Here is a 288,358-nt window from a genome sequence, read left to right as displayed (position 1 = left end):
AAAAACAAAAACAAATGAAAGGTTCAAAAGACACTTTTCCGGTAGACCAATAGAATGCTGGAGTTGCGGGGAAAACGGTCACATGGCACGCGACTGCACAAATGAACCAAGACAGTTATGGCTAGGCAAAAATCAAATCAAATTTCCATGTAATGAAGTGGGAACCTGGCTGCCAAAATTAAAGAGAAATTAGCTTAAATATACAGGAGATATTTGTGTTAAAAGGATAAGGTAATATAAAGTAACACTTAAGTTAAAATTTGCAAAATAAATGGAAAGGAATTACAAATAGCTTCTAAAAGTAAAATAGAGAATAAATCTGACAAGTAATACGAGCAAAAAGGTGTTCTTAGTGCGTTCTATGTGTACTTATATGTTGTGCGCCATCCTTTTGTGCTGGTGTGTGTGTGCGTGTGCGCGCAGAGGATCCTCATGAATGGGTGTGCGTATGAGTGCGAGTGAGATGTGTGTTCTATGGAAGAAGTCAGTAATGGAGGATGTTCTGGAGGCTGTTGAGCAATAATAGGGAAATTGAGAAGTGGAAAATGATGTGTTTAAGTTGGTTGGAGAAACTAAGATGAGCAGTGTGTGGAAGTAGAGAAAATAAGACGTGCGTGGCAGACAGTGACTAGAATGGTGGCTTGATAGGACGAGAATAAGAGACAGCAAATGTTGTGTAGAAGACTGAAAGATGTTGAAGGTGAACATGATGGGGGAGGGCAACAGCAAAGTTGGCCTGCCCTTTGAGAAGGTGAAACTGATAAGCGTGCCTGCGCTCGCGCGTTGTCGCGGGGCGGGGCTGTCCGTGTGGGCCTTTGCTATGCTCGTGTGGGCGGTGGGCCGGCATCATGGTTGTTGCAGGAAATGGCCAGCCTGTGACCAATCAACATTGATGCTGCGCCCCCCCCCCCTCGCACGAGGGGTGCTATGGCTGCAGGCGAAGCAGGGACAGTGTGATTTTCTCAGAGAGTGATGCTTAAGGAAGATGTGACAATATTTGCATGAAGGATAAAAGGCACTGATGAGAAAACAAAAGTATAACCAAAACGTCAAAACAGAGGATGACGTTTGCGCAGCGTTGTTTGTTTGTATCGTTTGTGAGCTGTGTCTCTGCTGTAAGTTTTTGTGTTGTCTGTGTGCTGTCAGTGTTATGTGTTAGAATTGGCTAATGTAGGTGCACAAAAGAATTTGCTAGATTGTAGTCTATATGATTTGCACCGCATAACAAAAGCAATTTTGTGAAAATAAGAAGAAAAGAAAGGCAAGAATTTTTTTGTGGGCAGGAACTGGTCCACACTGCATTAATGCCTATCCATGATGAAACCAAATTTGAGAGATGGAAAGAACTTGCTTTCTGGAATTGGATGAAGCAAAATTATTAAATAACAACATTTCAAAGCTAAATTTAGAAGAAATAGTCGATTGGTTGTGTAAAGACTACACAAGTTTTTACATTTGAGAATAAGAGAGCGATCGAGTTGAAGTTAAGAAACAACAACAATTAACTATTATATTAATTTACTGACGGTTATTTTGTGGATTTTTATCTTTTCCAATTAGTGGATTGGTTTGACACCTTGAGGAAGGAAAAAATTAGGATGTGGAACACGGGTTTAGACAACCAGTTACTGGGACACTGAGAAGCATTTTGGAAGGTGTGTCAAATTGAATGGAGATGAAATCATATGTAGTAATACAACACTTTACTACATATGGATTCCCTAAATTGTACTATTGAGTTACATAAAACATACATTTTGATTTTTATTCAAATTGCTAAGATTCTTGTGATAAACGCTGAGAAAATGATTGAAAAGGAGCTACAACTAAGCTAGTAGCAGTCCAATTGCCACGACAAATAGCTATGTGCACGTGTGCGGGGCACGCACGAGACTGATAAGGTGTCAAGACGTAACAAGCTTGCAGACGGAACTGCATAGCTGTAGTGCAAAAGACCATTCAAATTTTATACACAGAAGAAGCAGATTGAATTACTGAAAATTTTTTAAAGTTGTGCAGTGTCAAAATCCATCGACTGAAATTCAATTATGGATGAAAAGAGGAGCAAGAGTGGAGAATGGTGTCTATAAATGACCAGAAGACTGACCTATCCTCCAAAAAACCTATACAAGCGGGCAGCAATATTGAGCCATGGTTGTGTGTCGCATGGCTCAAGAGGAGGGATGGAAGGGCAGTTCAGTCAGCTTTATACAACATATGAATTTGATTCATATTCAAAACGTTTATAAAAAATTTTTTTTTTAGAGCTTGTTTAACATGTGCTTAACACAATCCACAGGGTTATAATGCCTGGTCATAATAGATGCATTCTCAAAACTGATTGAATTGGCTTCAAAATAAACACTGAATGCCTTAACAGTGGCAAAAACGTTATGTAAAGAAATAATAGTTTGTCAACAACTGCTGTAGATGTTAAAGAATGGAATCAATATCTCGAAATTGAATGTGGATAGTTTGTTTACTGATTGTGAAATGTGCGACAGAGTGTTCTATATAATATCCGTTGAATGGAAGAAAAAGAAAAGAAACCATTGCTTTTAGAGACTGTAGTCAACCAAAATTATATAAAATTATATATGTACCGACATGCCAAGATCTGGGAAAAAGCTGGAAAAAACAAAAACATAATGTCTTTAAATTTGAGAGGCAACGATGATCTGACTGAAATTGATGCAATTAGAGTCCCCAGAGGAGTTCCTGATTAATAAGAATTAATTGACCAAATTGAAGCGGGATGGGAGTCCTCCATTTGCTGCTGGTGGACGATGAACAAGAACGTTGACAGGATAAATTACATCCATTGCAACATGCAGAAATTGGGCAAACGGGCACAAGCGGGACTTGAGGCAGTGCACGAACAGCAATTACTTTATTTGATTTTTTTCTCTCTATTTTTCATGTTTTGAATATGTTCAAGATAAAGATATCAAAGCATGTGAAGTGATCAACTATACTAAAAATAACATGTGAAGTGGTCAACTATACTTGTAAGTAAGTGATGTGTTAATGATCAAGTAAAAATTTGTGAAATGAAACATAGTATATAAGTCGCTCCTGAGTATAAGTCGCCCCCCCACCCAAACTATGAGAAAAAACGTAGTCCGAAAATTACGGTAATTGTTTCAAAAATGCATGTTATCACTAGAAATCTACATAATAGTTTCAAAAATGTAAATATTATATTAATAGTATGAATTACATACAGCAAATAATGTATGAATAATATAAATATGATACGTGTGTGTAAGTGCGTGTGTGCGCGCGCGTGTGTGTGTGTGTAACATATGTAGATGTAGCTAAAGTATACATAGAGTAAACATGTTTTTAGAACTTTTATTATTATAATTTTTTTATAACAAGGTATGATACTGTAAATATGTTTTTAGAAATGATGACAACTTTTTTTATAACAAGGTACAAGTGTACGTATTGCAATTGTGTGGGCACTCCCTGCCTTCTGCTGGCAACTTTCGTGCCATAATTCCTCATAATTAGAATTTTTATTTTGAATTTTTGAATTTTTGAATTTTTTTGGGGGGGGGGAGAATTCGCGATGTACTGAAGCCACGATAAATGAACCGCGATGTAGCGAGGGATTACTGTATATGTACATGCGATCTTCCCGCAATCTTCTTATCTGCATATCTTGTTCTAGGCGCTTCCATATCAGATGTACAAGAAACCGAGACTGGCACTTGCTAAACTGAGGAGACTGAACAAGTGAACTTGTCAAACCTGTATCCGTTCTGTTATCCCTTGCAACACCCTGATATGTGAAACAAAAAAAGTCCTCCTCCCTTACGTAACCAAACCTAGTCTCACAATCCAACTGTAATTCCCTTACCACCAAAATCATGGTGTTGGCAGACATTTGCAAAAAGCTCAACATCAATGCCCTCTGTCTTCAAGAAACCAAGTTCAGTCGTGAAAGACCCCGCAGTACGATGCAATCCGCAAAGATTGTGCTGGATTCGGCTTGTTTATCTACTCACGCAATGGGCTCCCATACTCTGTTCAGCAATCCCCCAACTCCAGCCCACCTGAAATCCAACAAATTCTCATCCCAACAGCCCAACGTAGCCAGCTCTCTCTCACAAATGTCTCCATCCCTCCCATCAAATCCAACTATGCAGCCCCCCAAAATAACCACCTCTCATGATTGAACCGCGTCCCAACTGATCCTGGCCTGATATGAGGGGACTTCAATGAACATCACATATGATGGGATGAATTTGTGCACGCCAACAATAGAAGTTCTGCACTCTTTGATTGGCTTGATGAAAATGAAAGGAATATTTTAAATGATGGCAAACCCACCTGAATTTCCAGACACACCCAACGGCCTAGACTTAACACCCCAAATCTCTCGTTTGCGGACCCGGTGGCAATCAGCTGCCAATTATCATCAAATGGAGAGGGGAGAGCAAGGTGGAAAATGCGTAACGCCAAGTCCGACTCAACTTCCAAAAGGGAGCCTGGGGAAAATACAAATTCTTCATCAGTCAAGGTCTTAAAGCCATCGATGAGACCCAACAAAAAAAAAAACGTAACGCCAAATCCGACTCAACTTCCAAAAGGGAACCTGGTGAAAGCACAAATTCATCATCCGTCAAGGTTTTGAAGCCATCGATGAGACCCAACAAACACCCGCTGTCCTTGAGGCCTTTACAACTCATCAAATAGGCCGCCACTGACGCCATCCCAACAAGTCATCCGATCTAACACCCCATGGTTAACTGAGGAAATTCACCAGCTGAAACAAAAACGCAACAAGCTAAGACGAAACCTGAGGGTCGCAAACTGTCAAGAATGCCTGACAGTCTCCAAAGAGGTACAAACCATCGCACAGGCGAAGAGAGCAAATTGGCAAAACCACCTTGAAAAAATTGCTGAAACTAAAGACCTCAAAAAGCTCTGGTCCGTAGTTTCAATGCTAACCAGACGAGAGAGGCCAGGAAAACACTCATCTACAAGGGCAAAGGGCTCATCTAAGAGTGTGCCTCAGATGCTGCAAAACCTAATGCAATTAACTGTGAATACACAATGGTGAGTGGGCGCAGAATCGACAAGTCGGATGGTAGTACAAGAGCTTTGACGAGATGATCAAACACCCCTTGGCAGGAGCCCGAACCCCCCTACATCCTAGCTGAACTCCAGAAGACGCTAAAACAGATTAAACCCGGCAAAGCTGCAGGACCCAACGGCATTGCTCCTGAAATGTGAAACCACCCGATAGAAGCTCTCTCACTGCTGCTACAATGTGCATATACGTAAAGTCAAAGTCAAAATCTGCTTTATTGTCAATTACTTCACATGCCGAGACACACAAAGAAATCGAAATAACGTTCCCACTATCCCACGGTGACAAGACATAGTACACAATATACACACAAGTAAACAACACAAAAAATAAAAACAAGAAGGCACAAACAATGAATAAATAAGAGTGATGAATAAATAAACAAATAACATAATAAATAAGAGGAGCAAAAATGGAGCAAGTGTGCATACAGCAGATAGTCAGAATATAGCGCAAAGGTACAGGACGCTACGCAGAAGGCGGGAGAGAGTTCAGGATCCTAACAGCCTGGAGAATGAAGCTGTTGGTGAGTCTGGTGGTGCGGGAGCGCAGGCTCCTGTACCTCTTCCCAGAGGGCAGAAGATTGAACAAAGAGTGAGCGGGGTGACTCACATCACTCACAATCGTGGTCGCCTTGCGGGTGAGATGGGAGGTGTAAATGTCCTTCAGGGAGGGGAGTGAAGCACCAATAATCTTACCAGCCGTGTTCACTATGCGCTGCAGGGCCTTCATGTTGTATTCAGTGCAGCTACCACCCAGACAGCGATACAACTGGAGTGGACGCTCTCAATGGTGCCACAGTAGAATGTAGTCATGACGGCCGAAGGAGCAGTTGCTCGCCTGAGTTTCCGCAGGAAGTACAGGTGGCGCTGAGCTTTCTTTACCAGTGATGCGATGTTGGCGGACCAGGAGAGGTCCTCACTGATGTGCACCCCCAGGAATGTGGTGCTGCTCACTCTCTCCACCACAGCACCGTCGAGGGTCAGCGGTAGGTGTTGGATGTGACCCTTCCGGAAGTCAACAACAATTTCCTTGGTCTTGTTGACGTTCAGCAGGATGTTGTTGTCCCTGCACCACGCGGTCAGAAGGTCAACCTCCAACCTGTACTGAGTCTCGTCGCCCTTGGTGATGAGACCCACCAGAGTCGTGTCGTCAGCAAACTTCACTATGCGGTTGTCGCTGTAGGTTGCAGTGCAGTCATGCGTCAGCAGGGTGAAGAGAAGCGGACTGAGCACGCAGCCTTGGGGGCCCCCTGTGCTCAACATGATGCTGGCTGAGATTTTGTCTCCAACACGCACCACCTGAGGCCTCTGACAGAGGAAGTCCGGTACTCAGTTGCAGAGGTAGGTACTGAGGCCCAGCTTTTCGAGTTTGCAGATGAGTCGTTGTGGCACAATGGTATTGAAGGCAGAACTGAAGTCCACAAACAGCAATCTCACGTACGAGTCCCTTCTCTCCAGTTGGGTGAGGGCAGAGTGGAGGGCAGAGCAGATGGCATCCTCAGAGGAGTTTGGCTCGGTACGCAAACTGGAAGGGGTCTATGGTGGGGGGGAGAATGGATCTGATGTGCTCCATGACAAGCCGCTCAAAGCAATTCATGATGATGGGCGTCAGTGCCACGGGGCGGTAGTCATTGAAGCAGGACGGAGCAGGTTTCTTCGGCACAGGTACGATGGTGGCAGCCTTGAAACACGAAGGGACGATGGCCTGCTGCAGGGAAATGTTAAAGATGTCCGTGAAGACACCCGTCAGCTCCCCAGCGCAGTCCTTCAGCGCTCAACGTGGGATGTTGTCAGGGCCCGCTGCCTTACGGGTGCTGATAGCGGCAAGCGCCATCCTCACGCAGTCGGAAGAGAGGCACAGGGGCTGCTCGTGTGGAGGGGGAGTGGTCTTCAGCGGGCAAGTGCTGTTCTGAGCTTCGAAGACAGCAAAGAAGCGGTTAAGATGGTTGAGTAGACGGACGTCGCCCTCACAGCTCTGCGGCACGGGCTTGTAGTCCGTGATGGTCTGAATGCCGTGCCAAAGGCACCGTGCGTCCCTGCTGTCCTTGAAGTGGGCGGTAATCTTACAAGAGAACGCCCTTTTTGCTTCCTTGATGCCCCGGTACAGGTCGGCCCTCGCTGTCCTCAAGCCAGCCTCATACCCCTCTCTGAAGGCTTTGTCCCTGGCCCTCAGCAGCCTGAGGACAGCCCCTGTCACCCATGGCTTCCAGTTAGCCCGAGTGACGATGGATTTTGAGTGAGTCACATGATGTTCTGGTGAAGATCATGCCCAGCAGGCTGATCGAGCACATCTCGGAAGCTGTGCTCCTGGAAACTCAGTGTGGCTTCCGGAAAACTAGATCCACCACAGACATAATAATAATAATAGATCCGTTTTATATAGTGCTTTTCTAAACACTCAAAACCGCTTTACATAGAATATTCTCGCTTAACCGCGCAAACAAACGCACACACACACACATACACACTCACACACACGAAGAGTTAGGGGTTATGTGTAGAGTTGAAGAGGTGGGTCTTGAGATGGTGTTGAAAGGAGTGCAGGGAGTCAGCATTACGGATGGTCAGGGGGAGAGAGTTTCAGAGAGTGGGGGCAGCAATGGCAAAGGTTCTATCCCCAATGGTCCGGTATTTGGTCGAGGTAGTGGGGGTGAGGAAGTTGGCGTCGGCAGAGCGGAGTCGGCGGGTGGGGGTATAGCAATGCAGGAGTTCAGACAGGTAGGTTGTTTAGGGCCTTGTATGTGGTGACAAGGATCTTGAAATGTATGCGCTGTTTTATGGGGAGCCAGTGAAGATGACGGAGGACAGGGGTGATGTGCTGTCTGCTGGGTGAGCGGGTGAGCAGTCGGACAGCAGCAGAGTTTTTAACATATTGCAGTTTGTGAAGGACAGTTGAGGGGCGACCATACAGGATGCTATTGCAATAATCCAGTCTGAAGGTGATAAATGCATGAATTAATGTCTCTGGAGCGGAAAGAAAGGGACGTAGGCGTGCAATGTTTCGTAGATGGAAGAAGGATGTTTTGGCGACGTGGTCGATATGTGGTTTGAAGGCGAGTGTGGGGTCCATATAAATTCCAAGATTTCTGACTAGAGGGGAGGGAGTGACAGAGTGGCCGTCAATGCAGAGTGGGAAGTTGTGGTAGGTGGGGAGGCTGGATTTAGGACCAAAGATGATGATTTCCGTTTTGTTACTGTTTAGTTTGAGAAAGTTTTGAGTCATCCAGTCTTTAATGTTTGCGAGGCAGCGAGTGAGGGTAGAGAGAATGGCAGGGGAGATGGTTTTGTTGGAGATGTAAAGTTGTGTATCGTCAACGTAACAGTGGAGTTTTAAAACATGGCGGCGGATGATGTGTCCAATGGGAAGCATGTACAGTGTGAAAAGAATGGGGCACAGAACTGATCCTTGAGGGACTACGTGTGCAACAGGGGTGGTGTGGGATTTGTGTTGGTCATTGGTGATGTAGTGAAATCCTGATTTGAACAAGGAGAGGGCGGTGTTGGTGATGCCGATAGATTCTAGGCGGTTGAGAAGAATGGAATGGTTTACTGTATCGAAGGCAGCACTGAGGTCAAGGAGGAGAAGGATAGTGAGAGAACCAGAGTCAGAGGAAAGCAGGAAATCGTCAGTGACTTTAAGTAGGGCCGTTTCAGTGCTGTGGTGTGTACGGAAACCCGATTGGAATGGTTCATACAGGTTATTTGAAAGGAGGTGGGTCTTGAGTTGAGATGTGACGGCTCTTTCCAGTAGTTTTGATAGAAATGTGAGATTAGAGATGGGTCTGTAGTTGTTGGGGTCCTCAGGGTCAAGGCCGGGGTTTTTGAGGAGAGGAGTGAGGGGACTGTGCCAGAGGTGAGTGAGGAATTGATGATGTCTATGATGAGTGGGGCAATGAGGGTGAGGCAGTCTTTAACTAGTTGAGATGGCATGGGGTTCAGGGGGGAGTTAGAGGATTTCATGGTGGAGAGTATTTGGGAAAGGTCAGCAGAAGTTATGGGGGAAAAAGTTGATATTGGGGACGGATGATGAAAAGAATGTGGGTTCAGGTTGTGGGGTACGAGAAGGGGAGGATGCGAGCTGGTGGTAGATGTTTTCTATTTTAGAGTTGAAAAATGACAAAAGCGTGTCACATTTCTCTGGGGTGAATAATGATGAAGTGTTGTTGTTGGGTTTGAGGAGTTTGTTTATGGTCGAAAACAGGGAACGTAGGTTTGAAGAACCAGAGTGGATGATACCAGAGTAATAAGATGAGCGGGCTTTGTTAAGGGCTGATTTATAGTGATGCATAATGTATTTGTAAGCGAGAGCATGGACACTGAGACTGGCTTTCTTGCATATCGTTCTAGCTGTTGTTTCTTAAGTTTACGGAGTTCCGGGTTGAACCAGGGTGCGAAGTGAGTAAAGGTGACTGTTTTGGTTTTCAGAGGAGCCACTGTGTTGAAGGAGGTAGACATAATGTTGTTGTTAGTGTTGACAAGGTCCGTGGGGGTTGGGTTTTCAGGGGGGGTGAGTGCGGAAAGGGTTTTTGAAATGCAGGTGGAGAGAGTGTCTGGGCAGATGGACTTGAGGTTGCGAAAGATGATTGTGCGGTTATGTTTTGGTTCAAGGGTGGGGGTGTCAATGTCGAATAAGATGGCTAGGTGGTCAGATATGGTGAGGTCGAAGCTAGAAATGTTGTGGATGTGGAGGCCAGTGCTGCAGACCAGGTCTAGCGTGTGTCTGTGCTTGTGGGTAGGTAAGGTAATGTTTTGAGTGAAGCCGGAGCAGTTGAGGATATTCAGGAAGTCCATAGAATGTTTACAGTCAGGGGAATTGATGTGCAGGTTAAAATCACCAAGAAGCAGGAGGGATGATGAAACAGAGAAAAGTGCAGTGATGGATTCTGAGAGGTCAGATAAGAAAGATGGGTTTGGTTTGGGGGGGCGGTAACAGTAATGAGGGGTTTAGGTCCTGGAAGTTTAAAAGCCAGATGTTCGAATGATGGGGCAGAGGGGAGGGACAGGGCGCAGGGTTTAAGGTTCTGATTGAAAATAGCAGCGATGCCACCCCCTCTGCCCCCAGTGCGTGGGCTGTCCAAATCGGAGTATCCTGAAGGGGTGGTTTGATTGAGTGAGAAATAGTCCAGGGGTTTTTGCCATGTTTCATTTAGGCAGAACAGATCAAGTTCGTTGTCTATGATGAATTCGTTGAGGAGAAAGCTTTTATTGTTGAGGGAACGTGTGTTGAAGAGGGAGATTTTCAGGGGCTTTTGTTTTAAAGCCGTTGGGGAGATGGTTTGGATTGTCAGGAGGTTGAAAAGGTTCTGATGACGTGGGTTGATGTGATGACGTAAGGAGGAAGTGTGGAAGCCGTTGTGTGAGCTGCGGTCAGTCCATATTGTTGGAATACAGTTTTCAGTGTTTGAAGTGAAAATGAATTTTTGGCGAGATCCGCGATGGATGTAGGGGGGTCGGCGTAGAAGGGCAAAGTCTCTGAGTGCGCTGACCAGCTCCCCAGAAGGAGGAAGCACGGGTATGAGTCGGCGAAGCTCGGCAGGCGTGTAATGTTGAACCATGACGGACGTGGAGAAGTGGCGGATCCTGGAGATGAGTGGAGGCGTTAGCCGCTGCCGAAAGCCAGATGGTGAAGAAGCGCGAGCAGCCACGGCATCGTCCTTGATGGTGGCGCGCCGGGCCCAGCCCTTGGGGCAGGGAGCCGCGGCAGCGCCGGCCGGCGATGCAGGGCCGCCAAGGCGCCCACCACGTCCAGGTAGCGTCGATGGCTCCCACGCCGAGCCTCACGGCACCAGCAAGTCCAGCCAGCACACAGCAGACACAGATCACGCAAGGATTTTTGAAACTGTAACCACGGTTTTTCGGCGGGTAATCCGGCTTGAGATCGAGGTAGAAATGGGTAGAAGTGAGAGCGAGAGCAGCGAGAAGCGGCAGCCAGGTGCGCCGCCTCCTCACGCATGATCAGTTCTGACATGATCTTTGTCTTAAGACAGTTAATGGAGAAGAGCAGAAAACATCACAAGGACCTCTACATAGCCTTCATCGACCTGAGCAAAGCATTCAACACCTTCAACCGTGAGCTGCTCTTGAAACACCTCTCCAAACTAGGCCTACCACCCAAAATTCCAAGTATCCTCCGGCAGCTGCATGTTGGGATGGACACCAGAGTGCTCATAGGTGGGCTCCAGTCATAGCACTTCAACCCCCTATCCTGTGGAAAGCCCAAGGCTTGCTAACCAGCTAAACAAGTTCCACTGCAGGTTCGATCGGTCCTCCCACACAACGGGACTTCCTGCAGCACAATCTACATACTCAACTCTCCCCACAACTGCTCTGTCCACACCTCTATCATCGCTGTCACCCACTCTCTCTCTTGCAGAGGCCGCGTCCGCACTCCAGGTCCGCGAGGAGGAAGTGCGCCAGATGTTCCGGAGACAAAAGACCAAGAAGGCACCGGGCCCAGACGGCGTGTCACCTTCCTGCTTGAAAGTCTGCGCTGAGCAGCTGGCGCCCACCTTTGCACGGATCTTCAACCGTTCTCTGGAGCTGTGTGAGGTGCCCTCGTGCTTCAAGAGCTCCACCATCGTTCCAGTGGCCAAGAAGCCCGCCATTACAGGTTTGAATGACTGCAGACCCGTCGCACTGACATCTGTGGTCATGAAATCTTTCGAGAGGTTAGTGCTGAACCACCTGAAGGAGGTCACGGGCCACTTGCTGGGCTCCCTGCTTGACCCCCTCCAGTTTGCCTACCGGGCAAACGGGTCAGTGGACGATGCTGTCAACATGGGACTGCACTACATCCTGCACCACCTGGACACCCCAGGAACGTACGCCAGGATCCTGTTCGTGGACTTCAGCTCGGCGTTCAACACCATCGGTCCTGACATCCTCCAACAGAAGCTCATCCAGCTTGCGGTGCCTGCCTCCACCTGTCAGTGGATCACCAGCTTCCTGACCAACAGGAGACAGCGTGTGAGGCTGGCAGGCATCACATCTGACACCCGGACCACCAATACTGGAGCCCCTCAGGGGTGCGTCCTCTCCCCACTGCTCTTCTCTCTCTACAGTCTACACCAATGATTTCTCCTCAGGTGACTATCCTGTGAAGCTCCTGAAGTATGCAGACGACACCACTCTCATCGGACTGATCCAGGATGGTGATGAGACTGCGTACAGACAGGTGGAACGGCTGGTCCACTGGTGCAGCCAAAACCACCTGGAGCTGAACCCGCTCAAGACCGTGGAGATGACAGTGGATTTCAGGCGAGTCCCTTCACCACTTTTACCCCTCACTATCCGCAGTAATACTATTCTCTCTACAGACACCTTCAAGTTCCTGGGAACCACAATCTCTCGGGACCTGAAATGGACCGGCCACATAGACTCTGTCCGGAAGAAGGCCCAGCAGAGGCTGTACTTCCTGAGACAGCTCAAGAAGTTCAACCTGCCGCGAGAGCTTCTGAAGACCTTCTACACTGCCATCATCCAGTCTGTCCTCTGCACCTCCATCACTGTCTGGTTTGGATCGGCCTTCAAACAAGACAAGCACAGACTGCAACGGACAATCATGACTGCAGAAAAGACTTGTACCTGTCCAGGACCAGGAAAGGCGCAAGGAACATCTCTACAGACCCTTCTCACCCAGGTTGCAGTCTGTTTGAACTAATCCCCTCCGGACGGCGTTATAGAGCTTGGTACGCCAAAACCAGCAGACACAGCGACAGCTTCTTTCCCCAGGCTGTTGCTCTGATGAACTCTCACCACTCTTAGAGTCTCAGAGTCATTACTATGCAATAACATCTTGCTCTTCACACCTTTTTTTAATTTGTCTACACTGTTTTTGCCATTTTTCGCATGTCCTGAGTGTTGTTAGTCACCTAAATGTTGAACGGAGGGTGTGTTTTACCGAAGTCAAATTCCTTGTTTGGCACGCTCAAACATGGCGAATAAAAAACTCTTGAATCTTGAATCTCTTGAATCTTCAAGGTGAATGTTGGGGCGAAGCAAGGCTGTGTCTTGGCTCCAGTGCTCTTTAACATCCTCCTCTCTGCCATTACGTGCCTCTTCCATCGTGGCACGGGTCATGAAGATGGTGTCCAGGTGGAGTACCGCCTAGACCTAGATGGAAGCCTCTTCAACATCCAACGACTCCAGGCCTAGACAAAGACCAAGACCTATGAGCTTCAGTATGCTGATGACTGCGCTGTATTATCTCACACCCCTGACTCTATGCAGCACGCCCTAAACACCATTTCCTGCCTGTACCAATCCTTTGGTCTCCAGGTCAACATTAAAAAACTGAAGTCATGTCCCAACTCGCTACCTCTACCTCAGGGGTGGGCAATTATTTTGACTCGCGGGCCGAACTGGGTTCTAAATTTGGACCGGAGGGCCAAACCAGGAGCAGATGGACGTAGTGTTTGTGTGAAGTAATATAAGCGACCTGTAAAGGCCATTGCATAAAAGATTTTAGCCTTTAGTAGGTACTAAAGCATGGATATTCCAAACAAGTTTTTTGAAAACAAATGCATTTATTAACAGCATTAAAAATAATAATAATTCACTAAAAAACTGCTATCAGTGATTCTCATAAAATACGACACTGTTATTATGAATAACAGTCTCCATCACTTCAGTGCCTGCAGGTCAGATTAATGAAAGATGTTTATCTTATGAGATCACATCAAACAGCAAACATTCTGACCAAATATATCATCTTGAAGAATCGGTGAAAGCATACATCCAAATAAAGTAATCAAAACAGCAACACGGTGAGGGGTATCTGAAAATCAGAGCAGAGTTTTAACTCACCTGGTAACAGAGGTGAGGAAACGGGAAACACTTCCTTAAAGTAAGCCTTAAGAACTTTACAGGTTAAGATTAGTCCCAAACAGGTGTCCTTGAGCATCCTGCATTGTTTGAAAATGAGAATGGCAGTTTCAATCCCTGCTATTTGTACAAATCATATTCAAAATGCATTTTTTCACAACAAACTTGAGAGCCTCCCCTTCATTTTCAGTGGGAACAGTGTTGTTGGTCTCCCTTTTTTGCGAGTGCGTCATAGTCTGGAGTAAAATTTGTTGTGGCAATTCTTAGGAGAGATCCGAGGTATTGGTCCGTTTACCTTGATCTGTGACGGGTTGATGTTGATGTGGCTGAACGTCACGTCGCGTACGTCGAGCCAAATTGGCCACTCTTTATTAACATTCGGCACTCACTTCTTTTTTTCGGGCCACTCATTTTAATGGAAGGATTCCAGGGGAAGGTTTGTGGGTGGCTTTAGCGTAAAACTGCATCTGAAAGCTCAGCGCGCGAATTACAAGAACGCTGTCGTCACAGCCCACGCTCTAAATTCGAGACTGATACAAATAGAGCGCGAGTGCGCCATGTCCGTACTACTGAGTACGTACACGCACTTGTGAGTGTGCACCGAGCTTTCTGACACGGCTTCCGGTAGTAAATGCGCAGGCGAGCGCTTCCCCATCTACTGGGGAAACGCAGTCATTGCAGGCAAAATGACCAAAAAAATGTTTAATAATACAATTTATTCAGGGTTAGCGGGCCGGATCAAACGGTCCCGCGGGCCGGATGTGGCCCGCGGGCCGTAGTTTGCCCACCCCTGCTCTACCTCCTCACCCCCTAGTTTCCACATAAATGGCATTCCACTCAACACAGTGGATCGCTTCACTTACTTTGGCTCCATTTTGTCCTCATGCTGCTCCCTTGATACTGAACTGCACACCCGCATCAATAAAGGCTCATCATCCTTTGGCCGCCTACACCACAGAGTTTTGGAAAACTGTAACCTGAAGGGCAGCACTAAGATCGCTGTGTACAACACGGTATGCCTCTCCACTCTCCTCTATGGAGCGGAGACATGGACCCCATACCGTCAACACATCAACAAGCTGGAGGCTTTCCACATACGCTGCCTGCAGAGGATCCTTGGCCTGTCCTGTGAGGATTGAGTCCCCTATACGGACATCCTCAAAGATACCAACTCCATCTGCATGGAAGCAGCCGTGGCTAAGAAGTATCTTCGGTGGATTGGACACACCATCCGTATGCCTGATGACCGTCTGCCCCGCCAAGTCCTCTATGGCCAACTGAGAGGTGCAAAGCGCTCTGTTGGGGGGGAAAGCGGCGCTTTAAGGACTACACCAGGGACCTCTTAAAGCAATCCAACATCAACACTATGCAGCTTGAAACTCTAGCACTCGACAGATCAACCTGGCAGATCACTTGTGCCACTGCAGTTTCAGAAATACACCAAAACAACCAAGACAGACGATCCAAGAGGCGCATTCAACGACACTAGCAGGCAGCTGGAAACCCCCTGGTATCCGGGTTCCCCTGCTGAGCGGTTATGCGGCTTGTCAAGTTACATGGTGGTTAGGATGGTACAAGATGGTGTGTGAGTGTGTATTGGATTTGGCCCAGATGAATTGGCTCAGATGAAATTCTAAATTTCACCAGAAGATGGTGACAAAGCTTGACATGGGAGACCTGAATGAGGGGGCCTGAGTAAGGGTTACTTAAAAGTTAGTGCTTCAAAATGAATTATTGTTAAACTGGTAAAGGGGGGTTTGTTGGTTGAACCAGTCAACCTCCATTGCCGTTCCAAATTTCACCAAAAGATGGTGACAAAGCTTGACATGGGCGACCTGAAGGAGGGGGCCTGAGTAAGGGTTATTTAAAAGTTAGTTCTTCAAAATTAACTATTGTTAAACTGGTAAAGGGGGGTTTGTTAGTTGAACCAGTCAACCTCCATTGTCGTTCCAAATTTCACCAAAAGATGGTGCCAAAGTTACCGTTTTTTTCCGTGTATAGTGCGCAAAATTTAACTAATTTATTGTCCTAAAATCTGGGGTGCGCATTATACATGGGTACAAAAAAAAAAAAAATTTTTTTTTTTTTAAGTCCCAATGATCGTCACACACGCAGGGAGGCAATGGGTCCCATTTTTATAGTCTTTGGTATGGTCTTAACTAGGCTGGATGTAATTTTTTTTGTTGGCGTTGATTTCTCCGACTGCCCGTAAACGCACCACCGCGCTTCGTGCGCGCACGGGACAGCAAACGAGCAGGTGATCGAGCAAGCGTCTGATACAAGAGCATTGCGGTCGCATGGAGCGTGTTTGAAGTGAACAGCAGAGAAGAAAGGCAAAGTGTTGTGAAATAAAATGCACAGAACGGATGCGCAAGAGACGTCAGCTATATAAAGAGCGAGAGTTGTTTTCTTCCTATTAGTTTCAATTCACAGTTTAATTAGCAGTTTCAATCAGCAAATAACAAAATGCGTATTACAGGTAATATTTTATTTCACAACACTTTGCCTTGTTCCTTTGGTCTCTGCTGTTCATCCTAAAACACAAAGGCGCTCTTTAAGCAATGCGACAGTGAGCGCCCGGCGCGCTGCGGTTGCGCGACCGCACCAAATTAAGCTCCCTGCGCAGTGCGCACTGAGGTCCACTTAAATTTTAGAAAGTACATCAGGACTTTAAAAATATCTTCTAAATTTCAGCGACGGCTCTGTCACAATAATCGACCAGCCCGGTGCAGTTGGGCGGTCGGCGGCGCGCTACGGTTGAGCGTTCTCTCGCACGCTCTCTCTCTCGCTCTCTCTCGCTCTCGCACACACGCAAACCGGATATCATACGGAGGCCGCCATTACAGATGCGCAGAACGGATGAGCAAGACACGTCAGCTATATAAAGAGCGAGAGTTCAGTTCTCTACCTAAATCCGTATTACAGGTAATATTTTATTTCACAACACTTTGCCTTGTTCCTTTCTTCTATGCTGTTCACTTCAAACACGCTCCATGCGCACGGAGCGCGGTGGTGCGTTTACGGGCAGTCGGAGAAATCAACGCCAACAAAAAAAATTACATCCAGCCTAGTTAAGACCATACCAAAGACTATAAAAATGGGACCCATTGCCTCCCTGCGTGTGTGACGATCATTGGGACTTAAAAAAAAAAAAAAAAAAATTAATTTTTTTTTTTTAAAAAATTCATAAAAATTGGGTGCGTATTATACATGGGTACAAGCTTTTTTCCAGCATCAGCATGCCATTTTTAGGGGTGCGTACTATACATGGGGGCGCACTATACACGGAAAAAAACGGTAGTACGTTTTAGTATGACTAGTAAATTACAAGGTCGCATCGCTTCCCAGCATTACGGTAACTGTAGTCAGGGGGCGTCACCGAATAGCTGTTGTACCCGCGAGGCTATTTCATTTCAATATAGGCTGCTCGGTTAATGTTTCGAGTAAATCTACGGATCGATATGGAAGGGAAACATAGGTAAGTAGTACCAATGCGTTAGATCGAACTTTAGTCAGTTCTGATCATTTTATAGGAGCTCGTTTGAGAGACGCGATTGTTTACACTTTGCTGAGGCTCATGGGAGATTGCGAGCTGAGGGTCATGGGTTTTTGCGGATGGCTAATGCTATAACGATAGCTGCTATACGCGCGAGGCTATTTCATGTCAAAATAGGCTGCTCTGTTAATGTTTCGAGTAAATCTACGGATCGATATGGAAAGGAAACATAGGTAAGTAGTACCAATGCGTTAGATCGAACTTTAGTCAGTTCTGATCATTTTATAGGAGCTCGTATGAGAGACGCGATTGTTTACACTTTGCCGAGGCTCATGGGAGATTGCGAGCTGAGGGTCATGGGTTTTTGCGCATGGCTAATGCTATAACGATAGCTGCTATACGCGCGAGGCTATTTCATGTCAAAATAGGCCGCTCTGTTCATGTTTCGAGTAAATCTACGGATCGATATGGAAGGGAAACATAGGTAAGTAGTACCAATGCGTTAGATCGAACTTTAGTCAGTTCTGATCATTTTATAGGAGCTCGTTTGAGAGACGCGATTGTTTACACTTTGCTGAGGCTCATGGGAGATTGCGAGCTGAGGGTCATGGGTTTTTGCGGATGGCTAATGCTGTAACGATAGCTGCTATACGCGCGAGGCTATTTCATGTCAAAATAGGCTGCTCTGTTCATGTTTCGAGTAAATCTACGGATCGATATGGAAGGGAAACATAGGTAAGTAGTACCAATGCGTTAGATCGAACTTTAGTCAGTTCTGATCATTTTATAGGAGCTCGTTTGAGAGACGCGATTGTTTACACTTTGCTGAGGCTCATGGGAGATTGCGAGCTGAGGCTCATGGGATTTTGCGGATGGCTAATGCTATAACGATAGCTGCTATATGCAGCAAGCTATTTCATGTCAAAATAGGCTGCTCTGTTCATGTTTCGAGTAAATCTACGGATCGATATGGAAGGGAAACATAGGTAAGTAGTACCAATGCGTTAGATTGAACTTTAGTCAGTTCCAATCATTTTATAGGAGATCGTTTTAGAAACGCAATTGTTTACAGAGGGCTCGTTGGTTATTGGCTAGTGGGTGCATACCGCAACCCTAGTCAACCTCATTTTGTTGCAGTAAAGCTTCTATTTTATGCGCCTTATAGGCCGGTGCACCTTATATATGGACAAAGTTTTAAAATGGGCCGTTCATTGAAGGTGCGCCTTATACCCCGGTGCGCCTAATAGGGCGGAAAATATATCTATATATATATTAGATTTTATATATACGTATATATATATATATATATATATATATATATATATATATATATATATATATATATATATATATATATATATATACGTATATATAAAATCTAATGTTAATTATATTTTGTCCATGTATACATATTAATTAATTCCAAATGGTCTGTCCACTTCCTTTCATTGCTAGCCCCCGGTTGCGCTGCTTCCAGACGTATATTTTTTTCAGATTTAAATATTTAACCAATCACATTTCAGCCACTATTTGTTGCCAGGGTCAAGAAATCTGCCTGGAGTTCTTTACAATCATTTCTGCGAGCCCTGTAGCATAAAATAAATGTCAATCAAATTGTTGCTTCAACCAATCAGATTTTGAGTTGGCAACACCAATGCCATCTAGCAGGCGTACGGAAACATCAGCGTATTCACACGCTTTGATTGGATAGTCAGAGTGTACTAGCCAGACCTAGCAAACTGCATCTCTAGCGAGTTGCACAAGCAAAGATATTGTTGTGTTTATTTAATAGCTGTTTTGTCAACCCACAATGGCTGAAGCAGGAGAAGAAATGAATTTGGTTGCAGATTTACTGTCAAGCCCATTTCCCGTGAGTCGTCACCTTATCGTGGTGGAGGGGTTTGCGTGCCCCTATGATCCTAGGAGCCATGTTGTCTGGGGCTTCATGCCCCTGGTAGGGTCACCCATGGCAAACGGGTCCTAGGTGAGGGGCCAGAAAAAGCACGGCTCACACGAGCCCCTTATGACAAATAAAATATATGGATCTCGTTTTCCCTCGCTCGGACGCGGGTCACCGGGGCCCTTCTCTGGAGCCAGGCCTGGAGGCGGGGCTCGAAGGCGAGCGTCTGGTGGCCGGGCCTTCACCCATTAGGCCCGACCGGGCACAGCCCGAAAAGGAAACGTGGGTCCCCCTTCCCATGGGCTCACCACCTGTGGGAGGGGCCAAAGGGGTCGGGTGAAGTGCGAGCTGGGCGGCGGCCAAAGGCAGGGACCTTGGCGGTCTGATCTCCGGCTGCAGAAGCTGGCTCATGGGACATGCGTTAGCAACGCACGATTTTGGAATATGAGTTTGCTATGCCATAATTTTAAGATGCAACAGCTTGAGCAATATCAATATATGTGTTTAAGTTGGAGGAACCCATTATTGTGTTAAGTACTATTATGTGTTGAGATTGATCTTTGTTAGACAAGATATATGTGATTCATGTTGCAATGTTTTGTCCAACCTGTATTTAACATTGGTGTTCCATCCATACCTGAATGTATTAAGTTGAGAGGAGATATTAAGGGCTAATTCTAAAAGCACGAACGAGCAAAACAGGAAACATCGCATCCGGTGATTGCAGGTGTTTCCTGGTTGAAGCAAGGTTGCCAAGACAACCAGTGGTTTCCAGCTGGCCTGGACAGGGCTCAGCTAAGGAACATTCTCGAAGCTTCCAGAAACTTCCAGAAAGGCCACCTCACGTGCCGGTGAGGTAATTACGATGAGGTAATGCCAGACGCCTATAAATATGTTGCCCGGACCCAGAGCGGGCGCGCTTCTTCCTAGTCAGGGCGATGGCCGTGACGCTGCCCGGAGTAAAAGAACAAAGGTGGATTTTGCATTCTTTTTGAGATTGAACCAAAATCTACTAAAATGAATTTCCAGAGTCTTCGAACTGGACTTTGTCAAATTTTGAGCTTTGAGGAAGGCAGAGGAGAAAAGCCGCCCCGGGCAGAAACGAGAAGTCGCCACTTTTACTTTTTTGGCTACTCTCCTCACGGCCAGACCTTTCCTCTTTTTTAAACAGAATTCGGATTTTGGAACAAAGGAAAGCCGATCACTCGACTTGTTCAACCAAATAGGATTTTAGACTTTTAGTCTCCTCTCTTGTTCTGTGTGGGTGAGTCTTGTTATTTTGTTTTTTCGACTTGTAATTCTTTTTCTGGCTTATTCATTAAATCTCTTAAGCCTTAATTCGTTATCGATTATTTCGTATTAACTATGTAGAGCATGGTTTTATATGCGGTAATTACAACTTTAAAATGTCTTTATTTCCCTATCATACTCATTCTTTAAATCCGTTCAATTCTTTTTAAAGTGAAGACAGTTTTAATCCTTAACATCAGGAATTGTCAGATCTGGTTCGAAGTAGTTATCTTGAGCTAGGGCGAGGGCGCTCTAGTAAATTAACGAATCCTTGAGGTCTTAACAAAGGCATCTAAAAAATATCCGTAACGTAATGCCAGCATCAAACAACCGAAAGGAGCCATCATTACGGCGCGGTCATTTCGACGACTCGCCTCGAATTGAGTTACTCGGCTCGCGCGTCGGATGACTTGAAAGGGGTTGGCGTCGTTTAGAAATCGGATTGATTCTGGTAGAATTAATTTAACTCGGGTGGTCAGCTACGGACGAGTCCCTTCACCCCCGACTTATTGAACCCGTTACTGGGGAGCAGGAGGCACTTCGATAAAAAGTGCCTGTGTGACAAGCTTCAACTCCCACCTCCGGCAGAGCTTTTCCCACGTCCCGGGGGAGGCGGGGGACATTGAGTCCGAGTGGACCTTGTTCCGCGCCTCCATTGTTGAGGCGGCCGACCGGAGCTGTGGCCGTAAGGTCATTGGTGCCTGTCGTGGCGGCAATCCCCGAACCCGCTGGTGGACACCGGCGGTAAGGGATGCCGTCAAGCTGAAGAAAGAGTCCTATTGGGCCGTTTTGGCCTGCGGGACTCCGGAGGCAGCTGACAGGTACCGGGTGGCCAAGCGGAACGCGGCTTCGGCGGTTGCTGAGGCAAAAACCCGGGCATGGGAGGAGTTTGGCGAGGCCATGGAGAATGACTTGAGGACGGCTTCGAGGAAATTCTGGTCCACCGTCCGGCGTCTCAGGAGGGGGAAGCAATGCAACGTCAACACTGTTTACAGTGGAGATGGCGTGCTGCTGACCTCGACTCGGGACGTTGTGTATTGGTGGGGAGAATACTTCGAAGACCTCCTCAATTCCACCTACACGCCTTTCATTGCGGAAGCAGGGCCTGGGGACTCTGAGGCGAACTCTCCAAACTCTGGGGTCGAAGTCACTGAGGTAGTTGAAAAACTCCTCGGTGGCAAGGCCCCGGGGGTGGATGAGATCCGCCCGGATTTCTTAAGGGCTCTGGATGTTGTGGGGCTGTCATGGCTGACACGTCTCTACAACATCGCGTGGACATCGGGGACAGTGCCTCTGGATTGGCAGATTGGGGTGGTGGTTCCCCTCTTTAAGAAGGGGGACCGGAGGGTGTGTTCCAATTACAGGGGAATTACACTCCTCAGCCTCCCTGGTAAGGTCTATTCAGGGGTGCTGGAGAGGAGGGTCCGTCGGGAGGTCGAACCTCGGATTCAGGAGGAACAGTGTGGCTTTCGTCCTGGCCGTAGAACAGTGGACCAGCTCTTCACCCTCGGCAGGATCCTCGAGGGTGCATGGGAGTTCGCCCAACCAGTCCACATGGTTTTTGTGGACTTGGAGAAGGCGTTTGACCGTGTCCCTCGGGAGGTTCTGTGGGGGGTGCTTCGGGAGTACGGGGTACCGAGCCAACTGATAAGGGCGGTTCGGTCCCTGTGTCACCGATGCCAGTGTTTGGTCCGCATTTCCGGCAGTAAGTCGGATTTGTTCCCAGTGAGGGTTGGACTCTGCCAAGGCTGCCCTTTGTCACCGATTCTGTTCATAATTTTTATGGACAGAATTTTTAGGTGCAGCCGAGGCGTTGAGGGTGTCCGGTTTGGGGACCTCAGCATCGCGTCTCTGCTTTTTGCAGACGACGTGGTGCTGTTGGCTTCTTCAGGCCGTGATTTCCAGTTCTCACTGGAGCGGTTCGCAGCCGAGTGTGAAATGGTCGGGATGAGGGTCAGCACCTCCAAATCCGAGTCCATGGTCCTCGATCGGAAAAGGGTGGAATGCCCTCTCCGGATCGGGGATGAGATCCTGCCCAAAGTGGAGGAGTTTAAGTCTCTTGAGGTCTTGTTCACGAGTGAGGGGAGGATGGAGCGCGAGATCGACAGGCGGATCGGTGCAGCGTCGGCAGTAATGCAGACTCTGTACCGGTCCGTCGTGGTAAAGAGAGAGCCGAGCCAAAAGGCAAAGCTCTCAATTTACCGGTCGATTTACGCTCCTCCCCTCCCCTATGGTCACGAGCTATGGGTCGTGACCGAAAGAACGAGATCCCGGATACAAGCGGCCGAAATGAGTTTTCTCCGCAGGATGTCCGGGCTCTCCCTTAGAGATAGGGTGGGAAGTTCGGTCATCCGGGAGGGACTCGGAGTAGAGTCGCTACTCCTCCACGTTGAGAGGAGCCAGATGAGGTGGGTCGGGCATCTCATCAGGATGCCTCCTGGACGCCTCCCTTGGGAGGTGTTCCGGGCATGTCCCACCGGTAGGAGACCCCGGGGACGACCCAGGACGCGCTGGAGAGACTATCTCTCTCAGCTGGCCTGGGAACACCTTGGGATCCCCCGGGATGAGCTAGATGAAGTGGCTGGGGAGAGGGAAGTCTGGGAGTCTCTCCTGAAGCTGCTGCCCCCGCAACCCGACCCCGGATAAGCGGAGGAAGATGGATGGATGGATGGACTTTTCAAGAAAACATTTTTGTGTTTGGCGGGGACCATCCAGTCCACTGCTTCTGTTGAAAGGAGATGCTCAGCCCTAAAGCGAATTAAAACTTCGATGGCGATAGAAAAGAACTTCGTGATGGAATTGAAACGCACGGATAATCTGCACAACAGAGTACCGTTTATTCCCGTGTATAGTGCGCAAAATTTAACTAATTTATTGTCCTAAAATCTGGGGTGCGCATTATACATGGGTACAAAGAAAAAAAAAAAAATTTTTTTTTTTTAAATTTTTTTTTTTAATTTTATTTTATTTTTTAAAGAAAGTCATGGTACAACAAAACCAACAACAGGACTGACCGACAAAGTCGTGGAACAAAAAGACAGGGTGACATTACCAAAGACAGGAACAGAAAGCAAACAGACATCATGACAGTAACACATGCAATGATCCGACGGTGAGCGAGGGGCAGACAGGACTTAAATACAAAACACGTTACATCGATTGAGGTGACACAGGAAGAGAGGGGCGACGCGAACAGAAACTATGGCAACCTAGACACATAGCAAAACTGGGGACGAGACATGACAAATCTCCCCCGAAATAAAACTCATCTTTCTTCTTGTTTGTTGTCAATCGCGCATCGCATTCAGCCATCCTGCCCAACACACTTAGTAAAATTCATAATTGACGACACATCGTTTGATGCGATAGTGCAATCCTTGATGGTGTGTTGTTTTTATTGTTTGTTTTTTAATCGTCATCGCGGACCGGACGTCATGCGGAAGCAGTATGACTGCGCATGCGCGGAAGCAGTATGACTGCATGCGCACTATGGGTCAGCTGCGCAGAACGGATGCGCAAGACACGTCAGCTATTTACTAATTAGCGAGAGTTCGGTTTAATTAGCAGTTTCATCAAAATGGATAAGAGAGCAAGTTATACTGTAGCATTTCGAAAGAAAGTCATTGAAGTGGCAGAAGAATTAGGCAATAGGGCAGCTGCGCGCCAATTTGACATCAATGAGTCAAACATAATACTCTGGAGGAAGAAAAAAAATCAATTTGATACAGCGAAGGCTTCAGCAAAATAGTCCTCTTCTCTTCTTGACTGACAATGAATGTGATAGTTTAATACAATCAGCAAATAACAAAATGCGTATTACAGGTAATATTTTATTTCACAACACTTTGCCTTGTTCCTTTCGTCTCTGCTGTTCACTTCAAACACGCTCCATACGAGCGCAGTGCTGTCGTATCAGACAAGGCTTGCTTGATCACCTGCTCATTTGCTGTCCGTCACAATGTACCCTACACAAATCCGAAACATTTGTTGCGGCTCCGAGTCACGACGAGGGGCAAGTTTTGGTTTCCAAGGGTGTTTTTATTCCTCTTCAACGTCTCTCCCATACAGAGCGGCCTTTTTCAGTCCGCATGCCTCTTTACCGTGCGCGCACGGAGCGCGGTGGTGCGTTTAGGGGCAGTCGGAGAAATCAACGCCAACAAAAAAATGACACCCAGCCTAGTTAAGACCATACCAAAGACTATAAAAATGGGACCCATTGCCTCCCTGCGTGTGTGACGATCATTGGGACTTAAAAAAAAAAAAAAAAAAAAAGAAAAATTAAATAAAAAATTAAAAAAGAATTATAAAAATTGGGTGCGTATTATACATGGGTACAAACTTTTTTCCAGTATCAGCATGCCATTTTTAGGGTGTGTATTATACATGGGGGCGCACTATACACGGAAAAAAACGGTAATTGAAATCTTCTTGGAGAAAGAAATGAGGATGGATTTTGTAAACAAATAATCAGGATTTCTGGTGAGTAAAATGTTGCTATATTCCTAAATAATATTGCAATTTTATCTGATTATTTTTTATGCTTTTTTTATGTGTGCCGCAGCTGTACCTGCAGTAGTTTTATAGCCATATAATATTTGTTGAGGGTTGGATTGATTCAGACGGAGCACTACTGAAGGCCTAGGTTTGAAAGAAAGGAAGGAAGGAAGGAAGGAAAGAAGGAAAGAAGGAAAGAAGAAAGGAGTAGGTAGGTAGGTAGGTAGGTAGGTAGGTAGGTAGGTAAGTAGGTAGGTAGGTAGGTAGGTAGGTAGGTAGGTAGGTAGGTAGGTAGGTAGGTAGGTAGGTAGGTAGGTAGGTAAGTAGGTAGGTAGGTAGGTAGGTAGGTAGGTAGGTAGGTAGGTAGGTAGGTAGGTAGGTGCTTCATCTGTTTGAATTTATGATTAAGCACAGTATAAATAAATCTGAAATGACTTGGTATATGTGGTGGGAGTGATACTCGCACAAGGAAATGAATATACATGATCAAATTTGCGTGAGGCACGTCACATTTTGCATCCCGGGTGAACGTAGCATAGCAATTACATGTGAGACAGGCTGGGCATGTTTTGGTCAGTTGTCAGTGAATGAGGCGTCCACCACCGATGGACTAAGGCAGTGGTCCCTAACCTTTTTTGCGCCATGGACCGGTTATGCGTCAGAAATATTTTTGCGGACCGGCCTTTATATAAATAATACATTTATATGAATAAATAATGAATTTATAATAAATATATAAAAACGATGAAATACGATGAAATAAAAACAAATATAAACCACCTAAAAATAAAACTCACCATTACGTTGAATTATTGAGAGCACCGAGCTTGTTTCTCAGAAACGAGCCGGTCCCATCTAGGCGTAATCGGAAACAATGACACCCGAAGTGGTTAAGGTTTGTCTTTTAATGCAGGATGCTTGGTCTCCATGTGTCGAAGCAGTTTTGAAGGCTTCATTGCCTCATTAGCTAGCCTGTCGCCACATGTGCCGAGTGCGCTTGGCACGTCAGAGTCACCTGTGGCGATAAATCCATATTTTAAGCAGGACTCCAGAAATGTTCTTTTAAATGCAGCTTTCCTTTTCTTAGAAGTGGTAGCCTCTTCTTCAGTCTCCTCATTGGGCTTTTTTTCCCTTTCCGAAGAAACTTTCCAAACATCTCTGTTCCTTGCTCATTTTTGCTTGCCTCGCAGGCTCGACTGGGGTGACATGTCACGTGACCGAGCATCTTGTGTCAAGAGACACAGCGATGGATGTAATTGGGAGAGAATTGCCAATTTATATTTTTCAAAATAAATTCTTACTCATTTTTGCTAGCTTTGCGGACTCGACTGGGAAAACATGTCACGTGACTGGGACGAGCGTCTTCACCAGAATGAATTGATCGTCGATAAAAAAAAAAAAAATGAAATGGGCCAAGTGACCCACGGACCGGTACCGGGGGATGGGGATCCCTGGACTAAGGGGTCTGTCTGTATTTGACGGTTAGTAACGATTACAAGAATGAATGAAAACCCACTTATGTCCATCGTCAGTCCATATTTTTTCAACCATTTAGTCCTTTATTCTTCATCCGCAGAATGGGCGTCCTCCAATGACGGACGGACCATTTGGTTACTGTAACGCAGTGGTTCTTAAACTTTTTCCTTGTTCACACCTCATTCAATTCACCAACCAGTTCTCGCACCCCTAACCCTAACCCTAAATAATTATTATAATAATAATTGGTTTACTTTACAGCTATAAGGCTTAATTAGCATTATCCCTAATGCCAATTAACAGAATGACTTCTTGATTTCCAGAATATTTCACTTTTTTCGGTTACCCCACCATTATCCCCGATTCCCCCAGGGTATCCTCGCACCCCTAGGGGGTGCGAGCACCCCCGGTTAAGAACCACTGCTGTAACGGAATGCTCACCTCTGATAAAAAGGGTGTTATAAGTATTCTCATGAATTCAATTTAAATTCAGGGTTGATTTTGCTTTTTAGTCATTGATTTTGGAAGTGACCAAGTCCGGACTCCCTCTTGCATTTTTATATTAATTTGAAAGGCCATATGTAAACTTATGTTAGAATGGGCACATTCACTTTGGCACATGTGATTAGCTAGGTAGCTTGAGCTATACAGTTATCTTGCTGTGACCTCTCTTGTTTTCACTGGCTTTCCCTTCCCTATGACACTTTTTGCACATACATAGGAGTTGATCTCAGTTAAGACTGCAAGGTCACACATTATCCACACAGGCTAGGCAGAATCGCTCTCTTGCAGGCGGGTGGCCAAGAGTATTATAAGAGTAGAGACCTTGGAAGTGGGGGTTAGACCTTCCGCAATCTTGCAGAGAAGGCTCCACAGCTGTGTATCGATCTTTCTGGCTTACATTAAATAGTTTAGCAGAGAAGGCAGCCTCCTGGTAATTACTATTAGCATAGCAAGCATTAAAAATAAAGAGTTAGAACAAAATCTAACACTTACCTCTCAGGATTATGAATTTCCTCCGTAACAAAATTTAAGTAGAACCTGGAAAAGACATGACCACCATGATTAGTGATTGATGGCTTTCTAGGTTCCACTGTCAAAAATTCAAAATATATACCTCGATTTTAAAGGGATAATTCACATGCACATGTACGGATGCACTTGCATTAGTGAAAAAATAATATTTTTCTTTAATAGTGTCCATAATTGATTTAATAACTTTCTTCATTACAATGTTTAATGTACATGTGTACATTGTTTCTTCATCTTTCATGAAACAATGGGACCGTTTTTAAGTTATCACAGTAAACTGTGTGATTGCTGTCTGTCACTAGCGTTACTATATGCTTGTGGTCCAAGTTTGTTATCACACCAGCCCTGACCGACTGCCCGTCTCCGACCACAATCGTGCAGACGCCAGCCCCAACCTATTGCCCGACCATCTTCGCCTCATCTCTTGGAATATACCGTGCCTGATTTCCACTTCCTATCTTCCCCAAGAGATCAAATAAAACAGTGTTACGCAAATGGTCGTCTTGTCCGCTTTGTGCGATAGAACATACTGACCACATCCACAACCAGCATACAGTTTGGCACGATGAATCGACTCATACGCACGGTGGAGTGGCTAGAAGGGCTCTCGGAGGAGGTCAAAAACCTCACCCAGATGTTCCACCAGTTCCTCCGGGGTGCCAGGACCACTGCTCAGCCATCTGCTCCCATCCGACGGCCTAAACTCCTTTCCCCCGCTGGGGCTTCGGCTACCATTGCACCGCCGATGACACCACTGAATGGTCCAGAGCCCAAGGTGGGACACTCCGAGCGGTTCCACAGCGATCCCCGACGAGTCCGGCCATTTCTATCAAGCTGACGCATTCAATTCGCCCTCCACCCACGGACCTTCGCCTCGGAGGTAGCCGAGGTAGGGTACGCCATAACGCACCTCACTGGGAAGGCTCACTTATGGGGCACCGCGGAATTCGACCGCCATACCCCGGCGTGCTCCAACTTCGAGGCGTTCACAGCCAAAATCTTCAAGGTTTTCGAAGTGTGTTTGTCCGGCACCAAAGCCGCCCGGGAGCTCCTCCGGATCCGCCAGGGGAGCTGCCCATTGATCAACCATATTCCGGACTTCCGCATTACAGCGCGTCATAGTGCGTGAAGCCCGGCGTCGATCCTTGACGTATTTTACAAGAGCCTCGCGGACTATATAAAGGATGATCGAGCCTCGAGGTTGGCCCTGCCTCCATCTCGAGTCGACGGAGCAAAGCCTAACGAGGTCGGAAGAGCCTCACTCCCCAGAGGAGCGACGCCGACGATGCGCGCGTTGGCCTGTGCTTCTACTGTTGGGACGAAGGACATCGGGTAACGACTTGCCCGTCAAAAGACAAGCGCTCACTCGGGGAACAGGGAATTTGTTTGAGCTCGATGTCGATCCCCGCTCCCCCCTGTCATAAGACTTTGTTACCAGTTCGACTCATGTTCGTCCAGGAGACTCACGGCCTGCCTGCACTGATGGACTCTGGAGCAGAGGTCAACATCATGGACACCAGCCTCTCTCAGCGGTTATGAGTCGGCTCTCTGCTTCTACCGGGGTCCAGTCAGGCACATCAACCCCTTATCCCCCGTTGACAGTACTCTTATCTGGCAACCACCAAGAAACCATCCAGTTTCACCTTCTGTCCGCACTCGGCCAACCTCTCATTCTTGGTCACCCCTGGCTACGTCAACACAACCCCCACATCGACTGGGAAACCAGGACTGCTATCAGACCTGCCTGAAAGGGATGGCAGTGGCAGCCACCGTTTCCGTCCGCCACAGCAAGGCCAAGGGGACTTCCTTGCCACTACATCGGCCCTCCGACTGCGCTATTGACCTCCTACCGGGCACCGTTCCATCCAAGGGCCGCCTGTACACCCTGTCAATACCCGAGAGGGCTGTGATGTTGGAGTACATCAAGGACTCTCTCGCGGTTGGCATAATTCGTCCCTCCTCTTCACCAGCAGGCTTCGTCTTCATGGGCAAGAAGGATGGCTCACTGCGCCCATGCATTGACTATCGTGGTTTGAACAATATCACGGTGAAGAATCGTTGCCTGTTGCCCCTACTGTCGTCAATGTTCGAGCTCCTTGAAGGGACCGCCATCTTCACCAAGTTGGACCGAAGGAATACCTTGTCCGCATCCGAGAGACAGACGAAAAGTGGTCACTATGAGTATCTGGCGGTTCGGCCTCACCAATACCTCTGCCGTCTTCCAAGCACTGGTAAACGACGTCCTCTGGGATATGCTCAACCGCTTCGTCTCCATTTACCTGGATGACAACATCTTCTCCTTGAAAACTTGTGAAGCCGGAGAAGTGCGAGTTCCATGCAAAGTCGGTGTCCTTCCTGGATTACATCATTGCCAAGGGCAGCATAAGGATGGACCCGGCAAAAGTAGAGGTGGTTACTTCATGGCCCACCACAAGGAAAAGGCTGCAACAATTTCTTGGGTTTGCCAACTTTTACAGAGGTTTTATCAGAAATTACAGTTCGGTTGCCACTGCCCTCACCAGCATCGCCGTCCGCTACCAGTGGACTCATACTGCCGACAAGGCATTCATAGAACTGAGACCCTTCACCACCACTCCCATCCTGCGGCCGCCCGATCCTGGGCGACAATGTGTACTCGAGGTCGATGCTTTGGATGTAGGGCTGGGGGCTGTTCTGTATCAGTGCTCCAGTCCAGATGAGAAGCTGCACCCAAGTACCTTCATCTCCCGCCGTCTGTCGACCGCGGAACATAAACACAACATCGGCAATCGAGAACTCCTCGCGGTAAAGCTGACCCTGGAAGAGTGGAAGCACTGGCTCGAGGTTGTAGCTACTCCCTTCCTGGTCTGGACAGACCATCGTAATTCAGAGTAGTTGAGGACAGCCAAGAGACCGAACTCCCGCCAAGCCAACTCCGACTTACCGAGTAGGTCACTGAGTGTGGCTCTTGGTGCTTCCACACTGGGCAGAATCTCTCAAATTGGCCCCTCACTCTGTGGGACCTTTCCCCATCCACAAGGTTGTCAGCCTTTCTGCCATCCTTCTCCGCCTTTCAAGCTCCATGAGGATCTGCCCCACGTTCCACCTGTCGCGGGTGAGGCCCGTCCACGACAGCCCACTGACACCCACGCCAGCGCTGCCACTCCCGGCTCGTCAATGGGGATCACGTGTATACGGTCCGCTCCCTACTCCAGTCCTGTCAGCCATGCTGAGGTATCCAATACCTGGTCGACTGGGAGGGCTATAATGACTTCCATCGCTGCTTGGTGCCAGCCCGCTGGATTCTTGACCCAGATTTCATCGCCGAGCTCCACTGCCTGCATCTTGACCAGGCCGCCCACCGGCGGTGGCGTCCAAGGGGTTCCGGGAGTGCCGCAGCGCCCGGCCACGCATGTCGCTCTGTGCCTTCTGCCATGTCCTCTGTTCCAGATGTTCCGGTGCCTCTGCTCCTAGTATTGACTCCTGATGTGTGGATTCAAACACCTGCTGAGAACACTTACGCCCATCATCATCATGAAGTTCTTTGAGCGGCTTGTCATGGAGCACATCCGATTCATTCTACCCCCCACCATTGACCCCTTCCAGTTTGCGTACCGAGCCAAACGGTCCTCCGAGGATGCCATCTGCTCTGCCCTCCACTCGGCCCTCACCCACCTGGAGAGAAGGGACTCGTATGTGAGATTGCTGTTTGTGGACTTCAGTTCTGCCTTCAACACCATTGTGCCACAACGCCTCATCAGCAAACTTGACATGCTGGGCCTCAGTACCTACCTCTGCAACTGGCTACTGGACTGCCTCTGTCAGAGGCCACAGGTAGTACGTGTTGGCGACAAAATCTCCGCCAGCATCACGCTGAGCACGGGGGCCCCCCAAGGCTGCGTGCTCAGTCCGCTGCTCTTCACCCTCCTGACGCATGACTGCACTGAGACCTACAGCGACAACCGTATAGTGAAGTTTGCTGACGACACGACTCTGGTGGGTCTCATCACCAAGGGAGACGAGACTCAATACAGGGTGGAGGTTGACCTTCTGACCACGTGGTGCAGGGACAACAACCTCCTGCTGAACGCCGACAAGATCAAGGAGATTGTTGTGGACGTCCGGAAGGGTCACACCCAACACCTGCCGCTGACCATCGACGGTGCTGTGGTGGAGAGAGTGAGCAGCGCCAAGTTCCTGGGGGTGCACATCAATGAGGGTCTCTCCTGGTCCACCAACACCGCATCACTGGCAAAGAAAGCCCAGCGCCGCCTGTACTTCCTGCGGAAACTCAGGCGAGCGAGCGCTCCTCCGGCCGTCATGACTACATTTTACCGCGGCACCATTGAGAGCGTCCTCTCCAGCTGTATTGCTGTTTGGGGTGGCGGCTGCACTGACTACAACTTGAAGGCCCTGCAGCGCATAGTGAACACGGCTGGTAAGATTATTGGTGCTTCGCTCCCCTCCTTGAAGGACATTTACACATCCCATCTCACCCGCAAGGCGACCACGATTGTGAGTGATGTGAGTCACCCCGCTCACTCTTTGTTCGAGCTTCTGCCCTCTGGGAGGAGGTACAGAAGCCTGCGCTCCCGCACCACCAGACTCTCAAACAGCTTCATACTCCAGGCTGTTAGGATCCTGAACCCGCTTCCCCGTTCTGCGTAGCGTCCTGTACTTTTACTGTCTGTATGCACACTGGCTCTTATTTGATTGATTGATTGATTGATTGAATATTTATTGATCCCCAGGGGTGGGGAAATTCAGGCCCCAGCAGTATTCATACCACAGAGTGGGTATACAAAAGACACAGGCTGCCACACAACGGCGCCACAAAGAAAGACAGAAAGTGCTCAAGATAAAAGCCATCAAAGCAAAACAAAGCTAAAAGACAAAGGAAAAAAAAAACTGTGGCCAACCAGCACCCCTCAATACAAGAGAACACCCCAAAACACACAAAATAGCCTCCACGGGGTCCATAGACAGGTGTAACGGCAGTCCAGTTCAACGGCGCCCAATGGACCGTGGTCGTGAATCGGTGAAAAACATCACAAAGCAGGCAAACGTGTCAGCAGCGTCCTGGGCACCCAGTCGGATGCACGTGCAGATTGTCACCACGGGGCTAGCATGGCGAAAGTCGTTGGTTCCGACGAGCACGAGGAAGCGGAGTCCCTACAGGGGTTGCGGTTGCAAGGCCAAGGCGAGGGACCCGGTCATCACTGGCCGGATAAGCAGGAAGCCGCCGTAGAGTTACGCCGGTCTCGACCGATGATCCCGGTCCCAGGAAGAAAAAATAATAATACAAAATATCCGATCCGAAGAGATACCGAGGTGCGGTAGAAGGCACCGGCATCGCCGAATGGACAAAAAGACAGAAAGAAAAAGGAGAAAAGAAAGAAATAAAGAGGAAAGGAGAGAACACTGCTGGGAGGCAGCCACTTACGGCGCCATACCGAAAGAAAAAAAAAAATCTGTTATCTGTTTATTTATTATTTATTTTTACTCTTATTATTTATTGTTTGTGCCTTCTTGTTTTTTATATTGCGTCGTTTACTTGTATGTCTATCGTGTAATATGTCTTGTCACCGTGGGATAGAGAAAACGTAATTTCGATCTCTTTGTGTGTCTCGGCATGTAAAAAAGTTGACAATAAAGCAGACTTTGACTTTGACTTTGATTATCTGCGGACTATTGAGCCATTCCTGTTTCTTCCCTGCCCGCCCGACCTGCGCCGGGACCCTGTTTGGGGACATTAGGAGCCATCCCTTGAGAGGGATCGGGCCACCTGCCACCCAGCCGGTAACTTTCCGCCTCAGTCTACCTGTCACAGCCACACCCACTCATCAACTCAATCACCTGCACCTGCATCTGCTCATTCCCAGTCCCTAAATCCTACACACCCGCCTAACGTTGTCAGTACGTCCCCTTTTGCTATCCCTGCCTTGCTCCTTCCACCTTGTTTCTGTGCCTTGTCTTGCTCTAGTGCCGACCCGCTTTGTTATCTACTGACCGACTATGCCTGCTCGCCGCCAGCCCTGACCAACTGCCCGTCGTCTCTGACCACGATCGTACGCCACCAGCCCTGACCTATCGCCCGAACACGTCTTCGCCTCGTTTCTAGGACAATGCCACCCGTGCCTGATCTCCACTTCCCATCTTCCCCAAGTGATCAAATAAAACAGTGGTGTGCACCAGGGCGTCCTGTCCACTTTGTGTGTCAATTTCTTACTTTGTTTAAATCTAAACCTAGTGTTTCAGTCTTTTATCTTGAAATTTGCTGATATTGTTTCTTTCACTTGCTTCAATGTTTTTTCACTGCTTGCAGCAAATCAAATAAAACCCATATTATTGTGATCACTTTCTCATCATTAGTCACTTTTGTGGAAACACAATGATCAGCTGCACATATTTGTTTTTGTTCAAATACTCACGCAGCATTCTGTTCCAATTTCTGCCAAACTGTTTTAGTTCTTAAAGTGACTTGCCGACCAATTTGTCTTCTGTGCTGAATTTGACTTTATAGCCTAACCCTTCCTCCTGTCCACTGAAATCAGCAAAATCTTCCTCCTCAGTGTCCGATTGGAATAGCGCCAGATGTATGTTGCAACACTCTTTCTCATTCTCTCTTTCGTTGTCGCTTTCATCGTCACTCTCGTCCTGAGGCAAATTCACTCCTGAGCTTGTGCTCTCCTTTCCGTCACGCAGCAGACCGGCGTTTTGAAACCCGTTGGTGATGGTGGATTTTTTCACATTGCTCCACGCTGTCAGGATCCACTGGCAGACTTGTGTGAAAGATGCTCTTTGCATGCGTCTAGTTTTTGTAAAACATTTCTCGCCACTGGCCATCCCATTCAAGTCGGAGGGCCACTTTAAATCGATTCATTTATTCCAAGTTTACATGCAACCGCTCTGTTCCCTTCTTTATCAGCCAGCGCAATGGCTTTTAACTTGAAAGCTGCGTGATACGCACGGCTTCCAGTGCAGGGCTCGAAACTAACGATTGCCCGATTGCCCGGGGCAAGTAGCGATGGCAGACGGGCAAGTAGAATTTTTCCTCACTTGCCCGAACTTGCCCTGCCATAATACCATGTTTTCAAGCTGTAAAAAGACGATTTTGTGCATAATTTCTCGCAACATCTGCCGCTTCTGGTCCGACATTTTGTTTTCTAGGGAGCGGTTAGTTTCTCGTGTAAGTCTGCAATACATTGATAACGGCAAAGCGCTTCGTAATTAAATCCATGCTCCCTTACCCGTCCCTGGCTCTTCTGCGCCTGCGCACCAGCAGAGCTTGTTTCCGGTTGGCGGATACGAAGGCATATGAAGGCAAAACTTATAGTGTTGTCTTTTTTATTGCAAAAATGTGTCGGGCAAGTAAAAATCCACTCCAAAAAAATTCGGGCAAGTAAAATTTTGTTTCGGGCAAGTAAAATTTTCTCTAACTTGCCCGAGGGCAACTTGGGCAGAAAATAAGCTTCGAGCCCTGCAGTGTCTTCCATCATTGGGCTCTGTTTACGCTAACTTTTCTCGTGCACAACGCACCGCTACTGTCTTCCTCGACACATACAGTATATTCCACCTCTCTCACTCTTACATTTCAAGCCCCCTCGATGGCCGTTGCATGTAAAAATCCATGTAAAGTTGCCGCATGATCCCGTACGATTTTTAATGTTTAATTACCATTTGTAAGAGAATATACACAAAGATGATTGTCAGGAAATAAATGATTATTTAGGGATGCATAACTTTTATTAACGTAACAGCACAACAGGGGTCCACAGCCTTTTTATGAGTGTATAAGTGTATTAGTCATGAGAAAAATCACGGAGAAAAAACCTTCCTATCCTTTAGATCAGGGGTCTTATATTCCAGTCCTCGAGGGCCGCATTCCTACATATTTTCCAAGTTTCCCTCGTTAAACACACCTGAGTCAAATGTTCAGTTCATCCTCACGTTCTGCAGGAGCCTGATAATTGAATCAGGTTTGTTTAACGAGGGAAACTTGGAAAACATGTAGGAATGCGGCCCCCAAGGACTGGAGTTTGAAACCCCTGCTTTAGATAAAGAGGTTATGGCTTTGCTGTATGTTACAGGTATTTTACTATTTAACTATTAACACTAGTCAATTTACAATACAATACAAATTTAAATAGCGCATTTCCCAATAGCTGCAGTTGTCTCAAAGCGTCGATAATATAAAATTGGTGAAAATCACTTTCTTCTCCACATGGTTCACCAACACCGCATCACTGGCGAAGAAGGCCCAGCGCCCCCTGTACTTCCTGCGGAAACTCAGGCGAGCGAGCGCTCCTCCGGCCGTCATGACTACATTTTACCGTGGCACCATTGAGAGCGTCCTCTCCAGCTGTATTGCTGTTTGGGGTGGCAGCTGCACTGACTACAACTTGAAGGCCCTGCAGCGCATAGTGAACACGGCTGGTAAGATTATTGGTGCTCACTCGCCTCCTTGAAAGACATTTACATCTCCCATCTCACCCGCAAGGCGACCACGATTGTGAGTGATGCGAGTCACCCCGCTCACTCTTTGTTTGATCTTCTGCCCTCTGGGAAGAGGTACAGGAGCCTGCGCTCCCGCACCACCAGATTCACCAACAGCTTCATACTCCAGGCTGTTAGGATCCTGAACTCTCTCCCCCCTTTCTGCGTAGCGTCCTGTACTTTGCGCTATGCTTACTGTCTGCTGCATGCACACTGGCTCAGTTTTGCTCCTCTTATTTATTGTGTTATTTGTTTATTATTTATTCATCACTCATTATTTATTTATTATTTATTGTTTGTGCCTTCTTGTTTTTATTTTGTGTCGCCTACTTGTATGTCTATCGTGTACCATGTCTCGTCACCGTGGGATAGAGGAACGGAATTTCGGTTTCTTTGTGTGTCTTGACATATGAAGGGATTGACAATAAAGCAGAGTTTGACTTTGACTTTGAGATTACGGTAGTGTTCAGGATGACAGTAGTGGTTATGACTAAAAAGATGAATCCAGCTTTAGGGTATGTATTTTATTGTTACCGTTTTTTTCCGTGTATAGTGCGCAAAATTTAACTAATTTATTGTCCTAAAATCTGGGGTGCGCATTATACATGGGTACAAAAAAATATATATATATATATTTTTTTTATTATTTTTTTATTTTTTTATTTATTTTTTTTAAGTCCCAATGATCGTCACACACGCAGGGAGGCAATGGGTCCCATTTTTATAGTCTTTGGTATGGTCTTAACTAGGCTGGATGTAATTTTTTTTGTTGGCGTTGATTTCTCCGACTGCCCGTAAACGCACCACCGCGCTTCGTGCGCGCACGGGACAGCAAACGAGCAGGTGATCGAGCAAGCGTCTGATACGAGAGCATTGCGGTCGCATGGAGCGTGTTTGAAGTGAACAGCAGAGAAGAAAGGCAAAGTGTTGTGAAATAAAATGCACAGAACGGATGCGCAAGACACGTCAGCTATATAAAGAGCGAGAGTTGTTTTCTTCCTATTAGTTTCAATTCACAGTTTAATTAGCAGTTTCAATCAGCAAATAACAAAATGCGTATTACAGGTAATATTTTATTTCACAACACTTTGCCTTGTTCCTTTGGTCTCTGCTGTTCATCCTAAAACACAAAGGCGCTCTTTAAGCAATGCGACAGTGAGCGCCCGGCGCGCTGCGGTTGCGCGACCGCACCAAATTAAGCTCCCTGCGCAGTGCGCACTGAGGTCCACTTAAATTTTAGAAAGTACATCAGGACTTTAAAAATATCTTCTAAATTTCAGCGACGGCTCTGTCACAATAATCGACCAGCCCGGTGCAGTTGGGCGGTCGGCGGCGCGCTACGGTTGAGCGTTCTCTCGCGCGCTCTCTCTCTCGCTCTCTCTCGCTCTCGCACACACGCAAACCGGATATCATACGGAGGCCGCATTACAGATGCGCAGAACGGATGAGCAAGACACGTCAGCTATATAAAGAGCGAGAGTTCAGTTCTCTACCTAAATCCGTATTACAGGTAATATTTTATTTCACAACACTTTGCCTTGTTCCTTTCTTCTCTGCTGTTAGGATCCTGAACCCGCTTCCCCGTTCTGCGTAGCGTCCTGTACTTTTACTGTCTGTATGCACACTGGCTCTTATTTGATTGATTGGTTGATTGATTGAATATTTATTGATCCCCAGGGGTGGGGAAATTCAGGCCCCAGCAGTATTCATACCACAGAGTGGGTATACAAAAGACACAGGCTGCCACACAACGGCGCCACAAAGAAAGACAGAAAGTGCTCAAGATAAAAGCCATCAAAGCAAAACAAAGCTAAAAGACAAAGGAAAAAAAAAAAAAAAAACTGTGGCCAACCAGCACCCCTCAATACAAGAGAACACCCCAAAACACACAAAATAGCCTCCACGGGGTCCATAGACAGGTGTAACGGCAGTCCAGTTCAACGGCGCCCATTGGACCGTGGTCGTGAATCGGTGAAAAACATCACAAAGCAGGCAAACGTGTGAGCAGCGTCCTGGGCACCCAGTCGGATGCACGTGCAGATGGTCACCACGGGGCTAGCATGGCGAAAGTCGTTGGTTCCGACGAGCACGAGGAAGCGGAGTCCCTACAGGGGTTGCGGTTGCAAGGCCAAGGCGAGGGACCCGGTCATCACTGGCCGGATAAGCAGGAAGCCGCCGTAGAGTTACGCCGGTCTCGACCGATGATCCCGGTCCCAGGAAGAAAAAATAATAATACAAAATATCCGATCCGAAGAGATACCGAGGTGCGGTAGAAGGCACCGGCATCGCCGAATGGACAAAAAGACAGAAAGAAAAAGGAGAAAAGAAAGAAATAAAGAGGAAAGGAGAGAACACTGCTGGGAGGCAGCCACTTACGGCGCCATACCGAAAGAAAAAAAAAAATCTGTTATCTGTTTATTTATTATTTATTTTTACTCTTATTATTTATTGTTTGTGCCTTCTTGTTTTTTATATTGCGTCGTTTACTTGTATGTCTATCGTGTAATATGTCTTGTCACCGTGGGATAGAGAAAACGTAATTTCGATCTCTTTGTGTGTCTCGGCATGTAAAAAAGTTGACAATAAAGCAGACTTTGACTTTGATTATCTGCGGACTATTGAGCCATTCCTGTTTCTTCCCTGCCCGCCCGACCTGCGCCGGGACCCTGTTTGGGGACATTAGGAGCCATCCCTTGAGAGGGATCGGGCCACCTGCCACCCAGCCGGTAACTTTCCGCCTCAGTCTACCTGTCACAGCCACACCCACTCATCAACTCAATCACCTGCACCTGCATCTGCTCATTCCCAGTCCCTAAATCCTACACACCCGCCTAACGTTGTCAGTACGTCCCCTTTTGCTATCCCTGCCTTGCTCCTTCCACCTTGTTTCTGTGCCTTGTCTTGCTCTAGTGCCGACCCGCTTTGTTATCTACTGACCGACTATGCCTGCTCGCCGCCAGCCCTGACCAACTGCCCGTCGTCTCTGACCACGATCGTACGCCACCAGCCCTGACCTATCGCCCGAACACGTCTTCGCCTCGTTTCTAGGACAATGCCACCCGTGCCTGATCTCCACTTCCCATCTTCCCCAAGTGATCAAATAAAACAGTGGTGCGCACCAGGGCGTCCTGTCCACTTTGTGTGTCAATTTCTTACTTTGTTTAAATCTAAACCTAGTGTTTCAGTCTTTTATCTTGAAATTTGCTGATATTGTTTCTTTCACTTGCTTCAATGTTTTTTCACTGCTTGCAGCAAATCAAATAAAACCCATATTATTGTGATCACTTTCTCATCATTAGTCACTTTTGTGGAAACACAATGATCAGCTGCACATATTTGTTTTTGTTCAAATACTCACGCAGCATTCTGTTCCAATTTCTGCCAAACTGTTTTAGTTCTTAAAGTGACTTGCCGACCAATTTGTCTTCTGTGCTGAATTTGACTTTATAGCCTAACCCTTCCTCCTGTCCACTGAAATCAGCAAAATCTTCCTCCTCAGTGTCCGATTGGAATAGCGCCAGATGTATGTTGCAACACTCTTTCTCATTCTCTCTTTCGTTGTCGCTTTCATCGTCACTCTCGTCCTGAGGCAAATTCACTCCTGAGCTTGTGCTCTCCTTTCCGTCACGCAGCAGACCGGCGTTTTGAAACCCGTTGGTGATGGTGGATTTTTTCACATTGCTCCACGCTGTCAGGATCCACTGGCAGACTTGTGTGAAAGATGCTCTTTGCATGCGTCTAGTTTTTGTAAAACATTTCTCGCCACTGGCCATCCCATTCAAGTCGGAGGGCCACTTTAAATCGATTCATTTATTCCAAGTTTACATGCAACCGCTCTGTTCCCTTCTTTATCAGCCAGCGCAATGGCTTTTAACTTGAACGCTGCGTGATACGCACGGCTTCCAGTGCAGGGCTCGAAACTAACGATTGCCCGATTGCCCGGGGCAAGTAGCGATGGCAGACGGGCAAGTAGAATTTTTCCTCACTTGCCCGAACTTGCCCTGCCATAATACCATGTTTTCAAGCTGTAAAAAGACGATTTTGTGCATAATTTCTCGCAACATCTGCCGCTTCTGGTCCGACATTTTGTTTTCTAGGGAGCGGTTAGTTTCTCGTGTAAGTCTGCAATACATTGATAACGGCAAAGCGCTTCGTAATTAAATCCATGCTCCCTTACCCGTCCCTGGCTCTTCTGCGCCTGCGCACCAGCAGAGCTTGTTTCCGGTTGGCGGATACGAAGGCATATGAAGGCAAAACTTATAGTGTTGTCTTTTTTATTGCAAAAATGTGTCGGGCAAGTAAAAATCCACTCCAAAAAAATTCGGGCAAGTAGAATTTTGTTTCGGGCAAGTAAAATTTTCTCTAACTTGCCCGAGGGCAACTTGGGCAAAAAATAAGCTTCGAGCCCTGCAGTGTCTTCCATCATTGGGCTCTGTTTACGCTAACTTTTCTCGTGCACAACGCACCGCTACTGTCTTCCTCGACGCATACAGTATATTCCACCTCTCTCACTCTTACATTTCAAGCCCCCTCGATGGCCGTTGCATGTAAAAATCCATGTAAAGTTGCCGCATGATCACGTACGATTTTTAATGTTTAATTACCATTTGTAAGAGAATATACACAAAGATGATTGTCAGGAAATAAATGATTATTTAGGGATGCATAACTTTTATTAACGTAACAGCACAACAGGGGTCCACAGCCTTTTTATGAGTGTATAAGTGTATTAGTCATGAGAAAAATCACGGAGAAAAAACCTTCCTATCCTTTAGATCAGGGGTCTTATATTCCAGTCCTCGAGGGCCGCATTCCTACATATTTTCCAAGTTTCCCTCGTTAAACACACCTGATTCAAATGTTCAGTTCATCCTCACGTTCTGCAGGAGCCTGATAATTGAATCAGGTTTGTTTAACGAGGGAAACTTGGAAAACATGTAGGAATGCGGCCCCCAAGGACTGGAGTTTGAAACCCCTGCTTTAGATAAAGAGGTTATGGCTTTGCTGTATGTTACAGGTATTTTACTATTTAACTGTTAACACTAGTCAATTTACAATACAATACAAATTTAAATAGCGCATTTCCCAATAGCTGCAGTTGTCTCAAAGCGTCGATAATATAAAATTGGTGAAAATCACTTTCTTCTCCACATGGTTCACCAACACCGCATCACTGGCGAAGAAGGCCCAGTGCCCCCTGTACTTCCTGCGGAAACTCAGGCGAGCGAGCGCTCCTCCGGCCGTCATGACTACATTTTACCGTGGCACCATTGAGAGCGTCCTCTCCAGCTGTATTGCTGTTTGGGGTGGCAGCTGCACTGACTACAACTTGAAGGCCCTGCAGCGCATAGTGAACACGGCTGGTAAGATTATTGGTGCTCACTCGCCTCCTTGAAAGACATTTACATCTCCCATCTCACCCGCAAGGCGACCACGATTGTGAGTGATGCGAGTCACCCCGCTCACTCTTTGTTTGATCTTCTGCCCTCTGGGAAGAGGTACAGGAGCCTGCGCTCCCGCACCACCAGATTCACCAACAGCTTCATACTCCAGGCTGTTAGGATCCTGAACTCTCTCCCCCCTTTCTGCGTAGCGTCCTGTACTTTGCGCTATGCTTACTGTCTGCTGCATGCACACTGGCTCAGTTTTGCTCCTCTTATTTATTGTGTTATTTGTTTATTATTTATTCATCACTCATTATTTATTTATTATTTATTGTTTGTGCCTTCTTGTTTTTATTTTGTGTCGCCTACTTGTATGTCTATCGTGTACTATGTCTCGTCACCGTGGGATAGAGGAAACGGAATTTCGGTTTCTTTGTGTGTCTTGACATATGAAGGGATTGACAATAAAGCAGAGTTTGACTTTGACTTTGAGATTACGGTAGTGTTCAGGATGACAGTAGTGGTTATGACTAAAAAGATGAATCCAGCTTTAGGGTATGTATTTTATTGTTACCGTTTTTTTCCGTGTATAGTGCGCAAAATTTAACTAATTTATTGTCCTAAAATCTGGGGTGCGCATTATACATGGGTACAAAAAAATATATATATACCTAACCTGAACCTAACGATCTGCCTTCAGTGGCTCCATTCTCGGCTCCTGACATTCCGGGACCCAAGGTCAGACACCCCAAACTGTTTGACGATGATCCCCAAGAGGTGCGGGCGTTCCTGACAAGCTGCAGGGTCCGATTCTCCCTGCAACCCCGGACCTTTGTGCTAGAGGGCGCCAGAGTTGGGTACGTCATCACTTATCTGACCGGATGAGCTCTGGGGGGCAGCTGAGTATGACAAGCAAACCCCAGCTTGTGCCTCCTTTACCTTGTTTGCGGGTAAAAGGGTTTTCAACCTGGCCTCTGCGAGCTCTGACGCTTCCCATGAGCTCACGGAGATCCATCAAGGCAATCGAACAGTAGTAGACTATTCCATAGACTTCAGAACCTTGGTGAGATACAGCTCCTGGAACATGGCAACAGTCATGGATGGTTTTTATCACATCATTGTGGGTTACGTCAAAGATGAGCTTGTGTCACGTGATCTGTCTAGCACCCTCGACAAAGCCATTGGCCTTGCAACCTGCATTGACTGTCGAATTCAGGCTTGAAGAAGAGAGAATGGACGCCAGAGCCATCCTACCAACCGTGGTCGGGTCGCCTTTTCCGTCAACCTGGCCTTCCATCCAGTCAAGCCAATCTAAGCCCATGGAGATTGGTCGTGCTTCCCTCACTCCTGGTCACTACTGAATTGCACCAGTGGCGCTTCACGTCCAATCTGTGCCTGTACTTTGTGGGTGAGGGCCATAATGATGCTTCCTGCCCAGTTAAAGCCCGGAGCACCCGGTGTAGGGTAATCTGTGTGAGCTCAACATGCCTCCTTCCCCTCTCCAGCTCCTGCTCCAAACCAGTCTCCTGTGAGCCAACAACACCCAAACTCTGGCCGCCCTTGTTGACTTTGGAGCAGAGGCAAACATAGTGGATGTGGGTCCCGCCCGACAGTTGGGTATAGGCCACCATCTCTTGACCCCACCTGTTCCCACATGAGGTCTGGATGGCCGTCGACTCAGCACGGTGACTCACGCCTCAGCCCCAGTAACGATGCTTCTGTCAGGCAATCATTGGGAGACTATCCAATTCCATCTGCAACCTGGTCAAGCTTTCATTCTCGGCTATCCCTGACTTTTCTTGACTGGGGAACTGGAATAGTAGTACATCAGTGGTGCGTAAGATGTCACCAGATTAGTTCAAAGGAGGCTGTTGTGACCACCAACCGCAAATCTGCCACCCCTGCCACTGACTTGCAGTATTTACGAACTCTCGTCAGTCCCGGTGGTCTGGTTTTAACACAGTTTAATCTCACTCTCTCTTACCGCTCTGATTTGCGCAACACTAAGACTGATGCCCTCTTCCATTTGTCCCAGGAGGAGAACCCCAAGCCCATTCTCCCAGACTGGGAGCTGTGGTTGCTGTCCTCACCTGGGACATTGAGGGGCAGGCAAAGGTCATCCAGGATCAACCAGGTCCCACCACTTGCCCCACCTGAGACTTAGATTGCCAGGAAGAAAGAGGCAGCTTGTTCCTGGTCAGAGGATTTCTGACCCTCCTCCGGTTGGAGCCTATCCCAACTGACTTCGGGAAGTAGGCGGGAGAGACCCTGAACTTGTAGTCAGCCAATCGTAGGGTACATATAGATAAACAACCATTCACAGTCACAATCACGCATGCATGTTTTTGGAATGTGGGCGGAATCTGAAGTACCCGGAGGAAATGCACGCATGCACGGGGAAAACATACAAATCCATCACAGGAAGGCGCATCTCTGAAATGCAAATCAGTGATCCACCGTGCCGCAGTTTGAAAATAATGCTTTTAAATTTGTAGAATCAACAACAGATACTTCTACTCTCTAATTGCGAACACCACTTTTTCTACTTTTTTTTTTTTACTATTAGCCCAATTTCAGAGCCATATGAGAGTGCATATCACTATTACTTGGTCTTGTTGTATTTGTTAAAATCTAGCGAATCTCCTGGTACCTTGTTTCCCATGTACCCTAAAAATATACTCAAAATCTGTAATGTCACATAGCATTACTATTATTACAAAAAAGTCAGCCACCAATTTCACAAATTCTCCCACTTGAACGATGAGAGATGCCTGTAATTGTCATTATAGGTACACTTTAAATATGAGAGACAAAATGGAAAAAAAATCCAGAAAATCACAGTGTCGAATTTTTAAAGAAATTATTTGCAAATTATGGTGGGAAATAAGTATTTGGTCAATGATGGCCTCGATCTGGGGCTCCATGCAAGATCTCATGACATTCTCCCAATTCTCTTCTGGATAATCCAAATGCTCGCTAGCAAATTTCAGACGGGCCTGAACATGTATACGATTAAGCAGGGGGACATGTCTGGCACTCCATGATTTGAGTCCCTGACGATGAAGTGAGTTACTGATGGTAGTCTTTGTTACTTTGGTCCCAGGTCTCTGCAGGTCCCCCCAGTGTGGTTCTGGTATTTTTTGTTCACCGTTCTTGTTATAATTCTGACCCCACGGGGTGAGATCTTGCATGGAGATCGAAGCCATTATTGCCCAAATACTTATTTTCCACCATAATTTGATTGATTACATTCGATAATCTAAATAAATAAATCTTTCTATAGAATTTTATATAGATAGCACCCCTCCTTGTGAAAACCACGACTGTTGACAGTCATACCTACCACCCAGTATATGCATCCATCCTAGACGTTCATACCTACCACCCAGCATATGCATACATTCCAGAGTAAAAGGCCAGAGGTAAAGTTGAGAGGTTCATGTTGCTTCGTTGAAAGGGATTCTCAAAGTTGTGCGTCTCTCCTATGTGCGCGCGTGTGCATACACACACGCAAACAAACACACACACACAAACACACACGCACTCTCATGAAAAGAGTCTAAAACAAAAAGTCGCTCGGAGTACAAGTCGCATCAGCCATAAAATGCACAACAAAGGGGAAAAAAAGGAATATGTAGTAAAAGATCAAACTTGTTTTACCTTTGAAGAACTGGTACACTCCAGGAGCTACGATTGTGCTGATAGCCACCAGTTTACAGAGGGTGAAGCAGATTTGGATCCGCGCTGTCCATGTCACACTCATACTATTTGTGTACATTACTAAGGCTATGGAGAGAGAGAGAGTGTTAGGGTGGTGCTCACTCTAACTTATTTTGCAAGAACCACACAGGAGTCAAGCGTCATTTTAGACACCTGCAGGCGGAGAGTTCACTCGTCGCTGTGCTTACAGCGATGGTCGAATGAAGTCTGACTCAGGCCTCGTCAGGTGCTTATTTATTGAGAGAAACAGAGTGGGGTTGAAAGTGGGGGTGTGGGAACACACAGGATAAGGTGAAGACGGTCCCCTGCTGATCAAAGCATAGCAGGGGGCCTTTTACGACTTTCTGTAAACAAAGCAACTTTGATTGCTTCCTCTTCAGCTAGTCAATAAGTTGAAAAGATCTTAGCACTTTGGTAAACTAATTTTGTCTAGACAGGACAACCTAGTTAAATTATTACAGGTTATATTCCAACATAATCATACGATGAAGATATTCTGCAAACCCTAACATATCCCTCCTGTTTTATCATATGATTATGTCAACCTCGATCAATCAAACATAAGTAAGAAATACAATGAAAGCAATAACTTCCAGTGAAGATGAGGTTTTTCCTCAATACTCCAGTCCAAATTGTGTGTGTAATTTAAAAAACCTGCGGCCAGATTAAATGCAGTAAAAGAGTTTCACGGTCCCTCTGCCTTAGGCGACCAGAATGTTATCAATCAAGAGAAAAATTGCTTGCGATTGTCCAGCCGTTGGGGGCTTGGCACGCCCACTGGTGGAGGGTGAGCACGATTCTCACCCCCTTCGCAGATCTGCTCCGTCCGGGGAGAACTTGGGAATGTCTGCTGCGTGGTCGTTGTCTTCAGTGGCTCAGGGTGGACTACCTGGCCACCAAGGGGGAAGAGGATTATTCTGCCTCTGTATGAACTGGGGCGGGGACTGTCGATGGCTGATCTGGTTCCTTGCAGGAACCCTTCACTGGGGCGCACTGGGACAGATGACACCACAATCCTCCTTTGCCGGCCAGCCGGACGGCATGTGAGATGCGCTCCACCAATTTATAAGGTCCAGTCGACGCAGGCTCCGTCCCCCTCCTTCTTGGGACCTTCAGCCAGAACGTTGGGGTGATCTGGACCTGGATCTGCCACCGAAAGGACAGCAGCACGTCCGGAAAACAGCAAAAAACAGCACCTTTTCTGCAACCTTTGCATTAGTCATTTGAGATGTTTCTTCTGCTCCTCTCATCACTGTTCTGGTTGCCCTGGTTACAGAGGCGTTGCTACACCAAAGGGAGGGAAGATTGTGTCTGTAGCAACGTTGATTAGCTAAGGAATGTAGTGTGGTGTGAACTAGCACTTCATTGTCGGCCCGTGACCCCCGCAGAGTTTGTCCATCTGTTCTTCTCCAGTTGTTGGCCGAGTCGTCCGCGAGTGAGATCAGATAACTTCAATTGCCATTTTCCTGCGGGACAATACAACTAGACCTTTGCTAGACTTTATCTACTTAGTAAATTAACACTCAATAACAATAAGTAACTTGTCCTAAACACTAAAACAAATGTTAAGTAAATGTAATGTAACTGGTATGCAGTTCCTTAAACAAACATTGAGTAAATATAGGATAACTTGTACGCAACTACTTCAAACTGTGTTTAACACTTAACAAAGAAAAACAGTTCTGATCAACAACAATCTATGAACCAAACCTACAGTTAACTAAAAAGAATGAAGTTTCTTTCAACCAAATAAGAACATTTTGCCTATGCAAATAAGCTCTGCTCATTGTTAGTGAAGGCCTCTTACAGGAACAAAAACACACAGATAACATAAGGACAGGAAGGATACATATGGCTGACAGGGATCAAAAGACATCCCTGTCACTAAAGAGGAAGAACGTAGATAAAAGGAAAGCCATAAACTCGCAAAGACAAGGCCTACAGGTCTGGCAGGCCAAGGCTTCACTTAAATTATTCCAACATTTCCCTCCTGTTTATCACACATTTGCTAAATTTTTACATTACCAAAAACAACCACTTCTCTTGATTTTCAGTTGTCGGATCACAAGTATGCGCACAAATATTTCCACCAAAGAGGATAAATGTTGCGACATCATTATTCGGAAACACACAGATCTGGGAAAAAGTCTGTAAACTCAAGTGCAAAAACTGCATCATCATCATCGTTATCATCAACATGCTGCCGTTCAGACATTAGGCATACCCGGGCCATCTTGTCGTCCATGGGCGAGATTGCTGTAGTGATAAGACGATTAAACAGAGCACGGAGACATGAAATACAACATCCACACAAGGTGAGTATAGGAGTAATTGAGGACACAAGGGCTTTATACTTCCCAAAAGCAGTCATCCACTTGTTGTGCTCTTTCATCTTCGTGTTGAGGGATTGCAAGATTGCAATCACCTTCGTCAGGCTCCCATCAGGGGCGGTGTCATTCTGGATGAAGGTGCAGCATTGTTCCCTGAACATTGCGCAGACCCTTCCTTTCCCAGACAACAACATAACAAGAGCATTGCGGTTCTGGATTGACATTAGGGAAGGCATGGCTAGCTGTTCGTGCACTGCCTCAAGTCCCGCTTGTGTCCGTTTGCCCAATTTCTGCATGTTGCAATGGATGTAATTTATCCTGTCAACGTTCTTGTTCATCGTCCACCAGCAGCAAATGGAGGACTCCCATCCCGCTTCAATTTGGTCAATTAATTCTTATTAATCAGGAACTCCTCTGGGGACTTTAATTGCATCAATTTCAGTCAGATTATCGCCGCCTCTCAAATTTAAAGATATTATGTTTTTGTTTTTTCCAGCTTTTTCCCAGATCTTGGCATGTCAGTACATATACAATTTTGGTTGAATACATTCTCTAAAAGCAATGGTTTCTTTTCTTTTTCTTCCATTCAACGGATATTATATAGAACACTCTGTCGCACATTTCACAATCAGTAAACAAACTATCCACATTCATTTTCGAGATATTGGTTCCATTCTTTAACATCTACAGCAGTTGTTGACAAACTATTATTTCTTTACATAACGTTTTTGCCACTGTTAAGGCATTCAGTGTTTATTTTGAAGCCAATTCAATCAATTTTGAGAATGCATCTATTATGACCAGGCATTATAACCCTGTGGATTGTGTTAAGCACATGTTAAACAAGCTCTACAATTTTTTTTTTCTTTTTTATAAACGTTTTGGATATGAATCAAATTTATATGTTGTATAAAGCTGACTGAACTGTCCTTCCATCCCCCCTGTTGAGCAAGGTGTCAACGGCACGTGACAACACCATGGCTCAATACAGCTGCCCATTTGTATCGTTTCCTTTCCTTTTTCAACGTAACAACCCAATCCACCAATCGAATAAAAAAAAATAAAAAAAATAAACAAAATAACTGCTGGTAAAGTAATATAATAGTTAACTGTTGTAGTTTCATAACTTTAACTAAGTCAATCGCTCTCTTATTCTCAAATTTTAAATTTAGCTTTGAAATGTCGGTATTTCATAATTGTACATCATCTAATTCCAGAAAGCAAGTTCTTTCCATCTCTCAAATTTTGTCTAACCAAGGCTAGGCATTAAAGGAGCGTGGACTAGTTTCTGCCCATAAACAAATTGCACGCTTTTTTATTCATCCTTTTAACACATAACACAACACACAGACAACACAAAAACAGCAGAGACACAGCTCACAAACAATACCAACAAACAACGCTGCGCAAACGCCATCCCCTTTTTTGACGTTTTGGTAGTACTTTTATCCGTCGTGCAACTATTGTCACACCTTCCCTAAGCATCACCCTGCTTCAATATCACTTGTCACCACGCACTCAGCACACCCCTGGAGTGGGTACGACCCTACTCCGCGCGCAGCCACAGCAAGGGAAGCAAGAGGGGGAGGGCCCGGCATTTTCATACTGATTTATTCCAGCCTGGCCAGTACTGGGACAAACCAATGCCGTCGTCCCCCATCCCCCGCCAACCCAGCAAACAGCTACCCGCAGAGTCCAGAGCCCCACACCTACATCAGTCTCCCCCACAATCAAATTACAATATCAATCACCTACACCCTTTTCACACCACAATACCACACTCCCCCCTCCACAGTCCAGTCTAAGTGGAGACAATGGAAGGCAGGAAGGCACAGGTGAGACACCGTAGGAGCAAGCTCCAGCAGTCCTCCCACTAACCAATTACAACAAACAACAAAAGCACAAATCACTTATGTCTGTTTGGGAGGATCACAACAGCTAAACGTTACAAATGACAAACCACAAGACGCAGGTCTTGGAACCACATTGACGACCGCCAAACGCAAATGCCGGGTCAAGGACTGTTCTTCGTCTGTTCTTTGCAACTCTTGTCAAAAGCAACCTTTATTTTTCTTTTGTTTGTATTTGTTTTTTTTTTTCCTTCTTTCCTTTCTAGCATCTAACTTACTCAAAGTCGCTCAACTCATTTTCCATAGTATTCTCCAACAACTTCAACCATTCAACCTGTATTTTCCCTTCAGTCGGGCATTCAGTCATCAATGCTCATTTGCATCTCACACACAGTCTCCAAAAAGGAGTCTTTCTATCACATTGGTCCCAATTCATCCAAGCACTCCACACAACATTCACATACCATTTTCAACTCAAGGTTCCTGATAGAACAATCCACCAATCCAAAAAAAAATCAACACAAAAAAAACCTGCTTGCAAATTAATCAGGATTTTCTCTTTGTTTTCATATTCAAAGAACTCAATCTCTCAGATTTAGCTTACATATAGAAGTTTGTATAATCTTACAACACAACCAATCAATAATTTCCATTAAATGTAGCATACAATGTCTCTGTATTAGCATGAGCGGTCAAAAAGCGGGGGGGAAGCTTGACATGTTGAAAATTTGGCTTTCCCTCTGCCTCTTCCGCCACCCTTTGATTGGTATTGTTTTGCACAACGACACGCTCTCGCCAAGTGGCCCCGTTTCCCACAGTTCCAACAGTCCAAATCTGAGCTGGAGTTTGAATTGAATGGCGGCCTGCGGCCTTGTTGGTCTCTAACTCTTCCTCTGCCCTTTTGGGAACTTCGGAAGAAGACCGTTGTATCTTCATCTAGATCATTACCATCATCTAGATGAAATACATCAGAACATTTGCCTTTCTCAATCGTCACAACGCAAGCAGTGTCTGCTTCCACCAAGTGTTTCCTCACCCAGTTGCCTAAGTCGGGGGGTGAAACAGTGAGGAGCGCATTTCTAAGATGTTGCAGATAAGCACTCTCAGCTGCATCATCAAATGGGGTGCCACTATGCACCCAGAATTCTTTTCCAAATCTTAATTGAATTGTGGTCTCATCACTTTTTATCTTTCCATTTTTTGTCTCTTGAATTTGTTCTCTTCTCTCTTGTGAAGCTTTCAACCACATTCTAGCACAATCCAACTCTCTCTCTTTCCTTTTCTTTTTCGGTCCCTTTGTCATCCTATCTACACTCTCCTCCAAAACATCAACCACTATCTTCCACACTTCAACTTTCAACTTCCCTTCTACTCCATACTTTTTCTTCCACTTCGGCATGTATTGCATACAATTAAGACATTTACTCGCCATGAACATCTCATCCTCTTAAAGAGCTAGAGATCTACCGTTCTTATTTCCCGTCTTAATTTGGTATTTTTGGTTTATACAATTTTTTTTATTTCTTTTTCTTTTCTTTTCTTTTCTTTGAGGATCCTCAATGCAGGTTTAAATTGACCTTCCACCAAATTCTCTCTGCAGTCAATTTATCCTACCAGTCGCACTCTCTCAACCACAAACACCAACGGTTTTTATTTCTAGGCCTATCCAAGATGGGTGTAAAACCCTCCAACACAGCTTGGAAGAACAGACAAAAAAAAGAATCTACGCCCTCCTTCAATTAAGAAAAAGAAGCTCTGTTTTTTCTTAGCCGGTTCCTTCCACTGGGACTTGAACCCAAGCTGTTCTTTGGCCGGAAAAACGTACAAAGAAAAATCGACACTCTTCTTTGACTAACAAAAAAGAAGCTCCGTGTTTCTTAGCACGTTCCTTCCACTGGGACTCTAACCCAAGCCAGATCCCTCAGCTTGGAAAAACAGACAAAGAAGAATCTACACACTTCTTCGATGAACGAAAAAGAAGCTCTGCTTTTCTTAGCCTGTTCCTTCCTCTGGGACTTGAACCCAAGCTGTCTCCCGTATGGGTGTAAAACCCTCTAACACAGCTTGGAAGAACGGACAAAAAAAAAAGAATCTACGCCCTCCTTCAATTAAGAAAAAGAAGCTCTGTTTTTTCTTAGCCCGTTCCGTCCACTGGGACTTGAACCCAAGCTGTCTCCCGTGCACCCTTTACGCGTTTCACAACCACACAATTTTTTAACTTACCTGACCCCTGGTCCGTTGCATTGCGGGAACCCGTCAATCCACCTCTGGCAGACGAAGGCAGACCTAAGATGCTGGCCCAACGAAGAAATTCTCTTCCCAGGACTTTCTTTTCCAGGTCCCCCTAAAGGACGCTGGCTTGTCGACAATGCAGCACGTCCTCCTCCGTCAGCCAGATGGCGGGTATGAGGGTCCCGGGTTTCGGCACCAAAATGTTAGGGTGGTGCTCACTCTAACTTATTTTGCAAGAACCACACAGGAGTCAAGCAAGTCATTTTAGACACCTGCAGGCGGAGAGTTCACTCGTCGCTGTGCTTACAGCGATGGTCGAATGAAGTCTGACTCAGGCCTCGTCAGGTGCTTATTTATTGAGAGAAACAGAGTGGGGTTGAAAGTGGGGGTGTGGGAACACACAGGATAAGGTGAAGACGGTCCCCTGCTGATCAAAGCATAGCAGGGGGCCTTTTACGACTTTCTGTAAACAAAGCAACTTTGATTGCTTCCTCTTCAGCTAGTCAATAAGTTGAAAAGATCTTAGCACTTTGGTAAACTAATTTTGTCTAGACAGGACAACCTAGTTAAATTATTACAGGTTATATTCCAACATAATCATACGATGAAGATATTCTGCAAACCCTAAGAGAGAGAGAGAGAGAGAGAGTTGGGATAATTTAAGTAAAGCCTTGTCATTTACGAGTTTATGGCTGTCCTTTTATCTAGGTTCTTTCTCTTTTAGTGACAGGGATGTCTTTTGATCCCTGTCAGCCATATGTATCCTTCCTGTCCTTATGTTGTCTGTGTGTTTTTGTTCCTGTAAGAGGCTTTCACTAACAATGACCAGAGCTTATTTGCATAGGCGAAATGTTCTTATTTGGTTGAAAGAAACTTCATTCCTTTTAGTTAACTGTAGGTTTGGTTCATAGATTGTTGTTGATCAGAACTGTTTTTCTTCATTAAGTGTTAAACACAGTTTGAAGTGGTTGCGTACAAGTTATCCCATATTTACTAAATGTTTGTTCAAGTGTTTAGGACAAGTCACTCATTGTTATTGCGTGTTAATTTACTAAGTAGATAAAGTCTAGCCAAGGTTTAGTTGCATTGTTCCACAGGAAAGCGGCAATTGAAGTTATCTGATCTCACTCACGGACTACTCGGCCAACAACTGGAGAAGAACAGATGGACAAACTCTGCGGGGGTCACGGGCCGACAATGAAGTGCTAATTCACACCACACTACATTCCTTAGCTAATCAACGTTGCTACAGACACAATCTTCCCTCCCTTTAGTGTAGCAACGCCTCTGTAACCAGGGCAACCAAAACATTAAATAGAGGAGCACGTGGAGGGAGAACTCAGAATTGATGGAGATTGTAACCGAGTTTCCTCTCTCTATCGTTCTCCTCACGAGTAAACCTGTTCTGGTTCTTTTCTCCTCTTCCTTCCAGTGTGTGGTTTAATGTCTGACAGTATTTAGACCTGACAGAGTGAGAGAGAGAGAGAGAGAGAGAGAGAGAGAGAGAGAGAGAGAGAGAGACTCATGTAACACTCAAAGTAGCTGTGAATAAGACATTTTCCAAATTAAAATTAAAGATTAAGATTAAAGTCCCAATGATCATCACACACACGTCTGGGTGTGGTGCAATTTGTCCTCTGCATTTAACCCAGTGCTTCTCAATTATTTTCTGTTACGCCCCCCCCTAGCAAGAAGAAAACTATTCGCGCCCCCCCTCCCCACCGTGACTATCCTAACTTGTCTTGTAAGTCGTAAAATGTTGCACTGTCGCAAACGTGACAGAAGTAACAATGAGAGCGCCACTGCCCCCTGCTGTAGTAAACGCGCAATTACACTTTATTCTAGTACTGCCAAATAAAAAGCCTGTTCCCCAGGGTCACACGCGCCCCCCCAGGAATAGCACCGCGCCCCCCAAGGGGGGCGCGCCCCACTATTTGAGAAGCACTGATTTAACCCATCCCCGTGTGATTTTAATCCATCCCCTGGGGGAGAGGGGAGCAGTGAGCAGCAGTGAGCAGCAGTGAGCAGCAGTGAGCAGCAGCGGTGCCGCGCTCGGGAATCATTTAGTGATGAGGTAATCACCTAATAACTGAACGTTTTTGCAGTCAACCTGCATAATAAGCTTTATTAGTCTTAGCGGTTTTATGCAATAAACTTCTAGAAAATTAACACACAACATTTAAATGCATTACAATATTTGAAAAAGGTGAAGTATAGACATTTTTAGATCAGCTGGTGCTATTCCATTTTTATTTTCACTTTTTTACTTCGAAATGAGAAGCCTTGGTGCTATTCTCTGGAGGTGGGGCTCAAAGGCAAGCTCAAAGGCACAGCCTGAAAAGGCAACGTGGATCCCCCCTTCCCATGAGCTACATGTGGGAGGGGCCAAAGGGGTCGGGTGCCGAGAGAGATGGGCGGTGGCTAAAGACCTTGGTACACTGAACCCCAGCTACAGAAGCTGGCTCTTGGGAAATGGAATGTCACTTCTCTGGCAGGAAAGGAGCCTGAGCTGGTGTTCGAGGCAGAAGAGTTCAGACTCGCCTCCACACACAGTTCTGGGTTCTGGTACAAATCCTCTTGAGAGGGGCTGGACTCTTTTCCACTCTGGAGTTGCCCAAGGTGAGATTGGCCGAGCAGGTGTGGGCGTCATTTCCCCCGGCTGGGCACCTGCATATTGGGGTTCACCCCGATAAACGAGAGGGTCCTGACTGCTGTTTGTGTCTATGCACCAAACGGCAGTTCAGAGTACCAACCCTTTTTGGAGTCCTTGGAAGAAGTGCTGGAGAACGGTCCTTCTGAGGAGTTCATTGTTCTGCTGGGTGACTTCAATGCTGACGTGGGCAATAACAGTGAGACCTGGAAGGGCGGGATTGGGAAGAACGCCCCTCCCCTCGATTAGGTCCTGAGCGGTGTTATATTACTGGACTTCTGTCCATAATGAACACCATGTTCAAGCATAGGAGTGTCCAAATGTGCACCTGACAACAGGACACCCTCGGCCGCAGTTCAATGATCAACTTTGTAGTCGTGTCATTGGATTTGCGGCCGCGTGTTTTGGACACTCGGGTGAAGAGAGGGGCGGAGCTGTCAACTGATCACCACCTGGTGGTGGGTTGGCTCCAATGTCCTCTCCAGCTGTATTGCTGTTTTGGGTGGCAGCTGCACTGACTACAACTTGAAGGCCCTGCAGCGCATAGTGAACACGGCTGGTAAGATTATTGGTGCTCCACTCCCCTCCTTGAAAGACATTTACATCTCCCATCTGACCCGCAAGGCGACCACAATTGTGAGTGATGTGAGTCACCCCGCTCACTCTTTGTTTGAGCTTCTGCCCTCTGGGAAGAGGTACAGGAGCCTGCGCTCCCGCACCACCAGACTCACAAACAGCTTCATACTCCAGGCTGTTAGGTTCCTGAACTCTCTCCCCCTTTCTGCGTAGCGTCCTGTACTTTGCGCTATGCTTACTGTCTGCTGTATGCACACTGGCTCAGTTTTGCTCCTCTTATTTATTGTGTTATTTGTTTATTGTTTATTCATCACTCATTATTTATTATATTTATTGTTTGTGCCTTCTTGTTTTTATTTTGTGTCACCTACTTGTATGTCTATCGTGTACTATGTCTCGTCACCGTGGGATAGAGGAAACGGAATTTCAGTTTCTTTGTGTGTCTTGACATATGAAGGGATTGACAATCAAGGAGACTTTGACTTTGACTTTTTAAAATGCCGGTCCGACCTGGCAGACCCGAATGTACTGTGAGAGTCTGCTGGGATTGTCTGGCAGAATCCCATGTCAGAAAGAGCTTTAACTCACACCTCGGGCAGAGCTTTTCCCACATCCTGGGGAAAGTGGGGGACATTGAGTTTGAGTGGATCATGTTTCATGCCTCCATCGTTAAGGTGGCTGACCGGATATGTGGCCTTAAGGTGGTCGGTGCCTGTCATGGCGGCAACCCCCGAACCTGCTGGTGCACACCAGCGGTAAGGATTGCTGTCAAGCTGAAGGAGTTCTATCAGGCCATTTTGGCCTGGGGGACTCCGGAGGCAGCCGGCATGTACCGGATGGCCAAGAGGTTGCTGAGGCAAAAACCCGGGCGTGGAAATAGTTTGACAAGAACATGGCGAATGACTTCCGGATGGCTTCTGGGGAGCAGTGCATCGTTAACACTGTATACAGTAGAGACTGTCAGGATCGGGAGTGAAAGATGGAGCAGGGCGACCAAGTGCAGCTTGGACCAGGGTTTATTGAAGGGAAAGGGAGTTGGAAGGGAGTCAGGTGGGGAAACGAAGACACAGACGGGATAGAAACTCACGGCCAGCAAACAGACAGAAGTCCACTTGGACACTTGGATACTTGGGCAAGGATAAAATCTGACTGTGAGCCTCCAGACAGACCGAGGAAAACTAAACGACAGGAACAGGAACAGTGGGCGCGGACAGGGACGGATCAAACCAACAACAGAAACTGAACGAGATGTGAGACAAAGGGGCCGGGTGACATTAGCAATGAACCGACAGGCGAGTGACACGGAGACAGGACTTAAATACAAGACTGGAAATGAGAGGCAGGTGAGAATGATCACACTGATCATTGGAACACAGGAGGGGAGGGGCGAGCACACAGACACACGGACAGACACTATCACAATATGGACATGATTGGGGCGAGTCGTGACAGAACCCCCCCCCCACAAGGGACGGCCCCTGACGTCCCAAAAAAGAGAAAAAAACAACAACAACCCAAAACTGTCCAAGAAGGGGCGGGAGGGAACGGGGAGGCAGCCGCACTGCACACGCCTCCGAAGACCGACGGGGTGACGGCCGCCGGATCCACGCCGCCTGGACTGGTGGCGGCCGCAGCATCCGCGCCGTCGGGACTGGGTCGGGGGTCGGCCGCTGGTCATGCGTAGCTGAAGGCGGCTTGGCTTGGTTTCTTGGCTTGGTTTCTTGGCTTGGTTTCTTGGCTTGGTTGCTTGGCGTGGCTTGGTTGCTTGGTGTGGCTTGGTTCCTTGCCGTGGCTTGGTTGCTTGCCGTGGCTCGGTTGCTTGCCGTGGCTCGGTTGCTTGCCGTGGCTCGGTTGCTTGCCGTGGCTCGGTTGCTTGCCGTGGCTCGGTTGCTTGCCGTGGCTCGGTTGCTTGCCGTGGCTCGGTTGCTTGCCGTGGCTCGGTTGCTTGGCGTGGCTCGGTTGCTTGGCGTGGCTCGGTTTCTTGGCTTGGCTCGGTTTCTTGGCTTGGCTTTGGTTTCGCTTGGCTTGGCTTTGGTTTCGCTTGGCTTGGCTTTGGTTTCGCTTGGCTTGGCTTTGGTTTTGCTTGGCTTTGGCTTCTTGGCTTTGGCTTCTTGGCTTTGGCTTCTTGGCTTTGGCTTCTTGGCTTCGGCTTGGCTTGGACAACGGAAGCTGGTGATGGAGGGGGGTCCAAGCGCTGGTCGCTGTGTGGGTCGGTTCATTCTGTCAGGATCGGGAGTGAAAGATGGAGCAGGGCGACCAAGTGCAGCTTGGACCAGGGTTTATTGAAGGGAAAGGGAGTTGGAAGGGAGTGAGGTGGGGAAACGAAGACACAGACGGGATAGAGACTCACGGCCAGCAAACAGACAGAGGTCCACTTGGACACTTGGATACTTGGGCAAGGATAAAATCTGACCGTGAGCCTCCAGACAGAGCGAGGAAAACCAAACGACAGGAACAGGAACACTGGGCGCGGACAGGGACGGACCAAACCAACAACAGAAACTGAACGAGATGTGAGACAAAGGGACCGGGTGACATTAGCAATGAACCGACAGGCGAGTGACACGGAGACAGGACTTAAATACAAGACTGGAAATGAGAGGCAGGTGAGAATGATCACACTGATCATTGGAACACAGGAGGGGAGGGGCGAGCACACAGACACACGGACAGACACTATCACAATATGGACATGATTGGGGCGAGTCGTGACAGAGACGGTGTGCTGACCTCGACTCGGGTGTCGTAAGTCGGTGGGGAGAATACTTTGAAGACCTCCTCAATTCCACCGACACGCCCACACATTGTGGAAACAGGGCCTGGAGACTCTGAATGTTGTGGGGCTGTCCTGGCTGACACGCCTCATTGCGTGGACATCGGGGACCATGCCTCTGGATTGGAAGACTGGGGATGTCCCACCGGCAGGAGAACCCGGGAACGATCCAGGACGCTTTGGAGAGAGTTTCTCTCGGCTGGCCTAGGAATGCCTTGGGATCCCCCGGCATGAGCTAGATCAGGGGTGTCCAAACCTTTTGCTAGGAGGGCCAGATTTGATAAAGTGAAGGGGGCCAATAGTTTTTTCGGACATTTTTTAACTACGAAAATTTCATGCAAATACACACTGTTATAAAACAAATTTCATTGTCCCAATTTTCTTTATTTTTAAATGACAAAATAACCAAATATAAACCACTCAGGCAGAGGTGAACAACTCTGGAAACACAAATTCTGCCTTTTATTCATATCTGAAGAGTCAGATAACATTGAACAAACTGTATGAAATACCGTTTCTTTCCATGTATAATGCACCCCCATGTATAATACGCACCCTAAAAATGGCCAGTTGATGCTGGAAAAAAACCTGTACCCATGTATAATGCGCACCCAAATTTTGACTCCTACTTAAGTCCGTAAACGTAAAATGATTTCAGAAAAAAGATCATCTTTGGGAACAACCGGATATTATTCTGCCAGTCAGTATCACTGCGCATGCGCTAGCAAACTCGATAGCGAAGAAATGTTTTGGATTTCTGTAGGGTACATTGTGACAGCAAACGAGCAGGTGATCGAGCAAGCGTCTGATACGAGAGCACTGTGTTCGTATGGAGCGTGTTTAAAGTGAACAGCAGAGAAGAAAGCGCATCTGTAATGGCGGCCTCCGTATCATATTCGGATAAAATAATAATAATAATAATATTAATAATAATTTTGTACCCATGTATAATGCGCACCCCAGATTTTAGGACAATAAATTAGTTAAATTTTGCGCATTATACATGGAAAAAAACGGCACCTTAAATTTACATGACTAAAATTATTTTTGCCTCATGAACATTTTAAACAGGAGTTATAAGTACCGTTTTTTTCCGTGTATAGTGCGCCCCCATGTATAGTACGCACCCCTAAAAATGGCATGCTGATGCTGGAAAAAAGCTTGTACCCATGTATAATACGCACCGAATTTTTATGAATTTTTTTTAAAAAAAAATTTAATTTTTTTTTTTTTTTTTTTTTTTTTAAGTCCCAATGATCGTCACACACGCAGGGAGGCAATGGGTCCCATTTTTATAGTCTTTGGTATAGTCTTAACTAGGCTGGATGTAATTTTTTTTGTTGGCGTTGATTTCTCCGACTGCCCGTAAACGCACCACCGCGCTCCGTGCGCATGGAGCGTGTTTGAAGTGAACAGCAGAGAAGAAAGGAACAAGGCAAAGTGTTGTGAAATAAAATATTACCTGTAATACGGATTTAGGTAGAGAACTGAACTCTCGCTCTTTATATAGCTGACGTGTCTTGCTCATCCGTTCTGCGCATCTGTAATGGCGGCCTCCGTATGATATCCGGTTTGCGTGTGTGCGAGAGCGAGAGAGAGCGAGAGAGAGAGCGTGCGAGAGAACGCTCAACCGTAGCGCGCCGCCGACCGCCCAACTGCACCGGGCTGGCCGATTATTGTGACAGAGCCGTCGCTGAAATTTAGAAGATATTTTTAAAGTCCTGATGTACTTTCTAAAATTTAAGTGGACCTCAGTGCGCACTGCGCAGGGAGCTTAATTTGGTGCAGCGCGCCGGGCGCTCACTGTGGCATTGCTTAAAGAGCGCCTTTGTGTTTTAGGATGAACAGCAGAGACCAAAGGAACAAGGCAAAGTGTTGTGAAATAAAATATTACCTGTAATACGCATTTTGTTATTTGCTGATTGAAACTGCTAATTAAACTGTGAATTGAAACTAATAGGAAGAAAACAACTCTCGCTCTTTATATAGCTGACGTGTCTTGCGCATCCGTTCTGTGCATTTTATTTCACAACACTTTGCCTTTCTTCTCTGCTGTTCACTTCAAACACGCTCCATGCGACCGCAATGCTCTCGTATCAGACGCTTGCTCGATCACCTGCTCGTTTGCTGTCCCGTGCGCGCACGAAGCGCGGTGGTGCGTTTACGGGCAGTCGGAGAAATCAACGCCAACAAAAAAAATTACATCCAGCCTAGTTAAGACCATACCAAAGACTATAAAAATGGGACCCATTGCCTCCCTGCGTGTGTGACGATCATTGGGACTTAAAAAAAAAAAAAAAATTTAAAAAAAAAATATTTTTTTTTTTTTTTTTTTTGTACCCATGTATAATGCGCACCCCGGATTTTAGGACAATAAATTAGTAAAATTTTGCGCACTATACACGGAAAAAAACGGTAATGCAAAGTTGGTTATTATTAAAAGTTAAAATGAGTGAATTTTGCTCTTGTCATTTACAATATCTTTCAGAAAGTAATAGTTTGTGTCACATCTACGGGTTCATAACATCAACAGTATTAACATGGCCACTTCGTAATATTCAATATTAAGAATATTTACTTTTGATTTACAAACCGGATTTGGTTGAAGTTGGGAAATTGTATAAAATGTAAATGAAACAATACAATGATTTGAAAATCCTTTTCAACCTATATTCAATTGAATACACTTCAAAGACAACATATTTAATGCTCAAACTCAAACTTCATTTTAATTTTCAAATAATAATTAACTTGGAATTTCATGGCTGCAACACGTGCAGTAGAAGTTGGGAAAGGGCACGTTGTTACATCACCTTTCCTTTTAATAACACTTGTCAATCGTGCACTTATCTGATGTAAGTGACCGGCTCTCCGTTTAAAGGGTAAAATTCTGTACTTTAGCCCCTCTGCAGTAACGCAGCCTGTAGGGGAGACAAGAATTGATTTAAGCCGGTACAGAAAAAAGATTCGTTCCGAGTCTAACCGCTGTTCAGGTAACTAATCTACTGTTAGATTAATTCCGTCATTTCCGGACGCCAGTCCCACTGAAATCAAAGAAACCCGAGGGTTGAGTAGCTACTTTGTCGAGACCCAGGATCTCTTAGATCGCGGCCGTTTTAGCGGCTCTCCTTCCTATTAAGATTGTTGCTTTTGTTATCGCTCGGAATAGTTTAGCTGTCTTTGTTAAGACCGCGGGAATTCAGTTATTTTCACTAGCATACACTCACTCTAGCTGAGCTTAAGTTAACGGTTTCGAACCAGATTCTGACATTCCCTGATGTCAAGGATTAAAGATGTCTTCTTTTAGAAAAGAACTGAACGGTTTAAAGTATGAATGATAGAGAAACAAAAGAGATTTAAAGCATAAAAGATCAAAATAATCATTAATCAGAATTAAATGATTATAAAGTAGAAATTTAATGAATAAGCAAGAAAGAGAATTACAAGTTTCAATTGTTCGAACAACTAACAATAATTTCCACTCACCATTCTCAATAGAGCAAAAATTCTCTCGATTGAAAACTCAAAAATGTAGTAAAAAAGGATAAGAGGCTAGAGGTCTAAAATGCTGTTTGGTGGAAAAGTCGAGTGATCAGTTTTTCTTGATCCAAAATCTGAATTCTGTTTAAAAGGCTGGCCTAAAGAATGGAAATGACGACACCGTAAAAATGGCTCCTCCCTCCTGCACCGAGGTCTGCATCCCCTATCCTGTCTTTGAGCTTAAAATTGGACTACCGTTTTTTTCCATGTATAATGCGCCCCCATGTATAATACGCACCCAAATTTTGACTCCTACTTAAGTCCGTAAATGTAAAATTATTTCAGAAAAAAGATAATCTTTGGGAACAACCAGATGTTATTCTGCCGGTCAGTATCACTGCGCATGCGCTAGCAAACTCGATAGCGAAGAAATGTTTCGGATTTGTGTAGGGTACATTGTGATAGCAAACGAGCAGGTGATCGAGCAAGCGTCTGATACGAGAGCATTGTGTTCGTAAGGAGCGTGTTTGAAGTGAACACCAGAGAAGAAAGCGCATCTGTAATGGCGGCCTCCATATCATATCCGGATAAAAAAAAAAAAAAGACCCATGTATAATCCGCACCCCAGATTTTAGGACAATAAATTAGTAAAATTTTGCGCATTATACATGGAAAAAACGGTAAATCCAATTTGAAGATAGTATAAATTAATCTTACCGGACCTAGGGTTAATCTCATAAAGAATGAAATCTATCTTTGTCTAATCGGCGTTCTCGACCCACGGCAGTAGCCGCAGGGGCATACCCCCGACGGGGAGAGTCCACCGGGCGAGAGAGAGCGATGCTCTTTGTCCGAACGAACCTTTTATACCAGTCTAGTTTGTGGGTACAATGCCTGCTTCTTTTTTCCATGACGTCATACATTGGCCTCAGATGACACAAATGCTTCCAGAATAGACTGCACCTGCATCTCAGCCGGTCTCAACCGGATTCAACCAGATGAGGTGACCATGTTCTCACGGAAGTTACAATATTCTCAGGGATGCTTCATCCTGTTTCCCACTCCCAAATCTTGTCAACTGTCCATCAACGTGACATTTGCAAATGTTTTTTCTCTGACTTGTGTTCCGTCAAACAGCATATCACCATTAACCCTTTCCACCTCCTTGTCTTCGCTTGCATTCATACATTCATGCTTAAATGGAACATCAATATTACATACATGTTTGATACTGATCAAACATCGTGAGCATAATAACACATACTTTCACAATAGTCAATTTAACACATAATCATAACTATGATCGTGGATTCTCTTAGTTAGCCAGTTAAAACACTCAAGCATCTTCAGAACTTATTTGGACAAGCTGGTGACCTCTAGGTCAAGCTCAAGCGTGGGATTGCAGCCACCCACGGTATCACTATCAGCCCCTTGTCCTTACTCAACTCTTAATACATTCATGTGTAAATGAAACATCAGTGCTATGATGCTGTTCAAGTTGCTACTAACTATACGATATTGCGAAACAAAATAAAATAAAGTACATATATTGCAGCTTACTATAACTGTGATTAACATGTCTCATTCTCATTACCTAACGATGAGCATTGGCTTCCCTAGTTAGCAAATTAAAATATTCAATCAGTTTCAGAGTATATTATAGCAAAACAAAATAACATAACATAATCCAAAATTGTGTGTTCAAGTCTTCATCTAATCGATGACTTTTTAAACCATTAATTTACTATGTTAGGTCAATCTGACTTTGGCACCATCTTCTCGTGGAATTCGGAACGAGAATGGAGGTTTACTGGTTCAACCAACAAATTCCCCAACCAATTTTAACAATAATTAATTTTGAAGAACTAACTTTTAAGTAACCCCTATTCAGGCCCCCTTCTTCAGGTCTTCCATGTCAAGCTTTGAAATTTGGAATTTCATCTTAGCCAATTCGTCTGGGCCAAATCCAATACACACTCACGCACCATCTTTTACCATCCTATCCACCATGTAACTCGACACACTCAATGAACGTTTTGGAAGAGAGGAGACTAATTCTCTTAGCTTCTCATGTGGAATTCCTTCCCATTCTTACTTGATGAACCGCTTCAGTTGTTCAACAGTCCGGGGTCTTCCCTGTCGTATTTTACGCTTCATAATGCGCCACACATTTTCAATGGGAAACAGGTCTGGACTGCAAGCGTGCCAGGGGAGAACCAGGACTCTTTTACTTCAAAGCCACACTGTTTTAACACGTGCAGAAAGTGGCTTGGCATTATCTTGCTGAGATAAGCAGCGGCATCCATGAAAAAGACGTCGCTTGGATGGCAGCATATGTTGCTCCAAAATTTCAAAAAGTCAAAGTCAAAGTCTGCTTTATTGTCAACATCTTCACATGCCGAGACACACAAAGAGATCGAAATTACGTTTTCCCTATCCCACGGTGACAAGACATATTAGACATACAAGTAAACGACGCAATATAAAAAACAAGAAGGCACAAACAATAAATAATAAGAGTAACAATAAATAATAAATAAATAGATAACACAACGAATAAAAGCCAGTGTGCATACAGACAGTAAAAGTACAGGACGCTACGCAGAACGGGGAAGCGAGTTCAGGATCCTGACAGCCTGGAGTATGAAGCTATTTGAGAGTCTGGTGGTGCGGGAGCGCAGGCTTCTGTACCTCTTCCCAGAGGGCAGAAGCTCGAACAAAGAGTGAGCGGGGTGACTCACATCGCACACAATCGTGGTCGCCTTGCGGGTGAGATGGGAGGTGTAAATGTCCTTCAAGGAGGGGAGCGAAGCACCAATAATCTTACCAGCCGTGTTCACTATGCGCTGCAGGGCCTTCAAGTTGTAGCCAGTGCAGCCGCCACCCCAAACAGCAATACAGCTGGAGAGGACGCTCTCAATGGTGCCGCGGTAAAATGTAGTCATGACGGCCGGAGGGGCGCTCGCTCGCCTGAGTTTCCGCAGAAAATCTGTATGTACTTTTCAGCATTCATGTTGCCTTCACAGAAATGTAAGTCACCCATGCCATGGGAACTAATGCACCCCCATACCATCACAGATGCTGGCTTTTGAACTTTATGTTTATAACAGTCAGGATGGTCCGCTTCCTCTTTGGTCCGGAGGACACGACGTCCAGTGTTTCCAATAACAATTTGAAAAGTGGACTCATCAGACCACAAAACCAATTTTCATTGTGCATCAGTCCATTTTACATGAGCTTGGGCCCAGAGAACTCGGCGGTGTTTATGGATGTTGTTCATAAACGGCTTTTGCTTTGCACGATAACCCGCACTTACTGATGTAGTGACGAACTGTATTTACTGACCGTGGTTTTCTGAAGTTTTCCTGAGCCCATTTGGTGATATCCTTTACACACTCATGTCGGTTTTTAAGGCAGTGTCGTCTGAGGGATCGAAGGTCACGGTCAGAGAACCCGGCGGTGTTTATGGATGTTGTTCATAAACGGCTTTTGCTTTGCACGAGAGTTTTAACCCGCACTTACTGATGTAGTTACGAACTGTATTTACTGACAGTGGTTTTTTGAAGTTTTCCTGAGCCCATTTGGTGATATCCTTTACACAGTTATGTCGTTTTTTAAGGCAGTGCCGTCTGAGGGATCGAAGGTCACGGTCATTCAGTCTTGGTTTCCGGCCGTGGCGCTTACGTGCAGTGATTTCACTAGATTCTCTGAACCTTTTGAGGATGTTATGGACCGTAGATGTTGAAATCCCTCAATTCCTTGCAATTTTGCTTTGAGAAATGTTGTTCTTAAACTGTTCAACTATTTTCTCACGCAGTTGTGGACAAAAAGGTGAACCTCGCCCCATCCTTGCTTGTGAATTCATTCAGATAATCACGGACTACAAGCCCGCACCGCAGAGCTGTGAAGGGGACGTCCGTCTGCTCATTGACCTTAACCGCTTCTTTGCTCGCTTCGACGCTCAGAACAGCACTTGCCCGCTGAAGGCCACTCCCCCTTCACACGAGCTGCCCCTGTGCCTCTCCGCCGACAGCGTGAGGAGGGCGCTTGCCGCTATCAACATCCGTAAGACGGCGGGCCCTGACAACATACCGGGTCGTGCGCTGAAGGACTGCGCTGGTGAGCTGACGGATGTCTTCACGGACATCTTTAACACTTCCCTGCAGCAGGCCATCGTCCCGTCGTGTTTCAAAGCTGCCACCATCGTACTTGTGCCGAAGAAACACGCTCCGTCCTGCTGTTTGGGGTGGCGGCTGCACTGACTACAACTTGAAGGCCCTGCAGCGCATAGTGAACACGGCTGGTAAGATTATTGGTGCTTCGCTCCCCTCCTTGAAGGACATTTACACCTCCCATCTCACCCACAAGGCGACCACGATTGTGAGTGATGTGAGTCACCCCGCTCACTCTTTGTTTGAGCTTCTGCCCTCTGGGAAGAGGTACAGGAGCCTGCGCTCCTGCACCACCAGACTCTCCAACAGCTTCATACTCCAGGCTGTTAGGATCCTGAACTCGCCCCCCCTTTCTGCGTAGCGTCCTGTACTTTGCGCTATACTTACTGTCTGCTGTACACGCACTGGCTCAGTTTTGCCCCTCTTATTTATTGGGTTATTTGTTTATTATTTATTTTTCACTCATTTTATTTATTATTTATTAGTTATTGTTTGTGCCTTCTTGTTTTTATTTTGTGTCGTCTACTTGTATGTTTATCGTGTACTGTGTCTCGTCACCGTGGGATGGAGGAAATGGAATTTCGGTTTCTTTGTGTGTCTGACATATGAAGGGATTGACAATAAAGCTGACTTTGAACTTTGAATGACTGAGCATGTTTGGGGAGGCTCCTTTTGTACCCAATCATGGTACACACCTGTTCCCAATTAGCCTGATCACATGTGGGATGTTCTAAATAGGTGTTTGATGGGCTTCTCTTAGCTTTCTCAGTATTATTTGCCGCCTTTCCCAACTTCTACTGGACGTGTTGCAGCCATGAAATTCTACGTTAATTATGATTTGGCAAAAAAAATTACGTTTATCAGTTTGAACATTAAATATGTTGTCTTTGTAGTGTATTCAATTGAATATGGGTTGAGAAGGATTTTCAAATTGTTGTATTTTGTTTTTATTTACATTGTACACAATTCCCCAACTTCAACCAAATCCGGTTTGTACTTTTGACTCACAGCCCTGCGTGAAGAATCCCTGTTGTGATGCCAGTTCAGCTTGAAGCTGATTCACTTTATCAGAGTGGTCACTCCCTGTTAGCTTGTCGTATGCATTAGCATATTTAGTCTGATAATGATAGCGTGTCTCAAACATGGGTCCAAAGAAGGCACCATTGGCTCCCCTCTCTTCGGTGGAAGAGGTCGATGACATTAAAAAGGTGTTGGACTTCCTCAGTGAGGAAGTCTCTGCTGTCAGGCTGCAGCAGAAAGGCATCCTTAAGCTGGTCGAGGAGGTTAAAGCTCTCCGTATCCAGAATGAGGAAAAGGATAAGAAAATCACCTTCCTGGAAAGCAGGGTTGCTGACCTGGAGCAGTACAATCAGTACAGAATCAACGACATTATCATCTCCGGACTAAACATCAAAGCCCAGTCATACGCCCGGGCGTTGGCCGCTGGCGAGGGAGGCGAGCCAGATGAACTGGATGTTAGCTCCACGGAGCAACAGGTGGCTACTTTCCTGCAGTACAAGGGGATACAGCTGGACTGCGACATCGAAGCTTGCCATCCTCTGCCCAAGAGGAGCCCCGGGGACAAATCCGCTGTCATCATGTGGTTTGTCAACCGAAAACACAAGATTGCACTACTAAAACAATGGAGAAAGTTGAGAGGATCCGACGTTTACATCAATGAGCACCTGAGCAAGCGCAACGCTGATATCGCCAAAAAAGCACGCTACCTGAAGAAGCAGAAAACAATTCAACACACCAAACTGTAAAATATTTGTCAAACTCAATGGAACACCGGAGGAAGCAAAAGTGCTGATGGTAAGAAGTACCGAGGAGCTGGACCAATGATCATCATGCAGGACTGTAAGGTAAACTCTACTCACAACCATGACACACACCGAAAGAAGTCACGCATCTACACTTGAAGACAATAGCAAAATAACTCAGAAGATTAGTGAACATGACAATCTGGAACTCCAATCATTTCAATATACTGACCACAGTTGTTGGAATAATTTAAGTGAAGCCTTGGCCTGCCAGACCTGGAGGCCTTGTCTTTACGAGTTTATGACTTTCCTTTTGTCTAGGTTCTTCCTCTTTAGTGACAGGGATGTCTTTTGATCCCTGTCAGCCATATGTATCCTTCCTGTCCTTATGTTGTCTGTGTGTTTTTGTTCCTGTAAGAGGCCTTCACTAACAATGACCAGACCTTATTTGCATAGGCGAATTGTTCTTATTTGGTTCAAAGAAACTTCATTCCCTTTAGTTAACTGTAGGTTTGGTTCATAGATTGTTGTTGGTCAGAACCTTTTTTTTTATTTAAGTGTTATATACAGTTTGATGTAGTGGCATACAAGTTATCCCACATTTACTCAATGTTTGAGTGTTTAGGTCAAGTTACTCATTATTATTGTGTGTTAATTTACCAAGTAGATAAAGTTAGCAAAGGTTTAGTTGCATTGTTCCACAGGAAAGCGGCAATTCAAGTTATCTGATCACACTCGAGGACGAGTTAGCCAACCATGGGAGAAGAACAGCTGGTTGAGATAAGAGGACAAATTCTGCGGGGGTCACGGGCCGACAATGAAGTGCTAATTCACACCACACTACATTCCTTAGCTAATCAGTGTTGCTAGAGACACAATCGCCGCTCCCTTTAGTGTAGCAACGCCTCTGTAACCAGGGCAACCAAAACATTAAAAAGAGGAACAAGTGAAGCAAGGACTCAGAATTGATGGAGATTGTAACTGAGCTTGCTTTCTCTATCGTTCTCCTCGCGAGTAAACCTGTTCTGGTTGTCTTCTCCTCTTCCTTCCAGCGTGTGGTTTAATGTCTGATAGTACTTAGACCTGACAACAGTTCACAGGATATGGAACATGGTATAGACCCGGATAACAACTTCTTCAACGCAATCAACAATAACTGCAGTTACTATACTGATGAAGAATTTAATCGAATCAATAAAGATGGCAAACTGTCCATTCTACATATTAACAGTAGTAGTCTGTATGCCAACTTCACAAACATTAAGGATTATCTGCATCAGTTTACTCGCCCATTCAACATTATTGCAATAATGGAAACATGGATCAACGCAGTAAAAGGGGGGACTTTGAGCTGGAGGGACATGACTTTATACACATAGATCGACAAAACAAAGGTGGAGGAGGAGTTGCGATCTTTGTGGAAAAGACATTCAACGTCAGGGTGATAAAGGACATTTCGTTAACAACATATTAGAATGAATAAGAATTGAAATACTCAAAGAAAAAATGAAAAATGTAATCATTAGCTGCACATATCGGTCACCAGGTTCTAGTATTGAACTGTTCACAGAAAGGGTGGAGGAGGTGTTTTCAAAAATCAGTTACAAAACAATTTTCATCTGTGGAGACTTCAATATTGATTTACTCAATCCAAACAAGCACAAACTGACTGAAGTGTTTGTTAACACGATATATAACATGAACTTGTATCCAAAAATCACTAGACCAACCAGAATAACTTCCCACTGCACCACTTTTATTGATAATATATTCCCAAATGACATTATAAACAGCACAATATGTGGGTTATTGGTCAGTGACATCAATGACTGTTTGCCAGTTTTTATGGCTTTTGATGACAACTATAAAATTACTCAACCGGACAAAAAACAGGAATACAGAGAAATAAAACAGAAGAAACAATAAACACATTTAAAAATGGTTTGATGTCACAAACTGGGATACTATATACAAATTAACTGTGCATATGAGGAATTCTTACAAAATTTCAAAAGGAAATACTGTCTTGTAAAAATAAGTAATAGGAAACTAAATTATGTAGATCATCCCTGGAAACGATTCAAGATGGCGGCGCGTGCATACGCAGCGACCTCTCTCTGTCCCGCCCAAACGGTGTTTTGTCCGTCTAATGAGTGTTTGTCCGGCAGTTCTTTTTGTTCGTCTCGTCGTACTGAGTCGTACTACAAGTACGGCAGGCAGGTTCTGCTTGACATCGGCCAAAGCGAGTTTTGTCGAGTTCTGGACTTTGATGCGGGAACATTAAAGGAGCTCGGCCTGCTACGTCCTGAAGCGTCGCCGGGCTCATCTGCTATTCCTCCCCCGGTTGGGAAGCGTCGAAAGCGGTGTGCGAGGAGGCTGAAGAGGGGCAAACGCGGGGGCGTCCGGGCCAGGCTGGCGGCCAACCTTGCTCGCCCGGCCGTGCCTTCCATTCTTCTGGCGAATGTTCAATCGGTGGACAACAAAATGGATTACATTTGCTTGCTGCGATCTACAAACCGGACAGTGCGGGACTGCTGTGTGCTCGTGTTCACGGAGACTTGGTTGACTGTCAACATTCCGGACTCTGCTGTACATCTGGAGCGGCTAGCGTGCTATCGGGCGGACCGGGCCATTGTACAAGGGGTGAAATCTCGAGGAGGTGGAATATGCGTCTACATCCGTGACGAATGGTGCCGGGACTCTGTAGTGGTATGCAAGCAATGCTCTCCACTGGCGGAGTTTGTGATCATTAAGTGCCGTCCTTTTTACCTGCCAAGGGAATTTACCGCGATTCTGCTCATCGCGGTTTACATCCTGCCTTCCAACATCGAAGGCGACAGGATTGCGGCTCTTAGTGAACTGTACCAGGCTGTCAGTGAACAAGAGACAGCGCACCCTGACAGTTTCACCATCTTCGTTGGGGATTTTAATCATGCTAACCTGAAGTCTGTTTTTCCGAGGCTTCACCAGCATGTTAATTTTCCTACGCGTGGCGACAGCTTCCTGGACCTGGTCTACTCTTCGCATAAAGGAGCTTTCAAAGCCGCCCCCCTCCCCCATCTTGGACTTTCTGACCATATCACTGTTATGCTTTTGCCCGCATACAGACAAATGGTGAGAGCGTCCAGGCCAGTTCGCAAGCAGGTACGGGTGTGGCCTGAGGGTGCCTCTGATGCACTGCGTGACTGCTTTGGCTCTACTGACTGGGACATGTTTAGGAGGGCTGCCACTTGCGACGATCGGACAGACATTGAGGAGTATACTGACTCCGTTTCCTCCTACATCAGGAAGTGCATTGATGATGTGACTTTCTCAAAATCCATCGTCACTCGGGCTAACCGGAAGCCATGGCTGACGGGGGCTGTCTTCAGGCTGCTGAGGGCCAGGCACAAAGCCTTTAGAGCGGGGGATGAGGCTGGCTTGAGGACTGCGAGGGCTGACCTGTCCCGGGGCATCAAAGATGCAAAGAGGGCGTTCTCGTGCAAAATTACCGCCCACTTCAAGGACAGCAGGGACGCACGGAGCCTTTGGCAGGGCATTCAGACCATCACGGATTACAAGGCCGCGCCGCAGAGCTGTGAGGGCGACGTCCGTCTGCTCAATGACCTCAACCGCTTCTTTGCTCGCTTCGACGCTCAGAACAGCACTCGCCCGATGAAGGCCACTCCCCCTTCACACGAGCTGCCCCTGTGCCTCTCCGCCGACAGCGTGAGGAGGGCGCTTGCCGCTATCAACATCCGTAAGGCGGCGGGCCCTGACAACATCCCGGGTTGAGCGCTGAAGGACTGCGCTGGTGAGCTGACGGATGTCTTCACAGACATCTTTAACACTTTCCTGCAGCAGGCCATCGTACCGTCATGTTTCAAAGCTGCCACCATCGTACCTGTGCCGAAGAAACCCGCTCCGTCCTGCTTCAATGACTACCGCCCCGTGGCACTTACGCCCATCATCATGAAGTGCTTTGAGCGGCTTGTCATGGAGCACATCCGATCCGTTCTCCCCCCAACCATTGACCCCTTCCAGTTTGCGTACCGAGCCAAACGGTCCTCTGAGGATGCCATCTGCTCTGCCCTCCACTCTGCCCTCACCCACCTGGAGAGAAGGGACTCGTATGTGAGATTGCTGTTTGTGGACTTCAGTTCTGCCTTCAACACCATTGTGCCACAACGCCTCATCAGCAACACGCTGGGCCTCAGTACCTATCTCTGCAACTGGCTACGAGACTTCCTCTGTCAGAGGCCACAGGTAGTACGTGTTGGCGACAAAATCTCCGCCAGCATCACGCTGAGCACGGGGGCCCCCCAAGGCTGTGTGCTCAGTCCGCTGCTCTTCACCCTCCTGACGCATGACTGCACTGCAACCTACAGCGACAACCGTATAGTGAAGTTTGCTGACGACACGACTCTGGTGGGTCTCATCACCAAGGGAGACGAGACTCAATGCAAGCTGGAGGTTGACCTTCTGACCACGTGGTGCAGGGACAACAACCTCCTGCTGAACGTCGACAAGACCAAGGAGATTGTTGTGGACTTCCGGAAGGGTCACACCCAACACCTGCTGCTGACCATCGACGGTGCTGTGGTGGAGAGAGTGAGCAGCGCCAAGTTCCTGGGGGTGCACATCAGTGAGGATCTCTCCTGGTCCACCAACACCGCATCACTGACTAAGAAAGCCCAGCGCCGCCTGTACTTCCTGCGGAAACTCAGGCGAGCGAGCGCCCCTCCGGCCGTCATGACTACATTTTACCGCAGCACCATTGAGAGCGTCCTCTCCAGCTGTATTGCTGTTTGGGGTGGCGGCTGCACTGACTACAACTTGAAGGCCCTGCAGCGCATAGTGAACACGGCTGGTAAGATTATTGGTGCTTCGCTCCCCTCCTTGAAGGACATTTACACCTCCCATCTCACCCGCAAGACGACCACGATTGTGAGTGATGTGAGTCACCCCCCTCACTCTTTGTTCGAGCTTCTGCCCTCTGGGAAGAGGTACAGGGCCCCACTTACTACCGGCATCATTAGCGGCTTTGTTTGTAAGTGACACGGAGGACGAAGAGTTTGAAGGATTTAATGATTTGGAAAGCCATTGCTATGCTCACACGAGCATAGCAATGGCCCCGCGACAACGCGCGAGCGCAGGCACGCTTATCAGTTTCACCTTCTCAAAGGGCAGGCCAACTTTGCCGTTGCCCCCTTCATCATGTTCACCTTCAACATCTTTCAGTCTTCTACACAACATTTGCTGTCTCTTATTCTCGTCCTATCAAGCCACCATTCTAGTCACTTCCTGCCACGCACGTCTTATTTTCTCTACTTCCACACACTGCTCATCTTAGTTTCTCCAACCAACCTAAACACATCATCGTCCACTTCTCAATTTCCCTATTATTGCTCAACAGCCTCCAGAACATTCTCCATTACTGATTTCTTCCATAGGACACAGATCTCACTCGCACTCATACACACACCCATTCATGAGGATCCTCTGCGCGCACACGCACACACACACCAGCACAAAAGGATGACGCTCAACATATAGAACACACATCGAACCCACTAACACACCTTTTTGTTCGTGTTACTTTTCTGATATATTCTCTATTTCACTTTTAGAAGCTATTTGTAATTCTTTTCTATTTATTTAGCAAATTTTAACTTCAATGTTTCTTTATCTTACTTTATCCTTTTAACATAAGTATCTCCTGTATATTTAAGCTAATTTCTCCTTAATTTTGGCAGCCAGGTTCCCACTTCATTACATGGAAACCTGATTTGATTTTGGCCTAGTCATAGTGTTTCTGTTAATTTGTGCAGTCACGTGCCATGTGACCGTTTTCTCCGCAATTCCAGCATTTTATTGGAGGTTGCACAACTCCTCTTCCTCGGCCTCTAAAGCCTCCTCTGTTAGACATTGCTCGCCCTCTCTGGCCTTTCTGTCCTCTGCCTGCATTTTGGTAAAAAGTGTCACTATCCTGGTCTACCAGAAAAGTGTCTTTTGAAGCTTTCATTTGTTTTCGTTTTTGTTTGTCTATTACTACTTTTTCCGCATGGAGGGCATGATTTATGTATTCCTCCAAAGTTCCGGTGTGTATTCCTATATGATTATTGATCACCCTAATTTGTATTGCAGGCTTGGACCCTACATGGATGGCATTTTTTTAATTGTTGCTGATAAGCACCTTGAGGCGCATTATCTTCCACCAGTCCACTGTCTGTTTTAAACACTTTTGTCATGCGCACTCAATACTCATCAAAGGTTTCATTATCATTTTGCTTTGTTCTGCCTATTTCTGTATAATTTGCTCTGATTTCCTTTGACCAATCCATTTCTAGCGGGCTTTTCTGCCTAGTGGCTCTGTCTGTCATCCCATAAGGAGGAGGTGATTCCTCAATTTTGTGTGTGTCATGCATTTGCGGATACAACTTTGCAATGATCTTTAGTTTTGAATTTGTAGCATGTGTTTTCTCTTCTTGCTCTTGTACTGCTTCTAGTTCTCCCTCAAATGTATATTTTTTTAACCCATTTATCGAATTTTTATTTTTAATCGGTTGGGATCCTGCCTTTCAATTATTTTCCAATCTTTGCATTTTAGTTCATGTCGGGGTAGGGACTTTCGCTTAATATTTAAGAGGAGCGCTCAAATGAGATCACTCTCAGTCAAACCGTTCACAAGCATACCACGCGCGTTTTTTAATAACAGAGGAGTCCGCCCCTCCTGCTGCGGAATTTAACTAACATAAATCGTTAGGGGGCTCCACATCCGCCCCTGCAGAATTTAACTATTTCTAATTGTACTTGATAGGGTCTAGAATTCTCAAGTTTTTTTTTTTTTTTTTTTTTTAAATGTTTAAGTGAATAACAGAGGAGTCCGCCCCTCCTGCTGCGGAATTTAACTAACATAAATCGTTAGGGGGCTCCACATCCGCCCCTGCAGAATTTAACTGTTTCTAATTGTACTTGATAGGGTCTAGAATTCTCAAGTTTTTTTTTTTTCTTTTTAAATGTTTAAGTGAATAACAGAGGAGTCCGCCCCTCCTGCTGCGGAATTTAACTAGCTTGAAAGCTAGGGGGCTCCACATCCGCCCCTGCGGACTTTAACTGTTTCTATTTAGTAGAATTAATATTCCTACTCACGGTCTGCTGATTCTCTTCCTCGGAAGATCTCGTCAACCCTCCCGGTGTCCAGCCGGACTGATCGAGACAGTCCCGTCAAAGGGCTTTTGTTTACCTCGGTCGAGGAATGTCACCTGCGTCGAAGAGCCCGCTGGAACCGTTCAGGGCGTGTTGAGATCCCGGACGAGCCCCCAATTTCTGTCAGGTTTATTTCGCTGACTGAATAACTATTAAGAAGAGCAACAGCAAACAAACCACAAGTGAGACAGAATATTAAGTCTTTTCTCGCGAGGAGTGCAGTACAGATAGATTAATACAATCTCTACATACACTGAATATCTGTAGGCACTCCCGCTCTTTTTATTTGGATTTGCCCTACCCACAGTGTGAGACATAAGACACTAAAGGGGAGGAGGAAAGCATATGGTCTTTGTCTCGTAAGCAAAAATCACTAGGTGTTTACATACTGATAAGAACATCTGGGAAGAGGAGTTTGAGTGGACTGGATACAAGTGAAAAAAACCTTTGACCTCTAGTTAAAACATAACAAGGGAAGTTTTACGACATTGTGTAGGATGCAACAAGCTAAGTTATTTATTACTGGTTATACGTGTACATTCCAACCTAATCCTACGATCAAGATAGTTGGGAAACCCTGACTTTAATGGTCACTTGGAGGTTCATCTGGGGTGCAGGACAGCAATGAGGCATGTTGTATAACAAAGTGGTCTTTGTTAGAAAGGAACTGTCCTTCTGTGGTACATCATAAAAACAGCAAGGCCAAACAGCAAGCATATATTGCAGTAATATTGCGGTAAGGCATTGATTAGAGAACGCATGATAACATATATATACATTTTTCTAACAATGATGGCAGGGGAGGCGCCCTTGTCTCCTCTGACCGCACGTCCCTGCGGTTGCCACCTGCGACACGACCACGCCGCCCCGTCAGTGGAATCGCCGCCACCTGCCACGGGCTCATGGACAGCGCTATATCAGCGCCGCCAGCGCAGACCCGAGTGTCAGTCTGTCCCGTGATGCTTCCCTCATCAGTCTCTGAGAAACTGACTCGCTTAACAATTCGGAAATCCCGCAGAATTGCTTGTCCACCCCAGCCAGATCGCCGCTCCAGCGCCAGCTATTCCCATCTTCCCCCCCACAATAAAGTCTCTGTCGCTACGCACTTGGCTGTACTGTCTGATCCCTTACAGTCCCTGCCTACAGATCAGTGTGACTTCTGCTGTTGCCTGTGCGAGACAAATGCGTCGTCACAAATTTACACGATAAATCAGGTGTGTTCGGACCTCCGCAGTGGAGGCTCTGCCGAACCCCTGAGACCGACTCACCAAACCCTTAGGGTTCGATCGAACCGAAGTTAAGAACCACTGTATTAGATTCTAAGTTCTACCTTTAATTATGTCAGTTAGATCAAACTCATTGCTTGGTTATCTGCCTTTTGGTTTATGGTATAGAGCAGGGAGGGGCCTTTTTATACTATGGTATACTCTGGTTGGGAAAGTTAATTTTCTATAAGAACGAGGTCAATTCACAAAATTTAAAATGAGCTTGAAAAGTTGAGGCACAGTGGGGCGTCCGCCTCACAGTTAGGAGGGTGTGGGTTCGATTCCACCTCCGGCCTTGTGTGGAGTTTGCATCTTCTCCCCGTGCCCACGCAGGTTTCCTCCGGTTTCCTCCCACATCCCAAAAAATGCTTGATAGGCCAACTGAGCACTCCAAAATTGCGTGGTGTGCGTGCGAGTGCAAATGGTTGTTCGTCTCTGTGGATTATATAAGGCAGTTCCATTGTTCAGACAAATGAAAAATGTTGAGATGTTACATGGAATCCTTGAATGAAAATGAACTGTCCTTCAAAACCATTTGTCCCGCAGCTGGGGGAAAGAAGCAGATGCCGAAGGATTGCATTGCTTGCCTCCACGCGCCTAGTGTCTCTAGCCACCTGCTCTTGAGTTTCAAATTCCACTATAGTATAATTAATGTGCTTACATATTTTGTGCTTTCTCCCTGTCTTTATAGTCACCATAAGTACATTTGCTTCTAGGTTAAATTATTTTAAAACCTGAGGTAAATAATGAGCGACAAAAGGAACGCAAGTTGCATTCCTTTTGTCGATCATTATTTACCTCAGGTCTTACTCCTCAGCTTTTGTGTGCACTTTTTGTTCCCTTTTTCTCATATTCGTGCTCTTTTAGTTAATAAAAAAATTTTTGTACTACTTGCCTTCCTTTTGTCGATCATTATTTACCTCAGGTTTTACTCCTCACCTTTGTGTGCACTTTTTGTTCCCTTTTTCTCATCTTTGTGCTCTTTTAGTTAATTTTTTTATTTTTATACATCCAAGTCTGCTCTGGGATTTTTTTTTTTCTTTTCAAAGTCAAAGTCTGCTTTATTGTCAACGTCTTCACATGCCGAGACACACAAAGAGATCGAAATTACGTTTTCTCTATCCCACGGTGACAAGACATATTACACGATAGACATACAAGTAAACGACGCAATATAAAAAACAAGAAGCCACAAACAATAAATAATAAGAGTAATAATAAATAATAAATAAACAGATAACACAACAAACAAGAGCCAGTGTGCATACAGACAGTAAAAGTACAGGACGCTATGCAGAACAGGGAAGCGAGTTCAGGATCCTAACAGCCTGAGAGTCTGGTGGTGCGGGAGCGCAGGCTTCTGTACCTCTTCCCAGAGGGCAGAAGCTCGAACAAAGAGTGAGCGGGGTGACTCACATCACTCACAATCGTGGTCGCCTTGCGGGTGAGATGGGAGGTGTAAATGTCCTTCAAGGAGGGGAGCGAAGCACCAATAATCTTACCAGCCGTGTTCACTATGCGCTGCAGGGCCTTCAAGTTGTAGTCAGTGCAGCCGCAACGCCAAACAGCAATACAGCTGGAGAGGACGCTCTCAATGGTGCCGTGGTAAAATGTAGTCATGACGGCCGGAGGAGCGCTCGCTCGCCTGAGTTTCCGCAGGAAGTACAGGCGGCGCTGGGCTTTCTTTGCCAGTGATGCGGTGCTGCCTTATTCTTTTCACAACCCTAACAAAGATGAGTCTAATCTTTCTTTTGGTAGGTTCTTTGATCATGTCACTGTACAACACAATATTCTGTAGTCCTTGAAAGATCAGTGAAAATCATTGAAAACGGTTAGCAAGATGGAGATGGCTGCTCAGAAAATGGCATACAGCAAAAGAGTTAACAAACATACTGAACATATGAACATCGGTTTATCAATTCGCCAACAACAACCACAGAGCTGCAGTTACTGTGAAAATTGTATCTTATCCCACAAATCTTTGTTTTCATCATTCCATCATCTCTGTTGGTATTCCATGGTCCCTCTTAGTCCTGGTAACCTGAGGCAAACGGTATTTGTTACATTTCTTGACAAATTAATCCTGCCTACAGGATCACCACCTTATCGTGGTGGGGCACTTTGCGTAACTCCGTGACCCCTAGAGCTATGTCGGCTGAAGTCTTGTACTCCTGGTAGGGTTACCCATGCCGAACTGGTCGAAGGGTATAGTCCAGACTAAGAGTGATCCCGAAGACCTCAACGGTGGAGCAGGTAGACGTTAGTAGCAGTGAAAAGCACCACAATGGCTGTAAAAGCAGACGAAGGCTAAGGGAACACACCCTGACAGAAATGCAAGCTGGTGGCGGCACGCTCTGAGGCGGTTTCCCAAAAACCTGGATTTCAGCAGCTTCCTGCAGTTGTAAGAAGATGCCTGTCATCTAGGAACTCCCTTGCCACTGGAGCCATCTCCTTACAACCAAGGCAGTGGCATTGGGGAAAGCGCACCCCTTATGCCACTCTAAAAACCATCATGGTGCAGATATATTCTTTACCTGAGTCTCCAACCTCAAAAGACTGGTAGCGATAGAGCGTCCAGTTACGGGGGCAGGTTTGAATGAGCTGGAAGCCCTTAGCTGGAACTCTGCACACCAGCGGCACAGGACAATGGTCGTTAGCAGCTGGGATTGAGTGGCAACTGTTTCCAGTAGACTCCTGTGCGTCTGAGCAGCCCTTTTTAGGGACCGCACTGCTCACCCCAATTGGAGAAAGGCAGAGAAAAGGTGGCCTAAAAGTTGCCCACTCAGCACAGTACCCGGACAGGAAACCACACCTGTTGGGACATTCCACTAGGCGGTCAAAAAACAAGAATAATACCATTTAGAATTGCAGCATGGAACATAAGGACACTCCTAGATGCCAGTCCGGACAGACCACAACGCAGAACAGCACTCGTTGCCAGCAAGCTAAAGCAATACAATGTGGATGTGGCAGCACTCAGTGAGACCCGACTCCTTGAGGAAGGCTCACTCAATGAAAAAGGAGAGGGTTATACATTCTTTTGGAAAGGATACCCCATTGGCGGACCACACCTTCATGGAGTTGGTTTTGCAATCAAGAACAGCCTCCTGCTCAAGCTCACAGAATCACCAGTGGGTGTCAGTGAAAGGCTCATGACTCTTCGCATCCCCCTTGCAAAATGCCGACATGTCATTTTGATAAGTGCCTATGCACCAACTTTGCCATACAATGATGAAGAGCTTCTACCGGGCACTCGATGATATCCTCAGTCACATCCCGAAGAATGACAAAATCATACTCCTCTGTGATTTCAATGCAAGAGTTGGAAAAAACTCGCTGAACTAGAATGGTGTGATGCCCACGGCATTGGAAAAGTCAACTCCAATGGCATGAGACTTCTCAGTCTCTGTGCGGAACACAACCTTACCATCACAAACACCATCTTCCAACAAAAGAACAAGTACAAGGTATCCTGGATGCATCCCAGGTCCAAACACTGGCACCTGATGAATTACGCGATCATGAGGCAAACTGACCTCAAAGACGTGCTTATTACAAGAACTATGCGGGGGGCAGACTGCTGGACCGACCACCGCATGACCCTGACAAAGGTCAGAATGCATGTCCGGTCCCTAGCACGTCATGGTGGCCCAAAGAGGAAAGCAACTAACTGCGCCAGACTCTCCAGCAGCGACACCCGTGACAACTTCCGTCGCTCCCTAGCTGAGAAGCTGGCAGACATTGAGCCGCTGATCATCTCAGAGTCTGGGATGGATGAGAAGCGGACCTCTCTAGCCACCACCCTCTTTGACACTCCAGCCCAAGCCATTGGTTTCAAAACCAAGAAACACCAGGACTGGTTTAACCAGAATGCTGGAGAGATCTCCACTCACATGGAGAAAATGCACAAGGCACATAGAGCCATCCTGAACAACCCACAATCCCAATTCCATAAAAAAACAATGGCAAGCCCTTCGTTCTGAGGCCAGAACTACTCTCAGAAAACTGCAAAATGAGTGGTGGATCTCAAAGGCTATTGAAATACAGTTTCACACCTATAGAAATGATATGCACAGTTATGACGGAGTGAAGACCATCTACGGCCCCAGAAACTTCTCCCTGGCACCTGTTAGATCTGCTGATGGAACATCTCTAATCAAGGATCAAGCTATGATAGTGGAGCGGTGGGGTGAGCATTTTAAAACCGTGCTGAACCAGCCAGCCCCAGTGGACCCAACTGTCCTTCCAGAGCTCCCCGATCCTAGCCTACCAGATTTTGACCTCCCCCCAACCTTCAAGGAAATCCTGCACGGTCAAAACTTTGAAAAACAACAAATCCCCTGACTAGCAACACCCAGAAGACAGAGGTACCTTGTCAGTCCAGTGCTGACCTCTTCCAAAACCCAACAATAACTTTCACAGCAGCAGGGCAATAGCTGCTCACGGTGCCCACCTTCAAATACCTGGGGAGCATAATGTCTGACACCTGTTCAATGGATGACAAGATCCAAAACTGCCTCAAGCAAGCATCAGCATCTTTTGGTCACCTAAGGAGAAGGGTTTTTCAGAACAGGAACCTCAAACTCCACACCAAAGTGCTGGTCTACAGAGCAGTATGCATCACTGCATTACTGTATGGATGTGAGGCATGAACTACAATTTTTTTTCCGTGTATAATGCGCCCCCATGTATAATACGCACCCTAAAAATAGCATGTTGATGCTGGAAAAAAGCCGTTGTCATCATAATCATGTATGATGGCAGACCAGTTACTTTGTCATCATTACCTTTGAAAGATTCGTCATTCTATGTACAGCGTTTCAAACTGTCCTTCAGTTCATCAAGTTCTGCACGCAGATTTTTCTACTCTGCAGTGAGGGAATCCATTGCTTCCCGAGTGCCTGTGTGGCAGCAGTCAACATGCCTTCTTTTCGAATCTCAGCGTGCACGACATCTTCACCAGCGGGTAGTTGATCATTTTCACAAGGGACAGACTGGGAAATATTGACAAGTGCTGCTGCTGCTGTCAATGCCCTCTCGCGGTCTCTCTTGCGCTGCTTGAGATTTTGTCTTCTCTCAAAGATCTTCAATGAACTTTTGAGTTTTCGTTTGTGAGGTGATTGGGTATGCTCAAATATACTTGGTACATAGTCTGGGGATAGTGGATCTTCGCTTTTTGCACCTGAAACAATTAAACAATCACATTATTCATAATGACTCTCATAAATAATTAAGCACGTTGTTGAAGGGGATATACCCAGTTCAATTTGTTTCGTAATGGCATTTCATAACTTGACATATTAAAAAACGGCTTGAAAACTTTATCAATGTAGATTTTACCTTGTGCCAAATGAAGTAACAAAAGTGGTCATACCAAAGACTATAAAAATGGGACCCATTGCCTCCCTGCTTGGCACTCAGCATTAAGGGTTGGAATTGGGGGGTTAGATCACCAACTGATTCCCGAGCGCGGCACCGCTGCTGCTCACTGCTCCCCTCTCCCCCAGGGGATGGATTAAGATCACACGGGGATGGGTTAAAAGCAGAGGACAAATTTCACCACATCCAGATGTGTGTGTGACGATCATTGGGACTTTAACTTTAACTTTTAACTTTATTTAATCTGGTGTTGCACACAATGGTCCACAGTGTGCACAGGGAGCGTGTGTGTTTGCACAAACACTTGAAAAATTAGAAGGAACATTGGTTTATATTAGGGGTGTAAATCGCGGGTTTTGTCACGATACGATATAATATCGATACAAAGAACTACGATACGATATTTGCCGATATCTCAAAGCCTGCTGCGATTCATTCACGATATATCGCGATATAGTGCTCTACGATCGATTATTTTTTTTTAATAAAAAATATAGAACAATATCCTGATTTATAACAATTCATACGCAAAATCAACAAGGTACTGCAAACTCTTTATTTAGGAAATTACAAGAGTATTGCAGTATACAAAGTGCTTATTTTAACACTGAACTTTGATGTCGTGTTTTTTCTTTAAATATGCGGCGAGATTTGTGCTCCCTGAATATTTGATCACCGCATGGCAGGATTTACAAACTGCACGTGTCTTGTCCGTTGAGCCATATTTTCTTTGGAATCCAAAGTCCTTCCAAACGAATGACTTGAAGCCTAAAGGGGAGCAAATTTCTTCGTCTTTTTGGACACTAGCCATAGCACCAGCCCAGGAGCCGCGTACTAGTTGTCGACTCCCCTTTCACGTGCAGCAACGCCGCGCACTGCTCCCTGCTCCCGGAAAGAGGAAGCAAGCAACAATGAACTGGATTTCAAAATAAAGTCGCGTCTAATGTCCGAGGTCAAACACGGCGATATAAATCGATGTTTACGTTTAGCATCGATGCCAATAAATCGTAGAGCATTATATCGATTAATCGATGTGTATCGATGTATCGTTACACCCCTAGTTTATATATATATTTTTTTTCCATGTATAATGCGCCCCCATGTATAATACGCACCCTAAAAATGGCATGTTGATGCTGGAAAAAAAGCCTGTACCCATGTATATAATACGCACCCAATTTTTTATTTTATTTTTTTAAGTCCCAATGGTCGTCACACACGCAGGGAAGCAATGGGTCCCATTTTTATAGTCTTTGGTATGGTCTTAACTAGGCTGGATGTATTGGTGTTGATTTCTCCGACTGCCCGTAAAGGCACCACCGCGATCAGTGCGGACATGTGAAAAATGCGTGTGGACATGTGAAAAAGGCGACTCTGTATGGGAGAGACGTTGAAGAGGAATAAAAACACCCTTGGAAACCAAAACTTGCCCCTCGTCGTGACTCGGAGCCGCAACAAATGTTTCAGATTTGTGTAGGGTACATTGTGACAGCAAACGAGCAGGTGATCGAGCAAGCGTCTGATACGAGAGCATTGCGTTCGTATGGAGCGTGTTTGAAGTGAACAGCAGAGACGAAAGGAACAAGGCAAAGTGTTGGGAAATAAAATATTACCTGTAATACGCATTTTGTTATTTGCTGATTGAAACTGCTAATTAAACTGTGAATTGAAACTAATAGGAAGAAAACTGAACTCTCGCTCTTTATATAGCTGACGTGTCTTGCGCATCCTTGCGCAGTGATACTGCCTCCGTATGACGTCCGGTCCGCGATGGGAGATTAAAAAACAAACAATATTTGACAATAACACACCATCAACGATTGCATCATCGCTTCAAACCATGTGTCGTCAATTATGAATTTTACTGACTAAGTGTGTTGGGCAGGATGGCTGAATGCGATGCGCGATTGCGTGTGTCTGGTGTCAGTAAGTCTATAAAAATGGATTATCAAAACATGCAAGAAAATTAAATCCCCCGCTGTGTTGCCCCCTCGCATGTACAAGCGCGTGCAGATGTGAAATTCTCTGAGCTGTCAGTGGTGGGTAGCACGGGACGACGCTGTCCCGGGCCGGCTGTCAATTTAATGTCCTTCTGTTGCCCGTGACGGCCGTTGAATCCCGTGCAAGGCCCTGGTCAGCAGCCAGGCGACCTACAACAAGCAATAGCCACTGTCTGTATCAAAGTGCAAAAATGTGGAGTCATAATGGCATAGGCAGCAGTGCGGGCCGGATCTCCTCCCGGCCCCCGTTGGCCACCGCTGGCGGGGCAACACAACCCAATAGCTCCAGTGTTGCCAGTCCTCTCAAATAATCCGTTGGTGATGATGGGGCAACGAAGAAAAAGCTGTGTCAATCGTCTCGTTGAAATGCTCATCGGAACCCCGAGGGCTCCCGACACCTACCCCTTTTCCAGAGGCCCACGTGGTCCCTCAAACAAACAAACAAACAAACAAATAAACAAACACCCCAGGACTTATAAATCATTCTCCTTATTACTCGTCGTGCTGTCAGCGTTACTAGATCCCCCCCAGTTACAATGTAAACTCTACCTTTTCATGTTTGCCTTTCGTGCCGCAGATGTCACTGTCTCAATCACACTGTCATCCCTCTGAAGTCCCGACAAGTGTCATGCGCACTTACAAATTTATCCGACCCAATTGTACCATTTGAATAATGATGTTGCATCCATATTTTTTCTGTAATAAATACCAGGAAAGAATCTTACAGAAACAACTTTTTCTGTTTTATTTCCAACTTCTTACAGTTAGGGCAAAACCATCGTTGTGGGACTCGTTTTATGCCAAGACATTTCATGTGGAATGCTTTGATGCTGCAGTTCTCGGATTTACAAACCAACATATCCTCAGTGGGAGGGTTACGGCAGTAGCAAACAGACTCTTCCGAAGCGGATGCAGTGGTAGCAACAGATTGGCCTACCGTGTACACTTTAGCTAATACCTCTGGCATAATACAACGGAGATAGAAATTGTCCATCTTGGCCAGTTCGTTTGCCAGGAAGGAATCATCAGGAATGATGCGCTGAATAAACAGTAGATTCTCCTTCCATACCACAAAGTCACAGTACTTCCTGCCAGTACAATACAGTTGTGATTGTACTTGGTAATAATACTGGTGGTCTTCACGTAGCACGTAATTGCCGTTCAATTTCTGCTCCAAACAGAACGCCTTGGACTCGGCAGCAACCTCTTCCACTCCTTTATCTTTGATGCAGAAGGGACACTTAATTTCGAGGCACCCTTTGCCACAGCAGTCACACGAGAGTAGCCCATCCGGTGATGCGCCAAAATATGGACGGCCGGCAGACATGTGGAATCCGGTTTCGTCAACGTTTAGGCCAGTGTGCCGCTGGGTCATTATCATTTCGTACCGCTTCCTTGCGTCCGACTCCCAACCCCATCTAAAAATGGGTCCGCGATGGAGATTAAAAAACAAACAATATTTGACAATAACACACCATCAAGGATTGCACCATCGCATCAAACGATGTGTCGTCAATTATGAATTCTGCCCCTCGCTCACCGTCGGATCATTGCATGTGTTACTGTCATGATGTCTGTTTGGTTTCTGTTCCTGTCTTTGGTAATGTCACCCTGTCTTTTTGTTCCACGTCTTTGTCGGTCAGTCCTGTTGTTGGTTTTGTTGTACCATGATTTTCTTAAAAAAAAAGAATAAAAATAAAAAATTAAAAAAATGTTGTACCCATGTATAATGCGCACCCCAGATTTTAGGACAATAAATTAGTTAAATTTTGCGCATTATACACGGAAAAAAACGCTAGTTAAATTTTGCGCATTATACATGGAAAAAAACGGTTATATTGCAATGCAAATTAAATTTTCAAATCCAATTTCTCACCTAGTTGTGGCTGTTGAAAACCAAGTTGTTGATGTTGCTTGGCCCCTGGACTCTTCTTCAACCGCAGATCTCTGAAAAACATTTTAATAAAATTTTTTTCACTATGATTAGATTATTTGTAACAGGTTGGAGAACAATACGTTATGATATATATATTAATTACTAAGTGCGAAAAAAATACAAACCAGCTCTCTGGTAATGGAATGTAACTTTTCCAGCTCTGACCGGCATTTTAGTGCAAGTTCATCTGGGAGTTTCATATTGCCAGAATCGTACAGCTACAAGAGAGGTACAGGAAGCTTTCGCTTCACTTCCCTTGGCACAAAGTTGTCAGCATAGTCAGGGACAATGCTCAAAATTGCTGGTCACCGCATTCAGACAAAGCCTTGTAAAATGCAGCTTTCTGCTCTTCAGTTGGTGGAGGAACATTCAGCAATTTTCTTGCGGCACTTTCCTCAGGAGTTGAAACTTCTGACTTCCTTTTCTGGGCTGGACGGGCAAAATCGATATTGCATCCTTCAGCATATTCTATGTGCGATGCTGATGGTTTCAGCCACTGAAAAGGTAGTGATGTGCATGAAGTGTCCGTCTTCATACGTATTAATGTCTCCAGGGCGAACAGGGATGCTGCTGAATGTGAACATGTTTCACCCAATCCAGCCATGCAGGTACAGTGCCAGCACAGGATCTGACCATATTTTGCTATTGCTACCCAAGGTCTGAGGGGAGGATCATTCATCCGTTGAGTGTTTTACCTGAAACAGATAATATGACATACCTTATATTATTATCAGTCCCTAATTTGGATATAATATACAAGGCTAGACAGACCTCTTACTGTCCATTTATGCATATTTTACCTGGCATTTGGTAAATTCTCTCGTGAATCATTCATTAAATTAGCTTGAACATTTAAACATGGTTCATTTTGAGCAAGAGACCAAAAGGAATTATCAAGCATGAATTCTAAAAAGTATTTTTGTACAAATTGTTGCATAAGCTCTATACTGAATAGTTGGAAATTATGTAATGTTTTATTGTAGGAATTAATTTCTCAGATTTCAATATGATATTTTCCTTACCTTGGTTATGAGAAGAAATCGATTCTTGTTTGGAATCTGCCATATCAGCCCATCATGCACAAAACCTGCTGTAAAATACTTGTAGGCATCCAGACTCTTGTATGACTTAAGGTCCTTTCCAGTGTACGGAGATGGTGAATCGACGAGGTAATTATAAATATCTGGATATGAGAGATCAGGCAGGTCGGCTGTTGCAAAATGCTCAGGCGATTTTAGCATGCTTCTCGGTAAAAGGTACGAATCCGTTGTGCCAACAAGGTTCAACTTCTCTCGGTAACGTTTCTTGGATTCTTCATCCAAATGCCCAATTTCATTGGATAGCAAATCAGCCATAATTCGGATGAAATCGGTGAAAATGTAGCGCAGAAATCAAACTGAATCTGTACGAACACGTAGGAACGAGCTGACCGGTTGACCGGCAAGATGGCGGCATAACACAAAATCACGTGATAAAATCACGTGACTGCAAAGCCTCTATAGTCTTTGGTATTACCCGGCCGGGGTTTGAACTGATAACCTTCCAGTCTCAGGGCGGACACTATACCACTAGGCCACTGAGCTGGTTTTTAGAGGTATAACTTTAGCTATTTTCTTGTCATTTGGAAATTTACCAGATGTGAAAGACATATTGCATATGTGAGTAAATGGTTCTGCAATTTCATCAATCATTTTTCTTATTATCGTTTTTTTCCGTGTATAATGCGCCCCCATGTATAATACGCACCCTAAAAATGGCATGTTGATGCTGGAAAAAAAGCCCGTACCCATGTATAATACGCACCCAATTAAAAAAAAAAAAATGATAATTTAATTTTTTTTATATCGTTATATGGGCCTGTGGAATATTTTGAAGTGCAAACGCTGTCAGGCGCGCACCCGGCTGGCATTGTTGACATAAAAGACGATCGATGGATTTAATGAATTGAAGTGACACAGATGGTTTTATAAACGTGTTATTTATGTAATACCGTAATTTTCGTACTAAAAGTCGCTCCGGAGGTCGCATTAGGCATAAAATGCACAATAACGTGAAAAAATATATATATAAGTCGCTCCGGAGTACAAGTCGCATTTTGGGGGAAATTTATTCGACAAAATCCAACACCAAGAACATACATGAACGAGCAACAACAGGCTAGACCAGGGGTGGGCAAACTACGGCCCGCGGGCCACATCCGGCCCACGGGACCGTTTAATCCGGCCCGCCAACCCTGAATAAATTGTATTATTAAAACGTTTTTTTGGTCATATTGCCTGCAATGACTGCGTTTCCCCAGTAGATGGGGAAGCGCTCGCCTGCGCATTTACTACCGGAAGCCGTGTCGGAAAACTCGGTGCACACTCACAAGTGCGTGTACGTACTCAGTAGTACGGACATGGCGCACTCGCGCGCTATTTGTATCAGCCCCGAATTTAGAGCGTGAGCTGTGACGACGCCGTTGTTGCAATTCGCACGCTGAGCTTTCAGATACCGTTTTACGCTAAAGCCACCCACAAACCTTCCCCTGGAATCCTTCAATTTAAATCAGTGGCCCGAAGAAAAGAAGTGAGTGCCGAATGTTAAAAAAAGAGTGACCAATTTGGCTCGACGTTCGCGACGTCCTCACCTCTGTTACCAGATGTTTGTGAGTTAAAACTCTGCTCTGATTTTCAGATACCCCTCACCGTGTTGCAGTTTTGATTACTTTATTTGGATGTATGCTTTCACCGATTCTTCAAGATGATATATTTGGTCAGAATGTTTGCCGTTTGATGTGATCTCATAAAATAAACATCTTTCATTAATCTGACCTGCAGGCACTGAAGTGATGGAGACTGTTATCCATAATATATATTTTTTTTAATGCTGTAAATGCATTTGTTTTCAAAAAACTTGTTGGGAATATCCATGCTTTACTACCTACTAAAGGCCAAAATCTTTTATGCAATGACCTTTACAGGTCGCTTATATTACTTCACACAAACACTACGTCCATCTGCTCCTGGTTCGGCCCTCCGGTCCGAATTTAGAACCCAGTTCGGCCCGCGAGTCAAAAAGTTTGCCCACCCCTGGGCTAGACGATAGATAAACGTGACATAAACACAAACAAAGAGCTGCGAACGGGCCTGACGGGAGCGACTTTTAGTCCAAAAATTACGGTAATGTTTTAAAGATATTTATAAATATACTGTATGCTGTCAATCTCTCCTTCCTCGTAAAGTCCATTCCAGTCTTGTTTCAACAATTCACTCTTAAATATCTGTATGTTTTCATCCGTACGTTTGTATTTCAACTGATTCATGTCCTTGGGTTTCCAGAAGTTACAGTGAAATACAATAAATACAGGAAGATGGTCACTGATGTCATTATATAAAAGCCCACTTTCTGTATTGTTTTCCATACTATTTGTAAATCTGTTATCTATTAATGTAGCACAATGAGTATTTCTACTAAGTTTGGTGATTTGGGGGTATAAGCCCATACTGTACATTGTATATAAGTAATGTCCAGTTATTTTATGCTTTTTTTGGATTTAATAGATCGATATTAAAACCCTGACAGATAAACAAAGTCTTCTGCAATGATCTAGATACCATGTTTTCCATCCAGTTTTGAAAAATATCAATACTTGATGCTGGAGTTCTGTATACACAGCTCACAATTATATTTTTTGTTCTTTCCATACAAATTTCCACTGTGATACATTCCACCAGATTATCAACAGCTGATGTCATACTCTCCACCACCTTATACTTCAGCCCTTTGTCCACATACATTGCCACACCTCCTTCACTCTTATTCTCTCTATTTATATGATTTAGTTAATAGCCCTCCATCTAAAAATCCACACCTCTGTCAGTGTTCCATGTCTCTGAGATTGCTATGATGTTGAATGGGTTCTCAAACTGTTTCGGATACTCTTTAATGTTATGGAAGTGGCATACACGATTCTACTATTGAAGTGGATGATTGATATGTTATGCTTGGAAAGTTGAATTGTAGTGCTCATCTGTGTACCGTTTTTTTCCGTGTATAGTGCGCCCCCATGTATAATACGCACCCTAAAAATGGCATGCTGATGCTGGAAAAAAGCCTGTACCCATGTATAATACGCACCCAATTTTTATGAATTTTTTTTAATTTTCTTTTTTTTTTTTAAGTCCCAATGATCGTCACACGCAGGGAGGCAATTGGTCCCATTTTTATAGTCTTTGGTATGGTCTTAACTAGGCTGGATGTATTTTTTTTTGTTGGCGTTGATTTTTCCGACTGCCCGTAAAGGCACCACCGCGCTGCGCTCAGTGCGCACATTTGAAAAAGGCGTGCGGACGTGAAAAAGGCGGCTCTGTATGGGAGAGACGTTGAAGAGGAATAAAAACACCCTTGGAAACCAAAACTTTCCCCAGGTCGTGACTCGGAGCCGCAACAAATGTTTCGGATTTGTGTAGGGTACATTGTGACAAACAGCAAACGAGCAGGTGATCGAGCAAGCGTCTGATACGAGAGCATTGCGGTCGCATGGAGCGTGTTTGAAGTGAACAGCAGAGAAGAAAGGAACAAGGCAAAGTGTTGTGAAATAAAATATTACCTGTAATACGGATTTAGGTAGAGAACTGAACTCTCGCTCTTTATATAGCTGACGTGTCTTGCGCATCCGTTCTGCGCATCTGTAATGGCGGCCTCCGTATGATATCCGGTTTGCGTGTGTGCGCGTGTGCGTGTGTGCGCGTGTGTGCGAGAGCGAGAGAGAGCGAGAGAGAGAGCGCGAGAGAGAACGCTCAACCGTAGCGCACCGCCGACCGCCCAACTGCACCGCGCTGGTCGCATTATTGTGACAGAGCCGTCGCTGAAATTTAGAAGATATTTTTAAAGTCCTGATGTACTTTCTAAAATTTAAGTGGACCTCAGTGCGCACTGCGCAGGGAGCTTAATTTGGTGCGGTCGCACAACCGCAGCGCGCCGGGCGCTCACTGTCGCATTGCTTAAAGAGCGCCTTTGTGTTTTAGGATGAACAGCAGAAACGAAAGGAACAAGGCAAAGTGTTGTGAAATAAAATATGGCCGACCTGTAATACGCATTTTGTTATTTGCTGATTGAAACTGCTAATTAAACTGTGAATTGAAACTAATAGGTGGAGAACTGAACTCTCGCTCTTTATAGAGCTGACGTGTCTTGCGCAACCGTTCTGCGCATCTGTAATGGCGGCCTCCGTATGACGTCCGGTCCGCGATGGAGATTAAAAAACAAACAATCTTTGACAATAACACACCATCAAGGATTGCACCATCGCATCAAACGATGTGTCGTCAATTATGAATTTTGGATGGCTGAATGCGATGCGCGATTGACAACAAACAAGAAGAAAGGTGATTTCAAGTTTTATTTCGAGGGAGATTTGTCATGTCTCGTCCCCAGTTTTGCTATGTGTCTAGGTTGCCATAGTTTCTGTTCGTGTCGCCCCTCTCTTCCTGTGTCACCTCAATCGATGTAACGTGTTTTGTATTTAAGTCCCGTCTGCCCCTCGCTCACCGTCGGATCATTGCATGTGTTACTGTCATGATGCGGTTTCTGTTCCTGTCTTTGGTAATGTCACCCTGTCTTTATGTTCCACGACTTTGTCGGTCAGTCCTGTTGTTGGTTTTGTTGTACTATGACTTTCTTTAAAAAAAAAAAATAAAAAAAGAATATTATTTAAAAAAAAATTGACATTTTATTGTACCCATGTATAATGCGCACCCCAGATTTTAGGACAATAAATTAGTAAAATTTTGCGCACTATACACGGAAAAAAACGGTAGTAAATGCAGCTGTTTCCTATATCAATGAGTAGGTTGTTATCTGGATCAATATCATATTCGTTCCTGTGATTTATGTTCTGTAGATACAAAGGTTTCTAGTCCGAAGGTGTTATTGTCATTAGCCGTTGTCATGAATGTGGTTTGTGTTTACCTTAGTGTTGTATGTTTTATTGGTATTTGCTCAGCTTCTCCAGCTCCTTGATGACTACTGTCAGCGTTTTCCAAACTATATTGATCGTATGATTATGGAATACAACCTGTAATAAATAACCTAGCCTGTCCCATCCTACACAACGTCGTAAAACACCCTTTGCTATGTTTTGACTAGAGGTCAAGGGCTTTGTCTATCCAGTCCACTCTCACCCCCACCCTGTTTCTCTTAATAAAAAGGCTCTAGCGGGAGGCCAGAGTCAGACCTCATTTGATCATCGCTGTACGCACAGCGACAAATGGACTCTCCACCTGCAGGTGTCTAAAAGGGCAAACTGTCTCCCGTGTGGTTCTTGCAAAATAAGTTAGAGTGAGCACCACTCTAACAACTACCACTACTTTGGCTTGTTCTGGTGTTCCGATTAGTTTGATAACTCCTTTGCAGTTTGAAATACATGTAGATTGTATTTTCTTCTGTTTTCTTAACAGACGGGCCATTCTTGCAATATCCACATTTTTCTTTGTCAGATTCTCGTTGAGGTATACATCTGATCCTTTCAGCCGTCTCCCCTGTTTTAGTAGCTTGTATTTGTGTTTCCTGTTTGCAAACCGCACTATTATTGCTCGTTTTGTATAAATATTTCTTCTTGCAAGCGGATGACAAGCCTCGATGGTCCCCTCTCTAACTCAATTCCTTTTGAGCTGAGAAAGTCGATCACCTGGAGTTCAATGGATGTCGTGTCCTCCTCACTCGGCTCCTCTTGGTTCCGCGTCATCACTGCTCATGCATATGAACGGGGTTTTGTTTCCAAACCGGTGATGATGATGTCGTTCATTCTGGTGTATTGCTCCAGATCGGCCACCTGATTCTCCAGCAAATTAATCGGCTTGTCCTTCTCTGTGATTTGTAATCTCAAAGTAATTTAGTACTTTGTTGGGATAACTGAGGCAAAATTATTTATGGCTTGGTATTTAGGGATTATTAAATAGGGGGTGGGATTAAATAAATTATACTTCTTCCTACTCCTTTTCAGACATGTGAATGTTATTTATGGTTCTTTTGCGGCTATATGCTATATGTATGAATGTAGGTATGTCTGTATGTGTATATGCATGTATTTTGTTATGTCTTTTATTGTGTACAATACGTAAGCCTATTCTTTTTTCACATGTTTGAAATAAATAAACGAAACGAAACGAAAGGTTTTACTTCCTCTACCAGGCTCATGATGGTTTTCTGCTGTTGTCTAACAGCAGAAACTTCCTCCGTCAGCATATCCGCCGCTCTTTTAATATCATCAGTCTCCTCCATCTGTGCCATGTTCTTTTATGGTGGCATGGCGTCCCGGTTGATTTGTGTGTTTGGTGGAGAACGAACCAGGAAGGGAAATTACACTTCTGTCCACGCTCGCTCAATGTGCGCATACCCAACACCGGCGCTTTGACGTTCCGCGCCGCCCACTCACAGTGATCGCAAACAACAAAAAGACTATGGATTAATATTTTGTGATTATGATTATGATGACACTTTTTGCAAAGCGGGCCAGATTTGGTTAGATGAAAATGTATAGGGGCCGAGAATTCGCACCAACATTCCTCTCCATTGTAAATTAACTTGTAAATATGTAACTATATCCTTTGCTGTCTGCAGATAGGTTGATGTTGCAATGGAGAATCTGTTGTCAATTGCACTACCAGAAAAGTCAAAGATTAAAATAATCATAAATTAAATACAAAGGAACAACTTTATGAAAGTTGAATAAATTTTTTATTAGATGTATTAAGTTTGTTTTATTATTGTTATTGTATTAATAAGAAGGGTGATATTGGTGTTTGTGACTGCAGTAAACAGGCCAGGTTTCCTGTCAAACATAGATGTCTATTAGACGTCTGGTCTATGTATAGACCTAATTTAGACGTCTAAATTGATCACCAAATGATTCCCGAGCGCGGCACCGCTGCTGCTCACTGCTCCCCTCTCCCCCAGGGGATGGATTAAAATCACACGGGGATGGGTTAAATGCAGAGGACAAATTTCACCACACCCAGACGTGTGTGTGACGATCATTGGGACTTTACCTTTTTTTTAACTTTTTAAAATTAGTCTCGGTATAGACCTGAAATGGAGGTCTAAATTAAAAACATCAAATCTGATCATGTTGCGAAATTTTAAAGTCTCAAGTTGTATATATAATGTACAGAAGTTGTTTGGATTTGTGTTTAACAAGCATATTGATCCGTACATGAGAATTGGTTATTTCTGTAACCTGATATAGACGTCTATTTTAGGTTATTTTCTAGACCTAAAATAGAGGTCTAAATTACGTCTATATATAGACCTAAAATAGACGTCTAAATTACGTCTATCTATAGACCTAAAATAGATGTCTAAATTACGTCTGTATATAGACCTAAAATAGACGTCTAAATTACGTCCATATATAGACCTAAAATAGACGACAAATTTAAATCCATTAAATATGAAATATTAAACCATAAACCAGCTGTAGGTTGTCTAAGTAATAAACAGAGGTTGCATTGTTTTGTTTTAAACGACCATTGATCCGGGTGACGTGTGGTTATTTCTTTAACCTGATCAACGTTTATATTAGGTCTATATGTGGACCTAATTTAGACGTTTATATTAGGTCTATATGTAGACCTAATTTAGACGTCTATATTAGGTTACACATAGACCTAATTTAGACCTCTATTTTAGAATAGAGGTTAACTTCATGTACATAAAACAGAATAAATAATAATGATATAAAAAGAATAACCTAAAATAGACGTCTATTTTAGGTCTACACATAGATCTAAAATGGACGACAAAATTAAATCCATCAAATATGAAATACAAAACCCAAAACCATTCTGTAAGTTGTATACATATGTGTACAGAAGATGTGATGCTTTGTTTTAAGCATTGAGCCGTGTGAAGTGCGGATATTTTCACCAATATTAAATCCAACCATCCATCCATCAATCCATCCATCCTCCATCCATCCATCCAGTTTCTATACCACTTGTCGCCACCATCAAATATGCTATATTAAACCCTAAACAAGCTATAAGTTGTACAAATAATGTACAGAAGTTGTATTTCTTTGTTTTAAACAACCAATGATCTGTGTGAAGTGTTGTTGTATTGCTTCGTTCAAAGCGCTAGGGGCAGACACGTGCATAAATTGTGCGCCACCGTAAAAAAAACAAGAAAAAAGAAAGAGAAGAAGAAGAAGTCGGTACTTTTCTTCGAGTTTCATCGAATTGGAAACAGTCGACGCTGCTAAAGAAAAAGAACAAAACGACTTACTTTCCTCCAAAACAAAGAATTGCTGCATTTAGGTACATAATAATTTTGAACAGAGCATGCTCTGTATGTTTCAAGAATGTTTTTTGCGAGTGGTTTGTTTGCATGTGTTTGTTGGGGGATGGTTTTGCAGGTAGTTTTTTTTTCTTCCCATATTCATATTTCTTTTACAGCATAATCCCAAGGTCTACAATGGGTGGTGCCTGATGTCCATCGAGTTCATCTTTGTAGAAGCTGTTGGCGACACGCACAGAGGTCACGGATGATGAAACAAGGGCCGCAATGGCTTTAAAACTAAAACAGGCTCCAGCGCTGAGTAGCAAAGGTCACAAGAGAGTGATGTTTATATTGTTTCTCCCTTGTGTTTCGCCGAGCTGGTTGTTTTGTTTATTTGATATGTCCTAAATAAATGTATATTTATTTATTTATTTATATTGTAATTTAGTAGTTTTGTTCTATTAAATAGCCCCCATTTTTTAATATTTTATGTATATTTTTACATTTTTAAACATATGATTTAAAAACATTGTACATTTATATTTGTGATGGTTGGATAATGTTTTTATTTAGGTTCAATTATCGTTTTGGTTAATTTTAACATCAAAAGGTGTATTTATATCTGCCGCTAACATAAGTATGACTGTTACTGAAACCTATTTTTATGTCAAAAAATGTAAATTATCACACCCTGGATCATCACTAATCAAATGCATTTTCACAACATCCTGGAACTACACAAAGGTAAGGATCACAGGAGTGCGCGTGTGGGAGGGGTACTTGACTTTGTTGTCCCCGAGCGCGGATTTTAGAACTCCTCTTTGTTGTGTGGAATAAAGAGCCAGTTACCAAACATGATGTGCCTGATTCATTGAAACGCTACATTAGTGTCAGAAGTGGGATTTATCTATAGCGACGGTATGGCATCGCGTAAGGACTGTGGCGGTGGTCGTCCACGGGTAAAGGAGGAGGTGGTGGACGGCAGTTACAATGGCGCGTGGGGTCGTGAGTTGGACCCCAAAGTGTCGGAGCACGTGGATCTCTTGAGGAAGACCGCCAGATGTCGGGCTTGGCTCGTTGAACAATGAGAGGGACAAAGGACGGTGGCAGCCTCCATGGTGACCGTTATCATATCAAGACACCGAGATACTCCGGTAAGGTGGACTGGGAGGCTTTCCGTGTGCAATCTGAACTCTTGGCACGGGCTTCTGGCTGGTCAGAGAACAATAAAGCGCTACAGTTGGCCATGTGTCTCACGGAGGAGACCCTGTCCTGCTTGTTACTGCTTAGCCCAGCCAAGAGGGACGACTATGGGGCATTGGTTGGTGCTCTGCGACAGCGTTTTGGGCAAAGGCTCCACTTCCCCCAGAAGCAGACAACAGCGCAGCGTTCGCGAGGGTGGTGGGCTGGACACATGCAGGTGATTTTTGCCATATCCTCATCACCCTTGCAGATGCTCTTTGTGCGGCCCTTGTTGACATCTACTGCAACAATATTGAGACCCGATGTGTTCTCAGCAGGAGCACAGTCGGAACCTACTGGCCACGCTGCATACAGTGACGGACGAACTCACCCTAATGCTGGGAAGAGGGGTGGTGACTTTACATGTGGGGGGAATGTGCATGAACTTTCGGGTGTGGTGGCAGTGGTGCGGCATCCCTGCATCATTGGACTTGCTGCGAGCAGCCCGTTGCGTGTTGGACTTGAGGAAGAACACATTGACCTTTCCAGGAGGCCCCACTGTTGAAATGGTGCGCCCCACGCAGTTCCCAATCACACACCTGCCGATGTGAAGAGTAGCAGTGACAGAGCATGAGCCTGATCCCTCCTCACTGCTCCTAGTTCCTTTCGCAGCCACACAGGATCCCCTTGGCCGCCTCGGTTGCCTGGCCCGGGGCTCCGCGGCAGATTATGCAGGCAGGGAGTCGGCGGTGAGGGAGGTGTGGAAGCGCAGCTGTGATGGCTTGACAGTGGAGCAACAGGAGGAGCTGTGGCTTCTACTGTGGGAATTCAAGGACATTTTTGCACTGAATTTATTTTTTTGTTCCAGAATAAAGTATGGCCTTGTCACTCCGAGACAACGTTCGGAAACGGAAAACCATCGGAAATATGTTTGACAGCATTTTGCAACAATCTACTGACGGTTTGCGAGCGTCATACAACATCTCTTTGCTGATTGCTAGATCTGGTAAGCCTCATACAATTGGAGAAGAGCTTATTTTACCAGCAGTAAGAGAGGTTCTACACACAGTTCTACACAAGTCACCTGACCAAATTATAAAAGCTATTCCTCTCAGTGATAACTCTGTTCAGAGAAGAATAGATGAAATGGCTGAAAATATTGAAGAAACATTGTGTAACATGCTTAGGACAACAGAATTTAGTTTACAGTTAGATGAGTCCACTCTGCCAGGCAATGAATCTTTGCTTCTTGCTTATGTTCGTTTCGTCAAAGATGAAAGCTTGGTTCAAGAGCTGTTATTTGCAAGACAGCTTGAAATAGACACAAAAGGGGAGTCAGTATTTCGTGTCGTTGATGATTTTTTCAAGGAGAAAGACATCCCACTTTCTAACATTCTTGCTTGTGCAACGGATGGGGCACCATCAATGGTATGTCGTCATCGTGGCTTCATTAGTTTCTTGAAAAAAGCTGTACCTGGAGTATTTACAGTGAACTGTGTAATCCACAGGCAGCATCTGGTCGCAAAAAACCTGAGTGGTAGACTACACAAATCAATGAGTACTGTTATCACAGCAATAAATAAAATCAAGGCACATGCCCTCAATTCCCGACTGTTTCGACAGCTGTGCACTGATAATGATGAAGAGTTTGAACGTTTAGTGTTGCACACAGAAGTTAGTTAGTTAGTTAGTTGTCAAAGGGAAACTGCCTGAGACGTTTCTATTTACTGTTTGATACAGTTGTTGAATTCTTCCAAGACTCCGATTCTGTTCTGTGTGATGAACTAAGAAACATGAAGCATGACATTGCTTATTTGGCAGATATATTCACAAAGTTCAATGAAGTTAATTTTACAGCTGCAGGGAAATGAGGCTAACCTAATTAAAGTCAAATCAGCTATCTCCACCTTCCTGGCCAAGTTACAGTTATTCAAACGAAACATAGCTCGCCATGCACTCTACCAGTTCCCAAGCCTCTCTGAATTGGATAAGGAAAAAGGCATACCAGACGATGACCTTCAAGTGTATTGTACACACCTGGATGAATTGCATGAGACATGGCTGAGAGATTTGAGGACATTTTATTGCTTGAAATACCAGACTGGGTGATCAATCCATTCCTAAATGTCGACGGTGAAGAAACTGGAGTGGTAGAGGAAGAACTGATTTCAATTCAAAATGACATTGAGCTAAGGCCAAAGTTCAAAAAGTCATATCAAGATTTTTGGTTACAAAAAAAAATCTCTGACTGCTATCAAGTGCTGTGGAACAAGGTCAAGATGTACTTTATTGCCTTCCCAACATCATATTTAGTAGAACGGGGCTTCAGTGCAGTCGCCTTGCTTCTTTCCAAGCAAAGAAACTGACTGAAAATTACTGACCGCGGGGATCTACGACTTCTTCTTCTTAGTGAGTTCCAGCCTGATGTTGAGAAGCTTATGTCCCTGCACCAAGCACATCCATCCCATTAATATCAAGTGTGAGACAATGAAGGTTAATGGTGGAATGTTTATTTACCATTCTATGTTGCTGAAACAGTTAAAACTGGTTTACTAAATTGGGTTTTATTTGTGAAATACACATTTGTGTTTAACTTTTCTCTTTTCAAATTGCAGCATACCAAATATCAAGAAAGAGGTGTTTGTTTCCATATGTGTGTGTGTGTGTGGGGGGGGGGGGGGGGGGGCGCTAGGAATTCACTGGGGAGCCAAGGGGGCGCCAGCCTGCAAAAGTTTGGGAACCATTGTTCTAAGGTGTCGTTAACCTTTTCAAGTAGATCCAGGATAGCCATACAGGTGGTGTGTTTCTTCCTGAAACCGTATTGGGATGATGTTAATATGTTTAGTTTGTTGAGGTAATTGATTAATCTATTGTAGACGATTCTCTCCAATATTTTGGAGAGGGTGGGTAGTATAGCTATGGGCCGGTAATTGGTCTTGGGATGATTTTTGCAATTTTTGTCCTTTCGGACATCCGGCTGGGCTGGATGTAATTTTTTTTGTTGGCGTTGATTTCTCCGACTGCCCGTAAACGCACCACCGCGCTCCGTGCGCGCATGTGAAAAAGGCATGCGGACGTGAAAAAGGCGGCTCTGTATGGGAGAGACGTTGAAGAGGAATAAAAACACCCTTGGAAACCAAAACTTGCCCCTCGTCGTGACTCGGAGCCGCAACAAATGTTTCGGATTTGTGTAGGGTATATTGTGACAGACAGCAAACGAGCAGGTGATCGAGCAAGCGTCTGATACGAGAGCATTGCGGTCGTATGGAGCGTGGTTGAAGTGAACAGCAGAGACGAAAGGAACAAGGCAAAGTGTTGTGAAATAAAATATTACCTGTAATACGCATTTTGTTATTTGCTGATTGAAACTGCAAATTAAACTGTGAATTGAAACTAATAGGTGGAGAACTGAACTCTCTCTCTTTATATAGCTGACGTGTCTTGCGCATCCGTTCTGCGCATCTGTAAAGGCGGCCTTTGTATGACGTCCGGTCCGCGATGGAGATTAAAAAACAAACAATATTTGACAATAACACACCATCAAGGATTGCACCATCGCATCAAACGATGTGTCGTCAATTATGAATTTTACTAAGTGTGTTGGGCAGGATGGCTGAATGCGATGCGCGATTGACAACAAACAAGAAGGTGATTTCAAGTTTTATTTCGAGGGAGATTTGTCATGTCTCGTCCCCAGTTTTGCTATGTGTCTAGGTTGCCATAGTTTCTGTTCGCGTCGCCCCTCTCTTCCTGTGTCACCTCAATCGATGTAACGTGTTTTGTATTTAAGTCCTGTCTGCCCCTCGCTCACCGTCGGATCATTGCATGTGTTACTGTCATGATGTCTGTTTGGTTTCTGTTCCTGTCTTTGGTAATGTCACCCTGTCTTTTTGTTCCACGACTTTGTCGGTCAGTCCTGTTGTTGGTTTTGTTGTACCATGACTTTCTTTAAAAAAAAATAATAATAATGAAAAAAAAAAAAATTAAAAATTTTTTGTACCCATGTACATGTAATGCGCACCCCAGATTTTAGGACAATAAATTAGTTAAATTTTGCGCACTATACACGGAAAAAAACGGTACATTTGCTATAGATTTTTAAATTCTGCTGTTAATCTCATCCTCACTAGCTGAGTTGGAGGTCTTCATGGACTTCATGAATTTCATTTTTGTCTGTTGGTTTCAGGAAGAAAGAGTTTGAGTGAATACGCGTCAGGTAATGTTGATGCGAAGCTCCCTGTAGTTGGCTCTCTCTCGTGTAACGTCAGAGCTCCAACTTGGTGTCGTGGAGCCGCGCCAGCATTTCTAGTCCCAGGTCAAAGAGGCCGGCCTCCGAGGCTGGTCTATACAGGGGGCAGGTGTTGATGAGGTGGTCGGCTGTCTGCTCGGAGTCTCCGCACTTGCATGCCGCACTGTTCGCCAGTCCCCACTGCCGCATAGACGTGTTGAAGTGCCCAACACCAGTTCTTAAGCAGTTCAGTGTGGTCCACTGCTGGCGAGGTAGTTTGTCTCTTCTTATGGCGCCGTCTCCTGGTTCCCAGATATAACGGTGCATGAGGGAGGGACTAGCTACCTCCCACTCCTGCTTCCAAGCTTCTGCCAGCCAGGCATCTCTGGAGATGTCTTCAGGGATGGAATTGAGCATCTCTTGTGCTGCCATGTTGTAGGCGTGGCGTGCCTTGAGTCTGCTTGGTGGAGCTGAAGTTGTTGTAGTGTTGTGCAGGATGTGCCAGTTGTTATTTTTTGCCTTCCTGGCGAGAACGAGGGTGGCAGCCTCTCAACGAAGGTTGGCCGGCGCTATTCCCGCAAGGACAGGCAGGAGGGACACAGGGGTGGGTTTCAGGTATCCTGTTATAGTTCGGAGGGCGTTGTTAATTGCCACATCCACCTTTTGGGTATGGGGGCTTCTGTTCCAAACTGGAGCGCAGTACTCTGCTGCAGAGAAGACCAGCGCTTGGGTTGATATCCGCAAGATCTTAGCAGATGTCACCTTTGCTTTCAGATCTTCAAGGTGTTGTTTGAAGGATAGGGTCCGATCCAGACGCACGCCGAGGTATTTCGGGGCTTGTTGAACCTCCAGGTGTTTGCCCTCAAGGCTCACTGCCAGTTCTCTCCTTGCTTCCCTGGTGCTGAGATGGTATGATGCAGCAACAGTTTTTCCAACGCTGAGCTAGAGACGCCACTTTTGAAGGTATGCTACCATGGTGCGCATGTCTTCGTTCAGGCCGTCTTCCATCGCCTTCCACGATGGTCGGCTCAGCAAGATGGCAAGGTCGTCTGCATAGCCATACCTTCTGGATGGACGACAACCTTCACGTGGTCTTCCCAGTGAGTAGCAAGGTCAGGGTGCAAGTCCCGATTGCGAAACTAATGTCGCCAAAGAAACGCAGAGCCGGCAGACTGAGGAATGGTGGACGGGCATCCATCCCGACCGTCGAAAACCGAGGCCTGTTGGTGCTTCAACTTAATGTCGAGGGCCTTACCACCGCCAAACTCGAAGTCCTTCGACACCTGGCCGACTCCAATGGGGCCGCGGTCCTGCTCCTACAAGAGACGCACTGCACGACCAACAACATCCTCAAAATCCCTGGGTTTCATCTCGCCGGGTCCATCAACACCAAGCAACATGGTGTGGCAACCTTCATTCGCACTGGAATAAGCTGGGCAGCCTGTAGCCAATCACCAGCAGGCTCCAACATCGAGTGGCTGGTTACTAAAATCCAGAAAAGTCAAAGTCAAAAAAGTCAAAGTCAAAAGTCAAAGTAAGCTTTATTGTCAATCTCTCCACATGTCAAGACACACAAAGAAACCGAAATTACGTTTTCTCTATCCCACGGTGACGAGACATATTACACGATAGACATACAAGTAAGCGACACAATATAAAACAAGAAACAATAAATAATAAGAGTGATGAATAACTAATAAATAAACAGATAACACAATAAATAAGAGGAGCAAAACGGAGCCAGTGTGCATACAGCAGACAGTAAGCATAGCGCAAAAGTACAGGACGCTACGCAGAAAGGGGGGGCGAGTTCAGGATCCTAATAGCCTGGAGTATGAAGCTGTTGGTGAGTCTGGTGGTGCGGGAGCGCAGGCTCCTATACCTCTTCCGAGAGGGCAGAAGATCAAACAAAGAGTGAGCGGGGTGACTCACATCACTCACAATCGTGGTCGCCTTGCGGGTGAGATGGGAGATGTAAATGTCTTTCAAGGAGGGGAGTGAAACAACAATGATCTTACCAGCCGAGTTCACTATGCGCTGCAGGGCCTTCAAGTTGTAGTCAGTGCAGCTGCCACCCCAAACAGCAAACCTCAGTCATCAACGTCTACAAGCCCCCACCATCGGAGCTAACCACAACGTCACTCCCATCTGTAACTGCACCCGCAATTTATGCAGGCGACTTCAACAGACTGGGGGTACAACCATTCAACACCTAGCGGAGTGGCGCTGTGCGAATAGGCCTCCAACACTGATGCCCTGCTACTGTACGACCCCAAGGAACCCCCAACCTTCTTCTCTGCACGCTGGAACACCACCACCAACCGGGACCTGGCCTTCGCCATCTGCCGCAGCAACGACCCAAGACCGGAGAGGCGTGTTCTTGACAGGTTTCCCCGCTCACACCACCGACCTTCCATCATCAAAGTTCCATCACTGGTGGAACCGGTGCCAGGGAAGCCTGTGAAGAGATGGAACTTCCGAAAAGCCAACTGGGTGTCGTATACTGACGAGACGGAGAGGAGGTCAGCCAGCCTGCCAGACCCAGAGTCCACAGATGTGGAAGCAGCCTATGCAGCTAATCGGACGTCAAGCGCAGCGCGTTCGCTTGACTCCGGGGGTGCTAGTGTGACGTCAAATCAAACGCTGCGCGTTCGCTTCTCTTCCTTGCTAATCGGACGTCAAGCGCTTTGTGTGGCGGGCTCCATCTAGTGTGGAAACTGAGAAGTGCTCAAGCTGTTGTGCGGGCCACATTCCATTATGTTTTCAGAATTTGCTGCGGGCCAATATAAAGTTGGCCCGCGGGCCGTAGTTTGGACACCCCTAGTTTAAAGCTTTCTTCACATCATGCTACCGGAGATTAAAGCTCTCGAAGATCTGGCGTAGGGCCTCCGTGATAGCTCTGCTGAAGGCAAATAAAGATGCGGAGGACCCCAAGTCATGTGTCCCATTTAAGAAAGAATGATACACAGCCGCATAAAGCCAGTGGTGGACTCACAACTCTCACGGGAACAAGCTGGTTTCCGTCGAGGAAGGTCAACAGCAGACCAGATTACCCTACTCTCCCAAGACATCGAGTACTGCTTCCAGGATAAGGAGGAAGCTGGAGTGGTATACCTGGACTTAACTGCCGCATATGACACCGTGTGGCACCGGGGACTCCACCTGAAGCTGCTGAGGACCATACCGGACCGGCACATGGTGCAGTTCATCATGGAGATGCTTTCCAACCGCAGCTTTACTCTCCAAACCAGCAGTGGGCAGTGCAGTAGGCTCCGTAGACTGAGGAGCGCGGTACCGCAAGGGTCAGTTGTCTCACCAACACTATTTAACATCTAATGTAGTTGGCTGATCTTACTTGATAAATTCTCACTTATGGAGATAAAGTAGTCATTGAATTCATTAGCGAGGTAAATGTTGCTGTTCGTAAAGGAGTCGGGCAGCGTTTGTTTATGGCGTCTGTTTAGGACATTGTTTAATATGTGCCCAGTTTTTTGAGTCACCCTGCGCATCTTGCAAGAGTTTGCTATAATGGTTGGCTTTACTTATCCTTAATAAATGTGTAAGTTTATTTTTGGAGGCGGTATATTTATTTTTATTTTCAATTGTTGTCTGTCTTAAATATTTTTTGTATAGTTTATTTTTGTGTTTAACGGGATTAGAGAACCCTTGGGTTACCCAGGGTTTAGTTTCCCTCTTGCTGCATGTGACAGTCTTGACAAGGATAGTACCGTAATTTTCGGACTATAAGTCGCACCGGAGTATAAGTCGCACGAGCCATAAAATGCCCAAAAATGTGAAAAAAACATATATAAGTCGCTCCGGAGTATAAATCGCATTTTAGGGGGCAATTTATTCTACAAAATCCAACACCAAGAACAGACATGAACGAGCAACAACAGGCTAAACGATACGGTATGATGAACGTGACAAACACAAACGAGGAGCTGAGAACGGGCCTGAGGTAACATTCAGTTATTTAAAAAAAACTATTACATAAATAACACGTTTATAAAACCATCTGTGTCACTCCAATTCATTAAATCCATCGATTGTCCTTTGTCAACAATGCCGTGTGCCGCGCCGCAGTTCAAATTATTCCACAGGCCCATACAACGATGTATAAACTATATTTTAAATAACTATCACATAAACAACAATATTATCAAACAATTTGTGTCACTCCAAATGATTAAATCCATCCATCCATCCATCCATCCATCCATCCATCCATCCATCTTCTTCCGCTTATCCGGGGTCGGGTCGCGGGGGCAGCAGCCCCAGGAGGGACTCCCAGACTTCCCTCTCCCCAGCCACTTCATCCAGCTCATCCCGGGGGATCCCAAGGCGTTCCCAGGCCAGCTGAGAGACATAGTTTCTCCAGCACGTCCTGGGTCGTCCCCGGGGTCTCCTACCGGTGGGTCTTCCCCGGAACACCTCCCCAGGGAGGCGTCCAGGAGGCATCCTGATGAAATGCCCGAGCCATCTCATCTGGCTCCTCTCGACGTGGAGGAGTAGCGACTCTACTCTGAGTCTCTCCTGGATGACCGAGCTTCTCACCCTATCTCTAAGGGAGAGCCCGGACATCCTGCGGAGAAAACTCATTTCGGCCGCTTGTATCCGGGATCTCGTTCTTTCGGTCACGACCCATAGCTCGTGACCATAGGTGAGGGTAGGAGCGTAAATCGACCGGTAAATTGAGAGCTTTGGCTTTTTGCTCAGCTCTCTCTTTACCACGACGGACCGGTACAAAGTCCGCATTACTGCCGACGCTGCACCGATCCGCCTGTCGATCTCGCGCTCCATCCTCCCTTCACTCGTGAACAAGACCCCCAGATACTTAAACTCCTCCACTTGGGGCAGGATCTCATCCCCGATCCGGAGAGGGCATTCCACCCTTTTCTGATCGAGGACCATGGACTCGGATTTGGAGGTGCTGACCCTCATCCCGACCGCTTCACACTCGGCTGCGAACCGCTCGAGTGAGAGCTGGAGATCACGGCCTGAAGAAGCCAACAGCACCACGTCGTCTGCAAAAAGCAGAGACGCGATGCTGAGGTCCCCAAACCGGACACCCTCAACGCCTCGGCTGTGCCTAGAAATTCTGTCCATAAAAACTATGAACAGAATCGGTGACAAAGGGCAGCCTTGGCGGAGTCCAACCCTCACGAATCCGACTTACTGCCGGAAATGCGGACCAAACTCTGGCATCGGTGATACAGGGACCGAACCGCCCTTATCAGTTGGCTCGGTACCCCGTACTCCCGAAGCACCCCCCACAGAACCTCCCGAGGGGCGCGATCGAACGCCTTCTCCAAGTCCACAAAACACATGTGGACTGGTTGGGCGAACTCCCATGCACCCTCGAGGATCCTGCTGAGGGTGAAGAGCTGGTCCACTGTTCCACGGCCAGGACGATAGCCACACTGTTCCTCCTGAATCCAAGGTTCGACCTCCCGACGGACCCTCCTCTCCAGCACCCCTGAACAGACCTTACCAGGGAGGCTGAGGAGTGTAATTCCCTTATTCCCTTAGGAGTGTCATTAAATCCATCGATCAAATTTCTTGTCCTTTATGTCATCCTGGTGACATGTCCAGGGGATATGGCGCTTTAAAGTGTTAATTACTTTATTTGATTTTTTCTCTCTATTTTTCAAGTTTTGAATATGTTCAAGATAAAGATATCAAAGCTTGTGAAGTGATCAACTATACTAAAAATAACATGTGAAGTGGTCAACTATACTTGTAAGTAAGTGATGTGGTAATGATCAAGTAAAAATGTGTGAAAGAAAACATATATAAGTCGCTCCTGAGTATAAATCGCCCCCCCACCCGAACTATGAAAAAAAACGCGACTTATAGTCCGAAAATTATGGTATTTAATATTGCATCACTGATTGCCAGGACCAGGATGTCATATGCCTTGTTTGGATCATTCCACAGATAAACATTGTCCCAGTCTTTGGCCTGGAGCTCGGCGTGTAATTGCTGTAGTGTACTCTCGTTTATGACAGTTCAGTTTATGTCAATTGAAGTCTGGTTTGCATTCATGAAAAATTAAAGGAGCTGCGGACCAAAGCATACAGGGCAGCTGATGCTAACAAGTTAGCCAGTAGTCTCATTTAGAAGAGGTAGCGTAACATTGACTTATTATTTAGAGACTGTTTTTATGTACTTTTCCGCCTCATCGACTGAAGTTAGTTGTAGCCTACCTCCCTCATTGGTTTTGATGGTGAGTCTCGCCGGGAAGAGCAGAGCAGGCTTTAGACCCAGTTTGTACAGCACCGACATCACTTTGCTGTAGACTTTGCGTTCATCCAGTATTTCTTTCGGGTAATCCTCATAGATGACAATAGGATGATGTTGATACCGGAGCTTCCCTCTTTTGATCCGAGCAGCCCTGATTATCTTGTCTTTAGTTTGGAGGTGATGTAGTCGGATCAACACTGGTCTGGGCGGCTCACCTGGCGACGGCTTGGGTCTCTGGGCTTGGTGGCAGCGGTCGCATTCCGGGGGAGCATCCAGAATCTTACCGAAGAGGTCTTTCAGCAGCTTGGGGAAGAAGAGTGGGTCGGAGTTCTCCACTGATTCCGGCAAGCCCACGATTTTAATATTGTTCCGTCTGCTGAAAGCCTCCATTGATATGGATTTTGCTACAAGCTTGGTGTTGGTCTCGGCTAGCTTAGCACAGGTCTTGGTTAGCTTAGCACAGGTGGCTTCCAGCGCTTGTATCCGAGTGTCCTGGACGTTTGCGTTCTCCTACAGGTCTTTGATCTTTGTCGAGTGGTTATCTGCTATGGTGTGGAGGCGATGCAGTTTGTGTTCGATCTCTTCCATGGAAGCCCGAAACTCGGCGGTGATAGCTAGCCGGTTTTCCTCCAGAAGGCTGGCTATTGAGGCTAGCGTTAAGGTTCCGGTAGCCTCGCCAGGTAGTTGCAGATCTTCAGCTTTGGTTTTCGACTTTGGAGGCATGTTGACGTTCAGCCTTCCGGCAAAGTTGTCCGTATAACCGCCATGTGCTTTTTTTTTTTTTTTTTGGGTAAGCTCTGGAGTCATATAGTTGTTTAAATGTTTATAGGTAAGTAAGCGGGAGCGAGGTGATAGCGTGCACCTCCTACATGTTCACCCGGAAGTCTATATCCAAGTCTATATTTCTTTGCATGCTTCCCATCAAAGCCCAATTTGACTCCTTCCGGGAGTCTGCATGTATAAACCACAGGTGTCAAACCCAAGGCCTGGGGGCCAGATACGGCCCGCCACATCATTTTATGTGGCCCGCGAAGACAAATTGTGCATCAAATTCGTGCCATTACTAGAATTGCAAGTTGTCTTCACTTTTAATATCTTTTTTTTTTTTTTATATTTGACCAGTTTTTACTCGTCTGATTTGAAAACGAGTTATTTGTCAGTTTGTTTTGTCGCTTTTACTGTATATAATATGAGGTGCTCATACATTTATTTGGGTTGACAGTTATAATGGCCCTCCGAAAGAAGCTATGACGACAATGCGGCCCGCGAAAAAAAATGACTTTGACACCACTGGTATAGGGGGTTGGCTTGGATGGTTATGCTCTTTTCGCCCCCGGGTGTCGGTCAGAACACAGGAGGGAAGACGTGGTTCGGTTTTGATTGCTTTACTGAATTATTGGCAAAAAAGTAACAGGCAGTGTGGCTCATAGGGGCATACAGGCAAACTGGCAAAAGGGAATAGGCAAACGTTTGGTCGTAAGGATGTGAGAACAAGTTTGTCTAGTGTACATGGGTGAGTCTTTGGGTGTGTGAATGTGATTCTTGTGTGTGTGATTATTGCATGAAGTGTGTGTAGGGTGTGTGTGTGTGTGTGGTTCTGCAACAGACAGAAATACAGCACGTAAGTAAACGCTCAACTTCTGACATCACACAACACTAGTAAACGGCACACATTACATAACTAACTGCGCGTAACGGTTCCGCTATAGTAAATAAACATAAATGAAATACTCTCGGCAACACACCAAACATAAGTCATCGAGACAACAAAATACATTTGCTGGCGACCGTTAGTCGCCGTGCCGCTGCGTAACGGCTACTCATACGATGCGAGGCAAACTTAAAGAAGCACGCCGAAGCTATCAATCAAACAGCGCACACACGACAAAAACCGCGATCAGACAAACGGCACAACAGTAGACACTAGTAACAATGAAATGTACCGTATTTTTGGGACTATAAGTCACGGGTTTTTTCATAGTTTGGGTGGGGGGGGCGACTTATACTCAGGAGCGACTTATGTGTGAAATTATTCACAGATTTTTACAAAACGAATTGACAATTACCGTTTTGGCCCGAATATAAGACGATGTTTTTTGCATTGAAACAAGACTGAAAAAGTGGGTGTCGTTCGCTCAACTAGTCCACATCTGTTTTGCGGACTTGGAGAAGGCGTACGACTGTGTCCCTCGGGAAGTTCTGTGGAGGTTGCTTTGTGAGTATGGGGTGCCGAACCAACTGATAAGGGAAGTTTGGTCCCTGTATCATCGATGCCAGAGTTCGGTCCGCATTTCCGGCAGTAAGTTGAATTTGTTCCCAATGAGGGTCTGACTCCACCAAGGCTGCCCTTTGTCACCATTCTGTTCATAACATTTATGGACAGAATTTTTAGGCGCAGCCAAGGCATTGAGGGTGTTCGGTTTAGGGACCTGCTGGATTTGATCCACAATTTGGGAAGCGCACTATCCGCGCCTCACGGCAAAAGCCATAGCCAATCACCTGTTATCCAATTAACTCACTGCGTGCTCGCTTGATTTCTTCAGATTTAGGAAAATGCTAAGACACTGAAGAAGAAATTTGATTTACACAGGTTGGTTGAGTTCAATCACAATTCTTCAAAGTCAAAGTCAGCTTTATTGTCAATCTCTCCACATGTCACAACACACAAAGAGACCGAAATTACGTTTGTCTCTATCCCACGGTGACGAGACACATAACACGATAGACATACATGTACGCGACACAATATAAAAACAAGAAGGCAAAAATTCTAACAATCAATAGTAAGAGTGATGAATAAATAATAAATAAACAGATAACACAATAAATAACGGAGCCAGCAAGCATAGCGCAAAAGTAAAAAGCATCATAAACAAAAAGGCACAAACAATAAATAAGAGTAATAACAAATAATAAATAATAAGAGCCAGTGTGCATTCAGACAGTTCAGACAGTGAAAGTACAGGACGCTACGCAGAACGGGGGAGCGAGTTCAGGATCCTAACAGCCTGGAGTATGAAGCTGTTTGAGAGTCTGGAGGTGCGGGAGCGCAGGCTTCTGTACCTCTTCCCAGAGGGCAGAAGCTCGAACAAAGAGTGAGCGGGGTGACTCGCATCACTCACAATCGTGGTCGCCTTGCGGGTGAGATGGGAGGTGTAAATGTCCTTCAAGGAGGGGAGCGAAGCACCAGCAATCTTACCAGCCGTGTTCACTATGCGCTGCAGGGCCTTCAAGTTGTAGTCAGTGCAGCCGCCACCCCAAACAGCAATACAGCTGGAGAGGGCGCTCTCAATGGTGCCGCGGTAAAATGCAGTCATGACGGCCGGAGGAGCGCTCGCTCGCCTAAGTTTCCGCAGGAAGTACAGGCGGCGCTGGGCTTTCTTTGCCAGTGATGCGGTGTTGGTGGACCAGGAGAGATCCTCACTGATGTGCACCCCCAGGAACTTGGCGCTGCTCACTCGCTCCACCACTTGTTAAGAAAGCTCTGTTTTCAGGAAAGTACAATACAGCGCTGGGCTTTTCGTGCGACCATGCTCAAGAGCAGAAAGTCTCCATTCAGAAAAGGCAACGTTCAAGGTTCTTTGGTCATCTTATATTCAGTTGCACATGCTGGTATGGGCCGAGTTTGATGGGTGATGAGTCTTTGGGGTGGGGCAAGTTCGCAGTAGAGTTTGATTCCATGGGAGTGGGTGCTGGTTCGGTGAGAGCTGGTTCCGTGGGGTTGGATGCTGATTATGGGCGATTCGATGTGTGTGGGGGCTGTTGTTTTCCTTTCCGTCTTTCAGCCTTGACGATCATCTTTGGCCGGGTTTTGGCTGTCTCCCTCTGGCAACTGCTGGTTTTATCTCCAAGTGACCTTCCTGTGAACATTCTCCTCCATTCTTGCACATACACTGTCGCACCTCATCCTTTCAATTTTGTCATTTTGTACGGAATTATGTGAGCTTTTGGCTGTGACATCATCAATTTATTAATGTTCCCTGACTATGCAAAGTTTGTACTCAGCACTTACCATATTTTTGTTTGTTCTTTTGATACTCCATGTACTTGCTTACGTCATAATATTTTTAGTTTAATCATGCTTTCAACCATATCTTTCCTTTGTTAGGCAAAATATTTCCCTCTGTCCAGAACGTTCAGTAGTAATCGAAAACTGGCGTCTCGCATTAGTCAAAACATAAGATACAATCAAATACTGAACATTTTTAGACGACTTTGGCAGTGTCCGTGATTTAGAAAATCATCAGGCATGCATTAAACAGTTCCTTAAGGGTCATTTAAGATATTCAGGCAATATATAAAAAAACATTTGTTATTTCAAAGTGCTCAGAAATACATATCAGATAATAACGTTATATAAACCTTTGTCATTACCCCCTATCAAAAATGTCTAGTTATGTCTTCTTTATTGATTTGGTGTGTTGGTATAATTATATGCTTAAAATGTTTCTTTTATTGATTTAATATGTGAATATACTTTTCTCCTTATGTAATTTATTCAATGAGGTTCGAGCATATCTGTTTTTGTAGCTAGGCAGGACTTTTTGTATTTTGACCCCATTCCTTCACTCCGAGTAGCCGCTACGCAGCGGCACGGCGACTAACGGTCACCAGCAAATGTGTTTTGTTGTCTCGATTGATAACTTATGTTTGGTGTGTTGCCGAGAGTATTTCATTTATGGTTATTTATTATTATTTTTTGCGAATAATTCAGTAAAGCAATCAAAACTGAACCACGTCTTCCCTCCTGTGTTCTGACCGACACCGGGGGCGAAAAGAGCATAACCATCCGAGCCAACGGATACAGTCCTCAGGCTCCCCGACAATAGCAGTAGCAGTTTGCATTATTTTATTCCAATGTTTTTCCTTATTCAGATTTGTTTCAAGACTATAGTTACATTTAGACTTCACTTTGATGGTTAATGCAGTTATTGCAATTTTGTTGTTTTATCACAGTAGACTGGTTTATTTAAATTTCAAAAACCAGGAGCCATTCATTTACAAATGTGATTGCACTTTAGTTTACATACTTAAATATTTGGATATTAAGATGTGATAGACAATTTTTGCATGATTTGAATGAGGCAAAATAACATGCTTTTTCTCTCGAATATATTGTTATAATCATTTGTTTCAGATGTAATTATTTTCTGTATAAAAATTCAACTTTGTGTTCAAAAAGTCTTTTTTCAAACTCGAGTCTTGAAAAAGAGGGGGTCGTCTTATAATCGGGGCCGTTTTATATTCGGGCCAATTCACAAATTTTTACTTGATCATTAACACATTACTTACTAGTATAGTATGAGTGGTAATTGAATGCACCTCTAGACTATGGCAGAACGCAAGTGGAAAAGTTTCTTTGGCTTCTCTCACGTAAGCACATTTAAAAAAGGCTGAAAATTGACAAACACACGTCTGTTCTTCATGTCCATTGAAAACAAGCGTAGTACAGCCTGTCGCACAGCTTACACCTAATTTGCACGCTAAAAATAAATAGTACCGAGCAGTTTTTGGTGCCGAAATACCTAAGTATTGTACTGGTATCGATAACACAACCCACAAAGGCTAACCCAAGGTTGGATAGTCCTCATCACAAATGAACTAACTCCATGAAACTACTGATTTATAACCTTCCAGAGCATCACATGGAAGCTTCTATCAGGCAACATAGCAAAACATACCAAAATGATTATGTATATAGAACAATACATAAGCAAAGCACAGAAAGTCATTGGCAAGATGATCAGGAGTGCCAAACGTCAACTGCTGGTAGACAGGGCAATCGTCCAAGACTGAAAAATCTTAAACACAAACATTTGCATTGCTTGGATTGACTACAAGAAAGCCTATGACTCAATGCCACACATGGTTACTGGAGTTCTTAAAACTCAATAATGTCAATAGGATTTTAAGAAACTTTCTAAAGAACTCAATGAGGCTGTAGAAAACAATGAAAATGTGGCATATTCCAAGGAGATGCACTGTCTCTGCAGCTATTTTGCATAGGCCTGAACCCACTCAGTCAGATCATAACCAAGAGTTGCTCTGGGTACTCGTTCAACAGTGGAATAAGGATCAGCTACCTTGTCTACATGGATGACATCAAGCGGTATGCCAAGAATGGGCGTGATATCAACTCCATGATTCCCCTCAAAGCAATGACATCGGAATGTCACTCGGACTAGATAAAGGGTGGGCGAATGATACCTAAACAAGGGAAGATAACTGAAGGGATTGAACTACCTGAATGTGGCATAACAGATGTCCAGGACAGTTAGAAATATCTTGGATTGCCACAGGAAAATAGCAATCATAAGGAGGCAGTTCAGAGGTCAGTCACAGCCACATACGAGGGTGAGGCAAATCCTGTCAGCTGAACAGCAAGAACAATGTCATGTCATTAACCACTATAGTTTTGCCAGTAATCAGATACCTTTCTGGCACATGGCCACTGGTTGAGATACAAGCAACCGATATCAAGACAAGAAAGCTCCATACAATGCATGAAGGGTTTCACTCCAATTCCAGCATCCTGAGGTTGTACACAAAGCAGAATGAGGGGGGTAGCTAGACTACTGAGCTTCAGGGCATCAACAAGGAGGAAACAAGCCCCAAAGGATATATAAAGATGATGGCCGCCAGGGACGACCTGCTTAGCAAATGCCTCGGGCAATGGAAGAACCAGATGTACTGTCATGGAAAAAACAAGCCCCTGCATGGCATGTACCATCATCAAATTGAAGAAGGGGCTGACATTAAGAAAAATACCACTTTCTGAAAAAAGCTGGACTGAAAGACTAAAAGCACTGTGGCACTAATCATGGCAACACAAAAATAGGTCCCAAACACAAGATCAGTAGAGGCTGGGGTCTACCACATCAGACAGGATTCCAGGTTAGGGGTAATCTCTGCAAATTGGTTTAGTCAGTGCAGAGGGTCTTATCTCTTTATCTTCACAAGGTTTTGCAAATAGATACAAACGGAGCATGTTTGGACAACAAGCCAAGCAAGACGTTTGCACAATGCAAAGAAGGTGCAACATTTTAGTAACTCAAGTTTTCAGCAATGATGTTAATGATTCCAATCAGCACTTCAAAATAATCATAAAATCAAAATAAGTAGTCAAACCTATACGGGGCAGCTTATTGCCAAAAGCCATCACCACCCTAAATGCACAAATGCACCGGTCACCAAACATACATACAGTGGGGGGAAAAAGTATTTAGTGAGCCACCAATTATGCAAGTTCTCCCACTTTAAATATGAGAGATTCCTGTAATTTTCATCAGAGGTACACTTCAACTATGAGAGACAAAATGAAAAAAAAATTCAGAAAATCACTGTCTGATTTCTAAAGAATTTATTTGCAAATGATGGTGGAAAATACGTATTTGGACAATAACAAACGTTCATATACTTTGTTATATACCCTTTGTTGGCAATGACAGAGGTCAAAGGTTTTCTGTAAGTCTTCAGGTTTTCACACACTGTTGCTGGTATTTTGGCCTATTCCTCCATGCAGTTCTCTCAAGCAGTGACTGAGAACAGCTAGGATAAGACTGCGCAGAACCCTTGAGCTCTCAGGCCTCTAGTAGAGGACTGTGTATATACTGTATTTTCTGCACCATAAGGCGCACTTACCGTTTTTTTCCATGTATAATGCGCCCCCATGTATAATACGCACCCTAAAAATGGCCATGTCAATGCTGGAAAAAAGCCTGTACCCATGGATAATACGCAACCCGATTTATTTATATATTTTTTAAAGTCCCAATGATTGTCACACACGCATCTGGGTGTGGTGAAAGTTGTCCTCTGCATTTGACCCATTCCCGTGTGATTTTGATCCATCCCCTGGGGGAGAGGGGAGCAGTGAGCAACAGCGGCGCCGCGCTCTGCAATCATTTTGGTGATCTAACCCCCCAATTCCAACCCTTAATGCTGAGTGCCAAGCAGGGAGACAATGGGTCCCATTTTTATAGTCTTTGGTATGGTCTTAACTAGGGTGGATGTATTTGTTTTTTGTTGGCGTTGATTTCTCCGACTGTCCGTAAAGGCACCACCGCGATCAGTTAGCGTGCGGACATGTGAAAAAAGTGGCTCTGTATGGGAGAGAAGTTGAAGAGGAATAAAAACACCCTTGGAAACCAAAACTTGCCCCTCGTCGTGACTCGGAGCCGCAACAAATGTTTCGGATTTGTGTAGGGTACATTGTGACAGCAAACGAGCAGGTGATCGAGCAAGCGTCTGATACGAGAGCATTGTGTTCGTATGGAGCGTGTTTGAAGTGAACAGCAGAGAAGAAAGGAACTAGGCAAAGTGTTGTGAAATAAAATATTACCTGTAATACGCATTTTGTTATTTGCTGATTGAAACTGCTAATTAAACTGTGAATTGAAACTAATAGGTGGAGAACTGAAGTCTCGCTCTTTATATAGCTGACGTATCTTGCGCATCCGTTCTGCGCATACTGTCATGGTGGCCTCCGTATGATATCCGGTCTGCGATTGAGATTAAAAAACAAACAATATTTGACAATAACACACCATCAAGGATTGCACCATTGCATCAAACGATGTGTCGTCAATTATGAATTTTACTGACTAAGTGTGTTGGGCAGGATGGCTGAATGCGATGCGCGATTGCCAACAAACAAGAAGAAAGGTGATTTCTAGTTTTATTTCAAGGGAGATTTTCTTCAAAAATTGTTGTACCCATGCATAATACGCACCCCAGACTTTAGGACAATAAATTAGTTAAATTTCGCGTAAATCTGTAAATCTGTAAATGCTGTCTGGCTGCCACCAAAGGGACGTAATAGGTACACATATGTAGACCCGATGAACCAATAAAAGGACATTACATTTTACGTAGATAAGGGCGGTAAATCAATCAGAGGATTCTTGACTTGTCATCAGTAAGCAAACACAAATACAAAAAGACAGACTTGAATGGTGGCCGGTCACTCCCGGCATGTTGGCTGTCTTGGCGTCCAGCTAGCAGCGCCATGGGACCGGTGCGTCGCCATCACCTCTCAAACAATAAACGTAAAAATGGGTGTCCTTGCTCAAATATGTGTTTCCCACTGTGAACAGTAATGATGGGCAACTGAAGCTTCAAGATGATTCATGAACCCGTTGTTGTGTTTACTTAGACCTCTCGATGGCACTCTGTTCACCGAAGAGCTGAAAGCCCACCGACTTGCCATTTCCTAAAACCCTCACTTTAAACCAACATTGCCATCTAGAGGAGCCAAAGAATACAACAACTTCGTTCATGAAGCTTCATTTTCCTATCATTGTTCACTGAACAGTGTGCCCTTTGTGGAGGTTTATTGCAAAAAGGCAATGAAGCGCGATGTTCAAGACGGCGATTCAGTGTGGACTTGAGAGAAAAGCTGAGGCAAAAGTGGAAGGAGCAGCTCGCTAGCAGACTGGCTGCGGATTGTACGTAATACGTGAAGTGCATCCCTCCGCTGCCAATGACAAATACTATTGGTTGGTGCAAGACAAACCGCATTAGGATCCTCTAAAATGACATCAACAAAGAGATATGCAAACGAGGCACAACTCAAGCATTCTAGAAATTGCTGAAAAATAACATGACGACGAGACAATGACAAGAGGTAACTTGACATGTTTGATGGCGAACTTGCCCAACTAGTTAATTCGGATACAGAAGATGCGGACTTTGAAGGATTTGCGTATGAATATCGTTTAACAATAACGTGAGAACAGTAAATGGTTAAATAGTAGAATAAAGTACAACTGAACTTATACAACCAAACTCACTGTCTTTGTCTGTGCTTTGGTGATGTTTTTTTTTTTTTACTGTAAGTCATGGAATGCATATGCCTATAATGCAGTGTGCCCCATGTGTGGATTGAGTACAGAAAAGCCACCGCAATTGAGTCTGCGTCTTTTGACCCGAAGCACCTTATGGTGCGGAAAATACAATAGTTGAGTTTTGGTAATTGTTTTCTTTTAAAATCTATGAATAATCATTTAAAACATTGTGATTGCAATGAAAAGTTGGATATTGTGAGGATAAGTTATTAGATAATTACTGTGAACTGTGCTGTACTGGAGTGAAGAGATAATGAGCTCTAAGTTGTAATGGAGTCTGTTAATATGAGAAGTGAGTATGAATGGTTCTCCGTGCATTCATCTGACTTGGTTCACAGGTAGTGTGGTTTGAATTCCCACTCAGTGACGATGAGAAAGCGAGTGTAAATGGTTGCCCGTCTCACTATGTACCCTGAACTGACTTGCAACAAACCTTGGGTGTAGGCCACCTTTCACCCAGTCAGCTGGGATAAACTCCAGCACCCGTGACCCTGAACAGAAAACGTGGTATAGCAAATGGGTGTATGGCTGTTGTAAAGAAAGATAAATAGTTTAATTGTGACTATTGGTTTCCCAGAGTTACTAGCTACTTTGAATTTTGACTAGACAAAATTTTAGATGCAATTTACGTTGTTCTGGTGCTGAGCACACTTTCTACCAATTCAAGCACTGAGAGCTGGGGCTTGAGAATAGGGTTGATGTCTGAAGATAACAGCCTGCCTATTTGAACATAAATGTGCCAAACTGTTGCTGTTTTTAACGTCAGATGTTTTACAAACAACACTCCATAGTATGCCAGAACCCACAAACAACTTTTCTAGCACACTTTGCGGCCACAATGACACAGAATGAAAGACAAATGTTCTTCTTTTTTTATAACACATTTTAGTAAAACTGATAGCAAGAAATAATAGTTTACTATACTTCATATATAGAAGACAAATCTAACTTCTGATTTGGATATATCTTTTGACTCCCTTTTAAATTGCAGTACAAAAAATGCAGTGTTTAAAACAGTGAAGGGGAAGGACAAACCTGTAAAACAAAGATGACAACCAAACTCAACTTAAGAGAAGAAAACATACCTGCTTCGTATCAAAATGATCTGTACATTTACATTTACAAAATCTTTTCAGTGAGTTTATATACTGTTTGACTACAAATGTTTTATTCGCAATCTAAGGCTGCCCATCTTTTAACTTTGTTTTTTCACATACCAGTTTCGATCCTTTTCTATGGGGTTTCAATTTGTCTATGATGAGAGAAGCCTTTGGCAGTCAAAAAGGAGGACTGTGTGGTGGGTAAGGGATCGGGATTTGGTATAACATGCCTTCCTTTGCAGCATATACAGTTTATCATTTGCCCTAAACCCATCCCAAATGAAGTTTGACTTTTCAGGAACCTGGGCTTTCTTCTGGCAATGCTGGTTGACTGAAGAGGGATGTGACCTCTGATTGTGGCTGACTGTTGGAGGACTCCTTTTTCTGGGTGAGACTTTGGACATGTACAGAGAGCTGTGGTTTGGCCAAGATAAGCTGTGGCACTGGTGTGCCTACAGCTAGATGGACAGCTGGGGTTGTCACTGGCTTTGCGAAAGCCTGTGTTAGATGTGTAGTGACAGGCTTGGCCTGTATGAGCTGGGTCACGTGGCCAGATGGATTCGCCTGCATGAGCGTGGCAAGCTGGTTGGCTGGGATAGTGATGATTGTTATTTTCTCACCTGGTTTGGAACCAGACGGCAGCATGGCGGGCAGGGTCTGGATGACCAATTTTGGGGCTGCATTAGCGCTAGCTACTGTAACTGGTGTTCCTGCAGTGGTAGTTAGGATAGGGGAAGAGTTTAATGTCACTTGACCAAGAGAGTTCGTCATTACTACAGGCATGGCACGGATAGGCCTGTTGGAGAAAGAAAAACAATCATTAACAGCAGTTCGCCAACACACAGACTATTGAATGTCTGTTTTCTTTATTAGCACTATTATAAAGTTGTGTTATTTGATGACTTCAAGAACCATTGAGATTGACATGACCAACAAAAAATGTTTAAGTGAAAAGTTTAACCATTATATAATTATTTGTGTGGTTTATGACAATTTAATTGCAGAGCTGAATAAAAGAAAAAAATCTCAAAAGTGCACTTAAGTGTGAGACCTGGTGGTGGTGGTATTGGGGATGATTGTGACATAGGTTTGCTGAGGGTTGTAGGCAGCAGCGGTGGTGGTGCCCAGGATTTTGGGACACGGCTGGTTAGACACCACGCCCTCGCTGTCTTCACCTTCATCATCCTCGATGACTCGAATGTTCTTTGGCATGTCTTTGAATTGGTAGGCCAACCTCTGACCTTCCACCTTTGCAAGGATTCCACGCTGGTAATAATATCTGCATATGAAGGCACTGGACTTACGGCATTGGCATTGTACAACATGCTTATTATATGTTTAATAGAAATGCTTATTTTGAAAAAAAATTCAACGTTTTAGTTTGTGCAGAATGGCTGACCTTAGGGCTCGGCCCATCGTTTCATAGTTCATATCAGGTTTGTTCTTGTGTTTCCCCCAAAGTTTGGACACGGCTTTGGAGTCGACCAATTTAAAGATGCCCTTTTCCCTCTGCATCCACTTTATGTATCGAGGACATGTGTTTTTGTCCTGCAACAGCTCCAGCAAAAACTCCCACAGGTAGGTGGTGTTGCCTAGAAGAACAGAATGTCAATCTTAAAGCAAATGCTTACCAAAAAGTCAACTGGACCAAGGTTTACGAAATCAAGTCATGGATTTTCCTGATTTATTTTTTATGAAATCTACAAAGAGATTTAGGGTATCATGCGAAATTGTATTGTCCTACTCCAAATAGTTTTGATTCTAGAGGAGTTTCAAATTTTTGTATCATGTCATGTTTGTTAGTTTTTTTCCACCTTATTTAGGCAAAACTCAACCTCTCCAGTTTGTCCTTTCTATTGCCACTGTCTCAAGAGTTGTTGGAGATGGAGAGGGAACTACCGTATTTTTCGCACCATAAGGCGCACCCTCATTTAATTTTTTATTATTTACAAATTATTTCATATATAGGGCGCACCGGATCAAAAGGCGAATAAAATAGAAGCTACAGTGCAAAAAACTGAGGTTGACTAGTGTCCACTAGCCAATAACCAATGAGCCCTCTGTAAACAATCGCGTTTTGTAAACTATCTCCTATAAAACGATCAGAACTGACTAAAGTTCGATCTAACACATTGGTACTGCTTACTTATGTTTCCCTTCCATATCGATCCGTAAATTTACTCGAAACGTTAACGGAGCAGCCTGTTTTGAAATGAAATAGCCTCGTGTGTATAGCAGGTATCATTGTAACATTAGGCATCCGCAAACTCCCATGAGCCTCAGCTCGCAGACTCCCATGAGCCTCAGCAAAGTGTCGTGGCAGCCCCCTGTAAACAATCGCGTTTCTCAAACTATCTCCTATAAAATGATCGGAACTGACTAAAGTTCATTCTAACACAATGGTACTGCTTACTTATTTTTCCCTTCCTTATCGATCCGTAAATTTACTCGAAACATGAACGGAGCAGCCTATTTTCAAATGAAATAGCCTCATGCGTATAGCAGCTATCATTATAGCATTAGCCACCCGCAAACTCCCATGAGCCTCGGCTCACAGACTCCCATGAGCCTCAGCAAAGTGTCGTGGCGTTTCTCAAACTCTCTCCCATAAAAGTGATCGGAACTGACTGGAAAACTGATTTAACACATTGGTGCTGCTTATTTCAAAGTCAAACTCAAAGTCTCCTTTATTGTCAATTTCTTCACACGCCAAGACACACAAAGAGATCGAAATTACGTTCCCACTATCCCACGGTGACAAAACATACAGTGCCTTGCGAAAGTATTCGGCCCCCTTGAACCTTTCAACATTTTGCCACATTTCAAGCCTCAAACAAAGATATAAAATTTTAATTTTTTGTCAAGAATCAACAAGTGGGACACAATCGTGAAGTGGAACGAAATTTAATAGATAATTTAAACTTTTTTAACAAATAAAAAACTGAAAAGTGGGGCGTGCAATATTATTCGGCCCCTTTACTTTCAGTGCAGCAAACTCACTCTAGAAGTTCAGTGAGGATCTTTGAATGATCCAATGTTGTCCTAAATGACTGATGATGATAAATAGAATGCACTTGTGTGTAATCAAGTCTCCGTATAAATGCACCTGCTCTTTGATAGTCTCAGGGTTCTGAGACAGATAACTACAGCTGAGGTGGGCGAGTCTGTCCATAGGACAACAATCAGTCATGCACTGCACAAATCTGGCCTTTATGGAAGAGTGGCAAGAAGAAAGCCATTTCTCAAAGATATCCATAAAAGGTCTCGTTTAAACTTTCCCACAAGCAACCTGGGAGACACACCAAACATGTGGAAGAAGGTGCTCTCGTCAGATGAAACCAAAATTGAACTTTTTGGCCACAATGCAAAACGCTATGTTTGGCGTAAAAGCAACACAGCTCATCACCCTGACCCTGAACACACCATCCCCACTGTCAAACATGGTGGTGGCAGCATCATGGTTTGGGCCTGCTTTTCTTCAGCAGGGACAGGGAAGATGGCTAAAATTGATGGGAAGATGGATGGAGCCAAATACAGGACCATTCTGGAAGAAAACCTGTTGGAGTCTGCAAAAGACCTGAAACTGGGATGGAGATTTATCTTCCAACAGGACAATGATCCAAAACATAAAGCCAAATCTACAATGGAATGGTTCACAAATAGATGTATCCAGGTGTTAGAATGGCCAAGTCAAAGTCCAGACCTGAATCCAATCAAGAATCTGTGGAAAGAGCTAAAGACTGCTGTTCACAAACGCTCTCCATCCAACCTCACTGAGCTCGAGCTGTTTTGCAAGGAGGAATGGGCAAGAATTCCAGTCTCTCGATGTGCAAAACTGATAGAGACATACCCCAAGCGACTTGCAGCTGTAATTGCAGCAAAAGGTGGTGCTACAAAGTATTAGCACAAGGGGGCCAAATAATGCCCCACTTTTCAGTTTTTTATTTGTTAAAAAAGTTTAAATTCCATCCATCCATTTTCTGTACCGCTTAGTCCCCACTGGGGTCGCGGGCGTGCTGGAGCCTATCCCAGCCATCATCGGGCAGTAGGCGGGGGACACTCTGGACCGGTTGCCAGCCAATCGCAGGGCACACAGAGACAAACAACCATTTGCACTCGCACTCACACCTAGGGACAATCTGGAGTGTTCAATCGGCCTACCAAGCATGTTTTTGGGATGTGGGAGGAAACCGGAGTGCCCGGAGAAAACCCACGCGGGCCCGGGGAGAACATGCAAACTCCACACAGGGAGGGCCGGAGGTGGAATTAAACCCGCACCCTCCGAACTGTGAGGCGGACGTGCTACCCAAGTGCGCCACCAAGCCGCCTTAAAAGTTAAAATTATCCAATAAATTTTGTTCCACTTCACGATTGTGTCCCACTTGTTGTTGATGCTTGACAAAAAATTTAACTTTTATATCTTTATGTTTGAAGCCTGAAATGTCGCGAAATGTTGAAAGGTTCAAGGGGGCCGAATACTTTCGCAAGCCACTGTAGTACACAATATACATACAAGTAAACAACACAAAAAATAAAAACAAGAAGGCACAAACAATGAATAAATAAGAGTGATGAATAAATAATAAATAAACAAAACATAATAAATAAGAGGAGCAAAAATGGAGCAAGTGTGCATACAGCAGACAGTCAGAAGATCGCGCAAAACTACAAAACGCTACGCAGATATTTATGATTCCGTTGGAGATTGATCCGTAAACGTACTCAAAACCATTAACGGAACAGCCTATTTTGAAATGAAATAGCCTCGCGGGTTTAACTGCTATTCAGTGACCACCCCCCGACCACGGTTGCCGTAATGCTGGGAAGCGATGCGACCTTGTAATTTACAAGTCGTACTAAAACGTACTAAAACGTTTTGGCAGAGCGCTGTGTACAACAAGTATCGATCAACAAATTCATCAATTGATCCATATATAAGGCGCTCTACATTATAAGGCGCAAAATATATAAGTCGCACCGGAGTACACCCTGACGTCAGGCTCGTCATTATTCCACAGATCTAGTATATAACTCTATTGTAGCGTTAACAAAGTACCAGGAAAGACGTGGGTTTGGTAAACGGCTCTTTATTTAACAAAACAAGAGTTGAACGAGCCAACAACTACTTAACTAACGATAAAAACATATACAAGTTGCTATACAAAATAAAATATATCAAATAACTATAACATAAATAGTTCACCACCACACGGCCCCAAGCACCGGCGTCGACTTCCAGGTGTGTGGCGGCGTGGACTTCCATCCCCGGAGGTGGCACTTCCAGCCACGGAAGGGGAAGAGAGCTCCATAGAATACTAGTGTAGTGTGTGCGTAAAAGCCATGTCCGAGCCCCATCCACCGTCCCTGGACAGCCACCTGGCCGAGCGCCGGCCCCTGACTTCAACCCATGTATAATACGCACCCAAATTTTGACTTTTTTTTTTTTTTTTTTTTTTTAAAGTCCCAATGATCGTCACACACACACATCTAGTGAAATTTGTCCTCTGCATTTGACCCATCCTCGTGTGATTTTGATCCATCCCCTGGGGGAGAGGGGAGCAGTGAGCAGCAGCGGCGCCGCTCTCGGGAATCATTTGGTGATCTAACCCCCCAATTCCAACCCTTTTGCTGAGTGCCAAGCAGGGAGGCAATGGGTCCCATTTTTATACCGTGTTTTCCGCCCTATTAGGCGCACCGGCCTGTAAGGCGCATAAAATAGAAGCTTTACTGCAACAAACCGAGGTTGACTAGGGTTGCGGTATGCACCCACTAGCCAATAACCAACGAGCCCTCTGTAAACAATCGCGTCTCTCAAACGAGCTCCTATAAAATGATCAGAACTGACTAAAGTTCAATCTAACGCATTGGTACTACTTACCTATGTTTCCCTTCCATATCGATCCGTAGATTTACTCGAAACATGAACAGAGCAGCCTATTTTGACATGAAATAGCCTCGCGCGTACAGCAGCTATCGTTATAGCATTAGCATCCGCAAAAACCCATGACCCTCAGCTCGCAATCTCCCATGAGCCTCAGCAAAGTGTAAACAATCGCGTCTCTCAAACGAGCTCCTATAAAATGTTCAGAACTGACTAAAGTTCGATCTAACGCATTGGTACTACTTACCTATGTTTCCCTTCCATATCGATCCGTAGATTTACTCGAAACATTAACGGAGCAGCCTATTTTGAAATGAAATAGCCTCGCGGGTACAACAGCTATTCGGTGACGCCCCCTGACTACAGTTACCGTAATGCTGGGAAGCGTAATTTACTAGTCGTACTAAAACGTACTAAAACATTTTGGCAGAGCACTGTGTACAACCAGTATGGATAAACAAATTCATCACTTGATCCATATATAAGGCGCACCGGACCATAAGGCGCACTGTTGACTATTGATAAAAATTTTGGACCCAGCCGGGTGACTTAAATCCGTAAACGTAAAATTATTTCAGAAAAAAGATCATCTTTGGGAACAATCGGATGTTATTCTGCCGGTCAGTATCACTGCACATGCAGTAGCAAACTCGATTGCGAAGAAATATGGGAGACTCTCAAAGTCAAAAAGTCAAAGTCAAAGTCAGCTTTATTGTCAATCTCTTCACATGTCAAGACACACAAAGAAACCAAAATTACGTTTTCTCTATCCCACGGTGACGAGACATATTACACGATAGACATACAAGTAAACGACACAATATAAAAACAAGAAGGCACAAACAATAAACAATAAGAATGATGAATAAATAATAAATAAACAGATAACACAATGAATAAGAGGAGCAAAACGGAGCCAGTGTGCATACAGCAGACAGTAAGCGTAGCGCAAAAGTACAGGACGCTACGCAGAAAAGGGGAAGCGAGTTCAGGATCCTAACAGCCTGGAGTATGAAGCTGTTGTTGAGTCTGGTGGTGCGGGAGCGCAGGCTCCTATACCTCTTCCCAGAGGGCAAAAGCTCTAACAAAGAGTGAGCGGGGTGACTCACATCACTCACAATCGTGGTCGCCTTGCGGGTGAGATGGGAGATGTAAATGTCTTTCAAGGAGGGGAGTGAAGCACCAATAATCTTACCAGCCGTGTTTACTATGCGCTGCGGGGCCTTCAAGTTGTAGTCAGTGGAGCCGCCACCCCAAACAGCAATACAGCTGGAGAGGACGCTCTCAATGGTGCCGCGGTAAAATGTAGTCATGACGGCCGGAGGAGCGCTCGCTCGCCTGAGTTTCCGCAGGAAGTACAGGCGGCGCTGGGCCTTCTTCGCCAGTGATGCGGTGTTGGTGGACCAGGAGAGATCCTCACTGATGTGCACCCCCAAGAACCTGGCGCTGCTCACTCTCTCCACCACAGCACCGTCGATGGTCAGCGGCAGGTGTTGGGTGTGACCCTTCCGGAAGTCAACAACAACCTCCTTGGTCTTGTCGACGTTCAAATCACCAATATTTGAGTGATGTTCCAGTTATTTATCACAATTATTTATTACCGTTTTTTTCCGTGTATAGTGCGCCCCCATGTATAATACGCACCCTAAAAATGGCATGCTGATGCTGGAAAAAAGCCTGTACCCATGTATAATACGCACCCAATTTTTATGAATTTTTTTTATGATTTTTTTTTTTTTTTTTTTTTTTTTAAGTCCCAATGATCATAGGGAGGCAATGGGTCCCATTTTTATAGTCTTTGGTATGGTCTTAACTAGGCTGGATGTAATTTTTTTTGTTGGCGTTGATTTCTCCGACTGCCCGTAAACGCACCACCGCGCTCCGTGCGCGCACGGGACAGCAAACGAGCAGGTGATTGAGCAAGCGTCTGATACGAGAGCATTTCGGTCGCATGGAGCGTGTTTGAAGTGAACAGCAGAGAAGAAAGGAACAAGGCAAAGTGTTGTGAAAGAAAATGCACAGAACAGATGCGTAAGACACGTCAGCTATATAAAGAGCGAGAGTTGTTTTCCTCCTATTAGTTTCAATTCACAGTTTAATTAGCAGTTTCAATCAGCAAATAACAAAATGCGTATTACAGGTAATATTTTATTTCACAACACTTTGCCTTGTACCTTTGGTCTCTGCTGTTCATCCTAAAACACAAATGCGCTCTTTAAGCAATGCGACAGTGAGCGCCCGGCGCGCTGCGGTTGCGCGACCGCACCAAATTAAGCTCCCTGCGCAGTGCGCACTGAGGTCCACTTAAATTTTAGAAAGTACATCAGGACTTTAAAAATATCTTCTAAATTTCAGCGACGGCTCTGTCACAATCGACCAGCGCGGTGCAGTTGGGCGGTCGGCGGCGCGCTACGGTTGAGCGTTCTCTCTCGCGCTCTCGCTCTCTCTCGCTCTCGCACACACGCGCACACACGCAAACCGGATATCATACGGAGGCCGCCATTACAGATGCGCAGAACGGATGCGCAAGACACGTCAGCTATATAAAGAGCGAGAGTTCAGTTCTCTACCTAAATCCGTATTACAGGTAATATTTTATTTCACAACACTTTGCCTTGTTCCTTTCTTCTCTGCTGTTCACTTCAAACACGCTCCATGCGACCGCAATGCTCTCGTATCAGACGCTTGCTCGATCACCTGCTCGTTTGCTGTCCCGTGCGCGCACGGAGCGCGGTGGTGCGTTTACGGGCAGTCGGAGAAATCAACGCCAACAAAAAAAATTACATCCAGCCTAGGTAAGACCATACCAAAGACTATAAAAATGGGACCCATTGCCTCCCTGCGTGTGTGACGATCATTGTGACTTAAAAAAAAAAAAATTCATAAAAATTGGGTGCGTATTATACATGGGTACAGGCTTTTTTCCAGCATCAGCATGCCATTTTTAGGGTGCGTATTATACATGGGGGCGCACTATACACGGAAAAAAACGGTATATAATAATTATTTATTATTATTCACAATTGTCATGGTGATCTTTCTGGTGATTTCTTAACTAGGCTGGATGTATTTTCTTTGTTGCCGTTGATTTCTCCGACTGCCCATAAAGGCACCACCACGATCAGTTAGGTTAGAATGAAAAGAGAGGAAAGTGACGTGCGGACATGTGAAAATAAAACCACCCTTGGAAATCAAAACTTGCCCCTCGTCGTGACTCGGATCCGCAACAAATGTTTCGGATTTGTGTAAGGTACATTGTGACAGCAAACGAACAGGTGATCGAGCAAACATCTGATACGAGAGCATTGTGTTCGTATGGAGCGTGTTTGAAGTGAACAGCAGAGAAGAAAGGAACAAGGCAAAGTGTTGTGAAATAAAATATTACCTGTAATACGCATTTTGTTATTTGCTGATTGAAACTGCTAATTAAACTGAATTGAAACTAAGAGGAAGAACCCGTACGTTAGCAAATCCACCGCCCTGTGCTTCACCGAAACGTGGTTCAACGGACGCACCCCTCAAGAGCTAACTGGGTTTCGGCTACTACGCGCAGATCACAGCACAGAGCTCATGGGAAAAACAAAAGGAAGTGGTCTATGTTTCTACATTAATGAATTACTTCTCTGGTTCTTCTATATCAAACAAATTTGTTTTAGGTTCATTTACCTGACATGTTTCGGCGGAATCTTCCGCCTTCATCAGAGTGACACTCTGATGAAGGCGGAAGATTCCGCCGAAACATGTCAGGTAAATGAACCTAAAACAAATTTGTTTGATATAGAAGAACCAGAGAAGTAATTGAAAAGGAAAAAACAAGATGAACCTAGTACAACTACATTAATGAATGTTGATGTACTGATGTCACAGTGTTGAAAGAGTCTTGCAGCCCTCTCCTAGAGACGGTTTTCATAGACTGCCGGACGTTTTATTCTCCACGGGAGTTCCCCTCGATCGTAATGGCGGCTGTTTACATTCCACCACACACAGGTGCGATCGAAGCCACACAGCTACTAGCTGACCAGGTAACAGACGTGGAGAGAAAACTACCAAACTCACTGATCATTGTTTTGGGTGATTTTAACAGAGTGAACCTAACACGAACTCCACAAATAAAGACAAAACATAACGTGTCCGACCAGAGGGACACAGACACTGGACCACTGCTACTCCGTAATAAAGGACGCATACTGCTCTGTGGCCCGTGCAGCTTTAGGACTCTCGGACCACTGTCTAGTTTATCTGATCCCAGCCTACAGGCAGAAATGAAAAACTTCTTAGCCTGTGGTGAGGACTGTGTGGAAATCGACAGTGGAGTCAAACCAGGACCTCCAAGCCTGCTTTGACTGCACCGATTGGGGTGTTTTTGAAGCTGCAACTTCAGACCTGCATGAACTCACCGACACTGTGACATCATACATTAGCTTTTGTGAGGACATGTGTATGCAAACTAAGACCTTCTGCACGCACAACAACAACGAACCGTGGTTTACACCAAACTTCAGGATGCTGTGCAAAGCCAAGGAGGAAGCCTACAGGAGTGGGGATCGTGACTTGTTCAGGCAAGCTAGGAACACACTGACACGAGAGATAAGGAAAGCTAGGAGGACCTATGGGGAGAGCCTGGAGAGGCACCTCTCTGCCAATCCTGATCCCTCAACAGTGTGGAAAGGCCTGCAGAGCATCACGGGCTTCAAGTAACCAACTGCCGTCCTGTGAAGAACACAAGGCTTGCAAACCAGCTAAACAGGTTACTGCAGGTTTGAACGGTCCACCCACACAACAGGACCTCCTACATCACAATCAACATAAACACCTCCCCCCACATCCACCCGGTACACACCTCCATCGTTGTTATCACCTACTTTCTCACTTTCAGAAGCCGCGCCCGCACTTCGCGAGGAGGAGGTGTGTCAGATGTTCCGGAGACAAAAGGTCAGGAAGGCACCAGGCCCAGACGTCGTGTCCTCCTCCTGCCTGAAAGTCTGTGGTGAACAGCTTGGCACCCACCTTTGCATGGATCTTCAACCATTCCCTGGAGCTGTGTGAGGTGCACCTCATGCCTCAAAAGCTCCACCATCATGCCAAGAAGCCCGCCATCACAGGTTTGAATGATTATAGACCTGACGCCCTGACATCTGTGGTCAAGAAATCCTTTGAGAGGCTAGTGTTGAGCCACCTGAAGGACATCACGGGCCCCCGTCACAACTCCCTGCAGTTTGCCTACCGGGCAAACAGGTCGGTGAATGATACGGTCAATGTGGGACTGCACTACATCCTGCACCACCTAGACATCTCAGGAACATACACCAGGATCCTGTTTGTGGACTTCAGCTTGCGGTCAACAACATCGCTCCCAACATTCTCTACCAGTAGCTCGTCCAGCTCGCCTGCCTCCACCTGTCAGTGGATCACCAGCTTCCTAAACCAACAGGAGACAGCATGTGAGGTTGGGGACCATCACATCCAACACCCGGACCACCAGCACTGCCGCCCCCCAGGGGTGCATACTCTCCCCACTGCTCTTCTCTCTCTACACCAACGATTGCTCCTCAGGCGACTCTTCTGTGAAGCTCCTGAAGTATGCGGAGGACACCACTCTCATCGGACTGATCCGGGAATGTGACGAGACTGCGTACAGACAGGAGGTGAAGCGGCTGGTCCACTGGTGCAGCCAAAACCACCTGGAACTGAACCCGCTCAAGACTGTGTCGATGACAGTGGACTTCAGGAGAGACCATCACTTCCACCCCTCACTATCCTCAGTAGTTCTATTCCCTCCACAGACACCTTCAAGTTCCTGGGATACACAATCTCTCGGGACCTGAAATGGACCGGCCACATCGACTGTCCGGAAGAAGGCACAGCAGAGGCTGTAGTTTCTGAGACAGCTCAGGAAGTTCAACCTGCCGCAGGAGCTGCTGAAGACCTTCTACACTGCCATCATCCAGTCTATCCTCTGCACCTCCATCACTGTCTGGTTTGGATCGGCCACCAAATAAGACAAGCACAGACTGCAACAGACAATCAGGACTGCGGAAAATATAATTGGGACCAACCTCCCATATATCCAAGACTTGTACTTGTCCAGGACCAGGAAACGTGTAAGTACCGTTTTTTTCCGTGTATAGTGCGCAAAATTTAACTAATTTGTTGTCCTAAAATCTGGGGTGCGCATTATACATGGGTACAAAAAATTTTTAAATTTTTTTTTTTTTTTTTTTTTAAGTCCCAATGATCGTCACACACGTAGGGAGGCAATGGGTCCCATTTTTATAGTCTTTGTTATGGTCTTAACTAGGCTGGATGTAATTTTTTTTGTTGCCGTTGATTTCTCCGACTGCCCGTAAACGCACCACCGCGCCCCGTGCGCGCACGGGACAGCAAACGAGCAGGTGATCGAGCAAGCGTCTGATACGAGAGCATTGCGGTCGCATGGAGCGTGTTTGAAGTGAACAGCAGAGAAGAAAGGAACAAGGCAAAGTGTTGTGAAATAAAATGCACAGAACGGATGCGCAAGACACGTCAGCTATATAAAGAGCGAGAGTTGTTTTCTTCCTATTGGTTTCAATTCACAGTTTAATTTGCAGTTTCAATCAGCAAATACACCGTGTTCCAAATTATTATGCAAATGATATTTATCTCAGATTTTCCTAAATAGTCGATGCAAATGAGTCAGCATAATTTTCAAGTCATCAACCATTAGTTTAATGAATTCGAATGTTATTGAACAAACCTCCCAATGATAACAGAATTTTTCAAAAATAAAAAACTTAAAATGCACTGTTCCAAATTATTACGCACAACAGAGTTTTATAACATTTTATAGGTTGTTATGAACTGAAATGCTCATCTTTAGAATTTACAGCATTAGGAGGTCATATTTACTGAAATCAAAAGCTATTTCAATCAAAAACATCTTAACAGGTCAAGTTACATTTTAACATAGGACCCTTTATTTGATAGCAGCTTCACAATTCTTGCATCCATTGACCTTGTGAGTTTTTGGAGAGTTTCTGCTTGAATTTCTTTGCAGGATGTCAGAATAGCCTCCCAGAGCTGCTGTTTGGATGTGAACTGCCTCCCACCCTCATAGATCTTTTGCTTGAGGATGCTCCAAAGGTTCTCAATAGGGTTGAGGTCAGGGGAGGATGGGGGCCACACCATGAGTTTCTCTCCTTTTATGCCCATAGCAGCCAATGATGCAGAGGTATTCCTTGCAGCATGAGATGGTGCATTGTCATGCATGAAGATGATTTTGCTACGGAAAGCACGGTTCTTCTTTTTGTACCATGGAAGAAAGTGGTCAGTCAGAAACTCCACATACTTTACAGATGTAATTTTCACACCTTCAGGGACCCTAAAGGGGCCAACCAGCTCTCTCCCCATGATTCCGGCCCAAAACATGACTCCGCCACCTCCTTGCTGACGTCGCAGCCTTGTTGGGACATGGTGGCCGTCCACCAACCATCCACGACTCCATCCATCTGGACCATCCAAGGTTGCACGGCACTCATCAGTGAACAAGACTGTTTGAAAATTAGTCTTCATGTATTCCTGGGCCCACTGCAGCCGTTTCTGCTTGTGAGCGTTGTTTAGGGGTGGCCGAATAGAGGGTTTACGCATAACTGCAAGACTCTGGAGGATCCTACACCTTGATGTTCGTGGGACTCCAGAGGCACCAGCAGCTTCAAATATCTGTTTGCTACTCTGTAATGGCATTTTAGCAGCTGCTCTCTTAATCCGATGTTTTTGTCTGGCAGAAACCTTCCTCGTTGTGCCTTTATCTGCATGAACCCGTGTGTGCTCTGAATCAGCCACAAATCTCTTTACAGTACGATGATCACGCTTAAGTTTTCGTGAAATATCTAAGGTCTTCATACCTTGTCCAAGGCATTGAACTATTTCACGCTTTTCGACAGCAGAGAGATCCTTTTTCTTTCCCATGTTGCTTGGAAATGGTCATCTGCTTAATAATGTGGAACGCCATTCTTAAGTAGTTTTTCCTTAATTGGGCTCACCTGGCAGACTAATTATCACAGGTGTCTGAGATTGATTTCAGTGATCCAAAGAGCCCTGACACACAATACCGTCCATGAGTTTAATTGAAAAACAAAAAATGTAATCTTTATGACACTTAAATACAATTTGCATAATAATTTGGAACACGGTGTAGTCCGGTGCGCCTTATATATGGACAAAGTTTTAAAATGGGCCGTTCATTGAAGGTGCGCCTTATACCCCGGTGCGCCTAATAGGGCGCAAAATACGGTACCACAGTGATTTCGACCCCAGAGATTGGAGAGTCCACCTCAGAGTCCCCAGACCCTGCTTCCATAATGGAAGGTGTGTAGGTGGAATTGAGGAGGTCTTCGAAGTATTCTCCCCACCGACACACAACGTCCCGAGTCGAGGTCAGCAGCACGCCATCTCCACTGTAAACAGTGTTGACGTTGCACTGATTTCCCTTCTTGAGACGCCGGATGGTGGACCAGAATTTCCTCGAAGCCGTCCGGAAGTCATTCTCCATGGCCTCGCCAAACTCCTCCCACGCCCGGGTTTTTGCCTCAGCAACCGCCGAAGCCGCGTTCCGCTTGGCCATCCGGTACCTGTCAGCTGCCTCCGGAATCCCGCAGGCCAAAACGGCCCGATAGGACTCCTTCTTCAGCTTGACGGCATCCCTTACCGCCGGTGTCCACCAGCGGGTTCGGGGATTGCCCCCACGACAGGCACCAATGACCTTACGGCCACAGCTTCGGTCGGCCGCCTCAACAATGGAGGCGCGGAACAAGGTCCACTTGGACTCAATGTCCCCCACCTCCCCCGGGATGTGGGAAAAGCTCTGCCGGAGGTGGGAGTTGAAGCTCTTCCTGACAGGGGATTCCGCCAGACGTACCCAGCAGACCCTCACAGAGCGTTTGGGTCTGCCAGGTCGGACCGGCATCTTCCCCCACCATCTGAGCCAACCCACCACCAGGTGGTGATCAGTTGACAGCTCCGCCCCTCTCTTCGCACGCGTGTCCAAAACATGCGGCCGTAAATCCGATGACACGACTACAAAGTCGATCATCGAACTGCGATCTAGGGTGTTGTTAGAAAAATGTATATATATGTTATCATGCGTTCTCTAATCAATGCTTTACTGCAATATTACTGTCAGGGTTTCCTAACTATCTTGATCGTAGGATTAGGTTGGAATGTATACAACCAGTAATAAATAACTTAGCTTGTTGCATCCTACACAATGTCGTAAAACTTCCCTTGTTATGTTTTAACTAGAGGTCAAAGGTTTTTTCTTCTGTATCCAGTCCACTCAAACTCCTCTTCCCAGATGTTCTTATCAGTATGTAAACACCTAGTGATTTTTTCCTTACGAGACAAAGCCCACATGCTTTCCTCCTCCCCTTTCGTGGCTTATGTCTCACACTGTGGGTAGGGCAAATCCAAATAAAAAGAGCGGGAGTGCCTACAGATATTTAGTGTGTGTAGAGATTGTTGTAAGCTATCTGTACTGCAGTCCTCGCGAGAAAAGACTTAATATTCTGTCTCACTTGTGGTCTGTTTGCTGTTGCTCTTCTCTTAATAGTTATTCCGTCATCGAAATAAACCTGACAGAAATTGGGGTCTCGTCCGGGATCTCGACACGCCTTGAACGGTTCCAGCGGGCTCTTCGACGCAGGTGACAATCCTCGGCCGAGGTAAAACAAAAGCCCTTTGACGGGACTGTCTCGATCAGTCCGGCTGGACACCGGGAGGGTTGACGAGATCTTCCGAGGAAGAGAATCAGCAGACTGTGAGTAGGAATATTAATTCTACTAAAAAGGAATGAATGAGCTGTGACAAGAGGTCACTTAATACACTTAACGTTTTATGTTAGTTAAATTCCGCAGCAGGAGGGGCGGACTCCTCTGTTATTGAAAAACGCGTGTGGTATGCTTGTGAACGGTTTGACTGAGAGTGATCTCATTTGAGCACTCCTCTTAAATAGTAAGCGAAAGTCCCTACCCCGACATGAACTAAAATGCAAAGATCGGAAATGACTAGGCCAAAATCAAATCAAATCAGGTTTCCATGTAATGAAGTGGGAACCTGGCTGCCAAAATTAAGGAGATATTTGTGTTAAACAGATAAAGTAAGATAAAGAAGTACTGAAGTTAAAATTGGCTAAATAAATGGAAAATAATTACAAATAGCTTCTAAAAGTAAAATAGAGAATAAATCTGACAAGTAAGACGGGTAAAAAGGTGTTCTTAGTGCGTTCTATGTGATCATATATGTTCTGCGTCATCCTTTTGTGCTGGTGTGTGTGCGTGTGCGCGCAGAGGATCCTCATGAATGGGTGTGTGTATGAGTGCGAGTGAGATGTGTGTCCTATGGAAGAAATCAGTAATGGAGAATGTTCTGGAGGCTGTTGAGCAATAATAGGGAAATTAAGAAGTGGATGATGGTGTGTTTAAGTTGGTTGGAGAAACTAAGATGAGCAGTGTGTGGAAGTAGAGAAAATAAGACGTGCGTGGCAGGAAGTGACTAGAATGGTGGCTTGATAGGACGAGAATAAGAGACAGCAAATGTTGTGTAGAAGACTGAAAGATGTTGAAGGTGAACATGATGAAGGGGGCAACGGCAAAGTTGGCCTGCCTTTTGAGAAGGTGAAACTGATAAGCGTGCCTGCGCTCGCGCGTTGTCGCGGGGCCATTGCTATGCTCGTGTGGGCGGTGGGCCGGCATCATGGTTGTTGCAGGAAATGGCCAGCCTGTGACCAATCAACATTGATGCTGCGCCTCCCCCTCGCACGAGGGGTGCTGTGGCTGCGGGCGAAGCAGGGAAAGTGTGAGTTTCTCAGAGAATGTTTGAATATTTGAAGCAGGGTGATGCTTGAGGAAGATGTGACAATATTTGCATGAAGGATAAAAGGCACTGATGAGAAAATAAAAGTATAACCAAAACGTCAAAATAGAGGATGACGTTTGCGCAGCGTTGTTTGTTTGTATTGTTTGTGAGCTGTGTCTCTCCTGTAAGTTTTTGTGTTGTCTGTGTGCTGTCAGTGTTATGTGTTAAAATTGGCTAATGAAGGTGCAAAAAGAAATTTGCTAGATTGTAGTCTATATGATTTGCACCGCAAAACAAAAGCAATTTTGTGAAAATAAGAAGAAAAGAAAGGCAAGCAATTTTTTTGTGGGCAGAAACTGGTTCACACTGCATTAATGCCTAGCCCTGATGAAACAAAATTTGAAAGATGAAAAGAACTTGCTTTCTGGAATTGGATGAAGCAAAATTATTAAATAACATTTCAAAGCTAAATTTAGAAGAAATAGTCGATTGGTTGTGTCAAGACTACACAAGTTTTTGCATTTGGGAATAAGAGAGTGATTGAGTTAGTTAAAGTTAAGAAACAACAACAATTGACTATTATATTAATTTACTGGCGGTTATTTTGTTGTTTTTTATCTTTTATCTTGATTGGTTTGACACCTGGAGGGAGGAGAGATTGGGATGTGGAACACGGGTTGGGACGGCCAGTTACACACTCAAGGCATGTGTGCACTGGGACACTGAGAAGCATTTTGTAAGGTGTGTCAAATTAAATGAAGATGAAATCATATGTAGTAATACAACACTTTACTACATATGGATTCTCTAAATCGTACAATTGAGTAAAATAAAACGTACTTTTTGATTTTTGTTCAAATTAGTAAGATTCTTGTGATAAACGATGAGAAACTGATTGAAAAGAAACTACAAGAAACTACAACTAAGCTAGTTGTGGTAGCAGTCCAATTGCCACGACAAATAGCTATATGCACGTGTGCAGGGCACGCACGAGACTGATAAGGTGTCAAGAGGTAACAAGCTTGCAGAAGGAACCGCATAGCTGTGGTGCAAGAGATGCTTCAAATTTTATACACACAAGAAGCAGATTAAACTACTGAAACGTTTTTAAAGAAGTGCAGCGACAAAGTCCATAGACTGAAATTCAATTAGGGACGAAAAGAGGGGCAGGAGTGGAGAATGGTATCTATAAATGACCAGAAGACAGACCTGTCCTACCATAGAACCTATACGAATGGGCAGTAATATTGAGCCATAGTGTGTGTCGCATGGCTCAAGAGGGGGGATAATGGGGCAATTCAGTCAGCTTTATACAACATACGGATTTGATTCATATTCAAAACATTTTCAAAACAAAGGAATATAAATTAAAAAAAAAAAAAATTGTAGAGCTTGTTTAACAGTGCTAAACACAATCCACAGGGTTATAATGCCTGGTCATAATAGATGCATTCTCAAAATGGTTTGAATTGGCTTAAACAAAAACACTGAATGCCTTAACAGTGGCAAAAACGTTATGTAGAAAAAAATAATACCGAGATATGGGATTTCGGAAATTAATTCTCGTGACAGAACTGGTATAAAGTGTGAAAATGTGCATGGGAAAAATGGAAGATCATGGACAAAATGTTGAGACCTGGTCAAACTGTACATAAATATTACAAGTACTGTGGGTTTAACCCCGTATGAAAAATTGTTTGGGCGACAATAGCAGAAAGGTCAGTTGAGGTGGTCCTAGCAAATTACAAAAGGGTAATTTCTTTTGAGGTAACGTTCAATCGGGAAAAAGTGACCCAAAGGGAGCCTTACCTCTTAGAGAAATGCCGGGAACAAGAAAATGGAACAATGACGTTATTGCATGTAAGGTGGCTATCTTTGTTGCCACTTTGTTAACTTCAGCAATATGGTATTTGTGGGAACTAAGTCATAATGAGTAGGGGAGAGATGAGTGACGAATAACTTATATTGATCACTCCAAAAATTTTTTTTTTTAATTATGGTGTATTGTAGCAATTTAAAAGATCAATTTGACCTTTGCAGGATTATCTGCTGTGTCAGATCTGGACTGCCATGAGAGTATGATGTTTATATGTATACTTTGTCAACAACCGCTGTAGATGTTAAAGAATGGGATGAATATATCTAAAGTGAATGCGGATAATTTGTTTCAGGTAACTAGTATAAGAGTAAACTGCTAAACGAAACAATTGATTGCTAATGGCAAAACAAGCTGTAAAGACAATTGAATATGTCATGTGTATGGGTTTGCGAGCATTGCTTTATGTTGTACCGTCACCATTGATCAAAGATCGTGTGAAGTCTATCACGTCGATTGGATTGTAAAATGTGTGACAGAGCATTCTTTATAGTAATATCCATTGAAGAAAGAAAAAAGAAGCCATTGCTTTCAGAGAATGTAGTCAAGCTAAATTGTATATGTATCAACATCCCAAGATCTGAAGAAAAAAAAAAAAAAAAAGCTGGTAAAAAAACAAAATATCTTTGAATTTGAGAGCCGACGATGATCTGACCGAATTTGATGCAATTGGTGTTCCCAGAGGAGTACCGGATAAGTGTTATTAACACTATATGTATAAAGTGTTTTACATTTATTCCAAATAATACTGCCGCTGATGGAAGCCAGTCCCAGGAGGGCCCGAGGACCTTGAATGGGAAAATGAAGGAACACAGTGGAGTGAACACGGAGGTTTGGAACGACTGGCTAAACGTGTTCGGACAGTACCGTACCCTGGTTTCCTCTGTCCTAGTCTCCCTTGCCGTTTTTTCTGCTGTTTTGACCTTGTGTGGATGTTGTTGTATTCCGTGTCTCCGGTCTCTAATTAACAGATTAATTACCACTGCTATCTCTCCAGCAGCTGAGACTTTTCCGTTGCTCCAAGGGGACAACTTTGCGACTGACGAGAGTTGTCGCTCTGGCGATGGCTCCATCTTTGAATCTCCTGTGGTAAACCTGTCCGATTTGTTTCCCGACTCTGACATTGATTATTAAGGCTCAATCTCCTCCCGGGTGTAAATTTGTTCTTATGAATTGTGATCCTACGGCTGAAAATCTTTTTGAAATGGCCGCTTTTAGGTGATAAGATGGTCTCTGAGAACTTATGATAAACCGGAGGGAATTGTTGGAAAAATGTATATATATGTTATCATGCGTTCTCTAGTCAATGCTTTACTGCAATATTACTGCAATATATGCTTGCTGTTTGGCCTTGCTGTTTTTATGATGTATCACAGAAGGACAGTTCCTTTCTAACAAAGACCACTTTGTTAGACAACGTGCCTCATTGCTGTCCTGCACCCCAGATGAACCTCCAAGTGACCATTAAAGTCAGGGTTTCCTAACTATCTTGATCAGAGGATTAGGTTGGAACGTATATAACCAGTAATAAATAACTTAGCTTGTTGCATCCTACACAATGTCGTAAAACTTCCCTTGCTATGTTTTAACTAGAGGTCAAAGGTTTTTTCTTCTGTATCCAGTCCACTCAAACTCCTCTTCCCAGATGTTCTTATCAGTATGTAAACACCTAGTGATTTTTGCTTACGAGACAAAGCCCACATGCTTTCCTCCTCCCCTTTAGTGTCTTATGTCTCACACTGTGGGTAGGGCAAATCCAAATAAAAAGAGCGGGAGTGCCTACAGATATTCAGTGTATGTAGAGATTGTTGTAAGCTATCTGTACTGCACTCCTCGTGAGAAAAGACTTAATATTCTGTCTCACTTGTGGTCTGTTTGCTGTTGCTCTTCTCTTAATAGTTATTCCGTCATCGAAATAAACCTGACAGGTGTACTGGTGCCAAGTGCACACATGGACACCCTTATGTTTGAACATGGTGTTCATTATAGAAAATCCGTGTCGAGCACAGAAGTCCAACAATAGAACACCGCTCGGGTTCAGATCGGGGGGGCCGTTCCTCCCAATCACGCCCTTCCAGGTCTCACTGTCATTGCCCACGTGAGCATTGAAGTCACCCAGTAGACAACCGAAGCAAAAGAATCTTGAATTTTTTGTTTGAATACCGATTTGGTCGAGAACCAGGACGTTCGAAAACTGAGGTTTGATTGTAAAATAAATAGATGCAGCTCACTGACAAGTGCCGCTATTTGAGCTAATTTTAGAACAGTCCTGCGGGCGACTCATGCGGTCCTCACTGGCGACCTGGTGCCCGCGGGCACCATATTGGTGACCCCTGGTCTAGACATATAATCATCATCATCTAACGTATCTGTAATAATGTGCCCAGGATATTTTGTACTTTTAGACACACACAAAGTTTGACCAGACAGGTAAAAAGCAGGAAACTTCAGTTGCAGATCATACTTGGTTCTACATATCAAGACCACACTCTTCTTGGCATTATACTTGATGTCATATTACAAGATGAAAGAATGGTAAGGTCATCAGCATACATTTAATGATTTATTAACATGTCTCCAATCATGCAGCCTGTTTTGCAACCTCCTAGCTGCTAGCAAGCCATCCATGTGGCTTGTAGTTAAAGAGGGCAGGGGATAGAATCCCCCGTCTGACGCCATTACTCACCCGAAAAGGGGTGGATAATGTGCTCCCCCATTTAACTTGCATTTTCTGGTTTGTATACCAGTAGACTTTGATACGTATTAAGCATTTAGGCACAGCCCTAAACTTTAGCCTATTAAAAAGCTTAAAATGATGGATACAATCAAACGCTCGTGACGCATCAATGAACCCAACAAGCATGGTAGAGCCCTGCCTTTTATGTTTCAACTGCTTCTTTCAGAGCATAGATAAATCGGTCCGTACTGTTAGAAAAATGTATATATATGTTATCATGCGTTCTCTAATCAATGCCTTACCGCAATATTACTGCATTATATGCTTGCTGTTTGGCCTTGCTGTTTTTATGATGTACCACGGAAGGACAGTTCCTTTCTAACAAAAGACCACTTTGTTAGACAACATGCCTCATTGCTGTCTTGCACCCCAGATGAACCTCCAAGTGACCATTAAAGTCAGGGTTTCCTAACTATCTTGATCGTAGGATTAGGTTGGAATGTATATAACCAGTAATAAATAACTTAGTTTGTTGCATCCTACACAATGTTGTAAAACTTCCCTTGCTATGTTTTTACTTGAGGTCAAAGGTTTTCTCTTCTGTATCCAGTCCACTCAAACTCCTCTTCCCAGATGTCTTTATTAGTATGTAAACACCTAGTGATTTTTCCTTACGAGGCAAAGCCCACATGCTTTCCCCCTCCTTTCTTTAGGGGCTTGTCTCACACTGTGGGTAGGGCAAATCCAAATAAAAAGAGCGGGAGTGCCTACAGATATTTAGTGTGTGTAGAGATTGTATTAAGCTATCTGTACTGCACTCCTCGCGAGAAAAGACTTAATATTCTGTCTCACTTGTGGTTTGTTTGCTGTTGCTCTTCTCTTAATAGTTATTCAGTCATTGAAATAAACCTGACACGTACTATGCTTAGCCTTAAGGCCAAACTGATTGTCGGTGGTAGTTATATATACACTTTATCTGTCAAGAAGTACTTTTTCTAAAACTTTGGAGAGTATACTAGCTAGAGCTATTGGTCTATAGTTAGCAATAATTCCTACTTTACCAGCTTTGTCTTTTATAACAGGGACCAGAACTACAGACAACAACAGCTACCTCACCTGGACCAGTCTGACCACATGTCACTGCTATTAATTGATTCCTGCATATACCACCATCAGGAAATCAGCTCCTGTCATCACTAAAACTGTTAAAACCTGGCCTGATGACGCCTCTCAGCAGTTGCAGGACTGCTTCGACAGGACTAACTGGGACATCTTCAAACACCGGGACCTGAATGTGTTCACAGACAGTGTTCTGTGTTCTATCAAGCACTGCACACACCCTGTCACGGTGGACAAACGCATACGGATATAGCCCAACCAGAAGCCCTGGATGACCCACCAGGTCCTTCGGCTGCTGGAGGAGAGGGACACCCCCCTGTCTCTCAGGTCTGAGGACGGGTCTCTCTACAGCACAGCCAGAGCCAACCAGAGGAAAGGCATCAGAGAGGCCCATCTTGACTACAAGAGGAGGATTGAGGATCACCTGGAAAGCAACAACAGCAAGCAGGTGTGGTAGGGAGTCCAGAATCTTACTAACTACAGGATCACCATCGGAGCTGCTGAAGGGGACGCCTCACTGGCAGAGGACCTTAACACCTTCTTTGCCCGGTTCGAGTCCGAGCCACCTGAAGCGGCAACCTCACATCCCACAGTCCGCAGCAGCTTCAACCTCACTGTGGAGGAGCACGAGGTGAGGCGCATGCTGCGGACCATCAACCTGAGGAAGGTTGCGGGTCCTGACGTCGTCAGTGGGCCTGTCCTAAAGGACTGCGCAGATCAGCTGGCTGGGGTCTTCAAGATCTTCAACCAGTCCCTTACCGAATCCACTGTTCCATCCTGTTTAAAATCCTCCACTATAGTCCCCCTGCCCAAGAAACACCACATCACCAGCCTTAATGACTACCGGCCAGTCGCACTCACCCCAGTGGTGATGAAGTGCTTTGAAAAGCTGGTCCGAGGTCACAGCACATCACTCCTGCTCAGAGGTTTTGACCCCCACCAGTTTGCCTACAGGGCTAATAGATCCACAGAGGATGCAGTAGCTACAGCCCTCCATGCTGCACTGTCCCACTTGGAGCAGCCGGGGAACACTACCGTTCAAAGGTTTGGGGTCACCCAAACAATTTTGTGTTTTCCATGAAAAGTCACACTTATTCACCACCATACGTTGTGAAATGAATAGAAAATAGAGTCAAGATATTGACAAGATCAGAAATAATGATTTGTATTTGAAATAAGAAAACTTTGCTTTCGTCAAAGAATCCTCCATTTGCAGCAATTACAGCATTGGAGACCTTTGGCATTCTAGCTGTTAATCTGTTGAGGTAATCTGGAGAAATTGCACCCCACGCTTCTAGAAGCAGCTCCCACAAATTGGATTGGTTGGATTGGCACTTCTTGCTTACCATACGGTCAAGCTGCTCCCACAACAGCTCAATGGGGTTCAAATCTGGTGACTGCGCTGGCCACTCCATTACCGATAGAATACCAGCTGCCTGCTTCTTCTCTAAATAGTTCTTGCACAATTTGGAGGTGTGTTTTGAGTCATTGTCCTGTTGTAGGATGAAATTGGCTCCAATCAAGCGCTGTCCACTGGGTATGGCATGACGTTGCAAAATGGAGTGATAGCCTTTCTTATTCAGAATCCCTTTTACCCTATACAAATCTCCCACCTTACCAGCACCAAAGCAACCCCAGACCATCACATTACCTCCACCATGCTTAACAGATGACGTCAGGCATTCTTCCAGCATCTTTTCAGTTGTTCTGCGTCTCACAAACATTCTTCTTTGTGATCCAAACACCTCAAACTTGGATTCATCCGTCCACAACACTTTTTTCCAGTCTTCCTCTGTCCAATGTCTGTGTTCTTTTGCCCATCTTAATCTTTTTCTTTTATTGGCCAGTCTTAGATATGGCTTTTTCTTTGCCACTCTGCCCTGAAGCCCAGAATCCCGCAGCCGCCTCTTCACTGTAGATGTTGACACTGGTGTTTTGCGAGTACTATTTAATGAAGATGCCAGTTGGGGACCTGTGAGGCGTCTGTTTCTCAAACTAGAGACTCTAATGTACTTATCTTCTTGCTCAGTTGTGCAACGCGGCCTCCCACTTCTTTTTCTACTCTGGTTAGAGCCTGTTTGTGCTGTCCTCTGAAGGGAGTAGTACACACCGTTGTAGGAAATCTTCAATTTCTTAGCATTTTCTCGCATGGAATAGCCTTCATTTCTAAGAACAAGAATAGACTGTCGAGTTTCAGATGAAAGTTCTCTTTTTTGGCCATTTTGAGCGTTTAATTGACCCCACAAATGTGATGCTCCAGAAACTCAATCTGCTCAAAGGAAGGTCATTTTTGTAGCTTCTGTAAAGAGCTAAACTGTTTTCAGATGTGTGAAGATGATTGCACAAGGGTTTTCTAATCATCAATTAGCCTTCTGAGCCAATGAGCAAACACATTGTACCATTAGAACACTGGAGTGATAGTTGCTGGAAATGGGCCTCTATACACCTATGTAGATATTGCACCGAAAACCAGACATTTGTAGCTAGAATAGTCATTTACCACATTAGCAATGTATAGAGCAGTGGTCACCAAACTACGGCCCGCGGGCCGGATACGGCCCAGGGGACCGTTTAATCCGGCCCGCCAACCCTGAACAAATTGTATTATTAAACTTTTTTTTTTTGGTCATTTTGCCTGCAATGACTGCGTTTCCCCAGTAGATAGGGAAGCGCTCGCCTGCGCATTTACTACCGGAAGCCGTGTCAGAAAGCTCGGTGCACACTCACAAGTGCGTGTACGTACTCAGTAGTACGGACATGGCGCACTCGCACTCTATTTGTATCAGTCCCGAATCTAGAGCGTGGGCTGTGACGACAGCATTCTTGTAATTCGCGCGCTGAGCTTTCAGATGCAGTTTTGCGCTAAAGCCACCCACAAACCTTCCCCTGGAATCCTTCCATTAAAATGAGTCGCTCAAGGAAAAGCAAGGTGGACACAGTGCCGAGCGTTTAAAAGAGAGTGGCCAATTTGGCTCGACGTACGCGACGTGACGTTCAGCCACATGAACGTCAACATCAACCCGTCACAGATCGAGGTAAACGGACCAACACCTCGGATCTCGCCTAAGAATTGCCACAACAAATTTTACTCCAGACTACGACGCACTAGCAAACTTTAACAAAAAAGACAGCGGTGTCTACAATCCTACTGGAACCTACAAAAGGGTTATAAGGAAGGAACACAAAAACTTTAAGAGACTGCTCATATGTGTCAAACTCAGAGAGATTCTGCTCTGACAACTGAGCTGAACTTTTATCTGTTAAGATTGTGCATGGCACAACAGAAAGTTAATGTTCCATGGCTTTCTTTTCTATGAAGAACCCAGAGAGAGTTATTTAGTAGTGGTGTAAATCGCGGGTTTTGTCACGATACGATATAATATCGATATAAAGAACTACGATACGATATTTGCCGATATCTTAAAGCCTGCTGCGATTCATTCACGATATATCGCGATATAGTGCTCTACGATCGATTTTTTTTTTTTTTAAATAAAAAATATAGAACAATATCCTGATTTATAACAATTCATACGCAAAATCAACAAGGTACTGCAAACTCTATTTAGGAAATTACAAGGGTATTGTAGTATACAAATTGCTTACTTTAACACTGAACTTTGATGTCGTGTTTTTTCTTTAAATGTGCGGCTCCCTGAATATTTGATCCCCGCATGGCAGGATTTACAAACTGCACGTGTCTTGTCCGTTGAGCCATCTTTTCTTTGGAATCCAAAGTGCTTCCAAACGAATGACTTCAAGCCTAAAGGGGAGGTGATTTCCTCGTCTTTTTGGACACTAGCCATAGCACCAGCCCAGGAGCCGCGTACTAGTTGTCGCCTCCCCTTTCACGTGCGTGCTCTGCTCACAACACAACAACGCCGGGCGCACTGCTCCCGGAAAGAAAAAGCAAGCAACAATGAACTGGATTTCAAAATAAAGTCGCGTCTAATGTCCGAGGTCAAACACGGCGATATAAATCGATGTTTACCTTTTGCATCGATACCAATAAATTGTAGAGGATTATATCGATATTATTATTTGTTTCCTGACTTTTTTTCTGTAAAGAACCTGGAAAGGGTTATTAAATAACCGTTATTTGGTTATGTGTGGCTTTCTGGAAAACAATAAAAATCTTAAGCTCCCCTACGATCGTCACACTTTTTCTGTTATAAACTGACACCGGCCCCCCATCAGAGAAGGGAAAAGTTACGTGGCCCTCACAGGAAAAGGTTTGGGGACCCCTGGTATAGAGTGTATTTCTTTAAAGTTAAGACTAGTTTAAAGTTATCTTCATTGAAAAGTACAGTGTTTTTCCTTAAAAAATAAGGACATTTCATTGTGACCCCAAACTTTTGAACGGTAGTGTATGTGCGGATTCTCTTCGTGGACCTCAGCTCTGCTTTTAACACCATCCTCCCCCACAGACTGGTGGACATACTGGGGGACCTGGGACTTCCACACAACATCTGCATGTGGATTAAGAGCTTCTTGACAGGTCGCAGCCAGAGGGTGAGAGTTGGTCGTCATACATCCACACCTCTCAGCCTTGGTACCGGCTACCCACAGGGGTGCGTACTGAACCCACTGCTCTACACACTCTACACACACACATGCACTCCCGCCCATCGCAGCAACACCATTGTGAAGTTTGCGGATGACACCACCGTGGTGGCGCTGATCTCAAAGAGGGATGAGTCTGCCTAAACGGACGAAGTGGTGCAGCTATCGGAGTGGTGCGGAGAGAACAATCTGCTCCTAAACACGGCTAAAACCTAAGAACTGGTCGTTGACTTTAGGAGGAAAAAAACGGACATTCCATCACTTATCATCAACGGGGTCTGTGTGGAGAGGGTGTCTTCCTTCCGCTTCCTGGGAGTCCACATCGAGGAGGACTTCACCTGGAGCGTGAAAACCTCTGAGCTGCTAAAAAAGGCCCAGCAGAAACTCTACTTCCTAAGGGTGCTCAGGAGGTACAGCATCTCACAAAGACTGCTGGTGTCCTTCTATCGGTGCTCCATAGAGAGCATTCTAACATATTCTATATGTGTTTGGTACACCAGCTGCACGGCAGCTCAGAGGAAAAAGCTCAGAGGGGTCATCAACACAGCACAGAAGATCGTTGGCTGCCCTCTCCCCACACTGGAAGACCTACACAAAACCCGCCGTCTCAAAAAACAGAACATTGTGAAGGACACTTCTCACCCTGGGCACTCCCTTATCGAACTGTTGCCATCAGGCAGACGCTACAGATCAATTAAATTAAAGACTAGCAGATTCGCCAACAGCTTTTACCCTACAGCGGTAGTCACACTAAATGCCGCTAAAAAAAAAGATCATCTGCTTTAACTAGCAGAAAAACAGCTGTACTCTACATGTTTACATTTACATGTCTACATTTTAAGTGTGCAATATGGGGGTGTGCAATTGCATGTCTTTTTTTAACTTAAATATGGGGGTGTGCAATTACATGTCACTTGTTTGTGTATGTTCTTTTGTGTGGTTTTTAGTTTGTATAGACTTTTATGTATTTTTTATTTTAGCAGATGCACTGATCGGTTGGCACTTTTAATTTTGTTGTACATGTGACAATGACAAAGATATATTGTATTCTATTCTATTCTATTCTATTCTATTCTATTCTATTCTATTCTATTCTATTCTATTCTATTCTATTCTATCATGGTCAGGTAGAGTACCGTGAGTCAGCAAGCCTGAGAAACAGAGAGACAGGAGCACTGTCAATTGGGGGCCAGCTAACTTTAAATGCTCTGCTGTGATGTTATCCAGACCACTGGCTTTTCTGTCAGAAAGTTGTCCTATGGCAATAGACACCTCATGATAATTAAAAAAATACTTTCCTCTTCAATTATGCCGACATAATAGGGCTCACTGTTAAATAGTGCTGAATAATGCTGCCCCCAGAGGTCAGCGATGCTCACAGGATCTGTTACCCCCTCTATGTTAAATGGGAGGCATGGTTTGCATGCACCCCTTACAATTACATAGCTGCTGAAGTGTTGTTATTTGAAATCCAACACTTTCATTGGTCAAGAGAGCAGCCAGTATGGTGTCACTTTGTCTTTATCTGCATTTGAGCATGTGTTCACATGCCTCAAAAATTCAAAGACCTCTGTAGATGGAGGGCTGAGAATTCAAAAGAGGCACTTCTATTATCAACATCGCGCCCCTCGTGGCAGACGTGTTTGCTTGCGCCGCTATGAATGCCGGCTTTTTCTTCTTTTATGTGTGCTACTTGTTTTTTCTGCGGTGCACAACACTCATGCACTGCTAACATACAGCAAGCAGGATTTGCTCGATATAGTCAATCGACAAAATAACCTGGAATTCACAGAATTTATTTCACCGGAGCTGCAACTCATTGTTCACTACAACAAAGAACACCACGAGCCCCAGAATGGCCCGGACACACCGACCTCGAGTGAGCCGGCGGACCCCAGAAGAGCGCTCCAGAGACGGCGTCGAAAGCGAGGCAAGAGAGGAGGGCTCCATGCTAGGGTAAAAGCTCGCGCTAGCCAATTTACGGTCTCTCGACAACAAACTGGACGACCTGAGAGCACGGATCACATCACAGCGGGAAATAAGAGAATGTTGCGCTCTGATTTTCACCGAAACGTGTCTTTCTGACAAAATTCCAGCGTGCGCCATCCAACTACAGACGTACTCCGTGCACAGAGGGGACCGGACTGCAGCAGACGAAAGGAGGGTGTGTGCGCGTGTTCGTAAACAACTCGTGGTGTGGAGATATACGAACTGTTTATGCTCACCAGACGTGGAGTTTTTAATGCTGCAATGCCGTTCCTATTATCTACCGAGGAAATTCACTGCTGTGTTTTTAGCCGCTGTCTACATCCCCCCCGAGAGCCAATTCCACAGCAGCGTTCGGCAACCTGTATGACGTCATCAGCGCGCTAGAGACTGCTCATCCTGATGGCGTTTTTATCGCTGCTGGAGACTTCAATCAGTGCAACATACAGACTGTACTCCCCAAATATCACTAGCACATCAACATCCCTACCCGTGAGAAGAACACCCTGGATCATGTGTACAGCAACGTACGCGGTGCATACAGCAGCACCAAGACCCCACTTTGGACAATCTGACCACATCTCACTGTTTCTGTACCCAGCATACCGACAGAAACTAAAACAAACAAACCCCACCACCAAAGAAATCAAACTATGGACGCCAGAGGCTGAGTGCATCCTGCAGGACTGCTTTGCCCAAACAGACTGGGATGTGTTTAAATCTGCTGCTACAATGTAGGACTCCTCAGTCAGCATCCAGGACTATACTGACTATGTGACCAGGTACATCAACACATGTGTTGATAACATCGTGCCCACTCTTCAGGTGAGGAAGTTCCCCAACCAGAAGACCTGGATAAACAGCCAGGTACGTCACATATTGCATGCTCGTTCCCACGCATTCAGATCAGGCGATGAGGCAGAGTGCAAAACTGCCAAGTACGGACTGAGAAAGGCCATCAAGTCAAGTCAAGTCAAGTTTATTTGTATAGCCCTAAATCACAAGCAGTCTCAAAGGGCTTCACATAGACAAAAATTGACAGTTATTCTCAAAGCATCCCCTGATCTTAAGCTTCCAAAAGGGCAAGGAAAACCTAAAAAAAAAAACTGCCAGGGGAAAATGAGAAACCTTGAGAAGGGACCACAGTTGGAAGGATCCCCCTTTCAGGATCACCAAGTTGAAATGGATGCAGAGAGGGCACAAATGATACATAATATGAAAATCAATGAAAAAGCGGATGTCCAAGTCAAAGCGAAGAGCTTGATTGTCCTGGCAGTGTCTTCGAGGAGGTTGAGCTGCAGTTCCCCCATCCTTAATTGGTCCACGAGAATCCAGATAGCCGCTGTCAGCTTGGGTGCCACCTAACCACCTCCGAGTCCCTGCAGACATTTTCTTGGCCCTCGGTGTCGCTAAAAGAGTAGCGTTTTGCGAACGAAGGTTACACGACGGAACATCAGGAACAACTAGGTCGACATGAAGACGCTAAGCCATGCAGTGATTTATAGGTTAATAGAAGAACCTTGAAGTCAAATCTTAAATGGACCGGGATCCAATGTAAGTTGGCTGATATTGGAGTAATGTGATCAAATTTTCTTGTCCGTGAGACCAGCCTTGCAGCAGCATTTTGTACTAACTGTAGACTTTTGATGCGGGACTTAGGGAGACCAGATAATAATACATTACAGTAGTCCAGGCGCGAAGTGACGAACGCATGTATAATACCGTAATTTTCGGACTATAAGTCGCACCGGAGTATAAGTCACACCAGCCATAAAATGCCCAAAAAAGTGAAAACAAAGTCGCTCCGGAGTCTAAGTCGCATTTTGGGGGGCAATTTATTCGACAAAATCCAACACCAAGAACAGACATAAACGAGCAACAACAGGCTAAACGATAGGTATGCTAACGTGACATAAACACAAACTAAGAGCTGAGAACGGCCCTGACGTAAAATTCAGAGTTATTCAAAAAACTATTACATAAATAACACGTTAATAAAACCATCTGCGTCACTCCAATTTATTAAATCCATCAATCGTCCTTTGTCAACAATGCGTGCACTTCAAAATATTCCACAGGCCCATATAACGATATATAAACTATATATCAAATAACAATTATATAAGCAATAATGTTATCAAACCATCTGTGCACTCTAAATCATTAAATCCATCAATCAAATTCCTCGTCCTTTGTCAACATTGCCGCACGTGCGCCCTGACGTCAGCCTCGTCGTTATTCCACAGATCTACTATATTGTAGCGTTAACAAAGTTCAAGGAAAGACGTGGACAGCCACCCGGCCGAGCGCCGGCGCCTGACTTCAATCCACGGAAGTGAAAGAGAGCTCCGTTGAGTGACGCGCGTCAGCAGCGCAGCAATTGTTTACATAAAGGACAAAGATCGACTCGTCCAGGGACGGTGGATGGGGCTCAGACAATGCTTTTACGCACGCCCGGTCCTACTCTACCGAGCTGTCTTTCACCTCTGTGGATGGAAGTTGAGGGCCGGCGCTCAGCCGGGTAGCTGTCCGAGGACGGTGGATGGGGCTCGGTCATGGCTTTTACGCACACCCGGTCCTATTCTATGAAGCGCTCTTCCACTTCCGTGGCTGGAAGTCCACGCCGCCACACGCCTGTAAGTTTGTTTTGTTAAATAAGGAGCCGTTTACCAAACCCACGTCTTTCCTTGAACTTTGTTAACGCTACAATATAGTTATATAGTAGATCTGTAGAATAACGACGAGGCAGCTGCTGACGCGACGTCGCGCTGCTGTCGTCACTTGAAATTCAAATTACAGTAATCCCTTGCTACATTGCGGTTAGTTTATCGCGGTTTCTTTCACATTTTTATTTTTTTGAATATTTTTGAAATGTATATAAATCGCTCCGGAGTATAAGTCGCATTTTGAGAGGCAATTTATTTGACAAAATCCAACACCAAGAACAGACATGAACGAGCAACAACAGGCTAAACGATACGGTATGCTAACGTGACAAACACAAACGAGGAGCTGAGAACGGGCCTGACGTAACATTCAGTTATTTAAAAAAAACTATTACATAAATAACACGTTTATAAAACCATCTGTGTCACTCCAATTCATTAAATCCATCGATCGTCCTTTGTCAACAATGCCGTGTGCTGCGCCGCAGTTCAAATTATTCCACAGGCCCATACAACGATACATAAACTATATTTTAAATAACTATCACATAAACAACAATATAATCAAACCATTTGTGTCCCTCCAAATTGTTAAATCCATCGATCAAATTTCTCGTCCTTTATGTCATGCTGGTGACAGAGGACATGTCCAGAGGATATGGCGCTTTAAGTGTTAATTACTTTATTTGATTTTTTCTCTCTATTTTTCATGTTTTGAATATGTTCAAGATAAAGATATCAAAGCATGTGAAGTGATCAACTATGCTAAAAATAACATGTGAAGTGGTCAACTATACTTGTAAGTAAGTGATGTGTTAAGGATCAAGTAAAAATTTGTGAAAAAAAACATATATAAGTCGCTCCTAAGTAAGTCGCCCCCCCCACCCAAACTATGAAAAAAAAACGCGACTTATAGTCCGAAAATTACGGTATTATATTAACGTATTATGTCCCCAAGCGGAATCATATAAATATTAAATAGAATTGGTCCGAGTACCGATCCCTGTGGGACACCACACGTAACATTATAGAGCTCCAAGGGCGCATTGCCATGGACCACTCGGTGCGTCCTGTTTGATAGATAGGAATGGAACCAGCCTAGTGCTAACCCTGAAATACCAACACAACTTTTAAGACGCCCTAACAAAATATTGAAGTCTACAGTGTCGAAGGCAGCACTAAGATCGAGTAGTAACAGCACAGATGAAGTGTTTGAATCCATAGCTATGAGGAGATCGTTAGTCACTTTAGCAAGTGCTGTCTCAGTGGAATGATTAGCTCTAAAACCAGACTGAAAATAATCATATCGATTATTAGCAACCATGTAATCAATAATCTGCTGCGCTACTACTTTTTCAAGAAGTTTGGCTATGAATGGGAGCTTTGGAACTGGCCTATAATTACTGAGACAGTCCGGGTCAAGATTTGGTCGCTTAAGTAACGGTTTAATGATAGTGGTTTTAAAGGTTGTTGGCACTATCCCAGAGGAGACAGACAGATTGATTAAATTTAAGACGGACGGTCCTAAAATTTGAAATAATTATTTAAGTAGTTTGGCTGGAAGAGGGTCGAGTAAACATGTTGTTTGTTTAGCCGCAGTAACCAATTGTGTAAGCCTTTCAAGGGACACGCTTTTGAAATTTGAGAGGGTTGTTGCATGATCATCAACGTTGGTAAACGGCGGGCTCGACTGAGCGATTGGAGTGGTATCGCCCCTAATGGATTCAATCTTTTGAGCAAAAAATGTCATGAATTCGTCAGCTGAGTGGAAGGAACTATCGGGGGTCGGCTGGCGTAGAGTCAGTTTTGCCACTGTGTCAAATAGGTGTTTAGGATTGTTTTTATTGAGATTAATAACTTGCGAAAAATACTGAGTTTTTGCTAAGATAAGCGCATCTTTATATTTCAGGAGGCAATCCTGCCATGCCTGATGGAAAACCTCAAGTTTGGTTAGATGCCATCTGCGCTCATGCTTTCTACATACCGTTTTTTTCCATGTATAATGCGCAAAATTTAACTAATCTACTGTCCTAAAATCTGGGGTGCGCATTATACATAGGTACAATTTTTTTTTTTTTTTAAGAAAATTATGGTACAACAAATTTTGAAGAAAATCTTGTCACGGATGGAGTGTGGAAAGGAGCAGGGCGACCAAGTGCAGCTTGGACCAGGGTTCATTGGAGGAACTCAAAACACAGACTTGGTAAAGTAACATAACTCTCTAACAAAACCAACAACAGGACTGACCGACAAAGACGTGGAACAAAAAGACAGGGTGACATTACCAAAGACAGGAACAGAAACCTGTGTTATTGTCAAATATTGTTTGTTTTTTAATCTCCATCGCGGACTGGACGACATACGGACATGCGCACTATGGATCCGATGCGAATAGTCCTCTTCTCTTCTTGACTGACAATGAATGTAATAGTCAACACTTTGCCTTGTTCCTTTCGTCTCTGCTGTTCACTTCAAACACGCTCCATACGAACGCAATGCTCTCGTATCAGACGCTTGCTCGATCACCTGCTCGTTTGCTGTCACAATGTACCCTACACAAATCTGAAACATTTGTTGCGGCTCCGAGTCACGACGAGGGGCAAGTTTTGGTTTCCAAGGGTGTTTTTATTCCTCTTCAACTTCTCTCCCATACAGAGCCGCCTTTTTCACATGTCCGCACGTCACTTTCCTCTTTTCATTTTAACCTACCTGATCGCGGTGGTGCCTTTACGGGCAGTCGGCGAAATCAACGGCAACAAAAAAAATACATCCAGCCTAGTTAAGACAATACCAAAGACTATAAAAATGGAACCCATTGCCTCCCTGCTTGGCACTCAGCATTAAGGGTTGGAATTGGGGGGTTAGATCACCAAATGATTCCCGAGCGCGGCACCGCTGCTGCTCACTGCTCCCCTCTCCCCCAGGGGATGGATTAAAATCACATGGGGATGGGTTAAATGCAGAGGACAAATTTCACCACACCCAGATGTGTGTGTGACAATCATTGGGACTGTAATCTTTTAATCTTTAATAAACAACAATTTTATCGAACCATCCGTGTCACTCCAAATCAATAAATCCAACAGAATCTTCGTCTTCCGTGTCACTTGAAAAACAAAAAAACAAACAAACAAAAAAACACACAGCTGTTGACGGCAGAAAGACTACGTGTGCCGCGGACGTCAGACTAGATATAGCAAATAAATGTAATATAAACAACAATTTCAACAAACTATCCGTGTCACTCCAAATCATTAAATCCACCGGAATATTCATCCTCTGTGAAAAAAACAAAACAAAAAAAAACAGCTGCCAATTCCGGACCTACGTGCACCACTGACGTCAGCCTCGTTGTCAGCTAGCAGCTCCAATTATTCTCACAGAGGTACGTATATAACTATATTGTAGCGTTACCAATGTACCAGGCAAGACGTGGGTTTGGTAACCGGTAACTTTATTTCACAAATCAAGAGCCCAACACACGCAAGCGCCCTGGATCGCTCTTTCTGCCCCCCGCTGCCTTCACGGCCTCCCTAGAAAATCGTAAACTACTAGTGTAACAACATACACATTGCTACTCTAAATAAACTATATATCAAATAACTATAACATAAATAAATTTATCGAATAATCTGTGTCATTCCAAATCATTAAATGTCCCGACTTTGGAAGTCAGTGAATGGAACTCATTGTGAGTGAGGCTCCAATTATTCCACAGACATAGTGCACCCTCATGCGGTTTAAAGTGAAAATAACATGTGAACTATACTAGTAAGTAAGTAAAGTGTTAATGATCAAGTAAAAATTTGTGAAAAAATTCACATGTAAGTCGCTCCTTAGTTACTTAAACACACACCCCCCCCACACACACACACACAAATTATGAATTAAAAAAAAAAAAAAAACGCGATTTATAGTCCGAAAAATACGGAATACAGTAAATGGAACTTTCCATACTGCATGTTGACAAGCAATACAACTTTTTGGAGACAAACTTTTTTTTTCATGCCAATTTCCTTTTTTGGACATCAGGGGCTTGAAACAAAATCTCATGCCTCGCATTGAGAAAAGTTGAGGCTTCCTTTGCTCATAATTATGATTTTTAAGGTGTTATGTTAACGGGCAGGGATTAATTAAAACATGTCTTACCTTTTCCTTCCCGCTGTCTCTTCTTAATCCCCAGGTCAAAGGTCCCATTAGATAAAGGTTGGTGCAGCTTTGCCTTACGTCCAGCTAATAGTTACAAGAAAACACATTTTCCATTTCCCAGCATTCTTATAAATTACCTGTGCACTCAAGTAGTCTGCCCGTTTTAGGTTTGTAGTTCCAGTCAATGACCGTCTTTAGCTACTGACCTCCTCTCTTCTTTTTGGCGACAGGTTCACAATCAGGAGGGATGGGGAAGGATTCCTCCTCCTCCATGGGTCCACACTCTGTCGAAACCTCCACAACTGTTTCCATCATGACATCTTCTGTGCCATCCAGCACAAAAAAAAAATTGTGAATTATGTCGTGTCTGTGATGCTATGGATGGCTATCAGTCTTTTTTGCTTGTAATTAATTTTTGCCTCGTCTTTTCATAAAGATTTTCAAAACTCACGATGTGGTATTAGAAAAATTCTGCACATTCTGGATGCGGTGGCATGTGACCGGGCAGGAAATGCCTTCCAAAAAAAAATGCAATCACGATTTCAGAAAGTTTTGAAGAAAAAAAAGCAAATCAAAAATGCCCCCCCTTTTCTTAAACCAAAACCAGAGCAAGCAGCTATTGGGGGCCCCTGTCACATACAGTGCCTTGCGAAAGTATTCGGCCCCCTTGAACCTTTCAACAGTTCGCGACATGTCAGGCTTCAAACATAAAGATATAAAAGTTTAATTTTTTGTCAAGCATCAACAACAAGTGGGACACAATCGTGAAGTGGAACAACATTTATTGGATAATTTAAACTTTTTTAACAAATAAAAAACTGAAAAGTGGGGCGTGCAATATTATTCGGCCCCCTTGCGCTAATACTTTGTAGCGCCACCTTTTGCTGCAATTACAGCTCTATCAGTTTTGCACATCGAGAGACTGGAATCCTTGCCTATTCTACCTTGCGAAACAGCTCGAGCTCAGTGAGGTTGGATGGAGAGCGTTTGTGAACAGCAGTTTTCAGCTTTTTCCACAGATTCTCGATTGGATTCAGGTCTGGACTTTGACTTGGCCATTCTAACACCTGGATACGTGTATTTGTGAACCATTCCATTGTAGATTTGGCTTTATGTTTTGGATCATTATCCTGTTGGAAGATAAATCTCCGTCCCAGTCTCAGGTCTTTTGCAGACTCCAACAGGTTTTCTTCCAGAATGGTCCTGTATTTGGCTCCGTCCATCTTCCCATCAATTTTAGCCATCTTCCCTGTCCCTGCTGAAGAAAAGCAGGCCCAAACCATGATGCTGCCACCACCATGTTTGACAGTGGAGATGGTGTGTTCAGGGTGATGAGCTGTGTTGCTTTTACGCCAAACATAGCGTTTTGCATTGACGCCAAAAAGTTCGATTTTGGTTTCATCTGATCAGAGCACCTTCTTCCATATGTTTGGCGTGTCTCCCAGGTGGCTTGTGGCAAACTTTAAACGAGACTTTTTATGGATATCTTTGAGAAATCGCTTTCTTCTTGCCACTCTTCCATAAAGGCCAGATTTGTGCAGTGCACGACTGATTGTTGTCCTATGGACAGACTCTCCCACCTCAGCTGTAGTTATCTGCAGTTCATCCAGAGTGATCATGGGCCTCTTGGCTGCATCTCTGATCAGTCTTGTTTGAGATGAAAGTTTGGAGGGACGGCCGGGTCTTGGTAGATCTGCAGTGGTCTGATACTCCTTCCATTTCAATATAATTGCTTGCACAGTGCTCCTTGAGATGTTCAAAGCTTGGGAAATCTTTTTGTATCCAAATCCGGCTTTAAACTTCTTCACAACGGTATCTCGGACCTGCCTGGTGTGTTCCTTTGTCTTCATGGTTCTCTCTGCGCTTTAAACAGAACCCTGAGACTATCAAAGAGCAGGTGCATTTAGACGGAGACTTGATTACACACATGTGCATTCTATTTATCATCATCAGTCATTTAGGACAACATTGGATCATTCAAAGATCCTCACTGAACTTCTGGAGTGAGTTTGCTGCACTGAAAGTAAAGGGGCCGCATAATATTGCACGCCCCACTTTTCAGTTTTTTATTTGTTAAAAAAGTTTAAATTATCCAATAAATTTCGTTCCACTTCACGATTGTGTCTCACTTGTTGATTCTTGACAAAAAAAATTAATTTTATATCTTTATGTTTGAAGCCTGAAATGTGGCGAAATGTTGAAAGGTTCAAGGGGGCCGAATACTTTCGCAAGGCACTGTACATGGAGGACTCCAATTTTTGGAAGATCTTGGTAAAATGTTTAACAGGGGCGGTTTTGTCAACCATTTCTCTCATACGGCGGCCTATTAAAGTCACCTAAAGGAAAAAGATACAAGCAATGTGGTTATCCACTCAATAGCAGGTGGTGGGTGCCACTCCAACAGGGTGCCGTGCATTAAACGGTGGAGAGGGGGATTATCTTGGCAAATACAAGACGAGACACAAGAATAGAGACACCGCATATTGAACAAAATTCACTCTGTTACTCTTTTTCCCCTGTAAGACCTCAATGTGGGACCTCCAGAGGTACACTTCAAGATCCCAGTCACAGAATTAGAGAAAATACCAACACATGCTGACAGATAAGGTAATCTAAGTGTGGTTACCTGTGCTGCGGTCATGCAGACCTCCGGGAGACTCCATATGTAGAAGAGCTTCAGCCGCTTCAAAGGTTTTATCGAAACACACCATTTCCTGACTCGACATTTCCACTGAAAACCACATAAGAGTTTGCAGGCAATTAAAAGGTCTAAAAACAACAACATCACAAGAATGTCAAGAAAAATAGGTAGTACCGTTAAGACACTTTTTCCCCACAAGGTGCTGCTCTCATGCTTACAATACAGTATACAGTAATCCCTCGTTTACCGCAGATAATTGGTTCGGAAAACCACCCGCGATAAGTGAAATCCGCGAAGTACTGTCACCCTCTCCTCTGTACATTTTTTTATTTTTTTTTAATCTGGAAATTTTTTGTGTGTCAATATATGTACCGTATGTTTCTGACTAAAAGTCACTCCGGAGTACAAGTCGCATTAGCCATGAAATGCACATGTGTACAGTAATCCCTCGTTTACCGCGGATGATTGGTTTGGAAAACCACCGGCGATAAGTGAAATCCGCGAAGTACGGTCACCCTCTCCTCTGTACATTTTTTTATTTTTTTTTTAGTCTGTAAATTTTTTGTGTGTCAATATATGTACCGTATTTTTCTGACTAAAAGTCACTCCGGCGTACAAGTCGCATTAGCCATGAAATGCACAATAAAGAGGAAAAAATGTATATAAGTCGCACCGGAGTTTAAGTCGCATTTTGGGGGAAATTGATTTGACAAAATCCAACACCATGAACAGACATGAACCAGCAACAACAGACTACCGTTTTTTTCCGTGTATAGTGCGCAAAATTTAACGAATTTATTGTCCTAAAATCTGGGGTGCGCATTATACATAAGTACAAAAAAATTTTAATTTTTTTTTTTTTTTTTTTTTTTTAGAAAACAAAACCAACAACAGGACTGACCAACAAAGTCGTGGAACAAAAAGACAGGGTGACATTACCAAAGACAGGAACAGAAAGCAAACAGACATCATGACAGTAACACATGCAATGATCCGACGGTGAGCGAGGGGCAGACAGGACTTAAATACAAAACACGTTACATCGATTGAGGTGACACAGGAAGAGAGGGGCGACGCGAACAGAAACTATGGCAACCTAGACACATAGCAAAACTGGGGACGAGACGTGACAAATGTCCCTCGAAATGAAACTTAAAATCACCAAGTTTTGGTTTCCAAGGGTGTTTTTATTCCTCTTCAACGTCTCTCCCATACAGAGCCGCCTTTTTCACGTCCGCACGCCTCTTTCCCGTGGGCAGTCGGAGAAATCAATGCCAACAAAAAAAATTACATCCAGCCTAGTTAAGACCATACCAAAGACTATAAAAACGGGACCCATTGCCTCCCTGCGTGTGTGACGATCATTGGGACTTAAAAAAAAAAAAAAAAAAGAATTTCATAAAAAAAAAAATCATAAAAATTGGGTGCGTATTATACATGGGTACAGGCTTTTTTCCAGCATCAGCATGCCATTTTTAGGGTGCGTATTATACATGGGGGCGCACTATACACGGAAGAAAACGGTAAACGATACGGTATACTAACATGACATAAAAACAAAGAGCTGAGAACGGGCTTGACGTAACATTAACAGTTATTCAAATAACTATAAAGTAAATAACACGTTTATCAAACCATCTGTGTCACTCCAAATCATTAAATCCATCGATCGCATCCGTTGTCTTTTCTGTGAACAACGCTGCATGTACAGTGCGCCGCTGACGTCGGACTCGTCAGTTGTAGTTCAAATTCTTCCACAGGCCCATATAACAATATATAAACTATGTATCAAATAACAATAATATGAACAACAATTTTATCCAACCATCCGTGTCACTCCAAATCATTAAATCCATCGAAATCTTCGTCTTGTGTCACTTAAAAAAAAAAAACCACACACACACAGCTGTTGACGCCGGAACTACGTGCGCCGCTGACGTCAGACTAGATATATGAAATAAATGTAATCAGGGCTGTGGACTTGGTCGGATTTTTGCACCGAGTCCGAGTCCAGCCTCTTGACCATGAGTCCGAGTCCGGCTGTCCATTTTTTCTGTTAATTCATGTGACTGCTTAGTCTTTATTCAAGGCTAATTTAGATCAAAATCTAGATAATTACAACAGTTTTGTGATGGCTTTGTCTTTATTAAACATATAAACGAATACAATAAACAGATACTCAGATACGTCAGTCAATTTTAATTTTTCTAAAGGATTATTCTCAATTGATGCCATCCGCGTTCTGCCATTGAAGCGGGGTGCATTCAAAGACCAGTCGTACAGACGGAACACTCATTCACTTCACCAAAACGCAACAATATAATTACATGAGCTCTTTGCATAAACCTCGATGCAAAGAAACTCCTCTTTTTGGGTACAGGCTACAAGGAGTATATATTACAAAGGAGACTTTATACTTAATTGTGATCATCATTCATCCATCCATCCATTTTATTTTATTACTCAGGTATTTTCAAAGCAAATTAATATTGTTGCATTTATTAATTTGCTTTAACATGACAGCGCAATATAATTAAAAGCTGACACGATAGCAATGTCAAACGTGTTCATTTAAGAAAAAGCCACGGACGTTTTGCGATCAAATCTTTCATAACGAGAATGATTTGAGTGAATTGATTTTACAATTTTTATCCCCCCTCCCCACCATCTGTCACTTTGCTTGGGACAAAAGGAGCCTTCAGAACTGAAATTTCTTCTCGATTATTCATTCAAATCAATTCACTTAAATCATTCTCGTTATTAAAGATTTGATCACAAAACGTTTCCGTCTGTACGACTGGTCTTTGAATGCACCCCGCTTCAATGGCAGAACGCGGATGAATTTAAAGACATCAACTGAGAATAATCCTTTATAAAAATTAAAATTGACTGACGCAAACGTGAGTTCTTCATGTTTTTATTGAAAACAACATAGTGCTGACGCCGTACGACATCGTTTTTTTGCTATAATTCGGTATAATTCGAGGTAGTCCACCCTTACCCAAAGTTAAGGTTTCATGGGAATATTATTGTCATAATTATCTGGACCATATCTGATAACTGTTTAATGGTAGTTATTGATAGATCTTGAAGATGTCAAGTTATAGGTGCATAAGACTATGTTGGTCGCATTCATGCATATAGCACGTTCATAGTAAGAGGGGAAGAGATGTTGTGTATTTTGGGCTAACTCAAATTCCGTAGTAGAAAAAACCCGGAAGTGGGATGGGCATTCTGTCTTGTTGTGGTACGCCCTGTGAACGCACTGTGAGTAAGGAATAAAGCAGTTATCATTCACGTCGTTGTCCAACCTATTCTTACTATCTAAGAACCTGGAAAATAGTAAGGATATAACATATATCAAGGGTCATTACGGGTCAGTCTCAGAGGGCTTCACATAGACAAAAATTGACAGTTCTTTTCAAAGCATCCCCTGATCTTAAGCTCCCAAAAGGGCAAGGAAAAACTAAAAAAAAAACTGCCAGGGAAAAATGAGAAACCTTGAGAAAGGACCACAGATGGAAGGATCCCCCTTTCAGGATCACCAGGTTGAAATGGATGCAGAGAGGGCACAAATGATACATAATATGAAAATCAATGAAAAAGTGGATGTCCAAGTCAAAGCGAAGAGCTGCCGGAGGAGCCCTCAATTGTCTTGGCAGTGTCTTCGAGGAGGTTGAGCTGCAGTTCCCCCATCCTGAATTGGTCCACGAGAATCCAGATAGCCGCTGTCAGCATGGGTGCCACCTAACCACCTCCCCGGCCGGGGAGGGGGGAGGGAGGGGGCGGAGAGGGAGAGAAAAACTCCAGCCGAATCGGCCACTACAGATTAGTTAAAGGCCATATCATAGAAATGTGTCTTTAAACGTGTCTTAAATGTTTCTACTAAGGTAGCAGTCCTAATATCCATTGGTAGGGCATTCCAAAGCTCTGGAGCCCGAAAAGCAAAATGCTCTAGACCCTGCAGACATTTTCTTGGCCCTCTGTGTCGCTAAAAGAGTAGCGTTTTGCGAACAAAGGTTACGCGACGGAACATAAGGAACAACTAGGTCGACGAGATTTGAAGGCGCTAAGCCATGCAGTGATTTATAGGTTAATAGAAGAACCTTGAAGTCACTCATTGAACTCATTGTCAGTGAGGCTCCAATTATTCCACAGCCATAGTGCGCCCTCATGCGGTTTGAAGTGAAAATAACATGTGAAGTGATCAACTATACTAGTAAGTAATGTGTTAATGATCAAGTAAAAATTTGTGAATAACTCCACATATGAGTTGCTCCTGAGTTTAAGTCGCCCCCGACCCAAACGATGAAAAAAAACGCAACTTAATCTGAAAAATACGGTATATGAAACCATTTAAGTGCACATTTTATTATTACATTAAATAATTGTTTCAAACATGTAAATAATACTATAATAGTATAACTAACATATAGAAAAGTTTGCATAAATATTGAAAATGTAAATCATATACGTGTATGGGTGTAACATGTTAACAAGAAGTACTGAGCAGGCTAACGAGTTAGCGGAAAGATGCTAATCCGCGATCCTGCTAACACGCAAAAGCAGACCTCTAAAGGAATTTAAACGAACATGTGGAGCAATACTACATTGTCCTAAAGGTTAGACACATGTCATTTCTCTAGTTAGGAGACCCACTTACATCGTCAATGACTCCTGTACCACTGTAACCGACATATGTACACGAACGTAAAACAGTAAGTGGTATCGCCTGAAAACGGCCTTCAAAATAAATCACCCTACCTCAAATCAAAGCACAATAACATAAATTGGAGAATTCTTAACACATACCCAAAATGTTTTTAGAACAACTTTTATTATATTTTTTTATAACAAGGTAAAAGTGTACAAACTGTAAATATGTTTTTAGAACTCTTGTATTATTATAACAATTTTTCTACAACAAGGTACAACACTGTAAACATGTTTTTAGAACTCTTATTATTATTGTAACGATTTTTCCTAAAAAGGTACAAGGCCGGTTTGGTTGAACTTCGCTTGGCATGGCGTGCTAGTCGTCTGTCACCCGTTTGCCTTCAAATCAGCAAATTTGCAGAATCAAGATGCAGTGTGGGCCCTTGCTGTGCCGTCCAGCTCGCTTGTGTTCTTCGATCGAGGAATCCACAAAACCTTGAGCTCCAAGTGATTCTCTTAGAACGCCGGAGTGACTCGATTGAAAGATGGCGGACCGGCGGCGAAGGAGGAGGCGCGCGTCCCATGGTAGTGACGATAAAATCGAGATTAAGATGGCCTTGAAAGACCTGGCAAAGAAGATGGACGGAATGGTGGAAAATGTAGGAAAAATAAGTGGTCTTGTTGAAGATGTGAGGAAACTAAACAAACTACTCGTGCTGAAGGACAAGAAAATTGCTGAGTTGGAAAAGAGAGTTGACGAGTTGGAGCAATATACACGGAAAGAGGACATGATCACCAGCGGTCTGAAAACAACACACCGCACATACTCCAACGTCACCCGAGGAGAAAATAACGAGGAGGACTTGACTGAGGGAGAAAAGCAGTCACTGGAGGAACAGGTGATTCAGTTCTTTAACAGAAATGACATTGCCATTCATAAGGAGAGTATCGCTGCCTGCCATACTCTTCCCAAAAGAAATGCACAATCAGAGCGAACCATCATTCTGAGATTTGTAAACAGAAGACAAAAAACGGAGCTTTTGAAACAAGAAAGGAAACTGAAGAACACACAGGTGTATGTGAACGAACACCTTACGAAGAGGAACGCCGAGATAGCCAAACGTGCGAGGGTTCTGAAGAAACAAAAAAAAAATCTATTCAACATGGACAAGAGATTGTAAAATCGGGATTCGCACAAATGGTTCACTTGGTGAGGAGGCGAGGGTCCTGCTTATCCGGGACCTCAAAAACCTGGAAAAATATGAAACTGCATAGCCGAATAGAACATCCTCTAGCTGCCCAGATTTATTATTTTTTTAACTGTTCGGTATCCTTCCGCCAATTGTTTTTTGGAATTACAGGAAAAAGTTCTATCCTATTGTCGCTGGACTAATCTTGGAAGTACTCTTTTTTTCGTATTGCGGATGCCTTTTTTGCACTTGAAGAGCACGGCTTGGTAGTGGTGAGTAGGTGTCTTGCCGGATTACTGGTACCGTTTTTTTCCGTGTATAATGCGCAAAATTTAACTAATTTATTGTCCTAAAATCTGGGGTGCGCATTATACATGGGTACAAAATATATATATACTATATATATATAGTACCGTATTTTCTGCCTTATAAGGCGCACTTAAAAACCGAAATTTTTATCAAAAGTTGACAGTGCGCCTTATAACCCGGTGCGCCTAATAGGGCGCAAAATACGGTATATATATATTTTTTTTTTTTGAAGAAAATAATGGTACAACAATTTTTGAAGAAAATCTCCCTCGAAATAAAACTTGAAATCACCTTTCTTCTTGTTTGTTGTCAATCGCGCATCGCATTCAGCCATCCTGCCCAACACACTTAGTCAGTAAAATTCATAATTGACGACACATTGTTTGATGCGATGGTGCAATCCTTGATGGTGTGTTATTGTCAAATATTGTTTGGTTTTTAATCTCCATCGCAAACCGGATATCATACGGAGGCCGCCATTACAGATGCGCAGAACGGATGCGCAAGACACGTCAGCTATATACTAAAGAGCGAGAGTTCAGTTCTAACCCTACCTAAAGGCGTATTACAAGTAATATTTTATTTCACAACACTTTGCCTTGTTCCTTTCTTCTCTGCTGTTCACTTCAAACACGCTCGATAAGAACACAATGCTCTCGTATCAGACGCTTGCTCGATCACCTGCTCGTTTGCTGTCACAATGTACCCTACACAAATCCGAAATATTTCTTCGCTATTGAGTTTGCTAGCGCATGCACAGTGATACTGACCGGCAGAATAACATCCGGTTGTTCCCAAAGATGATCTTTTTTCTGAAATAATTTTACGTTTACGGACTTAAGTAGATGTCAAAATTTGGGTGCGTATTATACATGGGTACAGGCTTTTTTCCAGCATTGACATGCCATTTTTAGGGTGCGTATTATACATGGGGGCGCATTATACATGAAAAAAACGGTAAGAACAAATGGCACTCTGAACGCATTGAGAAACGATCCGATAGCTCAAGACTGGAGGAATGTTTATGAAAAAGAGGATGTTGATGCAGCCTATAGTTTATTTCTAAATACTTTTTTGACTCTATATCAAGGGTGTCAGGATCCAGTCCTCGGGAGCCGAATACCTACATGTTTTCCAAGTTTCCCTCGTTAAACACACCTGATTCAATTAATCAGGCTCGTGCTGAAAGTGAGGACGAACTGGACATTTGAATCAGGTGTGTTTAACAAGGGAAACTTGGAAAACATGTAGGGATCCGGCCCCCGAGGAAAGGAGTTTGACACCCCTGCTCTATATCATAAAAACTGTCCAACTCAGCGACCAAAGAAAACTTCAAAACGACCAGATAAACTGGGGGTCTGTTGAATGCCTGCAAAAAAAAAAAGAATGAATTACCGTTTTTTTCCGTGTATAGTGCGCCCCCATGTATAGTACGCACCCCTAAAAATGGCATGCTGATGCTGGAAAAAAGCTTGTACCCATGTATAATACGCACCCAATTTTTATGAATTTTTTTTAAAAAAATTTTTTTTTTTTTTTTTTTTTTTTTTAAGTCCCAATGATCGTCACACACGCAGGGAGGCAATGGGTCCCATTTTTATAGTCTTTGGTATGGTCTTAACTAGGCTGGATGTAATTTTTTTTGTTGGCGTTGATTTCTCCGACTGCCCGTAAACGCACCACCGCGCTCCGTGCGCATGGAGCGTGTTTGAAGTGAACAGCAGAGAAGAAAGGAACAAGGCAAAGTGTTGTGAAATAAAATATTACCTGTAATACGGATTTAGGTAGAGAACTGAACTCTCGCTCTTTATATAGCTGACGTGTCTTGCTCATCCGTTCTGCGCATCTGTAATGGCGGCCTCCGTATGATATCCGGTTTGCGTGTGTGCGAGAGCGAGAGAGAGAGAGCGCGCGAGAGAACGCTCAACCGTAGCGCGCCGCCGACCGCCCAACTGCACCGGGCTGGTCGATTATTGTGACAGAGCCGTCGCTGAAATTTAGAAGATATTTTTAAAGTCCTGATGTACTTTCTAAAATTTAAGTGGACCTCAGTGCGCACTGCGCAGGGAGCTTAATTTGGTGCGGTCGCGCAACCGCAGCGCGCCGGGCGCTCACTGTCGCATTGCTTAAAGAGCGCCTTTGTGTTTTAGGATGAACAGCAGAGACCAAAGGAACAAGGCAAAGTGTTGTGAAATAAAATATTACCTGTAATACGCATTTTGTTATTTGCTGATTGAAACTGCTAATTAAACTGTGAATTGAAACTAATAGGAAGAAAACAACTCTCGCTCTTTATATAGCTGACGTGTCTTGCGCATCCGTTCTGTGCATTTTATTTCACAACACTTTGCCTTGTTCCTTTCGTCTCTGCTGTTCACTTCAAACACGCTCCATGCGACCGCAATGCTCTCGTATCAGACGCTTGCTCGATCACCTGCTCGTTTGCTGTCACAATGTACCCTACACAAATCTGAAACATTTGTTGCAGCTCCGAGTTACGACGAGGGGCAAGTTTTGGTTTCCAAGGGTGTTTTTATTCCTCTTCAACTTCTCTCCCATACAGAGCCGCCTTTTTCACATGTCCGCACGTCACTTTCCTCTCTTTTCATCTGATCGTGGTGGTGCCTTTACGGGCAGTCGGAGAAATCAACGCCAACAAAAAAAATTACATCCAGCCTAGTTAAGACCATACCAAAGACTATAAAAATGGGACCCATTGCCTCCCTGCGTGTGTGACGATCATTGGGACTTAAAAAAAAAAAAAAAAAAAAAAAAATTTTTTTTTTTTTTTTTTTGTACCCATGTATAATGCGCACCACAGATTTTAGGACAATAAATTAGTAAAATTTTGCGCACTATACACGGAAAAAAACGGTATATAAGGACTTTATTAAACACAGAACTGAGGAGAAAGAAACTAAATATAAAAGATATATAAATAAACTACCGTTTTTTTCCCGTGTATAATGCGCCCCCATGTATAATACGCACCCTAAAAATGGCATGTTGATGCTGGAAAAAAGCCTGTACCCATGTATAATACGCACCCAATTTTTTTTTTGTTTGTTTGTTTGTTTTTTTAAGTCCCAATGATCGTCACACACGCAGGGAGGCAATGGGTCCCAATTTTATAGTCTTTGGTATGGTCTTAACTAGGCTGGATGTATTTTTTTTTGTTGGCGTTGATTTCTCCGACTGCCCGTAAAGGCACCACCACGATCAGATGAAAAGAGAGGAAAGTGACGTGCGGACATGTGAAAAAGGCGGCTCTGTATGGGAGAGAAGTTGAAGAGGAATAAAAACACCCTTGGAAACAAAAACTTGCCCCTCGTCGTAACTCGGAGCTGCAACAAATGTTTCAGATTTGTGTAGGGTACATTGTGACAGCAAACGAGCAGGTGATCGAGCAAGCGTCTGATACGATAGCATTGCGTTCGTATGGAGCGTGTTTGAAGTGAACAGCAGAGACGAAAGGAACAAGGCAAAGTGTTGTGAAATAAAATATTACTTGTAATACGCATTTTGTTAATTGCTGATTGAAACTGCTAATTAAACTGTGAATTGAAACTAATAGGAAGAAAACTGAACTCTCGCCCTTTATATAGCTGATGTGTCTTGCGCATCCGTTCTGCGCATCGGATCCATAGTGCGCATCGGATCCATAGTGCGCATGCGCAGTGATACTGCCTCTGTATGACGTCCGGTCCGCGATGGAGATTAAAAAACAAACAATATTTGACAATAACACACCATCAAGGATTGCACCATCGCATCAAACGATGTGTCGTCAATTATGAATTTTACTGACTACTAAGTGTATTGGGCAGGATGGCTGAATGCGATGCGCGATTGACAACAAACAAGAAGAAAGGTGATTTCAAGTTTTATTTCGAGGGAGATTTGTCATGTCTCGTCCCCAGTTTTGCTATGTGTCTAGGTTGCCATAGTTTCTGTTTGCGTCGCCCCTCCCTTCCTGTGTCACCTCAATCAATGTAACGTGTTTTTGTATTTAAGTCCTGTCTGCTCCTCGCTCACCGTCGAATCATTGCATGTGTTACTGTCATGATGTCTGTTTGGTTTCTGTTCCTGTCTTTGGTAATGTCACCCTGTCTTTTTGTTCCACGACTTTGTCGGTCAGTCCTGTTGTTGGTTTTGTTGTACCATGATTTTCTTAAAAAAAAAAAATTAAAACTTTTTTAAAAAAAATAAAAATTTAAAAAAATTGTACCCATGTATAATGCGCACCCCAGATTTTAGGACAATAAATTAGTTAAATTTTGCGCAATATACACGGAAAAAAACGGCAACAGAAATTCTTAGAAAATGTAAGAAAGATTATTGTAGTAAACTGTTGGAAACAAATAAAAATAATATAAAGAGCACATGGAATATTTTAAACTCAGTTATAAGAACAAAGAAAAGTGTCGGATTCACAAATGAATTCTTTGAAAACGGTAAGATAATTAAAAATAATGATGAAGTTGTTAGGGTTTACAGATTATCTTGATTGTATGATTATGTTGGAATGTAACCTGTAATAAATAACCTAGCTTGTTCCGTCCAACACAACGTCGTAAAACACCCCCTGCTATGCTTTGACTAGAGGTCAAGGGCTTCAACTCCATCCAGTCCACTCTCACCCCCACACTGTTTCTCTAAATAAAAATGCTCTTGCAAGAGGCCTGAGTCAGACCTCATTCGATAATCGCTGTACGCACAGCGACGAATGACTCTCCATTTGCAAGTGCTTAAAAAGGGCATGCCGTAAATTTCGGACTATAAGTCGCGTTTTTTTTCATAGTTTGGGTGGCTCCTTATACTCAGGAGCGACTTATATATGTTTTTTTTTTCAAAAATTTCCCCCCCCCAAAAAAAAAAAGTGAAACCGCGATAAACGAACCGCAATGTCGCAAGGGATTACTGTAATTTGAATTTCAAGTGACGACAGCAGCGCAACGTCGCGTCAGCAGCAGCTCGTCGAGTCAATCTTTGTCCTTTATGTAAACAACCGCCGCGCTGCTGACGCAGCGTCACAACACGTGAGCAACAACAGGCTAAACGATAGGTATGCTAACGTGACATAAACACAAACTAAGAGCTGAGAACGGCCCTGACGTAAAATTCAGAGTTATTCAAAAAACTACACCGTGTTCCAAATTATTATGCAAATTGTATTTAAGTGTCATAAAGATTACATTTTTTGTTTTTCAATTAAACTCATGGACGGTATAGTGTGTCAGGGCTCTTTGGATCACTGAAATCAATCTCAGACACCTGTGATAATTAGTCTGCCAGGTGAGCCCAATTAAGGAAAAACTACTTAAGAATGGCGTTCCACATTATTAAGCAGATGACCATTTCCAAGCAACATGGGAAAGAAAAAGGATCTCTCTGCTGTCGAAAAGCGTGAAATAGTTCAATGCCTTGGACAAGGTATGAAGACCTTAGATATTTCACGAAAACTTAAGCGTGATCATCGTACTGTAAAGAGATTTGTGGCTGATTCAGAGCACACACGGGTTCATGCAGATAAAGGCACAACGAGGAAGGTTTCTGCCAGACAAAAACATCGGATTAAGAGAGCAGCTGCTAAAATGCCATTACAGAGTAGCAAACAGATATTTGAAGCTGCTGGTGCCTCTGGAGTCCCACGAACATCAAGGTGTAGGATCCTCCAGAGTCTTGCAGTTATGCGTAAACCCTCTATTCGGCCACCCCTAAACAACGCTCACAAGCAGAAACGGCTGCAGTGGGCCCAGGAATACATGAAGACTAATTTTCAAACAGTCTTGTTCACTGATGAGTGCCGTGCAACCTTGGATGGTCCAGATGGATGGAGTCGTGGATGGTTGGTGGACGGCCACCATGTCCCAACAAGGCTGCGACGTCAGCAAGGAGGTGGCGGAGTCATGTTTTGGGCTGGAATCATGGGGAGAGAGCTGGTTGGCCCCTTTAGGGTCCCTGAAGGTGTGAAAATGACATCTGTAAAGTATGTGGAGTTTCTGACTGACCACTTTCTTCCATGGTACAAAAAGAAGAACCGTTCTTTCCGTAGCAAAATCATCTTCATGCATGACAATGCACCATCTCATGCTGCAAGGAATACCTCTGCATCATTGGCTGCTATGGGCATAAAAGGAGAGAAACTCATGGTGTGGCCCCCATCCTCCCCTGACCTCAACCCTATTGAGAACCTTTGGAGCATCCTCAAGCAAAAGATCTATGAGGGTGGGAGGCAGTTCACATCCAAACAGCAGCTCTGGGAGGCTATTCTGACATCCTGCAAAGAAATTCAAGCAGAAACTCTCCAAAAACTCACAAGGTCAATGGACGCAAGAATTGTGAAGCTGCTATCAAATAAAGGGTCCTATGTTAAAATGTAACTTGACCTGTTAAGATGTTTTTGATTGAAATAGCTTTTGATTTCAGTAAATATGACCTCCTAATGCTGTAAATTCTAAAGATGAGCATTTCAGTTCATAACAACCTATAAAATGTTATAAAACTCTGTTGTGCGTAATAATTTGGAACAGTGCATTTTAAGTTTTTTATTTTTGAAAAATTCTGTTATCATTGGGAGGTTTGTTCAATAACATTCGAATTCATTAAACTAATGGTTGATGACTTGAAAATTATGCTGACTCATTTGCATCGACTATTTAGGAAAATCTGAGATAAATATAATTTGCATAATAATTTGGAACACGGTGTATTACATAAATAACACGTTAATAAAACCATCTGCGTCACTCCAATTAATTAAATCCATCAATCGTCCTTTGTCAACAATGCGTGCGCGCCGCTGACGGCTCTTGCACTTCAAAATATTCCACAGGCCCATGTAACGACATATATATTATATCTCAAATAACTATTATATAAGCAATAATGTTATCAAACCATCTGTGCACTCTAAATCATTAAATCCATCGATCGAATTCCTCGTCCTTTGTCAACATCGCCGCGCGTGCCCCCTGACGTCAGGCTCGTCGTTATTCCACAGATCTACTATATAACTATATTGTAGCGTTAACAAAGTTCAAGGAAAGACGCGGGTTTGGTAAATGGCTCTTTATTTAACAAAACAAACTTACAGCCGTGTGGCGGCGTGGACTTCCAGCCACGGAGGTGAAAGACAGCTCGGTAGAGTAGGACCGGGCGCGCGTAAAAGCATTGTCCGAGCCCCATCCACCGTTCCCGGACGAGTCGATCTTTGTCCGAGAGCAAGAGCCGTCAGCGGCGCGCACGCATTGTTGACAAAGGACGATTGATGGATCTAATGAATTGGAGTGACGCAGATGGTTTTATTAACGTGTTATTTATGTAATAGTTTTTTGAATAACTCTGAATTTTACGTCAAGGCCGTTCTCAGCTCTTAGTTTGTGTTTATGTCACGTTAGCATACCTATCGTTTAGCCTGTTGTTGCTCGTTCATGACTGTTCTTGGTGTTGGATTTTGTGGAATAAATTGTCCCCCAAAATGCGATTTATACTCCGGAGAGATTTATATATGTTTTTTTTTTTTCGTTTTTTTGGGCATTTTATGGCTGGTGCGATTTATACTCCGGTGCGACTTTTAGTCTGAAAATTACGGTACTGTCTCCCGTGTGGTTCTTGCAAAAATAAGTTAGAGTGAGCCCCACTCTAACAGAAGTGGTGGGAGGATTCAACAAATTCTTTGTGAATGTAGGGCCCAAACTGGCAGATGAGATAATCCCTCCACAAAGGGGAGGTGCATCACAATTATTTTGGGGAACGAAACCCGGCTACCATCTTTCTGAGAAATACAGATAAAACTGAAATAATTGATATTGTTAAACAATTTAAGAACAAAACATCAAGGGGCTCTGAGGATATTGATCTGTACTTAATTAAATATGTAATAGTAGCTATAGCAGATGCCATAGCATTAATCTGCAACCTCTCGCTGAAACTGGGCTCCTTTCCCACAAAAATGAAAATAGCCAAAGTCGTTCCCATCTATAAGGCCGGTGAGAAGAATCTTTACACCAACTCCAGGCCAGTCTCATTGCTTCCCCAATTTTCCAAAATCTTGGAGAAGGTATTTGCTGTTAGATTGGACAGTTATATTGATAAGTGTGAGATATTAACTGATAGTCAATATGGTTTTAGGCCAAAGTGATCTGCATCTTTAGCTTTAATTGACCTTGTGGAAGAACTGTCAACAACCATTGACGACAGGAGTTTGGCGTAGGAGTTTTTATTGACCTTAAAATGGCCTTTGATACAATTAATCATGACATCTTGCTTCAAAAATTGGAAAGGTATGGGATTAGGGCAGGGGTGGGCAAACCTTTTGACTCGCGGGCCGAACTGGGTTCTAAATTTGGACCGGAGGGACGAACCAGGAGCAGATGGACGTAGTGTTTGTGTGATGTAATATAAGCGACCTGTAAAGGTCATTGCGTAAAAGATTTTGGTAGATAGTAAAGCATGGATATTCCAAACAAGTTTTTTTTTTTTTTAAAACAAATGCATTTATTAACAGCATTAAAAAAATAATAACAACTAGAATTTGCAATTCCTGAAGGAATTGCGTGTGAAGGTGAAGAAGTTGAATAAATATTGAAGGAATGCTGCAGAATCATGTTGAAACGAGTTGAATCAGTTGAAAAATGTAGAAATGAGAAGGGAAAAAGGAAATAGAGTAGAATTGGTTGTGATTCGTTGGCGCCGCGGTAGTGGCGACACGTTTGCAGCAGCTCCGTCGACTCGTCTGTATATTGTCTCGTTTTATATGTTCTTTTTTACTTTTTTTTCCAGTCCTGTGCTTTTCTTTTTACCGGGCAGAAACATGTTTGCGAAAACAGTGAGGCTGGCCGTCTTATTTTATCTATTTTTCACCTGGTTCATCACCCCAGCAACCGCCGAAGCAGGCAGTAAACGCTCCATTGTTTACACCCGTGGTCAGCTGTTAGCCCTCTGTAGCCAAGGGAAGCTAACAGGCTACAAGCCCAATGTTTCCCCCGAGCTGAAGAGGAGGAAAAGAGGACAACGCTCGGGTGTTATGTGCCGGAAAAAGAAACGCCGCTTCAAGCCCACACTCCCCACCATCATCACCGGGAATGTGAGATCCATTTGCAATAAAATGGATGAGCTAACGGCGGTGGCACGGCACCAACGGGAATACAGGGAATGTAGCATGCTGCTATTCACGGAAACCTGGCTAACGGAGCAAACACCGGACTCTGTCGTCGCTCTGGACGGATTCAACCTGATAAGGGCAGACAGGACACGAGAGAGCGGTAAGAGGAAAGGAGGGGGGCTTGCTGTGTTTGTGAACGATAGATGGTGTAACCCTGGGCACATCACTATCAAGGAGCAACTCTGCAGCGCGGACATTGAGCTGCTAGCCGTTAGCTTGAGGCCACACTACCTGCCGCGGGAACTCTCGCACGTTATCGCGATAACTGCGTATGTCCCCCCAAATGCTAATGCCGACGCAGCCCGCGATGTCCTGCACAGCAGTGTAAGCAGGCTGCAAACACAGCATCCACATGCCCTCCTCCTTGTTACCGGGGACTTCAATCATGCCTCTCCTTCATCCACGCTTCCAACTTTCAGCCAATATGTCACCTGCAGTACCAGAGGAAATAAAACACTGGACCTTTTTTATGCCAACCTTAAGGAGGCATATACATCATCACCCCTCCCCCCCTTGGAAGATCTGATCACGATCTGATCCACCTTCTCCCCCTGTATCAGCCTCTGGTGCACAGGTAACCAGCAGTCACCCACACCAGACAGATCTGGTCTGAAGAATCTCTGGAGACTCTTCAGGACTGTTTTGAGACCATGGTGTGGGACGTGTTCTGTGAGGACTACGGGGACGACATCGACGGTCTCACCAGCTGCGTCACGGACTACATTAACTTTTGTGTAGACTCCACCATACCCACCAAAACAGTCAGAGTTTTTGCAAACAGCAAACCTTGGATCACCCCTGAGATCAAAGACCTGCTCAGGGACAAAAGGAGGGTCTTTAAATCGGGAGACAGGGACCTGCTGAAAACGGTGCAGAGGGACTTGAGGAAGAAGATCAGGGAGGGGAAGAGCAACTACAGGAGGAGGATGGAAGACCAACTGCAGCGGGACGACGTCAGCGGGGTCTGGAGGAGCCTGAACACCATCTCAGGACGTAGCAACTCCAGACCTGCGCTGGACAGGGATCAGGAGTGGGTGAATGACCTGAACCGGTTCTTCAACCGGTTTGAACAAACATCCACTCCTCCCCCCACCCACCCAGCCCTGCTGCAACTTCCCCCGACTGGAGCCTCTTCTGCTCCGAGGACTCTCACCTCAACCCCGCCCCTTGCTACACCCCCTCCAAGACCCCCCAGCCCATTCTCAACTCCACCGAACCCACCAACCATCCCCCCTGCAAACCACCCCACCACACCCACCACCCCACCACCCAGCATGGTGCTCTCCACAGCCCAGGTGGAGAGAGGACTGGCCAGGCTCAAGGTGAAGAAGGCGACGGGTCCAGATGGCATCACCTCCAGGCTGCTCAGATCCTGCTCCGGGCAACTGTGCGGGATCGTGGAGCACATATTCAACATGAGCCTGAGGCTGCACAGGGTACCACAGCTGTGGAAGACGTCCTGCGTGGTACCAGTGCCCAAGTCATCTCGCCCCAGTGACTTCAACCACTACCGGCCGGTGGCCCTGACATCCCACTTGGCGAAGACCCTGGAGAAGCTGGTCCTCCACCACCTGCGCCCCCTGGTGAGCTCCTCCGCCGACCCCCTGCAGTTCGCCTACCGGCCGAGCATCGGGGTTGAGGACACCGTCATCTTCCTCATGCAGAGGTCCCTGGCTCACCTGGAGCGGGCTGGAAGCACTGTGAGGATCATGTTTTATGATTTCTCCAGTGCCTTCAACACCATCCAGCCAGAACTGCTGGGGAACAAACTGCACCATGCTGGAGCCTGCCAGCAGCTGACATCATGGGTCCTGGACTTCCTCACAAACAGACCGCAGTTTGTGAGGACAGGAGGCCGTGTGTCTGACACGGTGGTCTGCAGCACAGGAGCTCCACAGGGGACCGTCCTGGCCCCCCTCCTCTTCACCATCTACACAGCTGACTTCACCCACCACACATCAACCTGCCACCTCCAGAAGTTCTCGGACGACTCCGCCATCGTTGGTCTCATTAACAACGGAGACGAGACGGAGTACCGAGAACTGAATCACAGATTCGTGGACTGGTGCCGGCGGAACCGCCTCCAGATTAACTCTGGGAAAACAAAGGAGATGGTGGTGGACTTCCGCCGGCGCAAAGTCTCCCCCTCGCCGGTGAACATCCAGGGAACGGACATAGAGATTGTGGACTCTTACAAGTTCCTGGGTGTTCACCTGAACAATAAACTGGACTGGACTGTTAACACTCAGGCCCTATACAATAAGGGCCAAAGCAGACTCCACCTGCTGCGCAGACTGAGGTCCTTCAGAGTGAGGGACGGCCTCCTGAGGACCTTCTATGACTCTGTGGTGGCGTCCGCCATTTTTTATGGGGTGGTCTGCTGGTGCAGCGGCATCACTGCAGCGGAGAGGAAGAGGCTGGACAAGGTGGTGAAGAAAGCCGGCGCTGTCCTGGGCTGCAGTCTGGACCGGGTGGAGGTGGTGGGGGAGAGGAGGATGGTGGCTAAGCTGTCCTCCATCATGGACAATGTCTTCCACCCCCGTCATGAGACTGTCAGAGCCCTGGAGAGCTCCATCAGCGACCGGCTTCGTCACCCACGATGCACCACCGAGAGGCATCGCAGGTCCTTCCTCCCTGCTGCCATCAGACTGTACAACCAGGCCGATCACCGTAGCTAACGGACAAAATAACATGCAATAACGTGCAATAACCATATGTGCAATCACACTATGTGCAATATCTGTCTACCTCACACTCTTTTACCTGCTTTCGTTGCACTTTTTTTTGCACTATTTTTTTTATCTAATATTTTTTTTATCTCTACTGTCTATTGTGTATTTTGTATACACTGTCCATATTTTTTTAATTATATATACCTTCTACTTCTTTAAAATCTTTTACCCCCTTCCCCGCATGCGTGTGTGTGTGTGTATATGTTAAGTGTACTGCTGCTAACATAGGAGTTTCCCCATTGAGGGAATAAAGGATTATCTTATCTTATCTTATCTGAATTTCAAAATAAAAGATATGAAGTTTTTGGGAAGTTGTGGAATAGGTAGAAAAATGATGAACAGTTGAAAGTTGGAATGGGTTGAATCGGTTGAAATATGTAGAAATGAGAAAGCAAAAAGGAATTGGGTGTGAATTTCAAAATAAAATACGTGAAGTTTTTGGTAAGTGGGAAGTTGTGGAATAGGTAGAAAAAAGATGAACAGTTGAAAGTTGGAATGGGTTGAATCGGTTGAAAAATGTAGAAATGAGAAGGGAAAAGGGAATTGTGTGAATTTCAAAATAAAAGATGTGAAGTTTTTGGGAAGTTGTGGAATAGGTAGAAAAATGATGAACAGTTGAAAGTTGGAATGGGTTGAATCGGTTGAAAAATGTAGAAATGAGAAGGGAAAAAGGAATTGGGTGTGAATTTCAAAATAAAAGATGTGAAGTTTTTGGTAAGTGGGAAGTTGTGGAATAGGTAGAGAAAAGATGAACAGTTGAAAGTTGGAATGTGTTGAATCGGTTGAAAAATGTAGAAATGAGAAGGGAAAAAGGAATTGGGTGTGAATTTCAAAATAAAATACGTGAAGTTTTTGGTAAGTGGGAAGTTGTGGAATAGGTAGAAAAAAGATGAACAGTTGAAAGTTGGAATGAGTTGAATTGGTTGAAAAATGTAGAAATGAGAAGGGAAAAAGGAATTGGGAGTGAATTTCAAAATAAAAGATGTGAAGTATTTGGTAAGTTGTGGAATAGGTAGAAAAATGATGAACAGTTGAAAGTTGGAATGGGTTGAATCAGTTGAAAAATGTAGAAATTAGAGTAGAAAAACGGAAATTTTAGAGAATTTTGGTTGAATTTCAAAATAAAAGATGTGAAGTTTTTGGCAAGTGGGAAGTTGTGGAATAGCTAGGCAAAAGATGAACAGTTGAAAGTTGGAACGAGTTGAATTGGTGGAAAAATGTAGAAGTTAGAAGTGAAAAATGAAATTTTATGAAATTTTGCAAAGTTTTATGCAAATTTTAAAAGTGAAAACGTGAAAATTTTGAATTTGGCAAGTTTGGGAATGTCCCCAATGTGATTTGAATGTGTTGAATTATGTGAATATCAAACTGGAACAACGTAAATGTGAAATGTTGAATCTGCCATTAAGAATGAATGGGGCAAAAATCGCCATAAATTTGTGAATTATGCGAAAACGGAAAATTTTTGGAACGAGAAAAATGTGAGCACCCATGCCATGAATTTTTGGAATAAGTGAAAAGTGGAACGGAGTGAATCGGTTGAACTATGTGGAACTAGTTAATGGACAAAAAAGTGAGCGGAAGATGTTGAATAATAAAGGACAGGAATAACAATAGTGTGATAATAATTCACTTAAAAAGTATGAATAACAGTCTCCATCACTTCAGTGCCTGCAGGTCAGATTAATGAAAGATGTTTATCTTATGAGATCACATAAAACGGCAAACATTCTGACCAAATATATCATCTTGAAGAATCTGTGAAAGCATACACCCAAATAAAGTAATCAAAACGGCAACACGGTGAGGGGTATCTGAAAATCAGAGCAGAGTTTTAACTCGCAAACACCTGGTAACAGAGGTGAGGGGTATCTGAAAATCAGAGCAGAGTTTTAACTCGCAAACACCTGGTAACAGAGGTGAGGAAACGGGAAACACTTCTTTAAAGTAAGCCTTAAGAACTTTACAGCTTAAGATTAGTCGCAAACAGGTGGTGCATCAATGTCCTTGAGCATCCTGCATTGTTTGGAAATGAGAATGGTCGCTAGTTTCAATCCCTGCTATGTGTACAAATCATATTCAAAATGCATGTTTTTTTTTTACAACAAATTTGAGAGCGTCCCCTTCATTTTCAGTGGGAACAGTGTTGTTGGTCTCCCTTTTTTGCTAGTGCGTCATAGTCTGGAGTAAAATTTGTTGTGGCAATTCTTAGGCGAGATCCGAGGTGTTGGTCCGTTTACCTCGATCTGTGACGGGTTGATGTTGACGTTCATGTGGCTGAACGTCACGTCGTGTACGTCGAGCCAAATTGGCCACTCTCTTTAAAACGCTCGGCACTGTGTCCACCTTGCTTTTCCTTGGGCGACTCATTTTAATGGCAGGATTTCAGGGGAAGGTTTGTGGGTGGCTTTAGCGCAAAACTGCATCTGAAAGCTCAGCGCGTGAATTACAAGAATGCTGTCGTCACAGCCCACGCTCTAAATTCGGGACTGATACAAATAGAGCGCGAGTGCGCCATGTCCATACTACTGAGTACGTACTTGTGAGTGTGCACCGAGCTTTCTGTCACGGCTTCCGGTAGTAAATGCGCAGGCGAGCGCTTCCCCATCTACTGGGGAAACGCAGTCATTGCAGGCCAAATGACCAAAAAAAATGTTTAATAATAAAATTTGTTCAGGGTTGGCGGATGTGGCCCGCGGGCCATAGTTTGCCCACCCCTGGATTAGGAGAATAGGGTTCAGTCGGATAAAAAGCTACTTAGAACATAGGCAACAGTTTGTGCAGATGGGAGAGAAAAAGTCAATGCTTTTAAATATAACTTGCGGTGTTCCACAAGGATCAATATTGGGACCAAAACTATTCATATTATATATTAATGATATAATTAACACCTGTAAGATTTTGAAATCTGTCATATTTGCTGATGACACAAATATCTTTTGTGAAGGAGAGAACCTACAACAATTAATGAAGACTGTCTCTGACGAGCTTGCCAAGCTAAAACTGTGGTTTGACTCAAATTATCTCTTAACATAAAGAAAAAACAATTTTATGATCTTTGGGAAATGAAAAATTCCAGAAGACATAACTATTGAAGTACTGTGTGATAACACCAGATTAGATAGAGTTTATGAAAACTCCTTTCTGGGAGTAATAATTGACCACAGTCTCAGCTGGAAACCGCAAGACAAACACATCTGTTCAAAATTGGCAAAGACCGTGGGTATACTTTGTAAAGTCAGACGCTTACTGAACCAGAAAACAATGTACACTTTATACTGCGCGCTGCTTCTTCCTTACATGTCCTATAGTGTTGAGGAATGGGGCAATACCTACAAAACCACCCTAAAGACAATGCACAATGCAGAAAAAAGCAATTAGAATTATCAACAATGTTGGCTATTGTGAACATACGAATAATTTATTCATCAAATTACAAACATTAAAATTTATGGATTTGGTAGATTTCAAGACGGCGCAAATTAGTTATAAAGCTAAAAAAAAAATACTCCCTAATATACAAAAATGGTTCATAGAAAAAGAAAATTTTTACAGTCTAAGAAGGAGAGGGAATCTTTTACAACCTAAGGTGCGCACCACCCTCAAAGGCATGTGCATATCTGTCAATGGGGTAAAGCTATGGAATAAGTTACCTGTAACGATCAAAGAAAGTAAACACATTGCCCAATTCAAAGAACACTTTAAAGATTTTACAGTAGAAAATTATAGTAATTGAAATCTTCTGCCTGTTTGTTTTCAGCTATATAGTCCATATCTTATTTATTTAGTTTTCTTTCCACAATATTATTGTATAAACTGCTTTACATTTCTAAAATTATCTTCCTCCAATAAATCAGGTTTCTGTACTTCAAAAAACTAATTACCAACCATGTTGAGAATAATGATGTATAAAAGGGGTAGGAAAAAACAAGCAATAGCTTCTTCCTTCTCCTTTTTTGAACATGTTGATTTATGTGCCTTATTGGCATAACATGAAATTATGTGACAATGTGAAAAAATGATTTTGTGTTTGGTCGATCTTATGTTCAAAAATAAATTTCACACTTCACAAGTGTACGCACTGCAATTGTGTGGGCACTCCTTGCCTTCTGCTGGCGTCTGGGCAAGTTTTGTGCCATAATTCTTCAATTTAGAAGTTTTATTTTGACTTTTACTTTTTTTTTTAATTTAGAAAAAAAAATCTGCAATGTAGTGAAACCGCGTTAAACGAACCGCGATGTAGCGAGGGATTACTGTATTTAGGACTACATACTGATGACAGCATAAAATGTAGCTGGGTGTTATCACGGACCAGGGTCCGTAAAGAATTTTATAATAAAGAGTGGCTTCTAGTGATGCAATTGACCTTTTGCAAAAGCCCCACAACATAATCCATTCATCATGTGGGAAGCATGCAGATTGGAGAAGAGGATTGTTTGAATTTTCTTGACACATTCATGTGATTTTTAAATCAAACTATGGAAGGACAAAAAGAATGAGTTTGTAATTGTTATTGTCACCTGTTTCTGCTACTTCGGTGACAACTTCCTGCTCCTCAGCCACATCCTGCATCAGGTAAGTCTCATCATTATACACCAGCACCTGGGCAGAGTAACACTCCTCCACTTGGGCGCTGGCCACCTCTTCTACAATCACTGCAGGACATCCATCCTCCTGCACTACCACACGTCCCATCTTTTCCACGTCTTCACCTCCTCCCACAATCACTGCCTCGATCGTCTGCTGAATTACTTCATCTTCCTCCACCTCCTCGCCTCCTCCCACAATCACAGCGTCTACGTCCTGGTGAATTACTTCAACTTCCTCCTCCTCCTCAGCAGGCTGCTGCTCGCACTGCAATATGGAAAGATGCAAAAAGGCAGCAGTTAATTTGGTTGGATACTCAAAGATGAGTATTATAACTGACTGTACAAGTCAGGACAGTAGCTGGACAGTTTTTTAAAGTAGAAATGTCACTACTTATTGATAATTTTGTTTCGTTGCACTTAAGGCAGAAATACATAATTTGAGAGTGAAAAAGCTGTCCAAAGGAATGTTTTTTGGTTTGTACTTGACACAATTTCTATTATTTTAACAAATACCTTTTATTACTGTTTTTAAATAAAGAGTCAGAGTCAGAATCAGCTTTATTGTCAATTCCTTCATGCCAAGACACACAAAGAAATCGAAATTACGTTTCCCCTATCCCACGGTGACGAGACACAGTACACGATAAACGTACAAGTAAACAACGCAAAATAAAAACAAGAAGGCACAAACAATGAACAATAAGAGTGATGAATAAATAATAAACAAACAAATACCACAGTAAATAAGAGAAGCAAAACCAAGCAAGAGCGCACAGCAGACAGTCAGAACAAAGCGCAAAAGTACAGGACGCCACGCAGAAGGGGGGAGAGAGTTCAGGACCCTAACAGCCTGGAGATCACAAACTCCGCTAGTGGCGAGCAGTGCTCGCATACCACCACAGAGTCCCGGCACCCTCCGTCACGGATGTAGACGCACATCTTACCTCCTCGCGACTTTCCCCCTCGTACAATGGCCCGGTCCGCTCGATAGCACGCTAGCCGCTCCAGATGCACAGCAGAGACGGTCAACCAAGTCCCAGTGAACACGAACACACAGCAGTTACGCACTGTCCGGTTTGTAGATCTCAGCAGGTGAAAGCAAACCATGTTGATGTCCAGCGACCGAACATTCGCCAGAATGGGTTAGCTGGGTTAGCCACCAGCCTGGCCCGGACGCAGGGCTCGAAACTAACGATTGCCCGATTGCCCGGGGCAAGTAGCGATGGCAGACGGGCAAGTAGAATTTTTCCTCACTTGCCCTGCCATAATACCATGTTTTCAAGCTGTAAAAAGACGATTTTGTGCATAATTTCTCGCAACTTCTGCCGCTTCTGGTCCGACATTTTGTTTTCTAGGGAGCGGTTAGTTTCTCGTGTAAGTCTGCAATACATTGATAACGGCAAAGCGCTTCGTAATTAAATGCATGCTCCCTCACCCGTCCCTGGCTCTTCTGCGCCTGCGCACCAGCAGAGCTTGTTTCCGGTTGGCGCGAAAATACTAATCTGTATTAAAACAGGCTGCAGGCACAATATGATGGAATAAAAACATATGAAGGCAAAACTTTTTTCTTTTTTATTGCAAAAATGTGTCGGGCAAGTAAAAATCCACTCCAAAAAATTCGGGCAAGTAAAATTTTGTTTCGGGCAAGTAAAATTTTCTCCAACTTGCCCGAGGGCAACTTGGGCAAAAAATAAGCTTCGAGCCCTGCGGACGCCCCCGCTCTTGCCCCTCTTCAGCCTCCTCGCACACCGCTTCAGACGCTTCCCAACCGGGGGAGGAATAGCAGGCGAGTCCGGTGACGCTTCAGGACGGAGCAGACCGAGCGCCTTTAATGTCCCCGCTTCAAAGTCCAGAATGCCACAAAACTCGCTTTCGCCGATGTCGAGCAGAACCAGCCCGCCGCACTTGTAGCACAACCCAGTACGACGAGACGAACACACAAAACTGTCGGATAAACCCACATCAAATGACAAAACAAAACACCGTTCGGGACAGAGAGAGGCCGCTGCGTGTGCACGCGCCGCCATCTTACTTCCGGAGTAAAGCGCCTCATGGCTTATTTGAATGTTTTTCAAGAATTCATAATTGTCTATTTTCACACTAAAGGTCAATTTTTTGGTATTTATACTATGACTTCAATTAAATCCCATTTGAAACATGAAGCATTAAGTGGCAGTTTGTGTTGGTAGTAGTAAAGTATCTTCCGGACTATGAGTCAGTTTTTTTTCATAGTTTGGCAGACTTATAATCAGGAGCGATTTATTTGTGAAATTATTAACACATTATTACTTGATTACACATTACTTACATACTCATAGTTTATTACTTCACGTTATTTTCACTTTAGACTGCATGAGAGCGCTCTCGGCCTGTGGAATAATCGGAACTGCAACTAACGAGTCTGACATCCACTGACTTCCGGAGTTAGCGGACTTGTTTATAAGTGACACAGAGGACGACGATTTCGATGGATTTAATGATTTGGAGTGAGACGGATGGTTCGATTAACTTGTTCTTCATGTTATAGTTAATTGATATATAGTAGGGGTGTAAATCGCGGGTTTTGTCACGATACGATATCATATCGATACTAAGAACTACGATACGATATTTGCCAATATCTTAAAGCCTGCTGCAATTCATTCACGATATATCATGATATAGGGCTCTACGATCAATATATATATTTTTTTAAATAAAAAATATAGAACAATATCCTGATTTATAACAATTCATACGCAAAATCAACAAGGTACTGCAAACTCTTTATTTAGGAAATTACAAGAGTATTGTATTATAGAAAGTGCTTATTTTAACACTGAACTTTGATGTCGTGTTTTTTCTTTAAATGTGCGGCGAGATTTGTGGTCCCTGAATATTTGATCACCGCATGGCAGGATTTACAAACTGCACGTGTCTTGTCCGTTGAGCCATCTTTTCTTTGGAATCCAAAGTGTTTCCAAACGAATGACTTGAAGCCTAAAGGGGAGCAAATTTCCTCGTCTTTTTGGACACTAGCCATAGCACCAGCCCAGGAGCCGCGTACTAGTTGTCGACTCCCCTTTCACGTACCTGCTCTGCTCACAACACAACAACGCCGCGCGCACTGCTCCCGGAAAGAGGAAGCAAGCAACAATGAACTGGATTTCAAAATAAAGTCGTGTTTAATGTCCGAGGTCAAACACGACGATATAAATCGATGTTTACGTTTAGCATCGATGCTAATAAATCGTAGAGCATTATATCGATTAATCGATGTGTATCGATGAATCGTTACACCCCTAGTAGAAAGCATGAGCGCAGATGGCGTCTAACCAAACTTGAGGTTTTCCATCAGGCATGGCAGGTTAGCCTCCTGAAATATAAAGATGCGCTTATCTTAGCAAAAACTCTGTATTTTTCGCAAGTTATTAATCTCAATAAAAATAACCCGAAACACCTATTTGATACAGTGGCAAAGCTGACTCTGCGCCAGCCGACCACCGATAGTTCCTTCCACTCAGCTGACAAGTTCATGAATTTTTTTGCTCAAAAGATTGAATCCATTAGGGATGAGATCAAGAATACCATTCCAACGCTGATGATCATGCAACAACCCTCTCAACTTTTAAAAGCGTGTCTCTTGAAAGGCTTACAGCGGCTATCTGGATTCTCGTGGGTTAATTCAGGATGGGGGAACTGCAGCTCAACCTCCTCGTAGACACTGGCAGGACAATTGAGGGCTCCTTCGGCAGCCCTCTGCTCTGACATGGACATCCACTTTTTATTTCATTGATGTTAATGTTGTATCATTTGTGCCCTCTCTGCATCCATTCCAACCTGGTGATCCTGAAAGGGGGATCCTTCCATCTGTGGTCCCTTCTCAAGGTTTCTTATTTTCCCCCAGTAGGGGTTTTTAAGTTTTCCTAGCCCTTTTGGGAGCTTAAGATCAGGGGATGCTTTGAGAATAATTGTCAATTTCTGTCTATGTGAAGCCCTTTGAGACTGCTTGTGATTTAGGGCTATACAAATAAACTTGACTTGACTTACACAATTGGTTAGTGCGGCTAAACAAACAACATGTTTACTCGACCCTCTTCCAGCCAAAGCCAAACTACTTAAAGAATTATTTCAAATTTTAGGACCGTCCGTCTTAAATATAATCAATCTGTCTGTCTCCTCTGGGATAGTGCCAACAGCCTTTAAAACCGCTATCATTAAACCGTTACTTAAGCGACCAAATCTTGACCCGGACTGTCTCAGTAATTATAGGCCAGTTTCAAACCTCCCATTCATAGCAAAACTTCTTGAAAAAGTAGTAGCGCAGCAGCTTATTGATTACATGGTCGCCAATAATCGATATGACACTTTTCAGTCTGGTTTTAGAGCTAATCATTCCACTGAGACAGCACTTAATAATAATAACAATAATTCATTAAATTTGTATAGCGCTTTTCAAGAACCCAAAGACGCTTACCTTGCTAAAGTGACTAACGATCTCCTCATAGCTATGGATTCAAACACTTCGTTTGTACTGTTACTACTCGATCTTAGTGCTGCCTTCGACACTGTAGACTTCGATATTTTATTAGGGCGTCTTAAAAGTTGTGTTGGTATTTCAGGGTCAGCACTAAGCTGGTTCCATTACTATCTATCAAACATGACGCACCGAGTGGTCCATGGCAATGCGTCCTCGGAGCTTTATAATGTTACGTGTGGTGTCCCACAGGGATCGGTTCTCGGACCAATTATTTTTAATATTTATATGATTCCGCTTGGGGACATAATACGTAAATATAATATTAGTTTTCAATGCTATGCGGATGACACCCAATTATATATGCCGTTACCGATGACAAATCCGCGGGATTGTTGTAATCTTGAGGCGTGCCTTGCGGAGATCAAGCAATGGATGTCTCTCAACTTCCTTCGTCTTAACCCAGATAAAACTGAGATGTTGATAATTGGTCCAACTCGTTATCAACACTTATTCAAGGAAACCGCTATAACTATAGATAACCGTACTATCACTCAGAGCGATACTGTAACTAATCTCGGGGTAATATTTGACCAAACTCTCTCCTTTCAAAAGCACATTAAGAATATAACCAGAATTGCGTTTTTTCACCTTCGTAATATTGCAAAGATTCGTCCGATCCTCTCGACCGGTGATGCGGAAACTATTATACATGCGTTCGTCAGGTCGCGCCTGTACTACTGCAATGTACTATTTTCGGGTCTTCCTAAGTCCCGCATCAAAAGTCTACAGTTAGTACAAAATGCTGCTGCAAGGCTGCTCTCTCGGGCAAGAAAATTTGATCACATTACCCCAATACTAGCCAACTTACATTGGCCATTTAAGATGTGACTTCAAGGTTCTTCTATTAACCTATAAATCACTGCATGGCTTAGCGCCTTCATATCTCGTCAACCTAGTTGTTCCTTATGTTCCGTCTCGTAACCTTCGTTCGCAAAACGCTACCCTTTTAGCGACACCGAGAGCCAAGAAAATTTCTGCAGGCTCTAGAGCATTTTCTATTCGGGCTCCAGAGCTTTGGAATGCCCTACCAATGGATATTTGGACTGCTACCTCAGTAGAAACATTTAAGACACATTTAAAGACACATTTCTATGACATGGCCTTTACCTAACCTGTAGTGGCCGATTCGGCTGGAGTTTGTTTTCTCTCCCTCTCCGCCCCCTCTCTCCCCCCTCCCCGGCCGGGGAGGTGGTTAGGTGGCACCCATGCTGACAGCGGCTATCTGGATTCTCGTGGGCCAATTCAGGATAACTGCAGCTCAACCTCCTCGAAGACACTGCCAGGACATTTGAGGGCTCCTTCGGCAGCCCTCTGCTCTGACATGGACATCCACTTTTTATTTCATTGATGTTCATGTTGTATCATCTGTGCCCTCTCTGCATCCATTCCAACCTGGTGATCCTGAAAGGGGGATCCTTCCATCTGTGGTTCCTTCTCAAGGTTTCTCATTTTCCCCCAGTAGGGTTTTTTAAGTTTTTCCTTGCCCTTTTGGGATCTTAAGATCAGGGGATGCTTTGAGAATAATTGTCAATTTCTGTCTATGTGAAGCCCTTTGAGACTGCTTGTGATTTAGGGCTATACAAATAAACTTGACTTGACTTGACAATAGCTAGCGAGCTTGCGACCAATCTGCATGTCCAGTTGATGGAGAAGGGAAAAGATTTTGTTTCTTTTTCCCTTGCTGTGGGTGAGAGCACTGACGCATCTGATACTGCGCAGCTGTCTGTCTTCGTCCGCGGCGTGGACTCAAATCTGTGTGTTACGGAGGAGCTTTTGGGATTTAAACCAATGCATGGCACAACCACTGGGAAAGAAATCTTTGAGGAGGTTTGCAAATGTGTAACTGAAATAAACCTTCCGTGGAATAAACTTGTGGGATTAATCACTGATGGTGCGCCAGCCATGAGTGGTAAAAGGAATGGACTGGTGGGCAGGATTCGTGAAAAGATGCGCGAAGAGAACTGTGCAGGTGAATTATCTGTTTATCACTGCATCTTACATCAAGAGTCCCTGTGTGGTAAAGCGCTGAAGATGGAGAATGTTACGTCCACAGTAACACAAATTGTTAACTTCATAAAAGCCAAAGGTCTCAATCACTGCCAGTTTAAGTATTTTCTGGAAGAGTGTGATTCAGAATACACAGATGTGCCGTATCACACAGAGGTGAGATGGCTAAGCCGCGGAAAAGTGCTGAACAGATTTTTCCAACTGCATGAAGAAATATTCCAGTTTCTGGAAAGCAAAGGGAAGGACACAGCAGAGCTCCGGGAGCAAAAGTTTCTGTGTGAGCTGGCCTTTCTGTGTGACATCTCAAGCCACCTCGATGTGCTGAACCTGAAGCTGCAGGGACGCATTATCACAGATATGTATGCGTCAGTGAGAGCTTTTAAAATGAAGATGTGTGGGAGAATCAGATGCTACAAGCAAACTTTGGCCATTTCCCCTGCTGCCAAACCATAAAAACGCAGATCTCTATCGCCGTGTGCGCACAGTTTGCTGAAAAACTCAGTTTAGCCGGCGGTTTGGCGACTTTGATGTCCAGAAACTTAGATTTGAACTGCTTAGTAATCCCTTCGCAGTTGATGTGGAAAAAGCACCAACTAACCTCCAAATGGAGCTGATTGAACTCCAGTGTGATGAAACGCTGGAGTCAAAGTTTGACGCTGTTGGGGCCGCACAGTTTCCACAGTTCATCCCTGACACGATGCCTCAGCTTCGCACTGAAGTTACTCAATTGCTCTCCATGTTTGGTAGCACTTACCTATGTGAGCAACTTTTTTCCTCAATGAAGATGACGAAAACTTCTCACAGGAGACGTCTGACTGACGAACACCTTTGTTCGATAATGACAGTTTCCTCAGCTCAAACCCTAAGCCCCGACATTGATGAAGTGGCATCCAAGAAAAGATGCCAGGTATCAGGCTTGGCCGCATCAGAGTAGATCGGTGTGTCGCAAAATGAGCAGTAAATACATTTTCTATGCACTTTTTCTTGCTACTCCAAGGCCTGAATGGTTGATTTATTCATAGTTATGTTATTTTATTTTCAAATTTATTAGCCTGTGTAAGAAGCTAATTTTGACATTTACCTCAGAAGGCTGCAAACAGAAAGGAGGCATTCAATTTTTATTTAAATTGTATTTAATATGCCATTGATATGTTTTATTATTATTATTATTATTACTACTATTATTACAATTATTGTTATTATTAGCATTATTAGTGTTATTATCAACTTGATTTCTCACGCCTGCACTTTTAAGTTACAGTGCCTTGCGAAAGTATTCGGCCCCCTTGAACCTTTCAACATTTCGTGACATTTCAGGCTTCAAACAAAGATATAAAAGTTTACCGTTTTTTTCCGTGTAATGTGCAAAATTTAAGTAATTTATTGTCCTAAAATCTGGGGTGCGCATTATACATGGGTACAATTTTTTTTTCATTTCTTTTTTTTTTTTTTTTTAAGAAAATCATGGTACAACAAAACCAACAACAGGACTGACCGACAAAGTCGTGGAACAAAAAGACAGGGTGACGGTGAGCGAGGGGCAGACAGGACTTAAATACGTTACATTGATTGAGGTGACACAGTAAGGGAGGGGCAACGCGAACAGAAACTATGGCAACCTAGACACATAGCAAAACTGGGGACGAGACATGACAAATCTCCCTCGAAATAAAACTTGAAATCACCTTCTTGTTTGTTGTCAATCGCGCATCGCATTCAGCCATCCTGCCCAACACACTTAGTAAAATTCATAATTGACGACACATCGTTTGATGCGATGGTGCAATCCTTGGTGTGTTATTGTCAAATATTGTTTGTTTTTTAATCTCCATCGCAAACCGGATATCATACGGAGGCCGCCATTACAGATGCGCAGAACGGATGCGCAAGATACGTCAGCTATATACTAAAGAGCGAGTAATATTTTATTTCACAACACTTTGCCTTGTTCCTTTCTTCTCTGCTGTTCACTTCAAACACGCTCGATACGAACACAATGCTCTCGTATCAGACGCTTGCTCGATCACCTGCTCGTTTGCTGTCACAATGTAAAAACAAGAAGGCACAAACAATAAATAATAAATAAATAATATAAGTGATGAATAAATAATAAACAAATAACCCAATAAATAAGAGGAGCAAAACTGAGCCAGTGTGTATACAGCAGACAGTAAGCATAGCGCAAAGTACAGGACGCTACGCAGAAAGGGGGAGACAGTTCAGGATCCTAACAGCCTGGAGTATGAAGCTGTTGGTGAGTCTGGTGGTGCGGGAGCGCAGGCTCCTGTACCTCTTCTCAGAGGGCAGAAGATCAAACAAAGAGTGAGCGGGGTGACTCACATCACTCACAATCGTGGTCGCCTTACGGGTGAGATGGGAGGTGTAAATGTCTTTCAAGGAGGGGAGTGAAGCACCAATAATCTTACCAGCCGTGTTAACTATGCGCTGCAGGGCCTTCATGTTGTAGTCAGTGCAGCTACCACCCCAAACAGCAATACAGCATGACGGCCGGAGGAGCGCTCGCTCGCCTGAGTTTCCGCAGGAAGTACAGGCGGCGCTGGGCGTTCTTCGTAGCCCCACCTTTTGCTGCAATTACAGCTGCAAGTCGCTTGGGGTATGTCTTTATCAGTTTTGCCCATCGAGAGACTGGAATTCTTGCCAATTCTTCCTTGCAAAACAGCTCGAGCTTAGTGAGGTTGAATGGAGAGCGTTTGTGAAGAGCAGTCTTCAGCTTTTTCCACAGATTCTCGATTGGATTCAGGTCTGGACTTTGACTTGGCCATTCTAACGCCTGGATACGTCTATTCGTGAACCATTCCATTGTAGATTTGGCTTTATGTTTTGGATCATTGTCCTGTTGGAAGATAAATCTCCGTCCCAGTCTCAGGTCTTTTGCAGACTCCAACAGGTTTTCTTCCAGAATGGGCTCCATCCATCTTCCCATCAATTTTAGCCATCTTCCCTGTCCCTGCTGAAGAAAAGCAGGCCCAAACAATGATGCTGCCACCACCATGTTTGACAGTGGGGATGGTGTGTTCAGGGTGATGAGCTGTGTTGCTTTTACGCCAAACATAGCGTTTTGCGTTCTGGCCAAAAAGTTCGATTTTGGTTTCATCTGACCAGAGCACCTTCTTCCACATGTTTGGTGTGTCTCCCAGGTGGCTTGTGGCAAACTTTAAACGAGACTTTTTATGGATATCTTTGAGAAATGACTTTCTTCTTGCCACTCTTCCATAAAGGCCAGATTTGTGCAGTGCACAACTGATTGTTGTCCTATGGACAGACTCTCCCACCTCAGCTGTAGTTATCTGCAGTTCAATCAGTGTGATCATGGGCCTCTTGGTTGCATCTCTGATCAGTCTTCTCCTTGTTTGAGATGTCACCTTCCCGCTTGAAAGTCTGCGCTGAGCAGCTGGCGCCCACCTTTGCACGGATCTTCAACCGTTCTCTGGAGCTGTGTGAGGTGCCCTCTTGCTTCAAGAGCTCCACCATCGTTCCAGTGGCCAAGAAGCCCGCCATCACAGGTTTGAATGACTATAACCTGTCGCACTGACATCTGTGGTCATGAAATCTTTCGAGAGGTTAGTGCTGAACCACCTGAAGGATGTCACGGCACCCCTGCTTTACCCCCTCCAGTTTGCCTACCGGGCAAACAGGTCAGTGGATGATGCGGTCAACATGGGACTGCACTGCATCCTGCACCACCTCGACACCCCAGGAACGTACGCCAGGATCCTGTTCGTGGACTTCAGCTCGGCGTTCAACACCATCGCTCCTGACATCCTCCAACAGAAGCTCATCCAGCTTGCGGTGCCTGCCTCCACCTGTCAGTGGATCACCAGCTTCCTGACCAACAGGAGACAGCGTGTGAGGCTGGGGGGCATCACATCTGACACCCGGACCACCAATACTGGAGCCCCTCAGGGGTGCGTCCTCTCCCCACTGCTCTTCTCTCTCTACACCAATGATTTCTCCTCAGGTGACTCTCCTGTGAAGCTCCTGAAGTATGCAGACGACACTACTCTCATCGGACTGATCCAGCATGGTGATGAGACTGCGTACAGACAGGAGGTGGAGCGGCTGGTCCACTGGTGCAGCCAAAACCACCTGGAGCTGAACCCGCTCAAGACTGTGGAGATGACAGTGGACTTCAGGCGAGACCCTTCACCACTTTTACCCCTCACTATCCGCAGTAATACTATTCTCTCCACAGACACCTTCAAGTTCCTGGGAACCACAATCTCTCGGGACCTGAACTGGACCGGCCACATAGACTCTGTCCGGAAGAAGGCCCAGCAGAGGCTGTACTTCCTGAGCAGGACTGTGGACTCGGTTCGGACTCAGGGACTTGGACTCAGTCATTTTTGCCGGACTCGGAGCTTATTTTGACCGAGTCCACCGAGTCCGACAACAAAAAAAAGAGGCAAGACGCAGCCAGAGAGTGTCAGGTTACAGTCAACGCGGTAGGAGTTGAAAGAAGCAGTAAAAACTCCACCAAACTCGTCGTATTGACCCGTGATATATGTTGTATCCTTACTATTTTCCAGGTTCTTAGATAGCAAGAATAGGTCGGACAACGACGTGAATGATAACTGCTTTATTCCTTACTCACAGTGCTTTCACAGGGCGTACCACAACAACACAGAATGCCCATCCCACTTCCGGGGTTTTTCTACTACGGAATTTGAGTTAGCCCAAAATACACAACATCTCTTCCCCTCTTACAATGAACGTGCTACATGCATGAACAACATAGTCTTATGCACCTATAACTTGACATCTTCAAGATCTATCAATAACTACTAGGGGTGTAACGATACATCGATACACATCGATTAATCGATATAATGCTCTACGATTTATTGGTATCGATGCTAAAGGTAAACATCGATTTATATCGCCGTGTTTGACCTCGGACATTAGACGCGACTTTATTTTGAAATCCAGTTCATTGTTGCTTGCTTCCTCTTTCCGGCGTTGTTGTGTTGTGAGCAGAGCACGCACGTGAAAGGGGAGGGGACAACTAGTCCGCGGCTCCTGGGCTGGTGCTATGGCTAGTGTCCAAAAAGACGAGGAAATTTGCTCCCCTTTAGGCTTCAAGTCATTCGTTTGGAAGCACTTTGGATTCCAAAGAAAATATGGCTCAACGGCCAAGACACGTGCAGTTTGTAAATCCTGCCATGCGGTGATCAAATATTCAGGGAGCACAAATCTCGCCGCACATTTAAAGAAAAAACACGACATCAAAGTTCAGTGTTAAAGTAAGCAATTTGTATACTACAATACTCTTGTAATTTCCTAAATAAAGAGTTTGCAGTACCTTGTTGATTTTGCGTATGAATTGTTATAAATCAGGATATTGTTATATATTTTTTACTAAAAAAAAAAAATATCGATCGTAGAGCACTATATCGCGATATATCGTGAATGAATCGCAGCAGGCTTTAAGATATCGGCAAATATCGTATCGTAGTTCTTTATATCGATATTATATCGTATCGTGACAAAACCCGCGATTTACACCCCTAATAACTACCATTAAACAATTATCATATATGGTCCAGACAATTATGACAATAATATTCCAATGAAACCTTAACTTTGGGTGAGGGTGGACTACCTCGAATTATACCGAATTATAGCGAAAAACTGATGTCGTACGGCGTCATACGGCGTCAGCACTATGTTGTTTTCAATAAAAACATGAAGAACTCACGTTTGCGTCAGTCAATTTTAATTTTTATAAAGGATTATTCTCATTTGATGTCTTTAAATTCATCCGCGTTCTGCCATTGCATTCAAAGACCAGTCGTACGGACGGAAACGTTTTGTGATCAAATCTTTCATAACGAAAATGATTTGAGTGAATTGATTTGAATGAATAATTGAGATGAAATTTCAGTTCTGAAGGCTCCTTTTGTCTCAAGCAAAGTGACAGATGGTGGGGAGGGGGGGATAAAAATTGTAAAATCAATTCACTCAAATCATTCTCGTGATGAAAGATTTGATCACAAAACGTGTGTGGCTTTTTCTTAAATGAACACGTTTGACATTGCTATCGTGTCAGCTTTTAATTATATTGCGCTGTCATGTTAAAGCAAATTAATAAATGCAACAATATTAATTTGCTTTGAAAATACCTGAGTAATAAAATAAAATGGATGGATGGATGAATGATGATCACAATTAAGTATAAAGTCTCCTTTGTAATATATACTCCTTGTAGCCTGTACCCAAAAAGAGGAGTTTCTTTGCATCGAGGTTTATGCAAAGAGCTCATGTAATTATATTGTTGCGTTTTGGTGAAGTGAATGAGTGTTCCGTCTGTACGACTGGTCTTTGAATGCACCCCGCTTCAATGGCAGAACGCGGATGGCATCAATTGAGAATAATCCTTTAGAAAAATTAAAATTGACTGACGTATCTGAGTATCTGTTTATTGTATTCGTTTATATGTTTAATAAAGACAAAGCCATCACAAAACTGTTGTAATTATCTAGATTTTGATCTAAATTAGCCTTGAATAAAGACTAAGCAGTCACATGAATTAACAGAAAAAATGGACAGCCGGAATCGGACTCGGACTCATGGTCAAGAGGCGGGACTCGGACTCGGTGCAAAAATCCGACCAAGTCCACAGCCCTGATTACATTTATTTCATATATCTAGTCTGACGTCAGCCGCGCACGTAGTTCCGGCGTCAACAGCTGTGTGTGTGTGTGTGTGTTTTTTTTAAGTGACACAAGACGAAGATTTCGATGGATTTAATGATTTGGAGTGACACGGATAGTTGGATAAAATTGTTGTTCATATTATTGTTATTTGATACATAGTTTATATATTGTTATATGGGCCTGTGGAATAATTTGAACTGCAACTGACGAGTCCGACGTCAGCGGCGCACTGCACATGCAGCGTTGTTCACAGAAAAGACAACGGATGCGATCGATGGATTTAATGATTTGGAGTGACACAGATGGTTTGATAAACGTGTTATTTACTTTATAGTTATTTGAATAACTGTTAATGTTACGTCAGGCCCGTTCTCAGCTCTTTGTTTTTATGTCATGTTAGTATACCGTATCGTTTACCGTTTTTTTCCGTGTATAGTGCGCCCCCATGTATAATACGCACCCTAAAAATGGCATGCTGATGCTGGAAAAAAAGCCTGTACCCATGTATAATACGCACCCAATTTTTATGAATTTTTTTTTATGAAATTTTTTTTTTTTTTTATGTTAAAGCAAATTAATAAATGCAACAATATTAATTTGCTTTGAAAATACCTGAGTAATAAAATAAAATGGATGGATGAATGAATGATGATCACAATTAAGTATAAAGTCTCCTTTGTAATATATACACCTTGTAGCCTGTACCCAAAAAGAGGAGTTTCTTTGCATCGAGGTTTATGCAAAGAGCTCACGTAATTATATTGTTGCGTTTTGGTGAGGTGAATGAGTGTTCCGTCTGTACGACTGGTCTTTGAATGCACCCCGCTTCAATGGCAGAACGCGGATAAATTTAAAGACATCAAATGAGAATAATCCTTTATAAAAATTTAAATTGACTGACACAAACGTGAGTTCATGTTTTTATTGAAAACAACATAGTGCTGACGCCGTACGACATGGGTTTTTCGCTTTCCAAGTAAGGCGTGCGCGCTACCGCGGCAGGGGGAACAAGATCTCACGGGGGAACCAAATCAAGCACAACACCGGGAGCAGCGAGAGAACAATGTTTTGCCTCTAGATTTGGGGGGGAAACGGAGCGTAAGTTACGATCAATGCGGCCACGTTGAGTTGCACTTAGGCTAATGTTTACATTATGTACCAATGTCAAGGACGATTTTGTCACCCAGCTTATATCATTGATGTGTTTCGATAGTTGTGGGGTCGTCACTAATTATTTGTGTTTAGATAAATGTCTGAGCTATAATGGTGTAATTAATGATTAAAACTTGAAAGTATCTGTTTATTGTATTTGTTTATATGTTTAATAAAGACAAAGCCATCACAAAACTGTTGTAATTATTTAGATTTCGATCTGAATTAGCCTTGAATAAAGACTAAGCAGTCACATGAATTAACAGAAAAAATGGACACCCGGACTCAGACTCGGACTCCTGGTCAAGAGGCCGGACTCGGACTCGGTGCAAAAATCCGACCGAGTCCACAGCCCTGTTCCTGAGACAGCTTAAGAAGTTCAACCTGGCGCGAGAGCTTCTGAAGACCTTCTACACTGCCATCATCCAGTCTGTCCTCTGCACCTCCATCACTGTCTGGTTTGGATCGGCCTCCAAACAAGACAAGCACAGACTGCAACGGACAATCAGGACTGCAGAAAAGATCATTGGAATCAACCTGCCATCTATCCAAGACTTGTATCTGTCCAGGACCAGGAAACGTGCAAGGAACATCTCTACAGACCCTTCTCACCCAGGTTGCAGTCTGTTTGAACTACTCCCCTCCGGACGGCGTTACAGAGCTCGGTACGCCAAAACCAGCAGACATAGAGACAGCTTCTCTTCTTCCCCCAGGCAGTTGCTCTAATGAACTCACACCACTCTTGTAGTCTCAGAGTCATTACTGTGCAATAACATCCTGCTCTCCACACCTTTTTTGAATTTGTCCACACTGTTTGTACCATGTGTCCTCTCTGCATCAATTGCAGCCTGGTCATCCTGGAAGAGGGACCTTCCCATCTGTGGTCTCTTCTCAAGGTTTCTCATTTCCCCTAGCTGGAGTTTTGAGTTTTTCCTTGCCCTTTTGGGAGTTTAAGATCAGGGGATGTTTGAGAATATTTGCCATTTTTCACATGTCCTGAGTGTTGTTAGTCACCTAAATGTTGAACAGAGGGTGTGATTTACCGAAGTCAAATTCCTCGTTTGGCACGCTGATTGTTGTCCTACGGACAGACTCTCCCACCTCAGCTGTAGTTATCTGCAGTTCATCCAGAGTGATCATGGGCCTCTTGGCTGCATCTCTGATCAGTCTTCTCCTTGTTCGAGATGAAAGTTTGGAGGGACGGCCGGGTCTTGGTAGATTTGCAGTGGTCTGATAATCCTTCCATTTCAATATAATTGCTTGCACAGTGCTCCTTGAGATGTTTAAAGCTTGGGAAATCTTTTTGTATCCAAATCCGGCTTTAAACTTCTCCACAACAGTATCTCGGACCTGCCTGGTGTGTTCCTTTGTCTTGATGGTTCTCTCTGCGCTTTAAACAGAACCCTGAGACTATCAAAGAGCAGGTGCATTTATACGGAGACTTGATTACACACACGTGCATTCTATTTATCATCATCAGTCATTTAGGACAACATTGGATCATTCAAAGATCCTCACTGAACCTCTGGAGTGAGTTTGCTGCACTGAAAGTAAAGGGGCCGAATAATATTGCACGCCCCACTTTTCAGTTTTTTAATTGTTAAAAAAGTTTAAATTATCCAATAAATTTTGTTCCACTTCATGATTGTGTCCCACTTGTTGATTCTTGACAAAAAAAATTATCTTATATCTTTATGTTTGAAGCCTGAAATGTGGCAAAATGTTGAAAGGTTCAAGGGGGCCAAATACTTTCGCAAGGCACTATATATAAGCCTTGCTTGTTCAATATTGATTGTAAAATCAAAACTTGTTTGATTCCATATTAAAAGGTTCATTTGTTCAACCTTGGCCCACGGCTTTGTTCAATTTAAAATTTTGGCCCACTGTGAATTTGAGTTTGACACCCCTGCAGTAGAGTACCTCCGTGTACCCCTATTTGACAACCACTGTTTTAAAAAGTACTACTTTGCGTTGGCAGGGCTGGGTAACAGGACTGTCTTTAGTTACCAGGGAAGCAGGGGGTGTTGTAGAGTCCCCCTCCGGATGAAGCAGCTCTTTTCTTTAAAGAGGACTTCGCGTAGGCAGGGATAAAAAACGTGTGTGGTTGAGAGAGTGACTGGTAGGATAAATTGACTAAAGAGCAGTACTAGCAAATAACACAGGCAAGAAATTTGTTGAAAGGTCAATTTAAACCTGCATTGAGGATCCTCAAAGAAAACATTTGGAGAAAAAAATTGTAAAAACTAAAATAACAAATTAAGATGGGAAATAAAAATGGTAAATCTCGAGTTCTTGAAGGAGATGAGAAGTACATGGCGAGTAAATTTTCTAATCGTATGCGATATATGGTGGAAGAAAAGGTATGGAGTACAAGGAAAGTTGAAAGTTGAAATGTGGAGGAGACTGTGGCTAGGAAGCCAAAGGGATTGAGAAAGGAAAGAAGAGAGAGAGAAGTGCATTGTGCTAGAGTGTGGTTGAAAGCTTCACAAGAGAGAAGAGACCAAATTCAAAAGACAAAAAATAGAAAGATAAAAACTGATGAGGCCGCCATTCAATTAAGATTTGAAAAATAATTCAGGTTACACAGTGGCATCCCATTCAATGATGCAGCTGAGCGTGCTTATCAGCAACATCTTAAAAATGCGCTCCTCACTGGCAATGTTCCCTCTAAGCTGCGCGCGGGCGCAATCGCGCACATTCTCAACGCACAAGAAAATCTATCCAGCACATAAACAACATCAACATAACGTATTAATTCATATTAGATTATAATATATTATTATAATATATTATATCAATTATAATATTATATTAATATTAGACCTAATTTAATTAATTCGCCCAATAATATTGTTTTTTTTTTGTTTCTCACTCAGTGAGTGACAGGTGTCCAGCCAATGATACGATACGGTTCACTTACGGTACTAAGCCAATCATGGCATTGACGGTGCTTGCGTCTGGGCCCTGCCTATATGCGCCGTGCAGGTTAGCTAGCAGGTTAATTGATGCTAATACAAACCCTGCATCATGGAAAAACGAACAGGCAGCGATACAGCACTCACCAAGCCACAGTAATAAAGAATTGCAGTTCTTTTAAGATGGAATGGCTGTCGGAGTATGTGCAAATTGAAGTGAGAAAGGTCTACTCTGCAAAACATGCAGCGATGCCAAAGTAGCAAGTGAGTTTCCAGAGGGAAAAATGTGGACTGAAAGAAGGCTGGACTATCTCAAGCGTCACGTTCAGCATAAAAGTCATTTAAAAGGTGTCGAAACTGTACGAAGACTCAAGATGGGACAGGGGATTGGTACTTTATTGCGGGAGAGCGCAAAAGACTGTAAAAAAAGGAACAAGTTGTCACACAAAACAAAATAGGACCCTGAACAAGTTAAAGTTCTCATTGACAATATTTTACTTGCCATCAAAATGAATGCATCAATGCTGTCAGTTCAACAAATCCACGATCATGTGGCAAAGTATGTGAGTATACCAGAAAGCTGGCGAAGCAAAAACTATGCCTTTGAATTTGTAAACTCAATCAATGAGACTGCAGAATGAGACTATGTGCAGTATTAAAAATGCACCCTGGCATACCCTGATAGTAGATGAGAGCACAGACATATCAGTACACAAAATGCTAGTCATATATATTAAATACAGGGAGGAAAATTATGCTAACTACAAAACTGTGTTTGTTGGCATCATCCCGCTGACAGCAGGACTCTCACATACTGTATAACATCTACACATCCCATTTTTCAGATTTTTGTCTTTTTTTAAGTGGACCAAATTACTTATTTAAAAATAAAGCGCCCTTCCGTGAGTCGTCACCTTATCGTGGTGGAGGGGTTTGCGTGCCCCTATGATCCTAGGAGCCATGTTGTCTGGGGCTTCATGCCCCTGGTAGGGTCACCCATGGCAAACGGGTCCTAGGTGAGAGGCCAGACAAAGCACGGCTCACACGAGCCCCTTATGACGAATAAAATACCGTTTTTTCCGTGTATAGTGCGCAATATTTTACTAATTTATTGTCCTAAAATCTGGGGTGCGTATTATACATGGGTACAAAGAAAAAAAATTTTTTTTTTTTTTTTTTTTTTTTTTTTTTTTTTTTTTTTAAATAAAGTCATGGTACAACAAAACCAACAACAGGACTGACCGACAAAGTCGTGGAACAAAAAGACAAGGTGACATTACCAAAGACAGGAACAGAATGACAGTAACACATGCAATGATCCAACGGTGAGCGAGGGGCAGACAGGACTTAAAAACAAAACACGTTACATCGATTGAGGTGACACAGGAAGAGCGGGGTGACACGAACAGAAACTATGGCAACCTAGACACATAGCAAAACTGGGGACGAGACATGACAAATCTCCCCCGAAATAAAACTCACCTTTCTTCTTGTTTGTTGTCAATCGCGCATCGCATTCAGCCATCCTGCCCAACACACTTAGTAAAATTCATAATTGACGACACATCGTTTGATGCGATGGTGCAATCCTCGATGGTGTGTTATTGTCAAATATTGTTTGTTTTTTAATCTCCATCGCGGACCGGACGTCATACGGAGGCCGCCATTACAGATGCGCAGAACGGTTGCGCAAGACACGTCAGCTATATAAAGAGCGAGAGTTCAGTTCTCCACCTATTAGTTTCAATTCACAGTTTAATTAGCAGTTTCAATCAGCAAATAACAAAATGCGTATTACAGGTAATATTTTATTTCACAACACTTTGCCTTGTTCCTTTCGTCTCTGCTGTTCATTTCAAACACGCTCCATACGACCGCAATGCTCTTGTATCAGACGCTCGCTCGATCACCTGCTAGTTTGCCGTCTGTCACAATGTACCCTACACAAATCCGAAACATTTGTTGCGGCTCCGAGTCACGACGAGGGGCAAGTTTTGGTTTCCAAGGGTGTTTTTATTCCTCTTCAACGTCTCTCCCATACAGAGCCGCCGTGTGCGCACGGAGCGCGGTGGTGCGTTTAGGGGCAGTCGGAGAAATCAACGCCAACAAAAAAAACGACATCCAGCCTAGTTAAGACCATACCAAAGACTTTAAAAATGGGACCCATTGCCTCCCTGCGTGTGTGACGATCTTTGGGACTTAAAGAAAAAAAAATAATAATAAATAAAAAAAAAATTCATAAAAATTGGGTGCGTATTATACATGGGTACAAGCTTTTTTCCAGCATCAGCATGCCATTGTTAGGGGTGCGTACTATACATGGGGGCGCACTATACACGGAAAAAAACGGTATATGGATCTCGTTTTCCCTTGCCCGGACGCGGGTCACCGGGGCCCCCCTCTGGAGCTAGGCCCGGAGGCGGGGCTCGAAGGCGAGCGTCTGGTGGCCAGGCCTTCGCCCATGGGGCCCGGGCTGGTACAGCCCGAAAAGGAAACGTGGGTCCCCCCTTCTCATGGGCTCACCACCTGTGGGAGGGGCCAAAGGGGTCGGGTGCAGTGCGAGCTGGGCGGCGGCCAAAGGCAGGGACCTTGGCGATCTGATCCCCGGCTGCAGAAGCTGGCTCTTGGGACATGGAATGTCACCTCTCTGGCTGGAAAGGAGCCCGAGCTGGTGCGCGAGGCAGAAAGGTTCCGACTAGATATAGTCAGACTTGCCTCCATGCACAGTTTGGGTTCCGGTACAAGCCCTCTCGAGAGGGGCTGTCTCTTCCACTCTGGAGTTGCCCACGGTGAGAGGCGTCGAGCAAGTGTGGGTATACTTATTGCCCCCCCGGCTGGGCGCCTGCACATTGGGGTTCACCCCGGTGAATGAGAGGGTAGCCTCCCTCCGCCTTCGGGTGGGGGGACGGGTCCTGACTGTTGTTTGTGTCTATGCACCAAGCGGCAGCTCAGAGTACCCACCCTTCTTGGAGTCCCTGGAGGAAGAGCTGGAGAGCGCTCCCCTTCTGGGGACTCCATCGTTCTACTGGGTGACTTCAATGCTCACGTGGGCAATGACAGTGAGACCTGGAAGGGCGTGATTGGGAGGAACACATGTGCTCGACAGGGATTTTCTATAATGAACACCATGTTCAAACATAAGGGTGTCCATGTGTGCACTTGACACCAGTACACCCTAGGCCGCAGTTCGATGATCGACTTTGTAGTCGTGTCATCGGATTTGCGGCCGCATGTTTTGGACACTCGGGCAAAGAGAGGGGCTGAGCTGTCAACTGATCACCACCTGGTGGCGGGTTGGCTCAGATGGTGGGGGAAGATGCCGGTCCGACCTGGCAGACCCAAACGCTCTGTGAGGGTCTGCTGGCAACGTCTGGCGGAATCCCCTGTCAGGAAGAGCTTCAACTCCCACCTCCGGCAGAGCTTTTCCCACTTCCCGGGGGAGGTGGGGGACATTGAGTCCGAGTGGAACTTGTTCAGCGCCTCCATTGTTGAGGCGGCCGACCGGAGCTGTGGCCGTAAGGTCATTGGTGCCTGTCGTGGCGGCAATCCCCGAGCTTGCTGGTGGACACCGGCGGTAAGCGATGCCGTCAAGCTGAAGAAGGAGTCCTATCGGGCCATTTTGGCCTGCGGGACTCCGGAGGCAGCTGACCGGTACCGGATGGCCAAGCGAAACGCGGCTTCGGCGGTTGCTGAGGTAAAAACCCGGGCGTGGGAGGAGTTTGACGAGGCCATGGAGAATGACTTCCGGACGGCTTCGAGGAAATTCTGGTCCACCATCCGGCGTCTCTGGAGGTGGAAGCAGTGCAACGTCAATGCTGTTTACAGTGAGGATGTCGTGCTGCTGACCTCGACTCAGGACGTCCTAAGTCGGTGGGGAGAATACGTCGAAGACCTCAATTCCACCTACACGCCTTCCATTGTGGAAGCAGGGCCTGGAGACTCTGAGGCGGACTCTCCAATCTCTGGGGTCGAAGTCACTGAGGTAGTTAAAAAAAAAACTCGGTGGCAAGGCCCCGGGTGTGGATGAGATCCGCCCGGAGTTCTTAAAGGCTCTGGATGTTGTAGGGTTGTCATGGCTGACACGCCTCTACAACATTGCGTGGACATCGGGGACAGTGCTGGATTGGCAGACTGGGATGGTGGTTCAAGAAGGGGGACCGGAGGGTGTTCCAATTACAGGGGAATCACACTCCTCGGCCTCCCTGGTAAGGTCTATTCAGGGGTGCTGGAGAGGAGGGTCCGTCGAGAGGTCAAACCTGGAATACAGGAGGAGCAGTGTGGCTTTCGTCCTGGCCGTGGAACAGTGGACCAGATCTACACCCTTGGCAGGATCCTCGAGGGTGCATGGGAGTTTGCCCAACCAGTCCACGTGTTTTGTGGACTTGGAGAAGGCGTTCGACCGTGTCCCTCGGGAGGTTCTGTGGAGGGTGCTTTGGGAGTACGGGGTGCCGAGCCAACTGATAAGGGCGGTTCGGCCCCTGCATCACCGATGCCAGAGTTTGGTCTGCATTTCCGGCAGTAAGTCGGATTCGTTCCCAGTGAGGGTTGAACTCCGCCAAGGCTGCCCTTTGTCACCGATTCTGTTCATAATTTTTATGGACAGAATTTCTAGGCGCAGCCGAGGCGTTGAGGGGGTCAAGTTTGGGGACCTCAGCATCGCGTCTTTGCTTTTTGCAGACAGCGTGGTGCTGTTGGCTTCTTCAGGCCGTGATCTCCAGCTCTCACTGGAGCGGTTCGCAGCCGAGTGTGAAGCGGTCGGGTTGCGGATCAGCACCTCCAAATCCGAGTCCATGGTCCTTGGTTGGAAAAGGGTGGAATGCCCTCTCCGGATCGGGGATGAGATCCTGCCCCAAGTGGAGGAGTTCAAGTATCTTGGGGTCTTGGTCACGAGTGAGGGCAGGATGGAGCGCGAGATCGACAGGCGGTGCAGCGTCGGCAGTAATGCGGACTCTGTTCCGGTCCGTCGTGGTAAAGAGAGAGCTGAGCCAAAAGGCAAAGCTCTCAATTTACCGGTCGATTTACGCTTCTACCCTCACCTATGTCACGAGCTACGGGTCGTGACCGAAAGAACGAGATCCCGGATACAAGCGGCCGAAATGAGTTTTCTCCGCAGGATGTCCGGGCTCTCCCTTAGAGATAGGGTGAGAAGCTCGGTCATTCGGGAGAGACTCGGAGTAGAGTCGCTACTCCTCCACGTCGAGAGGAGCCAGATGAGATGGCTCGGGCATTTCATCAGGATGCCTTCTGGACGCCTCCCTGGGGAGGTGTTCCGGGGAAGTCCCACCGGTAGGAAACCCAGGGGACGACCCAGGACGTGCTGGAGAAACTATGTCTCTCAACTGGCCTGGGAACGCCTTGGGATCCCCCGGGATGAGCTGGATGAAGTGGCTGGGGAGAGGGAAGTCTGGGAGTCCCTCCTAAAGCTGCTCCCCCCGCGACGCGACCCCGGTTAAGCGGAAGAAGATTGGATGGATGGATGGATGGATGGATGGATGGATGGATGGATGGATGGATGGATGGATGGATGGATGGATGGATGGATGGATGGATAAATTAAAATCAAAGTGAGGTGCAATCACAGGCTGCTTCCAAGTCCTTTTTTCTCCTGTTGAATTGCACCTAAATGAAAATCATATTTAATTCCTATTTAAATTCCTAACTATAGGCTACGCTACGATCTTATGGTCAAATTGTCCCTAGGTATGAGTGCGAGTGCAAATGGTTGTTTGTCACTGTATGCCCTGCGATTGGCTGGCAACCGGTTCAGGGTGTCCCCCGCCTACTGCCCGATGACGGCTGGGATAGGCTCCAGCACGCCCGCGACCCCCGTGGGGACTAAGCGGTTCAGAAAATGGATGGATGGATGGATGGACTTCTCTCTCTCCTTTGCTGTTTCAGCTTTATTAGATTTGCGGCGAAAAATATGTTTGTACTTGCTGTAGGCTTGCATACGGACCTCCAACTCTATTGTGGTAAAATAAGGTGATCCGTTTTCTCGTGGTATCGGGGCTCGATTGATAATGGCTTTTTATAGGAGTTGTGCACACGCATAACATACTCAGAGTTGATTGAACTAACTCAGATCAGCTTTTCTGGAACCGAATACACAGAGGTTCTCATCTCAGAGTAAGTCAACTCAGAGTTTAGGGATAGACTCAGAGTATGTTGAACCTGCTTTCTGGAATACCCCCCAGAACCTTTTGCAAACCAACAAGAGTACGTTTACAATGGTAATTTATCATGGAAAATTTAGGACTCAAAATAGGTTCCACTGCATTTTGCCAAACAGATACTACCTATTCCTTTTACAATGTGTCAGTCAAGCGACTTCACTGCACTCAATACTTGCATTGCAGTTTAGAATTAAAAATTGCTTTTCTGGAACTGAATACTCAGAGTTTCCCATCTCAGAGTAAGTCAACTCAGAGTTCAGGGATAGACTCAGAGTATGTTGAACCTGCTTTCTGGAATACCCCCCAGGACGTTTCGCAAACCAACAATAGTACATTTACAATGATAATTTATCATAGAAATGTAGGACTCAAAATAGGTTCCACTGTATTTTGCCAAACAGATACTATACTTTTACAATGTGTCTGTAAAGCGACTTCACATCACAGTTTAGAATTAAAAATTATATAAATTACTTGTAGCATTATCAAAGGTTTTGTAGTGGCATCAACTTACAAATAGAACAAATTAGCTCGATATTATTTTCAAAGTAACGAATTAAGTGACAAGTCAACCAATCGTCATTGTGTTTTATTTTTCACTACACTGAAACAAACGTAAAAACTTATTGAGCAGAATTTTGTTATTCGGCTGTAAATCCGCAATGGATAAATTTATCTACCACCATAAATGAATAAATCTCATTGCAGCAGTTATGGAGGCTTTCGTACTTGTTGAGGCTCCTCCACCATCGTGACATACTCCACTATATTCCCTCCTCCATCGGACACCACCACAGAGGTCATCACTCATTCCTAGGAAAACAAGAGAATTTGTCTAAGTTCAAGTTGATGAAAAACAATTCAAAGGGTGAAGAATGTTCCATATTAAACTTTCTAATCTCACGCTTTTTAAACAAGTCAAAATGTGCGTGTAAAATTTACAAACTAAAGTGTCAGCCAGTTCGTGGCTTGGCCAGGAGGCTCACCCCGGACCGCATCACAAACCCCGGAAGTCGGCTTGTTGGAAAGATTGGTAGTACCGCACTACCAGCGAGGAGGCCGACCCTTCAGCTGAGTGTGGCCGTTTAAAGCACCTCCTTTTCAGATGGGCGCCAGAGGTGCCATAAATTGACTTCCGTGGAAATGTAAGTCAAATGAACCCTTACCAATTTCAATTGAATAGATAACGACGTATGTACAATTCAGCTTGCATCACGCTTCTCGAAAAGGCATCTTGTTTGCGTTGGTAAAAGAAATAGACGTGATAGGGCACTTTAGCTGCAGAGAGGCTGCTCTTTTCTTGCTCTTAAATCAGCCACGGAGAGGCTAATCCTAGTGATATGTTGAAATAGAGCTGGGCGATTGTACCCCGAAAAAAATTCTTAAAATTAAAAAAATATTATATTCTAAAATCTGAATTTTGATTCAATTTCCGATTTGTTTATAAAATAAAGAGAAAAAATACTGCAAACATGAGAAAACTTTAGCAATATTATTGTTTTTTTAATCTCCTGCGTGAAATACAATTATCAGGATAAAAGTACAAACTAAATGAGGCTCTATCTGAAAGAAAATCAGAAATAGTGCAACTGGAACATCACAATAATTGAAACATCACAATAACTTGAATAAATAATAAGAGATAATAATGGCAAAACATTTTAGAATAAAAAAAACCCTAATAGGGCTGGATTAAAAAAAACATACCCGGTAAAAATCACTGAGACGCGGCGATAACACAGCAGCAACACGGTAGTACAACACCAACAGGGCTCGTTAAAAAACATACCAGTAAAAGTAAGAAAAGAGCTTCATCGTCTTCATCTTCCTCTTGTGCACTGAAACCATCGAAATCTTCCTCCTCAGCGTCCGATTGGAATAGCGTTAGATATCCTTCGCCTCACACTTTCTCAGTCTCTCTTTTGTCATCGCTTTTATCCATTTCTTCGAGTGTGATGAGGGTCTGTTCATGCTAATTTTATTCATGCACGAAGCGCTAAATTACATTACAAAACTAGCGAGCGACACGTCTAGATCCAGAGTAGACGGGCCACGAAATAAAGAAAAGAGTGACGCAACCGTCTTGACAAACTAGCACGTCTTCTTCGGCGCATTATCTCTTCTTCGTCTGTCTCGCTCTTGCTTCCTGCTAGAGCGGCCCGGAGGGCGTAAAAATCCATAAATACGCCGCACCGCCATTTAGCCAAATCGATTGCTTTTAACTTAAAAGCTGCATCAAACGCATTTCTTCGTCTGTTTTCCATGATGAGGGTGTGTGCGTGATCCGTGAAATGTTCAAAACACAAACTAGCATGTCGTCTTCGGCGCATTATTTCTTCCTCGTCTGTCAGCGAGACAGACAAAGAAGAAATATTAATAATAATAAGAAGAAGACGAAGCAAGAGCGACTTGCTTCCTACTAGAGCCCCCCCTGGAGGCCGTAAAAATCCATAAATACGCCGCGCCGCCATTTAAGCCTCGGGGTTCAAAGTAAACTTCTGAATAAAATGTATTAAAAGTTCACGTTCATTACAACTTGTTTCTGGTGAGCAAAATGTCAGAAGAATTGAATTTAAATGCTGATTGATTGGGTTTTAATACTATGCAGATGGTCCAAACAGTGCCACTGCTATGTGTAATCTCTGAGTAACATGGCAGAGTAAGAGAAAGGGTTTAGAGCCCTTTGACGGAGGTCACCTAGCGTACATTCCTACTAAAGCTCATAATAGTCACAAGCAACACAGCCAGAATAAGCAGCAGCCATAGTAGTGTTTCAAAATAGTATTTTTGTTGTTTTTTTTTTCTTCAAGATACCGCAGTGTATAAAAGTGAATTTTATTTTATTTTTCTGCCATTTTTCACATGTCCTGAGTGTTGTTAGTCACCTAAATGTTGAACAGAGGGTGTGTTTTACCGCAGTCAAATTCCTTGTTTGGCACACTCAAACATCCATCCATCCATCCATCCATCCATCCATCCATCCATCCATCCATTTTCTGAACCGCTTAGTCCCCACGGGGGTCGCGGGCGTGCTGGAGCCTATCCCAGCCGTCATCGGGCAGTAGAACCAGTTGCCAGCCAATCGCAGGGCACACAGAGACAAACAACCATTTGCACTCGCACTCATACCTAGGGACAATTTGGAGTCTTCAATCTGCCTACCAAGCATGTTTTGGGGATGTGGGAGGAAACCGGAGTGCCCGGAGAAAACCCACGCGGGCCCGGGGAGAACATGCAAACTCCACACAGGGAGGGCGGGAGGTGGAAAAAGGTTGCGGCTTATAGTCCGGAATTTACGGTGTTCGGCCCCCTTGCGCTAATACTTTGTAGCGCCACCTTTTGCTGCAATTACAGCTGCAAGTCGCTTGGGGTATGTCTCTATCAGTTTTGCACATTGAGAGACTGGAATTCTTGCCCATTCTTCCTTGCAAAACAGCTCGAGCTCAGTGAGGTTGGATGGAGAGCGTTTGTGAACAGCAGTCTTCAGCTCTTTCCACAGATTCTCAACTGGATTCAGGTCTAGACTTTGACTTGGCCATTCTAACACCTGGATACGTCTATTTGTGAACCATTCCATTGTAGATTTGGCTTTATGTTTTGGATCATTGTTCTGTTGGAAGATAAATCTCCGTCCCAGTCTCAGGTCTTTTGCAGACTCCAACAGGTTTTCTTCCAGAATGGGCTCCATCCATCTTCCCATCAATTTTAGCCATCTTCCCTGTCCCTGCTGAAGAAAAGCAGGCCCAAACCATGATGCTGCCACCACCATGTTTGACAGTGGGGATGGTGTGTTCAGGGTGATGAGCTGTGTTGCTTTTACGCCAAACATAGCGTTTTGCATTGTGGCCATAAAGTTTGATTTTGGTTTCATCTGACCAGAGCACCTTCTTCTACATGTTTGGTGTGTCTCCCAGGTGGCTTGTGGCAAACCTTAAACGAGACTTTTTATGGATATCTTTGAGAAATGGCTTTCTTCTTGCCACTCTTCCATAAAGGCCAGATTTGTGCAGTGCACGACTGATTGTTGTCCTATGGACAGACTCTCCCACCTCAGCTGTAGTTATCTGCAGTTCATCCAGAGTGATCATGGGCCTCTTGGTTGCATCTCTGATCAGTCTTCTCCTTGTTTGAGATGAAAGTTTGGACAGACGGCCGGGTCTTGGTAGGTTTGCAGTGGTCTGATACTCCTTCAATTTCAATAAAATTGCTTGCACAGTGCTCCTTGAGATGTTTAAATCTTGGGAAATCTTTTTGTATCCAAATCCGGCTTTAAACTTCTCCACAACAGTTTCTCGGACCTGCCTGGTGTGTTCCTTTGTCTTGATCAGGGCTGTGGACTCGGTTCGGACTCGGGGACTCGGTCGGACTCGGTCATTTTTGCCGGACTCGAAGCTGATTTTGACCGAGTCCACCGAGTCCAACAATAAAAAAAAGAGGCAAGACGCAGCCAGAGAGTGTCAGGTTACAGTCAGCGCGGTAGGAGTTGGAAGAAGCAGTAAAAACTCCACCAAACTCGTCGTAATGACCCGTGATATATGTTATATCCTTACTATTTTCCAGGTTCTTAGATAGCAAGAATAGGTCGGACAACGACGTGAATGATAACTGCTTTATTCCTTACTCACAGTGCGTTCACAGGGCGTACCGCAACAACACAGAATGCCCAATTTGAGTTAGCCCAAAATACACAACATCTCTTCCCCTCTTACAATGAACGTGCTATATGCATGAACAACATAGTCTTATGCACTTGTAACTTGACATCTTCAAGATCTATCAATAACTACCATTAAACAATTATTATATATGGTCCAGACAATTATGACAATAATATTCCCATGAAACCTTAACTTTGGGTGAGGGTGGACTACCTCGAAATATACTGAATTATAGCGAAAAACCGATGTTGTACGGCGTCGTACGCCGTCAGCACTATGTTGTTTTCAATAAAAACATGAATAACTCACGTTTGCGTCAGTCAATTTTAATGTTTATAAAGGATTATTCTCACTTGATGTCTTTAAATTCATCCGCATTCTGCCATTGAAGCGGGGTGCATTCAAAGACCAGTCGTACAGACGGAAACGTTTTGTGATCAAATCTTTCATAACGAGAATGATGAGTGAATTGATTTGAATGAATACCGTTTTTTTCCATGTATAATACGCACCCTATAAATGGCATGTTGATGCTGGAAAAAAGCCTGTACCCATGTATAATACGCACCAATTTTTTTATTTTTATTTTTTTTTTTTTTTTTTTTTAAGTCCCAATGATCGTCACACACGGAGGGAGGCAATGGGTCCCATTTTTATAGTCTTTGGTATGGTCTTAACTAGGCTGGATGTAATTTTTTTTGTTGGCGTTGATTTCTCCGACTGCCCGTAAAGGCACCACCGCGATCAGTGCGGACGTGAAAAAGGCGGCTCTGTATGGGAGAGACGTTGAAGAGGAATAAAAACACCCTTGGAAACCAAAACTTGCCCCTCGTCGTGACTCGGAGCCGCAACAAATGTTTCGGATTTGTGTAGGGTACATTGTGACAGCAAACGAGCAGGTGATCGAGCAAGCGTCTGATACGAGAGCATTGCGGTCGTATGGAGCGTGTTTGAAGTGAACAGCAGAGACGAAAGGAACAAGGCAAAGTGTTGTGAAATAAAATATTACCTGTAATACGCATTTTGTTATTTGCTGATTGAAACTGCTAATTAAACTGTGAATTGAAACTAATAGGAAGAAAACAACTCTCGCTCTTTATATAGCTGACGTGTCTTGCGCATCCGTTCTGCGCATCTGTAATGGCGGCCTCCGTATGATATCCGGTTTGCGATGGAGATTAAAAACCAAACAATATTTGACAATAACACACCATCAAGGATTGCACCATCGCATCAAACGATGTGTCGTCAATTATGAATTTTACTGACTAAGTGTGTTGGGCAGGATGGCTGAATGCGATGCGCGATTGACAACAAACAAGAAGAAAGGTGATTTCAAGTTTTATTTCGAGGGAGATTTGTCATGTCTCGTCCCCAGTTTTGCTATGTGTCTAGGTTGCCATAGTTTCTGGTCGCGTCGCCCCTCCCTTCCTGTGTCACCTCAATCAATGTAACGTGTTTTGTATTTAAGTCCTGTCTGCCCCTCGCTCACCGTCGGATCATTGCATGTGTTACTGTCATGATGTCTGTTTGGTTTCTGTTCCTGTCTTTGGTAATGTCACCCTGTCTTTTTGTTCCACGTCTTTGTCGGTCAGTCCTGTTGTTGGTTTTGTTGTACTATGATTTTTTTTTTAAATAAAATAAAATAAAAAATAAAAAATAAAAAGTTAAAAAAAATTGTAACCATGTATAATGCGCACCCCAGATTTTAGGACAATAAATTAGTTAAATTTCGCGCATTATACACGGAAAAAAACGGTAATTGAGAAGAAATTTCAGTTCTGAAGGCTCCTTTTGTCCCAAGCAAAGTGACAGATGGTGGGGAGGGAGGATAAAAATTGTAAAATCAATTCACTCAAATCATTCTCTTTATGAAAGATTTGATCACAAAACGTGTGCGGCTTTTTCTTAAATGAACACGTTTGACATTGCTATCGTGTCAGGTTTTAATTATATTGCGCTGTCATGTTAAAGCAAATTAATAAATGCAACAATATTAATTTGTTTTGAAAATACCTGAGTAATACCGTTTTTTTCCGTGTATAGTGCGCCCCCATGTATAGTACGCACCCCTAAAAATGGCATGCTGATGCTGGAAAAAAGCTTGTACCCATGTATAATACGCACCCAATTTTTATGAAATTTTTTTAAAAAAAAACATTTTTTTTTTTTTTTTTTTAAGTCCCAATGATCGTCACACACGCAGGGAGGCAATGGGTCCCATTTTTATAGTCTTTGGTATGGTCTTAACTAGGCTGGATGTAATTTTTTTTGTTGGCGTTGATTTCTCCGACTGCCCGTAAACGCACCACCGCGCTCCGTGCGCATGGAGCGTGTTTGAAGTGAACAGCAGAGAAGAAAGGAACAAGGCAAAGTGTTGTGAAATAAAATATTACCTGTAATACGGATTTAGGTAGAGAACTGAACTCTCGCTCTTTATATAGCTGACGTGTCTTGCTCATCCGTTCTGCACATCTGTAATGGCGGCCCCCGTATGATATCCGGTTTGCGTGTGTGCGAGAGCGAGAGAGAGCGAGAGAGAGAGCGCGCGAGAGAACGCTCAACCGTAGCGCGCCGCCGACCGCCCAACTGCACCGGGCTGGTCGATTATTGTGACAGAGCCGTCGCTGAAATTTAGAAGATATTTTTAAAGTCCTGATGTACTTTCTAAAATTTAAGTGGACCTCAGTGCGCACTGCGCAGGGAGCTTAATTTGGTGCAGCGCGCCGGGCGCTCACTGTCGCATTGCTTAAAGAGCGCCTTTGTGTTTTAGGATGAACAGCAGAGACCAAAGGAACAAGGCAAAGTGTTGTGAAATAAAATATTACCTGTAATACGCATTTTGTTATTTGCTGATTGAAACTGCTAATTAAACTGTGAATTGAAACTAATAGGAAGAAAACAACTCTCGCTCTTTATATAGCTGACGTGTCTTGCGCATCCGTTCTGTGCATTTTATTTCACAACACTTTGCCTTTCTTCTCTGCTGTTCACTTCAAACACGCTCCATGCGACCGCAATGCTCTCGTATCAGACGCTTGCTCGATCACCTGCTCGTTTGCTGTCCCGTGCGCGCACGAAGCGCGGTGGTGCGTTTATGGGCAGTCGGAGAAATCAACGCCAACAAAAAAAATTACATCCAGCCTAGTTAAGACCATACCAAAGACTATAAAAATGGGACCCATTGCCTCCCTGCGTGTGTGACGATCATTGGGACTTAAAAAAAAAAAAAAAAAAAAAAAAATTAAAAAAAAATTTTTTTTTTTTTTTTTCTTTTGTACCCATGTATAATGCGCACCCCGGATTTTAGGACAATAAATTAGTAAAATTTTGCGCACTATACACGGAAAAAAACGGTAAAATAAAATGGATGGATGGATGAATGATGATCACAATTAAGTATAAAGTCTCTTTTGTAATATATACTCCTTGTAGCCTGTACCCAAAAAGAGGAGTTTCTTTGCATCGAGGTTTAGGCAAAGAGCTCACGTAATTATATTGTTGCGTTTTGGTGAAGTGAATGAGTGTTCCGTCTGTATGACTGGTCTTTGAATGCACCCCGCTTCAATGGCAGAACGCGGATGAATTTAAAGACATCAAATGAGAATAATCCTTTATAAAAATTAAAATTGACTGACGCAAACGTGAGTTCTTCATGTTTTTATTGAAAACAACACAGTGGTGACGCCGTACGACATGGGTTTTTCGCTTTCCAAATAAGGGGTCGTCACTAATTATTTGTGTTTAGATAAATGTCTGCGCTATAATGGTATAATTAATGATTAAAACTTGAAAGTATCAGTTTATTGTATTCGTTTATATGTTTAATAAAGACAAAGCCATAACAAAACTGTTGTAATTATTTAGATTTTGATCTAAATTAGCCTTGAATAAAGACTAAGCAGTCACATGAATTAACAGAAAAAATGGACAGCCGGACTCGGACTCGGACTCATGGTCAAGAGGCCGAACTCGGACTCGGTGAAAAATCCGACCGAGTCCACAACCCTGGTCTTGATGGTTCTCTCTGCGCTTTAAACAGAACCCTGAGACTATCAAAGAGCAGGTACATTTATACGGAGACTTGATTACACACACGTGCATTCTATTTATCATCATCAGTCATTTAGGACAACATTGGATCATTCAAAGATCCTCACTGAACTTCTGGAGTGACTTTGCTGCACTGAAAGTAAAGGGACCAAATAATATTTAACGCCCCACATTTCAGTTTTTTATTTGTTAAAAAAGTTTAAATTATCCAATAAATTTCGTTCCACTTCACGATTGTGTCCCACTTGTTGTTGATTCTTGACAAAAAATTAGAATTTTATATCTTTATGTTTGAAGCCTGAAATGTGGCAAAATGTTGAAAGGTTCAAGGGGGCCGAATACTTTCGCAAGGCACTGTATATGTTTTTTTCCTCTATATTGTGCATTTTATGGCTGATGCGATTTGAATTCCGGAGTGGCTTTTAGTCCAAAAAATACGGGACACACACACACACCGTAATTTTCGGTCTATAAGTCGCGTTTCTTTATCATAGTTTGGGTGGGGGGGCGACTTATACTCAGGAGCGACTTACATTTGCTTTTTTTCAATAATTGTTACTTGATCATTAACACATCACTTACTGACAAGTATTACAAGTATACAAGTACCACTTCACATGTTATTTTTAGTATAGTTGATCGCTTCACATACTTTAATATCTTTATCTTGAACATATTCAAAACATGAAAAATAGAGAGAAAAATCAAATAAAGTAATTAATAGGGGTGTAAATCGCGGGTTTTGTCACGATACAAAGAACTACGATACGATATTTGCCGATATCTTAAAGCCTGCTGCGATTCATTCACGATATATCGCGATATAGTGCTCTACGATCGATTTTATTTTTTAAATAAAAAATATAGAACAATATCCTGATTTATAACAATTCATACACAAAATCAACAAGGTACTGCAAACTCTTTATTTAGGAAATTAGGAAAAGTATTGCAGTATACAAAGTGCTTATTTTAACACTGAACTTTGATGTCGTGGTTTTTCTTTAAATGTGCGGCGAGATTTGTGCGCCCTGAATATTTGATCACCGCATGGCAGGATTTACAAACTGCACGTGTCTTGTCCATTGAGCCATCTTTTCTTTGGAATCCAAAGACGAATGACTTGAAGCCTAAAGGGGAGCATATTTCTTCGTCTTTTTGGACACTAGCCATAGCACCAGCCCAGGAGGCGCGTACTAGTTGTCGACTCCCCTTTCACGTGCCTGCTCTGCTCACAACACAACGCCGCGCACTGCTCCCTACTCCCGGAAAGAGGAAGCAAGCAACAATGAACTGGATTTCAAAATAAAGTCGCGTCTAATGTCCGAGGTCAAACACGGCGATATAAATCGATGTTTACGTTTAGCATCGATGCCAATAAATCGTAGAGCATTATATTGATTAATCGATGTGTATCGATGTATCGTTACACCCCTAGTAATTAAAACTTTAAAACGCCATATTCAAGTCCACTGTATGCACACTTTAGCACTGCTCTAGTTTTGCTCCTCTTATATTTATTATGTTATTTGTTTATTTATTATTTATTCATCACTCTTATTTATTCATTGTTTGTGCCTTCTTGTTTTTATTTTTTGGGTTGTTTATTTGTATGCATATCGTGTACTATGTCTTGTCACCGTGGGATAGTGGGAACGTAATTTTGATCTCTTTGTGTGTCTTGGCATATGAAGAAATTGACAATAAAGCAGACTTTGACTTTGATGAAACAACCAAATTTTTGTTATAGTTATTTGATATATATTTTATTTCGTGTAGCAACTTCTATATGTTTTTATCGTTACAGTTCATAGTTGTTGGCTCGTTGAACTCTTGTTTTGTTAAATAAAGTGCCGTTTACCAAACCCACGTCTTCCCTTGTACTTTGTTAACGCTACAATATATTTATATACTACATCTGTGGAATAAAAGGAGTCGCAACTGACTCACAAGGCTGACGTCAGCTGCTCACGCGCGGCGTTGTTGACATAAAGGACCGGAAATTTGATCGATGGATTTAATGATTTGAAATGACACAAATGGCTTGATAATATTATTGTTTATGTGATAGTTATTTAAAATATAGTTTACACCGTGTTCCAAATTATTATGCAAATGATATTTATCTCAGATTTTCCTAAATAGTCGATGCAAATGAGTCAGCATAATTTTCAAGTCATCAACCATTAGTTTAATGAATTCGAATGTTATTGAACAAACCTCCCAATGATAACAGAATTTTTCAAAAATAAAAAACTTAAAATGCACTGTTCCAAATTATTACGCACAACAGAGTTTTATAACATTTTATAGGTTGTTATGAACTGAAATGCTCATCTTTAGAATTTACAGCATTAGGAGGTCATATTTACTGAAATCAAAAGCTATTTCAATCAAAAACATCTTAACAGGTCAAGTTACATTTTAACATAGGACCCTTTATTTGATAGCAGCTTCACAATTCTTGCATCCATTGACCTTGTGAGTTTTTGGAGAGTTTCTGCTTGAATTTCTTTGCAGGATGTCAGAATAGCCTCCCAGAGCTGCTGTTTGGATGTGAACTGCCTCCCACCCTCATAGATCTTTTGCTTGAGGATGCTCCAAAGGTTCTCAATAGGGTTGAGGTCAGGGGAGGATGGGGGCCACACCATGAGTTTCTCTCCTTTTATGCCCATAGCAGCCAATGATGCAGAGGTATTCCTTGCAGCATGAGATGGTGCATTGTCATGCATGAAGATGATTTTGCTACGGAAAGCACGGTTCTTCTTTTTGTACCATGGAAGAAAGTGGTCAGTCAGAAACTCCACATACTTTACAGATGTCATTTTCACACCTTCAGGGACCCTAAAGGGGCCAACCAGCTCTCTCCCCATGATTCCGGCCCAAAACATGACTCCGCCACCTCCTTGCTGACGTCGCAGCCTTGTTGGGACATGGTGGCCGTCCACCAACCATCCACGACTCCATCCATCTGGACCATCCAAGGTTGCACGGCACTCATCAGTGAACAAGACTGTTTGAAAATTAGTCTTCATGTATTCCTGGGCCCACTGCAGCCGTTTCTGCTTGTGAGCGTTGTTTAGGGGTGGCCGAATAGAGGGTTTACGCATAACTGCAAGACTCTGGAGGATCCTACACCTTGATGTTCGTGGGACTCCAGAGGCACCAGCAGCTTCAAATATCTGTTTGCTACTCTGTAATGGCATTTTAGCAGCTGCTCTCTTAATCCGATGTTTTTGTCTGGCAGAAACCTTCCTCGTTGTGCCTTTATCTGCACGAACCCGTGTGTGCTCTGAATCAGCCACAAATATCTTTACAGTACGATGATCACGCTTAAGTTTTCGTGAAATATCTAAGGTCTTCATACCTTGTCCAAGGCATTGAACTATTTCACGCTTTTCGACAGCAGAGAGATCCTTTTTCTTTCCCATGTTGCTTGGAAATGGTCATCTGCTTAATAATGTGGAACGCCATTCTTAAGTAGTTTTTCCTTAATTGGGCTCACCTGGCAGACTAATTATCACAGGTGTCTGAGATTGATTTCAGTGATCCAAAGAGCCCTGACACACAATACCGTCCATGAGTTTAATTGAAAAACAAAAAATGTAATCTTTATGACACTTAAATACAATTTGCATAATAATTTGGAACACGGTGTATATATTGTTGTATGGGCCTGTGGAATAATTTGAACTTTGGCGCGGCACACGGCATTGACAAAGGATGATCGATAAAAGACGAGAAATTTGATCAATGGATTTAATGATTTGGAGTGACACAAATGGTTTGATAATATTGTTGTTTATGTGATAGTTATTTAAAATATAGTTTATATATCGTTGTATGGGCCTGTGGAATAATTTGAACTTCGGCGCGGCACACGGCATAGACAAAGGACGATCGATAAAAGACGAGAAATTTGATCGATGGATTTAATGATTTGGAGTGACACAAGTGGTTTGATAATATTGTTGTTTATGTGATAGTTATTTAAAATATACCGTTTTTTTCCATGTATAATGCGCAAAATTTAACTAATTTATTTTCCTAAAATCTGGGGTGCGCATTATACATGGGTACAAAAAATATATATATATATATATATATATTTTTTTTTTTTTAATCCGGATATCATACGGAGGCCGCCATTACAGATGCGCTTTCTTCTCTGCTGTTCACTTCAAACACGCTCCATTCGAACACAATGCTCTCGTATCAGACGCTTGCTAGATCACCTGCTCGTTTGCTGTCACAATGTACCCTACACAAATCCGAAACATTTCTTCACTATTGAGTATGCTAGCCCATGCGCAGTGATACTGACCGGCAGAATAACATCCGGTTGTTCCCAAAGATGATCTTTTTTCTGAAATAATTTTACGTTCACGGACTTAAGTAGGAGTCAAAATTTGGGTGCGTATTATACATGAGCACAGGCTTTTTTCCAGCATCGACATGCCATTTTTAGGGTGCGTATTATACATGGGGGCGCATTATACATGGAAAAAAACTGTAGTTTATATATCGTTGTATGGGCCTGTGGAATAATTTGAACTGCGGCGCGGCACACGGCATTGTTGACAAAGGACGATCGATGGATTTAATGAATTGGAGTGACACAGATGGTTTTATAAACGTGTTGTTTACGTAATAGTTTTTTTTAAATAACTAAATGTTACGTGGCGGCTCGGTGGAGCACTTGGGTAGCACGTCCGCCTCACAGTTAGGAGGGTGCAGGTTCGATTCCACCTCCGGCCCTCCCTGTGTGGAGTTTGCATGTTCTCCCCGGGCCCGCGTGGGTTTTCTCTGGGCACTCCGGTTTCCTCCTACGTCCCAAAAACATGCTTGGTAGGCCGATTGACCACTCCAAATTGACCCTAGGTGTGAGTGCGAGTGCAAATGGTTGTTTGTCTCTGTGTGCCCTACGATTGGCTGGCAACCGGTTCAGGGTGTCCCCCGCCTACTGCCCGATGACGGCTGGGATAGGCTCCAGCACGCCCGCGACCTCCGTGGCGACTAAGCGGTACAGGAAATGGATGGATGGATGGATGAATGTTACGTCAGGCCCGTTCCCAGCTCCTCGTTTGTGTTTGTCACTTTAGCATACTGTATCGTTTAGCCTGTTGTTGCTCGTTCATGTCTGTTCTTGGTGTTGGATTTTGTCGAATAAATAGCCCCCCAAAATGCGATTTATACTCCGGAGCGATTTATAGTCTGAAAATTACGGTATATATAGATACTGGGCTAGTTAGTGAAAAATGAACCATCTTCGCTTTGCCGTCCATTTAATGAATGAAAAAACAAAATGAAATACTGCTGAACCTCAATTTTACACGCTTCAATTCTACGCGACTTTCTGTTTTAACGCGGTTTGGTCATGGACAGTGTTCCCTCTAAGCTGCGCAGCTGCCTAATTGCCCACTGCTCGCAAAGTCTCTGCGCACAAGAAACTGCACAAGAAATGCTGCACACAAAATAAAATTCAGCATACACTAATTGCTCGGTATCTAATGTTAGACGTGATCTAATCTAATTAAGTGGACCAATGACTTTCTTTCTGTGCCTTTCTATAGTGCAAATCAGTGATTGACCAGCCAATGTTATAGGGTTCACTTACGCTACATAGCCAATCATAGCATTGACAGTGCCTGAAAATGTGTCCTACCCATCCGTCCCGTGCAGGTTTGCTAGCTAACAACACTGCGGCGGAGTCAAGAGATGCAAATGATAAGTAGGCTAACCCCTTATCATGGCAAAACGAACGAGCAGCGACGCATCCACTCGTCAAGCCAAAGTACTGTAAATAAGAGATGCCGCGGTTCTTTTAAGATGGAATGGTTGTCGGAGTGTGTGCAAATAAAAGAACAAACGGTGAAGATGGGTGTGATTTTCTCTTTTTTGAGTGAGAATGGTCTACTATGCAAAACATGCAGTGAAGCCAAAGTGGCGGGCGAGTTTACGGAGGGAGAAATATGGACTGAATGGAAGTTTGGCTACCTCAAGCGTCACATTTAGCAGAAATTACATTTGAAAGCTGTTGGAATTGTACAAAGACTCAAGATGGGACAGGGGATCGATACATTATTGTGGGAGAGCGCAAAAGACCGACAGAAAAGGAACAAGCTGTCACACAAAACAAATTCCAACCCTGAATATGTTAAAGTTCTCGATGACAATATTTTATTCATTCATTCGTTCATTCATCCGTTCAGTCATTCATTTATTTATTTAATCTGGTGTTGCACACAATGGTCCACAGTGTGCACAGGGAGCGTGTGTGTTTGCACAGACACTTGAAAAGTTAGAGGGAACCTTGGTCATGGATTCCAATTTTTTTCATCGTATATTTAACGGTTGATATAAAGACCGTACTAAATGACTAGCTTAAACTTTAGCGCTCTAGTGATTTAATTTCTGTGACAAATTTAAAGGCGTTTGATAAGAAGCCCTAACAGCACAGAAATGGCAATCAGTAAGGGCTGTTTGATCTTTATATGACTGCTTATGCTAATAGGATAAGACGCGTCGATGATCGCTAGCCCGATTGGTAATATAATAATTTTCTGAGGCTGGAACCACCTGGCAGGAGGTCAAGAGGAAGACCAAAGAGGAGATTTATGGATGGAGTGAAAGAGGACATGAAGTTAGTTGGAGTGAGAGGAGAGGATTTACAGGATAAGGTGAGATGGAAACAGATGGTTCGCTGTGGCGACCCCTGAGGGGACTAGCCCAAAGGAAAAGAAATCATATTAATTTTCACACCGAACAATGTTATTCCCCAAATGCAAACACGAAATCTTAGTACATTTTGCTCTACTGCAATTTCCCAATACACTCATATGTATGGCTCTGATTTTATTACACCTTCTAGCTAAAGTGCTTCGGGGTTGATGCAAGTCCCAAATTCTGGACTCCAAAGTCCGCATAAAATTGAGGTTCAGCTGTAATATTATTATCGTATTTCAAAATCATCACTTTTCTAGACACCCCAAAAATGACATGTTTGTTCAATCATTTTCAACAAACTGGTCAGTAATTGCATGGAAAAAATAAAAACAAATGTGGACTGAACAGTAGTTTGGATTTAAGAAAAAACATGAAATTCTCCAAATTGTGACTTAGGAGGTTCGAGCGCTAAGCCAGCAATATAAAGGTACTGTATAGGAGCATAAATGCATTATTTATGTAAATTTAATGGATAATTTTAACCTTTTTTGAACCAGATGGTCTCACTGAGAGTAGAGATTTCTATCCAAGAGAGACCTCGCCAACTTGTTAAAAGAACAAAGGCAATACGAACAAGTTAATAATAACTATATACCATGATACCAAGAGAATGAGTTAAAAACGATTTAGAAAAGGCCAGGAGCCGTTCTTTAAGTTACATGTCTTTTTGAATGCTATTCCAGGAAAATGGAGCAGATCAGGAGAAAGCCCATTTTCCAAGTTACCGTAATTTTCGGACTATAAGTCGCTCCGGAGTATAGTAAGTCGCACCAGCCATAAAATGCCATTTGTGTCACTCCAAATCATTAAATCCATCTATCAAATTTCTTGTCTTTTATCGATCATCCTTTGTCAACAATGCCGTGTGCCGCGCCACAGTTCAAATTATTCCACAGGCCCATACAACGATATATAAACTATATTTTAAATACGAACAAGTTAATAATAACTATATACCATGATACCAAGAGAATGAGTTAAAAACGATTTAGAAAAGGCAAGGAGCCGTTCTTTAAGTTACATGTCTTTTTGAATGCTATTCCAGAAAAATGGAGCAGATCAGGAGAAAGCCCATTTTCCAAGTTACCGTAATTTTCTAACTATAAGTCGCTCCGGAGTATAGTAAGTCGCACCAGCCATAAAATGCCCAAAAATGTGGAAAAAAAACCCATATGTCGCATTTTGGGGGGGCAATTTATTCGACAAAATCCAACACCGAGAACAGACATGAACGAGCAACAACAGGCTAAACGATACGGTATGCTAACGTGACAAACACAAACGAGGAGCTGAGAACGGGCCTGACGTAACATTTAGTTATTTTAAAAAAACTATTACATAAATAACACGTTTATAAAACCATCTGTGTCACTCCAATTCATTAAATCCATCGATCGTCCTTTGTCAACAATGCCGTGTGCCGTGCCGTAGTTCAAATTATTCCACAGGCCCATACAACGATATATAAACTATATTTTTAATAACTATCACATAAACAACAATATTATCAAACCATTTGTGTCACTCCAAATCATTAATCTATCGATCAAATGTCTCGTCCTTTATGTCATCCTGGTGACAGAGGACATGTCCAGAGGATATGGCGCTTTAAAGTGTTAACTACTTTATTTGATTTTTTCTCTCTATTTTTCATGTTTTGAATATGTTCAAGATAAAGATATCAAAGCATGTGAAGTGATCAACTATACTAAAAATAACATGTGAAGTGGTCAACTATACTTGTAAGTGATGTGTTAATGATCAAGTAAAAATTTGTAAAAAAAAAAAACATATATAAGTTGCTCCTGAGTATAAGTCACCCCCCCACCCAAACTATGAAAAGAAACGCGACTTATAGTCCGAAAATTACGGTAAGTGCCGAAACTTGGAAGAGAGATAGCACCATCTAAGATCTGAAACTGCAATTGCTAAAAGAACTTTGTACAATCAGAGAGCCTATCAAAATGTAAATTATACAGTATCAAGGATACCCTAGCAGATGTAAAGATATCCTATAATTTTATCCTAATACATGTGTATGTACATACATGCACACATGCCGATGTGCACACAAAATGGGAGGGAAAGTATGGGAATCCATTGGATTTCTTACATTTCTGCATTAATTGGTCATTAAATATAGTGTTCCTCTAAATCACAACGATAAACTTTCAACTTGAACCCTTACCACACAAACATTTTCACATATTTAAACAGGGAGAAAAAAAAAGACTGAACCCTTGGATTTAATAAGTGGCTGACATTTTTTGACAGCAATAACCTGTACTAAATAGATCAGATGTGACCAACAATCAGAATGAATTCTGGACCATTTGACTTATCAAATTGATTGCTGTTTAGCGAGAGTCCTGGGATGTCTGATGTGAGTAGCTCTCGAGGTTGTGCCACAAGATCTCAATTGGACAGGATTGACTGGGTCACTCCTGAACACATACATTTTTCTTTTGAAGTAATTCTGTTGTTCATTTTCTTTTGAGTGGATGATTGTCCTCTTGTGTGAGTGCGAGTGCGGATGGTTGTTCATCATTCGCTGCGGTTGGCTGGCAACCAGTTTGGGGTGTCCCCTGCCTACTGCCCGATGAGTGGTGGGATAGGCTCCAGCACGCCCGCGACCCCGGTGGGGACAAGCGATATAGAAAATGGATGGATGGATTGTCCTATTGCAACACCCATCCTCGTTTGAGATTCAATTGATGGATGGATGGCCTCAAGTTCTTTGTCAAAGTTTCTTCAAATTGATTAACCAATTTTTCAATTGATAAATTGTCCAGGCCCTAAGAAGCAAAGCACACCTGTACCATGATGCTCGCTCCATAATGTTTCACAGTTGGGATAAGGTAATCTATTAACCAGGGCTGTGGACTCGGAGCTGATTTTGACCGAGTCCACCGAGTCCGACAATAAAAAAAATACGTTCAATTTTATTTTCATCATGCTGCTGAGAATAAGCGTAGGAATACTGTCCACAGCCCTGCTTGCTTGTTATGAAGACAAATTTAGTTGTTGCGTGTGCGACCGCACCTGCCTGCCTGCGTGCACGTACAAGACCCACAATGCCCCGCGCGCAGCCAAGATGGAAGAACCCGGGAGCAGCGAGAGAACAACGTTTTGCCTCTAGATTTGGGGGGGAAACGGAGCGTAAGTTACGATCAATGCGGCCACGTTGAGTTGCACTTAGGCTAATGTTTACATTATGTACCGATGTCAAGGACGATTATGTCACCCAGCTTATATCATTGATGTGTTTCGATAGTTGTGGGGTCGTCACTAATTATCTGTGTTTAGATAAATGTCTGAGCTATAATGGTGTAATTAATTATTAAAACTTGAAAGTATCTGTTTATTGTATTTGTTTATATGTTTAATAAAGACAAAGCCATCACAAAACTGTTGTAATTATTTAGATTTGATCTAAATTAGCCTTGAATAAAGACTAAGCAGTCACATGAATTAACAGAAAAAATGGACAGCCGGACTCGGACTCGTGGTCAAGAGGCCGGACTCGGTGCAAAAATCCGACCGAGTCCACAGCCCTGCTGTTAACTGACTTTGATGGGCAACTCGCGTATAGACTAATCATATCAAACTAGCAGTGAATGGGTAAATCTATCCCAGACGTTGCCTTTCCCTCTACACAATTTCAACCTTCCCGGAAAAATAGAACACATTACAACTCCCCAAACAAAAATATGTCCAAACTGGAACACTTAGCATCTCTTAGCCCATTTAAGACCGTTACGACATTTCAACCACTAGAGCGCTGTTACACATTTCTACCTTTAACACTGAGAGCGCAGATGCGTCATTTTTGTTTTCCTTGACTAATTCTTGATCCTGTAGTCAATGAAATGCATCAGAATTATCACGTCACAGCACCTTTGGTTTGTAGAATTTTATAAAAGTGACTTCAAACCAGGCGGCTCAGTCCGGCCCTCCCTGTGTGGTTTGCATGTTCTCCCCGGGCCCGCGTGGGTTTTCTCCGGGCACTCCGGTTTCCTCCCACATCCCAAAAACATGCTTGGTAGGCCGATTGAGCACTCCAAATTGTCCCTAGGTGTGAGTGCGAGTGCGTATGGTTGTTTGTCTCTGTGCCCTGCGATTGGCTGGCAACCGGTTCAGGGTGTCCCCCGCCTACTGCCCGATGACGGCTGGGATAGGCTCCAGCACGCCCGCGACCCCCGTGGGGACTAAGCGGTACAGAAAATGGATGCATGGACTTCAAACCAGGCGAACCATTTGAGGGGTTTTGTGGATAAAAAATATGTTTGCGGACAACGGGGAAGAAGATGATTTTGAAGGCTTCAAGTCAGAATGGAGGATTAATTTTAATCGAGGCTGTTTCAAACGTACCTGTAATGGTATAATTTTTTTAATTATACTGAATATTTATTTGAATTAACTCAGGTTTGGTGAAAGCTAAGCTCTCAAATGTTTTTGGATTTATTATTAATTATCAGCTACAGGGGCTGAGATATCAATTATTTAGTAGGCATTGACAATATTGTTGAATTTTCAGGAACACTTCAGGTTTTCAGGAGTGCTTCAGGAGTGCTTCTAAAGTGGCCCTTAGGCATGTACAGCCAGGCACTTTACGCCAACAAATCTGCCATGCCAGTGATTTCTGTAAATTAAGAGTTGACACTCTGGTTCTTTTTTCTTTTTACCTCACTGAGCATTCTGCGCTGAGCTCTTGCAGTCATCTATGGGATGGCCACTCCATGGAACAGAAGCAACAATGCTGAACTTTCTCCATTAATAGGCACTTTTTCTAACTGTGGAATGATGAACATGAAGAATTCAGAGATACTTTTGTCAGCATTACACAATTTATAAATAAAGTCCTGACCTCAACCCAACTGAAATGATGTGGCATGACCTTAAGAGCTAATCACACCTGACATCTTAGGAACCTTGTGGAGCTGCAACAATTTTGTAGAGGAAAGGTTCAAAATTCCTCCTCATTGTTGTGCAGGCCTGATCTGTAACTACAGGAAAGGTTTTATGAAGGTTATTATTGCCAAAGCGGAGTCAACCAGTTATTAAATCCTAGGGTTTATGGTTTCCTCTTGTCCTGACCTGTGAACATGCAAATGTTTTCAATAAAAAAATAATGTTTGTGCGGTAATTGGCTGCCAACTGGTTCAGGGTATCCCCCGCCTACTGCCCGATGACTGCTGGGATAGGCTCGAGCACGCCCGCGACCCCCGAGGGGATAAGCCGTAAAGAAAATGAATACATGGACGGACGGATGTTTGTGTGGTTAGTTAGTTAGTTAGTTAGTTAGTTAGTTTATTGTTTAGCACATATTATCATATCAATAACTGTGCAAGGAGGGAGACGAAGCCTCGGGCTTATAAAGAGCTCCACTCCTTCTAACCCACAATTCCAACCATTAATGCTGAGTGCCAAGCAGGGAGGCAATGGATCCCATTTTTACAGTCTTTGGTATGACCCGGCCGGGGTTTGAACCCACAACCTTCCAGTCTCAGAGCGGACACTCTAACCACTAGGCCACTGAGCTGGTGGTATGAATTTAAGCATCCTGCTCATTCTTGTGATTTGGATGAACATTTTATGACCAATTTATGCAACCCCAAAAGGTTCACTTATTTTTCATCCTAGTGTACGGACACACAAGAGCCGATTCTGTAAAATAAACGCTGATTTGCTGATACAATATTCTTGTTAAAAGTAAATAATATTAACATACCCGATGATCGAGGGCTCTGAAATCTGGATAGTCCATCCATCCATTTTCTGTATCGGCCTACCAAGCATGTTTTTGGGATGTGGGAGGAAACCAGAGTGCCCGGAGAAAACCCACGCGGGCCCGGGGAGAACATGCAAACTCCACACAGGGAGGGCCGGAGGTGGAATCGAACCCGCACCCTCCTAACTGTGAGGCAAACGTGCTAATCTGGATAGTGTCAACTAAAATTAATAATTCACCGTCAGTGCACCTGGCATCGTTTACTGGCATTAGTTACAAATTATAAAAACAATAACAGCAATTCACCAAGTTCATTAGCACTTAATTTATGAACGATGTTGCGTTTTGTTCAAGATGTCCGTCGTTGAGCAAGGAAAACAACGACTAAGTCTATCGCAACTTAATGTTTACTTTTTGTATGTACGGCATGATTCTGTTGCAACCGAACACCGATCCAACGTCAGCAACTACTTGGCAAGGATGTAACAAGGGTTTGCCAACTAAGCTACAAGTGCTAAACGTCTAGTTTCTTTGATAGCTGTACGAAATGTTGACATAAGATATTTATTAGTTAAGTCTAAATTTGTAGTGATCCTACGTAACGTAGCGGTGTTAGCATTAGCTATCTTAGGTGCTAAATACCGTCATATAAAACAGAAGTCCTTGGTGAGTAAGAGCAGCAAAATAATCTATTTCTGGTAATTGTAACGTGCAATTGCAACTCATCGGTGTGTTATTGCCTTCATCTTACCTTGCTATGCTGTGCAATCAATAAGGACGCTCCGCAGCTAACGTAACCTGGGCCTTATTTAGCCGTAAATTGATGTTACAAGAAAAGCAAATTTCACTTGACTAAACAATGTTTTCTAATCCATCTGCCACTCGAAACAATGTGCAGACGATCTTCGAAACCGGGTTGGATTCCGGATTACTAGGTCGTGTGCCTTACTTATGTTTTGACTTGTATCAGTACTTAACTACCATCAATGTAGCTTTCCGGCGCGCAGTCTCGTAGCAAAACAGACACTGCGGGTCATAGCGTCAAAACTGTGACGTCACGAGGGCCAACCCCCATTATCAGAATATCAAGCGCTTAGCACAAAACCTGAAAGTAAACAGAAAATTTATCAGAAATAGTCGTTTCAATAAATGACAGTAAACTATCAATTAAAAAATGTCTCCTCGAGAGGAGACTGTTATGTGAACTTCACATAATCCATATTTGAAAAGAACTGCTTCTCAGTATAAGCTCTTTTCCATTAACTGTTTGAGATTGTAACAGTCTGAAACAGTTTGAATTGAAAGATGGTCAGACCTGCAATCACAATAGATATCAATGATAGTAAATAGGTAGATATCAATGATAGTAAATAGGTTAATATTTGTAAATATGGAAATAGTTGCGTCTCTGTGATGTATCAGGACTTTTGTTGACGGCCTCTTTTACTGGTACCGTGATTTCCGCCCTATAAGACGCATCTAAAAACCAACATTTTTATCAAAAGTTGACAGTGCGCCTTATTGTTAGGGTGGTGCTCACTCTAACTTATTTTGCAAGAACCACACTGGAGTCAAGCAAGTCATTTTAGACACCTGCAGGCGGAGAGTTCACTCGTCGCTGTGCTTACAGCGATGGTCGAATGAAGTCTGACTCAGGCCTCGTCAGGTGCTTATTTATTGAGAGAAACAGAGTGGGGTTGAAAGTGGGGGTTGAAAGTGGGGGTGTGGGAACACACAGGATAGGGTGGAGACGCACCCCTGCTGATCAAAGCATAGCAGGGGGCCTTTTACGACTTTCTGTATACAAAGCAACTTTGATTGCTTCCTCTGCGTCTAGTCAATCAGTGGTAAACTAATTTTGTCTAGACAGGACAAACTAATTAAATTATTACAGGTTACATTCCAACATAATCATACGATGAAGATATTCTGCAAACCCTAACACTTATAGTCCGGTGCACCTTATATATGGATCAAGTGATGAATTTGTTGATCCATACTGGTTGTACACAGTGCTCAGCCAAAATGTTTTAGTACGTTTTAGTACGACTAGTAAATTACAAGGTCGCATCGCTTCCCAACATTACGGTAACTGTAGTCAGGGGGCGTCACCGAATAGTTGTTGTACCCGCGAGGCTATTTCATTTCAAAATAGGCTGCTCCGTTAATGTTTAGAGTAAATCTACGGATCGATATGGAAGGGAAACATAGGTAAGTAGTACCAATGCGTTAGATCGAACTTTAGTCAGTTCTGATCATTTTATAGGAGATCGTTTGAGAAACGCGATTGTTTACACTTTGCTGAGGCTCATGGGAGATTGCGAGCTGAGGCTCATAGGAAATTGCGAATGGCTAATCATTAGCTCGTAGAATCTACACCAATGGTTCCCAAACTTTTGCAGGCTGGCGCCCCCTTGGCTCCCCAGTGAATTCCTAGCGCCCCCCCCCCCCCCCCACACACACACAGACACATATGGAAACAAACACCTCTTTCTTGATATTTGTTATGCTGCAATTTGGAAAGAGAAAAGTTAAACACACATGTGTATTTCACAAATAAAACCCAATTTAGTAAACCAATTTATTTTTTAGCAGTTTTAACTGTTTCAGCAACATAGAATGGTAAATAAACATTCCACCATTAACCTTCATTGTCTCACACTTAATATTAATGGGATGGATGTGCTTGGTGCAGGGACATAAGCTTCTCAACATCAGGCTGGAACTCACTAAGAAGAAGAAGTCGTAGATCCCCGCGGTCAGTAATTTTCAGTCGGTTTCTTTGCTTGGAAAGCAGCAAGGCGACTGCACTGAAGCCCCGTTCTACTAAATATGATGTTGGGAAGGCAATAAAGTACATCTTGACCTTGTTCCACAGCACCTGATAGCAGTCAGAGATTTTTTTTTGTAACCAAAAATCTTGATATGACTTTTTGAACTTTGGCCTTAGCTCAATGTCATTTTGAATTGAAATCAGTTCTTCCTCTACCACTCCAGTTTCTTCACCGTTGACATTTAGGAATGGATTGATCACCCAGTCTGGTATTTCAAGCAATAAAATGTCCTCAAATCTCTCAGCCATGTCTCTGTGCAATTCATCCAGGTGTGTACAATACACTTGAAGGTCATCGTCTGGTATGCCTTTTTCCTTATCCAATTCAGAGAGGCTTGGGAACTGGTAGAGTGCATGGCGAGCTATGTTTTGTTTGAATAACTGTAACTTGGCCAGGAAGGTGGAGATAGCTGATTTGACTTTAATTAGGTTAGCCTCATTTCCCCGCAGCTGTAAAATTAACTTCATTGAACTTTGTGAATATATCTGCCAAATAAGCAATGTCATGCTTCATGTTTCTTAGTTCATCACACAGAACAGAATTGGAGTCTTGGAAGAATTCAACAACTGTATCAAACAGTGAATAGAAACGTCTCAGGCAGTTTCCCTTTGACAACTAACTAACTTCTGCGTGCAACACTAAACGTTCAAACTCTTCATCATTATCAGTGCACAGCTGTCGAAACAGTTGGGAATTGAGGGCATGTGCCTTGATTTTATTTATTGCTGTGATAACAGTACTCATTGATTTGTGTAGTCTACCACTCAGGTTTTTTGCGACCAGATGCTGCCTGTGGATTACACAGTGCACTGTAAGTACTCCAGGTACAGCTTTTTTCAAGAAACTAATGAAGCCACGATGACGACCTACCATTGATGGTGCCCCATCTGTTGCACAAGCAAGAATGTTAGAAAGTGGGATGTCTTTCTCTTTGAAAAAATCATCAACGACACGAAACACTGACTCCCCTTTTGTGTCTGTTTCAAGCTGTCTTGCAAATAACAGCTCTTGAACCAAGCTTTCATCTTTGACGAAACGAACATAAGCAAGAAGCAAAGATTCATTGCCTGGCAGAGTGGACTCATCTAACTGTAAACTAAATTCTGTGGTCCTAAGCATGTTACACAATGTTTCTTCAATATTTTCAGCCATTTCATCTATTCTTCTCTGAACAGAGTTATCACTGAGAGGAATAGCTTTTATAATTTGGTCAGGTGACTTGTGTAGAACTGTGTGTAGAACCTTTCTTACTGCTGGTAGAATAAGCTCTTCTCCAATTGTATGAGGCTTACCAGATCTAGCAATCAGCAAAGAGATGTTGTATGACGCTCGCAAACCGTCAATAGATTGTTGCAAAATGCTGTCAAACAAAATTTCCGATGGTTTTCCGTTTCCGAACGTTGTCTCGGAGTGACAAGGCCATACTTTATTCTGGAACAAAAAAATAAAACCACGTAAAATACAGCATTTTATCGCATTTCATAAATAGGCCTACTTAAAGACAAAAATGACAACATTGAAGGTATGAAAAGCAAGTTTACCCTCTCATGTATTCACTTTCTTCCATTTACTCACAGAAATGGTGGCGGACGTGATCTAAGGCACGCCACCCTCGCCACCCACACAATGACACACGCATATATACACACCCACACCCACACATGCACACACTGGTACAAAGTCATATACATTCGTAACAATATATATTAGTGAATGCACCACCCTAACCAGCTCAACACAACACAACACAACACGGCGCGTTCTGGCGAGTCCCCAATTTCATGTTGACTTGAACTCAAGATGATGTTGACCGCCAGAATGCGGTTTTTATTATAAGATAAAATTCTGAACATTACAAGCTTGAAATTACAAACCTGAGCTTTTGCTTTTGTAGTCTATGCTGTCGGATCTGACCGGGCCAGAGCGGCGTGTGGTAACCGGACCCTGATGCGTCGTCCACTGACTCGTCCTGCTGCACGTGTTGTGTACAAATCGTCAAACAAACGTCGACTTCGGACTGCCGCCCCCCTACCGCCCCTTTCTTCCTCACCGCCCCCCCCGCCCACTTTGGGAACCACTGTTCTACACCATTCACTTTATTAGTGTGAAGGCGAAGGCCTTCACACATACCGTATTTTTGGACTATAAGTCGCGTTTTTTTCCTAGTTCGGGTGAGGGGGCGACTTATATTGAGGAGCGACTTATATTTGGATTTTTTTAATAAATTTTCAAAATTAAAAAAAAAAAAAACTAAAACCGCGATAAACGAACCGCGATGTAGCAAGGGATTACTGTAAATGTCGGGTTTTTGTAGATTGTTTTGGTTTGTCCTGTCCCTCGTGTTTTCACTTCCTGTTTTATTTTGTACAGAGTATGGGTCCTTCCCCTACACGACCGTCCGCTTGATGATAACTACGTGCACCTGTGTCGTCCGCCCTGATTGTCCGCACCTGTGTCCTCCTCCCTTTGTATGTGTATTTAGTCTGCGTCTTCCCCTCGCCTTGTGCCAGTGCGTCTTGCAAGCCATGACCACCAGCGACTCCATAGCCCCAGCTATTTCCCGTGCTTTGCCCGTGCGATCTTGCCTTTGTTTTTCCCTCCGTGTGAGGCGCTTTTTGTTTGCAGTTCTCAGCCCTTTTTTCCCTCGAGTAGAGGCGCTTTTGTTTATCCCCTTTTTTCCTCGTGTTGAGGCACTTTTGTTTGTCCCCTTTTTCCCTCATTGTGAGGCGCCTTTTGTTTTTGGAGCGGTCATCCGCAGAGGAAATAAACTCCTTGAACTTTCGAACTCTGCATTCGAGTCCTCTCCCTGCTCTGAGCCTGACGCACTGGCTAGACATGGACTCGGCAGAGTCAGAACGGCTGGCCGCCGCGGTGCGCTCCCAGGCATCGACGCTAGCCCAACACCAGCAGCAGGTCGATGCCCTGGGAGTGGATGTCCACGAAATCCGGAAAACCCAAGAAGACTTCAGAGCGGCGGTGGCCGCCCAGGTGGGATCACTGAGCCCACAGATGCAGGACATTGTCACGCTGCTGACCGCTGGACCAACAGCGACCCCCAGTCCACCAGTGCCCTCCCCGATCGATCGGCAGATTCCCGCGCCCATGGCAATGGGGGTCAGGCTGGCTCTCCCTGAAGAATACGCTGGCGAACCCAGGGGCAGCAAAGCATTCGTCACAGAGTGTGATATGCAATTTGAGCGGTCCCCAGGCAATTTCCCCACCGAACGCTCCCGGGTGGCCTACATGCTCTCGACAGGAAGAGCCCGGGCGTGGGCAACGGCAGAATGGGCCAGGGATTCCGCCACCTGCCGCTCTCTCTCCGCGTTCGTCGAGGCCCTGCGCATGGTATTCGATCCAGTTTCCTCGGACCGTGAAAAGGCGCGCGAGCTGTCCCAGCTGTCCCAGGGTCGAGAGTCAGTCAGCGACTACGCGATCCGCTTCCGCACTCTGGCCGCGGAATGCGGGTGGAACCAGACGGCCCTGTATGATGTCTTCCTCAAGGGTCTTTCTGGAACCATCCAGGACCAACTCGTTCCCCTCGATCTCCCCGCTGACCTCGACGCTCTCATCGCGCTGGCTATCCGCACAGACAATCACCTGCAGGACAGGAAGAAGCAGCGCGCAAGCCGGAGCGCGACCGTGTTCCCCCCCGTGGCCGGGTTGGCATCGCCGCATCTCGAGACGCACCGCCAACCATCGAACACGGCACTGCTACCGCCCGGGGCTGAACCCATGCAACTCGGCAGAGCCAAGTTGAGCGCCGAGGAGAAGCAGCGCCGACACCAGGAAGGTCGATGCTATCACTGCGGCGCTCTGGGACATATTGTCGTCTCCTGCCCCGAGAAACGGACAATGAAGGTAAGCGCCTTCTCCGGTAGCCAGCAGAAGGGTCGGAGCCTACCCATCGGTACGCTTACCTGTTTCGGGAAAAGCACCCAACTAGGGGTGTTAATTGACTCCGGGGCAGACGAGAGCTTGATCGACTGGGCTTTTGCCCGGAAATTGGGAATAAAAACCGAACCACTAGCCAAGACCGTGAAAGCCAAGGCACTCAATGGGCAGGCACTCTTCGATATATCTCAAGTCACTGAACCCCTCTCACTGTCCTTCGGGAACCATCATGAGGATTGATGTTGTTTTAGCGATCAGCGAACGGCGTGGGTGATGTTCGATTTTTTTTCTTCCTGTGGGCGTGCGCCCCTACTGGAAAAATTCCTGGCTACGCCTCTGTCTGAGCCTGACAGTAATTTTAATTTCAAGTGATGTCAGCAGCGCGGCGCGGCGCAGCGGTTGTTTACATAAAGGACAAAAATTCAATCACGGGATGACTAAGATGACGAAGGGCCCCACATACTACCAGCATCATTAGCGGCTTTGTTTGTAAGTGACACGGAGGATGAAGAGTTTGAAGGTTTTAATGATTTGGAGTGACACAGAAGGTTTGAAAAACTATTATGGTTTTTACGCACGCCCGGTCCTACCCTACGGAGCTCTCTCACCTCCGTGGATGGAAGTCGGGGGCCGGCGCTCGGCCCGGTGGCTGTCCGGGGACGGTGGATGGGGCTCGGACATGGTTTTTACACACGCCCGGTCCTATTCTATGGAGCTCTCTTCCACCTCCGTGGCTGAAAGTGCCACCTCCGGGGATGGAAGTCCACGCCGCCACACACCTGGAAGTCCACGGCGGTGCTCGGGGCCGTGTGGCAGTGAACTATTTATGTTATAGTTATTTGATATATTTTATTTCGTAAATTTCGGACTATAAGCCGCGTCTTTTTTCTCAAATTTTGAACCCGGCGGTTTATAGTCCCGTGCGGCTTATATAGGATTTTTTCCGTGATTTTTGTGATGACTTGATCACTTTTATACACTCGTAAAAAGGCTGTGGACCGCTGTAGTGCGGCACCGCTTTGCTGGGCGGAAAGATATGTGACACGGTCACTGGGGAGAAAAGTGGTATGTTGATCGCATGTCTATCCGCCAGGCAAATAGTGCCGTATAATTCACACAAAGAAGAGACAGAACGAGATCAAGACGGACATTACTGAAAGGAAGCGTTTATCCACAAACTGTCATTATGGGGGACAAAAGAAATGCATATGATCCCGCTTTTAAGTTGATGTTGATGACATTGTGTTTTATCATCCTTTTCTTTAATTCCCGTTCACATCTTCTTTGGAGTGATACGTGTCACTCCCTAGTTTAATGTAATTTAGCCCTTCGTGCATGAATAAAATGAGCATGAACAGATTCTCATCACACTAGAAGAAATGCATAAAAGTGACGACGAAAGAGAGACTGAGAAAGTGTGTGGCGAAGGATATCTAACGCTATTCCAATCGGACCAAGGAGATTGTTGTTGACTTCCGGAAGGGTCACACCCAACACCTGCCGCTGACCATCGACGGTGCTGGGGTGGAGAGAGTGAGCAGCGCCAAGTTCCTGGGGGTGCACATCAGTGAGGATCTCTCCTGGTCCACCAACACCGCATCACTGGCGAAGAAAGCCCAGCGCCGCCTATACTTCCTACGGAAACTCAGGCGAGCGAGCGCTCCTCCGGCCGTCATGACTACATCATACCGCGGCACCATTGAGAGCGTCCTCTCCAGCTGTTACGCTGTTTGGGGTGGAGGCTGCACTGACTACAACTTAAAGGCCCTGCAGCGCATAGTGAACACGGCTGGTAAGATTATTGGTGCTTCACTCCCCTCCTTGAAGGACATTTACACCTCCCATCTGACCCGCAAGGCGACCACGATTGTGAGTGATGTGAGTCACCCCGCTCACTCTTTGTTTGATCTTCTGCCCTCTGGGAAGAGGTACAGGAGCCTGCGCTCCCGCACCACCAGACTCACCAACAGCTTCATACTCCAGGCTGTTAGGATCCTGAACTCGCTCCCCCTTTCTGCGTAGCGTCCTGTACTTTGCGCTATGCTTACTGTCTGCTGTATGCACACTGGCTCAGTTTTGCTCCTCTTATTTATTGGGTTATTTGTTTATTATTTATTCATCACTCATATTATTTATTTATGATTTATTGTTTGTGCCTTCTTGTTTTTATTTTGTGTCGTCTACTTGTATGTCTATCGTGTACTACCGTTTTTTTCCGTGTATAGTGCGCCCCCATGTATAGTACGCACCCCTAAAAATGGCATGCTGATGCTGGAAAAAAGCTTGTACCCATGTATAATACGCACCGAATTTTTATGAATTTTTTTTTTAAAAAAATTTAATTTTTTTTTTTTTTTTTTTTTTTTTTAAGTCCCAATGATCGTCACACACGCAGGGAGGCAATGGGTCCCATTTTTATAGTCTTTGGTATAGTCTTAACTAGGCTGGATGTAATTTTTTTTGTTGGCGTTGATTTCTCCGACTGCCCGTAAACGCACCACCGCGCTCCGTGCGCATGGAGCGTGTTTGAAGTGAACAGTAGAGAAGAAAGGAACAAGGCAAAGTGTTGTGAAATAAAATATTACCTGTAATACGGATTTAGGTAGAGAACTGAACTCTCGCTCTTTATATAGCTGACGTGTCTTGCTCATCCGTTCTGCGCATCTGTAATGGAGGCCTCCGTATGATATCCGGTTTGCGTGTGTGCGAGAGCGAGAGAGAGCGAGAGAGAGAGCGTGCGAGAGAACGCTCAACCGTAGCGCGCCGCCGACCGCCCAACTGCACCGGGCTGGCCGATTATTGTGACAGAGCCGTCGCTGAAATTTAGAAGATATTTTTAAAGTCCTGATGTACTTTCTAAAATTTAAGTGGACCTCAGTGCGCACTGCGCAGGGAGCTTAATTTGGTGCGGTCGCGCAACCGCAGCGCGCCGGGCGCTCACTGTCGCATTGCTTAAAGAGCGCCTTTGTGTTTTAGGATGAACAGCAGAGACCAAAGGAACAAGGCAAAGTGTCGTGAAATAAAATATTACCTGTAATACGCATTTTGTTATTTGCTGATTGAAACTGCTAATTAAACTGTGAATTGAAACTAATAGGAAGAAAACAACTCTCGCTCTTTATATAGCTGACGTGTCTTGCGCATCCGTTCTGTGCATTTTATTTCACAACACTTTGCCTTTCTTCTCTGCTGTTCACTTCAAACACGCTCCATGCGACCGCAATGCTCTCGTATCAGACGCTTGCTCGATCACCTGCTCGTTTGCTGTCCCGTGCGCGCACGAAGCGCGGTGGTGCGTTTACGGGCAGTCGGAGAAATCAACGCCAACAAAAAAAATTACATCCAGCCTAGTTAAGACCATACCAAAGACTGTAAAAATGGGACCCATTGCCTCCCTGCGTGTGTGACGATCATTGGGACTTAAAAAAAAAAAAAAAAAAAATTAAAAAAAAAAAAACTTTTTTTTTTTTTTTTTTTTGTACCCATGTATAATGCGCACCCCGGATTTTAGGACAATAAATTAGTAAAATTTTGCGCACTATACACGGAAAAAAACGGTATGTCTCGTCACCGTGGGATAGAGGAAACGGAATTTCGGTTTCTTTGTGTGTCTTGACATATGAAGGGGTTGACAATAAAGCTGACTTTGACTTTGACACTGAGGAGGAAGCCTTCGATGGTTTCAGTGCACAGGAGGAAGATGAAGACGATGAAGCTCTTTATTTTACTTTTACTAGTATGTTTTTTTAACCAGCCCTGTTAGTGCTGTGCTACCGTGTTGCTGCTGTGTTACCGCCGCATTTCAGTGACTTTTACTGGTATGTTTTTTTTTAATCCAGCCCTATTAGTGCTGTGTTACTGCCGTGTTGTTGCGGTATTACTGCCGCGTCACAGACAGTGTTTGGAAAGAAATGTCAAGGTATGTTATTAAAACTTTAAAAAGGCTTTCTGTGTACTGTGGTGAATTTTTATTCTGGTATCATGCAATGTTTATCTCACTAGTAAGCGTAAGTGTGACCGGGTCATGTTCGGGTCAGGTTCGTGTGGGATTGTTTGGGGCTTGGTTCAGGAAGGTAGACTCATTGGCACCAGACACATCTGGCTTCCATTAACAATTGCTAAGATACCACCATGCAGAGGTAGGGAGGCAGGCAGCGCGGTCATAGGTCAGCCAACAGCCCCATGTGCGCGCTCCCGCGTGGAGGGAAGCGCAAGAGTATAAGGTTTAGGGCGAGAGTAGACAAAGGGACTCGACATCTTGGCTAGGGCGCGAGACACTTCTCTTTGACATCGGTTGAATAAAATCTTTCCCCAATCAGCCATGTGTGACTGAAGGTTTCCTTCCCCAAGCCAGCCACTTTTTCACCATCTTGTTTGGAAGACCAGCTTACCATCGAAGAGAATTCACCACAATTTTGGCGTCACGAACAGTTCTCTTGTCCTTCGGGGAGCCCTCGCCCGCCTGGGTGCGAGCATCGAGCGTCCGGCCGGCAGGCTGAGTTTGAGGTGAGAAGCTTCACTCACAGTACCGCAAAGTGCTCGTGCCTGGTGTGGGGGGGGATGGAGTGGCTCCTAAGCGGGACAGTTAACGGGCCTGGTGTGCCAGTGGCTGGCAAAAAGGGGGGGATTTGTCTCCCCTAGCTGGATGTCGACGAGATGTGGATTTTGAAAGGGGGGAGTAGCCCCAATAGAAAAATGAAAATGTTCAATAAAAATAGAAAAAAGAAAAAAGGCAAATAAAAATGGAAAAAATAGCATAAAACTTAATGGGGAATGTGCACAACAGTGTGACATGTCTGGTGTGAATGATGAATGAGAAAGAAAATGCACCGAGAGAGCACGTGTAACAGGACAGGATGTCTGGGACATCGCTGATCGGCTGTCACGAGAGAATAATAGAAAGTCCCATAAAACGTGGACTTTATTCTGGCGACAGATCCGATGGAGGATGGAAATTTTAGCTGTGTGATTGAGGCGAAAACACAGGTACGATTGAACACTGTGTGCGACAAGAGACGTGCACCACCAGGCCACCAGAGGCACAATTCCCGGGGTCGTGCTGGGACGTTGAGATCACACCCAATGTGGTCGTTGAGATGTCTCTATGTTTGTCTCTATAAGGGTCGCACGAAAAAGGGAGGCTTGCTGCAGACCGCGATTGGCAGAGCGGAGGAGTGCGCAGCCTTGGCATCCGTAACTGTGTGAACGAATGTGGGAAAATTACCGGCTGGGTCTGGGACCAGGGTGCCGAAGAGAATGATGCACGCAGACCACGTTATTTGAGCACTGATCAGATTAGGAGTGTGTGCGGGTTGCGAGGTTCCCCCGGCTGACTGCTGGTGCGTTAGCCTCTTAGAGAGATACTCTTCGAGAAACTTACCGGGGCGAACTGGTGCGCTGCGGTCGTATCCAAGTCGTCACGGTTCGATTCCGATTGGCGAGGCGCACTGTAATAGCACACACTCCTGTCAAAGTCTGATAAGATTTACGGCTTGCAGCAGACCGCAATTGGCAGAGCGGAGGAGTGCGGAGCCGATAGAAATTAGAAAACGTGGAAAAAGAGGCCTCAGGAGGTTTAATTTTGGTATACCATGTAAGCAAAGTAATTGGTGTGCACACTGAAGTTAAAAATCTGCAGTATAAGGGGAAATGCAAAGCGCTCTTAGGGGAAACAAAGACAAGAAGTGCAAAGGGCATGTTTGTAAGTGCACCTGCGCACGGTAAGAAGACACAGAATGACCAAACCGCATGGAAGCGGTTAGTGAGAAGCTACATGAGAGATGGATTCGAATCCCTTTGTCTGTGTTCTATGTTCGTGCGTAATGTCTGTAAAGTTTCTGTCAGTTGTCGTCGTTCGTCTGAGCTGTGTGCGCGCTTAGTGTATGGGGTGCGCGTGCGTGCAGATGCGTGTGAGTGTGTGAGCTCTGCGTGCGCGCTGTGTGTATTGAGCGGGCGTGCGTGCGCGCGGATGGGTGTGTGCATGTGCGGTTGTATGCGCGCTCGGTGTGTGTGCGTTTATGTGCACGCGCATGGGGGAAGGAAGACGGCATGCATCAGAGAATGTTCAAAAAAGGAGGGGGCCCTGGGTGCTCCAAGGCGCGGAATGGTGCTATATCGGCAAAGGTGGGGGCCAGCGACACGCGCGGGCCTGGCCAGACCGTGGCGTCAACATTGATACGCTGACCCCCCCCTTGTCCGGGGGCGCTGTGCCGAGGAGCCCGCAAAGGCGGGGCTGGGTCCCCCCCCCGGTAGAGGTCAATGTCGATGAGAACTGCGACATGACGAGGGCAGATCAAATGTTGATGAGCAAAGGGTGCATGATTAACAGCGAACGTGCATGACTGAAACTGAAACATCACTGGCACTAATGTTTAACAGTTCGCAAATAGGCAAGAGAGAGACATGCTTGCAATACTCATTGAAATACTAATGTAAATGTACCTGTGTGTCTTAAGAAAAGAGTTGGGCCGTGGCAGCAGTGATTTATGTCAGGACGCCACACATTCGGCCCAAGACCGATAGGTGGAGGGAGAAAGTGAAGAAAAGGGGGGGGTTCGCCCGTAAATTAAGAGGGAGCCTGTTGAGGGCGGCCAGCGCCCCTAGTCCATCTGACAACTAATGAGAAAGTGAGTGATTACGTTAACTTGAACAAGATTGACCAAACAAATATGAGACGGTGGACGCGCACGTCTCCTCCCAGAGGACAAAGAGACACGGACAGAACTCCCAGGTCGTCTGAGGAAAAGCTTCGTGGAGCGCTGCCCCCAAATTCTTCACTAATTTACGTCAGGATGCCACAAATGCGGCCAGAGACAGATAGAAAGAGGGAGTGAGAGAAGAAAAGGGGGCTAACTCGTAAATAATGAGGAGATATTGGGAGTAATCTGTTGGTCCTTTCTTTAAGACCCTTTAAAACATTTCCTGGAGTAGATAGGTTAGCAACACGAGAGATTTATAGGTTCAACAGAAAGACAATTAAAAGACAATAACATTTTTTGATTTGAACAATTGCAGGCTAACAGGAGCATGAGAAAGGAGAGCTGAGAAGCGGGATCCACTTTGATCGGGGAGATTGGAAATTCACAGCACCATGTTCTAAGTCGCATTTTTGAGCAAGCATGACACAGGTAATAACGCGTGAGAGATCAAGACATAGATCAGGGCTAGTTGTGGGACGCAGACTTCTGAGTTAATTTTGAATAATGATACTGAAGACACAATGTACTGTCCCATTAAATTGGAACTATAGACAAAACCTAGCTCGACAATAGGATGAGTTGCAGGACTTACAATATAAAGACGACATTGCTGTTACTAGGAGAATTTGACTTTTGGTAAACAAACGTTACTAGTGAATGGATGGCAGCAGCTACATTTGGAGATTGTCTTACAAGTTTGATGTCCCAGTCTGTCACTCTCAGTGCCAGGATCCCTAAAAACTCGATCCCGAGACTCCGCCTGCAGCCGTGGACGACTACAAAACGGTGCCTGGCTTTGAGGCACCTTTGACCTTTGGCAAGGACAAAGAAAGACTGTTGTGCTTGGAGGGGGCAAGTACACTCCGGAGGAAAGACGACATCCTCGGGGACGAGAAAAGACAGTGAGAAAGGGAGGAACTCACAATGTTGAAAAAAAAATGGACATTTGAACGATGGACTCATTTGAGAGTGATGGATGGGTTGCCTCTGAAGCAACAACAAAAGAACACCATCTTGAGAGGGCGAGGTGCGGCAAAAGATATGGACTTGAAATGTCCGACGGCCAAATCGCACTCCGTGCTGTGGCGGTGCTAAAACTTCGTGGGGCTTGGGTTAAAGTGGACAGGAGCTTCATTGTGCACTGGGTTTGACAGAACTGAGGAGATTTGATAAAAAATTGAATAATGCGTAGAGCTACAGAGAGAAGCATCATAGTCAGAGATTGAACAGATTTGAATAAAACAAATAGCCTAAAACGGTGAGAAACAAGAGCGAGATCTGATGTTTTGGCTCACCAGACATAAGAAGTAGAAATCGAGTTAGATAAATTTTAGAACATCTGGACTAAAGTGGATTCAGTCAAGAAGAAGCTAGGACGCTCAATGTACCTGCTCAATACGATAGAAGTTTGTTGCACCATGGTGGAGGCTGGGTGGTCGGAAAGTTGGTTACGTTCAATTTTTGACTTTCACACATTCATGCATAGGAGTCGCACAAGGCCACAGGTAACAAGATAATGACTGAGATAGGGCTCAAATTCAACTGCACCCACACGGCAATGTGGAAGCAGGAGAGCGGAGTAAGGGATTATATGCTAAACAGTCCGCTGTAGGGTTACCAATAGGAGATTCTGTTAAAAGAACTACTAAGAGGTGGAGGCGAAGATAATAGGAGGACATAGATATTCAAAGGTTTGATAAGGGCAAACTCCATTGTCAAAGATCGGATTAGAGCAAGTAGGAACGGGAGTATTTTGGCATTTTAACAGGAATTGGCAGCAAGGGAGATTGACGATAGAAGATCTGGACAGCAATGACGTAAATTACATTAAAAACTGCTCATTCGAGGGAGAAGGCTCGGCGCTCCCTGTGTGGAGCTGCAGCTTTGCAGAAGGGGGGCAGACCGCGCGAGTGAGTGGATGAAAGGAGTGGTGATAGGCGACCACTTAAGGAAGTAGGGAGAGGTGTTGGATGGTGTGACAGGCAGGAGTTTTAGGAAGAAGAAGAAAAGAAAAAGGGGGGAGTGAGACTCGCCAAAAGGGGCAATAAAGAGAAGCAGACTGAGAAACAGTTTTGAGCAAGACAACGGGAAAAAAGGGGGAGAGCCAAATGATGACGTAAAAAGCCAGAGAGAATAGTCTGACCCATCTTTATTGAATTTAATTAGGATAAGTAATAGAGATCGAGTTTGTAGGAGCAATATGAGGGTATGGAGGCTCCCTCAAAACGCGGGTCCCACAGTTAGTCCCTCAGATAGACATATATGACAATTTGCGATGAATCTGATGGGCGTGTTTATGGAAAATTGAATTGGAGATTTTACAATAGGTCATGCTGACGAGTATGTCCGAATGTGAAGAGTCACTATTAGGAGTCAATATTTGCCTGCACACTAACATACTAACTTTGCTTGGTTTGGGGGGAGAGCTGAGTGATAGAGACGCATGAGTGTGTCTGTGAGTGTGTGGATGGGTGAGTGCGCATGTGATCATCTACGGCTGTGTGTGCGCAGTATGATTGGCCAGAGAGGTCTGAAGTTGGGGTGATGTGTTTGCCATTGAGGATAAAATTCCTCTCACCTGAAGGGATGGTACAGATCGGAGGGACTGGAACTGGTAAGTGATGAGTTCTGATCGGAACCATGGTTCAATGATCAATCAGGGGCACCATCAACAACAAAACGGTTCGATGGAGAAGGACCGTTTCAGTGATATGGTCAGACAAGACAGAACTAGTATTGAACATCAAAACTTTGGACGATTTGACGTGTGACGACTTTGAGCTCACCCGACGGGGTGACGGACTAGGTGGACAGTGACCAAATGTTTGACGCTTGAGCTTGCTTGCGACATGAGCGAGCTCTGCTTTGTTTTTCTCTGTGACTTGATTTTTTTTGCCGCAGCAGCAACGGCCACCAGCCAAGGAGCGGATTGCGCGTTGCTTGCGTAACTTGTTTTTGTTCTTGCAGGTTGTCGATTGCGTTTGTGGAACGTTTGTGTTGAATTTACAAGAATATGTTAACCCTTGCCCTTTTGGTTTTTATAATGAACTTGTTGATTACATGGTTTTCAGGACAGGATCCCCGAGCGCCAGGATTCATTTTATGACTGTTTTTGTTTTGATACTTGATGTCTGTTTTTGTGTGTATAAATGTCCGCTGTCAGCAGGGCTATAAGCTCACTGACAGGAGTGCGCTGATTTTTGTTTGTGTTGCCGAGTGTGTGGTGGACAGTCAAGTTTCAGAGACTTGGGGTGACGGTCCCGGGGCCCAGATTGGAGCTAGAGGTTCCGCGGGCCTGGCTACAATGAGTGTGGTGATGAGAGGGGACGCTTTGCAGGTTCCTTTTGATACGTAATGACACATTGGGTGAATGTGTCAAAAGGGGGGAGTGGTAAAACAGAAAGGTGGTGAGTAGGTTTCAATTTGTAATTGTGATATACAAAGTTCTTTTCCAAATTCACTTGTTTTTAAGCTTAAACAGGACACGCCAGAATTAAACTAGCAGTGATGGAAGGAGCAGAAGAAGCATCTTGAAAGAAAGGGAGTTAACGGGAGACAACAACCTGGAATGGATGCGAAGCGTGGTAACAATTTAGTGACAATAAGGTTTAAGGTTTTTCAATGACAAAGTGCGAAGGACAAATCATACAGTGATTTGGGAATGGACAGTGCCACAATACACAACGAAAGTTTGGGAGGTCATTGAATGTCGGAGGAAGACGGGGCCAGAGACAAGGAATGGGGAAATTTCTGAACGCGTGACTGGATTAAAGCTGCTATTACAGGGCAAATGTTTAATTATACATTTTAGGACGAGTAGTTTGCATAACGAATAAGGAAAGGATTTGAGTGGCTGTACCGTTTTGGAAAGATTACGTGAGCGTTGTTTCAGAATGATGACTGGTTTGAACAGTGAGGTGGCTCAAACATAAGGCACGGATACATAAAGGTACAGATCTAGGAAACTACAGTATTGTGAGGGGTACCGGTTTGAGAATGCTACACATCTTTAGACTGAAGAAGGAATTTGGGGGTGAAAAATAGTATTTGGATGGAAGAAAGAGCGGTTGAAGTGACATGACTGACGGGACTTCAGAAAGATGACAGTGTGATTGAGACAGTGACACCTGCGGCAGGAAAGGCTACCAGGAACAGGTAGAATTTACATTGTGACTGGGGGGGATCTAGCAACGCTGTCGGCACGACGAGAAATGAGGGGAATGAGTCCTGGAGTGTGTGTTTGTTTGTTTGTTTGTTTGTTTGTTTGTTTGTTTGTTTCAGGGACCGCATGGGCCTCTGGAAAAGAGGGGTAGGTGTCGGGAGCCCTCGGGCGTTCTGATGAGATTTCGATGAGACGATTGACACAGCTTTTTCCTCGTTGCCCCATCACCGCAAAATAATTATTTGAGGGGGCCGGTAACACAGGAGCTATTGGGTTGTGTTGCCCCGCCAGCGGTGGCCGACGGGGCCGGAAGGACGTCCGGCCTGGGCTGCGGCCTTTGCCATTATGACTTCACATGTTTGCACTGTTAACGTCACTTGATACAGACAGTAGCTTTAGCTTGTCATAGGTCGCCTGGCTGCTGACCGGGGCCTTGCACGGGATTCAACGGCCATAAGCAACAGGAGGACATTGTACGGACAGCCGGTCCGGGACAGTGCCGTCTACTACTAGTGCTATTCCCCACTGACGGCTCAGTGGACTGGATTTCATATCTGCACGCACTTGTGCATGCAAGGGGGGCAGCGCAACAAGGGGTTTAATGTTCTTGCATGCTTTGACGATTCGTTTTTATATACCTCACGGTGTTACCTCGTTGTTTTTTGCCATGTTATTTACTATATTATCAAGTCAAGTCAAGTCAAGTTTATTTGTATAGCCCTAAATCACAAGCAGTCTCAAAGGGCTTCACATAGACAGAAATTGACAATTATTCTCAAAGCATCCCCTGATCTTAAGCTCCCAAAAGGGCAAGGAAAAACTTAAAAACCCCTACCAGGGGAAAATGAGAAACCTTGAGAAGGGACCACAGATGGAAGGATCCCCCTTTCAGGATCACCAGGTTGAAATGGATGCAGAGAGGGCACAAATGATACAACATGAAAATCAATTAAATAAAAAGTGGATGTCCATGTCATAGCAGAGGGCTGCCGAAGGAGCCCTCAATTGTCCTGGCAGTGTCTTCAAGGAGGTTGAGCTGCAGTTCCCCCATCCTGAATTGGCCCACGAGAATCCAGATAGCCGCTGTCAGCATGGGTGCCACCTAACCACCTCCCCGGCCGGGGAGGGGGGAGGGAGGGGGTGGAGAGGGAGAGAAAACAAACTCCAGCCGAATCGGCCACTACAGGTTAGTTAAAGGCCATGTCATAGAAATGTGTCTTTAAACGTGTCTTAAATGTTTCTACTGAGGTAGCAGTCCTAATATCCATTGGTAGGGCATTCCAAAGCTCTGGAGCCCGAATAGAAAATGCTCTAGAGCCTGCAGACATTTTCTTGGCCCTCGGTGTCGCTAAAAGGGTAGCGTTTTGCGAACGAAGGTTACGAGACGGAACATAAGGAACAACTAGGTCGACGAGATATGAAGGCGCTAAGCCATGCAGCGATTTATAGGTTAGTAGAAGAACCTTGAAGTCACATCTTAAATGCCCCGGGACAGGTCAGCCCTCGCAGTCCTCAAGCCAGCCTCATCCCCCGCTCTAAAGGCTTTGTCCCTGGCCCTCAGCAGCCTGAAGACAGCCCCCGTCAGCCATGGCTTCCGATTAGCCCGAGTGACGATGGATTTTGAGTGAGTCACATCATCAATGCACTTCCTGATGTAGAAGGAAACAGAGTCAGTATACTCCTCAATGTCTGTCCGATCGTCGCAAGTGGCAGCCCTCCTAAACATGTCCCAGTCAGTAGAGCCAAAACAGTCACGCAGTGCATCAGAGGCACCCTCAGGCCACACCCGTACCTGCTTGCGAACTGGCCTGGACGCTCTCACCATTTGTCTGTATGCGGGCAAAAGCATAACAGTGATATGTTCAGAAAGTCCAAGATGGGGGAGGGGGCGGCTTTGAAAGCTCCTTTATGCGAAGAGTAGACTAGGTCCAGGAAGCTGTCGCCACGCGTAGGAAAATTAACATGCTGGTGAAGCCTCGGAAAAACTGACTTCAGGTTAGCATGATTAAAATCCCCAGCGAAGATGGTGAAACCGTCAGGGTGCGCTGTCTCTTGTTCACTGACAGCCTGGTACAGTTCACTAAGAGCCGCGATCCTGTCGCCTTCGATGTTGGAAGGCGGGATGTAAACCGCGAAGAGCAGAATCGCAGTAAATTCCCTTGGCAGGTAAAAAGGACGGCATTTAATGATCACGAACTCCACCAGTGGCGAGCAGTGCTTGCATACCACTACAGAGTCCCGGCACCATTCGTCACGGATGTAGACGCATATTCCACCTCCACGAGATTTCCCCCCTTGTACAATGGCCCGGTCCGCCCGATAGCACGCTAGCCGCTCCAGATGTACAGCAGAGTCCGGAATGTTGACAGTCAACCAAGTCTCCGTGAACACGAGCACACAGCAGTCCCGCACTGTCCGGTTTGTAGATCGCAGCAAGCGAATGTAATCCATACAGAGAGAGGTCGCTGCGTATGCACGCGCAGCCATCTTGGAATCCAGATAGGAGGAGAGGCTGATTTTTCGCTCTTTGTGGCCGACCGCGGGAACCAGCGCGCAGCGGACACTTTGCTGCGCAAGAGCCGTTGGCACTTAGAAATCTTTCGCCAGAGTCGGCGCGAGCTCCAGGAGGAGAGGCTGATTTTTCGCCATTTGTGGCCGACCGCAGGAACCAGCGCGGAGCGGACAGTGAGCGGCGCAAGAGCCGTTGGCACTTATAAAATATTCGCCAGAGTTGGCGTGAGCTCCAGGGAGAGAGGCCGAATTTTCGCGATTCGGATCAGACAGGGGAACCGTCGCAATTCGGACAGCTTGTGTGGCAGCACACGCTTGCACTAAGAAAATGTTCCGAAATTCTCACCGACCTCCGTGGTGGAGAGGCCGAATTTTTGCCATTCGGATCCGACCGGGGACCGTCGCCACTCGGACAGCTTGCATGTCAGCCCACGGTGACACTTAGAAAATGTTCCGAAATTCTCACCGACCTCCGTGGTGGAGAGGCCGAATTATCGCGATTCGGGGCCGACCGGAGAACCGTCGCTACTCGGACAGCTTGTGTGTCAGCCCTCGGTGACACTTAGAAAATATTCTGAAATTCTCACCGACCTCCGTGGTGGAGAGGCCGAATTTTTGCCATTTGGATCCGACAGGGGAACCGTCGCCACTCGTACAGCTTGCGTGTCAGCCCACGGTGAGACTTAGAAAATGTTGCGAAATTCTCACCGACCTCCATGGTGGAGAGGCCGAATTATCGCGATTCGGGGCCGACCGGGGAACCGTCGCCACTCGGACAGCTTGTGTGTCAGCCCTCGGTGACACTTAGAAAATCTTCTGAAATTCTCACCGACCTCCGTGGTGGAGAGACCGAATTTTCGCCATTCGGATCCGACAGGGGAACCGTCACCACTCGGACAGCTTGCGTGTCAGCCCACGGTGAGACTTAGAAAATGTTCCGAAATTCTCACCGACCTCCGTGGTGGAGAGGGCGAATTATCGCGATTCGGGGCCGAACGGGGAACCGTCGCCACTCAGAGAGCTTGTGTGTCAGCCCTCGGTGACACTTAGAAAATATTCTGAAATTCTCACCGACCTCCGTGGTGGAGAGGGCGAGTTTTCGCCATTCGGATCCGACAGGGGAACCGTCGCCACTCGGACAGCTTGCGTGTCAGCCCACGGTGAGACTTAGAAAATGTTCCGAAATTCTCACCGACCTCCGTGGTGGAGAGGCCGAATTATCGCGATTCGGGGCCGACCGGGGAACCGTCGCCACTTGGACAGCTTGTGTGTCAGCCCTTGGTGACACTTAGAAATTATTCTGAAATTCTCACCGACCTCCGTGGTGGAGAGGCCGAATTTTCGCCATTCCGATCCGACAGGGGAACCGTCGCCACTCGGACAGCTTGCGTGTCAGCCCACGGTGACACTTAGAAAATGTTCCGAAATTCTCACCGACCTCCATGGTGGAGAGGCCGAATTATTGCGATTCGGGGCCGACCGGGGAACCGTCGCCACTTGGACAGCTTGTGTGTCAGCCCTCGGTGACACTTACAAAATATTCTGAAATTCTCACCGACCTCCGTGGTGGAGAGGCAGATTTTTCGCCATTCGGATCTGACAGGGGAACCGTCGCCACTCGGACAGCTTGCAAGTCAGCCCACGGTGACACTTAGAAAATGTTCCGAAATTCTCACCGACCTCCGTGGTGGAGAGGCCGAATTATCGCGATTCGGGGCCGACCGGGGAACCGTCGCCACTCGGAAAGCTTGTGTGTCAGCCCTCGGTGACACTTAGAAAATATCCTGAAATTCTCACAGACCTCCGTGGTGGAGAGGGCGATTTTTCGCCATTCGGATCTGACAGGGGAACCGTCGCCACTCGGACAGCTTGCGTGTCAGCCCTCGGTGACAATTAGAAGATATTCGCAAAATTTGATCGGACTTCCAGGACCGCTTTTTCACCGTCGCTGTCCGACCAGGGAACCGTCGTAGCTCGGACAGTTCGTGTGCCAGCATCCGCTGGCACTTAGAAAAATTTTCAAAAAGAAAAAAAAGTCTTCTGCATATACGTGCCGATTATATTTTGCGATTAGGGGGTAAAGTAGATGAGTACAGTAACTAGGGGGACCAACTCATCGTACTCTGGCGCACCAACAGACCAAAGCTGGTACTGCACCTACCCCTGGTACCTAAACGCGTTCCCCTGGTACCTCAGAGTTTACCCCTGGTACCTCAGAGTTTACCCCTGGTACCTAAGAGCTCTCCCCTGGTACCTCAGCGCTTATCCCTGGTACCTAAGTGCGTACCCCTGGTACCTCAGAGCTACCCCGGCTGCCGCGAGCGATGCCCAGCGAGGTTTCCAGAGCCTCGGCTAAGCATTTTCGACGGCCCGCATTTTTTGCGGACCTCCAGCTGGAGCTCCAGGGCCGTTCCGCCTAACTTTTTACGACCGATTGGGCTTCCAGGGACACGGCTAAGCATTTTTAACCGATTATGGAGCTTTTTGAGGACTTCCAGGTGGAGCTCCAGGGCCGTTCCGCCTAACTTTTTACGCCCGATTAGGCTTCCAGGGCCGCGGCTAAGCATTTTTAACCGATTATGGAGCTTTTTGCGGACCTCCAGGTGGAGCTCCAGGGCCGTTCCGCCTAACTTTTTACGCCCGATTGGGCTTCCAGGGACGCGGCTAAGCATTTTTAACAGATTATGGAGCTTTTTGCGGACCTCCAGCTGGAGCTCCAGGGCCGTTCCGCCTAGCTTTTTACGCCCGATTGGGCTTCCAGGGACGCGGCTAAGCATTTTTAACCGATTATGGAGCTTTTTGAGGACTTCCAGGTGGAGCTCCAGGGCCGTTCCGCCTAACTTTTTACGCCCGATTAGGCTTCCAGGGCCGCGGCTAAGCATTTTAAACAGATTATGGAGCTTTCTAAGGACCTCCAGGTGGAGCTCCAGGGCCGTTCCGCCTAACTTTTTACGCCCGATTAGGCTTCCAGGGCCGCGGCTAGGCGTTTTAAACAGATTATGGAGCTTTTTGAGGACTTCCAGGTGGAGCTCCAGGGCCGTTCCGCCTAACTTTTTACGCCCGATTGGGCTTCCAGGGCCGCGGCTAAGCGTTTTTAACCGATTATGGAGCTTTTTGCGGACCTCCAGGTGGAGCTCCAGGGCCGCTCCGCCTAACATTTTACGCCCGATTGGGCTTCCAGGGACGCGGCTAAGCATTTTTAACCGATTATGGAGCTTTTTGCAGACCTCCAGCCGGCGCTCCAGGGCCGTTCTGCCTAACTTTTTACGCCCGATTGGGCTTCCAGGGACGCGGCTAAGCATTTTAAACAGATTATGGAGTTTTTTGAGGACTTCCAGGTGGAGCTCCAGGGCCGTTCCGCCTAACATTTTACGCCCGATTAGGCTTCCAGGGCCGCGCCTAAGCATTTTTAACAGGTTATGGAGCTTTTTTCGGACCTCCAGGTGGAGCTCCAGGGCCGTTCCGCCTAACTTTTTACACCGGCCGAGGCTTCCAAGGCCCCGGCTAAGCATTTTTAACAGATTATGGAGCTTTTTGCGGACCTCCAGCCTGAGCTCCAGGGCCGTTCCGCCTAACTTTTTACGCCCGATTGGGCTTCCAGGGACGCGGCTAAGCATTTTTAACAGATTATGGAGGTTTTTGAGGACTTCCAGGTGGAGCTCCAGGGCCGTTCCGCCTAACATTTTACGCCCGATTAGGCTTCCAGGGACGCGGCTAAGGATTTTTAACAGATTATGGAGCTTCTTGCGGACCTCCAGCCAGAGCTCCGGGGCCGTTCAGCCTAACTTTTTACGCCCGAATGGGCTTCCAGGGACGCGGCTAAGCATTTTTAACAGATCTATGGAGCTTTTTGCGGACCTCCAGATGGAGCTCATTCGCGCGAGACCGAAAGAAAAAAAAAAAACGTCATGAAAATGAAGAATCGAAAAAGCTCGATTTTTTTCAACCGGGGCGCAGGGAGTCCTAACCGGGGCGCCGCCCCGGCTCGCCCCGGCTTGGCTACGCCTCTGCACACAGCTGTTGACACCGGAACAACGTGCACCGCTGACGTCAGACTAGGTATATCAAATAAATGTAATATAAACAACAATTTTAACGAACCATCCGTGTCACTCCAAATCATTAAATCCACCGGAATATCCCCCCCCCCCAAAAAAAAACAGCTGTCGATTCCGGACCTACGTGCGCCGCTGACGTCAGCCTCGTTGTCAGTTGGCGGCTCCAATTATTCCACAGATCTACGTATATAACTATATTGTAGCATTACCAAAGTACCAGGCAAGACGTGGGTTTGGTAGCCCGCTCTTTATTTCACAAATCAAGAGCTCAACATGTGACCCAACACACGCAAGCGCCCTGGATCGCGCTTTAGAATAGAATAGAATAGAATAGAATGCCCTTTATTGTCATTTTATAATTTACCGTATGTATTCTAATTATCGGGCATATTCTAGTAATCGCCCAGTGTGTGTTAGCGTTAACAAATAAAAAACATTGATACCTCTAATTATCGCCCATGCTGCTAAAATTCCCCCCAAAACTTATGTTTTCCTCCCGGACCGTATGCCGAAGTCATTGCACAAGTTTAAATATGACTGATTTGACAGCACCTCGAATGTCCCATTTAAATTGTTTTTCTCCATAAACTACAGTGCCTTGCGAAAGTATTCGGCCCACTTGAACCTTTCAACATTTCACCACATTTCAGGCTTCAAACATAAAGATATAAAATTTAAATTTTTTGTCAAGAATCAACAAGTGGGACACAATCGTGAAGTGGAACGAAATTTATTGGATAGTTTAAACTTTTTTAACAAATAAAAAACTGAAAAGTGGGGCGTGCAATATTATTCGGCCCCTTTACTTTCAGTGCAGCAAACTCACTCCAGAGGTTCAGTGAGGATCTTTGAATGATCCAATGTTGTCCTAAATGACTGATGATGATAAATAGAATGCACCTGTGTGTAATCAAGTCTCCACACCTGCTCTTTGATAGTCTCAGGGTTCTGTTTAAAGCGCAGAGAGAACCATGAAGACAAAGGAAGACACCAGGCAGGTCCGAGGTACTGTTGTGGAGAAGTTTAAAGCCGGATTTGGATACAAAAAGCTTTAAACATCTCAAGGAGCACTGTGCAAGCAATTATATTGAAATGGAAGGAGTATCAGACCACTGCAAATCTACCAAGACCCGGCCGTCCCTCCAAACTTTCATCTCAAACAAGGAGAGAAGACTGATCAGAGATGCAGCCAAGAGGCCCATGATCACTCTGGATGAACTGCAGATAACTACAGCTGAGGTGGGAGAGTCTGTCCATAGGACAACAATCAGTCGTGCACTGCACAAATCTGGCCTTTATGGAAGAGTGGCAAGAAGAAAGCCATTTCTCAAAGATATTGTCAGGTTTATTTCGCTGACTGAATAAGTGAATAGAAGAGCAACAGCAAACAAACCACAAGTGAGACAGAATATTAAGTCTTTTCTCGCGAGGAGTGCAGTACAGATAGCTTAATACAATCTCTACACACTGAATATCTGTAGGCACTCCCGCTCTTTTTATTTGGATTTGCCCTACCCACAGTGTGAGACATAAGACACTAAAGGGGAGGAGGAAAGCCTGTGGGCTTTGTCTCGTAAGCAAAAATCACTAGGTGTTTACATACTGATAAGAACATCTGGGAAGAGGAGTTTGAGTGGACTGGATACAGGAGAAAAAACCTTTGACCTCTAGTTAAAACATAGCAAGGGAAGTTTTACGACATTGTGTAGGATGCAACAAGCTGTTATTTATTACTGGTTATATACATTCCAACCTAATCCTACGATCAAGATAGTTGGGAAACCCTGACTTTAATGGTCACTTGGAGGTTCATCTGGGGTGCAGGACAGCAATGAGGCATGTTGTCTAACAAAGTGGTCTTTGTTAGAAAGGAACTGTCCTTCTGTGGTACATCATAAAAACAGCAAGGCCAAACAGCAAGCATATATTGCAGTAATATTGCGGTAAGGCATTGATTAGAGAACGCATGATAACATATATATACATTTTTCCAACAATTCCCTCCGGTTTATCATAAGTTCTCAGAGACCATCTTATCACCTAAAAGCGGCCATTTCAAAAAGATTTTCAGCCGTAGGATCACAAATTTACACCCGGGAGGAGATTGAGCCTTAATAATCAATGTCAGAGTCGGGAAACAAACATATATATATGTTAATTATATATAACACCAGGGAGCTTAATTTTGTCCGATCGCGCAACTGCAGCGCACCGCCGAACGCGCAACTGCACTGCGCTGGTCGCATTATTGTGACAGACCCGTCGCTGAAATTTAGAAAGTGTTTTTAAAGTCCTGATGTACTTTCCAAATTTTAAGTGGACCTCACTGCGCAGGGAGCTTAATTTGGTCCGATCGCGAGCCGCAGCGCTACACTGTCACATAGCTTTAAGAGCGTCTTTGTGTTTTAGGATGGCTTTACTGCTCCCACTTGCTTCCTTTGGAGGCATGATTAGAGTTGATGTACTGTATTTTTCCGTGTATAATGCGCCCCCATGTATAATACTTTGTTGATGCTGGAAAAAAGCCTGTACCGATGTATAATACGCACCCAAGTTTTTTTTTTTTTTCAAGTCCCAATGATCGTCACACACGCAGGGAGGCAATGGGTCCCATTTTTATAGTCTTTGGTATGGTCTTAACTAGGCTGGATGTATTTTCTTTTTGTTGCCGATTTCTCCGACTGCCCGTAAAGGCACCACCGCCATCAGATGAAAAGAGAGGAAAGTGACGTGCGGACATGTGGAAAAGGCGGCTCTGTATGGGAGAGACGTTGAAGAGGAATAAAAACACCCTTGGAAACCAAAACTTGCCCCTCGTCGTGACTCGGAGCCGCAACAAATGTTTGGGATTTGTGTAGGGTACATTGTGACAGCAAACGAGCAGGTGATCGAGCAAGCGTCTGATACGAGAGCTTTGCGTTCGTATGGAGCGTGTTTGAAGTGAACAGCAGAGAAGAAAGGAACAAGGCAAAGTGTTGTGAAATAAAATATTACCTGTAATACACATTTTGTTATTTGCTGATTGAAACTGCTAATTAAACTGTGAATTGAAACTAATGGGAAGAAAACTGATTTCTCACTCTTTATATAGCTGACGTGTCTTGCGCATCCGTTCTGCGCATCGGATCCATAGTGCGCATGCGCAGTGATACTGCCTCCGTATGACGTCCGGTCCGCGATGGAGATTAAAACACAAACAATATTTGACAATAACACACCATCAAGGATTGCACCATCGCATCAAACGATGTGTCGTCAATTATGAATTTTACTGACTAAGTGTGTTGGGCAGGATGGCTGAATGCGATGCGCGATTGACAACAAACAAGAAGGTAATTTCAAGTTTTATTTCGAGGGAGATTTGTCATGTCTCGTCCCCAGTTTTGCTATGTGTCTAGGTTGCCATAGTTTCTGTTCGCGTCGCCCCTCCTTTCCTGTGTCACCTCAATCAATGTAACGTGTTTTGTATTTAAGTCCTGTCTGCCCCTCGCTCACCGTCGGATCATTGCATGTGTTACTGTCATGATGTCTGTTTGGTTTCTGTTCCTGTCTTTGGTAATGTCACCCTGTCTTTTTGTTCCACGTCTTTGTCGGTCAGTCCTGTTGTTGGTTTTGTTGTACCATAATTTGCTTAAAAAAAAAATAATAAAATAAAAAAATAAAAAATTGTACCCATGTATAATGCGCACCCCAGATTTTAGGACAATAAATTAGTTAAATTTTGCGCATTATACACGGAAAAAAACGCAGAGTAACGAGAATGTAATAACGAACGGAGTCAGTCTGCATGCGGGTCCTCTCGGCTCATCTCGCGAGGTTTGACAACCGAAATTTCGTCCGACATCCGAAGCAAAAAAGTCTCAAATTTTTTGTTCGTATACCGATTTGTTCGAGGACCGGGACGTTCGAAAACCGAGGCTCCACTGTAGTCTACATTCCAACATAAACATACAATCAAGATAATTTGTCAACCCTAACAACCCTCATCATGAAAAATGCTAGAAGAAATGCATAAAAGCAACAACGAAAGAGCGACTTAGAAAGTGTGTGGCGAAGTATATCTGACACTATTCCAATTTTTTCCAATCTCTGACTTTTACTGGTATATTTTTTTAACCAGCTTTGTTAGTGCTGTGCTACCGTGTTGCTGCTTTGTTACCACCGCGTCTCAGTGACTTTTACCGGTCTTTTGTTTTTTCCAGCCCGATTAGTGAAGTGTTTCTTCCGTGTTTCTGCGGTATTACTGCCGCGTCACAGGCAGTGTTTGGAAAGAAATGTTAAGGTACTGTAATGTCCTGTATTATTTGTTGTCGTATCTGGGCGTGTGAGGGTGGGGCCAGGAGTGAGAAGTGACGTCATGCGGGTGGGTTGTCCGGTCTGGTTAGCTTGGCAATCAGTTAGTGTGTGAAGCGCATGGGTGTGGGTTGTGGCCACCAGCAACTCCTGTTTGAATGTATTTTTCTGTTGCCTATTTTTGTTATAATAAAAGCAGCGATCAAACCGTCTGAACATCCTTGACGCACTGCAGGGGCATTACAGTATGTATGTTATTAAAACTTTAAAAGGGCTTTCTGTGTACCGTCTTTCTTTGTAAATAACTCTCATGCACATGCGGCTTTTAGTATGGTGCGGCTTATACAGGCTTTGCAGTCACGTGATTTTATCACGTGATTTTGTGTTATGCCGCCATCTTGGCGGTCAACCGGTCAGCTCGTTCCTACGTGTTTGTACAGATTCAGTTTGATTTCTGCGCTACATTTTCACAGATTTCATCCAAATTATGGCTGGTTTGCTATCCAATGAAGTTGGGCATTTGGATGAAGAATCCAAGAAACGTTACCGAGAGAAGTTGAACCTTGTTGGCACAACGGATCCGTACCTTTTACCAAGAAGCATGCTAAAATCACCTGAGCATTTTGCAACAGCCGACCCGCCTGATCTCTCATATTCCAGATATTTATAATTACCTCGTCGATTCACCATCTCCGTACACTGGAAAGGACCTTAAGGCATACAAGAGTCTGGATGCCTACAAGTATTTTACAGCAGGTTTTGTGCATGATGGGCTGATATGGCAGATTCCAAACAAGAATCGATTTCTTCTCATGACCAAGGTAAGGAAAATATCATATTGAAATCTGAGAAATTAATTCCTACAATAAAACATTACATAATTTCCATCAATTCAGTATAGAGCTTATGCAACAATTTCCACAAAAATACTTTTTAGAATTCATGCTTGATAATTCATTTTGGTCTCTTGCTCAAAATGAACCAGGTTTAAATGTTCAAGCTAATTTAATGAATGATTCATGAGAAAATTTACCAAATGCCAGGTAAAATATGCATAAATGGACAGTAAGAGGTCTAGCCTTGTATATTATATCCAAATTAGGGACTGATAATAATATAAGGTATGTCATTATCTGTTTCAGGTAAAACACTCTCAACGGATGAATGATCCTTCCCTCAGACCTTGGGTAGCAATAGCGAAAGATGGTCAGATCCTGTGCTGCCACTGTACCTGCATGGCTGGATTGGGTGAAACATGTTCACATTCAGCAGCATCCCTGTTCGCCCTGGAGACATTAATACGTATGAAGACGGCCACTTCATGCACATCACTACCTTGTCAGTGGCTGAAACCATCAGCATCGCACATAGAATATGCTGAAGGATGCAATATCGATTTTGCCCGTCCAGCCCAGAAACAAAAGTCAGAAGTTTCAACTCCTGAGGAAAGTGCTGCGAGAAAACTGATGAATGTTCCTCCACCAACTGAAGAGCAGAAAGCTGCCTTTTACAAGGCTTTGTCTGAATGTGGTGGAAGACCAGCAATTTTGAGCATTGTCCCTGACTATGCTGACAACTTTGTGCCAAGGGCAGTGTAGCAAAAGCTTCCTGTACCTCTCTTACAGCTGCACGATTCTGGCAATATGAAACTCAGCCCAGATGAACTTGCAGTAAAATGCCGGTCAGAGCTGGAAAAGTTACATTCCATTACCAGAGAGCAGGTTTGTATTTTTTTCGCACTTAGTAATTAATATATATGTAATAAATAATTTATTGTTTTCCAACCTGTTACAAATAATCTAATCATAGTGACATTTTTTTTATTAAAATGCGGTTCAAGAAGAGTCCAGGGGCCAAGCAACATGAACAACTTGGTTTCAACAAAGAGCTGGGCGAATTAGTTCATCAAGTTCTGCACGCAGATTTTTACACTCTGCAGTGAGGGAATCCATTGCTTCCCCAGTGATATCCGTCTGTGTGGCAGTAGTCACCATGCCTTTTCGAATCTTAGCGTGCACCACATCTTCACCAGCGGGTAGTTGATCATTTTCACAAGGGACAGACTGGGAAATATTGACAAGTGCTGCTGCCAATGCCCTCTTGCGCTGCTTGAGATTTTGTCTTCTCTCAAAGGTTTTCATTGAACATTTGAGTTTTCGTTTGTGAGGTGACTGGGTATGCTCAAATATACTTGGCACATAGTCTGGGGATAGTGGATCTTCACTTTTTGCACCTGAAACAATTAAACAATCACATTATTTATAATGACTACCATAAATAATTAAGCACGTTGTTGAAGGGGATATACCCAGTTCAATTTGTTTCGTAATGGCATTTCATAACTTGACATATTAAAAAACTGAATAGAGTGAAATCATTCAGATACTGTACCTGTCTGTTCAAGTTGCTACCATTTTTATTTTTTTGTTTATTTTTGCATGATGCCTCATCTGATTAGCTTGAAAACCTAACCAATACAAATGTTAACCTTGTGCCAATGGCTTGAAAACTTTACCAATGTAGATTTTACCTTGTGCCAAATGAAGTAACAAAAAGCCTCTTGTTCAAAAATGCCTCATTAAAAAAAAATTGTTTCACAAGGTTCATAATTTTTTGGAAATTTCTTAATGGGTGAACTGAAGAAATCATCCCATTCCCTGCCTTGCTGCTCTTGCTGCCTTTCTAAAAATGCACCCGGCATTTTCAACAATCATATTTGTACCACCCCATATTGTATTATTTCACATTTTGTGAAACAAATTAGGAGTGAATAGTTTGTTTACATACCTGATATGAAGTGCTCATTGCATATCCTTGTGCAAATCGTAGGTTTCCATCGTTCACGACGAATCGCCGCAATCCATTCATCGCGTTTTTGGATGTTTGCCGAAAATCTATAGAAGCTAAGATTTGGTTTATCGCCTCGTCTATTGCTACATCCAACAACACAGCAGGTTTCCGGCATTTTTAAGCTCAAATAGCAGCAGATGTAACAAGAAAGCGTGTGTGAGTCGTTGATCGGCACTGAAATGTTGACCGGCAAGATGGCCGCCAAGCTAATGAGCGCGGCTGATGACGTCAGCTGCAAAGCCTCTATTGGTGAAAAAAACAAAATTTCCCCCTAATTTTGTTCGTTTAGTTTATAATCAGGTGCGGCTTATAGTCAGAAATTACGGTATGTGTCTGGCAGAGTTTGGAGCTGATTGGGCAAACAGGCAGACGTGGTCAGGAACAGGCAGTGGCTCAGGCCAGGCAGGAATCAGGAGTGGCCGGAGGCAAGCAAGTCAGTCGGAGAATGGTCAGTGAGCTATGGGTAGCATCACATACGAACTGACAAAGGTGTGGCTGGAGAGTTGAGGTTATGTTGATGTGTTTTATTGCTGCGGGGCGTAGCTGTGAGGGAAGTGCGTCATTGGGGCGTGGCTGTGAACAATGTGCGTAGTAGACGGGCGCTGGCCAGGGTGCTGGAGCAGCAGACCCGTGACAGTTCGATATCAAACATTTGGGCGCTAGCCAGGGTGCTGGAGCAGCAGACCCGTGACAGCTCGATATCAAACATTTCTGCCAAAAATACAATGGAATCCCAGGAGTAAACCGCTTCAGTACTTGAATATTCAGTTTTTGATGCAAAATGTACGCATCTAGCGCAAAATACAGACCGCATAAGGCTGTGCTCCAGCTTTTGCTGTACTGTATTTAAGTTGTTTTTCATGGTTGCTTCGCTTATCGACGCCGCTTCCGGAACAAATTAGCGTTGAGATCCGGGGTTCTGCTGTACTCTATATTTGGGAGTATCGTTAAGGATTAAAAAAGCAAGAAAAACAGAAGTCCACTGAATTATGCTCCTTTTGTTAAAAAATAACTAGTGAAATATTTAATGTATGGCTTCTTAGAGGTCTGTCTTTAAACGGTAAAACTATGGTAACTAAAGCAAAAGGAATTTCAAGATCTACTGATGATACCCTTTCTTTGTACGTACATGAGCGCGGTGGTGCACTCCCACCCAGCCTTCCTGGTGCTGGAGACACATCTTTCATTATCATTTAATAAGTAACTACACACTCAAGTTACTGTTCTACAAACCGGATTCGGTTGAAGTTGGGAAATTGTGTAAAATGTAAATGAAAACAAAATACAATGATTTGAAAATCCTTTTCAACCTATATTCAATTGAATACACTACAAAGACAACATCTTTAATGCTCAAACTCATAAACTTTATTTTAGTTTTTAAATAACTTAACTTAGAATTTCATGGCTGCAACACGTGCAGTAGAAGTTGGGAAAGGGCATGTTTACCACTTCGTTACATCATCTTTCCTTTTAATAACACTCAATAAACGTTTTGGAAGAGAGGAGACTAATTCTCTTAGCTTCTCATGTGGAATTCTTCCCCATTCTTGCTTAATGAACCGTTTCACTTGTTCAACAGTCCGGGGTCTTCCCTGTCGTATTTTACGCTTCATAATGCGCCACACATTTTCAATGGGAGACAGGTCTGGACTGCAAGCGGGTCAGGGGAGAACCTGGACTCTTTTACTTTGAAGACATGCTGTTGTAACACGTGCAGAATGTGGCTTGGCATTATCTTGCTGAAATAAGCAGCGGCGTCCATGAAAACGCTTGCTTGGATGGCAGCATATGTTGCTCCAAAATCTGTATGTACTCTTCAGCATTTATGTTGCCTTCACAGAAATGTAAGTCACCCATGCCATTGGAACTAATGCACCCCCATACCATCACAGATGCTGGCTTTTGAACTTTGCGTTGATAACAGTCCGGTTGGTCCGCTTCCTCTTTGGGCCAGAGGACACGACGTCCAGTGTTTCCAAAAACAATTTGAATAGTGAACTCATCAGACCACAAAACACTTTTCCATTGTGCATCAGTCCATTTTACATGAGCTCGGGCCCAGAGAACCCGGCGGCGTTTCTGGATGTTGTTCATAAACAGCTTTTGCTTTGCATGGTAGAGTTTTAACCTGCACTTACTGATGTAGTGATGAACTGTATTTACTGACAGTGGTTTTCTGAAGTTTTCCTGAGCCCATTTGGTGATATCCTTTACACACTCAAGTCGTTTTTTAAGGCAGTGCCGTCTGAGGGATCTAAGGTCACGGTCATTCAGTGTTGGTTTCCGGCCGTGGCGCTTACGTGCAGTGATTTCACCAGATTCTCTGAACCTTTTGATGATATTATGGACCGTAGATGTTGAAATCCCTTAATTCCTTGCAATTTTGCTTTGAGAAATGAAACTGTTCAACTATTTCCTCACGCAGTTGTGGACAAAGTTGTGGCGGCTGTGGCTCAGGCAGTAGAGTGGGTCATTTAGTAGCCGCAGAGTTGGCGGTTCGATCCCAGCTCTGTCACAGTCACACGTCGTTGTGTCCTTGGGCAAGACACTTCACATACCTTACCTTCAGGTTGCCATTGTAAATGAGAAAGTGTTCTCAATTGGCTTACCTGGTAAAACATTGAATAAAAAAAAGTGGTGAACCTCACCACACCCTTGCTTGTGAATGACTTAGCATGTTTGGGGATGCTCCTTTTATACCCAATCATGGTACCTACCTGTTCCCAATTAGCCTGATCACATGTAGGATGTTCCAAATAGGTGTTTGATGAGCTTTTCTCAGTATTTTTTGCCACCTTTCCCAACTTCTATTGGAAGTGTTGCAGACATGAAATTCTAAGTTAATTATTATTTGGCACAAAATAATTAAGTTTATCAGTTTGAAAGTTAAATAGGTTGTCTTTGTAGTGTATGCAATTGAATATGGGTTGAGAAGGATTTTCAAATCGTTGTATTTTGTTTTTATTACCATTTTACACAATTTCCCAACTTCAACCGAATCCGGTTTGTACATGATCTAACTGACTGTTATTGACTCACCTAATATGACGAAATGATCACCTCACAAGCGGTATATGCCATTATGAGAAGAATCCCACTTCGACATGTTCTTGGTCCTTTTTATTTTTGGCTGCTATCCATTTGCAATGCATTGGTTCTTCTTTTGATAAGTCTGTAAAGTTCTTGCCACTTTGTTTGTCCCACTTGTCACACCCTGGTTGTCTACCGTTCTCAAAGTGTGGCTTTTGCGTTTATGCAAAGTAGCGACATGTTTTCAATACTGCTAAAGCAGCTTTGTTTACAGTCGACACAGCACACTGCACACAGCGTGGGATGCGTGACATCAATGCTCTACTGCAGGGGTGTCCAACTCCAGTCCTCGGGGGCCGTATTCCTACATGTTTTCCAAGTTTGATCATTTCATCCTCACGTTCTGCAGGAGCCTGATAATTGAATCAGGTGTGTTTAACGAGGGAAACTTGGAAAACATGTAGGAATGCGGCCCCCGAGGACTGGAGTTTGAGACCCCTGCTCTACTGACTGAGAGCCAGTGTAAGAACTTTAGAACTGGAATAATATTCTGAAATTTGTTTTGGTCAGAAACTGAGAACGCCCTGGTTCTGAATGAGCTGCAGCTGTTTGATGTTTTTTTGAGCGAGTTCAGTACTAGATAGAAGAAAAAGACATCTTTATCTCTCATGATAAATATTTATTTGTTGCAGGAATCAGTGTGACAAATCACGAAGACAAAACAGATACTGAAGTCCACGGAGGCCCCCTGCACTGGAAAAACAAATGACGTTTTATTTGCTCAGCCCATTAATTATACACAGATGTTGAATGTTCATTTGATGTTCATTTAATGTGTCGTGAATTAATACTCTTTTGCAGTGCAGGCATTACCAGGAAACCACATTAGACTATTTTGATTAATATTTTACTAGTCCAATTGTGGCTAAGGGTCTCCACTCTAATCGGAGTGCCTAATGCGGACACAGACACTCTGTTATTGCGTTACTTTACATAAACAAACGGCAAATTTGAGCAATGCACTGAAGTTCTGAATGGCCGAAATGGAGAAGATTTTCCTTCATGAACAGAGGTGCATCGAAAATTTTGTCCAAGCATATACAGTATCTCACAAAAGTGAGTAGACCCCTCTCATTTCTGCAATGTTTTAATTATATCTTGTCATGGGACAACACTGAAGAAATGACACTGAGACAATGTTAAGTAGTCACTGTAAAGCAGGGGTGTCAAACTCATTTTTTTCGCGAGCCGCATTGTAGTCATAGCTTCTTTCGGTGGGCCATTATGACTGTCAACCCAAATAAATGTATGAGCATCTCATATAAACAGTATAAGCTACAAAACAAACTGACAACTCGTTTTCAAATCAGAGGAGTAAAAACTGGTAAAATATTAAAAATATATAGTATATATTATTAAAAGTGAAGACAATTTGCAATTCTAGTAATGACAAATTTGATGCACAAATTTGTCATCGCGGGCCACATAAAATGATGTGGCGGAGCGTATCTAGCCCCCGGGCCTTGAGTTTGAAAGAAGTGCTGTACAGCTTGGATAGCAAAGTAAATGTACTGTTACTTCAAAGTAACTCAAAATACAACATTGAATGTGTAAAATGCTGGCAACAAAACTGAGCACACCCCAACTGAAAATGTCAAAATTGGACCCAAATGTCGATATTTTGTGTGGCTACTATTATTTTCCAGCACCGCCGTAACCCTTTTAGGCATGGAGTTCATCAGAGCTTCACAGGTTGCCGCTGGAATCCTCTTCCACTCTTCCATGATGACATCACGGAGCTAGTGGATGTTGGAGACCTTGCGCTCCTCCACCTTCCATTTGAGAATGCCCCACAGATGTTCAATAGGGTTTAGGTCTGGGGACATGCTTGGCCAGTCCATCACCTTCACCCTCAACTTCTTTAGGAAGGCAGTGGTCATCTTGGAGGTGTGTTTGGGGTCGTTATCGTGTTGGAATACTGCTCCGCGGCCCAGTTTATGGAGGAAAGGGATCATGCTCTGCTTCAGTATTCCACAGTACATGTTGGCATTCATTGTTCCCTCAATGAACTGTAGCTCCCCAGTGCCAGCAGCACTCATACAGCCCCAGACCATGACACTCCCACCATCATGCTTGACTGTAGGCAAGAAACACTTGTACTTGTACTTGTACTCTTCACCTGGTTGCCGCCACACACGCTGGACACCATCTGAACCCATATCTAAATCCTGAAGACAAGCAGGCTAAGGATATGGGTTACTAGAACCATGTCCTGTGGTCTGATGAGACCAAGATAAACATATTTGGTTCAGATGGTTTCCAGCGTGTGTGGCGGCAACTGCACGTATATATGTATTACACTGTATATATGAGGTGCTCATACCTTTATTTGGGTTGACAGTCATAATGGCCCTCCGAAAGAAGCCTACTACAATGCGGCCCGCGAAAAAAATGAGTTTGACACCCCTGCTTTACAGTGACTACTTAACATTGTCTCAAAGGGTTATTTCTTCAGTGTTGTCCCATGACAAGATATAATTAAAACATTGCAGAAATTAGAGGGGTGTACTCACTTTTGTGAGATACTGTACTGTATAATCACAATCAATGTCAGTATCATCATAAAAAAACAAGATAAAAACAAAACATAAGAAAAATATTTACCAGAGATGGGTCATTGCAAGTTGTTCCTCAGGTTGTACTCAAGTACATCTGTGCTGTGCTGCTTAAAGATCTGGAGATGGAAAGACAATTGTATGAGTTAGAGAAGTGATTTCAAACTGGTGGTAAATGCAAAATCTGGGATGCTGTTCAGTGGCGCACTGGTTAGCACACTCGCCTCACAGTTCGGAGGGTGTGGGTTTGATTCCACCTCTGGCCCTCCCTGCATGAAGTTTGCATGTTCTCCCCGTGCCTGCGTGGGTTTTCTCCGGGCACTCCGATTTCCTCCCACATCCCCAAAACATGCATGGTAGGCTGATTGAGCACTCCAAATTGCCCGTAGGTGTGAGTGTGGATGGTTGTTTGTCTCTGTGTGCCCTGCGATTGGCTGGCAACCGGGTCAGGGTGTCCCTCGCCTACTGCTCGCGATCCCCGTGGGGACAAGCGGTACAGAAAATGGATGGATGCGTATCATACGTTCTGTGCACAAATGACTTGTATTTTGTTTACTCGTTTGATTGGCAATGGCATTGTAATAATCAAATGATGTCAGTCAAATGAAGCCTTACCAATTTCAATTGAATATATAATGACATAGTATGAACTTTTCAGCTTACATAAAGCCTCCCAGAACGTGTCGCGTTTGCCCATGCTGGTGACTAGTGAAAGGAAATAGATGTGACGGGGCACTTGTGCTGCAGAGAGGCTGCTCATTTCGTGTTCTTATATCAGCCACGGAGAGGTTAATCTAGGGCTGTTTGATTATGGGTAAAAATCATAATTACGATTTTTCTGTTAAATATTCACGATCATTTATACGATTATGTTTTAGAAATTCGAAATGCATTTATTGAACATGTTTGAAAAAAGAATCTCCTGTTAACAGTGTTGGGAACGTTCTTTTTCTACACAAACTAGTTCAAAGTTCAGTTCACAAATGTTCGGTTCATAGTTCAGAATTGAAATTTTAAGAACTAAGTTTATGGTTGCAAAAATGAAATGTTCATAGATCTTTTCTTCCCCCAATCAATAAAGAAAGGGTGAGTGAGGGGCAAGCTGGTCATCGTGCGACGAGTCACTGTCTATTGCGCATGTGCGGTTCATTGTGATTGCCTCCCAACAGGCTTACCTGTATGTCAATCAAGCTATGGGATCGATTCTAGCCTCTACTACTGGTCGATGTCACGCGATCGACCAGTAGTAGCTTACTTTGGTGACGCCCCTGACCACGGTTGCAGTAATGCTGAAAGCAATGTGACTTCATAATTTACTAGTCGTATTGAAACGTACTGAAACATTTTGGCAGAGCGCTGTGTACAACCAGTATGGATCAACAAATTCATCATTTGATCCATTTGTAAGGCACTCTGCATTATAAGGCGCACTGTGGTTTTTTGGGGTGATTATAAGCTTTTAAGTGTGCACTATAGTGCGGAAAATACGGTAAGCCTTGTTTACAGTGTGTTTAGCAAGGTTTTATTTTGAAGTTAAAGAAGAGAAAACCTGGCTTTCTTGAACGAAGCTAAACTGCTGTTCAAAACCATTCAATGGCCCAAAATTATTGCGTTTACAAAAACGTCCACGGAACAAAAATACTGAACGTAGCGTTCAGTTCACATTTTTCCAAAATATGAACGAGTTTATGAACTTTTGTTCTTTTGTTGTTAGGGTTGAGTCGCGCATAAACATCTCAGAACGGAAATACCAAATAATCGTTTGTCCTCGAACATATACATTTTGAGATTGCCTTGTGTCAAAATCGTGATTATGATTAGAATTTGATTAATTGGGCAGCCCTGGGCTAATCCTAAATAGAGATGTAGATTTCCATGTAATGAGATGAGATCCATGTAAATTTTGGTGCCAGTTGATAGGTGACATTTTAAGCTAAAGTCTGTACAATGATTTCAAATGGGGAAATTGTGATCGCTTCCGACCGTGACGTCATAAACCTAGACATGGAGGGGAGGGGTGTGTTGCACTATTCCTCGTAAAAGGCGGGTGTTTTTAAAGAAATTCATTGTATAATTATTCCTCCAAAATCAATGGATAAAATAGAAAATTCTAACTTTTTTTCATTTTCCTGACAAAACAAAAAAGGAAGTGGGCTATTTAGCAAAAAAATGAAGTTCTTCGTTTTACTGTCCCTTGGGTGAACAATACATTTGCATTGTTTTTGTCGAGCAAAAAAGTTCCATATGATACTTTGTGTGTCATGTTTTTAAACAGAGAGCAGAGGGGCAGCAGTTAGTGCTTCTTTGGTTGAAACCATCTTCCTCTTAAACACATACAGAAGACATACCAACATGTTGGTAGACAGGCGGCTTTGCATGGATGAATACTTGCATTCGAGACAGAGTTGGCAAACTCCCCTTTTTTGTTTTATAAATACTGGTGCTAAAATTAAACGGTAATAAGCCATTTTTTATGCCGAAATATCAGTACAATAATGGTACTTGTGCCCCGTGCAACACTACATTGAGGAGCAAAAATTACACCCAAATCTTCCTACAATCCTCTTCTGTCTTTTGTCAAGCTCCTCACTCTTTGAGGCAATTTTTAGTGTGAGCTTCTGGAGTAGAATGTATACGGAATTCAAAGAATCGCATGACCCATATGTGTGGCTGTTTCGCTGAAAACCCGTACATGCATTTGCAGTGTGTGTGAAAGCTTCAGTTCCTATTAGGGATGGGCGATACCAATGATTTTGGAATCGATCCGATACCAAGTATTTCCTACCCAAAATACCCGATATTCGATCCGATATCGATACCGGAAGTGTAATTCCCCGCCAAAAAAACAATTTAAATGCAGAGGCATTCTTGCTCTTGGAGAGTCATCTATTGAATTTTGTAGAAAAAAGTATTACGTTATGTACATGTATTATTAACCTTTTTAGACATTAGTGCATTAGTGGAAGATGCATATTAATAGTATAACTTTAATAAAAAGGAGCTATTCTTTACTTTTTTCTCTCTCTCTCTCTGTTGTTGGGAAAAAGTTTTGTCTTTTAGTATAATCTAAAAAGAGACATGGTACCAACAGAGATGCAGGGCTTAATCGTCATGAGCAGCAAAACTATCAATTTGTAAAGCCACTGGATACTTACATTTAATATTGTAATACTTTAGTGTTGTTTATAGGAAGTGGAGTTACAAATAAAACGTATGGCGTTCGACCACAAATTGAAAAGGGGAAAACTTTATTTATAAATGACTGACTAAAGCGTAGTAATTATTGCTTCGAATAGCACATCAACCACAAATGCTTACGATTTTTGGTTAGCACCTGATACCTGGATATGTCTTGCCTTTCTGAAACGCTGCTTCTAAGGTACTTTGGTACCTTAGCCTCGGTGTGGCTGCAGGGTTTTCCGTCGCTGCCTTAGTGTCTGCGGCACGTTTCAACTGCAGCTCTTCATGAACCGTGGGGTGAATTTTGCTTAAATGTTTTGTCAGGTTTGAGGTGTTGCCACATTATTTAATTGATTTCTGACATATTTCACATTTTGCCTCGTTGTTATTAAGTAAAATATAATATCCCCAAACCAGACTTCTCTTGCGTTCGGACTGGGCCGCCGCCGTGGCCATGCTTGTTTGTGTTTGTTTGGATTGGAACGGGGGGCGGAGGAGGAGGGCTTGGCTTGTGAGAAAAGGGGGCGGGAGCAGAGCAGAGCAGGACACGCCGGTGCAGCAGGCGGAAGGAAAAGTAGTGCTAGCATGAGTGCAAGTCGTCAAATTGGAGCAGAAAAAAATGAGGAAAAATATAATTAAATAATTGTAAGTATCGATATTTTAGCTAGGGAGATCGATACTCAAAAATAAGCAGCCTGGATCGATATATCGATATTTTGGTATCGATCCGCCCATCCCTAGTTCCTATCCTCCAGTTGCCATCCTCCAAAACTGTGGCAGACAGCACAATGCTGCTCCACTGAAAAACAAGGACAACATTTGCATTTACCATTCACCAAATCATGATTTACCAGAGTCCACAGGAAAATAGACGATCCAAAGGAAAGACCAACACGTAACCAGTTGGGGGAAGCAGTGTCACGCTTGGAACTTGTAAACACGGGCCTGGACCCAACTGCAAACATACAGTGGTAAACATTAATGCATTTGAGTCATTTCCACACTTTAATACATGGTTAGTTTCAAAAATTGCTCTTTGGTGCACCTAATTTAGGTGCATATGTGCCCAAACTTTGTGATGTAGTGACTAAAAAAAAATTATTCTAAAGGCGGCCAGAGAGGCATATGAATGGCTACTGTATCATAACAATGCGGCTTTCAATCTTCTGTTCCCTGCACATTATGTTTATTATGGTTGTCGCTAAGATTTAAGCATGTTTGTATGTTTGCAGAGCTCCTTCGTCTCTGTCAATAAACGTTATGTTAACATAAGTATGCGTCCCGAAAAAAACATCTCTTTCCTGACAATCCTCATTGTGTGTATTCTCTTACAAATAATAATTAAACATTAAAACACCTGCTTCTTATGCAGCTTATATATGAACAAAACAAGATTTCCCCCTAATTTTAGCTGGTGCGATTTATAATCAGGTGCGGCTTATAGTTCAGAAATTACAGTAAACATACTGCACCAACAACCAAGACTCGGGCAGCGCAAAACAACACCTAAATTCCCATACCTCTGCCCACAAAAAGGCAAAAGGCGGTGGCGCACTGGTCAGCACGTCCGCCTCAAAGTTAGGAGGGTGCCATTTCGATTCCACCTCCAACCCTTCCTGAGTGGAGTTTGCATGTTCTCCCCGTGCCCGCGTGGGTTTACTTCTGGCACTTCGGTTTCCTCCCACATCCCAAAAACATGCTTGGAAGGCCAATTGAGCCCTCTAAATTGCCCCTAGGTGTGAGTGTGAGTGCGGATGGTTGATCGTCTCTGTGTGCCCTGCGATCGGCTGACAACCGGTTCAGGGTGTCCACCGCCTACTGCGCGATGACTGCTGGGATAGGTTTCAGCACGCCCGCGACCCCCGTCGGGACAAGCGGTATAGAAAATGGATGGATAAATACCATATACGTTGTGCCTGTCAAGTGACATGGTGGTACGAGATGGTGTAAAATTAGGTAGTGAATTTGGCCCAGGCACATTGGCTATCCCAAACCATGTAGTAGTTCAAAATTTCACCAGGAGATGGTGTTAAAGCTTGACATAGGGGTGACACCAGCTCAGTGGCCTAGTGGTAGAGTGTCCGCCCTGAGGCTGGAAGGTTGTGGGTTCAAACCCCGGCCGGGTCATACCAAAGACTATAAAAATGGGACCCATTGCCTCCTTGCTTGGCACTCAGCATTAAGGGTTGGAATTGGTTGGGTTAGATCACCAACTGATTCCCGAGCGCGGCACCGCTGCTGCTCACTGCTCCCCTCTCCCCCAGGGGATGGATTAAAATCACACGGGGATGGGTTAAATGCAGAGGACAAATTTCACCACACCCAGGTGTGTGTGTGACGATCATTGGGACTTTAATCTTTAATCTTAATCTTAAAGCTTGACATAGGGGTGACCTGATGGAAATTAACAAATCTAATAAATCAAATACCGTTTTTTTCCGTGTATAGTGCGCAAAATTTAACTCATTTATTGTCCTAAAATCTGGGGTGCGCATTATACATGGGTACAAAAAAATTTAAATTTAAAAAAAAAAAATTTTTTTTTTTTAAGTCCCAATGATCGTCACACACGCAGGGAGGCAATGGGTCCCATTTTTATAGTCTTTGGTATGGTCTTAACTAGGCTGGATGTAATTTTTTTTGTTGCCGTTGATTTGTCCGACTGCCCGTAAACGCACCACCGCGCTCCGTGCGCGCACGGGAAAGAGGCGGCTCTGTATGGGAGAGACGTTGAAGAGGAATAAAAACACCCTTGGAAACCAAAACTTGCCCATCGTCGTGACTCGGAGCCGCAACAAATGTTTCGGATTTGTGTAGGGTACATTGTGACAGACAGCAAACGAGCAGGTGATCGAGCAAGCCTTGTCTGATACGAGAGCATTGCGGTCGCATGGAGCGTGTTTGAAGTGAACAGCAGAGAAGAAAGGAACAAGGCAAAGTGTTGTGAAATAAAATGCACAGAACGGATGCGCAAGACACGTCAGCTATATAAAGAGCGAGAGTTGTTTTCTTCCTATTAGTTTCAATTCACAGTTTAATTAGCAGTTTCAAAAAAAAAAAAAATTTAAAAAAATTCATAAAAATTGGGTGCGTATTATACATGGGTACAAGCTTTTTTCCAGCATCAGCATGCCATTTTTAGGGTGCGTATTATACATGGGGGCGCACTATACACGGAAAAAAACGGTAGTTAGCAATTGGGAGGACACGACCTGTTCAAACACGTAGCCACGCACAATTTTGGAATATGAATTTGCTATGCCATAATTTTATAGCAAACAGCTATACAGCTTGAGCAATATCAATATATGTGTTTAGGTTGGAAGAACCCATTATTGTGTTAAGTACTATTATGTGTTGAGATTGATCTTTATTAGACAAGATATATGTGATTCATGTCGCAATGTTTTGTCCAACCTGTATTTAACATTGGTGTTCCATCCATACCTGTTTGCATTAAGTTGAGAGGAGACTTAAGGGCTAATACTAAAAGTAAAGAACGTGCAAAACAGGAAACATCTGTTTCCGGTGATTGCTGCTTGAAGCAAGGTTGGCAAGACAACCAGTGGTTTCTAGCTGGCCTGGACAGGCATCAGCTAAGGAACATTCTCGAAACTTCCAGAAACTTCCAGGAAGGCCACCTGACATGCGGGATGATTTAATTCCAATGAGGTAATGCCAGAAGCCTATAAATAGGTTGACCAGACACAGAGCGGGCGCGCTTCTTCCTAGTCAGCGCGATGGCCGTGACGCTGCCCGGAGTAAAAGAACGAAGACGGATTTTGCATTCTTTTTGAGATTGAACCAAAATCTACTAAAATGAATTTCCAGAGTCTTCGAATTGGACTTTGTCAAATTTTAAGCTTCGAGGAAAGCAGGGGAGAAAGCCACCGGGCAGAAAGGGGAAGTCGCCACTTTTACTTTCTCCTCATGGCCATACCTTTCCTCTTTTTTAAACAGAATTCGGATTTTGGAACAAAGGAGAGCCGATCACTCGACTTGTTCAACCAAATAGGATTTTAGACCTTTAGTCCCCTCTCTTGTTCTGTGTGGGTGAGTCTTGTTATTTTGTTTTTTCGACTTGAAATTATTTTTCTTGCTTATTCATTAAATCTCTTCTTGAGCCTTAATTCGGTATCGATTATTCCGTATTAACTATGTCGAGCATGGTTTTATATGCGGTAATTACAATTTTAAAATGTCTTTATTTCCCTATCATAGTCATTCTTTAAATCCGTTCAATTCTTTTTAAAGTGAAGACCGCTTTAATCCTTAACATCAGGAATTGTCAGATCTGGTTCGAAGTAGTTATCTTGAGCTCAGCTAGGGCGAGGGCACTCTAGTAAATTAACGAATCCTTGAGGTCTTAACAAAGGCATCTAAAAAATATCCGTAACGTAATACCAGCATCAAACAACCGAAGGGAGCCATCATTACGGCGCGGTCATACCGGCGACTTGCCTCGAATTGAGTTACTCGGCTCGCGCGTCGGATAACTTGAAAGGGGTTGGCGTCGTATAGAAATTAGATTGATTCTGGTAGAATTAATTTAACTCGGGTGGTCAGCTACGGATAAGTCCCTTCGCCCCGGCTTATTGAACCCGTTGCCGGGGAGCCGGAGGCACTTTATTGAAAAGTGCACATTTGACATGGAGAACTGACAACCCCTTCTTCTCAGTATTTGAGTGATTTTAGAATGTTTTCCCTAGTGGTAGAGTGTCCGCCCTGAGACTGGAAGGTTGTGGGTTCAAACCCCGGCCGGGTCATACCAAAGACTATAAAAATGGGACCCATTGCCTCCCTGCTTGGCACTCAGCATTAAGGGTTGGAATTGGGGGGTTAGATCACCAACTGATTCCCGAGCGCGGCATCGCTGCTGCTCACTGCTCCCCTCTCCCCCAGGGGATGGATTAAAATCACATGGGGATGGGTTAAATGCAGAGGACAAATTTCACCACACCCAGATGTGTGTGTGACGATCATTGGGACTTTAACTTTACTTTGTCTCAAGAGAATGAAAATAAGAAATTATGCTAGAAAATTAAGTGCAGTTATTACTAACTAATTATTGTTTTTATTTTTATTTCTTGTTTATACTCCTTTATTTTGACTAGAAATGCCAACTATTCTTTTCTTTAAAATCCACTTTTGTTTGACTATTTATTTAACATTGCTGTTCAGATATTCTTACTATCAATGTTGTACCTGAATGTGTTTAATGAACAAAGATTCATGAACTCGTTCATAATTAAAAACATGAGCTGGGGGGTATTCCAGAAAGCAGGTTCAACATACCCTGAGTCTATCCCTGAATTCTCAGTTGACTTACTCTGAGATGGGAGACTGTATTCGGTTCCAGAACAGCTTATCCGAGTTAGTTCAATCAGCTCTGAGACTCTGAGTATTCGGTTCCAGAAAAGCTGATCTGAGTTACCGTCCATCCATCCATCCATTTTCTGAACCGCTTAGTTCCCACGGGGGTCGCGGGAGTGCTGGAGCCTATCCCAGCCGTCATCGGGCAGTAGGCGGGGGACACCCTGAACCGGTTGCCAGCCGATCACAGGGCACAAGGAGACAAACAACCATTTGCACTCGCACTCACACCTAGGGACAAATTTGAGTCTTCAATCGGCCTACCAAGGAGAGGTAACTCACCGGAGATACCTCTAATTATCGCTCATGATAATTTTGAAGGCGGGTTCTCTGCCGGACGCCCTCTTCCTTCTCAGCCCAGGCTCCCAATACTTTTCAGGCTTGGACGATCTTGTTTTCTCCAGCGTGGAACTCATCTCCCTGACTCTAAAGTAAGTTTGAATCTTTTATTACACTGTCGAATTTGTTTTTCACAGCCGGAGTGCCTGGGAGAGCGGAGGCTTTGTGGCCGTTTGTCTGCCGTCGATCATCGGACGCAAAGTATGGCTGCGGATCAAGAGGTTTGTGCGGCTTCGTGCACCAACTGCACCCTTCTCTTAGAGAGGTTGTCCCTGCTAGAGGGACGTGTCCGCCAGTTAGAGCAGAATTGCGCGATAACTTTAGATGTGGCGGATACAGACGCGGGCTGTAGTCAGCCCGCTAGCCCAGTTAGCATTAGTCCCAAGCGGCTTGCTAATCGCGATGAGCCAGGTAAGACGCATAGCCGTCCAAAGTCATCTCGGTCTACTGGCCCTCGCACTTTGGTCATAGGTGACTCCATTACCCGGAATATTACGCTTAAAAATCCCGCCACGGTAATGTGTATTCCTGGGGGCAGAGCACCCGACATAGAAGCTAATCTTAGGGAGCTGACTCGCAATAGGTCTAGTCAACAGCGTAGTTCCATCAACACTAGCTACTCGGACATAGTGATACACGTCGGCTCCAATGATGTTAGGATGAGGCAATCGGAGATCACAAAGAGAAACATAGCGAGGACTTGTGATCTTGCCAGAAAGATGAGTCGGCATCGAGTATTTGTCTCTGGCCCCCTGCCTGGGAGAGGCACTGATGAGAGGTTTAGTAGATTAATCTCCCTTAATTGATGGATGGCTGGGTTCTGTAAGAAGCAGGGACTGTATTTTATAGATAACTGGCCTTCCTTCTGGGGCCGCCCCGACCTGCAGAGGAAGGACGGCCTTCACGCTAACCGTGCAGGCGCCTTCACTCTTTCTAGGAATATAGATTACTGTTTGAGCCACACATGACAGGTCACTTTAGAGCAGGCCGGGTCACAGGTGATTAGACCACCTGTCAAAATGGGTTTGGAGTCTGTTAAGATAAAGTTAACTAGCGCTAGGCTAGACTCCCAGCATGCACATAGCTCCTTGTGTAGACTAGAGCGTGATAGTTTGAATAGTGCTACAGTACACATAAATGCACTTTCTACTGGGGTAGTAGACAAATCCAATCACTCCACCCCGACCGGTTTTGCTGATGAAACGGTGCCGGTTTCAGATAATTTTACACGTGTAACAAATATTTACTATCAGATTCCCACGGTCGTATCATCCCACCGTACTAACAAACATTTGAGAGGTGATGTCAGGCCTAGAGAACACAATCTTACTCGCATCTCGTATAAATATCCTTCGATAGATACGCACCCGGATGGACCAATTACACTTAAACTTGGTTTTATAAATATTAGATCGCTTCATACGAAAGCCATTCTCGTTAATGATCTCATCACAGAACATAATCTAAACGTTTTTGGTCTCTGCGAGACCTGGTTAAAACCTAATGAACTGATGCCGCTTAATGAGGCCTCGCCTCCAAATTTTGTGAGCTCGCATGTGGCGCGTCCTCGAAAAAAGGGTGGGGGTGTCGCCCTCATCTCGAATTCCGAGCTTAGTTTGAGGCCTCGTTCGATCAACGTATTTAAAACATTTGAGGTTCTCACTGTCCGATCCACTGCTTTACCGTCATTTTATCTTGCTGTTATTTACCGTCCACCCGGGGCTTACTCTGGCTTCCTGGATGAATTTTCAGAATTTATGGCTGATCTAGTAACCAATGCGGATAATATAATTATCATGGGCGATTTCAACATCCACATGAATTTACCGTCAGAGCCACTTACTTCAGCGTTTCAGACTTTAACTGATACGTTTGGTTTTACGCAAGCCGTACAGGCAGCAACGCATAAGATCTGGTATTATCCCGAGGAGTTGCAACCTCAAATATAGCAGTACTGCCATACACTACTGTTTTGTCTGATCATTACTTAATAAAGTTTGAAATTCTAGTTCCTTGTCAAAGACAAGAGAGCAATCAGCATTATTGGAGCCGTCATTTCAACTCCATGACTGCAACTGCGCTATCTGAGATACTGTCGCCGGCAACCGCTATATTTCTCACATACGCCGGCTCTATTGATAATCTTACAAATGAATTCAATGCGACATTGTTAAATGCCATTGACGCTGTGGCGCCGTTACGTCTGAAAACTCGCCGTAGAGTGCCTACTCCGTGGTTCACAGATGAAACGCGTACGCTTAAGCAATTATGTAGAAAGCATGAGCGCAGATGGCGTCTAACCAAACTTGAGGTTTTCCATCAGGCATGGCAGGATAGCCTCCTGAAATATAAAGATGCGCTTATCTTAGCAAAAACTCGGTATTTTTCGCAAGTTATTAATCTCAATAAAAATAATCTGAAACACCTATTTGATACAGTGGCAAAGCTGACTCTGCGCCAGCCGACCACCGATAGTTCCTTCCACTCAGCTGACAAGTTCATGAAATTTTTTTGCTCAAAAGATTGAATCCATTAGGGATGAGATCAAGAATACCGTTCCAATATCTCGGTCGAGCTCGCCGTTTACCAACGCTGATGATCATGCAACAACCCTCTCAACTTTTAAAAGCGTGTCTCTTGAAAGGCTTACACAATTGGTTAGTGCGGCTAAACAAACAACATGTTTACTCGACCCTCTTCCAGCCAAACTACTTAAAGAATTATTTCAAATTTTAGGACTGTCCGTCTTAAATATAATCAATCTGTCTATCTCCTCTGGGATAGTGCCAACAGCCTTTAAATCATTAAACCGTTACTTAAGCAACCAAATCTTGACCCGGACTGTCTCAGTAATTATAGGCCAGTTTCAAACCTCCCATTCATAGCAAAACTTCTTGAAAAAGTAGTAGCGCAGCAGCTTATCGATTACATGGTCGCCAATAATCGATATGACACTTTTCAGTCTGGTTTTAGAGCTAATCATTCCGACAGCACTTGCTCAAGTGACTAACAATCTCCTCATAGCTATGGATTCAAACACTTCGTCTGTACTGTTACTACACGATCTTAGTGCTGCCTTCGACACTGTAGACCTTGATATTTTATTAGGGCATCTTAAAAGTTGTGTTGGTATTTCAGGGTCAGCACTAGGCTGGTTCCATTCCTATCTATCAAACAGGACGCACCGAGTGGTCCATGGCAATGAGTCCTCGGAGCTCTATAATGTTACGTGTGGTGTCCCATAGGGATCGGTTCTCGGACCAATTCTTTTTAATATTTTTAATTCCGCTTGGGGACATAATACGTAAATATAATATTAGTTTTCAATGCTATGCGGATGACACCCAACTATATATGCCGTTATCGATGACAGATCCGCGGGATTGTTGTAATCTTGAGGCGTGCCTTGCGGAGATCAAGCAATGGATGTCTCTCAACTTTCTTCGTCTTAACCCAGATAAAACAGAGATGTTGATAATTGGTCCAACTCGTTGTCAACACTTATTCAAGGAAACCGCTATAACTATACATAACCGTACTATCACTCAAAGCGATACTGTAACTAATCTCGGGGTAATATTTGACCAAACTCTCTCCTTTCAAAAGCACATTAAGAATATAACCAGAATTGCGTTTTTTCACCTTCGTAATATTGCAAAGATTCGTCCGATCCTCTCGACCGGTGATGTGGAAACTATTATACATGCGTTCGTCACGTCGCGCCTGACAGTTAGTACAAAATGCTGCTGCAAGGCTGCTCTCTCGGAAAGAAAATTTGATCACATTACCCCAATACTAGCCAACTTACATTGGCTCCCGGTCCATTTAAGATGTGACTTCAAGGTTCTTCTATTAACCTATAAATCACTGCATGGCTTAGCGCCTTCATATCTCGTCGACCTAGTTGTTCCTTATGTTCCGTCTCGTAACCTTCGTTCGCAAAACGCTACCCTTTTAGCGACACCAAGGGCCAAGAAAATGTCTGCAGGCTCTAGAGCATTTTGTATTCGGGCTACAGAGCTTTGGAATGCCCTACCAATGGATATTAGGACTGCTACCTCAGTAGAAACATTTAAGACACGTTTAAAGACACATTTCTATGACATGGCCTTTAACTAACCTGTAGTGGCCGATTCGGCTGGAGTTTGTTTTCTCTCCCTCTCCACTCCCTCCCTCCCCCCTCCCCGGCCGGGGAGGTGGTTAGGTGGCACCCATGCTGACAGCGGCTATCTGGATTCTCGTGGGCCAATTCAGGATGGGGGAACTGCAGCTCAACCTCCTCGAAAACACTGCCAGGTCAATTGAGGGCTCCTTCGGCAGCCCTCTGCTCTGACATGGACATCCACTTTTTATTTCATTGATTTTCATGTATCATTTGTGCCCTCTCTGCATCCATTTCAACCTGGTGATCCTGAAAGGGGGATCCTTCCATCTGTGGTCCCTTCTCAAGGTTTCTCATTTTCCCCCGGTAGGGGTGTTTAAGTTTTTCCTTGCCCTTTTGGGAGCTTAAGATCAGGGGATGCTTTGAGAATAATTGTCAATTTCTGTCTATGTGAAGCCCTTTGAGACTGCTTGTGATTTAGGGCTATACAAATAAATTTTAATTGACTTGACTTTGCCTTAATCAGTACCCAATAAGTAGCGCTCAGTTTAAAAAAAGGTTGGTGACCCCTGTTTTATACCTACTGAAGTAATTTAAAATGTGACGCTGTAGCCTACACCAACACTCAATAAAATACTATTTCAAAACAAACATTGAGTTCTGCTCAGCCAACAGAAAAAAAGTGATGCTCTGCATCCCCTATATCAAGGGTGGGCAAACTTTTTGACTCGCGGGCCGAACTGGGTTCTAAATTTGGACTGGAGGGCCGAACCAGGAGCAGATGGACGTAGTGTTTGTGTGAAGTAATTTAAGCGACCTGTAAAGGTCATTGCATAAAAGATTTTGGCCTTTAGTAGGTAGTAAAGCATGGCTATTCCAAACAAGTTTTTTGAAAACAAATGCATTTATTAACAGCATTAAAAAAATAATAATTTACTAAAAAACTGCTATCACTTCAGTGCCTGCAGGTCAGATTAATGAAAGATGTTTATCTTATGAGATCACATCAAACGGCAAACATTCTGACCAAATATATCATCTTGAAGAATTGGTGAAAGCATACACCCAAATAAAGTAATCAAAACGGCAACACGGTGAGGGGTATCTGAAAATCAGAGCAGAGTTTTAACTCGCAAACACCTGGTAACAGAGGTGAGGAAACGGGAAACACTTCCTTAAAGTAAGCCTTAAGAACTTTACAGGTTAAGATTAGTCGCAAACAGGTGGTGCATCAATGTCCTTGAGCATCCTGCATTGTTTGAAAATGAGAATGGTCGCTAGTTTCAATCCCTGCTATGTGTACAAATCATATTCAAAATGCCTCCCCTTCATTTTCAGTGGAAAGTGTTTTTGGTCTCCCTTTTTTGCTAGTGCGTCATAGTCTGGAGTAAAATATGTTGTGGCAATTCTTAGGAGAGATCCGAGGTGTTGGTCCGTTTACCTAGATCTGTGACGGGTTGATGTTGACGTTCATGTGGCTGAACGTCACGTCGCGTACGTCGAGCCAAATTGGCCACTTTTTTTAAACACTCGGCACTGTGTCCACCTTCCTTGGGCAATTTCCCCACCGAACGCTCCCGGGTGGCCTACATGCTCTCGACAGGAAGAGCCCGGGCAACGGCAGAATGGGCCCGGGATTCCGCCACCTGCCGCTCTCTCTCCGCGTTCGTCGAGGCCTTGCGCATGGTATTCGATCCAGTTTCCTCGGACCGTGAAAAGGCGCGCGAGCTGTGCCAGCTGTCCCAGGGTCGAGAGTCAGTCAGCGACTACGCGATCCGCTTCCGCACTCTGGCCGCGGAATGCGGGTGGAACCAGACGGCCCTGTATGATGTCTTCCTCAAGGGTCTTTCTGGAACCATTCAGGACCAACTCGTTCCCCTCGATCTCCCCGCTGACCGCGACGCTCTCATCGCGCTGGCTATCCGCACAGACAATCGCCTGCAGAACAGGAAGAAGCAGCGCGCAAGCCAGAGCGCGACCTTCTTCCCCCCCGTGGCCGGGTTGGCATCGCCGCACCTCGAGACGCACCGCCAACCATCGAACACGGCACTGCTACCGCCCGGGGCTAAACCCATGCAACTCGGCAGAGCCAAGTTGAGCGCCGAGGAGAAGCAGCGCCGACACCAGGAAGGTTGATGCTATCACTGCGGCGCTCTGGGACATATTGTCGTCTCCTGCCTCGAGAAACGGACAATGAAGGTAAGCACCTTCTCCGGTAGCCAGCAGAAGGGTCCGAGCCTACCCATCGGTACGCTTACCTGTTTCGGGAAAAGCACCCAACTAGGGGTGTTAATTGACTCCGGGGCAGACGAGAGCTTGATCGACTGGGCTTTTGCCCGGAAATTGGGAATAAAAACCGAACCACTAGCCAAGACCGTGAAAGCCAAGGCACTCAATGGGCAGGCACTCAAGTCACTGAACCCCTCTCACTGTCCTTCAGGAACCATCATGAGGATTGATGTTGTTTTAGCGATCAGCGAACGGCGTGGGTGATGTTCGATTTTTTTTTCCTGTGGCCGTGCGCCCCTACTGGAAAAATTCCTGGCTACGCCTCTGTCTGAGCCTGACAGTAATTTTTATTTCAAGTGACGTCAGCAGCGCGGCGCGGCGCAGCGCAGCGCAGCGCGGCGCAGCGGTTGTTTACATAAAGGACAAAAATTCGATCACGGGATGACTGAGATGCCGAAGGGCCCCACATACTACCAGCATCATTAGCGGCTTTGTTTGTAAGTGACACGGAGGATGAAGAGTTTGAAGGTTTTAATGATTTGGAGTGACACAGAAGGTTTGAAAAACTATTATGGCTTTTACGCACGCCCGGTCCTACCCTACGGAGCTCTCTCACCTCCGTGGATGGAATTCGGGGTCCGGCGCTCTGCCCGGTGGCTGTCCGGGGACGGTGGATGGGGCTCGGACATGGTTTTTACACACGCCCAGTCCTATTCTATGGAGCTCTCTTCCACCTCCGTGGCTGGAAGTGCCACCTCCGGGGATGGAAGTCCACGCCGCCACACACCTGGAAGTCCACGGCGGTGCTTGGGGCCGTGTGGCAGTGAACTATTTATGTCATAGTTATTTCATATATTTTATTTCGTAAATTTCGGACTATACGCCGCAACTTTTTTCTCAAATTTTGAACCCTGCGGTTTATAGTCCCGTGCGGCTTATATAGGAATTTTTCCGTGATTTTTGTGATGACTTGATCACTTTTATACAGTCGTAAAAAGGCTGTGGACCGCTGTAGTGCGGCACCGCTTTGCTGGGCGGAAGGATATGTGACACGGTCACTGGGGAGAAAAGTGGTATGTTGATCGCATGTCTATCCGCCAGGCAAATAGTGCCATATAATTCACACAAAGAAGAGACAGAACGAGATCAAGACGGACATTACTGAAAGGAAGCGTTTATACACAAACTGTCATTATGGGGGACAAAAGAAATGCATATGATCCCGCTTTTAAGTTGATGTTGATGACATTGTGTTGCATCACTCTTTTCTTTATTTCCCGGTCACATCTTCTTTGGAGAGATACGCGTCACTCGCTAGTTTAAAGTTATTTAGCCCTTCGTGCATGAATAAAATTAGCATGAACAGACCCTCATCACACTAGAAGAAATGCATAAAAGTGACGACGAAAGAGAGACTGAGAAAGTGTGTGGCGAAGTATATCTAACGCTATTCCAATCGGACCAAGGAGATTGTTGTTGACTTCCGGAAGGGTCACACCCAACACCTGCCGCTGACCATTGACAGTGCTGTGGTGGAGAGAGAGTGAGCAGCGCCAGGTTCCTGGGGGTGCACATCAGTGAGGATCTCTCCTGGTCCACCAACATCGCATCACTGGCCAAGAAGGCCCAGCGCTGCGCTGCCTGTGCTTCCTGCGGAAACTCAGGCGAGCAAGCGCTCCTCCGGCCGTCATGACTACATTTTACCGCCGCACCATTGAGAGCGTCCTCTCCAGCTGTATTGCTGTTTGGGGTGGCGACTGCACTGACTACAACTTGAAGGCCCTGCAGCGCATAGTGAACACGGCTGGTAAGATTATTGGTGCTTCACTCCCCTCCTTGAAGGACATTTACACCTCCCATCTGACACGCAAGGCGACCACGATTGTGAGTGATCTGAGTCACCCCGCTCACTCTTTGTTTGATCTTCTGCCCTCTGGGAAGAGGTACAGGAGCCTGCGCTCCCGCACCACCAGACTCACCAACAGCTTCATACTCCAGGCTGTTAGGATCCTGAACTCGCTCCCCCTTTCTGCGTAGCGTCCTGTACTTTGCGCTATGCTTACTGTCTGCTGTATGCACACTGGCTCAGTTTTGCTCCTCTTATTTATTGGGTTATTTGTTTATTATTTATTCATCACTCATATTATTTATTTATGATTTATCATTTATTGTTTGTGCCTTCTTGTTTTTATTTTGTGTCGTCTACTTGTATGTCTATCGTGTACTATGTCTCGTCACCGTGGGATAGAGGAAACGGAATTTCGGTTTCTTTATGTGTCTTGACATATGAAGGGATTGACAATAAAGCTGACTTTGACTTTGACACTGAGGAGGAAGACTTCGATGGTTTCAGTGCACAGGAGGAAGATGAAGACGATGAAGCTCTTTATTTTACTTTTACTAGTATGTTTTTTTAACCAGCCCTGTTAGTGCTGTGCTACCGTCAGGCCCGTTCTACTGAGTACGTACACGCACTTGTTTGTGAGTGTGCACCGAGCTTTCTGACACGGCTTCCGGTAGTAAATGCGCAGGCGAGCGCTTCCCCATCTACTGGGGAAACGCAGTCATTTCAGGCAAAATGACCAAAGAAAAAAAAGTTTAATAATACAATTTGTTCAGGGTTGGCGGGCCGGATTAAACGGTCCCGTGGGCCGGATGTGGCCCGCGGGCCGTAGTTCGCCCACCCCTGCCCTATACTATAAAGAAAACGCCATTTGCAAAAAAACATAGTCCTATGCTTAAAGTTTGCTCTGGTGTCAGTGCTCGTCATGCCAGATTTTCTCTTCTTAGACTTCAAAATAATACCCTGCTAAACACACTGTAAATAAGGCCACAAACAGTGGCATGGCGCATGCGTCATCAAAAAGCGATGAAAGCACAATGACAGTCGTCGCTCCGGTCGATGAAAACGTCGCACGATGGGCAGCCCCTCTCGCCCTTTCTTGTCAAACAGCAACAATAATGTTATCCTGTTAGAGATCGGTTGCGAGCGTGTGTCCCTCAGTCCCTTACCAGTACACGCGCACACAAGTGTCCGTTTGCAAGATAAGTGACAGACACTTGCTCATTCAAATGTCCTCACACCAAGGACTAAGGCGAGCCTAAAATCAAAGTCAAAGTCTGCTTTACTGTCAATTTCTTCACATGTCAAGACACAGAAGATCAAACAAAGAGTGAGCGGGGTGCCTCACATCACACACAATTGTGGTCGCCTTGCGGGTGAGATGGGAGGTGTAAATGTCCTTCAGGGAAGGGAGTGAAGCACCAATAATCTTACCAGCTCTGTTCACTATGCGCTACAGGGCCTTCATGTTGTATTCAGTGCAGCTACCACCCTACACAGCGATACAACTGGAGAGAACACTCAATGGTGCCACGGTAGAATGTGGTCATGATGGCCGGAGGAGCACTTGCTCGCCTGAGTTTCCACAGGAAGTACAGGCGGCGCTGAGCTTTCTTCGCCAGTGATGCAATGTTGGTGGTCCAGGAGAGGTCCTCACTGATGTGCACCCCCAGGAATCTGGTGCTGCTCACTCTCTCCACCACAGCACCGTCGATGGTCAGTGGCAGGTGTTGGGTCTGACCCTTCCGGAAGTCATCAACAATCTCCTTGGTCTTGTTGACGTTCAGCAGGAGGTTGTTGTCCCTGCACCACGTGGCCAGAAGGTCGACCTCCGACCTGTATTGAGTCTCGTCGCCCTCGGTGATGAGACCCACCAGAGTCGTGTCGTCGGCATATTTCAGCACGCGGTTGCTGCTGTAGGTCGCAGTGCAGTCATGTGTCAGCAGGGTGAAGAGCAGCGGACTGAGCAACGTGTGCTCAACGTGATGCTGGCGGAGATATTGTCGCCAACACGTGCTACCTGAGGCCTCTGACAGAGGAAGTCCAGTAGCCAGTTGCAGAGGTAGGTACTGAGGCCCAGCTTGTCGAGTTTGCAGATAAGTCGCTGTGGTACAATGATCACAAACTCCGCCAGTGGCGAGCAGTGCTTGCATACAACTGCAGAGTCCCAGCACCATTTGTCACGGATGTAGACACAGATTGCTCCTCCTCGCGATCTTCCCCTTTTTACAATGGCCCGGTCCACTCGATAGCACGCTAGCTGCTCCAGATGCACAGCAGAGTCCGGAATGTTGACAGTCAACCAAGTCTCAGTGAACACGAGTACACAGCAGTTACTCACTGTCCGGTTCGTAGATCTCAGCAGTCGAATGTAATCCATTTTGTATTCCAGCGAACGAACATTCGCCAGAAGAATGGAAGGCACGGCCGGGCGAGTTGGGTTGGCCGCTAGCCTGGCCCGGACGCCTCCGCGCTCCCCTCGCACACCGCTTCCGAGGCTTTCTATCCGGGGGAGGAGTAGCAGGCCGGAGTAGTCAGAGTTCCTTTAATGTCTCTGTTTCAAAGTTCAGAACACTGCAAAACTCGCTTTCGCTGATGTCGAGTAGAACCTGCCTGCTGTACTTGTAGCACGACGTAGTAAGACGAGACGAACACGCAGAACTGTCGGACAAACACTCATTAAACGAACAAAACACCGTTCGGGTGGGACAGAGAGAGGTCGCTGAGAGATCGCTGCGTGTGCACGCGCCGCCATCTTGATATCAGAGACGTTGCAAGTGACACTGCACAACGAAAGGCAAAAAAAAATTAAAAAATTGAATACTGGTGAGAGCTGCCTACTCCGTACTAACTCTACATACTACTAAGCATCCGCGCCGCTCACTCACCGTGATCGCGAACAACAAAAACAGTATGGCTTATTATTTTGTGATTATGGAGTAAGTTATTGCATATGAAGTTGAAATAAAAAATATAAAATGGAGAATGATTTAATTTGGATTAAGAATCCAACCTAGCCTGTTTACTGTCGTCACAAACACCAATATCACCATTCTTATTACTAGTACAACAATAACAATAATAAAACAAACTTAATACATCTAATAAAAAAATCATACAACTTTCATAAAACTGTTCATTTGTATTTACTATTATTTTAATCTAACTTTTCTGGTAGTGCAATTGACAACAGATTCTCATTTGCAATATCAATTTATCTGCAGGCAGCAAAGGATATAGTTACATATTTACAAGTTCATTTACAAAGGTAATGGTTTGATGAATGTCGGTGCGAATGGTCAGCCCCTATACATTTACATCTAACCAAACCTGGCCCGCTTTGCAAAAAGTTTGGACACCGCTGATGTAGAAAATGAACTTTCCCAACACTGGTTACAACAGTTTATCCTCTACGAGTAATTGTAAAATTCATTGTTCAATCAATCAATCAATCAAATCAATCAATCGTCCATATTTTACATCAAAATGGCAAATATAAACTTGTGCTATTTTGATGTAAAATATGGACGTGATGTGTGAATATTTGCTCGCGTCATTAAAGTCGAATGACGTCATCCCCCCCCCCCCCGCCCCACTTAAAAAAATAGACGAGCGTTTAAGCTTCATTAATGCTAAGCTAAGGTCACTTTTGTAAATTAACACTCATTCCCCGGATTGGCAGTCCAAAGCGGTAAAATTGAATACCACGTTATGTTGAAAACCATATTACTTGCTGTACTCACGTCTGTGGATAAAATAAGATCGAGCGAGTAGATTGGGTACACTCATCTTTGTTCAGATTTTCCTTGCGACCTGAGCTCGAATTTTCCTTATTGGCTTTTTCTTCTGCTGCTTCTTCGGCTGCTGCTTCTTTTGCTGCTGCTTCTTCTGCTTCTTTTTCTGCTTCTTCTTCTGCTTTTTCTTTTTCTTCCTTCGCCTCCTGGTGTGAAGTGCACACTTTAGAGAAGTGCGCCCTGTGTCAGAGTGTGCATGGTACAAGCGTGCGAAAATGCAGAACGTGGACAGTGCGTTGCCACGTGTTGTATCTGCGTCATCGAACAAGCAGCATAATATGTTAGTCTTGGCAGTTTTTCTGCTTAAAATGATTTTTAAACTTTTTTAAAATATTTTTTAAAGCAAAATATCAGGCTAGGGCTTCCTTCCAGTCAATGGCAGCTATGGTAGGGTGACCAAACGTCCTCTTTTTCCCGGACATGTCCTACCTTTGACCCCTAAAAGAATATCCGGGGGGAATTTCAAAATCGTCCGGGATTTTGTTGGACTACCTCAAACATAATACATGACACTGTCAATAGAATTGCCGCTCCGTTCACTCAATTTTCACTCAGGTTTTTCTGTACAGACACCATGTCATTTGTGTCATAACATATGACACAAATGACCCCCCCTGGAAAAATTACCCGCCGCTCCCAAAAAATTACCACGCCCCTTCCAAAAAATGGTGTCCTCTTTTTCAGAAACCCAAATCTGGTCACCCAAAACTCCCGATTGCACTATATGCGGCCTTTCCGCTTGTACAGCGCATGCGCAGAAAACTTAAGTTTGCCACCCTGGATTTGTGAAAAAGAGGGAACACTTGACCAAATGTCTGCGACAGAGGCCTATGGCATTATTACCAGTTCAGACTAGGGCCAGATCGAATATTGTTCTGCCGATTAAATCAGACAAATAATGCTCTTTTGAAAATAATCAACGGCGGCCCACATACATACATACGGACGGAAGGACCCCCCACACGCTCGCACACGCACAGCCCCCCCACACACACACACACGCACGCATGCGGGTGTTCTTTGTCCAATATTTGAAGCTGTGTCTTCATTTAACCCTCGATTCTCAAAGTCAAAGTCAAAGTCTGCTTTATTGTCAATCCCTTCATATGTCAAGACACACAAAGAAACCCAAATTCCGTTTCCTCTATCCCACGGTGACGAGACATAGTACACGATAGACATACAAGTAGGCGACACAAAATAAGAACAAGAAGGCACAAACAATAAAAAATATAATATATATATATATATATATATATATAATAATAAATAAAAAATAATAAATAATGAATAAATAATGAGTGATGAATACATAATAAACAAATAACCCAATAAATAAGAGGAGCAAAACTGAGCCAGTGTGCATACAGCAGACAGTAAGCATAGCGCAAAGTACAGGATGCTACGCAGAAAGGGGGAGAGAGTTCAGGATCTCAACAGCCTGGAGTATGTATCTCGTCAGTAACATTACGTTACATTGCTATCATAGTATCTGTCCGTGTGTCTGTGTGCCCGCCCCTCCCCTCCTGTGTGCCCATGATCAGTGTGATCAATCTCATTACCGTTTTCTTCCGTGTATAGTGCGCAAAATTTAACTAATTTATTGTCCTAAGATCTGGGGTGCGCATTATACATGGGTACAAAAAAATAAAAATAAAATTTTTTTAAATTTTTTTTTTTTTTTTTAAAGAAAGTCATGGTACAACAAAACCAACAACAGGAATGACCGACAAAGTCGTGGAACAAAAAGACAGGGTGACATTACCAAAGACAGGAACAGAAACCACATCATGACAGTAACACATGCAATGATCCGACGGTGAGCGAGGGGCAGACAGGACTTAAATACAAAACACGTTACATCGATTGAGGTGACACAGGAAGAGAGGGGCGACGCGAACAGAAACTATGGCAACCTAGACACATAGCAAAACTGGGGACGAGACATGACAAATCTCCCCCGAAATAAAACTTGAAATCACCTTTCTTCTTGTTTGTTGTCAATCGCGCATCGCATTCAGCCATCCTGGCCAACACACTTAGTCAGTAAAATTCATAATTGACGACACATCGTTTGATGCGATGGTGCAATCCTTGATGATGTGTTATTGTCAAATATTGTTTGTTTATTAAGCTCCATCGCGGACCGGATGTCATACCGAGGCCGCCATTACAGATGCGCAGAACGGATGCGGAAGACACGTCAGCTATATAAAGAGCGAGAGTTGTTTTCTTCCTATTAGTTTCAATTCACAGTTTAATTAGCAGTTTCAATCAGCAGATAACAAAATGCGTATTACAGGTAATATTTTATTTCACAACACTTTGCCTTGTTCCTTTGGTCTCTGCTGTTCATCCTAAAACACAAAGGCGCTCTTTAAGCAATGCGACAGTGAGCGCCCGGCGCGCTGCGGTTGCGCGACCGCACCAAATTAAGCTCCCTGCGCAGTGCGCACTGAGGTCCACTTAAATTTTAGAAAGTACATCAGGACTTTAAAAATATCTTCTAAATTTCAGCGACGGCTCTTGGGCGGTCGGCGGCGCACTACGGTTGAGCGTTCTCTCTCGCACTCTCTCTCTCGCTCTCTCTCGCTCTCGCACACACGCACACGCGCACACACGCAAACCGGATATCCAGAGCCGTAGCCAGGAATTTTTCCAGTAGGGGCGCGCGCCCACAGGCCCCACAACCAGATGTTTCAATGTAAAAAAAAACTTATATTTTTGACATATAGTTCCAGGGTAATAAATCAACTCAGTAATCAGTCATAACTTGGAATTTCTTAGAAGTACAACGTTGTTTATTGAACATAGATCAGCATAGATCAGTTTCTGAATTGAGCCAAGTCATGCTAATAAAAATCAAGCTATACCAATAACTTTTTGTAAAGGAACAGAAAACATGAAAACACCTGTACAGAATAGAACTTGCTATAAGAAAAAGTTACAAGAATACCACGAAATAAAAAACAGAATGGAACTGTTGACTAAAGCAACTGTATCATACGTATTTAACTGTAAAGCTTAATACAACAGGAGCCGCCTGTTTCCATCATTGTGGCGGTCGGGGGGTGGCGGTCGGGGCTGGCGCTTGGGGCCGGTGGCGGTCGCCTTGTGGCGGTCGCCTTGTGGCGGTCGCCTTGTGGCGGTCGCCTTGTGGCGGTCGCCTTGTGGCGGTCGGGGCTGCCGCTTGGGGCCGGTGGCGGTCACCTTGTGGCGGTCGGGGCTGGCGCTTGGGGCCGGTGGCGGTCGCCTTGTGGCGGTCGGGGCTGGCGCTCGGGGCCGGTGGCGGTCGCCTTGTGGCGGTCAGGGGGTGGCGGTCGGGGCTGGCGCTTGGGGCCGGTCGCCTTGTGGCGGTAGGGGCTGGCGCTTGGGGCCGGTGGCGGTCGCCTTGTGGCGGTCGCCTTGTGCAGTCGGGGCTGGTGCTTGGGGCCGGTGGCGGTCGCCTTGTGGCGGTCGGGGCTGGCGCTCGGGGCCGGTGGCGGTCGCCTTGTGGCGGTCGCTTTGTGGCGGTCGCCTTGTGGCGGTCGGGGCTGGCGCTTGGGGCCGGTGGCGGTCGCCTTGTGGCGGTCGGTGCTGGCGCTTGGGGCCGGTGGCGGTCGCCTTGTGGCGGTCGCCTTGTGGCGGTCGGGGCTGGCGCTTGGGGCCGGTGGCGGTCGCCTTGTGGCGGTCGCCTTGTGGCGGTCGCCTTGTGGCGGTCGGGGCTGGCGCTTGGGGCCGGTGCCGGTCGCCTTGTGGCGGTCGCCTTGTGGCGGTCGCCTTGTGGCGGTCGCCTTGTGGCGGTCGCCTTGTGGCGGTCGCCTTGTGGCGGTCGCCTTGTGGCGGTCGGGGGGTGGCGGTCGGGGCTGGCGCTTGGGGCCGGTCGCCTTGTGGCGGTCGGGGCTGGCGCTTGGGGCCGGTGGCGGTCGCCTTGTGGCGGTCGGGGCTGGCGCTTGGGGCCGGTGGCGGTCGCCTTGTGGCGGTCGGGGGGTGGCGGTCGGGGCTGACGCTTGGGGCCGGTCGCCTTGTGGCGGTCGGGGCTGGCGCTTGGGGCCGGTGGCGGTCGCCTTGTGGCGGTCGCCTTGTGGCGGTCGGGGCTGCCGCTTGGGGCCGGTGGCGGTCGCCTTGTGGCGGTCGGGGCTGGCGCTTGGGGCCGGTGGCGGTCGCCTTGTGGCGGTCGCCTTGTGGCGGTTGGGGGGTGGCGGTCGGGGCTGGCGCTTGGGGCCGGTGGCGGTCGCCTTGTGGCGGTCGCCTTGTGGCGGTCGCCTTGTGGCGGTCGGGGCTGGCGCTTGGGGCTGGCGCTTGGGGCCGGTGGTGGTCGCCTTGTGGCGGTCGCCTTGTGGCGGTCGGGGCTGGCGCTTGGGGCCGGTGGCGGTCGCCTTGTGGCGGTCGCCTTGTGGCGGTCGCCTTGTGGCGGTCGCCTTGTGGCGGTCGGGGGGTGGCGGTCGGGGCTGGCGCTTGGGGCTGGCGCTTGGGGCTTGCGCTTGGGGCTGGCGTCCGCCTATAGTGGTTTAATTTCGGGAGGAAGATTGATTTTCGTCCCAAGCCCGCCGCTGGAGAACATTTTAGGTACCAGGAGTGGATTTTTTTTGTCAGCGTCGGCGGGCGGCGGGCGGGCGGAGGCAGCCTCCCCTCGGTGGAACTTAGTCTCCGGAGAATGACAGCGGGCGCGCCTAAGAGGCAGGTCCGGGGATGAGGCAGCATCCTCGGGCGGCAGGCGGGAGGAGGCAGCCTCCCCTTAGTATAACTTAGTCTCCGGAGAATGACAGCGGGCGCGCCTAAGAGGCTGGTCCGGGGATGAGGCAGCATCCTTGGGCGGCAGGCGGGAGGAGGCAGCCTCCCCTTAGTATAACTTAGTCTCCGGAGAATGACAGCGGGAGCGCGCAAGAGGCCAGTCCGGGGACCAGGCACCCTCCCCGGACAACGAACGGAGCAACGTCCCCCTCCTGAGTGGACAAAAAAAATCCAGACAATGTCTTGATAGGGCAGACATTCGACCCCTTGGCCCGCGCGCCCGGGCACCGCGTGGGTTTTGGGTCTGATAAATGCGCGCGTCCCCGGAGGTCGGCGCTCGTTTGCATGTATTAGCTCTAGAATTGCCACAGTTATCCAAGTAACTATGGAGCGATCAAAGGAACCATAACTGATTTAATGAGCCATTCGCAGTTTTGCTGTACGGGCCGTGTGCACTTAGACTTGCATGGCTTAATCTTTGAGACAAGCATATGCTACTGGCAGGATCAACCAGGTAGGGGTGGGGGTCAGAACGGGTTGCTCGGCCGAGCGCTTGCCGTATGTCATGCGCTTGGAACCAGAATCGAGAGCGCCCCGCGCGGGGTCGCTCGCCTTCCCGCCTCACCGCGTAAGTGAGGAAACGATAAGAGTAGTGGTATTTCACCTGCGGCCGACACCGCGGAGGGTTGAGGTCCGTTTTGGATGGCGCGGTCTCCCACTTATTCTACACCCCTCATGTCTCTTCACAGTGCCAGACTAGAGTCAAGCTCAACAGGGTCTTCTTTCCCCGCTGATTCTGCCAAGCCCGTTCCCTTGGCTGTGGTTTCGCTAGATGGTTGGTAGGGACAGTGGGAATCTCGTTCATCCATTCATGCGCGTCACTAATTAGATGACGAGGCATTTGGCTACACCGGCGGAGCCGGCGCGCAGCGCCGGCGAAGCCGTCACTGACACACCGACTCGCTTTTCGAGTTTTACCCTTGCTCGTCAAGAACGTCATCTAACGGTGAGTTACAGCATGATTTGCGGACGATCAGCCATCCTAGCGTAAAGCTAGATGTGTGAGCATATTTCCCGCAGTATAATCATAACAAGACCCCGTTTCTGGCCCTCTGTTACCAACCACCGACTAGCCTTCCCCGCTCCCGGAGGCAGCGCAACCAGTCACACGCTGGAGCGGACCCCCGTTACACGGTTCCGGACCCCTCTTCCAAATCACTAACCGAGACAGCCATCTGTTTTGGGACAACCCTCCTCCCGGCGCAACCGTCCAGCCCCCCTCCGCGCTCCCCAAGCTAGCCCTGGCCCCGGTAGAAGGCTGACAGCACATCAATAGAGTACAGCAGCGTTCGGCGACTTACCAGAGCCGCGAAGGAATGACGCCTACTGGGGGGGATCCCTAGTTTCTCGAGGACAGAGAAGTTACTTCGCGGCCATTTCCCACGGGCCCCTACAGGGAAGCCCATGACCGTTATCTTACTCCCGCCAACGGCCTTCAAAACCTGAGCTGCCACCGGTTGATAGTGGGCCACCTTTTCTGCTGCTGCCCGCTGCAGGGACGCCCCTACCTCAAAGCGGATGGTCACATCCAGAACCAGAACGGTTTCACCTTTCCTCAGCACCAAATCGGGAAGTCGGACACCAATGCCAGGCGCCACCACGTGCAGCTGCCTGGACACTTCCCAGCCACGCCGTTCTGCCTCCGTGGCCACGAGCTCGCACACCTTGTTGTGGCGTCGTATCCTGCTACGCTTTACGGAAGCGCACTGACCCAAGATGTGCGAACATGTTTCCAACCCAGCACCGCAGCGCCTGCAGGCTGTCTCCAACTCGGCCCTGCCCCTTGCTCGAAACTCCGGGGTAGGGTATACACCCGCTCTCAATGCGAGTGCGATCAGATAGTGTCTCTGACGAAACATCACAGCCTGAGGATCCGCGAGCCACGTGTTACTGATCGCATCGTTACGGAACAGGTCCACTCCCACACCCTGGACCCGCAATGCGCCCCAGGCCAGATTTTCCACATGCCGCCAGTCAGGGAGGACCAGCGCGCTCGCAACTGCAGCCGGGACGGCGCCCCCTGTGCCGAGCTTCGGCACACCGCCCGGATCTCCGCCTGCCGCAACCCACAACCTCAACCAGGCAGGTTTTTGCACCGCCTCAATAGCTAGAGATCTCAACCACTCATCCGAAGACCAACAGAGTTTCCAGGTGCGCCTGACCTGTATTCTGGGAACAGTAACGGACAACTTAACGATGCCCAACCCGCTGTCGCGAGTCCGCGAATAGATAAAGCCCCCCGCTGTGGACGGATCGAGACGCAACCACCTCTTCACAGCCATCCGCACCTTCCCGTCAAGCCACCTCAATCTGGTCGCTGAAACCTTACCGACAACTGCCCTGAAGGTGACTCTCGGGAGTAAGAATGTGTTGCACACCTGTACCTTCTGCGAAGGCTTTAACGCCGACGCCGTAATTCTCTGCAGCCCCATACTCACCTGCTCGTCCAGACCCTCAGAGACAATTCCCCGCCACGGCACTATAGTGGCCCCCAGATAACGAACTGACTCACCCGGAGTCACCATGTGTATCGGCTTCCCACACAGCCTCCAAGCTACGCAGCCGCTCTCGTTTGGACCCATCCAGATACCGTGGCACTTACTTGGCTGGACAGCCAGCCCCGTAAGCTGGCAAAAGACCTCCAGGATCACCAGGTTCTTCTTCATTCCTTCCTCCGAGCCACTCAGCAGGACTAAATCATCCGCAAAGGCCAGCGCGGCAATTCGGCGGTCGCCCCAGACCAGGTGACTTCCTTCGCGTTCGAGGCTATGGATGAGAGGATCCATAGCGAGGTTGAAAAGCAGTGGGGACATTGGATCGCCTTGCTTAACACCAACCTTCATGGAGATGGGCTCGGAGTAGGCGCCTCCGCAACCCACTCTGGTCGAGCAGCCCACATACGAGTGACGGATCACCTCGATTACACGTCTGTCTACGCCCAAGCTTCCCAGCACACACAGGACATGGTCATGAGAAACCGAGTCGAAAGCCTTCGCAAAATCAATGAACACGACTGCCAGTGGCACGCCAGCCGACCTCGAATGCCCCATGATCCGGTCAAGAATCATGAGGTTTTCCTCGCAACCACTCGCGCCGGCGACGAAACCACGCTGCCGGGGGCTAACAGGACAGGCTCGCGCTAGCCTCATCGCCATTATCCGCCCAAACAACCTCAGCACGACTGACCCGATAGTCACAGGACTCCAGCCTGACACAGTACCCAGCTCAGTAGGGTCAGCCGATTTGGGTAGCAACCGGGTCTTGCACTCCTTGAAGACTTGGGGAACGACTCCACGCACCATCCATGTCGTAAACAGCCTCGCCAGTTGCGTACCGTCCGGGTCCCAGCCAAGAAGAGCCTGCTTCTTGATCCCGTCTGGGCCCGGTGCAGAGCAATTCCTCATCTTAGCCAAGTTAGATACAACTTCCGGCCCCAGGATCGGGTGGTAGAATGGTTCGTTATCCGCGGTCAGTCCCACCTCGAAGCCCTCCAGTCCAT

The 288,358-nt window shown here is 44.8% G+C and overlaps 4 protein-coding genes and 2 long non-coding RNA genes across 20 annotated transcripts; 3 read left to right on the top strand and 3 right to left on the bottom strand.

Moving 5' to 3' along the window:
- Nucleotides 1–53,075: 53,075 nt before the first annotated feature.
- On the bottom strand, nt 53,076–93,992 carry LOC133150868 (serine/arginine repetitive matrix protein 1-like). 2 transcript variants are annotated; one of them, XM_061273462.1, is made up of 4 exons: nt 84,913–93,992; nt 84,728–84,798; nt 57,562–57,866; nt 53,076–57,051 (listed from the first exon to the last, which is right to left on the bottom strand). In XM_061273462.1, the coding sequence occupies exons 3-4, from the start codon at nt 57,834–57,836 to the stop codon at nt 56,106–56,108; spliced, it is 1,221 nt and encodes a 406-aa protein (XP_061129446.1). In that variant the 5' UTR covers nt 57,837–57,866; nt 84,728–84,798; nt 84,913–93,992; the 3' UTR covers nt 53,076–56,105. The 2 variants fall into 2 exon arrangements, with proteins under 2 accessions (XP_061129446.1, XP_061129454.1); XM_061273470.1 differs by lacking the exons at nt 53,076–57,051; nt 57,562–57,866 and adding exons at nt 83,299–84,269; nt 84,392–84,526.
- A 22,409-nt stretch (nt 93,993–116,401) lies between these two features.
- Nucleotides 116,402–223,322, bottom strand: LOC133150815 (ETS-related transcription factor Elf-2-like). Of its 12 annotated transcripts, none has more exons than XM_061273375.1 (12): nt 223,033–223,312; nt 222,282–222,502; nt 221,418–221,556; nt 221,236–221,343; nt 201,843–201,926; nt 177,605–177,938; nt 155,017–155,121; nt 152,597–152,713; nt 152,391–152,474; nt 118,046–118,238; nt 117,698–117,925; nt 116,402–117,442 (listed from the first exon to the last, which is right to left on the bottom strand). In XM_061273375.1, exons 5-12 carry the CDS (start codon nt 201,915–201,917, stop codon nt 116,941–116,943), a joined length of 1,638 nt encoding a protein of 545 aa, XP_061129359.1. In that variant the 5' UTR covers nt 201,918–201,926; nt 221,236–221,343; nt 221,418–221,556; nt 222,282–222,502; nt 223,033–223,312; the 3' UTR covers nt 116,402–116,940. The 12 variants fall into 12 exon arrangements, with proteins under 12 accessions (XP_061129359.1, XP_061129392.1, XP_061129368.1 ...); XM_061273408.1 differs by having other exon boundaries at nt 221,466–221,556; XM_061273384.1 differs by having other exon boundaries at nt 222,282–222,467.
- On the top strand, nt 166,424–167,818 carry LOC133150909 (uncharacterized). The gene is made up of 2 exons (XR_009713831.1): nt 166,424–167,009; nt 167,143–167,818. It is a non-coding gene; the product is annotated as an uncharacterized LOC133150909 (long non-coding RNA).
- ndufc1 (NADH:ubiquinone oxidoreductase subunit C1) lies at nt 171,581–280,279 on the bottom strand. 3 transcript variants are annotated; one of them, XM_061273515.1, is made up of 4 exons: nt 280,036–280,279; nt 263,258–263,361; nt 259,276–259,345; nt 171,581–171,590 (listed from the first exon to the last, which is right to left on the bottom strand). In XM_061273515.1, the coding sequence occupies exons 1-3, from the start codon at nt 280,079–280,081 to the stop codon at nt 259,286–259,288; spliced, it is 210 nt and encodes a 69-aa protein (XP_061129499.1). In that variant the 5' UTR covers nt 280,082–280,279; the 3' UTR covers nt 171,581–171,590; nt 259,276–259,285. The 3 variants fall into 3 exon arrangements, with proteins under 3 accessions (XP_061129499.1, XP_061129490.1, XP_061129479.1); XM_061273506.1 differs by lacking the exon at nt 171,581–171,590 and adding an exon at nt 257,270–257,359; XM_061273495.1 differs by lacking the exon at nt 171,581–171,590 and adding an exon at nt 257,270–257,364 and having other exon boundaries at nt 280,036–280,278.
- Nucleotides 250,212–253,276, top strand: LOC133150903 (uncharacterized). Its single transcript, XR_009713830.1, has 3 exons — nt 250,212–250,973; nt 251,202–251,549; nt 251,871–253,276. It is a non-coding gene; the product is annotated as an uncharacterized LOC133150903 (long non-coding RNA).
- LOC133150881 (uncharacterized) lies at nt 266,115–272,760 on the top strand. Its single transcript, XM_061273482.1, has 2 exons — nt 266,115–266,459; nt 268,256–272,760. Exon 2 carries the CDS (start codon nt 269,138–269,140, stop codon nt 270,065–270,067), a length of 930 nt encoding a protein of 309 aa, XP_061129466.1. The 5' UTR covers nt 266,115–266,459; nt 268,256–269,137; the 3' UTR covers nt 270,068–272,760.
- Nucleotides 280,280–288,358: the final 8,079 nt, after the last annotated feature.

This window comes from Syngnathus typhle, linkage group LG1, assembly GCF_033458585.1.
Source record: "Syngnathus typhle isolate RoL2023-S1 ecotype Sweden linkage group LG1, RoL_Styp_1.0, whole genome shotgun sequence".
Classification (NCBI taxonomy): Eukaryota; Metazoa; Chordata; class Actinopteri; order Syngnathiformes; family Syngnathidae; genus Syngnathus; species Syngnathus typhle.
Note: the sequence above shows the minus strand (reverse complement) of the source record. Positions and strands in the feature narration are given on the sequence as shown.

Coding starts and splice junctions, on each gene's coding strand:
- ndufc1 (XM_061273515.1), bottom strand. CDS start 280,081: ATGAGTGTACCCAATCTACTCGCTCGATCTTATTTTATCCACAGAC. Junction 263,362..280,035: donor ATCTTATTTTATCCACAGAC/GTGAGTACAGCA, acceptor GTATGTTTGCAG/TTGGGTCCAGGCCCGTGTTT. Junction 259,346..263,257: donor CTATTTTCCTGTGGACTCTG/GTAAATCATGAT, acceptor TTCCATCTCCAG/ATCTTTAAGCAGCACAGCAC.
- LOC133150881 (XM_061273482.1), top strand. CDS start 269,138: ATGGGTTTGGAGTCTGTTAAGATAAAGTTAACTAGCGCTAGGCTAGAC.
- LOC133150868 (XM_061273462.1), bottom strand. CDS start 57,836: ATGCCGGGGGATCCCAAGGCATTCCTAGGCCAGCCGAGAGAAACTCTC. Junction 57,052..57,561: donor CTTACGACACCCGAGTCGAG/GTCAGCACACCG, acceptor CGATCCTGACAG/AATGAACCGACCCACACAGC.
- LOC133150815 (XM_061273433.1), bottom strand. CDS start 201,917: ATGACCTCTGTGGTGGTGTCCGATGGAGGAGGGAATATAGTGGAGTAT. Junction 152,475..152,596: donor CGCCAAAAAGAAGAGAGGAG/GTCAGTAGCTAA, acceptor TGTAACTATTAG/CTGGACGTAAGGCAAAGCTG. Junction 117,926..118,045: donor ACGATGGGCCGAGCCCTAAG/GTCAGCCATTCT, acceptor CTTCATATGCAG/ATATTATTACCAGCGTGGAA.